This window comes from Pleurodeles waltl, chromosome 2_2, assembly GCF_031143425.1.
Source record: "Pleurodeles waltl isolate 20211129_DDA chromosome 2_2, aPleWal1.hap1.20221129, whole genome shotgun sequence".
Taxonomy (NCBI): Eukaryota; Metazoa; Chordata; class Amphibia; order Caudata; family Salamandridae; genus Pleurodeles; species Pleurodeles waltl.
In genome coordinates this window covers 894,830,424-895,118,781 of record NC_090439.1, presented here as the reverse complement: position 1 = coordinate 895,118,781, position 288,358 = coordinate 894,830,424, and the positions used below count along the sequence as shown (strand labels likewise).

The 288,358-nt window shown below is 44.2% G+C and overlaps 4 protein-coding genes across 4 annotated transcripts in view; 2 read left to right on the top strand and 2 right to left on the bottom strand.

Moving 5' to 3' along the window:
• DCAF13 (DDB1 and CUL4 associated factor 13) overlaps positions 1-21,541 on the bottom strand; it is a 283,160-nt gene extending 261,619 nt beyond the window's left edge. Inside the window, exon 1 of the mRNA XM_069220596.1 lies at positions 21,381-21,541. Coding sequence (XP_069076697.1) covers positions 21,381-21,450 — 70 coding nt within the window. The 5' untranslated portion in view covers positions 21,451-21,541. The remainder of the gene's footprint in view (positions 1-21,380) is intronic.
• Positions 21,542-22,350: 809 nt separating this feature from the next.
• SLC25A32 (solute carrier family 25 member 32) lies at positions 22,351-143,686 on the top strand. The gene is made up of 7 exons (XM_069220598.1): positions 22,351-22,868; positions 53,897-54,047; positions 69,730-69,815; positions 73,755-73,915; positions 96,231-96,344; positions 108,939-109,084; positions 141,259-143,686. The coding sequence occupies exons 1-7, from the start codon at positions 22,718-22,720 to the stop codon at positions 141,392-141,394; spliced, it is 945 nt and encodes a 314-aa protein (XP_069076699.1). The 5' UTR covers positions 22,351-22,717; the 3' UTR covers positions 141,395-143,686.
• LOC138282736 (translocating chain-associated membrane protein 2-like) lies at positions 82,351-87,812 on the top strand. Its single transcript, XM_069220595.1, has one exon. The coding sequence runs from the start codon at positions 82,375-82,377 to the stop codon at positions 83,494-83,496; it is 1,122 nt and encodes a 373-aa protein (XP_069076696.1). The 5' UTR covers positions 82,351-82,374; the 3' UTR covers positions 83,497-87,812.
• Positions 143,687-145,936: 2,250 nt separating the features above from the next.
• Positions 145,937-271,367, bottom strand: CTHRC1 (collagen triple helix repeat containing 1). The gene is made up of 4 exons (XM_069220599.1): positions 270,847-271,367; positions 189,870-190,091; positions 164,216-164,432; positions 145,937-146,106 (listed from the first exon to the last, which is right to left on the bottom strand). The coding sequence occupies exons 1-4, from the start codon at positions 270,970-270,972 to the stop codon at positions 145,964-145,966; spliced, it is 708 nt and encodes a 235-aa protein (XP_069076700.1). The 5' UTR covers positions 270,973-271,367; the 3' UTR covers positions 145,937-145,963.
• Between the last annotated feature and the right edge of the window lie 16,991 nt (positions 271,368-288,358).

Here is a 288,358-nt window from a genome sequence, read left to right as displayed (position 1 = left end):
TTTCATCATACATCCACCTATGGCACTAGTCGTACAAATTAGTAGACAGGGCTCCACAGGAGGATGTAGAGAGCTATAAGGGCTCAGAATGAGTACTATGCAATGTAATTCATCTAATGATTCTCAACAGAAAACCTACTAGAAAGAGGGCAAACATTAGGCGAAATAACACTAGTCCATAAAGCTTTGTATTGTTACTCAGACATCACTTTTTGCTCCCCAAAGGCCTGTAAAAGTATCCAAAAGTAACCATCTGCACAAATATACTACTCCCAGACACCGAGCTAAGCCTGTTAGACAGATAGTCAAAAATTGTGGTCTTTTACAGTTAGCAATAGTCACCATCTACAATTTGAGGTGAATTACCAATACAGGAAATCTGTCTGACAATATTAATCTCATTGAATCCTACTGCCTCACAACCCAGTTCATTTGTTAACCAACTAATCATTTTTATTTGTTAGTTGTTTTGGACTTTCTCATTGAAAGTCCTTTAATGTGGGAATGTCCGATAACACCATCACAAACTTATTAGCCTCCATAGGCAAATGAAGAATAGGAATTTGCGCCTGTTATATTCAATGGGTTGGCAGCTTCATTAGACATTGGTGCTAGTTGAGTGATAAACACCAAAACAGTATTATCATTACATCAATTAATTCCTTAAATTCAGTGGTTAATCCTTCCCCCCCAACACACACACACACACACACATATATATATATATATATAAATCCAATTAGAATCCATCTCCTCCCGCCATCTCTCAATGTTGGTTCTCCCATGGAGGTTGCCTAACCTCTTCCCTTCCCCCTCCGTGTGCGCGTAGCTGTTTCAGTCTGTCACAATGTGCCTGATGTACGTTGCTGCGGTGGGTGTCCCCAGGCAGGTTCTCTTCACCTCCTGCCACCTCACCTCCCACTGTAATGTAATCGGGTAGTGGGGAGTCAACTCTCTGGCCTCTGTGGTAGCGGTCGTACCATGGTCTTCAGAGAGATGGTGCCTCCCTCCGGGAAATTACCCCCCCCCCCCCACCAGAAGTTCCAGCTTACATGTCTCATACAGTTTGTACACTTTTCTAATAAGTTAACCCTGTTTCCCATTTTTGTTGTTCCTACCTACCTGCAGTTTGTGGTGGAAACAGGTGTGAAACCCAAGGGTGAAACAAGAATGCTTCACACTGAAAAGTAGACTAAAATTGTGGATTCGGCAAGGGGTCATTTGTTCAGATAGCTCATGGTTTTCTGAAACAAACTTATCACTAAAATAAAATACAAAAATAGGAAAAAACAGAAATGAGGACAATGTTTTCATCTATATTTCCTCAAAAATAATATACTCTTATGTCAGACTCTCTTGTTGTGTTTGTTGGAGAACCACAAAAAAAAAAAAAAAAAATGATGCCTAGAGCCATCAACTGTTCTGCCGCTTATAATGGTATATCGTTGTGCATTGACCATGCATCAATTCATATGGAAAAAACCGGTTGATTTTTAGGCCTCACCTGAGACAGCACATGGACTGCTGCTTGCAAAATATTTTGGACTAGCTTAAGAGATGCTTGGATCCTGCCTGTTGCTTAACATTCATTGACTTCATTGTCAAGAGGACTTAGCCAAGCAAAGGGGAGTAGTAGAGTCTGTTTAAGAAATTAAAATATAAAAGTTTGCATCCATAATTGATGGCAACCAACTTGGTTTGTGTACAACAGACTGTCCAAATGGCAAGGGGGTTCGCCTTCCCCAAGTCTTGTTCCTAGTGTGTAGTTCCAGTGCTGACAGAGGTCGATATTATTCAAGCAAACAATTTATAGATTTTGAAAAGCCATCCTCTAGTAATGAAGGCACAATAGATTTGGTTTAGCGGATGGTAATCATCTGATTCTAAGGGAAAGGAACCCCAGCAGGAACGTGGCCTGCCCAAGTTGAAACTATGTAAATAGGTCCTGAGTGGACTTGAGAATGGCCCTGAAGAAGGGTACACTTAAGACACCTATTGAGACTGAATGCGTGATAGTGAGCGCTGTATGCCTTAGGGGCTGAGGAGTGCAGCCACAGAGGGTGGTCTGCCATGAGGGACCTGTAGGGTGCTATTGAGTTGCTGATGTGCTCTAAGTCAGACAATTAACAGGCCTTGGCACCTGGGTAGGTCAAGAGCCCACGCTGCAAACCTTCTTTTACCAAGAGAAAGAAGTATTGGTGCAGAGACTGTGATGCGTTGAAGAGATCATTGATTTTGGGCCAGTTTGCCCTAAGCTGATATTACAGGTGGCTAGGGGAGGACATCCACTACAGAAACACTCCAAATCCCTTCAAAATCAGCCCAGGAAGGGGCAAAACTGTTACATATTTAGTAACATCCTCAGATGAATCTTTAAGCTGATGTGATAACTCTTTACATTTAGTGGCTTGCACTCAAATTATTCTTACCGGGCCCGTTAGGAGGAGTTCCACACTGTTGTTGGCTCTTTTATTTTGTAATTATTTGTGCTTTTATGTTTAGTATTTAGTTAAGTATTTTTATGGCAAAGAGTGGCAGAAGATTTCAGTATATCAATTAACAATAGTGTAAAATGTGGAAGTTCAATGAAAGCAGAATTCATAGAAAGCACAGCATTTTGATGCATTCATCCAGTCTTTTTGACTGCATGCTGGATTGTGTCCTAATCTAAAATGACTCTCTATGTAGAAATACTTCATTATTGTCTCAGTCTTGTTTTGTGGCGCCTGGTGCCACAAGTTTGTATTTTGCTTTCAATTTTGCCTTCTATTATGGCATGGCATAGTCAGGCAGTTAATGAACAAACTCAAATTATCATGTTGGGCAGTGAGCATACATTTTTATGTGCCCTTTGTTTCTTGAATTACAGAGGAGATGTTGAACGTGTGCTTTCAATGGGGCATGCACCTTGTCACAAAAGCTTGGGAATTGTTTGGATAAATAAGGCACCCCACACCTTCTGTAGTTAATTACTAACATTGTAGTAGTACGAGTGGCAGTAGTAGATCATTCTGGCCAAAAGGTTAACCACTCCGCATATTGGAAAGAATAGGGCTGTAGCTGGGACTTAAAAAACACCTCTCATTAATCACACAGTAATAGATACTCAGGACTCTACTTTTAGGGTGCAAGCCATTCTGCGGCCAGGCAGAAAAGTGAAGAGGCTGATTAGGGCCTTCTCTCTTGCGCCTGCAGGCCCTTAATAGTTTCATCTGCACTTCTGTTACTTTTGGTTTACATGGCCATCTATGGGGATACAAAAGGCTGCTACCACCATAAAAAAGACACTTCTTCAATTTCTATTGAAAGTTTTTTTTTGTTAAAACCGCAGGGGTTACTTGTTGCACAGGCTAAACACCGTATTAATATTGCATACGCAGAACTGATCAACAAGCATCTCTAACATAATTGAACAGAATGCAGTGGGAGTTCTATCCTCCTATCCCATCTTCAGAAAGAAGTAAATGTTGGGTGGCCGAAGCCTTAGTGCATAACTCAAGCAATATGGCGCTCTCACCTGCCACAGGAAGAAAACAAAAAAAGCTGTCAGGTAACTATAGGCGCAAAACTAGGGTGCCAGCGAACACAGCCCTGCAACAAATTTAGAATAGTTATACATCAAATCTGAAAAGAAACTGTTCACTTTAAAGAGATTATGGATCTAAAGACTCTTGGATAACTAATTTAAAAATTAAAGTGACTTTTATGGTCACTGCTGAGTCTGTGCTGAATTTTGCTTCCAGTGCTGGCAACAGTTATCCAGTGTATTGGGATCCACTCAAGTCACAACACCCTGGTATCTTCTTGGGGTCAAAGTTTCAGAAATGTCTTAGGTTGGTAGGTTTCCCTGCTGCCTGCCGAGCTGGGCATGAAATCATAGCTACCAACATCACCAGAATGAGCAAATTTCAAAGGAAAAATCTTGATGTTTCCATGTTGCATTTTGGAGCCTCTACAGTCACTGGCAAAAGTGCCACTCACATATGTAGGGTGCATGTTTTATCAGGAGAAGCCTGGGAACTTTGGGTGGTAGGAATTCTGACAGTTCCCAGCAAATTCCAGAACATTTCCTCACAGAAATATGAGGAAATTCTGTGATTTTTAGCAAGCTTTTTGCATTTTCAGGTCACTCTAGGTAAGGACAGTGCAACATCCACTCAAGTCACCCCACCTTAGACTCCTTTTAATTTCTAATTTTCAGAAATGTCTGGAGATGGTAGGGTTCCATGGGTGCTGGCTAAACCTAAGCCCAGATACTGAAGCTACCCACATCGTCAGGATGAGGGAATTTCAAAAGAGAAATCTTGATGTCGCCTTATGGGGGCCTTTCCTGTAGCGAGTGATAGGATCTATCCATGCATGTGGGATACAAATGTTATCAGAAGTGTTTGAACACAGAATAGTGAAAAGTTGTTTTAAAGTGAATTTCTCTTTGTTTTTTGCTTCCAAATGCAAGCCAGTGTACAATAAAGAACACATTTTACAAAATGGTTTCTGAATCACAGTGGGTTCCTTCGTACTCATTTTTCATTAGTTAAATTTTACCATATTAATTACCTTCCTACACTATTTGTGCTAATGTACAGGATCTGCCAGAGATCCAGGCCATAGCTGTTTTTAGGTTCAGCCTAGACAGTGCTTGCGCGGTCACTTAGTGACCTGTTGTAGTTGGTGTGTGAGGTTCAGCCCCACCCACTCATTGCGATTTGTGCATGCCAGCGTCTTGCTGGCTACTGGGTAATCTTACTCTTTGTCCCACCTTTTTTCTTTTTGGTCTCCTCCCAGGGCATCGCGCTAACTAATATCTAAATACACAGCTCACTATTTTCAGCTGTGTTCAGGGACTACTATCTTTCATATGGCACCCTGGAGAGGAGTGCTGTCTTTCTGAGCTCTGTCTTAAACAGGTTACATTTGTTATTTTATTGCTGCTTATCAGCACAGCGCCTGCTTCACAGCTGTGCGCCTACGTTTTAGCTACATGGATGCCACGCTTGATGTTTTAGCACAGCCCTCACTTTATTGTTTTCAAAATAGCTATCGTATAGCTCTTGGGTCACATTCTTAGGCCACGCCCATCCTTACTGCACCTCGAGCTCAATTTGTTCCACCCCCTCCCCAGACTCTCTCCTGCCCTGCAAACATGTCTTTCCAGCCCCAGTATGATCGCTAAGCATACTAACCGCGGACAATCTCCCAATCTCCTCCTTCTGTCATTCACGAGAGCCGTAACTCATGCCAAGAAGCAGAAGACAAACTCCAGCGCTGCCTGGCAAGGGAGTCTCTTTGCAGACTTGCATTGTTTCCTTCAAGCTTTAAGTGGAGACAACATTCCCTTTTTGCACAGTAAAGCTTTCAAAACAACATGATTATGAAGTACACCAGTTGTAAGTTTGCGTTTAAATAAGTTATCAGGGAGTGCGCTTGGAATCCAAAGGAGAGCGTGCCACAGAAATGAATTGGATCCTTCGCATGGAGAGCCCTCAGGTTTTATTGTCATACTTCTGTAAGGCTCACTCCAATTACCAGGTCCCCTGCTATGGCTTGTTCAGGGTCAGATCAGTTCCCCTCCTGTAAAAACAGGAGGCGGTGGCATGGTTTTACCAAGGGCTCCTGCCTAAGGGTATAAATAACTGCAACCATGTTTGCTGCTGCTTCTTGCAACGCCTTTGATAGCTTCTGTAATTAACCATGCCACATAATTCCACTACACAAATATACTAAACACCACACAATTCCACCCCACACAATTCCAATACAACCTGCATAATTCCACTCCCACTCCACTCCAAACCAAAACACACAGGTAAAAGACATTGCCATTTACAATGCCAATAGCTCTAACTCGCACAAATGCGAGACCTACTGCATTGCAAATTCTTGTTTTTTTTGGATGCCGAAAAGGCATTTAACATCCCTCAAATGACGTTTTGTAGATTCAGTAATCTGTATCATGGGCTGGGGTAGGTACTTCTCTAAACTCTTTGAATTGCTATTTTCTACCCAAAGTGCTAGGGTTTGTGTTAATGGTATCTCTCTGGCCCTTTTGCAGTTTTCAGGGGCACATGACAGGGATACCCCGTTGCCTCTTTTATTCTTCTTCATAATTGAACTTCTTGCTTTCTTAAAGGGTAACAAGAACCTAGAGAGAGGTATAGCACTCCCCCACCCTGACGATTCCTTCTATGACTGTACGCAGATGACATTCTCCTGTTTGTTAAGAAATCAGGTGAGAATCTTGCTGATGTTACACAAGATGTAATCTGATTTCTGAAATATTCTGATGTCTGGATCGACTGGACCAAAATAAAAAAGTTTTCTGGTTACAGTTGTCATATCCAGGCCCCCATTGGATACACGCTGACTTGGAAATGGTTTTATAACGCAACCACAAATTCTGTTATAACGCATGCCATTACAACACAGCCATAACCACGCATGCCTTTACATCGAATTTCAAAGCACCCGAAACAACAAGCACAAATGAATCACTGGTTAAGACCCACTTTTCTATAAATCCGCTTCTTTCAGAGGGGGTGACTCACATTGAAATCATCTCAATATCATGATAGGTGGACCTCATTCAAGATCGTTTGTATTGCTTTCCAAGCATGCTAAAACATAAATGTTCAATAGAAGATGCACAGCCAGGGGCCTAGGTGAAACATATGCTCAAAGACCCAACATCAGCTAGAGACTCCCCAATACTGAATTTCCTACTAGTATGCACCTGGAAAACGCAGATTGCCTCTCATCTAAGGCGTTCTCAACACTAAGCAGAGCCCCAGCTCTAGCACTTAAGCATCTGAAATTTCAGGAGAACCTTTCTTAAGAAGAACCTCAGACTCAGCTGCTCCACTCCTCCATCATTTGAGGCGCTCCACTTTTATATGCTGAATTCACCATACAGAGCAGTTCTGCAAGCTCCAAAGAGGCTTTGGAGAGACTACATCAGGTTATGTATGCGCTGTACACATCTTTCCAACCACAGAAGCATGATTCATGAATGAAAGACACTAGTGGTCAACTTTGTTTACACTAAGTATCACAAGTGAACTACCACTGGAATCCAAAGCATATCAGAGAGCTGAGAGAACATAAGGAAGCAAGGGAAAAACGCTCCGAAGGCAAGACTGTTGTCTTATCTGGCCTCTTTCTTGGCTTCAGCTTTCTGTCCACGCAGTGAGAACATGATCACCAAACGTGTTGGAAGATACAACCTAGAGCATTACCTAGTGCACTGCACTATCACGGTCACACTACATCTTACACCTGATAAATAATAACTTACAGAATTCAGTACATCATGATGATGAGCCTCACAAGTTAATAAGGAAAAGAAAGTTTAGGTGCAGCTTCAGATGTAGATGTGATGGAAGAAGAGGGCCGTGGATCTGCAAGGTCAGTCACAAAATCATAGGAGTGGGGAAGCTTTTTTTAGGAGATTCATATAGGAAAGCACATCCGTCATCAGGAGTCTACATCACAGGTTTGCAGGGCTCTCCATTTCATGTGTCCATCTCTCCAAAATCAGGGCATGGATCATTTCTATCAGCAAGTATGGTTGGGGATCAAATGAAAGATCATCCTTGTCAAGGGTACCTTGATCAAACTAGCACTTAATGTCCTTAGCAAAGCCTCAAATATTTTGTATGTCTCCTCCATTATACATAAACTAATTTCTTCTTTATGTGACTAGTATGATGCCTCACTTCAATGTAATGATGATATATCTCGGCAGAACCTGCAGAAGTATGCATTTTGTGGCTAAACAACTGTTCCACATTAGACTTTTCAGTTGTGCTGTGAGGGTAGGATATTCCCTAACAGTAGGAAGTAATTAGCTCGGGAGGCCATAAAGGTGTACTTCTACGGTAATGAAATAACAAGTAGTCATGTTGATACTGCCCAGGCTGAATCTAAATTAAGCATACAGGGAAACACTTTGTCCGTCTCCTCATGCTCAGTCTACATATTTCCATTCAGATTCAGTCAGATGGGCTCAGCATTGTTTGAACTCTTCCAACCACATCAAATGCGAGACCCATTGCATTGCAAATGCTTATTTAATTTTGAGGGGGCTATGTTGTTTGCAAAGCTGTCTATTGATTGAGTATAGCGGGCACATATGTGATTATATTGAACAATCATGTTGAACATTGGTAGAAGGTGTTTGTTTAAGGTCTCAATGCAGAAATGTTTGTGTTTTTGCACACAGAGTTTGGAATCGGGCCCTTTCTTGTGGAACTGAATGCAGAAATGGTTGACCCTGTCCAATTCGATGAGTAGGGATGGGTGTTGGGGGAGACGGTTGCAGCTATCAATAGATGTGAAAAGTAGGTATAAGATTTTTCCTTTGTTGTGTCTCCGATGGATAGATATTTGAGAGGGGTAGTGTAATATTACATTCTCTAGGTCAGCTATTCTTAACCTTTTGACCTCTGAAGTACCTCACTGAGTCACTACTGAAAGCTGGGGACCCAGTCTAAGCAATTTCAATTAAATGAACCTCAAAACAATACACACAAATACAGGAACAAGTATAGCTTGAACAAATACACAAATTATTAAATATTTTAATTCACAAAAAATATCCAAAAATTGAAATTTACATTTTAGTGGGAAGGTTGAAGCTTTTTGAAATGTGGTTTTATTTACTAACGATGAAGCAATATGGTAGGTTCTAGCATATCACATTGTCTTTTTTGTACTTAAAGCATGCTCTCTTTCTGTCCGTACATAACAGTGGTTCTGTTGAGGACACAAATTGAACATATGTAGTGCTTTCCTCTTAGCTAGTTTCTAAGCACTAACATAACACACCAGAAATGCACTTCTGAGGTCAAAGAAGACTTTTATTGTTGTTAATTCTTCCCCAACCCCAATTTTTATGTATGACGAATTAGTAGCTTTCAAGTCCGCGTTAATCAAACAAAATATATCAGTTTGCAATATACACAGCAGGTTATATTTATAAGATATTGAATGCAAAGCAAAACAAATACTTCACCGTGTGGGAAACTATCTACAGCTTCATCTTTCTAAGGTCTGCAAGCTGATGACCCCTGTCAGCCGCGAGAAAGAGATTCATCTACCCACACGGGATTGCTGGCAGCTGGCGCCAAGCTCCAGCACGAGGTCCGGCAGATTCGAATCTGACCCTCTGCAGCCTGTTACATTCGTTACAAAGGTGTGCCCCCTCCTCTCAGACCTGGGAAACTGAGCAAGCCTTTTGGAGACTGGCCAGGTCTCCAAGACTACTCCTGTTCCCAAGCTCAAGCGAAGAGAAAAACACCCATGTACTCTCTCTTATCATGTCTAGTCTACTGTGAGAAAAACATCTTGGTTCTCTGGTGCAAAAACACAGCTTGGAAAAATACAGCTTGGATTCTCAACTGCAATGTCTAACTCCACGTTAAAGGCAATGGGCAGCTAACCTAAGTATCAAATGCAATGTCTAGTGTCATGTCAAAGCCAATAAGCATCTAAGCTGAATACAAAATGCAATGTCTTATATCATGTCAAAGCCCATAGGCAGCTGAGCTGAATACAAAATGCAATGTATAATATGTCAAAGCCAATAGGCAGCTGAGCTGAATACAAAATTTAATGTATAATATCATGTCAAAGCCAACAGGCAGTTAAGCTGAATACAAAATGCAATATATAATATCATGTCAAAGCCAATAGGCAGAATATCTAATAGCATGTCAAAGTCAATAGGCAGCTAAACTGAATACATCATGTCAAAGCCAATAGGAATGCAATGTCAAAGCCAATAGGCGGCTAGACTGGATACAGCATGTCAAAGCCAATAGGCAGAATACAGAATGTAATGGCTAATGCAATGTCAAAGCCCATAGGCGGCTCAACTGAATACAGAAAGTAATGGCTAATGCCATGTCAAAGCCAATAGGCAGAATACAGACTAATGCAATGTCAAAGCCCATAGGCGGCTAAACTGAATACAGAAAGTAATGGCTAATGCCATGTCAAAGCCCATAGGCGGCTCAACTGAACAAAACATACCATGTGCTACTGGTGAACATTGAGCAACTAATATGCGCAGTGGTGAAACACAAAGTCATTGGTCAAACAAACTCCATCAAATGGCAGTACAACATACTAACATCGGTTTACTGTGCTTGCACTGCTCCTACAAAACATTCTAAGGATATAATCCTACTTTTGATGCTTCAATTTCAAAATCCTTCATATTTATGGAGAGTGGTTTAATATCTTTTAATTTTACATTTTGTTTTCTTTATATATTTTATATTAATCTTCTAGTATTCAATTTTGTAGGCTGTTGTGGACTGCCTGGATAGGACTCCCGGACCCCTGCGGGTCTGCTACCCTGGCGTAAGAAGCAATGGTCTAGACCTTTAAAGGTGTTTGAGTGGGGGTTCCCTCAGTCGACATTTAAATCTCTCACATAAATGACATCTTGGGGTGAGCATTTGGTTAGGAGAACAGTTTCATACATTTGTTGGAGGGTTTTGGCAGACAACATAGCCCCATCAAAACTAAAACAAGCATTTGCAATGGAATGGGTCTCGCATTTGCTTGAGTTAGAGCTATTAGCGTTCTCAATTCCTAACTGGACTTTTCTTGCCACCTAAATTGAAAATGAAAAGTAAAAAAGTTGACTTTAGCAACCGATTCAAACTGCCATGAGCGTGAAGGAGAGACACAAAAAGAAAAAGAAGCTTGCAGTCAAACGTACCGGCAATCGTTCAATTATCCATATAACAGGGGCAGTCTGCAAGACAGTAAAAAAACCGCCTCAAGGAGGGACAAACGTAAAGCATTTACCAATGATAACAAAGGATTTTTGGAAGGCAAGTCCACGAATGATTGAAAGTGATGGACGTGTGGTGGGCGTGGATAAAAGCCCACAATATTTACAACAGGTCAAAGCGCTTGTGCGCTCGACCTAAACAGCAAACCATAGCACAACAAGGCCTTTAAACGCATGCACAAAGGAAATCAAAAATTTGGAAAGACTATGCCACAATGATAAATTGGACTGGACTAAATCCAATGGGAAAAGGCCACAAAGCTCTTCAAATCAAAATCCACAATGCATTAACCTTCTTTCAAAATCTATTCTCCTCTTCTAGGTTAGAACCGGAAGTGAAAATTATGCTTATCTTTCTATGCTTTATTTTTTTCAGCAGCCAATGAAAGTCAAAAACTTAAAACACTACATTTCCCATGAATATCTACCATCACATATACTACTCATAGAGCCCACAGCTTAAATAACTCCAAAAAAGCCATCTTGTGTCCTCTTTCTTTGCTGCTTCACAACCAGTTAAGTACCCATTCCCTTCCTTACTATGTGATTTTAGCCATTTATTGTCTTATATTCACTTAATATGTGAATGTGTGTGTTTTGTTGTACTAGTTTTGATTGATTAGTGCTGTTATTACTGTATTTCTTATTCGCTGGAGCACATATTGCATCCTGCCTTCGGTTTTGTTTGTCACAGTTTATGTGCGCATTTGCCTTTTCTTTTCAGTTTTTTTCTCTCAGGGAGCGCTTCTGCCTCCTGCCAGCACGGCATTGCCACGTATGCCCCTCGCAGTGGAGTGAGAGCAGAGAACCAGAACGTGTGAGTCGCTTCAGCCGCAGTCCTCTTTCTATTTCTGCGCCGGCTTTGGTCCTGTGCGTATTCTCCCCCAAGCGGCCAGCTGTAGTCAGCATGGCTTCTGCGAATGCGAAGGTGACATGCTTAAAGTCGCTGATGCACTTTCAGTCCTGTGACTCCTTGACAATGCCCTGTGTCTGCTCATCCATTAATGCTGTACAATTCCAGAGGTGTTTTACTACCGAGAGTGCTGCAGGCTGCTCCCTCCACACCTGAATAAGTTATTTGCCAGCCTGGGGTTCAAATAATTTTAGATCGCACCCCTCACTGAACCTCTGCTTTGCAAAGGATAGATAGATAAAATAGATTATATAAATTAGGTAGAATTTTTTTTCTTATTGAAGTGAACAGTCATTCAATACTATGATGACCCTCAAGGGTCCCAAGAACATGATTTGGTGAAAGCATTGGATACTGGTGTTCAACAGTCTTAGTCAGGGCTCTAGACCCTTTTACACAGCATCTCCGTGGCTATTCTGCTCCCCTCTCTTTCACTTCTAATGAGGCCCACGCCTCAGGGAAACCAAATCCAAGAGAAAATCCACCAAAGATGTTCATTCTGCTGCTTCTGAGAAGCTCGCAGGCTGGCTGTAAGGAGATCATGCCTATAGTGCTCCACCGGATAGGGCCTCTTCCCCATCTCAAACACTTAGGGATTCAGATTCCTCTAATTCTGAGAGTTCGGGCATGAAGACAAGCCTGGCCTGAGCAAACATAAACCTAAAACGAGCCACAAGGAATCCCCGAAAAACACAAGGGTAATGGATTTTGAACTGACAGAGATTATTCACTCTTTCTGCACCATCTGGCTTCCTTCATCAAGTGGCAGATTATATCCAGTGCCATTACCACCAGGATTTTGACAAAGATGTCAGGGCGAGACTACTATGAGAATGCCCTAGACCGGATCTCCCCAGTTCTCTCAACAGGGCCCAGTGGTCCCTCAAGCAGGTGTTTCATCAATAACTTTTGTGCAGGGCTGGACGCTTCAGGATACAGGTGTTCGGCCGAGGATACTATCAAGGCCAGCAGTGTGGTTATTACCAACGTGGTAGAGGCAGTTGACAAGATCCCTCCTATAAATTGACCTTCAATCCTTCCTGCAAACAAGGCAGCAGGAATAAGCTGAGGAGATGGCACTACAGAGGTGCCCAAGGAGCCTCGCAGGAATCTGGAGGTGCAGGTGGGAATTATTCCTTTCAGGAGGTCGCTTTGGGGGGGTGGTTGGGTGAGGGGGCTAGAGGGGGATGGAGGGGGTACAGAACTGGTTTATTTCTGCACAACTGGCAAGTGTTAACCCAGGACGCATGGGTGCTCGAGTCTGTGCAGGGGTTCTTGTTGGAGTTTTACGATACCCCATTCAGAAAATCATGGCGCAAAATAATGTATTTTTCCCAACAAGAGAACAATTTCATTTCCTCAGAGATTCAGACTGTCCTAAAGCAAGGGGATATAGTGTTGACTTCTCCTCACCTGTCCAGTTTTCTATCTTTCTGGTGGAGAAGAAAGGGGAGGATCACGCCAGGTGCTTTAATTTGAAGGCCTTCAATGCTTAGTTGATTTACTGGCGCTTCAAGATGGAGGGCATCCATCTTTTACGGGACATCCTTCACGACGGAGTTCGGAAGGATTTGAAAGAGGCGCACTCAACCATCCCGATTTTTGCCTCTCATCGTAGTTTCCTACAGTTTCTATGGCTAGATTGTAGTTAAGAGTTCAAAATCCTTCCATTTGACCACTCTTCCACACTGTGGTTCTTCACGCACATCATGAGACCAGTGATAAGAGTCCCTTCTAGCGAGAGGAGTATATTTGATCTTCTACCTGGATGACATCATTAATATGGCTCAGAATCCTCATACAGTCTTGACTCACTTAGTGGACAATTTTCTTTCTTCAAGATCTGGGTTTCATTATCAATGTCCAGAAGGCAATCCTTGTCCTGTCTCAATGTTTGGAATTCCTGGCCTTTCAGATGGATTTATTCTTAATGCAACTGGACTTTCCCTGGCAAAAGTTCCAGAATATCAAAAAGGAGGTGGGGTTGTGCAAACAGACAATATCCTTGAGATAGATAGCTCAACTTGTTGGGCTTCTAGCTTCTTTGATTCAAGCAATTTTCCCAGGCTCTCTCCACTACAGAGCCCTTCCACAGCTCAAAATCTGTCACCTCCACAAAGGTCTCAGTTACTCGGAGTACATGATTTTGTTGGAGGAAGCCGTGACAGAAATGTCCTGTTGGTTGGACCACATGGAGGCCTGGAACAGCTCAGCGATCTTTGATTTAGCTCCGGAGATGATTATTATAGAATAAGACACCAGCAGTTGGGGTTTGCTAGATGTGGCACAGTTTCCACCAGAGCCACTGGTCTACGCCGGAGCTGGCCTATCACATCAATTGCTTGGAGCTCCTAGTGGTGTCTTTTGCAATTTGGAGTCTCTCTCTGGACAAAACAGATTTTTGCTTTTTTCTGTGGATGGACGAGGTCTCCACTGGTTGGATATGTGAACAAGTTGGAATGGACCAAATCTCACTTGCTTGCGAAGATAGCCAAGGATTTTTAGCACTTTTGCCTTCAACATTGCTTTTCAGTAGTGGCTCCTGGGCCAACACAATATTCTTGTGGATTGGCACTACCATCACTTACAGGATTTCAGCAACTGGAGACTGCACCCGCAGGTCTTTCACATGATTCACTGCCTATGCAGCCCCTGTGTACTGGATTTGCTTATCTCTCATCTCAACCAACAGCTTCTGACCTTTTTCAGTTGGCACCTGGATCCGGAAGACCAGGCCACGGATGCCTTCCTTCAGAACTGGTTTCTCTCCTTGAATTATGTGTTTCCCCCGTTTATGATGATTTCCAGACTTCTTTCCGCAGATGAGGAGTTAGAGTGCAGAGGTGGTTCTTGTGACTCCATTCTGGAAAGCCCAAGCATGGTTGGTTTCCATTTCTCCTTGATCTGGCGTGTGCTTGCCCACTGTTAATTCCATTTTGGTGGAACTTGCTGCTGGATCCTGTGGGGCAGCCAGACCGTCTGATTCACTCAGGGCCCCACTCGCTGTTGGCATGGAAGATTCCCACAAGAGATGGAATCTCCCAGGCATTTTGCAGGATGATACGGCCTTCATTGAGCAAGCATGCTCCGCTGGAATCCGTAAATGTTAAGCCTCAGCATGATGCTGCTGCTGTGGCTGGTGCTGTGAGCGGGTGCAGATTCTGTTTGTGCAGGCGGCTGGTCAGTCACAAATTTTCTGTCTTCTTTGTCATCTGCTGGCTTGGCCTATTGGTCATTCAACAACTTTAGGTCAGTGATTTATGTGGGTCATGTCCTTTTGGAAGGTAAGCCTGTTGAGGAAGATCCGATTGTGTGCAAGCTTTTATGTGGTATGCGAATGGCCAAGCTACTCAACCAAAATACTCAGTTCTATGGAACATCAATATTATTTAGAATGTTGGCAGGATAAGTCAACATAAGTATTTATCCACAAACAAAACAAATTGCAGATCTGTTTCTTACCCAGAATTCCCTAGTAACCATAAGCTGTGTGTGTTACAATGTTTGAAAGCTTATGAGGTAAGTACTAGTGAATTTCCTCCTAATATGGAGGAGGTCAGTTGTTGACTGCTTTGTAAAACCCCTTCAAACCTGTAGTGATTGCCACCTTAGCCAGATGGCTCTGCTGGCTGTTGTCGCTACTTCCATAATGGCATCCAATTCTTTTTCCTCAGGGTCCAAGTTGGATGATATCCTTATAAATACAGACTGGTCATCCAAGTCTACTTTTAAATCAGTATATTAGAAGCCTATTTTAGATGTTGCCTCAGTAGTGGTGGCACATAGAATGAAAATGTTTCTAGCATTTGCAGTAAGAATTTTCAATTTTATGCGAAGACTAGAACATTCTTTTTTACTGAACTCCTCCCGCACGTTATTCAAATTCAATAAAGAAAACTCTAAAGCCAGCATTAGCACTATTCCCTTCCACTTCAACATGAAATGCAACAATTTTCAAGCTTTTTTCTCTAACAAAATTGCAAAACTCAAAGCGGACATGTCTGGTAATCCTTCTTTTCTGCCAGTCTTTACTTCAAAACAGTCAACTTATAGGTGTCTGTGTAGAAGCCCTATTGAAAAGAATCAGCAAAATGTGACCCACCTCCAATCCCAGCCCAAAGACAATCAAAGTAAACACCCATATATTTGCATCAATCTAGCTCACAATAAACAATGTTTCTCAAACCCAGAGCGTGGTCTGAAATCGGGCCAGATTTCACGGATTCTTAAAAAGCCCAAAGCCGACCCTGAAATTCTAGAAACTTCAAACCCACCAGCACCCTCCCCTGGTTAGGAAATGTAATTGAAAAATGTGTTGCATACCAACCAAACAATCACATAATCAACAAGGAGTTTCTCTCCAACATCCAATCGAGATTCACAGAAGGCTATAGCAGTAATACAATGACCTGGAATTGTACCATATAATTAATGAAAGAGAAGTCTACCTACTGGTCTTATTAGATTTATCAGCAATGTGCAGCATAGTGGACCACAATCTCTTACTTAATACCATAGAACTTAGGATGGGGGTCTTAGGAGGATTGGTTCTAAGCCGTTCCCACTCCTTCCTCAGAAACTTCATATCATTACAGAAATAATTAATGCAGAGTCCTGCAAGTCGCCCCACCCTTCCCAATCCTATTCAGTCTTTAAATAGAACTACTTAAAATGCTCCTGAACAACATGGCATTCATCTTCACCAGTTTGCAGAGGACACCCAGCTATACATAAACGTACCTTCGGTTCAAGACTTACACACCTTACATATGGGCCAGAAATGAATTCACGACTGGATGGACATGCATTATCTGAAACTAAACAGATTAAAATGGAATTTCTCCTTATTTCTCCGATATCATCTGAAAAAAAAAAAAAAGAAGAAGAACACACAATTCTGCTCCAAGGGTTGCGCGCTGGACTCCTCTCTCGTTTTTATTAGCAGCACGAGCATGCTCTAATACTTTCATAAACTGACTTCAGAAATACCATCCTATAAGGAGTTCTCGCACCAACGCTGGCCCAGCTAAAAGAAATCTTCCACTCCACTGCAAGACTCATTCTTGGGAATATAAAGTTCAACCATTTTTCCCCGATTCTGTAAGACCTCCATAGACTCCCTCCTGAGGCAAGGATGATGTTGAAAATTGGGTGCATCAGATACAAAGTTTCACACACAACAGACCAACCTATCTATCCAATCTCCTCATACTGTCAAGAGGTGTAAGACTGCCTAGAAGCAAATCCTCCTTAACCCTGAAAATCATATTCAAATCCTCATTAGCACTGAAACAATCCTTCTCTGAAGCAGCTCCCAACGTCTAGGACTCCCTGCCACTTGAACTAAGATGCAGTCACAACATTCTTCATTCAGCAAAAGCCTCAAGACTTTCCTCTTCAACTTATACCTCAACAGACAATACCTCTTTCTCCTGGGTGACCAGCACAGAAGATCTCCACCTTGGTCACTCACTCATTTACTACTGAATATTCCTCAAAGAAATGTTTGCTTACTGATTTTCTCCTAGTCCACTTTGTTGTCCAGGAAGCACACAAAGGGTGATGGGAGGAATGCTTGCAATTTGTCTAGCCATTGTCAATCGCCTGGGGTAGCATCCCAACCCAATGTCCTTTTGATCACCATGCCACCTCAGTTTGGACCCAACTCTTTGCATATCAGTCTTGACCCTCATGGGAACAGTCGAGCCTGAACTCCCAAGACAGGTCCTTCCTGAACCTGGAACACAAGCAACCCAGGACCGGTTTCATCTCAGCTTTGGGCTCATGAGCTGGGTACAGCTTGGTTCCAGTGACACAGTGAGCAGGGGACCCACATCTGGGCATACACATGCCACTTAGGGCAGTACATCAAACACAGAAAAGGTGATGGGAGGATATTTTTTTCTAAATACGGTACGGGCAATTGCTCGGGTTAGCATTCCAACCCATTGTTCTTTTGCTCACCATGCCACCTCAGTTTGGACCCAGCCATATGCAAATCAGTGTTGACCCTGCTCCTCATGGGAACACTCCAGACCAAACTGCCAAGACAGGTCTTACCTGAACGAGAACACAAGCTACCCAGGACCAGTTTTGCCCTAGTTAGGGGCTCATCAGCCAGGTACAGCCTGGTTCCAGTGACACAGGGAGCATGGGACCCACGTCTGGGCATACCCATGCCACCTTGGGCGGGACATGAAACACACAAAAGGTGTTTGGAGGAATGCTTGCAATTTGTCTAACTACTGCCAATCACTCAGGTAGCACCCTAACTCATTGTTCTTTTACTCACCATGTTACCTCAGTTTGGACCTAGCCATATGCAAATCAGTCCTGACCCTGCTGCTCAAGGGCTAGATTCTGGGTTGCTTGTGTTCTGGTTCAGGAAGGACCTGGCCTAACAGTATGGACTTGACTGTTCCAATGGGAAGCAGGGTTGAGCCTAACTTGCATATGCCTGGGTCCAAACTGGAATGGTGTGGCGAACAAGAAACAATGAATTTAGGCCCAGACCTGTGACTGAGGGTGAATGTCTGACATTGCCCAGCATTTCGTTTGTCATTTGTTCTTTTTCCATTTGTCACCCTAAGTGGAAAGGGTATTCCCAGACGTGTGTGTGCTGTGCTCGCTATGCCACAGCATTCAAGGTAGCCTGGCTGATGAGGGGTGATACCCCTAAACCGGTCCAAGATTGCTTGTTTCCAGTCCAGGGAATGCCTGACAGTTCGTGCTGGACTGTTCTCGTGGGGAGAAGGGTCAAGGCTGAATTGCACGTGGCTGAGTCCAAACTGGAATGGCGTAGCAAGCACATAAACAGTGGATTTAGGCCTAGATCTGTGACTGGGAGTGAAAGTTTGACATTGTTCAGCATTCGGTCCACCATCTGTTCTTTTTCCACACTGTTGTCCCCCAGTTCCGCTTTCTCCCCCCTTCCCTTCCGCCTCCCCACAAATTCTCTTCCATGTTGGTGCTCCTGCAAATCTGTTATTTTCTGTAAAGCACTTTAATACTTGTCCAGGTGACAAGGTGCTATTAAAAAAAAAAAAGTCTAACAAATAAATGAAAATCTAAATCCTCTCCAAGGTAAAAAGAGATTTCATGTTATTGGTCAGTTGTAACGTCCCTGCAGCAATCACTCTTCTCAGTCCCTCTATCTTACCAGCTAGCTTCAATAAAAAATACTTAACCTAAGTGACACTTATTGAAGCAATAAGAAACCTTTTTGGCCCACTATTGATTCTGCGATAAACAAGTTCCTCTCTCATCGCTAGACTGAATGATCAGTAATCTGAACATGGGTCAAGATCCCAGACCTTCGCTATCATTTAACAGAGGAATTGTCATAGATAGGTTTACCTAAATGAAACTGTATTCTTGTGCTAATTTACGAAGGCATCTCTGGGAGTCTCAGATGTACAGACAATTGCTCTCTGCAATCCTAGCTCCCAGCCACAGTTGTCACTAGCTCACAGAGGATATCCTGTAAAGACCACACATTCCACATATTGTAATTGTAATTGTAATCGTATTTATATAGCGCTTACTACCCCTGACGAGGCGTCGAAGCGCTTTTCGATGAGTAGCACGCTACTCCGGTACCCAACAAGAATTAGTGATGGATTAGTATAATTTAATAAGGAGTACAGTTTTAGTATTATTATGAGTTAATTTGAGTTGCGGATATGAGAGTTTGTTAGTTAGATTGACTGGAGTAATGGAGGGGTGGAGGAGGAAAGAAATCCAGAAGTGTTAATTGGGAGTTTATCCTTCATTTGCTCAATCCAAAGGCTTGAGATGAATAAAAGGGGGGCGGAGGGGAAAGAGGATGTGGAAGGGTTAGGGAGAGCATAGTAGCAGGGTGAGATGAATGCAGGAGAATTTAGTAGGGTTGTGTGGGAGGTCACAGAGGTAGAGTGAGGTTTGGTGAGTTAGATGTGGGGGTGGAGGGATGAGCTTAGGCAGAGATATTTAGGAGATGGAAGTGGTCGAAGGGATTTGGGATGAGTCCGAGTGAGAATGGAGGATAGTTTGATAGAGACATGACATAAGAGCGATGAGTAGATAAGTGTGATAAAAAGAGAGCAGAAATTCATAGAAACATGCCAGGCACAGAAACAACATATACACATATATATATATATTTATACACACACACACACGACTATACACACACACATCTGCACATACAATACATAATTAGAAACATGGGTAAAAAATACTTAGTCGTCCATCCATCATCCTGGTAAAAAGGCGGGAACTCCCCCACCTACCTCGAGGGTGGACGGGGCGTGGCCCAGCGGGCGGAGCCCACAGGTGCTCCACAAAGGGAGAAACCCTCCACTCTGTGTCTCCAGCAGAGGAAGACAGAAACCGCGCGTCCCAGTCAGACACAGACCACGCTCCAGCACATCATCAGCTCACCTCCAGGAAGGATTCCAGATCCCCTCCGCCATGGGATCTCTGAGCGCACAGCCCCGCCCCGCCCCATCCCTGCTAAGCCCAAGAGCCAGGGTGGGCCGTCCTTTCCAGAAGGTGAGCTTCAAACCGCGGCATCTGCCGCGTCCACATTGTACACTAGGGTACGTGATGGGCCACGGGGGCAAAACGTCTTCAGCAACCTTGTGTGCCCCCGGCAATGTCATTGCCACTAGTGCGTCCCCGCGGAGATGTCCTCGCGCCCCTGCGCATCAACGACGCACCACGCGAGTCGGCGGCAAACGCAGTGGGGTCGCCTTGGAAAGCTGTCCATCATTCTGGCAAGAGGTGGGAATTCCCCTACCTATTTCGAGGGTTGACGGGGCGTGGCTCAGCGGGCGGAGCTTACAGGTGCTTCATAAAGGGGGAAAACCTTCTACTCTGTGTCTCCAGGAGAGGAAGATAGAAACCGCGCGTCACAGTCAGATACAGATTACGCTCCAGTACATCATCAGTTCACCTCCAGGAAGGATTCTGGATCTTCCTCTGCTATGGGATCTCTGAGCGCACAGCCTTGCTTTATCTTTGCCAAGCCCGAGAGTTAGGGTGGCTTGTCCTTTCCAGAAGCTGAGCTTCGACTGCGGCACCTGCTACGTTTATATTGGTAAGTGCTTCCTTTGCGGTTTAGTTTCTGTAAAATGAGCATCGTGGCCTACACAACCGGAGTATTTTCTACGAGTATGTCAGTAAGCGTTACCTAGCATGTTTTATGTACCCTGTTTATATTGTACAATAGGGGTACGTGATGGGCCACGGGATAAACGTCTCCAGCAACCTTGTGTGCCTTTGGCAATGTTATTGTTACTAGTGCGTCTTTGTGGAGATGTCCTCGTACTTCTGCGCATCAACAACACACCACCGGAATCGGCGGTAAAACGCAGTGGGGTCGTTTTGGAAAGCTGTCCGTCATCCTGGCAAGAGGCGGGAATTCCCTACCTACTTCGAGGGTGGACGGACCCTTTTCGAGACTCCTAAGAGGGCGACATGTAGTGTTTTTTAGAAGGTAAGACCATAGAAATAAGGAAAAGGGACTTTTCGGGGACTGGGATTCAAGGCGAGTGGGGTCACTGCAGTATATTTTGTCCAGAAGCTGTAGACTAGATCAGACTAAACAAACTCTGAACGAAGGTGCACAGTAAGAAATGCACAGTTCCAGCTGGAACCGTCCCAAAAAGAACTTCCCTTTCTCACCTCGATGCAGATCCTTCTTCGTCTCCCTGATATAATCGTCAGGGTTTCGGCACAGCACCTTCACCTTCATCCTGCTGCTAATCCAACAGCGTGGGCAACTGTGGGCATTACTGTATACAACGTGTGTCAGGAAGGGTCAAGGTTCAACCACTGATCTGACTATTCCCATGTGACCTGACAAAGGTAGGCACATGATTCTGGGGAGAAGGGGCCATCTTGAACGGAAACGACTTCAACGCTCAGCTCGTCCACCGAACGAGAAAGAGCGGAACGTGGCACTGCCCTGCGTTGCATTCAGAACGTGAAGGATATTTTGCACTACACTCGGTATTTTCAGTTTATTAATTTTCAAAAATGTGAATGAAAGAAATTGCAGTATTGGTGTTCAAAATTGCATGTAATTAAATTGAAAATAGCACTATTATATTACAGAAGCTAAACATATTGATTTTTTTCTCCCTATTTCTAGTGCACGTGTCAATTCTGTGGTTTCTAAGAATTTGCGTGAGACGCTGCTTTCAAGGTATCCTCTTCATTTGAGCGTTACTTTAAAGTCCGCTCTCTAGTTTTATCACAAACTGATGGGACGGGGACTACCAAGGATTATAGTTGACGAGGTGAAGCAACAGCGGCCGCCATAGTAATAGAGTAACGGTACAATGGAGCTGAAACGACTGCTCTCGGCACACGTGTCAATATTTTTCTTCCAGTCATTTCCTCTCATTGATATGCGTATTTAAGGTGGGTATTGTTACAGCAAAAAATAATGTCTAACGCACCACCTAGCGCAGACCCTTGCACATATCGATACATGGAAAACAGTCTTTTAATTTATACCCACTATCTGCGTGGTTTATGTTCGACTGCGCCTGGTTGTGGATGTTCACGCTGTTTTAATGACGCCTGGACGGGAACGTAGTTTTCACGGAACATACGTTGTCCTTCTTCCTTGTCCATGGAAGTCAGAGTGCAAAGGTCACGTCATTCAGCGGACTGATGCAACGTGCGCGTTTCTGTGAGCTGTCTAGTCGCAGGACACATTGCTGCAACTCCCCCTTCTCCAATGAGCAAGTGAAAAAGGCTCCTACACCTGGCAACACACCCCTGTTTTCTGATCTTCACCACACACACACCCGGGTTTGCTATCAATTCCAATAGTGCATCTTTGCTGATCTCTCTGTCATCTGCCAAGGTGCGTCAATCCCTTATGGCTTAGCATTCGTATAAATAGTCACCCCCTTCCGAGTTGCTCATACCGTCGTTATAGATAAATGCGCTTTTACCCACCCCTCGTGCAGCCTTAAACTCCCTTCTTACCAGAGGTCTGGACACGCGGAATGTCTGTGCTGAAGTCCCCCATTCCGGCTCCTGAGCGCCCGTCTCTCTTCAGACATGTCCGCTACGAGAACCTGCTGGCCGGCCTTAGCGGGGGCCTGGTGTCCACCCTGGTACTGCACCCCTTGGACCTGGTTAAGATCCGCTTTGCAGGTAACGTTTCTCACCTATCCCTCCTACCATTTTCTCACTCTTGCCTTTACGTGACGTCCCTCTTTGAGCACTGATGCTTACCATCTAAGAAAGAGAACGCTTTCACTGTGCCATGTAAGACCTGTAGTGGTTAAAATTGTGATGTTTGTGGCCCTACAACAGTTGGGCGGAAAAAGTTAGGGAAGAACATACCTGAAGCTTACAGGATTGGAAATATTTATTTGTTACATAAGGAGGATTGAAACAAGGTGTCACTGAACTCCAGAGATGTAGTATATTTTCCGTATAACCTATGTGGGAATTGTTTTCGTATTTGTCTGAGTGACCAGAAATGTGCTCTTATTTAGTTATGGGACACAGCGCCTACCAGTGTAATGGAAGAGGAGCTGTGAGAGAGATTCGCACAAATTATAGATGCAATTAACTATGCGACCGGTCCCATGTTATGTTCCCGTTTCATATCTCATGCTTAGTGCAGCAGTTGATGTCACCCGCTCTTAAAGAATCGAGTCTGGTAGGAGCGCTTGCTGTGGATGAAAGAGAGAAGTGGAACAAGTGAGTGGAAAAATTGGGTGGTTTACGTTAGCAGGTAGAGGTATTCCAGTTTTGGGGTAGAGGGACTAAAATATAATGGCAGGTACGAAGAACCAACCTAGTTAGAGGGGCAAGGTTTGCTGTGCACGATTACACCACAATCAAGCATTTGCAAAGCCAGTAGGTCTCACCTATGAGAGCTATTGGCTTTGCCAGTGTCATCCAGCCATGTTGTACACCCGCATGGCTGCTGTTTTGCATGGCTAAAAGTGGGTGCGGAGAGTGGAGAAGAGTGTTGTGGAGTTGAGGGTTGTGGAGTGGTGTGGAGAGGAGTGTCATTCAGGGTCGTAGAGTGGAGTTTCATGGATTGGCGTAGTGTGGAGTGCTGTGGACGATCATAGTGGAGTAGGATACTGTGGAGTGTCATAGAGTTGAGTAGAGTGACATAGAGGGGGCTAGTGTTGAATAGAGTGGAGTGTCTCACAAATGATAGACAGAAGCTGTGAAAGCGCAAGGAAAACAAATTAATAAAAACAAGAAAACCCTAGAGAGAATGAAAGGGAAAAAGCCACCCTTAATCTCACCCCAGACTGTCAGATAATGCATCTCACTTTGAAGTCAGGGAAAGAAAAGTAAACTCAAGCTCCCTTGGAAGACAGAGCCTGACATTGACCTCTGTCTTTGAATGCACAGCAAATGTGACAAGATAAGAACAACATTTAAAGGCATGTTTACAGAAAGCAAGCACTGTGGAAGAATACAGTAAATAGGGTTTGCTCCATTGGATGAACTAACTTGAACTGGACAGCCTAAAACAAATAAAGCCAGCTAATAGAAAGCAAGCAAATTTAGATGGAAACCACAAAGCCAGTGGCAACCAATCAGCAAGATCCATTCCTAGGTCCGCTTTCCAAATGTTCCCAAAATGTCTTTAGCAAACCAGACAGATGCACTGTTTAGTAGGCTTCAACCCTAAAAGAGGTAACTAAAAAGCCCCAGTAATCTATATGGCAACATGCAGTATGACATGATGCACCTAGTAATCTATATGGCAACATGCAGTATGACAAGATGCAATCAGATAAGTAAAATAATGCCAATTGGGCAAGAATGAAATTGGTGGTATGATCAGTAGCAATGTGTTAGACCTGACAGCATTAGGGTAGTCTCCCCCCCTAACTCTTTGCCTACCTCCTCCACTTTTCTGACCTCGTTAATGCTGACCTTAGGACTCTATGCACTTTACTACTGTTAACCAGTGCTAAAGTTTTTGTGCTCTCTCCTCTACATATGGCACTATTGGCGTATGCCCAGTTGGAATATTTAATTTACATATAAGTCCCTAATAGAGTGCATTACATGTGCCCAGGGCTTGTAAATTAAATGCTACTTATGAGCCTATAGCACTGATGGCACTACCCACTTACGTAGCCCTCTAACAATGTCTCAGGCCTGCCATTTCAAAGCCTGTATTGTGCAGTTTTACACTGCCATGTCAACCGGGTAAAATAACCCTTTTGCCAGGCCCAAACCTTTCCTTTCTAGGTGGTATGTAAGCGTACGACTGCTTGTATACTTATACTTGTGTGGGCTCCCAGCTATTTCATTTGTTAGTTTCAGTGTCATTTAAAAAACACTGCTTTCTTTTTGGGAGCAGGTACCAACTACTATATAATTACACTATTGTTCTTTATCTCTTGGTTTCAGGGACTACTTTTTTTATCTTTCTTGCTCGTGTTTTATTGTGTGTTTGCTTCAGGCTGAGCTGTTTGAATTTTATTGCAGCATTCATTCATCCCACCTCCTCCTCTCTCATTTGAAACATGATTTCACCATTCCTGCCTGTCTTTCCCATGCCCTCCCCTGACTGCACAGCCGCCGCAATTCATGTTTAAGCATGGCGGCTGCATGTCCTCCTTTTGTTTTTGCACAGCTGTAGAATTGGTAAGCATTTCTTCATCACAGCACACGCTTCATGGCCATTACGCTTCATCTTTAAGCGTCTGTGAAGTTGGTGCCACAATGATGAAATACTAACGGACTGTACATCTCACGCTATGTTTCCCGTGCATATTTAAGCAAGCTTGGACATTATTGAAAAAAAAAAGGTGCTCGTCCGCCATTTTTAACATAAAGTGCAGCAGCAGTGAAGCATGGCAGCCGTGCACCTTTCTTTTGTTTCTGCAATGTACAAGCTTATTTACATGGTGGCTGCATGCCTTTCTTTTGTTTTTGTGCAGCGCGCTGTTGAACTGGTAATCATTTCAGCATCACAGCAAGCTTCATGGCCGTCGCACTTCATCTTTAAGCGGCCGTGAAGTGGGTGCCGTAGTGATGAAATACTAACAAGTTCAACATCTCACGCTGTGTTTCCGGTGCATATTTAAGCAACCTTATACATTACAAGAAAAAAAGACAGGCGCGCAATCACCATGCTTACACATGAAGCGCAGCGGCCGTGAAGCCTGACAGCCGTGCATATTTCTTTTGATTCTGCAATGTACAAGCTTATTTACATGGTTTGTGCTTGCCTTTCTTTTGTTTTTTGGCAGCGCGCACTGTTGAACTGGTAAGCATTTCAGCATCACAGCACGCCTTATGGCTGTCACACTTCATCTTTAAGCAGGCGTGAAGTGGGCGCCACAATGATGAAATACTAATGAGATCGACATCTCACTCTGTTTCCGGTGCATATTTAAGCAAGCTTGTACATTGCAGGAAAAAAGAAAGGCGTGCGGCCGCCTTGCTTAAACATGAAGGGTGACGGCCGTGAAGCATGACAGCCGTGCCCCTTTATTTTGTTTCTGCAATGTACAAGCTTGTATACATATGCACCAGAAACATAGTGTGAGCACGCAATCACATTCATCCCGCCTCTCTGAGATCCCACCTACATCGAGGGGAAAAAAGGGTGTTCACACGTCACTATAGGGAATGTCTCTGGCCTTAACGCCACATCCTCATCCAGGTCAGGTTCGGAGAGGGGGAAGGGTTAATGCACCTGCTGCTGCAATGATCTACGAGCAAATCAAACCACTTTCAGTGCCGACTCGGCAACTCATTCTTTCAGCATGATAAAATAAGTGTCATTCAATTGTGTAGGACTGTCCTTTTACTTACAGCGCTAACACATTGTAAAACAGCCGGCGGTCAGAAAACCACTAGTGCCGTGACCTGACTGCGAGGTCTATTACGAGTTTCCCGCTGGGTTGGCGGGTGGAAACAGAGTTTCCGCCCACCGGTCCAGCAGGAAGCAGCCCACAACATTGATGCCGCTCATAATAGTGCTGGCAACAATGTTGCTATGCATTCGGTGCAGCAGCACCCGTTCCACTTTTCACTGTCTTCCAGGCAGACAGTGAAAAGCGCAACTGGGCTGGCCATGGGGGCCCCTGCATGGGCAGTGCAGGGGACATCTGCGCCCTGTCTCTGCCGGCTCTTACAAATGCCATGTAAAAGCCGTCGGAGAGGGGACTTGTAATCCCCAGGGCAGCGCTCCTGCAGCGCTGCCCTGGATGATTGAGACTGCCAGCACCACCAGGACATCGGCTGGCGAAAAAGTGACGGTGCCAGCGGTGCAACCTTGGCACATTCGCCACAGTAGTAATGTGGAGGCCGGGCCACCACAGCGAGTCTCGAGGTCCTAAGACTGCCAGACTTGTAATGAGGGCCCTGATGTGTGTACCGTGACAATCTTGCAGGGAGATGCACTTTAGTGTGTGTGCACTGCTCCTTCTGCTGTGTTTGAAATAATATTCCAGTATGCCTGCTAGGCCTTTAGTTTTATGGAAGGCCACTGGAATTATGTGGTAAGAAAAGTCCAGTCATACATTTACAACTCCAACAGCACTAACTCAAGCAAATGCAAGACTTATTGCATTGTAAATGCTTGTTAAACATATACCACCCTAAGGTGGGCCCTGGACAATCCAGAGGGCAGGGTGCAATGTATGTAAAAGTCTGGACATGTACTTTAAAGGTTTACGCGCCCTGGTAGTGTAAAACTCCAAAAGTCGTTTTTCACTACAGCACGTCTTATTTCTTCCTCGGGCTAACATTGGATTTATCTTTTTACATTTTATAAGTGTAATTTACAATCTAGAAGAGATACGTTTTGTGAGTTTGATGTCTCTGGAATCTCAACTTAAAATCACAACTTATGGTGAAGTCGTATTTTAAATTGTAATTTTGAAAAATGCCACTTTTAGAAAGTTGGTATTTTCTTCTTGCTTTAGCCAGTTGGTGCCCACTGCCCGACTCTGATCACTTGCCTGGGGTGGGTGACAACTGGAATTTGTGTATTCGTCTTAGACAGCCCCACACAGTGGGAGCTTACAACTGACTTGATGGTTCATCCTGGCAAGTTGAGTGGGGGGAGGTGGCCTCAGCCTCACTTAAATCTGAATAGGCTGTGTCCTCTTCCCCGCACGAAGGGCTGCATAACCCTCTGTAGTGAGTCTGGAGCCAGGACAGAAAGGGCTGGACTTCTGTGGACTTCAAAAACCTGCCTTTGCAGTCCGACCCCCCCCACTGCGGCACTTCCTCCACTTCAAAGGCCAAACTGGGTATACAAACTGGACCTCTGACACCAACAACTCAGTACACTTGTGCACCTGTGACTACCCTGACAGGAAGAAGGACTGTGGTGCAGTAGAAGTACTGCCACTCTGCTAGACTGCTGCTTTTCTGGACTTCTACCTTGCTGTGCTACCTGCTGTACCCATCTTTGGGTGAGAAGGACTGGACCTGCATCACTTGAACCCCGAGTGACTCCAAGTGCCATCCAACCGGTCTCCTGATCTGAAGTCTTAGTGACATACAAGACTCCCGCCAAACCACTGCTGCACCTGAACTCTGCCATCTGTGAGTCTGCCCTGCCAAGTAGTGCCACCCCAGTCCTGGACCCTTGGAAGTGAGGCCTAAGGTGCTTGCTCCATCAGAACCACTGCATCTGACGTTGCATGGACAGAACAAGCGTATCACTGCCTTTGAATAGATAAAACCGGTGCATTGCTTTTGGATCCAGCACTGCATCATTTCCTTTGGTGCAGAACCCCTGCTTCCCCATCGACGACAGCCTTGACAACGATAAACTCCGCATCGCAGCCCCTGTGCTCATTGGAACCAGCGTATCGCCTCAATGTCGGTGTGGACTGCGCTGGCACACGAACTCCATTGCATCTCAGCTCTGACACATCGCCACCGCTGCATGGGGAACTTTGAAGCATCTCCTCGACTGCGTAGTGAAAATCAACACATTTCCACTGCTGCAGGGATCAACACTGATGCTTCACGTGTGTTGCACCCCGCACCTTCGACACAGAATCAACCAGGATTAAGGTACCTTTTTTTGCGGGCCTCACTTGGTCCCTGTATCCAGCCCACACTCCATCGTGATCGATCTGAACTTTTGATTTTGTCCTGATCTGGCGTTACCAGGTGGCCTCAGTTGGCGCTTTTTGCTTCTAAACACTTTTCTACAGTTTATTCTTTAAAAATTCATATCTCAAGTTCTACTTATTGGGATTTTGTTATTTTGGTCTTGTTTTATTTATTATCAAGTTCTATTTTTTTAAACTGGCGTGGAATATTTTTGTTTGGTGTTTTCACAGTTTTACTGTTTGAGGTTTTGCACAACTACTTTACACTTTGCCTCTTGAGCTGAGCCTGACTGCTTTGTGACAGGCTACCAGAGGCTGAGCACAGGTTAATTTAGGGTGCGTTTATGACTTATCCTGACTAGGTCTGTAGTTCCTGGTTGATCAGGGTGCATACCTCTGTCAGCCGCAAACCCAATTTCTGACATTATGTAACTTTGTAAAGGCAGGGATACTGCCTCTTGCTTATAAATGCACCTCATTAATGGGAACAGAAGTAGGTCACCCAAGTATGAAAACCTGAGCACAAACTACACAATCATTAATGGTTCCGATTTCAACTACTACTGCTTGGCAAAGGATGCCAAACGTTTGAGCAGTGTTTTTCATTTTAAGGCCTTCTCAGACTGACCTCAGGGAGATGAGTACTAGCTAGTCAAGTCCTAGTTTGATCATGGATCAAATCCAGGCTATGTTGGAAGTCTGTAGTTCAAGCAAGCATATTAAAGCTCTTGTTAGGCTGCACTCATGAAAGAGCAAGGCAGAATAGGCCCTCCTCATTTTACCCACCTGTCCTCCATTTCCAGGAAAGCCTGATGCTTTTCTTAAATCCTAGAGACCCTTTCTAGTTTATATAAGGAGGCATTCCTCTGCCAGGCAACTTCCATTTTTTTTATTGTCAGTAGAAAATGGCAATTCAGGACTTTTGTAATGTTTACAATAATTTCTCTGTCAAACAGAATGTGCCTACTCCTGATTTGGTGACATTTATTCTCTGTGTATTTTATATGTTTAGAATTAGCCATGCACTGTTAATCCTAGTGCCTACAAGCTCTGTGTGCTCTTTGTTCCATCACTGACAGTCAAGCTTAGCATTTAAAGTAGCAGCTGTGCACTTGTGGGTGTCTTGTATGGTGCTCTAAAAACACTCTTGTTTATCATCTGTCTCCAGGTCTTCTAGGTTTATTGGATCACCAGTATGCGTAGTGCGACACCGAGCTGCTTTCTTAATCTGTGCTGTGTGTGTGAATCGTTGGCTTCAAAATATCAGTGATTAGTCTGTGAAAGGTGGAAATATGCCAACTGAAATCCTTTCTACACATTAGGAGTGTGTGTCATTAACTTTAATGTACTATTTGTTGACAATTAAAGAACATAGTTGCAGTTCCTTAATGACAGTTTATGACCTCTCATCTTGTGGAGCCTTCTGTTGCTAGTTATGACATCTGAGTTATTGGTTCCTGTGTTAGAATTCCCTTTTCTTCAGGACAGTTGCAGTGGGTCACGCTAACTGTCTTCGTTTCCATGTTGTGATGAGGCATGCTGTGTTACAAGTTCATCAACTGATTGTACAATCCCTTGTCATTTCATTCCTAGACTGTTGCAATAGTCTGTACTTGGGCGCCAGAAGATCGGTCTTGAACCGACACCAGGTCATCCATAATACAGCTGCCAGGCTTCTCTTTTCCCTCCCCAATTTCTGTTCATCCTCTCAGCTCCTAATCAAGCTTCACTGGCTTCCTGTTGAGAAGCACACAAAGTTTAAAGCACTGTACATCTCCCATAAGATCCTGTATAAACAAGGATCACCAATTGTTGCTGCTCTGATGCATTAATATTCCTCCATGACTGACGTCTGGCCCCTATCCTTAACTACAGAGGAGAAAGAAATGGGTTGACATTCTTTTCGTGTCTTAGCCCTACCGTATGGAATTCTTTACTGTCTTCGCTAAGAAAGACTCAAAACCAGTTAAGCTTTTAGAAGAAACTAAAGACCTGGTTGTTCTCTTCCTATGCCTAGCCTGTTTTTTCCTTTACTGTTGTCATCATTCTTGTGACTAGCAACGGGAATCCCCCTATTTGGGGCATTCGTGCACTTTATAAATTTTTTAACATAGCATAACATTTATTTAGCACCTGCACTTTGGAAGGATGATCTTCAGTCACTTGTGTAGACTTATGTGTCATCTGTGTTTGAGCATTTCTGAAAGCCTAAAAAAACAGACTATTCTGTGCTGTTAGTGGTAGTATGAAGAATGCAGTAATGAATATGATACACAAACTTCACAGGTTTGATCTGTCTTACGTATCATATGTAAGTTCAGCAAAGTGGAAACAGGCAGAATTCCTTTGCAAAATGGTTTGAGTACACTGTAGCCTGTGATGGAGTTAGATTATGATGAGAATAAGAAGTTGAAGATCATGCAAGTTGTAAACAGAAAGCTAGAACGAATAGTAAAACTAGTTGAGGGTTCCCTGTGGAAATATTTTTTTTGTTTTTGTTTAGGGGAGCGCAAATATACTTTCAGTTGCAACAGTAATAAATGCTTTGCTATTTTTGAGGGATATTTATCATGAAAATCTATCTGTAAGTGAACTTAATGACCAAGGTCTGTTGTACTGTTGAATGGGAAAGCATAATCAATTGTATTTTCTGTGGAAAGAGGAAGAAAAGCCTGGTTGACGTCTACAATAGTAGAAAAGATATATAAGCATAACCTACAACACATGTCCTGTAGAAAACGCACAGATCACAGTTCCCAGTTCACCAGTTTAGGGCATGCTTAGTGTAATACACAAGCAAAACCTGAAATCAGAAAATGGTATATTAATTTTAAGTTGGGAGGGTACGAATTGGTGACAATATGTGATTGAAATGTACAAATAATAGAAGACATGTTGGTTGCCTAATGAGTCAGTATCCTTGTCCAGATCTGACCATGTGCTCTATTTTTTGTGCAGGATTTTTAAATGAAAGAATTGAGATAATTAAGTCCAATTTTCTTATCAGGAAATGTTAACCTGATTACCAGTGGACTAGAATTATTATATTCCCCAGAAGGTATAAATGTTTATCATGTATTTACATTTTATAAATCTTTTCTGCACATATTTTAAATGTTATTTTATACTTGTGTACAGTAAATATATGTGGCTATTTTAACCAAATACATTAAATTGAATCGAGAACAGGAGGAAGATAACCTTTGTGGTTAGGTTTGTTGATGGAGTTTGGATTTAATTTAGCCCAAATTTTAGAGGATTATTTGAATAATACTTGATATTAAACATGTACACCGTTAGATCAGGCACATATGGTGAATTCCCTTTGACATTTTCAGGTTCTGTGATACTTCAACACAATTTAGAATCAGATTTTCTGTTGAGATATGTGACAAAAAGCAGATTAAATATTAAAGTGATTCTGTGAGAAGAAATTGTTGACTACACTGCACATGAGCAGGTATTACAGTATAGCACATTAGAAATGGGAGAAAGATGGGTCTTTGAGATTTTACAAGAGACGGCATGTTTCTAAATTTGTTTGTAAAATTAGAGAGTACCGGTTACACCGAAAGTCCGTAATGTTTCTGTTCCTACTTGTCTGAGAAAGCTAATATGTTAGAATTGCAGAAAGTGTCCAATATGTTATAACTATTGAGGGGGAAACCAGAAGATGGAATGCTGTACCGTGAGTTGCTTGAAAACTTACAGGCATGATAAGATTGTTCATTGATCTATCAACATTAAATATGTGTGGAAAGTTAAGGACAAGCATCCTTTAACTGGCATTGGTGAGATGGGGCCATGTTAGTGGGTTCTGATCTCTTTATGACTTTGGACCTTTTGTCAACTTACCATCAAACAGAATAGCATCCAAAGTATAAATATCATTTATATCACATTTGTAAATAACCAAAACTAACATAAATAATAGGAGATAATTGATAGCCATGAAGAGAAGGATGTTGGAGAGTTAGTGTGTTAAGCCTGTGAAAACATGGACATGTAAGATTATGCAAAACGTTTTGAACAGTGGTTGTGTAAAAGTGAGCTTAAAAAACTTTAATTGCAAATAGAGACAGTCTAAGTATGAGCTGGTTTTACAAGATCATTTTTCAAATAGACCAGAGTATAAGGTGGAAAGTGGCACCAAAAATGCAGTGTTAAAATCACTCATGACATTTTATGACATCACTCATGACATCTCAGATGCCATCATTGAGGTCATCACTGATTACATCATCCAGTTAGTGTGCTAGTTTGTGTTACAGTTTACATAGTGGTAGGTATCTACTGTAATACATTTCTACCTAAATTTGTAGAGCGTGGGTCCTGTTAATAGGTGTTAGTGTTTACAAAACTCATGTACTCCTAATGCATTATAGCTGTGTAGAGAGGTATTGAACACATTATAAATCTTTGCATTCAAGAATAACTCCCCTCATTGCATTTACATATAGAATTGTTGCATTTATGTATGGTAATTAAGTATTACTTTACTTAAAAAAAAAAAAAAAAAATAGAAATTCACTGAAAAAACACAGGTTAAAGTAAAATTTTATAGTTAGGTAAATTTGTCAATGACAGCATTAACGTTTTGAACACCAAAAAACAAGCAAAAGAAATTGTTCAGTTATAGTTAGCGCTAACTATAACTTGCGTCCTTACCATGCGCTGCCTACGTTCAGTTCAGATTTTACATGCACAAAACCATAGAAAGTCAGCAGATATACTTATCTCAAGAAACTATAACTCATATAATTTCTTGAGATAAGTATAACTATAACTGCTGAATTTCTATGGTTTTGTACATGTACAATCTGAACCTAACTATAACCTAGCTATAACATGCCTCTAACCTTTGTTTTTTTTGTGTGAATTTCCAATGTTTTTTAAAAATTTCTATTTCCTAACTATAACTCCACTGTAATCGCAGTCACCCAACCCCGTGCTGCACACTGCCTTCGTTCCCATGCCAGGGAGGGGTTACGCAGCCTCCATCCCCATGCCAATTTTGGCCCCTGTGACCCCATCCCCTGGGGCCCACCACATTTTGTAGGGGACAGAGGTAGGCACATAGCCCTCATCCCCAGTCCATAATTAGCCCAGGGGACCCCATTCCTTGGGGCCCAATGCTTAATTTTTGAGGGAGGGGCAGGGATGTGGAATTCCTATCGCCCGAAGCACGGGACATATTGTTTAGGGTATTTTTATTTTGTCCTTGGGACAAGTAGACCCAACCCCCTGCAGCACAAACACTTTGGCTGCAAGTTTACAGAGAAGGGAATTGTCTGCAGTTGAGGTAATGTGTGCCCATTTGTTAATGCTGTTCGAACTTGTATTTATGGTTCATTAATGAAAAGCCTTCATTATTAGGGTGAGCACTGAAAACGTTTTAAGGTCACAGTGCACCACTGGCAGTGATTCCAGTAAAAAAAAAAAAAAAAAAGTGTACACACATGTTTGAAAAGTTTAACAATATGAGACTAAGTATAATGCTCCCAGAATACTCTCTGGTTTGATGGAAATGTTTGCAGAAGCTTGTAAGCAAGAGTTATGATTCTTTGTTTTCAAAATAAAATGTTCAGAAATAAATGCAAGCATGACATTTTTGCTGTTATATCTTTGAAGCGTCACTTAGTTAAATGTGTTGATGCATGCTAGTATTTCCAAATATATTCCTAATGGAAAAATCTGTGTAACCATTTTCACCACGATTTTGGGAAGCATGAAAATAAACAAGCACTGGCAAAGCCAACCAATCCAACATTCTGTTGTGAGCCTTTTAGTTTTGTCAATGCGTTTCTTATTTTCACATAGCTTTTGTAAGACTCTATTGTTGTGGGAGCTGCCAGGCCCTCACCACAGTAACAAACACTGGCAAAAAGAAAAAAAATGTTTTTGGTCTCAAAAAGCACACATTGCCACCAGTGGCATAACAAAGGCCCCACAGCCTCCTTCAAAGGGGCCCCCTCAGCACAGCCCCTGCCCAGTGAGTCTGGAGGGGGGGCCCTCCATGTTTTTGCCGGGCCCCCAGCCCCCAGGTTCGTTACGCCACTGATTGCCACAGTAGTTCCTGGCACTGAACAAATCTACTTTGTGTGCCAATATGCTTCTTGTGGAATAACTCCAAAACCACTGAACAGATTTATGCCAAATTACAAGAGGCATTGGCAAAGCCAATAGGTCTTGCCTGTGCAAAGTCCTTTGACTTGTCAATTTTATTTTTACATATTGCAGAACAATTGATCTGCTGTGCAGTATAACTTAAAGTTAAAAAAATAAAGGCACTATGACATGGATAATGGTGGCTGTGTCATATCGCTTTTTAAAAAACATTTTAAGCCATGTCGCACAGCAGTTCAGCTGCTGTGCGACATGTAAAAAAACATTGACAAAGCCAATAGATTTTGTATAGTCGTAACCTTTTGCCTTTGCCAGGGCTTGTTCTTAATTGGGTTGTGTGAGTGCACGCCGCACTACTGAATATTAAGATTTATGAGCCTACGCTACCGCCACATCATTGATTCTTCCCGTTAGCTTTTGGGAGTACTTCAAGAGTGCAATTTTGCAGGAACTATTTGTCTATTGAGTTGCTTATAAATGAGACAACTGATTTTTTTATTTAGATTTCTTCATTTTCCCCAAAACTGGATGATTCTCGCTCTCTTTCTCCCTCTCTCTCTCCATGTATATAGACACCCACACACAAGTGGACTTGAGATATATAAGTGGGAGATGAAAAACTTTAATACAAAGTATGTAATGCCAGTCAGAGAACTTGACAATTTCAAGTATTCTTTCAATGTTTGAACTTTTCACAGGTTTTTTTTCACTCATGCTGTCACTCTCCCTTTTGCTTGCCTACCATCTCTCCCACTGATCCAAGGTGTCAGTTTTCTGCTGACATCACCCCTCCTCTCATGATGTTTAATTTATGGCACATGATGGTTTTTAGTGGCTAAGAGTGCAGAGTTAGTGAATTAACACATACCACGTGCATTTTAAGGTTGTCACTTTGTAATAAACAAGTGATATGGAATAAGAGTAGATATTTAGGATTGGGAAGAATGGTGGGCTGTGCTGTGCATATCCAAGCATAGTACACTGACAAAATCAGCTGCCTGTATTTTACTATTGTCAGTCAGTGGGAGAGTCTTGGAGCTTTAAGTAGCACTACGTAAAAACATGCCTAAATATAATTTTATTCTAAATGCCATTGCACTACCCTGAACCCATCATAATATATTTAAAAAAAATGTGTATCTCTTTATTTTTTCTTTGTTTCTTTGAGTCTCTGTTCAACCTATTTTATTGTGAGATTGCTCTGATTTATTATTTTTTCTTTGCATTCTTTGAACTTTCTTCGAATAGTGCAATGTTCAGAAAGTAGAGCGCTGCAAGGTCGCTCTTGCACGTCTGTGGGTGCTGCATACGGATACCACCTCAGTGGTTGGAGTAGGCATAACCGTGCTAATATAATAGGTTGTAAGTGTGGGTCTGGCGTTAGTGGTTGTGGCTGGTGCAAACATGTAGCTGCAGCGAGAGGTACATGGCGGGTTCACATTAAGAGAGGTATACGTGGCAGTTTGACAAAGTGGAGAGAATATGTTAGCCTGGCAAATACATACATGAAGAAGGTAATATTATTTTTGCTTTAAGCACGTGGAGATTAAAAAAAAATTATAGAGCGCAAATGTGACCTGAAGGTTTTGGAGCACTTTACAGTAGCAACAGTTACATTATACAAGGACACATTCATTTTTCACACACTGGGAGACTGATTGATGTGGCCAGAAACATAGGTTGCTGAGCCGACTCCGACACCCGATCCTGGTTTCCCAGTCTCCAACTATAGCAGTGATGGAGAGTTTGTGGCGTAATGACCAGAGCTGCCGACTTTGGAGCTGGGAACCAGATTTGAGTCTCTGCATCGGCTCAACATCCTGTTATTCTGGACAAATTACTTAAGCTCCCTGTGCCTATCAAAAAACATTAATTTGTCCTTTTGCACTGTAATTGGAGCTCATGTAAAGCGCTCAGAAACCTTCAGGTCGTGATTACGCTATATAAATTGTAACAAAAATAAATAAAATAAAAACCTAGCCTTGGTGTTCAACAGTCTCTCTCTTTAAACTAAGACGTGCATTTACACAGTCTAAAAACAAGGACCGGAAATTATTTTATTTTTCCTTTAGGACCTTCCTTTTAATCTTCCTGCCTAGCATGGCCGCAGTGTATCCCTGGTGATGCAAATTAGTTTATCGAGCCCCTGGTTTAAGTTCCCTTTAGATATCACAGAGTTTTTCTTTTTTTTTCCTTTTTAGTACCTGCGAGGCTGGAGAAGCCGAAAGTGGGGTAGAACGGAGAAAAAAAGTGGTCCATTAACAAATGCGGGTGTAAAGATATCCTGCAAAACAATGCAATCTATTGAGTTCTTCATCTCAAAATAAAATAAAAAAGTAACTTTGCAGGCACTTTGTTGCTGGGTACCGAAAGCAGTACTTGATCCAGGCTCCACTGCAGGACCAAAAAGGTTGTGCCGACCAGCAGAGTGATTTGCAAGCCAGCCAATGGTAAGTGAGGAGGTAGCCACGTGGAAGCCAACCAATACAAGGTTAAGTGATGTGGGAGCCACCTTGTGGTGGATATAGATAACTATGGGGTAGGTTCTAAGCCCCGTTTAAGATTTTTTTTTTTTAATTAACAAAAGACTTTGCAAGCGTGCGCTGTACAGGCAAAACCTAAAAAGGGCTCTTTCTGGACCAAGATCTACCTTTCTGTTAAATTTGGGGTAATTCTGTTCAGCAGTTCGGACTGTAGTCATGTCTAAAATCCCAATGAGCAATTGCATGGGGAAACCATGTATTTTTGGGCCTTCCCCTTTTCTCGGCCCGCTTGACAAATCGCCCCAAAACTTTCCAAACAACCGCCGAACTGACTAGTAAACTACTTTTGGATATTTTGTGAAGATTCGTTGAACAGCGCCAAATTTATTTTCAAAAACAAAATACACTTCGTCTATGGAAATGGCAAAGTTGGAATTGTACAGTGCAGTGGGAGAAGTTACTTCAATGTCAGATCTCGGTTTATCCTTGAGAATCCATATGACCCCATTGATTGTTTCCCATGAGGCAGGTATAAGAGGCCTGTAAAACATTTAGAAGCCAGAATAGCGATGATCAGAGGAAATCTAAATTCAATTTGGTTAAAGGGCAGTGGCAAGCAGTATTGTGTCTCGAGAATGACTCTACAATGGTAAGTAAACTGTCAGACAAAGGGAAACATTGTCCTGCAGACAGGAGAACAACACATTAGAGATGCTTCAAGACAATTTGGGGACAGGACTTGTTATCAACTTATTACAAGGGAACAATATTTGAGGAGTATTCTAGACTTTTATGACCTTTTGGAGAGTTGGAGTAATCTGGGAACTCTGGATCATGAAGAAAGCTAGTTTCTCAGAGCTGAACATCCATGCGTTCCAAATTTGTATCATCTACCTAAGATCCAAAAGAATGCGGAGGTCCCACTAGGGCATCCGATTTGGTTGTCAAAGGGAAGCCTCTTGTAAACAATTCAATATTTGTTCATTTTTTCTCCTGTTTCCTTTTGTCAAGGACTTAAATTCCTATATAAAGGACACAGCGGATTTTATGAGAGTAATTGGCGGTATCCAATGGGAAGATAATTTTCTGTGGATAACTCTAGACATAACAAGCCTATGCACTTGCATTTCACATGAGCAGGGTCTGAGGGTAGTGGAATTTTACTTGAAGAGTTAACCACTTAAGTATCTGGAACATAATCCTACGATTTTTGGACTGATCTCTTCCTGTTTGAATCACAACATATTTCTCTTAGCAGGACAGCTGTGTCAACAGTGACAGGGGACCGCTATGGGCATGTGGTTCATCCACCGCTTTGCCAATCTTATGTTGGTTGATGGGATAAGAACATGTCCTGGGCAGGGGAAAAAGATCCTTTGGTGAAGAATGTTGTCCTTTGGGTACAAAATATTGATGATCTCATTATAGTATGGAGGGGAGTTAGCTGAGGGGTACATTGAGAGCTAAAATCACAATACCCTGCATATCCATTTCACTAGCCGGATCAGTGAGACATTGGTACCTTTCTTGGATCTACTACTCTATGTATGGGAGGATAAGTTACATACAACGCTTTATCACTAGCCAACAGCGGGCAATTCTATTCTGCACTCTCATAGCCTGATTAGAAGTATACCGTACGTTGAGTAGCTGCATATTAAGCATAATTATTCTTCACAAAGCTAATAAACACAGGCAGAAAAAGATGCTCTGATTAGGTTTGAGCAAAGAGGTTATCGCAGAGGGGTACTTTGTCAAGCAGCAGAGGTGTAGTCTGTTGATAAGCAACAGCTATTATTGCAGCATCCTATTGGTGGAGAGCATGAGGATGATTTGGTAAGGCTGATCACAGATGATTCGGCTGATTACACACATCTTTACAACAGTCTCAAGAATAATTGGAAGGTTTTACAGACCAACCATGTGATAGGCCCTAGCCTGCCATCCGCACCACGGGTGACCTGTAGGAAGAGCACCTCTCTGAAGGATTTGTTGGTCCATAGCCACTATTGTTACAGCAAGAAAGAGAAACCTAGGACCACAAGATATTTTCCCTGCAGTCGCTGCAAAGCACTAAACAGAGTACAAAAGCCAAAGATTATGAAGTGCTAAGGAAACGGAGGAAGAAATTCATCACTATGCTGTTGAATTGCAATTCCAACTATGTGGTGTATTGTCTTACCTGCTCATGTGACAGGAATTTGTTGACAGGACGGTGCACTCAGCTTAAAAGAGAATGGCGTGCATGATGTCGGGAACATGCCTCTCCAGTCGTTCAGCTCTGTTTATCCATGAATCGTTGCAAAAAGAAGTGAAACATGGCTTCTTATGTCATTGTGACTACCATCCTTATGGGAGAGATTTCCACTGATTAAAAACCTCTTTTATATTGTAAGTAGGATAATCAGGAGGTGTGCCAGTGAGGAGCAAAGGTTTTTATTCTGCAGGTGTCTTTGATCCATGTCACATATAGCCTGATTGGCAGTACTGTGTGCCTGTTTATGAGTAGTCAATAAAGTTATGGCAAACAGGAAAACTATGGTAAAATGTCCATTAGGAAATGCAGAACTGATATGTACCAACTCAAGACCCTAAAGATTAAGGGCCTCATTACGAGTCTCTTGTCTGTCTCTTTTGACTGCCAGACACGCAGTGGCGTATGGACCACCACCAAATGCAGTGGTCTGAACGCCACATTATGACCACGGCAATTGCGCTGCAGTCGACCATCGGCAGGATCAGTCGTCCCGGCGGTCTGGTGGTCATGATGGTCCTAATCTGCCAGGGCAACACTGCAACCAGTGCTGCCCTGGGGATTACATCTTAGTTCTCCGCCAGCAATTTCATGATGGTTTCAACGCCATAAAAAGGCTGGCAGAGAACAGGTGCAGGGGGTCCAGAGGGGCCCCTTCACTGCCCATGCACTTGACATGGGCAGTGCAGAGGCCCCCCTGGCCAGCACATCACAGTGTTCACTGTCTGCTTTGCAGACAGTGAACAATGCGTAGGTGCTGGTGCACTCTGCGCACTACAGCATTGCCACCGGCTCTATTACGAGCCAGAGAAACTTGGGTTTCTGCTCGCTGGCCCAGCGGGAAACTTGTAAGGAGCCCGGTGGGGAGGATGCCACAGTGGCAGCAACCTACCCATCGGGATTCCGGCGGACAGGCTTTTCCACCCGCCAAAATCATAATAAGGCCCCAAGTGCCAGGGTAGAAAAAAGTCACCAGGCAACCAGACTGAAAGTATCCAATTTCGATGCATTGCGAGGGACCTCCATCTGGTAGGCATTCCATTAGTTTTTCCTTTATAACTTCTCCAGTCTTCTTTGGGTACCTCTTGTAAAGTAATCCCTCCCTGTTACTAGGCAGAAGTTCTCTTTATCTAGAAGAGACATCAGAAGTTGGTGTCAGTCAACGTGTTATTGTCAAAATAAATCACAAAATAGATGTTATCAATATTTTCCTATCGCTTCTGCACCCCATCCACTTCAAGGTGCCTCCCATTATTATAGGCAGTGTTAATAACAATTTGATTTTTCATGTGTTAGCCTTCCTAATTTTTTTTCTCTGAAATGTCATCTCAGACAGTACTTAAATAAGGTTTTTACTCCTTGAATTGTATTTGTTTAATTGTGCCTTCCAGGTTTGTTTGGGATGGAAGCATTCTTGTTGACTGTCCACAGAAAACAAGCAAATGTTATTGAACAGAACAGGAAGATTTTAATCAACCACTTGGCCTGTTGAGTGAAAGTGGCTGGGTCGCTTTCCAGTGTTTCAGTACGTTGCTCGATTCAGCGAGACAAAGCATTTTTTTGATGTCCTTTCTGGCTTTATTACATTCAGTTAAGTTTTGGCCCCGCAGTAAGCTAGAAGGATTGGTTGAGAACAGCACTATTGCCAACTCTTGTACAGACAGAAAAGAGTGTTTCTGAAAAGCACATTATATTTTCTCAGTCATCACGAAAAAGCAGGAGTAGAGTAACAGCATTCGTCGGTCTTCATTTTCATCTTACTAGCCCACACAACTGATGTTAAATCATTACACCAGTCAGTTTTGGTTTGCACCATCACGCCACAGAAGTTAATAAAACGCACCCAGAGTTGTGATAATTGTTTAATTTCAACTAACCATAAATCTGCTGTGGGGAGATTGCCCTTTAAAAAATACTCTATGCATCAAACCAGTGTACGCTGTTACACAAAAAAACAACTATCATAAAAACCATTCAACTGTAATATCTTCCAGGAAAAGAGGAAGAGACTCGAGTCCTGAAATAACATTGAGTTTATTCAGAACCAGATACCAGCACTCCATGTCTCTGTCTGCCATCTCCAGCCTAGCAGAATGGAGGCTGGATCTGACAGAACTATGCTGTCCAGAACTCACAGCGGCATGGCACCATGGTGATACAATACACGACTTAACACTCTAGGCATAACAACATAAATAAAAAACTAACTCATAATGTAACTTTTAGATTAATCATTAGGATTCGCCTGCACAACGCTTGTGTTGTGCTTGCGAAGTCTTATGTTACTAAAAAAAAAGTTCTTAAAAGGGACTTAGAACCCGCCCCTTCTTCCCCCTTTACTTACCTGAACTTCCCGTTTGGTCATTCAAATGTCCCCCCCAACTTACATTCTTTTTAATGACCTGCAGGTCCCTGCCTGCTCTTCTGTTCTGCTTTCTTTTCTGCTTTTGCCGTCACGTGGAGTGTGGCCGAAGTACACCTTCCGTTTTTGTTATTTGTTATTGTTTATATGCGAAAAGATTATTGAACGCAAGTCAATTCGTGTGGAAATGTGTGTAAACATGTCAGCCATCTTGCAATGGAGTGCAGATGTAAAGCAAGCAACACGTGGGCATACTAATTTTTTGTTGTTGTTTTTTTTACTTAAGAATTACATTTCTGATGAATAACAGTTGTAAATATTAAAATTATTTGTCTGTTCATTTCTTAAATTACCACTCACTCATTTCTAAAGAAAAGTCAAGTCATTTGTATAATTGAGCAACTTTTATTTCAAATTGTTATTCTCTCAGTGACTTAGTAAAAGGCAGTCACAAGTGCAGTTATCTTGCAGGCACTAGGGTCATGACTTGAATGGTGCAGCAGGTGCAGTGGCACTGGAGCCAAAAGTTGTCATAACTCCTCTAAGCACCAAATATTGCAATATGTTACTGCTAAACACGCAGTCATAAGTAAAGTTATCTTTCAAGCATTAGGGTCGTGGTTTTAGTGGTGCAGCAGGACCACTGGCACCAGTGCCCCAAGGTGTCAGAACCCCGCTAAACACTGCCTGTTTAATAGTTAAATTTAGCAATAGTCTGTCATAAGTGCAGTTACCTTGCAGGCATTAGGGTCATGATTTGAATAGTGGAGCAGGTGCAGTGGCACCATGCCCAAAAGCTCTAGGAACCCCACTAAACACAAATTATTACTAAATTTTACTTCTAAATAGACAGTCACATGTATAGTTATCTCGCAGGCATTAAGGGCATGATTTGAATTGTGCAGCAGGTGCAGTGACACCGGGGCCAAAAGTTGTCATATCTCCTCTAAACACTAAACATTGCTATATTTTACTACTAAACAGGCAGTCACGATTGTGGTTACCATGCAGTTAAAAAGGAAATGATTTGAATGGTGTAGCAGGTGCATTGACACTTTACTAACTATACATTACTAAACTCAAATACAGTGCAATATTAGATAAGGTACAAGTTACGAGTTTGGATACCTAGAATATTAATTTGTTCTACATCACAACATAAACAAATATTAATGATTTATCAAATTTAGAACAAATCATTATAACTTTTTTCTAATGTTTATAATTCTGTTAGTAAGGTAGAATGCAAAAGAAAAAACAAAGGCAAAACCTATTAGCTTTGCCAATGTTTGGGAGTTTTTTTTTGCACATCGTTTTGTAGTATGCTATCCCGAATACCAAGGATCAGGACTTGGCTGTTTCTGAAATATTAATCCCCATCTGGACAGAGAAGAGTTCTCATGCACTGTGACTGGTGACCCACCACCTTTTGTCTCAGTGGCTAGGAGGCAGATTTTTCAGATGACCCCATTAAAGTTTTTATAGAGGCATTTTGTTTGTTAGGTGGGTGATTACGAGTAAAAAGAGGGTAACATCGACCAAATGTGGGTGACTTGACAGATATGCTATGTGTCCAGCATATGGTCAAAGGATATGCCCAGTATCATTTGATTTCAGATAGAAAATTGGCAAAAAGTGTAGGTTAATACATTATTTAAAATCCACAAACCCCATAGGACGCTGGCACAATGATTACACATTCACACAAGCGTGTGTGTGTGTATATATAATATATATGTTCGATATGAAAAAGGTTAAAGGTTCTAGTTAGGTGAAAACGCCAGTTAAAAGATATTACTTTAATGGAACAAAACTGCTGAAATTCACCAGTTACAGTTATCTCAAGTAACTATAACGTGTGCCCCAAAGTAAATATACCAATGATGTCATAGAACATGTCATAAGTGACATAATATCTGAGGTATGTAACATTGCACTGCAAGGTTTGCAGACTTTAGCCATGCACGGTGGAGTATTGGATGCAGGGTCTGTGGGCAGGCCCTGCGCCCGTCCCCCTGCCTCCATGTCCTGTAACAATACAGTAAAGCAGTCTATGGCTGCCTATGTCATGTAACAATACAGTAAAGCAAGCCAACTGGATTTGTCAGTGGCTCAAAATACTAGTGGCTGGGCCTATTGGCCTTATCAAAAGGTCAGATAAAGCAGACCTATTGGCTTTGTCAAAAACTCACCAATAACTCAAAATGTATATTTCATAAATTCACACATTGCAATGTTTAATAATAGTTAATGTCTCAGGTTGTTTATAAAGCATTTGTTTAAAAAAAAAAAAACATGCTTGAGTCTTTTTTTTTAACCTCTTTAAGGCCACAAAGTGCAGCCGTAAAACCAACTATGAGGGTCCTGCACTCCAGCTGAAGAGCATGCATCTCCAGCTCAGTGTGCTTTAGAAAAAATGGTAAGCTGGCCTGTGTTCATAAAATCATTGACACAGGAGACGTACTGTGCTTTATAATGTTGGTGGGGGAGTTAGCGGGGGCAGCTGAACTCCCTTCAGACCCCAACAACATTAAAACATGGTTTGTGGTGTCCCTGCCTCTTTTTATGGGCATCACCAGGAAGAAATACAATTATTTTAAACAGCATTATGGGGTGCTCCTTGCTGGAGCAGTGAATAATAAGTGAGCGTCTCCTGCTGCTCATTTATTATTATTTTTTAGTCTTTTGTTGTAATTTTTGGGTGCCTTAGGGTACCAACACTTTTTTTTTCTTTTTAAAATAGGGGCTCCTGCTAGCGGCCGCAGTCCCTGTTGGCTCCCCACCAGCACCCATACAAGGTGCCGGTGGGAGCCAACAATTTGTATTAAAAGTGGCGGGCAGCTCTCTGGTCCATGTTAACTCCCCACCAGTTCCCATACCGGGTGCCGGCAGGAAACCGCATTTTTGTTAAAAGTGGGTGCCCACCTGGGGCACCAACATGTGGTCAAATCATTGGGAGCTGCGAGGAGAGCTCCTGTGCTCCTCTGGCCCCTGCCGGCTCCCCAGCCAGGATTCATTGTGGTGCTGGCAGAAGCTGGCTCAATAACTTTGCTACTTCTGGTTCAAAGCAGCATCTTTCACTGCTCCCGTCCTGGCAGAAGCAAAGTTGAGGTTCTTTGCCCTGGAGAGAGCGGCCAGGCCTTCTCCTAACTCCCCGCTGCCATACATGACTGGTTGTGTCATGTAATATAAAATGTCATTTTAAGTAAGGCAGACCTACTGGCTTTGTTGTAGGCTCAAAATACCAAAATAACAGTCAAGACTCTGGAGACATACTGTGTCTTTTAAGCTGGCTACTTTGGCACTTACATGTGGTCAAATCGTTGGGGGGTTGCAGTGATAACCCCAATGACCCCCACAGCTCCTGCCTGCTCCCCAGCCAGCACCCATGGTGATCCTGGCAGAGGCTAGCTCAATAACTTTCCTTCAGCCTAGATGGAAGCAGTATTTTCCACTGTTCTCGCCTGGGCATAGCGAAGCTGTGTTCCCTGACAGAGAGAGTGTGGGAAGTTTACACACTCTCCCTGGCAGGGAACTGTAGTGTCCAGGGGGATGGATGGGGACCCTAGGACACTGCAGCTGCACTAATCCTTGGTAGGTTAAGTTCCCCCTGGCTGATCTACATCTCAAGGAGGGAGGCCACATCCTCCCTTCTCTTTTTTGTAATTATCAGCCGTGGAGGACGGAGTCCCCAGGGCCTGTGGACGCCGGACAGTGCACTTCCTTCCCCTTAATGTAATTTTAGGCCCTTGGAGGATGGGGTTCCTGGGGTCAAAAGGAGCCCCCCAATGCCCCTAAAACCAATATTGAGCTGTCCCCTGAGGCCCTGTCCCTCCTTTCGTGGATCCATGGGACTGTTTCATTTAAAAAAATAGTTTTTTGGCTGAAGCACCTATAACTCATGCCCTAACCATGCACATTGTTGTCTTCAATTATGTCATTTAAAATGTATCAATGATGTCATATAACATGTCATGAGTGTAGGAGGCTGGACTGGCTTGTAGTGAGTACCAAGGGGTACTTGCACCTTGCACCAGGCCCAGTTATCCCTTATTAGTGTATAGGGTGTCTAGCAGCTTAGGCTGATAGATAATGGTAGCTTAGCAGAGCAGCTTAGGCTGAACTAGGAGACGTGTGAAGCTACTACAGTACCACTTAGTGTCATATGCACAATATCATAAGAAAACACAATACACAGTTATACTAAAAATAAAGGTACTTTATTTTTATGACAATATGCCAAAGTATCTTAGAGTGTACCCTCAGTGAGAGGATAGGAAATATACACAAGATATATATACACAATAGCAAAAATATGCACTATAGTCTTAGAAAACAGTGCAAACAATGTATAGTTACAATAGGATGCAATGGGGAAACATAGGGATAGGGGCAACACAAACCATATACTCCAAAAGTGGAATGCGAACCACGAATGGACCCCAAACCTATGTGACCTTGTAGAGGGTCGCTGGGACTATTAGAAAATAGTGAGAGTTAGAAAAATAACCCTCCCCAAGACCCTGAAAAGTGAGTGCAAAGTGCACTAAAGTTCCCCTAAGGACAAAGAAGTCGTGTTAGAGGAATAATGCAGGAAAGACACAAACCAGCAATGCAACAACTGTGGATTTCCAATCTAGGGTACCTGTGGAACAAGGGGACCAAGTCCAAAAGTCACAAGCAAGTCGGAGATGGGCAGATGCCCAGGAAATGCCAGCTGCGGGTGCAAAGAAGCTTCTACTGGACAGAAGAAGCTGAGGTTTCTGCAGGAACGAAAAGGGCTAGAGACTTCCCCTTTGGTGGACGGATCCCTCTCGCCTTGGAGAGTCGTGCAGAAGTGTTTTCCCGCCGGAAGGACGCCAACAAGCCTTGCTAGTCGCAAATCGTGCGTTTGGCGTTTTTGGACGCTGCTGGGGCCCAGGAGGTCGCAAATTGGACCTGAAGAGAGAGGGGACGTCGAGCAAGACAAAGAGCCCTCACTGAAGCAGGTAGCACCCGGAGAAGTGCCAGAAACAGGCACTACGAGGATGCGTGAAACGGTGCTCGCCGAAGTTGCACAAAGGAGTCCCACGTCGCCGGAGACCAACTTAGAAAGTCGTGCAATGCAGGTTAGAGTGCCGTGGACCCAGGCTTGGCTGTGCACAAAGGATTTCCGCCGGAAGTGCACAGGGGCCGGAGTAGCTGCAAAGTCGCGGTTCCCAGCAATGCAGCCCAGCGAGGTGAGGCAAGGACTTACCTCCACCAAACTTGGGCTGAAGAGTCACTGGACTGTGGGGGTCACTTGGACAGAGTCGCTGGATTCGAGGGACCTCGCTCGTCGTGCTGAGAGGAGACCCAAGGGACCGGTAATGCAGCTTTTTGGTGCCTGCTGTTGCAGGGGGAAGATTCCGTCGACCCACGGGAGATTTCTTCGGAGCTTCTGGTGCAGAGAGGAGGCAGACTACCCCCACAGCATGCACAAGCAGGAAAACAGTCGAGAAGGCGGCAGGATCAGCGTTACATAGTTGCAGTAGTCGTCTTTGCTACTATGTTGCAGGTTTGCAGGCTTCCAGCGCGGTCAGCAGTCGATTCCTTATCAGAAGGTGAAGGTGAAGATGGAGATGCAGAGGAACTCGGATGAGCTCTTGCATTCGTTATCTAAAGTTTCCCCAGAGACAGAGACCCTAAATAGCCAGAAAAGAGGGTTTGGCTACCTAGGAGAGAGGATAGGCTACTAACACCTGAAGGAGCCTATCAGCAGGAGTCTCTGACGTCACCTGGTGGCACTGGCCACTCAGAGCAGTCCAGTGTGCCAGCAGCACCTCTGTTTCCAAGATGGCAGAGGTCTGGAGCACACTGGAGGAGCTCTGGACACCTCCCAGGGGAGGTGCAGGTCAGGGGAGTGGTCACTCCCCTTTCCTTTGTCCAGTTTCGCGCCAGAGCAGGGCTAAGGGGTCCCCTGAACCGGTGTAGACTGGCTTATGCAGAATTGGGCACCTCTGTGCCCAACAAAGCATTTCCAGAGGCTGGGGGAGGCTACTCCTCCCCTGCCTTCACACCATTTTCCAAAGGGAGAGGGTGTCACACCCTCTCTCAGAGGAAGTTCTTTGTTCTGCCATCCTGGGCCAGGCCTGGCTGGACCCCAGGAGGGCAGATGCCTGTCTGAGGGGTTGGCAGCAGCAGCAGCTGCACTGAAACCCCAGGAAGGGCAGTTTGGCAGTACCAGGGTCTGTGCTACAGACCACTGGGATCATGGGATTGTGCCAACTATGCCAGGATGGCATAGAGGGGGCAATTCCATGATCATAGACATGTTACATGGCCATATTCGGAGTTACCATTGTGAAGCTACATATAGGTAGTGACCTATATGTAGTGCACGCGTGTAATGGTGTCCCCGCACTCACAAAGTTCAGGGAATTGGCTCTGAACAATGTGGGGGCACCTTGGCTAGTGCCAGGGTGCCCTCACACTAAGTAACTTTGCACCTAACCTTTACCAGGTAAAGGTTAGACATATAGGTGACTTATAAGTTACTTAAGTGCAGTGGAAATTGGCTGTGAAATAACGTGGACGTTATTTCACTCAGGCTGCAGTGGCAGGCCTGTGTAAGAATTGTCAGAGCTCCCTATGGGTGGCAAAAGAAATGCTGCAGCCCATAGGGATCTCCTGGAACCCCAATACCCTGGGTACCTCAGTACCATATACTAGGGAATTATAAGGGTGTTCCAGTAAGCCAATGTAAATTGGTAAAATTGGTCACTAGCCTGTTAGTGACAATTTGAAATAAATGAGAGAGCATAACCACTGAGGTTCTGGTTAGCAGAGCCTCAGTGAGACAGTTAGGCACCACACAGGGAACATATACATGCACACCTATGAGCACTGGGGCCCTGTGTGACAGGGTCCCAGTGACACACACATATAGGCCACGAACCTATGAGCACTGGGGTCCTGACCAGCAGGATCCCAGTGACACATAACAAACATACTGAAAACATAGTGTTTTCACTATGAGCACTGAGGCCTGGCTATCAGGATCCCAGTGAGACAGTGAAAACAGTGACAAACACCCTGACATACACTCACAAACAGGCCAAAAGTGGGGGTAACAAGGCTAGAAAGAGGCTACCTTCTCACAATGAGTGATGTAGGATGTGAGGTCATAAGAACGGGATGGTGAGGGTGTGAGTTATGGTTACTGCAGTTAACTTTTCAAACTCAAATATTCACTAGTTAAAGTTAAGTTTTAACTGACATTTTCACCTAACTATAACAACACTTTAGCCATTGATTTCTTTCAGTGACTTACTTAGATTTTAATAGTGTAAAGTAACAATACAGAGAAGAGTAATTTTAGGTAAGGCAAACCTACTGGCATTGTCCAAGCATCAGAACACCAAAATATAAAAGGCTGGCTTATTGGCTTTAGCAAGGGTCTGCACATCAACCTACATAAAGCAGATCTATTGTTTTGTCAAAATGCACCACAATAATTTATCCAATATTCCAAAGTATTTCTTATAATTAGGCACATGGCATCACATAGTAATTATTGTCACAAAGATAGCCAAAATAAAGCACTTTTACTCAAAACAACCATAAATGTGTGTATGAGTCTGGGAGAGCGTAGCTTCTATAATTTATATTAACATGAGATCTTTATGAAATAGTGTGCAATAATGCTGCATAGAAACTATATTACTAGGTTTGCTAAAGCGTGCATCTGAAATGTGACCACGGGGAGTGGCCGCCAATGTATACGGGGGACTAATAAAAATTACTAATGTTGATGAATTTATATGTTAGAGGATAGTTTTATACTAATTATTAATGATTGTTATTGAAGTTTTGCTAATAAATCATTAGGCCTTAAGTTAGCATGAGCCGAAGCTTAACTGCCTGACTCTCATATTAAATGTATTTTTCCTAACGTGCAGTGTGCTGACTCGCAAAAGGACATGACCTCTTGTTTGCTTCAAACTAGAAGCTGAATGTAACCATAGTAGATCCGTTCTCATGAAATTCATATTGCTTGTAGAAAAGTACCAGCTAAAATGCAACAGTGTAGATTAATGTAATGTACAAGGTCGCCCAAACCGGTACAGACAATGGAGCTTCTGACCAGAAGATGTGCAAAGAATTACAGAAGGATGAAATCATACCCGACGTGCTACCTCTGAAGACGTCAATCATATGGACCAATAAACTGTCTGTGAACTAATGTGGGGTGAAAGATTTAGACACAATCTGTTTTTAATTGGTTAAAGATAGTAGGGTGCAGCATTTATCCAATCAAGTTTTGGGGGATTGTACAACGAAAAAGGGATAAAAACCTATGACACAGGGAGCCATTTAGATTTAGTTAGGGAAATGCTGTTGATTTGATCCAGAAACTTTGTCACTCTGCTTGATGACTTATTGGTTTTACTTAAACCATCCTCTTCCTTCGATTCCCCCATTTACACTTTACCTCCTTATGAGGGAAGTGCCCCTTTGCCCTTACTGCCTGAGCTGAATTCCTGACTGATGGCGAATCAACTGATGTCCTGAAGATGAAGACCGAACTTGAGTGCTGACCCAAACCTTGGAGGGTAACTATGACAATGAAATTGTGATTTGTCTGTTTGCTTCTCCTTTCTAGGTACCAACTGCTTATTTTGGACAGAGACCATAGCTAGATGTTTTCCAAATTGGTGTTCTAAATTGTTTTGCATGAAGCCCAACATGCCAATGCTAATTAGAGGTTAGTTCAGAGGGATTCACTAAACTGACGGAAATAGACAAACGACTGAATCAATGCTGTGTTGACGGTACTCTGCTAAAGATAGGTTATGTTCATGCCGAGCTGTGTTCTGATGTTTATGATTCTTACCTTGATGAAGTCTTATCAGAGTTGCCATATCGTGACTATGCTATTGTGTTTCTTGGTTTTGAGACTAATAAATCTGCTTTTAGAATTGTAATCAAAAGGGAATAAAATCTCATAAAAGTCTACTAAACTGGCGTGGTTATTCATGACTGAAAGGTCATGGTGTTGTCAGCAGTTGATTAATGTCTTTGACTAAAGTGAAATGCATTGTTGTGATAAATATTGATGACATTATTGACGTATTGATTGACATATTGATTAGCTATCTCGTCCTAAGGTGTCTCAACTGGGTCAAAAGATTCATTGGCCTAAAACGAGTCCTGATGTGTAATAAATTATCATAGAGGGACGGGTTAACAAGTCTTTCTTTAACATTCTTCATGCCACAAAGTGTAAGCATGGAGCCAACCTCAAGGAGTCCCCACACTTCAGCTGAAAAGCATACAGCTTCGGATCAGCGTGCTTTAAAAGAGTAAGCGCTCCTGGGGTTTGTGCAATCAGTGACCTAGGAGATTTAGTGGGTTTAAAAAAAAAAAAAAAACTTTTCTGGGGTTGCTGTATTCCTGGAAAAAAAACCAAAACACTTTTATAATTTGTTGGTGATTCTCCTAGCCCTTTTGGGGCACTATGACAACAGCTTTATTTAAAAATGAAGACCACGCAGTGCTTTATAGAGCACTGCTGGGAGGGAGTAATGAATGTTGAATGAGTGGCAACAGAGGCAACAATTTTAATTTTCTGGGTGCCCTTTTTCCACCTATGGCATTCACAGATTTTATTTTTTTATTTAATAAATAGGAGTGCATGGAGCCGACGTTTGTACTCCTGTCTGAGGTGGGAGCAATATTGGTTGATTGCCCTGGGAGATGATCCTGGGGCCAAAAAGTGTCTCGAAGAGAGGGGCACAAGCATGCACCATATTTAAAAAAAAAAAAGGTTCCAACTCCCGGGGCTTAGCCTACTCCAGAGGGATTATATTTAAAAAAAGCTCCTGCCCTGTTTGTGTTTTTTTAACTGCAGTTATGCAAAATAAAAAAACACATGTTTGGGGCCACAAGACTTGGGAGGTCAGGATATACCTACCCTGCCCCTGATTTGCTATTTTTATTTAGTTTTTCAGGGCTCTGGAGCTCAATACCCAAGTCCTAAAATGGCTAGTAAACATTGTTGATGTGAGGCAACCAATCACATCATAGCTTTTTAACTACAGCTCATGTTGTACTCCTGCATCTCAAGATATCTACAAATCTGGACCTTCAGTTTTCAAAAAATATCGTACAGATTTACACCAGATCACAAAATAGACCCCTTCTGGGCAACGATCTAGCTTTCTGCCAGATTAGGTGTAGTTCTGTTCAGCTGTTTTGGCTGTACCTGTGTCTAAAGTTTGGCTGGGAAATTGCATGAAGAAAACGTGTTTTGGGACCCATCTACCCTTTTTCTTGGCCCATGCTTGACAGAACAACCCGAAACTTCCCACAAAGCATATAAGGTGGACTAACTTTAAAAAAAAAAAAAAAAAAAATCATGAATATTTGTTAAAAAGCCCCTAGGTTACTAGGTTATATAAAATCTGAACGTGTCTCTTTTCACAATAGCACATCTAATAGAGGAGCTGATCATTTCCATAATTGTGTTAGGGCAGAACATTTGAATATTTATCGAGTTTAGCTGGTCTCCTGAGTGAGTCACAAGCTGCACTCACAGCCATGGTCGATGGGACAAACTTGTGAGGCCTTTGCGCATCCAGGCCCGTCATGAGTGACAGGAGCCTGTCATCACCCTTGAAAGGAGGAGCAACCAAATTAGACCAGGGCTTCCATATTGTCAGAAAGGACCTAAGAGCTGGACGGCCAGGTACTAGGTCTTATAGCACCACTGGTGAGCAGATACTCAGAGGCCTCCCATATTTTAGAGGCCATCTTCACCTTGCACAAGATGGAAAGGAATTTGGAAACCCACAGTTTGTCGCAGGGCATTAAGTGGGCGACACCAAGTGATTCACCACAAAGAGCTACCAATGGAAAGTGTTTGGGCACTAAGTTTCACCAGAAAGAGCTACCATGTAAGAGGTTTTGGGGGCTAATTTGCACCACAAAGAGCTACCAAGGGATAACCTTTGGGCACTAATTGGCCTCACTCTAAGCAGTTGCTTTCCTCACAGAATTTAGCTGAAAACCATTGAAGCATGGCTTGGCACTTCTCAGCAAAGGAGGAGTGGGCACCAAAGGGAAACTATTCCCACACCTGCTCACATATGTTTGTCATTGTTTATGGTCCACTACCCAGTACAGTAGAGTACTTCTGGGATAGGTTGCACTCTCATGGATACAGGTGCCAAGGTCCATGATGGAATGGAGGAAGAGAAATCACCTCACTCTTGTGTATGAGCGACTAGGGCACTTGGAAGTGAGGGAGGGAGGGAGGATTGGTATGACTGATTGTACCTATTGTGGCAGAGTATTTAGCTTTATCAACAGAAAGCTGTGGTTTTACTTTGCTGCATCACCAGCTGTTGTAAATAAAGTATATGGTGTTTGACAGATTGTGGATTAAGAAGAATGACTGATTCCAAAAATGCTCAAAGAGGTTTTCTAGACCAGCTAAGCATAGTGGAGGTAATTGCACTTTCGTGTACATACATCGTCCCTATATTATGCCTGACGTATATCATGAGCCTGTAGTCTGCATAACACATGGATAAGGCAGTGTGTCTGCTATTGTGCAGCTAGCACCAAATTAGAACCACACATAAAAAGTGGCACCAGAGAAGGTTCATGGACCATGTGGTCAAGATAGACGAATGTACACTTGTCATTCTTATACGTACTGTGCAGTCATCAAAAATTGCAGCCGTGTTAAATTGGCCACTTTGATATCATGTCGATGTCTTTCATGATCTGTAGCATGTGCTGTGCCCCTGCGTGTAGGTTACTTGTATTGTTATTTCATGTCCATGACTTGGGTGGCAGCCACTGATGTGTTATTCCGATCCCACATCCACTAAAGCTTTTTATTTCTTTTTTTTATTTTGTAGTCAGTGATGGATTGGAACTGCGGCCAAAGTACAATGGGATTCTGCATTGCATGACCACCGTCTGGAGGCATGAAGGACTGCGAGGGCTTTACCAGGGGGTCACCCCAAACATGTGGGGGGCAGGAGCCTCTTGGGGTCTCTACTTTCTCTTGTGAGTTCATGCTTTGCCGAATGGTTTCTTCTGTTCAAGGTTATTGAACATGCATTTTGCTGTGTTCCATATTTACGTTTTCTGCAACTCCTTCGTTTTACCGTTAAGTAAGAAATATTTCAAAAACCGCAAGTCAGTCTTTTTAGGTTGAGTGCGCAAGCGCTTTGTTGTGTTCTAATCTATCTGTGGGCTTTTAACCACGCCCACACACGCCCATCATTATTACTCATTTGTGGGCTTGCCTTTCAAAAATCCTTTGTTATCATTGGTAAATGCTTTAGGTTTGTCCCTCCTTGGGGCAGTTTGTTACCTCCTTGGCCATCGACCCTGTAACATAGATAATTGCACGTTTGCCAAGACGTTTGACTGCAAGCAAAATTCTTTTTCCTTTTGTGTCTGTCCTTTGCGCTCACGGTCATGGCGGCCGTGGCGCTTTGAATTGGCTTGCTTATGTCAACTGTTTTACTTTTCAATTTCAATTTATGTGGCAAGAAAAGTCCAGTTAGGAATTTACATTGGTAATAGCTCCAACTTGAACAAACGAGAGACCCATTGCATTGCAAATGCTTGTCTATTTATTTTCATGCCTCTGATCGAGCACATAAAACTTTTCTCGAACAGTGTTCTCCAGTCCCAATTTCTGCTCGATTTTAGATGCTTTAGATTTTAACTTACTAAGTGATCCCCAACAAAGACACACATTTTTTGTACAATTCTTGTGAATGAATACAAATCACCTTCTTCATTACATAATATTTTGCATATGAGAATTATTTTTTGCTTTCATGAAAGTATTTAACATCCACGGAGAGGGAACGTTAATGGGCCTATTCAATATTGTGCCATAGACTATTTAGGCATATCTCTGATAAGACAACCATATGAACTATCCCAGAATCTAGTTCGTTATAAACCAGTATTTAAGTTGTAAATTTAATTTTGTGACCCTATCAGGATCCTAACTCAGTTATCAATATGTAACGCAATAGGAATTCTCCACACCCTCAATTTAGACTGTGGGGTGCGACAATCCATTATACTGAAAGCACTCCGAGTATTTGACAATTTGACATGCACCCTCTTTTTATTCTTTTGATCATATGCTTTTCCATTATTGCTCTTAAATCAAAACAGTATCTGTGATGGAATGATCGTCTCTAAACCACGTTGTTCTAGAGGGATCAGATTCACTTCAATAGCCCACTCTTTTTGAAGCTTCAATATTACTTTGGCAAATAACGTATCAGAAGCATTGAACAATGCAGTTGGACAATAGTTTGCTGCCTCATGTCTTGATCCATTTTTTTTTCATAAATTCGCCATCTCAAGTTCCTCACCAAGATGAGGATATTAATTGTGTAGCTAAACTGGTATTAAATGTTACCACAAATATTTTCTTCCAGATCCCAGCAGCACTTGCGATCCCAACCTGACCCTCTGCTCTCGGTGCCTCTGTAAGAAGAGTAGTTTCTTCTATTCCCATCTTAGTCACATAAATGTGGTCTACCTTCGTCTGCTCAGTTATGTTTTGGCCATCTAATACTTTGTTGATCTCACATACTTAATATAATCCAGTAAAAATATAATAGTCCTGATCCTCGATAAGTATGGATTATTGGTTATTAGTTACCTTCTTCCCTGTTGACATAGCAATATATGACCACAATACCCTCACGTTCCTTTTCATTACGGATTCCTGAACGTGCTTCTGAAAAATCTTTTGCCATTCTTCATTCTGCTTTAGTGGGCCCAATACCAGATCTATGTAAAAAAGAATTAGGGTCCTTGATCCAGCCATGCAGTTGGTAAAACAAATCAGCCAAGAACCCCCTCCAACCTAGGTGATGATTTAGTAAATTCTCACAGACCTTCGATAACCATGCAGTTAGCTGCTGCAGGACTGTGCAGTTTGATTTCATGACATTCTGCTTACAGCAAATCTGATGGCCACAGGGTTGTTGTGTAGTTTATCCACGAGCAAAAGTTGGCAAAATTGGCTGTCAGGTTTATGGTTACTTTAGAGCCCTGAAAACTTATTAAGGCAGATAATACTATGCAGTCCTTGTTATGAAGATAATATGTAATCTGTGTTAGATCTGATTCCTCTCTCATTCCAATTGACTTAACCTAGTACATCACCCACAATTCTGCCATTTAATAACATATAGTGCCATTTAGTGAAAATGCTCATTTCAATAAAGAATGACAGTGAGCCTCACTCCTATAATTAAACAAATAGTGATCTTCAACACCCTTACATACATCTAAATTGGGTAAGCGACGATTTGAGTATATTTTGGTTATTATTATTATTATTAAGGCTTTAAAATGTCCCTCAATGCAGCTAGTTCTCTGGGATAAGAAAAGTGGATTTGTTGAATCAAGTTATAACGTCCTCAAAGATGGACAGATAATGAGGACCCAGGAGATGTAAACACTCATCTGTATAATATTGAGTACTTGGGCTTTAGTTTTTACCATAGTGCTTTTTATAATCTATACCTCACTTCAATTAGTGTTCAGATTAATGCAATTCAATGTCCATGTTGCTCTTTGTAAAATTGCAAGGCCTTGCTTTGCATGAGTGCAGCTGGACTGGTATACTGGCGATCCAACTATACAATTCTTGTCTACAGGTATTTCCCATCTCCTAGCATAAATGGGTGTTAGCATTGGTGCCCGATAAAGGGATGACATCACTGGCCGTAATGTGAATTCCATCCGTATACTGTCAGTTCAGTCATCAAACTTGTGAAGATGCAAAGGTGCCAAACCTGCCTTTCATGAACCTAACTAATCTGCTGTTAATATACTGTTATATTTTCAGAGTCCCTATCGAACGTAGAATATGGGCACTATTCCTCAGGAACAAAGGTGCCACCATACATAGATCAATAAATAACAAAAGTCTGTGAAATCTGAATATACCTGATTTTCAGTTGGAATATCTTTGTGTTTATCAACTAGGATCTCAATAGTATCATTCATTCAGAAACTGCAAGCAGGCACATTGTGTATGCAAGGCAACAAGTGTGTTTTACCCAAGGATGAACCTCAGTTTATCTGAGTCTAACATTTTGTGATTTTTCACGATGTCAAGACTTTGGTCAAGTTCATCGAAATCATTCTTGAAAGAAAAGTTCCTCCTTCCTTGGGGGTGAAGGAGAACGAGGAGTGTAAGATATGTGCCTACCAAAGCAAACTCAGGGCAAGTTGGCATTAAGATAGCTCTCTAACCCCACCCCGAATTCTGCATTTGTACAGTATGTACTGCCTACAAGGTCACTCCATGTTCCCAGTACCAGTTGGTACCTGTGCGTACCATTTGTTGATGCTCTTTCTAAATTGATTATAGTTTAGGCAGTTTATGACAGCTATACAAAGGACCTTCCAAACTGCATTCTGTTAGTCATGGCCAAAACCAATGGCAAGTAGGCTGTGGAGTACAGGGCACATCCTTTACTCTGCACCTAGGGACGTCTGGCATGGTCCATGCCCTGCTATCTTTGGGGAGTAGGCACTGCAGATTTACTGCTGGGAATGGTGCAAGCCTTCAAAAACAGATCCCGGAGCCTGGGGAACTGGGTAAAGGGCACAGTGGGTTATTTGGATTTGGTCAAAGTTTATCATATTAAAACCAAAGAAATACACTTTGTTGGAGGAAAGTTATGATTGTGGTATGTTATAAAAACTTGTATGCACATTTCCCCAAGTGTATCCCATGGAAGCAATCAACATTTTGCAAACTACTGGAACATTACAGTGAGCGACACAGCATAACCCCAGTGCACTACACTGGACCTCACATATGATGCTAAAAATAACATTAACAATGAAATCATAAGTGGCATTATAGATGCTTGTCTTTTCCACATGTTTGCTGAAAGAGCAACGGTAGGGTTTGTTTTTATGTGTAACAAATGCAAGAGGATCTTCTCTACTTCTTCTGTACAGGGACATTCAGTTGCCAGTTGTCTACCTTAATTCAATCACATTCAAGGCCATTGTGCACGAGGATGTTGTGGCAGAGGTGCTGGGCCAGTGACCTGACCGGAAGCCAGGCTGTGCTCAGAATCAGCAGGACACAGCCGAAGGTTGAGGCCAATTGGTTCTGGAAGCAGAAGTGTTCCACAGCATCAGTGATAAATTGCTGTGAAATGTGATGTCATCAGTGATGATATGGATTGTCATTTGTGATGTCAGCTGATCTGCCACATAGTCAGGTCATGAAGAATACAGTGGGGCCATAATGCTTGTTAAATTACCTATAACCGATGAATTTCAGTCTTATTATTTTTGGGGGGATTTGGTTCATAACAACAATGTCCGTTCAGATGAAGTATTTTAAGAGGAATCTATATTTTTGTTTTGTGTTTCTTTACAAAGGCATGACAGATTTTTCAGGTTTTTTTTAATGGTTTTGTTAGGTTGCACTTTGACTGACTTATGGCCAAAAAATAAGAATTTGTTGCACAAAGCATTGGCAGCGTGCAGCAGTCTCTGGCTACAGAATGCTGCATTTGCTCATGCCACTCTTACTATACAGGGGCTAGCACATCAAGCAGAGGTGTGGGCCACGATTTGCACCATGTCCACCAGAACCCACTTTGCAAAGCCTCTTTCTGTGCTCACTTTTCAAAGGGTGTTGTCTGGCAATGATCTCACTGTGCACATGCACATTTGTAGTCTTAGCTCAGGGCCTGTCCTTTGTCCATAACCTTCTTCCAGTATCTCTGCTACAAGAGCTCATGGCCATAGCCTTTGGTAAAGCACAGCAAGCGCTGGGTATCTCCTATTACCACGCTGTGCACCCTGGGCCTGCAGAACCCGCTACACGCAGGCATTTTCTTCGTCCTCAATGCCATTTTGTACAATTTGTCTTGTAATTCTTTTAACCTTAAAGTGACGTCTTTGAACTAACGGCTCTCCCATCCCTAAGTGATTACTATCACTCAAGATTTGTAGCTTCCCTGCCATGTTGGAGTGAATGTGGTCTGTTCCCAGATGTTTGAGATTGGGACTGGGCCATGATGTCACATCTGGGAAGTGAACCATTCACAAATATTTCCAGGCTTGAGAAGATGCTATCTTTTCTAGGTGACAAAGAAGCACAGTCACTCCCACTGTATAGAGGAGATTCCATGGATCCTATGTTGAAGTCCACAGAAGTTGCTAAACCAAAATAATGGTGTGTTGTTTTGTGGGCATATTTTGCACTCTATTTGTGCCCATCCAGTATCCTTTCTACTTCTAAGGTACATCACTTTACTCCCTTGTCTTTTTGAACGTGGGATATGCTGACTGTTAGGAGATGCCCACATCAAGAAAATAGCAGCGACAACAAGCATTTCAAGGTGCGGCAGCATATTAGATCTTGTTGGTCTGTGGATAATCTGTGAACCACCCAGCGTCTGCCATTAGTTTGTGAACCCCAAAATCAAACATCTCTCAGGCAGTGAAACTAATTTTTTTTTTTTTTTTAAACCTTCATTTTTGCTATTATTGTGATTAAAGAAACATAACAATCAGTGCAAATTGTCAGGTTCAGATGCTATAATATGCATTCAATTTTTTCTGACATTTGAAGTTAATACAGAGTAAGCAGTGTGACATATACCAAGTCCCTAAGCTAACATGATTGTGCATTCATCAAGTCCGCGCTTGGTAGCCACCCCTCCTATATTCAACATAACTCTGTAAACACTCATGTCTCCTGTTCTCCCTGGTCTGAATCAGTGTTCGAGTCCCCACGTTCATTAAAATTGTCCAATATCATCCTCCAGGCTGCCACATCCTCTGCAGCTTTTTCGTCAGAGGGAGAACCCCCCATTCAAGCACATCCCTAATCCACATGGCTGCCCTCAACACCCAGGGCCCATCCAACCAATGGCCACCCTATGTTTGGCAAGGAGCAGCGGCAGCTGAAGGAACTTCTATGATATCTTGCAGTCCCATGGCTTCAATACCATCCCCAACAGGCAAGCCACCAGATGTAAGGGGTAATGCTGATACCCATGGCCCACTCAATTCTAGGCACCACCTTACTCCAGAAGCCATGTACCTCCCCGCACAGCCATGCCAGATGCAGGAATGTGGCACTCTCTTCTCCACAGCGCATGCATTTCACTGCCGTATTGGGCTCTATTCTATTTAACTAGGATTTTGTCCTGTAAGTGCGGTGTAGCTAAATGAAGTGTAATAGTTCAAACCTATTATTGCAGGAGACTGCTCTCAACAGTCCACTGGCACTGTCCCAGTCGGAGTCCTCAAGGGGTTCCCCCAAGTCCGCCTCCAATGTCACCCCGCCTTATATGCGCTTTTTTCATAATCTCCTTTAAGGGCCTTGTAGAAGAGTGTAATAAGGTGTCTGCCCTGAGGAGGACAATGGTGCTGCCAGATGAGTGCACCATATCTCCTCAGCACTGTACAGCCAAAAACAAACTCAAGAAATGAACAAGCGTGGAATAACTGATGAGATCTGTTACACATTTCTGGATAGTTTTAGAGGACTTTACTATAGTCCATGTGCTGCAAGTCCAAATATCTAGACAGTCTGCTTCTTTAACTCTCACGTATACACTCTGATATGGGATGATGATAAAAATGCTAATCTCTGCAGATCTCTCCACTTCTCTTTCCCTCCAACCACGCCAGCTCAGGACCACAGCTATACACAATATCGCACAACAGCACAGTAACCATAAGTCTGATATATCGAATTTGACGGTCCAATTCTCCTGTCCTTATGAATGCCCAGTTCTAGGTTATGTGGTGGGTTATCAGAGGGGTATGGACCAGTTTGCCCCAAGTCATGAATCAAGTTCCAAAAAGATAGCTAGCCCACTCAAGAAGATCCGTATTGTCAAAGTTCCATCAAATTGGAATCAATAATGAAGCTTTTCAATCATTGCTTTGAAGAAAGTTTCATTTATTGGTAGTAACGAATCTTAGGTGTCTTAATATTCCATGTAGAAATCTTGAATATATGATGAAAAACAGCCGACACATGTTTCGTCTCCTTTTTGGTTAATTCACCCAGGGGTTTTTCAAGGCTGCAATTAGGTAAACAGTGATTAAGTCAAATGTTGTGGGCTGTAGAATAGGTACAAAAGAAAAAGAGTGAGCTTGAGGTAGACCCAATATTCCAATGGTGGAAAAGATGGAAATGACTGGGTGGGGAAATAAATAAATAGTCCCAAAGTGACTGACCACTGTGACAAGCTAACCAAAGTGAAGGTATCAAAGAAAGGGGAGAGTACATGCTTGTACGTATATAACTTATTGTAAAAGAAGCAAGATTGGTGATGGCAAGAACAAAATGGAGAGGAAAAAGTGAAGAAAAAATGGAAAGAAAAGATGGATCCAGTCCCTTAGGTGTAAAGTGTATTGGTAACAGTATTCTAAAAGAAATATGTATGGTGATCAAAAAGTGCATATAAGAAAAATCAGGCCAAAAGTATATTCATGGTGGACCTTCCTTTCTTGAACAAATGCGATCAGTCTGAATAAGAGCATTAAAGTATGAGTATAAATTCCCCGCTTTCTTACTTCTTACTTATAAACAGAAATAGTTCATTCTATATAATGGAGCTATTCTTGTTTGAGCAAAACAAGATAGGTTATACTAGAGGAATATAATTTACCCTACTAAGACACTTGTGTGACCGTGAGGAGTATTGTAGTATGTCTAGCTATTCGTGTTAGCAAACAGTTATGAATCAAATAGAAAGCTAGAATGGATTTGATTTTGATCCTCAGAGGAACGCAAAAGGTAATCTCTCAATAACCGTAATGGAGCAGCATCGTTGAAAACAAATGAATGTCACAACGTTTAATAAGGTATTAAAAAAAGGTACATAGGGACAATAGTTATGTGGAGCAACAGAAAAATATAATGTATATGAGGTTATGGAACTCCAGTTATATCGGTAAGTAGCCTATTATTATAGAGATATATAAGAGTGATGATACTTTGGACTGATACCATATTAGTTTGCGGTATTCGGAAAAATGCACATACCGAATTAAAAGTCGAGCCAAGTTACGGGATAAATCCCATGATGTGTGGTACGGCGTTTTAAATGGGTGCCATTTTGAAATAAAGAGCTAGACTAAGTCCTTCGAGGTAGGTGAATTAGTCCTACCTCTATTTTAGCGATCCTGGCGGGGACGGAGAAAGTGTAGGGGAATATCATCGGCCGTCTTGAGATAGTCGAGTTTGATTATAGGTGAAAGCTATAATGGGAAGTGTTGTAATCAAAGATGTACACACTTGCAGATGTTCTTTGTGTTTCTTTTATTTCAAGAAGCATCAATAATAAAGGCTCACCGACAGCGTCTGATCAGCAAAGCCTCCTCTCCCAACTGACTCTGATCTCCCCACACAGAATTCTACATTCTACATTCTATTCTACATTCTATAGCTATCTATTCTATCTATCTAGTATTACAACATCTCTTTTTTTCCCAAACAAAACAAAAAACAACAAAAAAATAAATAGTAATAATAATAATAGATAAGTAATGATAATAAATTACTACATCATATAAACATTAATGCATTTCAAATTCAGAATACTTATTTGGAACTTGTCTTTTCCTTTTAGTTCTCCAAATTAACATCAGTTACATCAGTTAATTCATTCTCTGTAACTCTCTGTGCCATTTCTGAATTATGCATTTCATTGTCACAAATACTACTATTACTCCTACTATTGTTTCCATCAATTCTGCAATTGGATTTTCCCTCCATTCCATCACTAGTTAAATCTCCAAAATCATAATAATCCCTATTTTCCAAATGAACATCAACTCTGTTTCCTACATTTTTCAAAATGCTCTCTTGATGTGGTTTTAACAAGATCACTGCATTTTTACTCCACCAACCCTTATCTTTCAAAAGAACAGAACCATTAGATACTTTCAAAACTTGCACTGGAGCAGAGTATACTGACTCCCCTTTTTGTACTTTATAGGGTTTTCTTACAAGAACCCAATCACCTACGTTGAATACTCCAGATCTCACTCTATTTATTTTATCATAATAATGTTTAGTTTTTACTTGTTTGTCGATAATTTTTTGTTTAACTTGAAGTTCATTATCATCCACAATTTTTACCATATTACCATTATTCACAACCTTGCCAAATTTAGGAGTGAGTAAAGTTTTCTCCTTCCTCCCTCTCATCAAAAGGAAAGGTGAAAATCCAGTTGTAGAATTCGTAGTACAATTATACCCATACACTTTCTCTCGTAAAAATTCATATACATCTAATTTAGATGCTAATGCTAATTGAATACCTTCTTTCATAAATCTATTCATGCGTTCTACTTGACCATTCGATGAAGGATTGTAAAGAGGACTTTTTTCTTGTCGAATACCATGACATTCCAAAAATTCACACATTTTCTGTGAAGTTAATTGTGTACCATTGTCAGATACTAAAATTCTGGGTAAACCTTCAATTGCAAATATTTTTCTTAAAAATTCAACAACCGTTTCAGTACTAACATTACTTAAAAATTCCCAGTGAATCCATTTAGAGTAATAATCTGTGATGACAATTAAGTAACGCATATCTGATTCAAGTAAAGTAAATGGTCCTGAAATATTTATAGCTATTTTCTCCCATGGTGCATCAGGTATCAAAACAGGTTGTAATTCCTTTTTGCTCAGTTTCCAATGTTTGTCAGATCTAATACACTCCACACAGTTATCTAGATACATATTAACATCATTGTCAAGCCCAGGCCACCAATAATATGATCTTAAAGCTTTCTTTGTAAGACTAGTGCCAGGATGTCCTTTATGGGCCAATTCAATCAACCTTTTCTTTAAAGCTTGTGGTGGAACATACAAATCATGTCTCATTAAAATTCCACATTCAATACTCAATTCATCAGCTACTTGTGAAAAATTCTTTAATACGTTACCTACATTTCTGCTAGGAGGCCACCCTTCAGTGACATATTTCATTACTTGTTGTAATACTGAATCACTTTCAGAAGCTTTGCACCACTCCTCAGCAGAAATCACACCATCACAATGTTCTACAACATCCATATATGCCACTATACATTCATCATCCAAAAATTTTCTGTGATCATCATCTTCCAAAGGTAACCTGGATAGACAATCAGCACGTCTATTCAGACCACCAGAAATGTGTTTTATCACAAAGTTATATTCTTGTAACTTAGATAATAATCTGATCAACCTAGAAGATGCCTTCGTATTACTCCTCCCATCCATCATGTATACCAATGGTTTATGATCAGTTACTAACTCAAACTCATTGCCCCAAAGATATGTCTTCAATTTCTCCACGGCCCAAACGCAAGCCAATGCCTCTCTTTCAATGGTACTGTAAAAACATTCTGATTTCCGAAGCATTCTAGAAACAAAAGCTACTGTAACTTCCTTTCCAGACACTATCTGAGTAAACACAGCTCCTATACCTGTTGCACTAGCATCAACAGTGATTCTGTTGCGTCCTTTCGTATCATAAGGTTGCAAAGCTGGTGCTTTCAATATGGCATTTGTTACATTTATAAATGCAGTTTCTTGCTCATATGACCATTCAAATTTTACTTTCTTTCTTAGCAGTTTTCTAAGAGGTTCAACTATGCCAGCATAATCCATAATGAACCTAGAATAGTACTCACTTAACCCAAGAAAAGATTTTAGAGTTTCCTTATCCCTAGGTCTGGGAACTTCACGAATTGCTTTAAGTAAATCCTCCTTTGGTTTTATACCATCAGCCGATAAAGTGTGTCCCAAATACTCTATTTCTGTACAAAAGAACTTACATTTCGATCTACTCACTGTCATCCCTCTTTCTCTTAAAATACTTAACACTTTATTCAAAATGACATTGTGTTCAGAAGATGTTTTCGCATGCACCAAAATATCATCCTGAAATTTCTCAATACCATCCATATCTTGAAAAAGAAAATCCATCAGCTTTTGAAATACACTAGCGGCTGAAGCAAGTCCAAAAGGTAAGCGTACATATCTGTACGCTCCAAATGGTGTTACGAAAGTGGTATAATCTTTTGATGATTCACACAATTTGACTTGATGATATGCTGACTTAAGGTCAATCAACGAAAAATATCTTGAACCATTAGTAGCTGCTAGAATTTCTTGTATCCTGGGCAATGGGTGACAATCTACTACAATATTCCTGTTCAAGGATCTCAAGTCAGCACATAACCGTATATCACCAGTTTTCTTTTTTGTAACTACAATAGCCGACACCCACTCAGAAGAATCTGTGCGTTCAATCACACCTTCATCACACAATTTCTTTAATAAATCTTTTAACTCCTTTCTAACAGACAGTGGAACAGGACGCACTTTATGAATGACAGGTGTAGCTGTTGCTTTCAACTTAATTTCGTGTTCAAATCCCTTCACACATCCAATATGATTCGCAAAAACATCCTGATTATCAGTCAACACCTTTTCAAGAGTCAAATACATATCAGTATCCCCAATGCTATTGACATCTGAACATGGTATATCACCTAGAATGATTGGATTAGTTGATCCTGGTTTCAAAATTATTCCCAGTCTACCCAAATCCTGCCAACCAACGATGTTCCTGCCATTTTCAGCAACATATATCTTAGTATCGATGCTGCGACTTTTAAATTTCAAAGTGTCACAAAAATATCCCACCATGTTAATATCAAACTCTCCAAACGCCTTTGGGTTTACATCACTCTTTTCTAATTTCAAGTTTTTCCAAACTTTCTCAAATTTGTCCTTATCTAATATAGTAATAGGAGAACCAGAATCTGCCATGACCTCCAATTCTTTCCCTCCAATACTAACACAACCAAGTGGTGCTTTATATCTGTTCATCATTTTCCTACAACCATCATCTTCTACAGTTAGGACAATATTTGCACACATTTCTTCATCAAAATTATCAACTGTATTAATTCTAATTTGATTGCCCTCTTTTGTACTTCTACATACAACAGCAAAATGACCGACTTTTTTACATTTAATACATTTTTTTCCTAACGCTGGACATTTGGGATTATTACCCAAATGTGATTTTGACCCACATCTGTAACATTGTATACTTTTCCTTCCGTAGTACTTGCTATCTTTGTCTTTAGTGTCTTTAGTTTTTTGATCCTGTACCATATATACATCTGTATTAGAAACATCTACAGATGTTAAAGCTTTAGTGGACAGTAGCGATCTCTCAATTCCTTTGGCTATGTCAACAACCTCTTGTAATGTTGGATTTCTGCATGCCAACAACCTTTCTTGTATTTTTTTGGAATAACATTGAAATACAAATTGATCTCGAATATAGGTATCAGTCATCTCATTAAATTCGCATGAAGAAGCTAAGACTCTCAAAGAAGCGATGTACTCCTCTACGCTTTCATTCTCCATTTGCTTCCGTTTGAAGAAACTGTGCCTCTCCACCATTACATTGGGCTCCTCTGTGAATTGTTTTTCCATACGTTTAACTGCTTCCTCATACTCGTTCAATGGAATAAATTGTCCAGGAGGCGATTCATACTCCGGTAGATTGTCAAAGATTTCTTGACCTGTATTGCCTAATAGGCCAAACATCAATGCTTTTTTCCGTTCTGGATCAAATTTGTTTCCATCAATAGCCACCAAGTAATTTTCAAATGCTCTATGCCAATTTCTCCATTTCATTACAGGTTTGCCAGGATTATTTAAAAACAACGCAGGTTGGTTAATAAAATTATTATGAGCCATAGTTTATTTATTCCTTTAAATATTTATATATATATATATATATATATATATATATATATATATATATATATATTTTTTTTTTATGTATTCCACAGTGTCCAAAACGTTCTTCAAGAATCTGAAACTCTCATGCAAACTTAAAATGGCTACTGTATACTCCTTGGTCAATTGAAAGCAATGTATATCCAAATCGACATACAAAATGGCCGCCGTTGATGAGTACTTTTATTAGGAATTTGCCCTTGTTTCACTCAATTTGCCCAATCCAAAATGGCTGTTGTTTATGTCACCGCGTTATATTTGTTTTCATTGGAGATTGGGCACAATACAATTACACAAACAGTACTCCAGCATGACTAGCAACCGTTGCTAGGAAACTAGTACACTTCGTTAATGAGTGCTTGAAGCGGCGATAAATTAATAAGGAAAGAGGAAATTTCCAAATCCCACGGCTACAGTACCTTTTTGAAAAGCGGTGAGTACTTTGAAGATAAAAACGCCAAAACTTTCCTCCACCGGATCCACAATATAGAATATTCGATGAGCCTAAACAACACTCGTCGCCAAATTGTTGTAATCAAAGATGTACACACTTGCAGATGTTCTTTGTGTTTCTTTTATTTCAAGAAGCATCAATAATAAAGGCTCACCGACAGCGTCTGATCAGCAAAGCCTCCTCTCCCAACTGACTCTGATGTCCCCACACAGAATTCTACATTCTACATTCTATTCTACATTCTACATTCTATAGCTATCTATTCTATCTATCTAGTATTACAACAGGAAGGTGCGGATTATTATGTCCTTCTGCTGATTTGGTGTGACAATCAAATATTTGCGTTCATATATGGGAGAAACCTGTTATTAGAAGTCCTTCAGTTATTTTTGATCGAGGGTAGGCAAATTAGTCCTACCACCATTTTTAGAACCCGTGATGGGGACGAAGGAAATATTGGAAAAGTTATTCGGCCATCTTGGGACAGTCACGTGTAATTATGAGAGAAACCCGTATTAGGAAACAAGGGAAGTGAAGTGTCGTCACCCATAATTGATTAGGCAATCAAGAGTTCCCTACAATTGCTATTACCCTGAGGGGGTTAGTATAAATATACTGAAGATAGTTGTATGCTGGCCTGTAGGATCAGTGGGGTATAGTTTTAGTTTTGCTATTGTAGGTATTATAAGATTTTAGTACTTGTTTTAATATAGTTGCTGTAAGTCCATTAGGGACAAGTTTCTGATCACTAGTGTGTATATATAGGTGTGATGGCCAGAGAAGCCAATAGTGCCATTCTGGATCCTTGTTAAGCCCTTGTCGAACTGTGTCATAACGAATTATAAGTTTACTTTCAGTTTGTCGCAATTTGAGAACAAGGTTGCCTCCCGGGGGATGTTTGAGTTTGATCAACCCACAGAAAGTAAAAAGGATCTTGTATCTGATGACATTTCACAAAATGTTCAACTAGAGGGAATTTAAAATCGTCTTTCTGTATATTATGATAGTGTTCCTGGATACCAAGCTGATTGGGACTAGAGGGGAAGCGCTCCTGTGATTGTTGTCAGACATGTTAGTGATAATGGTGTTTGCCCAGGGCCACTGGAATTATGTGATGTGCGGCTGCAGTGTTTATGGCATAATTATGGATTTGCACTTTATCCATCATCTGATGCATAATCTGCAGATTTTTAATTTAAAAAATGTTGTTTCTAGCTCAAATAGTTCAAAAGTTGATAAAAACACAGCACCAAGTGTTCCAGTGCAGCCGAAGGCCCTTTGGAAAAGTTGAGGGGTCACCTTTCTGTTACTTATAGCTATATTTGTGTGTTAAACTGGTACCAGTGAGGTGCAACCTAAACCCAGACAGTGGTTACAAGTGTAAAAGTGGGAAAATAATGTAGTAATGCTATCACAAAATTTTGGGCCACAAGTACCAACGTTTGGTTTTGCGACTCAGAAGGACTCGCAATTTGCATGTCGCAAAACCGAATGTTGTATAGTGTCAATGACACTGTTAGCGATTTGCAAGGGGGTCGCAAATGGCCACCTCATGATTACTCATGAGGTAGGTCGCAATTTGCGACCCCCTTGGGAATGGCGGCCCTCACAGGGATGGTGGCCTGCTGGGGACAGCAGACCACCATGTCGGTGACTGCTTTTACCTTAAAGGAAAACGAGAAGCATTTCAAAAACAAAAAATGAAACGTTTTTGTTTCATTTTTTTCAGAGCAGGCAGTGGTCCACAGGACCACTGTCTGCTCTGAAAAAATGTTTTTGCTGACATTCACAAAGGGGGAGGGGTCCCATAGGGACCCGTTCCTGTTTGTGAATGGGTTAGCACCATTGTGACACGGGTGCTAACTGCGATTGTAACAATCATACATGGGACTGCGAGTCGCAATTAGGAAGGGAACACCCCTTCCTAATTGTGAGTCTCAATCCCTTTTTGCGATTCGGTAAATAGTTTACCGAATCGCAAAAATGGGTTGGTACATGGGAAAGTGCATTTTGCATGTCGCAAACGGCCCGATTCCCTGTTTGCGACATGCAAAAGCCTTCGTACATGTGGCCCTTTGTGTACTACTCTGCATGATTTGCCTTTTCTTGCCGCGTAACTTAGTCAACCCTGACACATAATCTGGTCCTCCTCTACCACATAATTCCAGAGACCTTGTGTTTGCCCAAGAATTCAGGTGGAACTTCAAAAGTCTATTTTTTCCTAATTTCAATTTGCACAGTTTCATCCTCTGCCTTATTTGCCTGGAGGAGAGGACCGTCTAAAAAAAGTCTGCAGTGAGCATGCTTGTCTATGATGAGAGTTTCCTTTGCTGCTGTGCATAATCGTGTAAGTACTAATTGTGCCTTCATAGTAGTCATTTCAGTAGAGTTTTTCTGACGCTCTTAATTCTTATTTTATGTCCTTCTTTCAGCTATAATGCTATTAAAGCCTATAAAAAAGAAGGCCGGGAAGAGGTACTTACTGCGACAGAGCACCTTATTTCTGCAGCACAGGCTGGTAAGAAAACATTTTAATCTAGTCAGGATGTTGCTTTTTCCTCCTTTTCCAACTGCTTTTTAGACTATTGGTTTGAGTTATTCATACGTGAAACAAGAGCAATGAATATGGCCCACTTTACATCATCACCCAGTCATCAGTAATTGCACCAACTGGGACTGGACTGAAAACTACTTCTTTAAAGTTACCTAGTAAAAACTGTGTACAATATAGCACGTCTGTCAGTCCCTTCGCAAACCGGCCCAAGTAATTTCTATTTAGCAGCCCACTTTCTCGTCTTGTGATCAACTGACGAGTTTCAGCAGCAGCCTTCCCCGCAACCTCCAGGCACTTTGTCATGGTCCCCTATTAGTGCCAGAAGGGATCAAACCCTAGGAATCTACCATCTTAACAAGTTATTGTGCAGAAGGTATTTTGTGGTAGCTACTTGTGACTTAGTTACAGAAATTGTGAGCATTGCAGATAAGACCTGCATTGAGCTCTGGTTCCTGTGTGGTGTTTTGGACCAGAGGCCTTAAAGCACAGAGCCTCCAAGAGGCATGTGAGCGAGGCAATTGATAGGATTTTTTATACTAGCTGGGGCATTGCTCCTAGCTTAGCGGTAGAATGGTAAACCTTTAAGGTGGTATTGCGGGAGGAGCACGCGTCTAAGATTTATGATACTAAACTACAACTGAATAGGGAGATTAGCATATTAGAAATGAATCTTAAGAACTTGGCCAAAAAAGCTAAAAAACAGTCAATGACACCTGGGACACATCAGAAATTGCAGCAGTAGGACAATTCACCGGAGGTTACATCGGCTGGGACATAAAGCAGGATGGTTGCCTACATGGTCACTTAAGAGTGAAAAACAATACTTCAGTTCTACTCCTTCTAAGACAGAATGGAAACCTAATAGTCATGCAGGACAGAATTAACAATGTTTTACAAAAATATCTTTCACATTTATACAAGCAGCTGCAGAACCTGGTAGGAAAGCACATAGTTAGCCAAGGAATCAGGCTGCCACAACAAGGGAGCCATTTGACATGGCATATATTTCCCCAGGTGGAGACAATTTAGCCGTGGACCTGTACTGGATCTATTCGCCAGAGTGGGGCTCTTACAGCCGACTATCCTTGCTAAATACTTACATCAAAGTGCTGAACAGTGTGTTGGATAACTGACTGCTCAAAGTTGTTGACACTGATTTATTCAGATCAAGGCAGTTTTGTGCTGCATAGGAGCACACTTCCTAATTTACAGTGGCTCGCAATGCACATTTTGAAGTGGAGGGATGATCCATACACACTGGTTGTTCTTGATAACGAAAAGCTTTTGATAAGCTAGATCTGTCATTTACGTTGCTAGTGTTAGGAAATGACATTTGGACCTGTGTGTGTGGTTTTGTTTTTCTGTTATATGTGGAGGCTCAAGCCACTGATAAAGTGGGTTAGGAGGTGACTGCCAGCTGGCCCTCAGGAAAGGAAGCCAGCCAGGGTTGCTGTCTGTCTCCTCTCCTATTTGCTCTAGCAATTGAGCCAAAGGGGGTTGTTCTGCGACAAGAGCTGTTGAATATGAGTATAGTTGTAGGAGACACTATGCATGTGGTCTCTTTGTGCGAAGACAATATTTTAATATAACTGCAAGACCCAGCAACACCAGTACTCCTTCTGTGGCAGGACCTGAAACAATTTGAAGCAATATTTGGGCTTTGTGTTAACCAGGCAATGTCCAAATTAATCCTCCTGGAGGGTTTAAAAGGGCACGAGATGGATAATTAGCCTGATTTGGGCATTCCTCAGGAACCAGTACATTTCAGACTTGTAGGTATTGGAGCGGCACCTACGCTAGAAGAGCAATATTGGCTCAACAAAGTGGCCTTTTGGAGCACACTGTGAATGTTGTCATGATCAGACGGTCTGTGTCAAAGGTGATACTTCTGAGGAGATGTTTGTGTTCCCTGCAGGGAAGAAAGAGCTTGTTACAAATGTACCAGATTAGGGAGCTGGACCAACTTTTGGCCATATTGAAAAAAGGGGATGCAGAAGGGTCAAACTCGACATACTGAAACGTACATGGGAAAAGGGGATGTTGAGACTGCCAGACTTTGTTATATTGTTTGGCTACTCAGCAAGAACAGGTGGTCCAGCGGTTTTATTGCAAACTTAGACTAAGCCGTTCAGAGACACACATGGCAGAAGAAAATGCTGGCAATATTGGTGATTGGGGAGAGGGATGGCATATACTGCAAAAATATCCATACATAATTAGGGAAGTGGTCAGATTTTGGAAAGAGTGATGCAGAAGGGCGTGAGATGATCCCCATTTCAGGCAGATCTGTGTCTGTGTTTTCAGTAGTGTTTCAGGCAGATTAGAAAGACACGGGACAGCACGTTTGTATCCCAATGATAGATCTGTAACTTGAGATGAAGTTCAAACAGCCTTTATTATTGGACAAAAGCAGTTTTTACAAAATTGACAGGAACAGCTAGATAGGTGTAGGGTGGGTTTCCAGAAACACCAGTGAAAAACGAGACCCTGGCAATGTTCAGGTTGACATCTGGGAGTGCTGATTTAATTTCATTAATTGCATAGAATATATCTGACCACCGTAAAATGGCACTCTAATGGAAACAGTCCATCCCGAACTGCCAAGGCAGGTCCCCCCTGAACCGAACACCTGCAACCCAAGACTGGGTTGGGATTGCAATGCAGACCTTAGCCATTGCCAGTGGCTGGGATTCATTCTAGCATTACATCCATCACCTTGTTTTTTGCATTTGATGCCAAAGGGCACCTGGTGTGCCCAGATGTGGGTCCTGGGCTCACTGTGCCACTAAAACCAAACTATACCCAGCTGAAGAGCCCTAACTAGGGCAATACTGGTCCTAGGTTGCTTCAAGAAGGACGTAGCCTGGCAGTTCAGGCTGGACCGTTCTCATGAGGAGCAGTGTCAAGGCTGATTTGCTGATTTGCATATAGCTGGGTCCCAACTGAGGTGGCATGGCGGGCCAAAAATAATGGAATTGGATGTGGCCCTAGCGATTGACAGTGGCTGCGATTAATTAGAGTATCCACTATCACCGCATTGTTTCTGGATTTCTAATTATGACATGGTCCTGCTGGTTTATACAGAGCTTTTGGATGCAGGTTCTATGTAAATTGTATCCGACAACACCAGGGATTACAGCAATCAGCACTAAGCATTGCTTACGTGGCATTCTGCCTTAGCCTAAAAGGGGACAGCAGAGGTACAGATTTGCATTGCTGAGATGCGGTCGAGCCAAAAAGCATCTAGCAATTCCTTGGTTAAGACTGAGAGAACCACAATTCAAAAGTTGGGTCAAATACCTGCTAGAATGGATGGTAGCTAAGGGGAGTCATATGAAGCTCACAAGACACGATGACCAGCTAACTAAACACCTACCTGACAGGGCCATGATTATTTTTCAGTTTTCAGAACCCCCAGACACTAGGCTGCCTTGAAACTGCTGCTGGAGAAACTGAATAATGCTAATAAGCCTGTACGTTTAAGAGCTCAATGGGAGGAGAGAAGAAAAGGTTAATGTGAAGGGTACAAGCCGGAGGCTGTGTAATTAGATGAAAATAAGGAGTGATCAACTACACATGTGGAGGAAACTGGCTTATTGTAGTTGAGGTATAGAGTAGCATATTGGTGGGCACACATCATGTTGTATTAGGGGTGGTAAGGCTACTGGGTGAGTGACCCCTTGAAATGAGCAGTGAAAAGTTAAGCTGTCTGTGGCAGCCACACACATTTGTGGCTATGTAAAGTAAAAGCCTTTTTGTCACGTAATAGAAGGTCCACTTAGATTCTTTGTTATGTACATGAAAATATGCCTGTGCTTGAGCTGTCACATTTTCTTTATCTATATTCCTTGTGATTTAAAACGAAAATAAAGATTAAAAATGTATTGTTTTCTTTGCCGTTAGGTGCCATGACCCTGTGTCTTACTAACCCTATCTGGGTTACCAAGACTCGGCTTGTTCTGCAGTATGATGCTGGTATCGACCCATCAAAGCGGCGTTATAAAGGAATGGTGGATGCTCTTGTGAAGATATATAGGAACGAGGGCATCCGTGGGTTATACAAGGTATTGTGTGACTTTATATTTATAATTTATAATACCAAGCTCTTCATATTTATGGAATCTCTTTACTACGCGGTGGAAGCAGGTTCTTTGACTGGCTCACTTTTTTTTCCACCCAGTAGGAGGTAAATAAAAATGAACATACGTTTCCTTATGATCTAAACAACCTTGGTATTCACCATCCACTTCACTCCAATAGATGTTGTTTCTCATTTTCCACCGCTGGGCTCTTCTTTAATTTTCATTGTATTTTTCATTGTATCTCTTTATCACTCCCACTGTAGTGTGAGTGCCCCTAGATGTGGATGCTGAGCTTTTGCTTTCTGTATTCAATTATATTTCCTATGTATTATAGTTTCTTCTTTATAGTAGTTTGGTTTCCTATTAGTTTCCACATTCCATAGTGCCATTAAACATAATAAACAGTGACAATGTGCCATAGACTGTCTACTATATTAAAAGCTGATTAAGGTGACAATGGATGACTTGAAATTCTGAAACTTTTACCAGTGCGTATGTGTGTGTTTTTCGTTATTTATTTTTATTTAATTTAGCAAGAAAGCCTTGACATTGGCTATGTGTACTTTGGTGCCTTTAGTGTTTTCATCACGTTGGTAAATCTGGAGCCCCAAAAAATGGCAAGTATAGTCTTTAGTAGTCGTTGGAGGCATCTATCACCCTTGATCTGCCTTCCATGTTTGGATGCATCAAAAGGACATGTCTGCAAGTCAGGCCCTTTGCCTAGTAACACAAGGTAGGAAGGAACCGGTATATCTGACAAATAAGGGTTGACTGGTTTTTAGTTCAGGTTGTCAATTCATATTATACTGTATGTTCATGGGGGGTCACTAAGCGCTACTTGTGGCTTTCACAGGATCCTCAGTTTGTGATAAAGATGGCATAATTATTGTAGCTACACACATTCTCTGACATCTTCTTATGCTCTGGATATAATAATAAATTGTATAATTCCTAATAAATTGTATGTTTACGACAGGAAAGCTTACTTTGTAGGCGGTTTTCAGGCCTGAATAAATTAATATGAGCACAGCCAAAGCAAACTAGAACTTTCAAAGACCAGTCTTGTCAGTATTTCAAATAAAAGGCAGTTTCAGTTGTAGCATTATCCCAAGTGTTGCAGGCCTGCACATGGCTGCCATTTGGGCATGATGTCAGGCGCACCCTGGAATCCCACTTGTTCATATTGAGTAGCAGACCTCTCAAAACCTACAGCTAGTTGGCCTTGCCCCAAATGAACAATCTGCCAACGCAAGCCAGCAAGTTGCCTACTCTCTTACTCCTCTAATCACGAACAGCAGGCCAGCTTAAAGAATGGGGCGACAAGACCCTAAAAATAAAAGGTGGATTGGCAAACTGAGGTATTTCATTGAAAACAAGGAAGGATGAGGAAACACATATGTAGGCATATTTAGGAAACAGACTCTAGAGCCAGGGGTTTCCACCCTTTTCTGTACTGAGAACTACTTCTGATCGGTGAAAATCATCATGAGCTACAGAAGGCTAAAAAAAACTCATGCATTGTTACCAGACACCCCCATTCGCAGCTTCATTGACTTTAAACCTAATGTCCACAGAGCCAGATACTGTGGTTTGAACAAAATACTTTGATTAGGGGCACAGTGACAGGGCTGCCATGTTTGTTACTGAGAACATGTTCTTTGGGGATCTATGAACATGTGTGGGTATGAACGGGATGTATGTGTATGGGTGACTGAGAGTCTGTGTTGTATCTGCTTACGTCACAGGACATACCTTTCGCCATGCATGGCACTGTTGCATGTATAACACAAACATACAACCATTTTTATTTTATGTGAGAAATTTATAGTGCAGAAAATGTTTCTGCAAAAAAGTTCAAAATATGGAACATTTTTCTCCACTTTAAATTTCTCCCATTTAAAACCAGCATTTGCAAAGCAATAGGTCTTGCATTTTCTTGAGTTACAGCTATTGGCACTGTAAATTCAGAACTGGACTTTTCTTGCCACATAAACTGGTCTATCCCACCTCATAATTCTGTCTTAACCTGCCATGTTTTGGTGGTCACTGGTGGCTACTGACATCAGAAATCACAAGCCCTTGAGGAGAGGCTAGAAGATGACTGCACTACCTTGAGTTGTGTAAACATTTGAACAGAAATTGGAAAATAAGACTGGAAAAGTATTGTCTTTTTATGTTAGCAGAATGAAAAGTCTTGCAAGTGGTTTTGCTTCCCATTTCAACAGAGCGCTAATGAAGTTAACAATAACAGAGCAGCCTGAGACTATTTATGGCCCCAATAAAGGAGATAAGCAATGCCCTCTGTGCCGATGTTAGGAGGGGGCCTGGAGAGACTCTAGATGCCAGGCTCTGCAAGTTTCACATCATTGCTTCTAGGTTTAGCTACATTCTCCATGAAAGGGCATATTATGGCTTTCCTAAGCAGTGAGCTTAACGTTTAGGCACCAGGGCCTACTTTTGTAAAATAAGCTTATTTTAATGTTACATAAACACACATAAAAATAAGCTTACTTCAAGATTAAATCTATTGCGCAAGGCTGTACTAAAAGAACATAATCAACAGATGTTAGGCAGTGGTAAAATAACATTAATTTAAAAGAACGAAGCCTAGGAGATGCCTTTTATTAACAATTTATTGGTGGAGCAAAAGTTCCAGTTGCCAGAGGAGGACAGCATTGGAATAAAGGCAAAACAATTGTCCGCTACATGGGAGGAGGAGAGAGGAACGGAATGCTGCAATAAAACGTAGGCAGCTACCAGCCTAAAACACCCACAATGAAAAGGCAGCAACAAAGAAATGCCAAAGTAGTCCATCACAGCAATAGATAAAGAAACCAAGTCTAATAATACAGTAGTTAGTCACTGCTCTGAAACAGAGAAAGGAGAGCAAAAAAAGCAGAACTGACCACTAGCGAGCAAGAATTTTTAAAGGACACTGCAACCAACAAAAAAATGTCTTTAAGCCATATGAAGTATGCTAAAAGTATACATGAGGTCGAGCGGTTAAGCTTGAGCTAAAAATGCAGATTTTCACCACATTTCTCCTGCTTTTTTCTATAAGCAGATAACAGGATCCAGCCCTGACTCCCTAAAATAGATAAATCACGTTCCCGTTCTCCTGGCACTTTTTGTAAACAGAGTAAAACTGCTTTTGGTTCAGCATCAATAAGACATCCACCCAATTCTCACATAACCCTGCTCCATAAGACCATTCATTTGCAAGAACATCATAGGATGCTTTTTCCCACCCTGGTATTTCATTTGGCACCTGAGAAACTGCCTTTGACTTTTTGCCAAACATTTTCACTTTTAAATCTTTCACTTCGTATCCTGCCAACTACGCCAAATTGTTCTGCTTTGCTTCAAACAAAGACAAAAATGATGCAGAGAAGTGCAGCACTGCTATTTTGAGTAATTAATTTATTTAGATATCAAAACAAACTGCACGAAAATATGAACATCAGCATTTAACTTGAATGCAGTAAAACATGTGTAATTGCTAAAATACTCACAGCAGTTAAACAATGTCAGGCATGAAAAGTACAATGCTTCAACAATGAATATGTATGCAGTGGATATATATATATATATATGTTCGATGGCATGTGTAGCTGCAGATACACATGCTTTGCACATCCCGCCATCTAGTGTTGGGCTCGGAGTGTTACAAGTTGTTTTTCTTAGAAGAAGTCTTATCGAGTCACGAGATCGAGGGACTCCTCCCCTTTCGGCTCCATTGCGCATTGGCGTCGACTCCATCTTAGATTGTTTTTTTTCCGCCATCGGGTTCGGACGTGTTCCTTTTCGCTCCGTGTTTCGGTTCGGAAAGATAGTTAGAATCTCGGAAAAATCGACAGAATTGTTTGCGTTCGGTATCTGGTTAGTTACAACAGATCGACACCGACTTTTGAAGAGCTCCGGTGGCCCTTCGGGGTTTTTTCAATCCCCCGTCGGGGCCTGGTCGGCCCGACCACGTGGCTCTTTAAGGCTGATGGAACGGACCCCATTCCGCTTCTGCCTCAAATGCCACAACAAATATCCATATACAGATCAGCACCTGGTCTGTAACTTGTGTTTGTCTCCAGAACACAAGGAAGATACTTGTGAAGCCTGTCGAGCGTTTCGGTTGAGGAAGACACTAAGAGACCGAAGAGCAAGGAGACTGCAAATGGCGTCGGCGCCGACAGGACAAAGACACTTGGAGGAGGAAGAAGAAACCTTTTCCATCCAGGACTCGGACTCGGAAGAGCTCGATCCCAAAGAGACGCCTAAAACCGTGAGTAAGACGTCGACACACAAAACTCACGAGAAGACCACAAAAGCCCAGGGGACGCCACCGCCAGCAGGCCATGGCTTAACCCGAAAAATAGGTGACCCACCATCGGCACCGAAAAAGGGCACGCATGTGTCGAAGTCATCCGACTCCGGTCGAGATACCGGCACACAGCAAACTCGAGCCCGAGACAGCAGGACTGAGCAAGTTCGACACTGAGAGGGCGGCACCGAAACAAGTCGGCACCGAGAGACCGGGATGCCGAAAATAAAGATGGTGTCGCCGGAACCGAAAAAGGCTACCGAAAAGATTTCCATTCCGAAACATCCAGCCTCGGAACCGAAATCAGGTTCCTACACAGAGGAACAGGGACTGTCCTCCCAAATGAAAGGACATAAGTTCGGACAAGAACTACAGTCAATGGAGCCAGACTACACTCGGAGAAGGCTCCACATCCAAAAGGACACAGGGAAGATAAGTACTCTTCCCCCAATTAGGATGAAAAGAAGACTTGCCTTTCAAGAAAAGGACAATCAGCCACAGGCAAAGGTGGCAAAACAAACAACACCGCCACCATCCCCACCACCATCAACGCACACATCACCGGTAGCCACTCCACCACTGATGCAATCCCCAACTCATACTGGAATGAGTCAGGATGATCCCGACGCAAGGGATCTTTATGATGCGCCAGTGTCAGATAACAGCCCAGACTGTTACCCAGCTAGGCCGTCGCCACCTGAGGACAGTACAGCTTATACACAGGTGGTGTCAAGAGCAGCTGCATTTCATAACGTCACCTTGCACGCAGAACCGATTGAGGATGACTTTTTGTTTAATACACTATCCTCGACTCATAGCCAATACCAAAGCTTACCTATGCCACCTGGAATGCTAAAACACTCCAAACAGGTGTGTCAGGAGCCTGTGAAGGGCAGGGCCATAACTCCAAGAGTAGAAAAAAAGTACAAGCCACCGCCAACAGACCCTGTATATATCACGCAGCAATTAACACCAGACTCTGTGGTAGTAGGGGCAGCTCGCAAAAGCGCAAACTCTCACACCTCAGGAGATGCACCACCTCCAGACAAGGAGAGTCGCAAGTTAGACGCTGCGGGAAAAAGGGTTGCAGCACAACCTGCCAACCAATGGCGTATTGCCAACTCACAGGCACTGCTGGCAAGATATGATAGGGCTCATTGGGACGAAATGCAACATTTCATTGAACACTTACCCAAGGAGTTCCAGAAGAGGGCACAACAAGTGGTGGAGGAAGGACAAAGTATCTCAAATAATCGGATACGGTCGGCAATGGATGCAGTAGATACAGCTGCTAGGACAGTAAATACAGCAGTAACCATAAGGAGACACGCATGGTTGCGTACGTCAGGATTCAAGCCGGAAATACAACAAGCCATGCTTAATATGCCTTTTAACGGACAGCAGTTGTTTGGGCCGGAGGTGGACACTGCTATCGAAAAACTTAAAAAAAAAAACTGATACGGCCAAAGCCATGGGCGCACTCTACTCCCCACAGAGCAGAGGCACATTTCGCAAAACGCAGTTTAGAGGGGGGTTTCGAGGACAAACTACAGAACCCACAACCTCACAAACAAGACCCACTTATCAGAGCCAATATCAGCGGGGAAGTTTTCGGGGACAATATAGAGGGGGACAATTCCAAAAAAATAGAGGGAAGTTCCAAAGTCCCAAAACTCCTCAAAACAAGCAGTGACTTCCACGTCACAAATCCCCAACACCTAACACCTGTGGGGGGAAGACTAACCAAGTTTTACAAACATTGGGAGGAAATAACAACAGACACTTGGGTCCTAGCAATTATCCAGCATGGTTATTGCATAGAATTTCTCCAAACGTCCCACCGAAAACACACAATATGTCAAAACAACACATGGATCTTCTAGGACTAGAGGTCCAAGCGTTGATGCAAAAGGGAGCAATAGAATTAGTACCAATTCAACAAAAAGGAACAGGAGTTTACTCTCTGTACCTTCTCATACCCAAAAAGGACAAGACTCTAAGACCCATATTAGATCTCAGAACATTAAATACCTTCATCAAATCAGATCACTTTCACATGGTGACATTACAGGACGTAATCCCACTGCTCAAACAACAAGACTACATGACCGCACTAGACCTAAAGGATGCATACTTCCATATACCGATACATCCTTCACACAGAAAGTACTTAAGGTTTGTATTCCAAGGGGTACATTACCAATTCAAAGTGTTGCCATTCGGGATAAAAACTGCGCCAAGAGTTTTTACAAAATGCCTGGCAGTAGTAGCTGCTCATATCAGAAGGCAGCAAATACATGTGTTTCCGTACCTAGACGATTGGTTAATCAAAACCAACACGCAAGAACGGTGTTCACAACACACAATGTATGTCATAGAAACCCTCCACAAACTAGGTTTCTCACTCAACTACACAAAGTCACACCTTCAGCCGTGTCAAACACAGCAATACTTGGGGGCGACAATCAACACAATAAAAGGTATTGCCACTCCAAGTCCGCAAAGGGTACATGCATTTCACAATGTAATACAGGCCAGGTATCCAAAACAAAAGCTACAAGTCAAGATGGTGATGAAACTACTAGGCATGATGTCCTCATGCATAGCCATTGTCCCAAACGCAAGATTGCACATGCGGCCCTTACAACAGTTCCTAACATCACAATGGTCACAGGCACAGGGTCAACTTCTAGATCTAGTGTTGATAGACCGCCAAACATACACCTCGCTTCAATGGTGGAACAATATAAATTTAAACCAAGGGCGGCCTTTCCAAGACCCAGTGCCTCAATACGTAATAACGACAGATGCCTCCATGATAGGGTGGGGCGCACACCTCAACCAACACAGCATCCAAGGACAATGGGACACTCAGCAGAGACTGTTTCACATAAATCACTTGGAACTACTGGCAGTGTTTCTAGTGTTGAAAGCATTTCAACCTATAATAAGACACAAACACATTCTTGTCAAAACAGACAACATGACAATGATGTATTATCTGAACAAACAAGGAGGAACACACTCAACACAGTTGTGTCTCCTGGCACAAAAAATATGGCATTGGGCGATTCACAACCGCATTCGCCTAATAGCACAGTATATTCCAGGAATTCCGAATCAGTTAGCAGACAATCTCTCTCGAGATCACCAGCAGATCCACGAATGGGAGATGCACCCCCAAATAATAAACACCTACTTCCAAAGATGGGGAACACCACAAATAGACCTATTTGCAACAAAAGAAAACGCAAAAGGCCAAAACTTCGCATCCAGATACCCACAGGATCAGTCTCAGGGCAATGCATTATGGATGAGTTGGTCAGGGATATTTGCATACGCTTTTCCCCCTCTCCCACTCCTTCCATATCTGGTAAACAAAGTGAGTCAAAACAAACTCAAACTCATACTAATAGCACCAACTTGGGCAAGACAACCTTGGTATACAACACTACTAGACCTCTCAGTAGTGCCTCATGTCAAACTACCAAACAGACCAGATCTGTTAACCCAACACAAACAACAGATCAGACACCCAAATCCAACATCCATGAATCTAGCAATTTGGCTCCTGAAGTCTTAGAATTCGGACATCTGGACCTCACACAAGAATGTATGGAGGTCATAAAACAAGCTAGGAAACTAACCACAAGACATTGCTATGCAAATAAATGGAAAAGATTTGTTTATTACTGCCATAATAAACACATACAACCCTTACACGCATCTGCTAAACACATCGTCAGCTATCTACTGCACTTACAAAAGTCAAAGCTAGCTTTTTCATCTATTAAAATTAATCTCACCGCTATTTCAGCTTATCTGCAAGTTACGCATTCAACATCACTATTTAAGATCACAGTCATAAAAGCTTTTATGGAGGGTCTGAAAAGAATTATCCCACCAAGGACGCCACCAGTTCCTTCGTGGAACCTTAACATTGTCTTAACACGACTCATGGGTCCACCGTTTGAACCCATGTACTCATGTGAAATACAATACTTAACATGGAAAGTAGCATTTCTAATTGTCATCACATCTCTAAGAAGAGTAAGTGAGATACAAGCATTTACCATACAAGAACCATTTATTCAAGGGAGGCTGAGGGAAGGGGCGCCGGAGGAAGATGGCTTTCCGCAGGAGGACGAAAAGTTACCCGCTCTTCAGCCAGGAGTTCTTCATCCACAACCACGCCGACATCTGCTTCTGCCTCCTGGTCTGCGTGCTCATCGCGTTGATGTTCGAGGTCACTGCGAAAACTGCCTTTTTATTTATCTTACCTCAATACAACATTAGTGTCCCTGCACCAGATGGTGAATTAGTGTACTATCGCTATGGTATCAAAGATCTGGTGACTATTCTGTTTTATATCATCATTGCACTCATCCTGCATGCCGTGGTTCAGGAGTATGCTTTAGACAAAATCACCCGACGGCTTCACCTCTCCAAAGCCAAGCACAGCAAGTTCAATGAATCAGGGCAGCTTGTAGCCTTTCATCTCAGCTCAATGTTTTGGTGTTTGTATGTAGCAGTAACGGAAGGATATTTATCAAATCCAAAAAGCTTGTGGGAAAACTATCCTCATGCCTATCTCCCTTTCCAGGTGAAGTTTTTCTACCTTTGCCAGCTGGCATATTGGCTCCACGCGCTACCTGAGCTGTACTTTCAGAAGGTGCGAAAGGAGGAAATCCCACGCCACTTGCAGTACATCAGTTTGTACCTGGTGCACATAGCTGGTGCCTACCTTCTAAATTTAACACGTCTGGGGCTGATCTTGCTGCTGCTGCAGAATGTGGCTGAATTCCTTTTCCACGTGGCGCGTCTCTTCTACTTCACAGATGAAAACAACCAAAAATTATTTAACGCCTGGGCAGCGGTTTTCGTACTCACTCGTCTGTTTACCCTCACACTTTCAGTGCTGACCATTGGATTTGGACTGGCCCGGGTGGAGAACAACAGTTTTGATCCTGAAAAGGGAAATTTCAACACTTTGCTTTTTAGACTCTCTGTGCTGTTCCTAATGTGCCTCTCCCAGGCTTGGATGATGTGGCGATTTATTCACTTCCAGTTGCGTCGTTGGAGGGAGTACTGGAACGAACAGGCTGCAAGAAAGAGAGCCACTGTAGCTGCTGCAGCTGTGAGCAAGCATCAGTCTAAACTAATAAAGAGGGACACTGGTTTTGAAAATGGAGTAGTGAAAGCTGAGAATGGAACATCACCTCGACCCAAGAAGTTGAAATCTCCTTAGAAAAAGCCAAAACTTGCCTGGCAGAAATTGGGTGGCCTTTGACGATCAGATCGACTCCAAAGTCCCTTTTTCTGTTCTTTCGAAAACACGACTGGGTGAAATGTGCCTTAAAAAGGATCTTCAGAAGCAAAGTCATAAAGCAATATAAATGTGACAACCACCAACCCTACTGCCTTCAAGACGATTGCAGCTGGTGCAATAAAAACTTTACATTGCCTTTCTGCTCGCTTTTCACTTTGATGCTTTTTTTTTTAAATACAATGCAAATTTTCTTGTTTTGTCAGTGGTTTTTAAAACCAATCTTTCCCATGGGCATAGCACCACAACCCTGCAGTCCCCGGTCTACCCCCTGTCCACAAACCTAAATGGGGGGGAACGTGACAGTGCAATGAAACAAGTGCCTCCTAAAGGAATGGCTTAAATGCTCTGAAGTTGGGGCATATAGCTGCTTTTTCTCAGAGCAAATTTCCTTGCCGTTGAGCTGACTGAGACCTTGCTATTGCGCTTACTGAGCAGGGGTGGCCTGCTTCTGTGCTCGGCTCAACATCCTTCTCTGGAATCCAAGCTCACTAGGAGAACTGAAGAGTTAAACTCATGTTTGGCGCTCAGAATCCCTAGAAAATGAATTTAAGTTGTGCAGAGCTGTTACAGCTGCAGGGTGATAATCAAGACACTATTCATTATGGAGAACACTGGATGTCAACCTTAACAGGACTGTCGTCCAAAGCAGTCAAGTGTTGTACACTATCTTCAATCTTTTTGTCCCGAGGACATCTGCAGTCACATACAAAACTGGGAGCATCAGGCTCTGAACTTGTGTGGTGTCCTGAATCAGGATGTACCCCGTCATTAGGTGAAACTGACCCATACTTGTATGGCGACTTGCTGCAACTACTTCTGGCTGTTGATGTCTTGCGTTGTTGCCTACGTGGAATATTGCTCCAAGTCCGTGTTTCCTGCCTCTCAGACCTCCCCGGATGCTCTTATAGATTCTCCCACGAAACGCAACATATTGACAAACCCATACTGACACATGATTTACAGATGTATCCTGTAATCAGCCTTTAGGTGAGGCATACTGCAGTTTTGTTTGCCAAAGTACATGCTTTTTTCTCTGTTTCAGGAGTAAACCATCAGGAAGGTGAAAAGTACTGTCCTCTCATATAGCAGTGAGAACCCATGTCCATTTGTGCTGCTTGCTGACTTTTCAGATAGTTAGCCTTGCATACTTTGGTCCTTTCCATTTCAAAGTTTTATCAAGGTGCTTTCACATACGTACAAAGCATAACGTAGTTGAGTGTTTCCTACCACTTTACTGAGATGGAACCGAGATCTACACAATTGATTGGAACATTTCTGAAGTCTGCTTTCATGCAACTTCGCCTTCAAGCCATAGATTGTGTACAGGTGTGATACAGTTAATGTCGGGAGAGGTATTTCTGATAATCACATACATTTTTAAAGGGTAAAAAGTAAAGCAAATCATAGGGAGCCCCTAAGCTGTAATCTTTAGGCAAACAAGCTTTTTAAAATAATTGCCTCTCTTCACTTTCCCTGTGTATTTTATGAATCCAGAATTGAAACAGCAATATAGTGAAATAGGAAACCTCGTCCCACTCAGTTGTATAGAGCATACACCTTCCATAGTTCATAAATTTAAAATGCATGTGGATTAATTTCCAGATGCTGTGTATCCTGCTTTACACGTAAACAGCACTCTGAAGGACTCCGCAGCTACATGGCATCAGTACTCAAACCAGTACCAACACCTCGGGGCACATCTGGACAGAGCTCATCTGTGTTAGTAGAGGGAGAATAAACACAATTGTATTTTTTGTATAATGGCAGAGATTACTTTGATGCTTGGCCACTTAGGGTTAAAGACAGATTTACCAATCCTTTCAAACTGTTGCCTTATGGTCTCTCAACAATCCTTGCCAACATGCCTATAATTTCAGTTTCATTTTTATTTGCAGATCAGCACATCTGAATACCAAAGACTATTGGCCAATGCATTAGGTCTGAAGTGTCTGTCTGTCCCTAGATGCACCATGCATGGTGACGCGGGCAAATCAGTTTTCCTGTTGATAGGGAAATGCTACCTCACATACTTCTCTTTCTACATGCTATTCATGGGCCAAAAGGTTGTCATTAGGTGTCACTTTAGTCTGGCCCGTAAGTACAATATTACTTTCAGGACTTGCCGATCTGTGGTAGTCGACAAAACTGTTACGCACTTCATAGTGCCCTGTAATTTCAATACCAGAATGGCTGCCAGTAATCAGCTTGTCACAGGGTTTAGGACAGTAGATACTTTACGTTCCATTTCAGGTTTAAAGATTAGATCAGGCGAATCAGAATCCCTTTAAGTTTTAATGCAGCATGTGATCTTTTATCGTCCCCTTAGTACCTGTGTTTTGTTACGGTTTTCCTCCATGTCCTCAAAAGTTATCTTTCCGGGGCACTGACCAAAGGCATTCTAGTTGTGCACTTGGCTTGGTCTTTCTCAAGTTTGTCTCGCCTACGAATGTTTCAAGGATACTGCAATGTTTGAAGTACCAGACTGTATGTCTGTGCCTGTTGAGGGAAGAGAAGTGTGCCTCAACATATGCAGCATGTGTAGTAGCAAGTGAGGTGCATTTCTAATGCTGACACAGGATGGAGTTGCATCTGTTCGCAAGCTATGTATCAAGAAGCGTTCAGCGGCCTGCAACCCTCGCTTGGTTCTGTGGCCCTGAATTCCCTCAACCTCTGGCATTCAAATTTTCCGGTTGACTGCCTGTGAACCAGGGCCATTAATTCTAAATCCTATTGGAAGGATTTTGTAATAGGATAACAAAACTCAAGACTTACCATATCAGTTCCTCGCTTGCAGCTTTACTGCTCTTGCACAATCTTTTATTTCTCGATTCACAAATTGTACTTTGTACATAAACAAGTGCCTTAAGTTGCCATATATTCTTTTGTACTCTCTGTATGTACTGTATCAATATCTATGTTTGTATGTATTGGGTGTATGTATGGAAAGGATGTATTCCGTACTGCAAACACCTTTGTTGATAGCAAAAGGGACGGCGTGTTGATTTCTACAGGTTTCTATGCCTTTTTGTAAAAGTAGAGTTTTTGTTAATGTAGATTGTAACAAAGTTCTTCCACCCTGTCTCCAGGGCAAAACACCAATATGTATTAATGTCGAGGTGATCCTCAAGCAAGGACATCCTCTAATTGAATACTTCTGTTCCACCGTTCTACCAAATCCCCATTTCTTGTATTTTTCCCCTTTTGATTTTGGTCTTCCACCTATTAAAAAAAATCTGTAACACCTTGTTCCTCTTCCCACTGCCTGCGCGCATATGTACACTTTACATTGTGACATTGTAATAACTGCTCTAAAATTACCACCAATTTTAATACTATGCCACGTTAAGTCTGAGCCAAGAAACTTGATATTGTGGAACTTAGTTTTTACTCAAGAATTGATTCACTTTTGGTGCTTAACATGTTGCCCCTGGGCTGTAGCCCTCAGCTTTATATTCTCGCCATCTAAAACCTCATTGACCCTTCCCACCTCTTCAACTTTTTTGGGTTGTGCAATAACCTTTGTAGAAATTGTTAATATCATACTTTTCCTCATCTCCACACTGTTGGAAGGAATATTAAAGGGCGCTAGACAAGTTATTGTTTGATCTCTCACGTATCACGTTAATTTGCACCTTTTGAAATTTGAACACTGCTTCATACTTCCCGCGTTGTACGGTGTGAGCTATTAGATGAGGGCTACTGATTGGTAGTAGACTTAGCATAGGGCCGAGGGGGTTGACAGGTGTTTTCATTTACTGCATGTTTTGAACTGTTTATTTGTTTGGTGTAGGCTATTTATAGTGAAAGGCATCAAACTTGTCTGTGAGGTAGTATGTTCTGTGAAAAAGGATTTAGCATGCTTACTACAAATTGTATTGATAAAGTTTGAACACCCTCTTTTCTCTGGATTTTTCTCTTTAGATGCCTTGAAGTATTAGTAGCAGAATCTTGGGTATCTATGTAGAGATTCTCACCTGTTAGATGCTTTTAGGGTTTAATGCTGTTCCCAGTCTGTTATACATAACACTAGAGACTTCACAATATAAGGTCTAATGCTTCATGAAGGTTCACCTTGTCCTCTTCTGAAAAAGTTCCCCGCTGGCCCATGGCGGGCTGACTCACTACTAATAGAAGAAGCATGCTCTGTTGGCAAGTGGTTTAGTTCTGCCTCATGTTAACCTGTCTTTTTATAAGTTCTAAGAGACTTTTAGAAAGAGGTGGTCAGTTACCTAATGTTTAGTTGCATGAGAACCCTGAGGTCTGGGGGGTAGTAGTGTTCAACAGTATCACTACCACATTTACTGCCAACAAAAGGGACGTTATGATTGTTAGGGTCTTGTGTATTCTGAAGTCAACTGTGCTTTTCCTGGTCTAGAAGAACGTATTCCGGAATCCCATCCTATGTAAAAGATGTCTTCGCTAAAAGGCCATTATGGCTGAGAGGAGGGGAAGTGCATTATGTTTTATTGTGGCATAGAAAGAAGCTTCTCCTTAGAGATTTTCGCATAAGACGTTGTTTCTTATAGAATATAGCACGGAGAGCCTCACCTCGTGTTAATATATATGTGTCTGTAGAGCTCGCACAAAATTATCCACATACCTCTGGTAGTGTGTGGTGATTGTTCCGTTTGTCGTTGTTGAGCGTACGTTTGACGCCAGATTATTTTATCTAAAATAGTAACGGTTCAGAATCTCTTTTTTTGTAAAGTTTCCAATGTAAGATTTCAATTGTGTGGGGAAATACTTAGTTGATTCAGGGAATCAATGTATATCCTGGCAATGTCAGCAACTTCAGATCAGTTCCCCGACACTCTCAGCCACCCAATGCAACTACAAGCCTGGAGTTAGTTTTTTCATTTACAAACAGTTTATTTTGTGGACCAAACGGAATCCAAAATTGAGGGATAACTGTTTTTCAGTATTTATATTCTATGTAGCTTTTTTGTTGATATTTTATATTTTATGTTTCAAATTGCTTCCCTACAGTTGTGCATTTCTGCCGCTGGAACATGGTCGTTAACGAGAAACCATTTTTTTCTACAACCTTTTGTTACATTATATTTTGTAAAGTGTAAACCAGCAGATACGTTTCAACGAATTGACACATTAAAGGCATAGAAATGTTAAAAAAAAAAAAAAAAAGAACCATTTATTCAAATACACAAGCATAAAGTAGTTTTACGAACAAATCCTAAGTTCTTACCAAAAGTCATATCACGTTCCACTTGAATCAAACAGTAGAACTACCAGTGTTCTTTCCAGAGCCAGATTCTGTAGCTGAAAGAGCACTACATACATTAGACATCAAAAGAGCGTTAATGTACTACATTGACAGAACAAAACAAATTCGAAAAACGAAACAATTGTTCGTTGCTTTCCAAAAACCTCATACAGGAAACCCAATATCCAAACAAGGCATTGCTAGATGGATAGTTAAATGCATTCAAACCTGTTATCTCAAAGCAAAAAGAGAACTGCCTATAACACCAAAGGCACACTCAACTAGAAAGAAAGGTGCTACCATGGCCTTTCTAGGAAACATTCCAATGACTGAAATATGTAAGGCAGCCACATGGTCTACGCCTCATACGTTTACCAAACACTACTGCGTGGATGTGTTAACAGCACAACAAGCCACAGTAGAACAAGCAGTACTACGAACTTTATTTCAAACAACTTCAACTCCTACAGGCTGAACCACCGCTTTTGGGGAGATAACTGCTTACTAGTCTATGCAAAGCATGTGTATCTGCAGCTACACATGTCATCGAACGGAAAATGTCACTTACCCAGTGTACATCTGTTCGTGGCATGAGACGCTGCAGATTCACATGCGCCCACCCGCCTCCCCAGGAGCCTGTAGCCGTTTCGAAGTTGATCTTGAACATTTGTAAATTTGTAAATATATCACTTTAACCCCTTTGCTGCCAGGCCTTTTCCCCCCTCCTGTGCCAGGCCTTTTCTTGCCTATTTGGGGCAGTTCGCGCTTAGGCCCTCATAACTTTTTGTCCACATAAGCTAACCAAGCCAAATTTACGTCCTTTTTTTCCAACATCCTAGGGATTCTAGAGGTACCCAGACTTTGTGGGTTCCCCTGAAGGAGGCCAAGAAATTAGCCAAAATACAGTGAAAATTTTGTGTTTTTTTAAAAAAAATTGGAAAAAGTGGCTGCAGAAGAAGGCTTGTGGTTTTTCCCCTGAAAATGGCATCAACAAAGGGTTTGCGGTGCTAAACTCAGCAGCTTCCCAGCTTTCAGGGACAGGCAGACTTGAATCAGAAAACCCAATTTTTCATCAAAATTTTGGCATTTTACGGGGACATACCCCATTTTTGCAATTTATTTGTGCTTTCAGCCTCCTTCCAGTCAGTGACAGAAATGGGCATGAAACCAATGCTGGATCCCAGAAACCTAAACATTTCTGAAAAGTAGACAAAATTCTGAATTCAGCAAGGGGTCATTTGTGTAGATCCTACAAGGGTTTCCTACAGAGAATAAAAACTGAAAAAGAAAAATATTGAAATTGAGGTGAAAAAAACATCAAGTTTTCTCTACGTTTTACTCTGTAACTTTTCCCTGCAATGTCAGATAATCGAAAGCAATATACTGTTACGTCTGCTGGACTCCTCTGGTTGCGGGGATATATAGGGCTTGTAGGTTCAACAAGAACCCAAGGAACCCAGAGCCAATAAATGAGCTGCACCCTGCAATGCGTTTTCATTCTATACCCAGTATACAGCAATTAATTTGCTGAAATATAGAGAGTAAAAAATAGCTATCAAGAAAACCTTTGTTTTTCCAAAAAGGGCACAAGATAAGGTGTTGAGGAGCAGTGGTTATTTGCACATCTCTGAATTCCGGGGTGACCATACTAGCATGTGAATTACAGGGCATTTCTCAAATAGATGTATTTTTTACACACACTCCTATATTTGGAAGGAAAAAATGTAGAGAAAGACAAGGGGCAATAACACTTGTTTCGCTAATCTATGTTCCCCCAAGTCTCCCGATAAAAATGATACCTCACTTGTGTGGATAGGCCTAGCGCCCGCGACAGGAAACGCCCCAAAGCGCAACGTGGACACATCCAAATTTTTTAAAGAAAACAGAAGTGTTTTTTGCAAAGTGCCTACCTGTAGATTTTGCATGCAAAAAAGAGAACTCCTAAGAAAGGAGTGGGTCCAGTGCACTAGCTCCCTGTATAAATTGCCTTAATGAGATAACTAGGGGGACTGAACCGGAGGACATTGGACCCTAATCCTCCTAAAGTAACACGTATATATACTAATAGTGGAAAAGTCCCTCTAAAACAATGTTGACATATTTATCATAAGCGAAATGATTAAAGAATTCCAACGTTAGTAGTAATGAAACATGAGTCCGAAATAGCACATTAAGATATCCGACCAAATAGACAAGGTAAATCCGTAGTAACAGCACTAAGACGTCAAGCTGATCTTCATGAATCCTAATTTATTCAAAGTTTATAACATCGGTGATGAATCCATTACATTGATTTGGGAGCGTCACCCAAACATCATTAGTGAGTCAGAAGCAACAGCACAGAAACATCAGCCAACACGTGTTTCGCCCCTAGCGGCACGTAAGCCGGGGCTTTCTCAAGGCTGGAAGAAAGATAGAACAAAATCCAACTGAGGATGATGTACATAAAAAATACATAACTCAAAAGTGCATCTCATATAGAAAAGTAAAAAATTCCAGTGAATAGGCGTAGTCATTGTTATTCTTGTGGTCCCAGAAAGAACATTCTTATGGAAACAAAGAGTGAAACGGCGCAAACAAGTAGGAGCCAGAATATACCAAGATGAGATGAAAGGAAAAAACCAATGTGCACATTACTTGTTAGTATTAAGCAAGCCGTTATTGTGAAAAGTATTATAAATTCGAGCGAAAGGAGGAGAAAATGAATATGTAGAACAGAGAACGAACATGCAAGAAAGAGTCAAGCCCCTGTGAATGTGAGACCCTATGAGAAAATACATAAGAACATAGGAATACGGAAATTATAATCTATTGGAATCATTTAGAAATGAAGTTAAAAGTGAACACTAATGTGAAACTATAATATAAGTGGTTGGAAAATACCAACTGTAAAAAGATAAACCATTGGCTATGAAAGAAATAAGTGAGACAAAAGATTATTGTATCAGGAAAGGACCCGAAGCAAGACTTGAGAAAATGAACTAACTGGAATCTGAGAGGAGCCACAAATTTCCTTCCACCAGCTCCCCTAAGTCTCTCGATAAAAATGGTACCTCACTTCTGTGGGTAGGCCTAGCGGCCACGAAAGGAAATGGCCCACAACATATTTTTTCACAGAAAACAGAGGTGTTTTTCGCAAAGTGCCTACCTGTGGAGTTTGGCCTCTAGCTCAGCCGGCGGAAATTAGCACCCCCCCCCCCCCCCGAGCGACCCTTGCCTATGGGGTCGCTCCACCTGCGTGACATTGGCGCCAAAAAACTAATCCCCGGTGCCTAGTGGTTCTTGGTCCCTTGGGGGCAGATTGACATAAAATCGACCAATCTGCCCCCAGGGGGTGGCAGAAATGGCCTAAAATAAATTTGCCCCCCCCCCGATCGACCCTTGCCTGATGGGTCGCTCCCCATCTCTTAAAAAAAAAAAAAAAACACAAAAACAAAATTTGCCCTGGCGCCTAGCCTGGCCTAAAATAAATTTTCCCCCGAGCGACCCTTGCCTATGGGGTCGCTCCCCCTGTGTGACATTGGTGCCAAAAAACAGATCCCCGGTGCCTAGTGGTTTCTGCCCCCTTGGGGGCAGATTGACCTAAAATCGCCCAATCTGCCCCCAAGGGGGGCAGAAATGGCCTAAATACAATTTGCCCCCCCAGGGGAGCGACCCTTGCCTGATGGGTCGCTCCCCATCTCTAAAAAAAAAAACAAACAAAAAAAAAAATTGCCCTGACGCCTAGAGGTTTCTGCCCCCCCTGGGGGCAGATAAAGGCCTAAAATAAATTTGCCCCCCCCCCCCCCCCCCGGGAGCGACCCTTGCCTAAGGGGTCGCTCCCCTTGCGTGAAATTCACGCAAAGAAAAAACTCCCTGGTGTCTAGTGGTTTGCCTCATCAAAATAGGCCAATCTGCCTCCAAGGGGGGCAGAAACGGCCTAATTATAATTTGCCCCCTAGGGGAGCGACCCTTGCCTAAGGGGTCGCTCCCCACCTAAAAAAAAAAAAAAAAAAACATAACAAAAAAAAAAAAAAGAAATGATCCCTGGTGCCTAGAGGTTTCTGCCCCCAGGGGGGGCAGAAAAGGCCTTCCTGAAAAATGCCCCCCCCCCCTGGGAGCAACCCTTGCCCAAGGGGTCGCTCCATTATGTCACTTTGTAAAATAAAATAAAAAATCCCTGGTGTCTAGTGGGGTTTCAAAAGCCAGATTGCAAGCAATCCGGCTTTTGAAACCCTGGGAGAGACTTCAAAGGGAATGAAATACATGCCCTTCCCTTTGAAGCCCCTCCGGGCCTCCCCCAGTGATTGAAAGAGAAATGCTTTGCATTTCTCTTTCAATCGTGCTGGAAGCAGAGCTTCCAGCGTGATGGGGGAGGCCCCTGTGACAAATCAGCACGCAGTCGCGCACTGACGTCACGGGGGATGTGGGGGTCTGGGTTGGAAGGGGAAGGTCTTCCCCTTCCATCCCCGCCTTGGGGGGGAGGGGGGTGCACGGGGGGCGCGCTAGCGCTCCCCCAAGTTCCCCTGTGCCTTGGACGAGGTCACCTCGTCCAAGGCACAGAAGCGGTTAAACCACATTATGTACATACATATTTACTCCATTGCATGGGCACTATTACTATAATACACAACTCCTACCTCACCCTCTGCGGGGAAAACAATCTAAGATGGAGTCGACGCCCATGCGCAATGGAGCCGAAAGGGGAGGAGTCCCTCGATCTCGTGACTCGAAAAGACTTCTTTGAAGAAAAACAACTTGTAACACTCCAAGCCCAACACTAGATGGCGGGATGTGCAAAGCATGTGAATCTGCAGCGTCTCATGCCACGAACAGATGTACACTGGGTAAGTGACATTTTCCATATATATATATGTGTGTGTGTGTGTGTGTGTGTGTATATATATATATATATATATATATATATACACAGTCCAGTAGGCCTGCTGTTTGTAAATATGACACTTTGAAATGAAAGGAAATTAAAATGAAGAGTTAACTTGATCATTGTGATGACCTTTCACTTGAATTTTCTCCCATTTCAGAAACATTTGGTTCTCATGCTCCAATATTGAGATGACAAGGACTTTCATTTTAGAGTTAGATACCTCAGTGCTTCAGTTTATCACCTCTGTGCCCCCTCCTGGGTCATAAATCCGACTCCAGCACTGCTCGTTTTCTGCCCTGCTCTCTGCAACCCGATGATAATACTCTAAAATAAACACAGCCTTCCCATAACTTTAAAAGGAAAATGTGACCCTTGCTTAGATAAAAAATAAACCCAAGGCTGCAAGCTACTTTAAAGGTGTCTAGGAACTACTGATAGCTCCTGATCAACTGGTTGGAGACACCTGCTCTAGACATCCAAATACCGCACAATTAGAAGGGAAAAGAAAGGGCAAATGCACCATTCAGATAGGGAAAGTGCCCTAGCGAAATAATATACCTAGAGACTGATATTTATCTTACCAACGAACAGCATAGACTGATATTTATCTTACCAACGAACAGCAGACAAATGGGATATCAACACGTCCGTACTGAGTTAGTGTTTAAATTATATGGTGATTTGCTTTGAAGGTCAGTAAAGAGCAGTGTGTGTATAACATTGCCTCATATTATGCAGAACCATTTAAAACACTACAAATCCAGATACTAGAAATACTCCCATACCTGCAACAATGGTGCCACTTTCTTGTCACTGTGATTAGGAACTCAAGTCTTATGTTTTCTCTTCTGTTTTTTTCTGTCTTTTTATATGCACATTTGGCATGTGCTATTTCGCTGGCTACCTCATCTATTTTTTTCATCAGCACTGACCATTGTCATAAAACAATTATAAACAATATTGCATTTGGCTGATTTGGTTGCATGTCTCTTTAGGGGCGAGGAATAAGCGGAAACCAGGGCAGACATGCTTCCTGGTGCAGGTTGACGATCTTTGGGAGCTATCACAAGTAAAACTCAATGGTGTCCTGAGGGGATCACTGGGACCTGCGTAGTGCTCAGGGGAACTGGGTCTGAGGGCAAGACTGACAACAGTAAAGCTGGTGTAGCACATGTGAGTGAAGGGGTGGAACGAATGTGCAGCAATGGCAGCTGAGTGGAGTGAATTCTCCAGGGCCCTGGAGGTAGGTGGGGAATGCAGAATGAAGCCCAAAGCCTTGTATTGTTTTGAGCCTGGGTTGAGGACAATTCAGTAGACCTTACTGAGTGGCTCTGCCAAGAACAATAAACGTGTGATAAGTCAGCCGTCTTTGACAGGACTTCATGTAGCCTTAACAATCAGTGGAATAAACACACTTTCTCAGTTATTCTCTAATAGAGGATGTTTAAGCTTCACAGCATTGTAAAAGTGTTTCCTATCACATGTGGGCGAAGGAAATATGATATCCTATCTAGGGATGAACATGGGCTGTATTACTGCAGCACTGGTGCAAAAGAGAGTCAGTCGTCCTTCCTTGCAATCCTCATTCATCTCTTGAGATCCAATATCTATATCTCTTCCTGGGACCTATAATGTAAAAAAAAAAAAGTTACAGACAAGGATCTGGGGCAGTATTATACATACTGTGCACTCCCCCAGTGCACCTTTAACTGGCTGCCTTGGGCGCTGATTGGAAAAATGTGCCCTTTTACTACGAATATAATGCAGATGTAAAAAGATGCCTGCCCTGGGGATAGCACATTTGTGTAAGATGGACCAGCTGTTTAAAGCTACCTGTCCACCCTTTGCTTGAGGTGGTGGCCACTGCAGGGGATGCCTGGTTGATCTTTAACCCACGAGCATGTCCCTCTAGGTGGGTGCAGTAAGTGAGGGATCCTGCCTAAAGGAAGATGCTTGTGGTTCCTCCAGATATCCCTGCAGTAGGAACACCTCATTGGTTTTAATCAAGTGGACTGTTCCAGGACTGTGTACAGACCGGTGCAGTGTGGCCTATGTCTGAAGCTGCCCTTGGACTTTTAATGGAGGGCAGTCCAACACAGTGAACCAAAACCAATAAGAGCTTTTCTTTTGGCTTTTCTCCAGGAAGCAATGTGACTGGATATTTGGAAAGTAAATGGATGAAGCTAAAGTTGTGTTGCGTTTCTCTTCCCATCCTGTCCCCTTTTCGAAAGACATTAGTTTATGAAGTTGGTATTTTAACAATTATTATAAGGAGGAGTAAAAAAAAGAAAATGAGACGTGTGTGTGAAGGAATAATCCTATTGTGATAGCGAGTTGTTTACAAATGCCACAAAGACATTTTCCCTGTTTTTGTGGTGTCCCTTTTACTAATATTGAATAAAAACTACATACATCTCAGTTCACCTTTCAAAGTGAACAAATAAACAGATCGTTTTAAGCTTACACTGCAATATTACTCAATTGACTCATAATTATGCTAATATTGTGTGGTTTACACTTATTTGTTTTAGATTTACACCCTAACAGGAGATATTTTGTTTGTAGGGATTTGTTCCAGGCTTGTTTGGGACCTCACATGGCGCGTTACAGTTCATGGCATATGAAGAGTTGAAAGTCGAGTACAACAAATATAGAAAAGAGCATCCGGATGCAAAACTGGTGAGAAGTTCTCTAAATGCTGTTTGTCCTATTAATAGCTGCCCAGCACCTACCCAGTCACCAATTAAAAGTGCACACATTTGCTTGAGCTGGTGAGTGATGAGGCTGTACACAAAGTATATTGTGGAAACCACTGCTCCTTTCAAGTCATGAATATCGGCTCCCACAACAGATGGTTGTCTCTAGAATCCCCAGGTTGCCCTGTATGTAGTTTCTATTCAGGAGCCTGCTCAAACATTGGCTGCTGAAGTGGCTTTACAAAACACAAATAAACAAGAGATAACTCTCCAGTTGAAATGTTTCCACTTATTAGACATGTTCATGTCATGGTACTCACTGCCTGCTGGGACATTAACAGGACTGTTAGTGGTCTGAAAGCAGGCTACAGATCACTGCAAACTTGACTCTTATATAACAGAACTAATGGTGCCTGTGGGAGCGCACACCTTTGGACATCAGGCCTCTGGCCTCCTGTTGTAAGCCTGTGAGAGTTGTTAATAAGATGGAATTGCCCTCAAGCAAAATGGCATGGGACCTAAGAAAGCACTGGCGTTCACCATTGGTGTATGTGTGTATATTCACACACATACTCCAGCAAAATAACTTTTGCATAGAAGTTGCTGGCACAATTGATTGCCAATGTTGTGAGAAGCGTGTCACATGCATAGAGTGAGTAACAAAAAGAACAATGAAAGTTCAAAATCTATACGGGCTTGACACTGTTTCTGTTCTTCGACTCTAGAGAACTGGGTCACAGAGATGACTCTTTTAGAGACAAAGGACAGTCCAAGAATGACAGGAGTGTTAACATTTAGACCTCCAGAAGATGCTGTCACATTTTTAGGTAATAACACGAAAAGAGAACAGGAGGGCCCTTACATTCAGCCTTCCTTTCCTTCTCACTAAGAGACCCATGAGTGCTCCTTGGATGGGCACTATGAGTTAACCCCTCCCTAATAACAGATTCATGCCCAGATCCCATGAAATCTGCTTCTTCTGCTCTACTCTTACAAAAAGTTTGAGATGAAAAAGCTTGGCATTTGTTTTGGTTTTCAAGAGCTAACAGAGGTTCTTAGCCATGACTTTTTTTGTTTTGAATCTGTTTTTTTTTTCCCACACTTCAAAGATGAGCGAGTCACAGCAGTTATCATGTTAGATAAGAAATCAGTGAAAATACATACGTTTGTTTGATTGTCGTGGGAAAATAATACTTATCTTTGTACGGATATGATGGTCACTGATCGAATACATTCAGCAAGATGCACCATAGCTGTAACATGGTAGGATGTTAGGCAATGTTATACATGAAATGTGTTAATTGTTCAATTAGTGTCCTCCTGAGTGGGTTTTAGTGCATACAGAGTGCTATTGTTTCATGAAAGTTGTCACAAATATCACCGTGGAGTATAGACAAATGCAATAAACAGTATCATTTTACATTGATGTCTGGAAGCAAGAAAGAAGAAAAGGGACAAAACATGAACAACTCTAAACTGTGTTAATAGGAAACTGCAGTCGCGACTCGTGGGTGTTAGAGGGTGGGGCGGTGTGCAGGGGGGTGGTGAAGGGTGTTGATGTTGGGAATTGTAATACAATTAAAAAATAATAATAAATAAACTCACCTGCACGCCGTGCTCCTCAGTCTTCTGCTGCAGGCACAGGCTCACAGGCTCACAGCCTGCCCAGCGGCCTATCCTGATGCTGCTCAAGGCAGCATCAGAATTGGCTTGCGCTCCCAGGCATACTGAAAGCTGTGAGCTGGAGCGAGCCTACGGTGCATGTGTGTTTGGCCTGCCAAAGGCGGCCGGCCAAACAAAGTTTATTATGGTTTTCTTTTAAAGATTTTGCAGCTGCCACTGCTGGCGGGCAGAGTGACGCTCCACTGTCCTAAAGGAGGAGCTGCCCTTGGGAAACTGACAATTTCTCATAGTGTTCCACCAGCATCAGTCCTATTATGGATTCCCATGGTATAGCTACTTTTGGCAATGTAGCACACTTTGTGCCTGTACGAATTCAGGGTATCATAAGTGCTGGCATGGGGTAATCTTCCTTTCAGAGGTTCTTAGCCATGATAATGCATGTAGTCCATCCCCAGGCCAAATTTCTTCCTACTCTGGACCGTTTGAATTGCCTGACACTTTTAGTTGTGGCATATGGCCCCTAGAATTGTTCTTCTAGAGAGTCCTCCTTCTCTTTGCTCCCATCTCTTGATTTATGTATAATAAGAGCTGAGGCGTCTGGATGTTTCTGTCTCTAAATATCCTCTTCATGCTGCTCCAGAAACTCCAAACGTCTGCAATCACTTATGTGTTCATGTTCTGTTGCATTTAGTGCTATTCCCATGGCTCAAAAACCATCTTCAGCTCCATTTTGGACACAAGGGTGGCTTTTGTGCAAAGTAAATAGCACAAATGCTGTGTTGCGCTTTTCATGTAATGCCACATAGTCTCACATGATTTTGATTACAGCTCCAGGTTTGAAGCCCAGCGTCAGCTCTGCATCCTGTTTCTGGCCAAACTATTTAATCTCCCTAAGCCTTAAAAATAATAACCTTGTGTAATGTAATCTGGTGCTCTAATGCCCATGGGCCAAGTTTGCTCTAAATAAAAATGTGTTTTTTAAAACTGCAAAAAAAGAAAAAAAAAGGTCTGGTCAGAATTCATATCCTTTCATGACTAGGGTTCAACCTATGTCATGCAGTACAATCACAAAGTTTCTACCAGTTGTTGAAAAATAACTCCCTCCTGTACCTCTACACAGGCAGGAATAATTAAGGAGTCTGAAGATCATATTGGATTCTTACTATGATGTAAAAAAAGGTCTTCAACCTGCCCAACATGTTGAAGATGAAGCGCATAACTTGCTACCAGCTCATTATACCGAGTTGGCTAATATCACAATTTACAGAATGCCAGTGGCCTAGATACCTCTCCAAAATCTGTCCTTGAAACCCCTTGAGGACCTCCAACCAAAGAAAGTACTTTTTTGTCTCTTGTGGATATGAAGTTAAAGGTTAAATCCATTGTTTTGAACTACTGGGGAAATGCCCCATTGCTAAGCGCCATAGACTGCCTCTTTTTGATACTGCATCTTACTCCAGAAGAGCCTTGTGGTACAAGTCTCCACTTGCAAGGTGAATCCTAACTTCTTCCCTGCCCCTTGTCTGCACAGGTAATTCAAAAGAATTAACACAATGAGCAGGAATGTTTTTTTTTTTTCCTTTGTCATTCTTTATAATCTGTATATTTTCTCAAAGCCAACAGGGTTGTCAACTCCAGCATTGAAGGGGATCCCAAAACCGACCTCGCCACGAAGTCCGCATTAGCATGGAAGGCCTCGATGTCAGACAATATTGACACCAAAAGTGTCATTGACAGCTGGTTCTGACGACTCGGAGCAGCCTGTTCTTCATTGCCAGCAAGAAGAATTGGATGCTTGCAAAAAGCGGCCTTTCATCCACCCACAAACTGGGAAAATCTCCACTAAGCTGCCACTGAAGTTGCAGAAGACTCTGCTGAGGAAGTTGTCGTTTGTAGTGCAAATTGCCTTGGAAACCACATCTCTGCCAAGACACAAAAACAGTTGCACTAGCCCCTTCTATGCATGACCTCTCCTTCGCCACGTCCTCCTCCATCACTGCCACCACCTTATGTGCTACCTCCTCTAGCTTCATTGGATTCACCATGCTCTTCCTGTGAGGAGGGCAGTCCATTGTATCCAGTGGAACTTACAATGCCCCCTGTGATCCTGAACCCAGGGATGACCAGTGGGAGGACTACGATGTCGATCTCTGTTGACCCTGATCTGTACCCAGCAAAACCTTCCCCATCTGATGACACTACCTCATACCACAAGGTTATATAGAGGCTGGTTACTTTCAACAATAGATATGCACGTCGTCCAGGAAGACAGTGACTTCCTGCTCAAAACCTTTTCAAAGACCCAGCGCACTCTCCAGTTCCTCCACATGCTGAAAGGAATGCTCAAGACAGCGCCCGATATCTTCAAAGATCCAGTCCAGACTTGGGTCATCACATCTAGGATCAACAAAAAATACAAACCCTCACCCATTGACTTTCCCTACATCTGTGGCTACATTCCACCAAACTCCCTTGTGGTCCACATGGCGCAGAAACACCCCAAGCTCCAGGGTACATGGGTTATTCAAGAGGAGGTTACAGAGGTAACAACACTAGAGGGAGAACTCCTTTTAGTCCGCCCTCTCCCGATCACACTACACATGTCTTGGGAAAGTCTATAGGGGTTTCTCCTGCACTAGGAAGAGTTCCCTTTTGACCATTGGGTCCTCTCCATCATAAAACACTGTTAGTACCTGGAGCTCACTACAATCCCACCACACATCTCATCCTGCTAACAACCTCTCCGCAGGACACCAGCTCTTCCAGAAGAGGTTCAGGTGCTTATCCTCAAAGGGGCAATAGAACCAGTACCATTGCGACATCATGGCAAGGCGGTGTATTCCCTGTACTTTCTTATCCCAACAAAGGACGGGTTTCTAAGGCCAATACTCTACCTGAGACCCCTCAACAAGTACATCCTCACATAAAATATCCACACGGTCACTCTGCAGGATTTCATCCCACTGCTGCAGTAAGGAGACTTCATGACTGCTCTCAGTCTAAAGGAGGCCTACTTTCACATACCCATACATCCAGCCTGAGTGATTACCAGTGACTGAGATTAATTCAAATGTTCCATCCATCACTGCAGCTTTCTTTTTCTTTCTCGCTTGGATTTTGCAGAGAATCTCGGTAGAGATCCATTCCTTATGCTGGTGTTTCTTGGGGCCCAGTACCTCCTGGCAGGTTGATGTCACTGTTTATCTTCTCCCACCTACTATTTACTGGGTCTCTATCATACTCTAGTTCCCGCAGGACACTTGTTACTGAGGGTGACTGAGCATTCACTCCGTTTCTGTGCATTTTTGAGGAAGGTGGTGTTATATCGCTGCTGCAGGTTTGTCCATTCCACCCATGCTTTCTTCAGCTTTAGCCTGGCCACGACAAGATGATGGTCTGATGCCACGTACGCTCCTCATCACTTTCATATCCTGCAAGGATTCCAGAACTTCTTGGCAATGCAGATATGGTCGATCTGATTCTCTGTTGAATGGTCTGGTGACACCCAGGTTGGCTTGTGTAGTCTTTTGTATGGGAATGCACTACTGCCTATCACAAGACTGGTCAGGGCACAGAGATCTGCGAGCATTTCACCATTCTCGTTCATGTTGCCAAGGCCATGGTTGCCCATGCCCAGTGTTGTTGCTTTCAGACTTGCCATTGAGGGGCCCCCCCATCAGTATGATCATGTTTCTCTCAAGGCATTTCTCCAGGATGGACTGGAGTCTGTTGTAAAACTGTTCTTTTTCCCCTTCTTTGATGCCATTTGTAGGTGCATAGCACTGGATAACATTCATGTTGATCCTCTTTTTCTTTGTGCGGAAGGTCACTGGGTTGATTCTGGGATCGTCTGTTTCCCATCCAATCAGAGCTCTGTTGTCTGCTGGTGTTAGCATCCGTCCTACTCCCTGAATATGTAGGGCGCTGCCTTCGTCGTGTCCAGAATAAGACAGTATTCCTCCTGGAGCCAGTCTTTTCTGCCTGGACAGTGTCCATCTGGTCTGGCTGATGCCAAGCTGGGCAAGGTTGTCTTTTTTCATCTCCACTGCCACTTTGGTTATCTTGCCTGTCTCGTACATGGTCCTCACATTCCATGTCCTGATGGTGATGGTTTTGGTTAAAAGCAGGTGGGTCACCTTTGGGCTTCCAGTGATCTGTATTTCACCACAAGACGTCATAGGTCTTCATGAAGGAGAGTGCTCTCTCCCCAAGGCCAGGATGTATTTTGGTTGATGTTACTGTACCAATTTCTTTTTTTTAACATGGTGGAGTAGCTAGAGCTATGCATACCCCACTTCCTTTCGCAGATGGGCAAAAGCTCAAGACGAATACACCAAAACCAACAAGGAAGCATAGAGAAGCTTAAGAGCAGATAAGTGAAGATTCATCAATGGTCTTGCACACTAGTCCAGGAAGAAGCAAGCCATGGAAACTTGAAAGAACTTTACAACATAATAAGGAAACTCTCTGGCAAATCCAACAAGCCAGAAAGATCTTTTAAAGGCAAAGCTGGGAAGACAATCCTGGTTAATGCAGACCAACAGAGAAGAGGGGTGGAGTACTTTGAAGGACCGCTGAAGCAGCCCGTGCCACAGTCGCCACCCATCATACAGCCATCTGAGAAGGACTCAGCAGATCAGCTAAGGAAGAAAAGCAACAAGCCATCAAACATCTGAGAAATGGGAAGGCAGCAGGACCTGACAACATTCCTGCAGAGGCACTGAAGGCAGACATTGAAACTTCAGTGGATATGCTGTACACCATGTTTGGAAGGATCTGAGAAAAGGAAAAGGTTCCATCAGACTGGAAGGAGAGATATCTCATCAAGATCCCCAAGCAAGGTGACCAGAGAAACTATGCTAACTACAGAGGGATAACTCTTCTATCAGCCCCAGGCAAAGTGTTCAACAGAGTCATCCTGAACAGATTGAAGGAACAAGTTGACACTCGGCTGCAAGACTAGCAAGCTGATTTCCACAAAAATAGATCCTGCATAGACCAGATTTCAACACTGTGCCTTATCATTGAGGAGTCAGTGGAATGAAACTCCCCGCTTCTATATCAACTTCATCCATATGAGAAGACATTCAATAGTGTGAACAGTTTGGAAATTCCTCTGCCATTACGGTGTGTCAGATAAACTTGTAAGAAAAATCAGGAACTCTGAAGGATCACCAGGAATGACCTATAAGATAGTCCATGGAGGACAACTCACGGAAGCCTTCAAAGTGAGCACCGATGTCTTACATGGTTGCTTGCTTTTGCCTTTTCTCTTATTGCTGGTTATAGACTGGATCACCAAGACATCCACAGCAAGGACAAGAAATGGTATCCAGTAGACACCGCGGACGCAGATTGACGACTTAAACTTTGCAGACAACCTGGCCATACTCTCCCATACTCGTCTGCAGATGCAAAAGAAGACCAACAATGTGGCAGCCACATCAGCACAACTTGGACTGCACATCCACAGGGGAGAAACCAAGATTCTGAATGCTAACAGCCAGCACAACTCCAGTCATACTTGCAGGCTATGCACTGAAAGAGGTTGACGTCTTCACCTTCTTGGGAAGTTTCACAGGCAAGCAGGGCAGCACGGATGCCAATTTCAATGCAAGAATCAGCAAAGCAAGGGCTGCCTTTATTCAGCTAAAAAACATCTGAAGTGCCAAAGACCTAAAGCTGCAAAACAAGAATAGGCTTTTTAACACCAACATAAAATCGCTCCTTCTGTACGGAGCAGAAACTTGGAGGGCAACAGTGACCACCACCAATAAAGTCCAGACCTTCATCAGCATCAATGACCTAAAGCAGCAGAATTTCTAATTGGCCAAACACCCATCAGCAACAACGACCTGTAGCAGCAGAATTGGCAATTTCCTGCTCATGAAGAAAGCATGAAAAGACTCTGAGCCTCGGTAGGTCACAACCTCTGCACCACCAGTACGGCCCTAACCTGAAAGGGAAAAGAAGAATGCCAAGAAACACCTGGTGACGAGACCTTGAGGCTTGACTGCAAGGAGATGGGTTACATGTGAAGTGCGATTGCAGAAAACCTAAGGACAGAGGTGGCTGGAGATTCCTGGTTAATGGCCTATACCCCAGGAGGGATATAGGGCCGAAGTTAGTAAATGATGTGGCCTGAGTGATTACCAATGGCTGAGATTAATTCAAGCATTCCATCCATCACTTTTGTGCATACTTTAGTTCATCTCAGAAGGAACGTCATTACCTAGCTGATTAAGAGTGCTAGCAGACATCAGTGTCTATGGACTATGTCCTTTCTTCAGAGGCTAGACTTCATTATAAATACCAACGAGTTCCACCTTCAGACCCTTCAGATTCAACCCTTTCTGAGAGCTGCACTTCATACAGTTACTGGCAAGGCTTACCCCAGTCAGGCAAGAGTGCATGCAGTCCAGCAGTTATGCTTTTTTTTCAGCCGAATTGTCAGTTGACATTCAGAACAGTTATGCACATTCTTGGAATGATGGTCTCAAGCATAGCCATAGTTCACCACGTAAGGCTTCACATGTGTCTGATTCAACATTGCCTGTCAGCACAGTAGTCAGAAGTGGAGTGTCACTGTAAGGAGGTAGTGTTGATTCAAGCCATCGCTCTCTGCAGTGGTGGAACCAACAGCAATCTGTTACAGGACCGCCCTCCATAGACCCTGTTCCGCAGGTGACCATCACTGAGGATGCTTCGGTCTCTGGGTGGAGAGCAGAACTTCAGCAACTGACTATTCAGGGCATGTAGCCACCGCAACAAAGTGGTGTCCACATCCATTACCGCAAACCCCTGGCCATGGAGCTTGCTCTCAAAGCTTTCTTTCACCAGGTTCAGCATGAAGTGATGTTGACAAAAAAAGACAACATGCCCTTCATGTATTCTCTGCAAAAGCAATGCAGCACACACTTACCACAGCTGTTGGTGTTTGCACAAAGCATTTGGCACTGGTGCTCCACCACCGAATAAATCTGCTGATGGGAGTATCTTCTGGCAGTAGACAACTATTTTGAAGACCTCCTCAGCAGGATGCAGCAACAAGTCCATGAGTATACTCCACCCACAAGACCTACTTCCATACTTCTTCTGTTTGGTTGAGGGAGGGGTATGGAGCATAGACGTATGGCAGAGATTGACCTCTTCACCACCACCCAAAATACCAAAGCTTCACTTCCAGATCCAGAAGCTTTTTCAAACGTCCTGCACTATCATCATGGTGGACTCCACCCTTAAGTCCTACTCCAGTACTTCTGCTGTTTGATGGGAGCAGGAAATGGATGGCAGGGATCGACCTCTTCACCACCACCCAAAATGGCAAACCTTTTTTTTCCCAGGTCCAGAACCTTTGGAAAATGTCCTGCACTGTCATCCTGGTCGTGCCCAATGTGGCCAGACAACCCTGGTTCTTGGCAGTTCTAGATATGTCTGTGGTGCTCAATGAGTAGCACAGCACAATCTGGCTCCTGAAGTCCTTGAGTTTTACTGTCTTAGCCTCCCTTAAGAGTGTATGTTTACCTCAAAGAAGCATGCAGGCCCACTATGTGGGGCCACCATGCTGTCAAGTCGAAGAGGTTTGTCCACTACTATATTCCTGCTTAGTCCCACTTAAACCTGCAGTTCAGGATATCGTCTGCTACCTCCTTCATCTACAAAAATCAGGCCCATACCTCCATACACCTTCATGTAGCTGCTATTGCAGCTTACATCCCAACCAGAGAACACGCTTCTTTATTCAGAAACCCAGTCATCAAGGCTTTCGTGAAAGTACTCACATGGGTTATTCCACTCAGGGTACCCAAGCCCCGAACGTTAAAGTTGTCTTTACCAGACTAATGGTCCCTCCTTTGGATCCTGTTTGTGCCCATTACAATTTCTTTCCAGGAAGGTTGCTTTCCTTGTCGCTATCACATCTTTAAGGCGTGTTAGCGAATTGCAGACCCTCACCCTGGAAGAGCCTTTCTTTAAGGTTTGTAACAATAGATTTGCCTTTAGAACTAACCTTAAATTAATTCCTAAGATGAGATACTCATTCCATCTCATCAAACCACTGAACTCCTAGTCTTCTTCCCACAACCAGACTCTGAGAGAGAGGGCCCGTCACAGCCTTGATGTCAAGTGTGCAATCATGTGTTGCATTGATAGGATCAAGCCCTTTCCCAAAGCTCACCAACTTTTTGTTGCTTTCGCCAAGCCACACAAAGGACACGCTCTTTTAAAGGAGGACTTAGCTAGATGGATTGTCTAATTTATCCAAACCTGCTACATTAAGGTTACAAGGATTTTGCCTGCTGCACACAGGCCTCATTTCACTTGCAAAAAAAAGCTACTGTAGATTTCCTTGGAGACATAACCATAGCTGGCATTTGTAAGGCAGCTACAAGGTCCACCTCACACACATTCACCAAACACTACTGTATGGATGCCTCAGCACGCCAACAAGCAAGAGTTAGTTAAACTGTCCTAAAAACTCTGTTTCAGTCTTCTGCAACATCCTCCAGCTAGCCACTGCTTAGGGGAGCACTGCTGTACAATCTATACAGAGCATGTGTATCTGCAGCCGGAGCATATTAACTTGACAGCATCTGTTCGCAGCATGTAGTGCTGTAGATTTACACGCACCCACCTTCCTGGAAGCTTTTTTTGTTGCAGATGTAATTTCTTTTACTTAAACTCTCTGTATTTAACTATTTGCATGGTCACCACGCTTTCCTGTCTGTGCTTCATATTTATGCTCACCCGTTGTGCAGAAAACGATCTAACAATGTAGCTGGTGCCCATGCACATTACCAACTAAGGGAGGAGTCACTATACCTCGTGACTCAAAAGTCTTCTTTGAAGTAAAACAAGTTGCAAACATCCGAGCTAAACACTAGGGGCCATAATTATGAACACATCTTCCCAAAGACACAGAATGGATAAAACCCTTTGATACATCTGGCCCTAGATGTCAGGATTAATCAGTGTGTGGATCTACAGCACTTCAAGCTACGGACAGATGCTTACAAGGTGAAAAACATACAGGGAGTGCAGAATTATTAGGCAAGTTGTATTTTTGAGGATTAATTTTATTATTGAACAACAACCATGTTCTCAATGAACCCAAAAAACTCATTAATATCAAAGCTGAATATTTTTGGAAGTAGTTTTTAGTTTGTTTTTAGTTTTAGCTATGTTAGGGGGATATCTGTGTGTGCAGGTGACTATTACTGTGCATAATTATTAGGCAACTCAACAAAAAAAAATATATACCCATTTCAATTATTTATTATTACCAGTGAAACCAATATAACATCTCAACATTCACAAATATACATTTCTGACATTCAAAAACAAAAAACAAAAAAAATCAGTGACCAATATAGCCACCTTTCTTTGCAAGGACACTCAAAAGCCTGCCATCCATGGATTCTGTCAGTGTTTTGATCTGTTCACCATCAACATTGCGTGCAGCAGCAACCACAGCCTCCCAGACACTGTTCAGAGAGGTGTACTGTTTTCCCTCCTTGTAAATCTCACATTTGATGATGGACCACAGGTTCTCAATGGGGTTCAGATCAGGTGAACAAGGAGGCCATGTCATTAGATTTCCTTCTTTTATACCCTTTCTTGCCAGCCACGCTGTGGAGTACTTGGACGCGTGTGATGGAGCATTGTCCTGCATGAAAACCATGTTTTTCTTGAAGGATGCAGACTTCTTCCTGTACCACTGCTTGAAGAAGGTGTCTTCCAGGAACTGGCAGTAGGACTGGGAGTTGAGCTTGACTCCATCCTCAACCCGAAAAGGCCCCACAAGCTCATCTTTGATGATACCAGCCCAAACCAGTACTCCACCTCCACCTTGCTGGCGTCTGAGTCGGACTGGAGCTCTCTCCCCTTTACCAATCCAGCCATGGGCCCATCCATCTGGCCCATCAAGACTCACTCTCATTTCATCAGTCCATAAAACCTTAGAAAAATCAGTCTTGAGATATTTCTTGGCCCAGTCTTGACGTTTCAGCTTGTGTGTCTTGTTCAGTGGTGGTCGTCTTTCAGCCTTTCTTACCTTGGCCATGTCTCTGAGTATTGCACACCTTGTGCTTTTGGGCACTCCAGTGATGTTGCAGCTCTGAAATATGGCCAAACTGGTGGCAAGTGGCATCGTGGCAGCTGCACGCTTGACTTTTCTCAGTTCATGGGCAGTTATTTTGCGCCTTGGTGTTTCCACACGCTTCTTGCGACCCTGTTGACTATTTTGAATGAAACGCTTGATTGTTCGATGATCACGCTTCAGAAGCTTTGCAATTTTAAGAGTGCTGCATCCCTCTGCAAGATATCTCACTATTTTTGACTTTTCTGAGCCTGTCAAGTCCTTCTTTTGACCCATTTTGCCAAAGGAAAGGAAGTTGCCTAATAATTATGCACACCAGATATAGGGTGTTGATGTCATTAGACCACACCCCTTCTCATTACAGAGATGCACATCACCTAATATGCTTAATTGGTAGTAGGCTTTCGAGCCTATACAGCTTGGAGTAAGACAACATGCATAAAGAGGATGATGTGGTCAAAATACTCATTTGCCTAATAATTCTGCACTCCCTGTATTCCTTTGTCAATTATAATTTTTCTAAACAGCAGACACGAACACTGCTCAAACAAGAACCAAGAAACTGAACAAGTTGGTAATTTGATTTGTTACTTGTATATGCATTTCAAATGTACCTATTTGAATCTGTTGACAATTATTTATTTCACCTTCTAGTGTTTATGAAGATGAGGATTAATAGCCTAGCGGAAAGACTGTCTGTATTGTGTTCAGCCCACGTCTCATATTCTGTTACAGGGAGTTGTAGTGGAGAAAATCATTGGCCCTCTCTTCGTATTCTCTTTTTCAGTGTTACATGTTTGATTTGTGCCCCTGCTCGCACAGTTTTTATTATTCTTGCATGTGCTTGATTTTTTTTAGAATACACTTGAATACATAACAATGGCAGCACTGTCCAAAATATTTGCAGTAACAGCAACATATCCGTATCAAGTAGTGCGGGCTCGTCTTCAGGATCAGCACAATACATACTCCGGCGTCATTGATGTTATTCGCAGGACATGGAGGTAAGGACAGTATTTTGTTTCACTTCTGAAACTTACAGATCTCGTACACATAGAAGTGATAACAATGTTCTCATAACTGTACAAGGTTGCATTGAAGCAGCAAATGTTATTATGTTTTGAAAGAATGAACATATTATGTTTTGTCTGTTGAAGATTTTTGTTGATTTCAACAGAAGAGGACATGCCCATTAGGCAGTGCACAAAAACGTATTCAGTTGTGCTCTTCTTTCACTAATTTAGCACTGATGTTAACACTCAAGTGTAACCATGCCCAGTGCATCCCTCTTTGCTTCCTTCAATTAGCAACACCTTTCTCTGTTGCTTCTAGGTAGTATTATATAGTACACTCTACTGGTGTACGACGTCCCTCTTGAACCCATTAAAGAAAGTTGCAGTTGAGTGTCCAAAAACGAAGAGGGAGTAGCATGCAAAAAAGTGTACCTTGCATACAAGGCCAGCATGTCTTCAGACTACCCAGCTTCCTTTGTCTGTAAAAGCCCAGATTCCTTCCAAGGCCACCCACTGGGACATCTTTCAACAATCTGCCTGAGAAAACCGGGAGACCAACAGCAGTTTATTAGCCATAGTGTGTTGACCTAATGCAAAAAAGCAAATGAACAAGCCTAATCTGCATAGGTGCTGTACAGACACACTTAAAAAGTATGTTGGTTGCTGCCCATTTGCCCCAAGATTAGCTACATTGTTTGAAACAGCAGTAGAAATTTGACGACATCTAATTAATCCTGCCCCCCTGATATACCTCTATAAAAAATTGTTGTCCAGAGATTTTCATTTTTTTCTGGATGTAATTTTGTAAAATGACAGATGTGTTGCAATGATGATGTAGAAATTCAAGAACCATGAGACCTATATACTTCATTTTGGTGTCAAAACATATGGTTTGGGGGTCAAGTAGTCTTATAGACACAGAAAATAACTCTTCAGGGCAACCCTTCAGCCATATTCCAAAATGGCATCTATAATAGAGGAAGAAGAGACATATATAGAAATGAATCAAATAATGTTTTTTATCCTTTTATGTTTACACAAAACAATGTTTATGATCTGAATATGAAACAGAATAACATTTATCACCCCTGTTTTAGACACATTTGAGAAGAGCATATTGACAGGGACATCTTTTTGTAGCACAGGTTTAGCAAATGCATGCAAGCTCAGTGGGGAGAGGATTTAGAAATTTTGTAGGTTTTAGCACCTCATCAATATCTTCCCAACCAAATTCACACAGATCTTTCTTTACATATGCATGTTCCAGAACATGTACACATCTTCTTATCAAGTACAACACCCTTTTAATGTGTCCACCCCAGGGGTGTGGTATTTAACCTGTTAGGTGCGGGCGTCGGCCACTGGCCGACGCCCACACACCCTCCCTGGTGCGGGTCACGACCAGTGGCCGACACCAGGAAGGGTATCAATAAATCCTCGGGTGCATCGCACCCGAGGATTTTTTATTTTTTTTAAACCCCCCCCGGGAGACACGGAAGCTTCCGTGTCTTCCCCCGCCCCCCACCCGCCCCTTTGTGACGTCAGCGCGCCTCGCGGCGCGCTGACGTTGCAAAGGTGTTTTCCCCATCAAAGCAGGAAGCAGCCTTGCGGCCGCTTCCTGCTTTGATGGGGAAAACGGCCTTTCTCACGTTCGGGAAGGCCTCGTAAGAAAGGGGAGTGTCTCCCCTTTCTTACGAGGCCTTCCTGAAAGTGTTTCCTGGCCCCCGATCGCAGCACAGCTGTGCTGCGATCGGGGGCCAGGAAACACTTTCAGGAAGGCCTCGTAAGAAAGGGGAGACACTCCCCTTTCTTACGAGGCCTTCCTGAAAGTGTTTCCTGGCCCCCCGGTCGCAGCTGTGCTGCGATCGGGGGCCAGAAACAGTTTGAGAAGGCCTCGTAAGAAAGGGGGAGAGTCTCCCCTTTCTTACGAGGCCTTCTCAAAGTGTTTCCTGGCCCCCGATCGCAGCACAGCTGCGATCGGGGGCCAGGAAACACCACTAGACGCCAGGGCTTTCACGTTGGGGGGGCGGCCCCCTCGGAAAACGGGCCGCCCCCCCCCCCCGGGGGCATAATTAATAAAAAAAAAAAAAAAAGGGTAGGTGCCCCCTGGGGGGGGGGGGGGCGCGATCGCGCCCCGCCCCCCCCAGGGGATTGTTTTTTTTTGTTTTTTTAAATAATTAAAAAAAAAATGACAGGGGGTCGCCCGTGGGCAGGGTGACCCCCTGTGGGGGCAATTTTTTTTTTAGATGTTGTAGGGTTTCCCTGGGGGCCATTTTGGCCCCCAAGGAAACCATACAACAAATAAAAAAAATAGATCTATATATAGATCTATATTTATATATCTATGTAGATAGATATATCTATGTACATGGATATATCTATAGATATATCTATGTACATAGATATATATATATATATATATAGAGGTAGATCTATATATACCAAAGAGATTTATAAAGTGTGCTACTCACCTGTGAGGGTCTCAAGGCGCTTGGGGGGGGCGGGGGGAGGGAAAGGGGCTGGGAGGTTCACTGTTCGAAAAGCCTGGTTTTGAGGCCCTTCCTGAAAAGAAGTAGGTTTTGGGTCTTGCGAAGGTGGGTTGTGAGGGCGTTCCAGGTTTTGGGTGCAAGGTAGGAGAAGGATCTACCCCCGGTGGTGGTGTGTTTGATGCGGGGGACAGAGGCGAGAGAGAGGTCAGCTGAGTGGACGTTTCGTGTGGGGGTGTGGAAGGTGACTCTCGTTGAGGTAGGCAGGGCCTGTGTTGTGGAGTGATTTGTGTGCGAGGATGAGGATCTTGAAGGTGATCCTTTTGTCAATGGGGAGCCAGTGGAGGGATTTGAGGTGTGGAGAGATGTGTTCGTGTCGGCGGAGGTTGAGGATGAGTCGTGCTGCTGAGTTCTAGATGCGTGTAGTTTGCGCTTGAGTTTTAGAGTGGTGCCGGCGTAGAGGGCGTTTCCGTAATCAAGCCTGCTGCTGATGTGTGCGTGAGTGACAGTTTTTCTGGTCTCTGTGGGGATCCATTTGAATGTTTTTCAGTATACGGAGTGTGTTGAAGCATGAGGAGGTGAGAGCGTTGATTTGTTGGGTCATCGAGAGGGAGGAGTCTAGGATGATGCTGAGGTTGCGTGCGTGGTTGGCGGGGGTGGGTGCAGGGCCTAGCGTGGTGGGCCACCATGAGGGGTCCCAGGTGTTTTTGTGTGGGCCAAAGAGGATTATTTCGGTTTTGCTTGAGTTGAGTTTCAGGTGATTGGCTGTCATATATATATCACTTTTGTCAATATGTGTGTGGTTTCCCTGGGGGGAAAAGGGTCCGACTTGTCTAGTGGCAGTTTTAGTGCCATAAAGAAGCGCAGAAGGTTCATATGCCTACTGCAAAGAGCAAATCTGTATTTTATGTAAATAGCTGAGTACATTAGCAAAGTCTATGGAGAGATGAAGGGCACTTTTGCTGGGTGGTAATGAGGGAATCCGAGGAGGAGGGAGTGGGAGCACCAATAATGATTGTTGGACTGGGCGCAGGAGGTGCTAAAGACTGTGACGAATGGTATGTGACAAGGTGTTTTTTGAGTGTCTTGAAAGTACGTGCTGATTGAGGGAAGAAGCGCAGGTAAGGTGGCCTCTACTGTTGCACGTATCTCACACACCATCGATTTTGTGACTGTCTACGTAGGCTAGTGTTTTAGAGCAACAGTTTAGCCAATAGCAGAGATGGCATCTTGATGGATGACTGCTGCCTACACTCGGGTTATAGAGGACCGCTCTGACATAGGATCAGAGACTGAGACATCAGATACTGAGACAGCATCTGAGGGATAGGACAATGGCGCAGACTCTGGGAGTGATTTTTCAGTCAGAGGAGTCCCATTCGATAACTCCTCTTCCAGTACATTATGAGGGAGGTGATGAGGACAGTCCTGCTGTCCCTTCGCAAGCTGTTTGTGCAACTGGGTAATAGTGGGTTAGGTCAACCCAGAGAGCAGGTGAATGCGGCGGCAAGCAGAGAGAGAGTGCTCTCTTGGGAGCTCCCCAATTTAGTTCAGCCCCAAATTCCACCACCCAAATCATATTGTGGAGACATCAAAATTATCCATGGCAAAACAAACTGGTTTTGTAAGGCAGGCACCTGTGTTTTTGGTCCTGGATTCGGCGGCCATATAGAGAAACACACTAAACCCAAACATTTCTGGAAACTAGACATTCGGGGGAGTCCACAGAGGTGTGACTTGTGTGGCTTCCCCAAAGTTTTCTTACCCAGAATACCCTGCAAAGCTGAAATGTTGAAAAAAAACTAAATTTTTCTCGCATTTCTGTCACACAAACTACAGGAATATGCTGGGATCCACAATATTCCTACCACCCAGTGACTCCTCACCTGTCCTGATAAAAACACTACCCCACTTGAGTGCCTACACCTAGTGTCTGTGTCAGGAATGGATCACCCCAGGGTCAACAGCTGCCTCACGTAAGGACCAACATTGACCGTTGTGTGATCTATTCCTGTCGCAGGCACCAGGCCTAACCACACAAGTGAGGTATCATTTTTATCGGGAGGCTTGGGGGAACGCTGGGTGGAAGGAAATTTGTGGCTCCTCTCAGATTCCAGAACTTTCTGTCACCGAAATGTGAGGAAAACTTGTTTTTTTAGCCACTTTTTGAGGTTTGCAAAGGATTCTGGGTAACAGAACCTGGTCCGAGCCCCGCAAGTCACCCCTCCTTGGATTCCCCTAGGTCTCTAGTTTTCAGAAATGCACAGGTTTGGTAGGTTTCCCTAGGTGCCGGCTGAGCTAGAGGCCAAAATCTACAGGTAGGCACTTTGCAAAAAACAGCTCTGTTTTCTGTGATGTGTCCACGTTGTGTTTTGGGGCATTTCCTGTCGCGGGCGCTAGGCCTACCCACACAAGTGAGGTATCATTTTTATCGGGAGACTTGGGGGGACGCTGGGTGGAAGGAAATTTGAGGCTCCTCTCCGATTCCAGAACTTTCTGTCACCGAAATGTGAGGAAAACTTGTTTTTTTAGCCACTTTTTGAGGTTTGCAAAGGATTCTGGGTAACAGAACCTGGTCAGAGCCCCGCGAGTCACCCCATCTTGGATTCCCCTAGGTCTCTAGTTTTCAAAAATGTACAGGTTTGGTAGGTTTCCCTAGGTGCCGGCTGAGCTAGAGGCCAAAATCTACAGGTAGGCACTTTGCAAAAAACAGCTCTGTTTTCTGTGATGTGTCCACGTTGTGTTTTGGGGCATTTCCTGTCGCGGGCGCTAGGCCTACCCACACAAGTGAAGTATCATTTTTATCGGGAGACTTGGGGGGACGCTGGGTGGAAGGAAATTTGAGGCTCCTCTCAGATTCCAGAACTTTCTGTCACCGAAATGTGAGGAAAACTTGTTTTTTTAGCCACTTTTTGAGGTTTGCAAAGGATTCTGGGTAACAGAACCTGGTCAGAGCCCCGCGAGTCACCCCATCTTAGATTCCCCTAGGTCTCTAGTTTTCAAAAATGTACAGGTTTGGTAGGTTTCCCTATGTGCCGGCTGAGCTAGAGGCCATAATCCACAGGTAGGCACTTTGCAAAAAAACAGCTCTGTATTTTGTGAAAAAATGGGATGTGTCCACGTTGTGTTTTGGGGCATTTCCTGTCGCGGGCGCTAGGCCTACCCACACAAGTGAGGTATCATTTTTTTCGGGAGACTTGGGGGAACATAGAATAGCAAAACAAGTGTTATTGCCCCTTATCTTTCTCTACATTTTTTCCTTCCAAATATAAGAGAGTGTGTAAAAAAGACGTCTATTTGAGAAATGCCCTGCAATTCACATGCTAGTATGGGCACCTCGGAATTCAAAGATGTGCAAATAACCACTGCTCCTCAAAACCTTATCTTGATCCCATTTTGGAAATGCAAAGGTTTTCTTGATACCTCTTTTTCACTCCTCATATTTCAGCAAATGAATTGCTGTATACCCAGTATAGAATGAAAACCAACTGCAGGGTGCACCTCATTTATTGGCTCTGGGTACCTAGGGTTCTTGATGAACCTATAAGCCCTTTATATCCCCGCAACCAGAAGAGTCCAGCAGACAAAACGGTATATTGCTTTCAGAAATCTGACATCGCAGGAAAAAGTTACAGAGTAAAACATAAAGAAAAATGGCTGTTGTTTTCAGCTCAATTTCAATATTTGTTTATTTCAGCTGTTATTTTCTGTAGGAAAACCTTGTAGGATCTACACAAATGACCCCTTGCTGAATTCAGAATTTTGTCTAGTTTTCAGAAATGTTTAGCTTTCCGGGATCCAGCATTGGTTTCACACCCATTCCTGTCACTAACTGGAAGGAGGTTGAAAGCACCAAAAATAGTAAAAATGGGGTATGTCCCAGTAAAATGCCAAATTTGTGTTGGAAAATGTGGTTTTCTGATTCAAGTCTGCCCGTTCCTGAAAGGTGGGGAGATAGTGATTTCAGCACCAGAAACCCTTTGTTGATGGCATTTTCAGGGAAAAAACCACAAGCCTTCTTCGGCGGCCCTTTTTTCCCATTTTTTTGGAAAAAACTAAATTTTCACTGTATTTTGGCTATTTTCTTGGTCTCCTCCAGGGTAAACCACAAACTCTGGGTACCATTAGAATCCCTAGGATGTTGGAAAAAAAGGACGCAAATTTGGCGTGGTTAGCTTATGTGGACAAAAAGTTATGAAGCCCTAAGCGCGAACTACCCCAAATAGCCAAAAAAGGGCTCAGCACTGGGGGGGAAAAGGCCCAGCAGCTAAGGGGTTAATTAAAAAAAATCAACTTGTCCATGGGACAAGCTGCTTTTTAAATCTTCTTGTCCTATTTGTCTCTTTGGTGCCATGTAGGGCTGCAACAAATTATGACAGCGATCTCATTATATACAAGCGCTGGTATTACCCTCTCTGATTATACCAGGGCTAATGCTAAAATAGGGCTTGAAGACTAGCAATTTCCTTAGTTTGCCACCTTTCTGCAGATCTACATAGTGGTGCTGAAGGTAGCAATAAGCAAAAGTTCTAGGTTGGAATGCCCCTTTGAGTCTGTGAAAACCTACTAAATGCATGGTTGAAGGTTTTTTTTTTACAGCTCTTCTCTAATCTTGTCCCATACTGGGAAAGGTTGAATATATAAACTTCTTCCAGGGTTAGGAAACAAGTGGTTAAAGAGAAAGCAAACTTGTAAACGCTCAGCAGATTTTCGCAAATCTACACATGCACATTTACTTGTGTAAAAATACAGTTCACAAATATTTTCTAGGAGTATGATTTCCTGGTCTACTTCTGTAAATTCTTGTGAACTCATGAAATATGAAAATCTGCACTAATGCACCGGCAAGTGCACTTTTGTGACTTTCCTTAATAATTTGGCCCCTAATTAGGTCTGGCATTAACAAAGTCCTTTTGTTGTTAATAAAATCCTATCTCTCTCACTGTGAGTGATAGCAATCTGCTCTTTCACAAGGACCATATTGGCACACAAAGTAGTTTTGTCCATTGCCAGGAAAAACTGTGGCAATGTGTGTTTTTTCTTTGTGCCACTGTTTGTTTCAATGGTGAGGGCCCATCAGCTCCCACTACAATAAAGTTTTACAAAAGCCATGTGAAAACAAGACAAACATTGACAAAGCCGTAAGGAGGGCCACTGGAATTATGCGGCCGGAGAGAAATTATGCACCTGGGTTGAGTAAATTATGCCTCAAGAAAAAGCAAATTATGCAGTATAATGCATCACAATTTGTAATAGTATTACTTCATTATTTAGGCGTTTTTAAGCTTGGTAAGTGGTTGCACTTTATCAGTCCCAGTGTAACACCCAAGTATGGCAATAAGCAATAGAAATGTGACCAATTCTTCTTTGCAAAGGGCCTCCCACTGAATGGCGACATGCATCTTTGCATTTTTAGTAACTTCTGAACCATTTGAGCTGGAAACAATTTTTTTTGTTAAAATCTGCAAATTAAATATGTGAAAATCGCTACAGTGGCACAGTCACTTAATTCCAGTGGCCCTGGCCACAAGACTGACCACATATGTCCGAGCTATTGGCTTCGGAATTGCTTGTTTATTTTCGTGTTTCTCATAATCTTGTTAAAACTGGTTAAACTGATTTTCCATTATGAATATATTTTGGAATTACTGCCATGCATTAACACGTTTTACGAAAAGATGCTGCAAAGAAATGGTACCTAAAATTTCACAGTAATTTTGTAAAACATGTTTTTCCCTAATTGCATTATTTTGTGAACATTTTCTTTTGAAAGCAAATAATCATCAATGTTGCTTTCAAGCTTCTGCAAATATTTGCATCTAATCAGAGACCATTCTGAGAGTATTATACGTAGCCTCATACTGTTAAAATTTTCAAGTGTGTGTGTGTGTGTGTGTGTGTGTGTGTGTGTGTGTGTGTACACATGTTTTTGCTGGAACCAGTCTCAGTAGTGCAGTCCGAGCTTACAACATTTATTTACGGCACTCACCGTAATAATAAAGACTTTGCATAAATGAACCATAAATGGAAGTTTGAACAACATTGACACATGGGCAAAAATTATACCTCAACAGCAGACATTTCCCTTCCTTGCTCCAAAATGTAATCTGACAGCCAACAGGCTTGTGCTGCAGGGGCTTGAGCCTACTTGTCCCAAGGACAAAATAAACATGAAGCATTGTTGTCCTTGACACCAAACAGTATGTCTCGGGCGTCGGGCTGTGGGAATTCCACACCCCTGGTCCACGCACAGAATAGGATGTCAATAGAAGGTCACTTAGCGGGACGGATCCTATGAACTCACTGTAACAAAGATCATCAAATGTGTGACAGTCACAACTCTTCTTCCACACATGCACAAGGTATTTTTCTACATCTTTAAAGTCACATTCTTCTTCTGTCTCAGCAAATCCTTTTAGAAACTTTACGGGGTCAGCGGTTAAAGCTCCAAGCTTTGTTTCAATTTTGCTCATAGTGTCATCACCTGTAAGAAAATGTGCCTTGATAAGAACACTGGGCATCTCCGAGTCAAGTTTCTTGTACAGAATATAAAGCAGGATTAAGTGTCTTTTGTCGTCTATTCCATAACTTATTCACAACTCTAACAATCCTTGATTTATGAACATTGCAACAGATCTAAGTACCACAATAATAACATCTGTGTCATTTGACAGTACAATGACTTGATTGTAACCATTTCGAACAGTCTACTCAACATGTGGCAAAACACGAACGTCAACTTCCTTCAGTTTGCTGTTAAGTTCTTGAACAATATGGCTCGTACCTTTTGAATATCTCTCTGCAGGCACCAGCTTCTCATTGACAATCATTCCACTTGCAATAATTGGAAATTCAGTGTTCACTGAAACATCTGCAATGTTTTGGCAAGTTCATCTTGTTCGATGTTAATGACCAGAATTTATCAAGTTGCACTGGTATATGTGTCAAATTCTTTATGCAGGCAAGGTCAATTGTTCCACTTGTAGACATTTATATGACTCTCACATTCTTTGACAGATAGTCAAGATAACTGTCAAAGACAATGTGCAGTTTTTGCAAGGTGCACACTGACTTTGATAACTTTATAACAGTCTTAACGACCTCTCCGAAGTTTTGCATTGATGAAATCTTGACCATTTGCAATTGTGGCATATAGCCCACAACAACAGCAGTTTTCAGTGAGGACACCTTTTCAAATTGTAATTCTTCTGGTGAAAGTTTTTTGTTGAGCTCTTGTACAAGTTTGTGCTTCACTGGTTTGGTTGCAGCATCTCCATCAAATAATGTGTTTGTTGGAAGAAGATCATGCAACAGAATGTCCTTGATAAATTCAGTCATTTCTTTTGCTACATCCATCTATGTGTTTGCGAAAGTTGTTTTTTTGTCACCTGTTTTGTAGTGGCTCGTTGAACGAAACTCCGACTATGGCAGAGTGTGAAAATTTAGCTTTAGTGATTATGTCAAACAACTTTTTCTCTTTCAATACGAATCTCTCCTACTTCAGTTTTGTGTATAGGTTCGATCCATGTTCCAGGACATCTAGTAGACGTGTCCTTATACCATTATCCACATATTGTTTGGTCTCAAAGTTGTGTAGTCGCACAGGCTCAGTAATTTCAAAGGGGTTTCCTTGCTGCTGCATGAAAGGACGAAGGCTGTCAACCTGTTTATTAAAATGTTCCCTTCTCTTTCCCACAAGTGTGTGGTGAGAATAGTTTCACGATGGTCCATTAATTATTAATTTGTCATCTCTCTGAAAACATTGCAAATAGAAAGGTCTTCATTGTAAACTATCTTCCATTCAGCAACATATTCACTTTTACAGGTCTGACCAGCAGTTCCCTTGGAACTTTTCTGTGATCTCTGGATCGTCTGTTCCAATTTTTTATCTGGAGCCACAGATCTGTCTTTCACTACAAAATGTCTTTGGATTAATTTTCTGTAGAGGTATGGATTTTCCACCTCTAGCTTCTTCACTCTTTCCTAATACCAGGAGACATATCTCAGGTTAGTTTATGCAATCAAGTTTGCGAAACACAGTCACCAGTGACTCTACTGCCTTCACGTGCAGCTTCTAGTTACCTTCCCGATCAACTTGTACCAAGTTTTTCACTAGAGCTATCATATGTAAATCCTTTCCCCAGTACTTGCAAAATTCAGTTTTTTTGTTTTTTTTCTCCACATTCTTTGACAAACTCTATGAACTTGGGTTTCTGATTTTGAACTGAGTGTATTGAACATTGCCTGGCTTTGCATTGTCTTTTGAATGAAGTGCACCCTGTACCTTGTTCACTTCTGTGATAAGATATGAAAAACATAATTTGTCATTCTTGTTCCAGAGAGCATTACAAAGCAATGTTTCTGTAGCCTCAGATATTAAGAGCATACCTTGTAACGAACAAACATAATGAGTTCCGCTCAATACTGACTGGACAGGTTTGCTTCCAAAGTTCTCAGCCTCAATAAGTGCATTGTCTATGCTACATCCACTGAGATAACTTCATGCACTCTGCATCGCAACTTTCTGTCATGTGTAAAACGCCCATCATGGATAAAGATCATCATATTCTACTGGATTGCTCATAAAAATCTCGGCTACAATAAGGAAAACACCTTCATTGCAAAGAAATTGCAGATAGGCTGGTCTTCAAGCAGAGCATGCACATTTTGGCAACTTTTTAGAGTTGTGTATACTGTTGCGTAGTTTGTGACTGGAGATGGTATTACTGGTAAGAACCCAACCTTCTTCAGTGGGGCAGTATTTTGGGAGATCAAATTTACAGCCCACGGAGGAACTGGCCTTTCTTCATCCTTCAGTCCGCACCGAATAGGCAATATGATAAATTCAGTTAAATCGTCTCTTTGTGGATTGCAGCATCAGGTAGAAGAAGATCCATGTCTTCAGCCACTTTGAAACTCTCTGGTAGATTGGGACGTGTTGATGGCTTGCAGTGATTTTGCACACAGTGGCAAGGCAGTTGGGTGATAAGTTTGCAGCTTCGTTTGTTTCTGTCTACAGCTGACACAGCTTGTTTTCCAGCAGCTACTCCATTGGTACAGTCTTGAAAAAGCACCAAGGCAGTGTCGTGGATGCTGGATGTTCCAGACAAAGGAGAGCTGTCTTCAAAATCAAATCTATCAAGAGCAGCAATTGTAAATCCTTTCCTGGTAAAGTGATTTGGAAGTGGTGGGCTGTCGGATTCACAAGATTTTACAGCATGAGCTGCTAACAAGTTCCCGCTCCGTACTATGTCATTATAACTTGTTGATACGTCAGTGCTATTCATTGAAGTTATTAGCTATCTACTTTTGCACTTGCTATAGATTGTGTCAGCAGTTATCATGTGTAGCAGAGTTTTCTTTTTGCCGTGATGTAATTAATAAAATATTATTTGAAAAAGACAGTACATTTGCACAGCATAAACCTGTCGGTTCATGGGATTGTCTTTCACTTCTTCGCTTATATCTTCAAAGCCATCGTCAATGTTGTTGGCTTCTGCTCCGAACTCGAGAACTTTAGTTTGCAATAGTTTTGCTTTGCTGATATTAAACAATGATGTAAAAAAGGTTGAGACCACATCAGGCATTCTTGTTGACTCCATGATTTGCAGAGCTCTGGGACATCACAAAATTTGTCATTAAGTCCAAAATCTAAATCTTTCAGGACGTTTCTTAAAATGGTTTCTGCTGATTTTACTGCATCCTGTGATCTTATTTTGGCAGCAAGAACTTCAGGAGTCAAATCAGCTGATATCACAATAAGTGGCTCATTCTTTATGTTAGACTGACAAAAATGAATTCTGTCATTCTCACCAGACAAATCTTAATTTCATTATTATGGATCGATACAGTTTCATCAATGTTGACCATTATTTCTCTGATCTCACTAAGTGTGAACCTGTAGCCAGCACTCAAGTGACTTTAAAACTTAATTGCTTTTTCAAAGAGTGCAAACTTAACTGAAGGTTGGCGGTTACGTTGCTGCTGGGAGCTCATTGTACATTTATATTTTCGAATGTATGCACGCCTGCAGTTTGGATGGGCATACAAATATGCTGCAAATACATTCACCTCGCTGATTAGATCAGCTACACTGATAAAAACTTCATCTTGGAAGAAACTAGCTGCAGATAAAAACGTGTTTTTCCTTTTAGACTTGAATACTCTGTACTTTGTTCTTTCATCAATCCCTTTGGCCCTTGTTCTGGCTAAACCACATATAACATATTGAAGATCCTCTGATTTCAGATCAGTTGTAGGTGGAAAGGGGGTAGCCATCGATCTTCTAAGTGGATGGGCATTGTGTTTGGTTGTCGTCGCTTTTGCAGAAGACTCGGATTCTTGTGATTCACTGGTTTCTGCTATTTTTTAACAATTTTTTTTTTCCAGGCTTTTTTCCGTTGTATACAGCTTGTAGCACTTGTTTCAATCCTCTGGGAACTTCGTCTTGACGTATTTCAGCAGCATCTTGAGCTCTGTTCTGTCCAGCCGCAGTTGATGTTCGCTTTTCTTTCAGATTTGTTTGGCAAATGGCACATTCTTCTTTGTTGAAGGAGGCCTTAGATTTTTTAGTTAGCAGCATTCTGTCAGGAGGTAAAGATCCAATGCTACCACCTGCTTCACTCATGTTTACGAATTTGAATCAACGGAAAACCTAAAACAAAAAACAATATTAAAATAAATTACCAGTATTATGTCTAAAACACATCATTATAGAGCTGCCATCTTGGAAAATGGCAGCAGAGTTGCTCCGAGGAGTTATTTTCCATCTCTATGAGACTACTTGACACCAAAATGAAGTATATAGGTCTCATGGTTACTGAAATATTGCTTCATCACTGCAACACATCCACCGTTTTTAAAAATGTCATCCAGAAAAAATCGGCCTGCGTTAACAATGTCTACCCAAGCTAAATTACATCCATAATGATACAAAAACACAAATCAAAAATTCAAATCTCTGGCCACCAGTTTTTTTCATGGAGGTATATCAAGGGGCCAGGACTAAATAACTAACAAAGCTATTACTGTTCTATTTCCAAAAAAGGGCCTGGCCCCCTAAGCATGACCTCATACAGTCCCCTTTCAGACATAAAAACTGAATATAAGATTCTCAGTAAAAATACTAAAGGGCAGGTTACTTCCAAGCTTGCCGATGTTGATACATGTGGAAAACAATAGGTGCCTCCCTCGTTGTAACACATCCTTGAGTATCTGGAGATGTATAGTAGAGAAGGTCCCCCCAGTGTTAGTCATTCTCAGCCTGTCTGGCCTCCGATTAAGAGCAGGTCATTTATGTGCTCAGTTGACTGTATATAATTAACATACTGGAAACATTTGGGATTGGAAGACAGATGATTAAGTGGGTTAAATGTCTGTACGCAAAGCCTCCACCCTGGTTGAAACTGGATTTAACTTATCAGCTTTATACCAGGTAAGTAGAGGCACAAGACACAAGTGCCCACACTTACCCCTGCTTTTCGCAGAGCCCATTGAACCTTTAGCTTCTAAATTGCTCACTATCATGGACGAATGAGGTATTCACCAGTAAGAAACCATTCGATTTCCAATTTCCAGCTCGATAAAGAATCTGGCAGTAGAGGCGGTGGAATCCCTAGAGTTTAATCTGATATCAGGCTGGGAAACCTATACTGATTATCTGACAACTAAATATCCCATCAGGCGAATGAACAAGGGAGCACAACTTGGGCACCACAAGATCATAGTTCTATCAATGTCTATCTGCTTGAAAAGAGCTAAATAGACAGGATGCTTAAGCAATTACGGCGATCACAAAAGGACAGAGACCTGCTACAAGCTCTGTGCAAGGAGAGGGGACTACTGAAAAGGAAGATATGGGCCTTCAAAAGATCTAAGCAAGAAGCAGTGTGTGTACAACTTCTGCATGCCTCAAAGTCAAATGATTCAAAGTAATTCTGGAAATTGATTAACAACAAAGATACAGGACCGAGGGCAGCTTATAATGCTTTTCCACTTCAAAGGAAGTATTCATGATATAGATGGCCCAAAGTGGTTTCGGGGGAAAACTGGTCTAATAATGCTATAGACTGATTAGAGTACACGACCGAAGAGAATTAAAATAATCGAAAATTATCAAACAGACTGCGCTTCCAGTCGGAATGGAATCCCACAAGCACTTTTTTTTTTTACACTCACCTCGCGATGGGCTCGATTGTCCACCCCATCTTTAAGGGACGTTCTGCATCATCACTATCATTTAGTTGCGCTTTTGGATGAAGACCTCAAGTACTTTTCTACTCTGCTACTTCTGGACCTACAAGCATGGGCATTAGATATAAGTAGATTCTTATTGGGTTTACGAAGAACCAAGGTACTCTAACATTATGGCAGCAGGTCTTATCCTTAGCAGAGTAAAGGCCAGTGGCACTCCATGATATTTGTGCTTTGTGGATTTTAAGGCAGCCTTCGTGTCCCACGTGGCAAACTATGGGCAAAACTTCAACAGTGGGGAATCTCATCTAACAAAATAATGGCAAAATAAGAGAGTTATCAGAGCTCTTATATAATGATATTTCTGCCATCATTTGTCGTTGCACTACATGGCATCAAAGGGACAAGTAGATTCGTTTACAGGACAAGTATATTTGTGTAGCAGCCTGCCCCATGGGCATGTAGATATTTGATTAAGTTCCACACCCCTGCTGTATAGTTCCTCAGATGACTTATTTTCCATCTCTTCCGGCAGTGCTTTTATTTTGAAATAGAATAAAGCCTGTGCAGGGTCATGCTTGGGCATAGAAACCTTGTTTTCTTCCATTTTGTATTCCTGAAAGACTTGACATTGTTGTGTTATTAAGAGGGAAAGTGGAAGTACATCATTTCTGTTCTGAGTGAGTTGCATGCTGCTCATCTCTTCCATGCAGAGTTGCACATTCCTAAAAAACAGACCTTCTCCCTAATGCAGTTTTTCCTGTGAAGAGCAGGAGGTCCAGGCATTGCAAAATAATAGGGCAGTATTACTATCACCACTGCACTCTTCATTGTTAAAGCAGCTTGGTTCTTAAACAGATATTTCAAAATGAAAGGTATTCTTTTAATGAACACCATGCTACCATAGGAATGGATTGCGCGCTGGATTGTACCTAGCACTAAACCTCATGTCCCCTGCCTTCCCCACGACTCAGTTTCAAGCTCCTTATAATTCGTTCTTCATGGTGGGTAATTTCATTTTTACTTATTTGCCATCTGTTAATGCCAGTTAGTGTCACCAAACATCTTAAAACATTTACATAAGTACATCTAGCTAGTGGGACGAGATTGGACATGTTTTTAACATAATGTGTCAGCTAACGATAATGTAAAACAGGAGATTCAATTTCTTTAGTTGGGTCTCCAAATAAATTAGGATGCTACACCCATCATTCCTTTTCAGCCAACGATCCTAACTTTGTCATTGGTACAAAATCACTATCTCTAAACCAATTAGTTAAAAATCTCATCCAGAGACCTATTTAGTCAGCCCGACAAAGGTGTGCCATTAAGTGGTTAGCATATTTCAAGTTCATTCCTTTCTCTGAAGAGATGAAACCACATTTGCACAATTGCATAGTATGCCTAATTTCTATGTATGTTAGGCAGAACAAACTCTAGCATCATCACTTTAGCACCCGACCCTCCGTTAATGAGCATATGGTGGCTTATTTTAATTTAGGAGGGCCATGGTGAATTCTCTGCCTACTGCTGTAGCGTACTAGATCAGTTCTCCTTCGATGACTCAATCCCACCCCGCATAAAAGTCTTGGTTGTTGGTTTTAGTTTTCCACTTTCTTTTAACACAAACTTTAATGCATTTTCAAATTTTATAGCAAGAGTAGGTCACATTTTGAGACCTATGTATCAAGGGTTAACAATGACTTACAATATTAACACAAATTTTGAGTATACCAATGAAATGTCTTCCTTATAAAATGCAATATACATATATATCTATACACACATAAAACATTCACACCCCACCCGGCCTTAAACCTCAACTTGTCACCTGTTGTGCAAAATCATTCTGGGGGAGCCTTGTGTGCTAGGGGTTAGTGGGCACTGTATGGAGCATAGGGGGTTGCAACTGTGTTGTTTCAAAAGCATCGGTGTAGACTAGAGGGGAGGGAACAGGCATAGTCTGTTCAAAAGCACCAGGAGGGCCACCGCACATAAGGGACAGTTGAGGGAAAGCCCCTGCCGGCAACAAGGCCGCTCAGAGGCCGATCCTGGTAGCTCCAGCTAGATGCACACTCTAAGGTCCCTATCCTGTGCCCTAAACCCCTCCAGCAGTATGTCCCATTCCATTGATATGAGTTTTTTATGTAGGCCCCTGTATTCTTCTTGCCTTAAAGCCTCACTCTCAGCCTGTCCCCAATGCAGTACCTCCTCCGCCATTTATCCACCTTTGGTGCCAAGCGGGTTTACAGCGCCGTGTTATCAGTCTTTTTGCCACTAATAATGCTAGTCCTATAAAGCATGCTACCGCTTTAGAACACTTGGGCTGTGGGTACAGTCCCAGTATACAGTGGTCTGGCGTTGTCCAGTGGTCAAAGCCGGTCACGTCCGCTAGCAACGCTGAGATTTCCTTCCAGTATTCAGCTAAATGGGGACTGGACCATATAATATGCATTAGATCAGCACCTGGAGCATGAAATCTAGGACACGTCGAAGGCGCTGCCAGGAACATTTTGTTAATTTTATATGGAGTTAAATAAGCTCTGTATAAGATGGTGAACTGAATGAATTTAAATCTTGAATTCCGTAAGACTCTTTTGGGGTATTCTAATAGGCTGCCCCATTCTTTATCTGATAGCTCTCTGGCCAGCTCAGCCTCCGATTTAAATTTTAAAGAAGCGAGTGGAGCAATAAGTTGTTTTTGGAGTCCCCTATAGAGCCATCTCATTAGGTGCCTACTGTGTCCCATGGTATGTAGTACTTGGAGCAACTCATTTGTCTGGGGTTCCTTTCCATCCGATGCCCAATGTTTACAGACTTAGCGGATGATTCTGACATAAGTCAGGAATAGGATTTCAGGTAATTCATATTTGCCCAAAATCAGTGTGTCATTAGTGTTTCATTCTTCAATAGAGACCCAGCTTTCGTTACCCTGCCTGTTCCCATGTGCTCAGCCTCTGTGTCATCAGTGTGCCTGAAGGTGTGGCCACCCCGCAGAACAGGTCATTTGGTGCATGGGCACTCATGATGAAAGGTAACTCATATCGATCTTTCAGTAGAAAAGGGCAGTGCGCAGTAAGAGACCCCATGTGTAACATTGTAGTGCCTGAACAGACTTGCCTATGTATCAGAAACCTGCAAAACTGAGCAGTTGTATAGCCTATTTCAGACAGGTGGTGGCTGGCGAGCCAGTATGATAGCCACTGTATTTGTCTGGCTATGCAGTAGGCTTTGATATCTGAGGCCTTATTCCGCCCTTAGTGGTCGCCAAGTAAAGTTTTGTTAGGCTAACCTTACGGAGGTCGGTCCCCTGTGTGAGTTCAATCAGTTTGGTATTTAACAGTTTAAACACCCATGCCGGTATTGCAATCAGCAAATTAACAAAGTGGAGCAGCAACCGCAGCAACATAACCATTTTTGCCAGGCGACCAGCCACTGACAGGGGAAGCGTGAGCCAAAAACCCACCTGCGCTGATTGTGCATATGAGGTTACCTTCCAGTAAGTCCTGTGGTTCTCTGTACACTTTGATCACTAAATAGCAAAATGTGCCTGGTGTTATTGATATCTGCACTTCTCCAAACTGTAATGTCTGTTACTTGTATGTGCCTGCGAAGGAGTACGTACATGACTTATCAAAGTTAATTTGAAGTCCAGGCAATACTCCGAACTTAAGTAATTGTTGGCCCATTTGCCGCTGCCCCTCTTGTAGATCCTTCAGATACAATATCATGTCATCTCTATAAAAGGATATGGTATGTACTGTGTTCTCTCTTCAAACTCCCTTGTACCCAGTCTCCTGACGAATCCGCTGCTATATGGGTTCAATACCAGTATAAAAAGAAGCAGGGAAAGGGGGCAACCCTGCACCGCATTATCTGATAGGTTCTCAAGATGAAGGACCTAGTTTTAGCTCTAGCCATTGGTGCTGTATACAGCAGTTTCACCCACTGGATATAGGTAGGGGTATCCTGTATCGGGACAGCACAGCCAGCATATATTCCTATCCAGTTGTATCAAACGCTTGGCATCCAGGGACAGGCAACTGGCATATGGATAATGTCTGCCGGCTGCATCCATCACACAAAACAACTGCCAGGTATTCAGAGACATATTGCGTTGTGGGACAAATCCACATTGGTCTGTATGTACCAACTGCTCAAGTAGCAGGAGCAATCAGCACACTAGAATTTTACTAAGAATTTTATATTCTTTGTTCAACCGTAATAACGGCCTGTATTGTGCCAACTCCATTGGTGATTTGCCAGGTTTCAGCAGGGAGGGGGACTAACCCTTCCCTGGTAGTAAGGGGCAAGGAACCCACCACAAGAGAAGATTTATAAATTTTCTCCAGGTGTATAATTAGCTGTGTGACATAGGTGGAATAAATTTCCACTGACAGTCCATTGGAACCCAGTGTTTTATTGCGAGCGTGCTCCTTCATACCTCCTCATGCCTCACTCACCAGAATAGGAGCACCTAGTGCTTCCCTTTCATTCGGTGTCACTCTAGGTAGTTTCGCTCAATTTGAAAATGCTGTTAGTTCTGCTGGGTCAGGAGGTGGCGGGCCTTGTATAATGTAGTGTAAAAGTCACGGAATGCTGTTTTGATTCCTAATTGGGTTATTACCTGCCCTTAATGAGGTGTGTGTATCGATAAGATAGGTGTGGGAGACTGGTCAGCTCAGATTACGAGTGCCAATAAATTGCCTGATCTGTCCACCTTTGTGTGTATTTTTTGTGTACAGGCCCTATAGTCTATTAGTTAGAGGCGTTCCAGAAGTTCTGCATGTGCTATCCTGGCTTCTTGTAATGCAGTGACTGTGGCAACGTTTTAAGCCGCTGCTCTCTCTCTAGGGAGCCTCAAGTTGTGTTAGCTCACAGTGAATCGCCTTCGTAGCCTACAACACCGCATTAATTGATGTGCCTCGCATAACAACTTTGAACGCCTCTCACTCCAGCATCGGTGAGGAAGCCATAGCAGCATTTTTTAAAAAATTCTGTCAATGGCCATAGCCCATGTACATCTCCAGCACCAACGGCACACCATCTAGTGTGCCCTTAAGCAATACATAACAGCCCTGTGTGTCACTCTTCTATTCAAGCACTGCAAATGGGACCCCAGCCCAGAGCCATATTGTGCCCCCTTAGAGAATGTGGAATAGGATGTGTGGATAAGCTGACCACTTCACCTATTGCAGAGTTTCTGGGCTTCAAAAGCCATAAGGTGCATTACCTGTAAGAATGTAATCTGAGCGGCGCACCTATGCAGCTGTGCTAGTAGTCTGTGCCTCTTGTGCAGTGATCCCATGCCCCCCATGCTCCAAGTGACAATGTTATAATCTTTAACTGCAGTTGGCACTTTTGACATAATAAGACAGTGATAGAAAGCAAGCCCCCTGTGCATTGCTATTGCCCCCCCCCCCCAGTACAATATGTGACTTCCTTAAACCATAATAAAATGTTCCCAATTAATGGCCCAGCGATGTTTTGTCATTCAACCAAACCTTAGAACAACCAAGAACAGAATGAACATAGTAAACCATTTGCCTATGCAAATGGGGTGTGTGCGTGCTATAAAGGGGACTGCCTCTAAACAGTTCCGTCATGTCACTGACCAAGGACTGTCTGAACCAGGGACCTCAATAATATCATTGCTGTCCGGCCTGGTCGCAGCAAAAGAAAAGAAGGATATAGCACTGAAAAATCCTATCTAGGAAAATGAACAAAGACATTTGTATTGTACCCCAAATGGTCTTGCATTCTGTCAATGTAGTCCATAAGTAACATGTAAATATCTGCCTTCTGGGTTGTGCCTATGTATCTGTTTATGTGATAGTTAGTACTTATGACTAACACCCCAGCAGTTTGTTAGCAGTCTGTGGCGTAATCGATAGAAACAGAGCCATACTGCCATTGGAATCCAAGTCTGAGGTACTTCCCCATGACGAGCTAGAACTGACAGGTGGCTTAGCAGCTTGCTGGGTGGTCGCGGAGCAGATCGCTTCCAATTTCCCCTCTAGTGCTTGTTGTGGGGAGTTTGTCCCTCCTGCACCGCTCCAGGGCGCCGTCCCACAATGCTGCTGTCGCGAAACCCATTGTGCCTTAGGTGGAGGTTGTCCATCAGTCTTCCGTCTCCAAGTGTCTGTAAAATTTTGTTCTAGCCACTCCCAGGCCATCTCTGGACTCTCAAAGAAATTGGTGCATTGATCATGAATTTCTTTAACTTTGGCAAGGAATAACAGAGCATATGAGAGGCTGCAAGCAAGCGTTTTTTCACTTCTTGGAAGGAGGCGCATTTCCAGGGAGATCATTGCGTTATTCATAACTATGGGCACTTTTTCACAAACCCCTTGTAACAATATGTCCCGGTCTCTGAAATTCAGTATTTTGCTTGCTATGGGCCTTGGTGGCGCTCCTGGCACAGGTTTCATTGCAGGGACCTGATACGCCCTCTTTACTGTAATAGCTCAGAAAAGTCCAGTCAGAGCCACAGCCCTACGGGGCCAGGCTTCCACATATTGAGTGATGTTTCGGCCCTCCACCTCTTCTGATATCCCAACTATCCAAACATTGTTTCTGAGGGCCCTTCCTTACACATCTTCTGCCTGTTCTTTAAGCTGATCCGCCTGTTGGTGTAGTTGGGCAGTTTGTGTAGTGTGGCCCTTATTGCCCTGTGACTGGGCAGTGAGCACCAGTTATTTGTTTTGACTCTGTCCATCAGTTTACATTGACCAACTTTTAGCTAGCTGATGTCTGTGGTGATGACCCTCAGACGTTGCTCTATAGCCACTCGTGAATTGCAGATTTCCTAAAGTGTGATATGTAATTTGTCCACTGGGGGCTTTTGTTACAGTGGAAGTTATGCAGTCATCCAGCGTCTGGACAGGGGAGCACTCCGATGGTGTGGACCTTGATCTTGAGTGAGCAGTTGGGCCATCAGTCTTGGCTTAAGTACGCTCCATTGTGTTTGGATCTGATCTACAGTGCGTTCAGAGTGACGGTGACTCCTCCGGTATCTTAACGACCAGAGCACTTCCACTGTCTATGATGTGGTCACTGCACTGAACTCCCTGGATATTTGCGACGTCCCTTACAACTACGGTAGGATTCATTCCAGTGAGGGGGCCCCAAGAATGGATTTAGGAGGTTCACTGGTGCTGCAAGTAATGGTGGCGCTGAGCGAGCGGTCAGAAGTGTAATATACTGATGCTATTCCCACAGAGTTGCTGTCTGGGCATGACATGCCAATGAGTCACAGGGTCACTCTTGAGGACTTTTAGGCGCTCTGTGCACTTTTCATCTGGGTGTCCTGGCCTCGGAGGAGGAGGCGGCTCCCGTATAGGCTACCACATCCCTGCTGACTTCCCAGATTCCGATGCTCCGGCCAGACAGGTTAATTAAGAAAGACTGCAGGTCAAGGGGCTGGGAGCTTGCGGATTACACAACCGCCATTTTAGGCAGTTTGCCCCACCCCCTTTAGTTTTCTACTTATTATAAACGTAACATTTTTGGAGACCGAGAGCCCTTTATGTTTGCTGCCTCAGAGTACCTAAAGCACTTAATGTATACCTCCTGGTTTATTGTTAAAGTTCTGTCAATTGAAAAATAAGAGTTATAATTTAAAAAAGACAGTTTTTAAATATTTTTGATTAGAGTCAAAAGTGAGTTTGATCACTAGTTTGAAACCTAACAGCTGGAGTCAACTGAAATTCAATGTTCAATGGCATCTGTCGCTGTAGATACGCATGTTTTGCATAGCTCGCCATCTGGTGTTGGGTCGGAGTGTTACAAGTTGTTTTTCTTCGAAGAAGTCTTTCGAGTCACGGGACCGAGTGACTCCTCCTTTTGTCTCCATTGCGCATGGGCGTCGACTCCATCTTCGATTGTTTTTTTTCCGCCATCGGGTTCGGACGTGTTCCTGTCGCTCCGAGTTTCGGAACGGAAAAACAGCTAAATTTCGGAAGATTTTCGTCGGTATTGTTGCGTTCGGGATCGGCGTAGTTAGAATCAACACCGCATCGAAGAGCTCCGGAGCCCTTCGGGGTAGTTTTCGATCCCCCGTCGGGGCCTGCTCGGCCCGACCGCGTGTAGAAGAACGCCGATGGAACGGACCCCGTTCCGTTTCTGTCCCAAATGCCACAAAAAATACCCCTATTCAGACCAACACTTGGTCTGTAACCTGTGCCTGTCACCTGAGCACAGTGAAGACACTTGCGAGGCCTGTCGTGCGTTCCGGTCCCGAAAAACACTCCGAGACCGTCGAGCCAGAAGACTTCAAATGGCGTCCACGCCGACAGCGCACCGAGAGTTCGAGGTACAGGAAGAGGAAGAAACCTTATTGATACACGAATCGGACTCCGAGGAATTCGACGATCCACGAACCGTGAGTAAGACGTCGAAAACCACTCATAAGAAGATTGTCAAGGCCCAGGGGACGCCACTGCCACCAGGCCATGGCTCCACCCATAAATTCGGTGACCGACCGTCGGCACCGAAAAAGGCCCAATCAGTGCCGAGACCGTCCGACTCCGGTCGGGACCGAGAAAGTGCTGGAGACATACATCGACACCGAGATGGCGGTGTAGACACGGCTCGACGCCGAGACAGCGGCACCGATGAAGATCGACGCCGAAATGTTTCGACTCCGAAAAAGAAAAAAGTCGCCTCGGAGCCGAAAAAAGATGCAGACAGGGTTTCGGTGCCAAAACAACCTGCAACCGACCCAGTTTCAGGCTCTTATACAGAAGAGCAATCAATGACCTCCCAAATGCGAAACCATAGGTTTGAGGAAGACCTGCAATCCACCGATGTAGACCATACGCAGAAACGTATTTTTATACAGCAGGGGACAGGAAAGATAAGCACCCTTCCCCCTATTAGGAGAAAGAGAAGACTGGAATTCCAAACTGACCAAACACCACAAACGAAAATGGTGAAAAGGGTTACTCCGCCACCCTCTCCTCCACCTATAATTCCCGTCTCACCAGCACAAACTCCATCACATTCCCCGGCTCACACCACCATGAGCCAAGGTGACCAGGATCAGGACGCATGGGACTTGTACGACGCCCCTGTGTCAGATAACAGTCCGGAGGCATACCCTACAAAGCCATCACCACCGGAAGACAGTACTGCATATTCTCAGGTGGTGGCTAGAGCAGCACAATTCCCCAATGTAAGCCTCCACTCAGAACAAGTCGAGGATGACTTTCTATTCAACACCCTCTCCGCCACCCACAGCTCCTACCAAAGCCTACCTATGCTCCCTGGTATGCTTCGGCACGCAAAAGACATCTTTAAGGAGCCGGTCAAAAGTAGGGCAATCACACCAAGGGTAGAAAAAAAGTATAAAGCGCCTCCTACAGACCCTATTTTCATAACTTCACAGCTGCCACCAGATTCTGTCGTTGTAGGAGCAGCTAGGAAGAGGGCCAACTCCCACACATCTGGGGATGCACCACCCCCAGATAAGGAAAGCCGCAAGTTCGATGCAGCTGGAAAGAGAGTCGCAGCACAAGCTGCAAACCAGTGGCGCATCGCTAACTCACAGGCACTTCTTGCGCGCTATGACAGAGCCCATTGGGATGAGATGCAACATCTCATTGAACATCTACCCAAAGACCTACAAAAGAGGGCAAAGCAAGTGGTTGAGGAAGGACAGAACATTTCAAACAACCAGATACGCTCCTCCATGGACGCAGCAGACACAGCTGCAAGGACAATAAATACATCTGTGACCATCAGAAGGCATGCATGGCTACGAACGTCTGCGTTTAAACCAGAGATTCAGCAGGCAGTTCTCAATATGCCATTCAACGAAAAAGAACTGTTCGGTCCAGAAGTGGACACGGCGATTGAGAAACTTAAAAAGGACACGGACACTGCTAAAGCCATGGGCGCACTCTACTCCCCGCAGAGCAGAGGAAATTACAGCACCTTCCGCAAAACACCCTTTTGAGGGGGGTTTCGGGGTCAGGCCACACAAGCCAGCACCTCACAGGCAACACCATCCAGTTACCAGGGACAGTACAGGGGAGGCTTTCGGGGCCAATATAGAGGAGGGCAATTCCCTAGGAATAGGGGAAAATTTCAAAGCCCCAAAACCCCTACAACTAAGCAGTGACTCACATGTCACTCACCCCCTCCACACAACACCAGTGGGGGGAAGAATAGGTCATTATTACAAAGCATGGGAGTAAATCACTACAGACACTTGGGTTCTAGCAATTATCCAAAATGGTTATTGCATAGAATTTCTACAATTCCCTCCAAACATACCACCAAGAGCACAAAATTTATCAAAACATCATTCCGAGCTCCTGGAGATAGAAGTTCAAGCACTATTGCAAAAGAACGCAATCGAGTTAGTACCAAACACACAAATAAACACAGGAGTTTATTCACTGTACTTCTTAATACCAAAGAAGGACAAAACGCTAAGACCAATCCTAGACCTAAGAATACTAAACACATACATCAAATCAGACCACTTTCACATGGTCACACTACAAGAAGTGTTACCATTGCTGAAACTACACGACTACATGACAACATTAGACCTCAAAGACGCGTATTTCCATATACCAATACATCCATCGCACAGGAAATACCTAAGGTTTGTATTCAAAGGAATACACTACCAATTTAAGGTACTGCCTTTCGGTTTAACAACCGCACCAAGAGTCTTTACCAAATGTCTAGCAGTAGTCGCTGCACACATCAGAAGGCAGCAAATACATGTATTCCCGTATCTAGACGACTGGCTAATCAAGACCCATTCGTTAATAACGTGCTCACACCACACAAATCAAATCATACAAACCCTCTACAAACTAGGGTTCACAGTCAACTTCGCAAAATCCAACATTCTGCCGCGCAAGGTACAACAATACCTAGGAGCCATAATAAACACAACAATAGGAGTAGCCACTCCAAGTCCACAAAGAATTCAAAATTTCAACAACATCATACAACGCATGTATCCAACACAAAAAATACAAGCAAAGATGATATTACAACTCCTAGGCATGATGTCTTCATGCATAGCCATTGTCCCAAACGCAAGACTGCATATGAGGCCCTTACAACAGTGCCTAGCATCACAGTGGTCACAAGCACAGGGTCACCTTACAGATCTGGTGTTAATAGACCGCCAAACTTACCTCTCGCTTCTATGGTGGAACAATATAAATTTAAACAAAGGGCGGCCTTTCCAAGACCCAGTGCCACAATACGTAATAACAATGCTTCCATGACAGGGTGGGGAGCACACCTCGATCAACACAGCATACAAGGACAATGGAACGTACATCAAACAAAACTGCATATAAATCACCTAGAACTGCTAGCAGTTTTTCAAGCACTAAAGGCTTTTCAACCAATAATAGTTCACAAATACATTCTCGTCAAAACAGACAACATGACAACAATGTATTATCTAAACAAACAAGGGGGGACGCACTCAACGCAATTGAGCCTGCTGGCACAAAAGATATGGCGTTGGGCAATTCACAACCAAATTCGCCTAATAGCGCAATTTATCCCAGGAATTCAGAATCAACTCGCAGACAATCTCTCTCGAGATCACCAACAGGTCCACGAATGGGAAATTCACCCCCAAATTCTGAACACTTACTTCACGCTCTGGGGAACACCTCAAATAGACTTGTTTGCGACAAAAGAGAACGCAAAATGCCAAAACTTCGCATCCAGATACCCACACAGGCAGTCCCACGGCAATGCCCTATGGATCAACTGGTCAGGGATATTTGCCTACGCTTTTCCTCCTCTCCCTCTCCTTCCTTATCTGGTAAACAAACTCAGTCAAAACAAACTCAAACTCATATTAATAGCACCAACTTGGGCAAGGCAACCCTGGTACACAACGCTGCTAGACCTATCAGTAGTACCCCACATCAAACTGCCCAACAGGCCGGATCTGTTAACACAACACAACCAAACCATCAGACACCCAGATCCAGCATCGCTGAATCTAGCAATCTGGCTCCTGAAATCCTAGAATTCGGACACTTACAACTTACCCAAGAATGTATGGAAGTCATAAAGCAAGCCAGAAGGCCATCCACCAGGCACTGCTATGCCAGTAAATGGAAGAGGTTTGTTTGCTACTGCCATATTAATCAAATCCAACCATTACACGCAACCCCAAAACATGTAGTGGGTTACTTGCTTCACTTACAAAAATCTAACCTAGCTTTCTCTTCCATTAAAATACACCTTGCAGCAATATCTGCATACCTGCAGCCTACCTATTCAACTTCCCTATATAGGATACCAGTCATTAAAGCATTCATGGAGGGCCTTAAAAGAATTATTCCACTAAGAACACCACCTGTTCCTTCATGGAACCTAAATGTTGTCTTAACTAGACTTATGGGTCCACCTTTTGAACCCATGCACTCCTGCGAAATACAGTTCCTAACATGGAAGGTTGCATTTCTCATCGCCATTACCTCTCTAAGAAGAGTAAGCGAGATTCAGGCGTTTACAATACAAGAACCTTTTATACAACTACACAAAAATAAGGTCGTCCTAAGGACTAATCCTAAATTTCTACCAAAAGTTATTTCACCGTTCCATCTAAATCAAACAGTGGAACTTCCAGTGTTCTTCCCACAGCCAGATTCCGTAGCTGAGAGGGCACTACATACTTTAGATGTCAAAAGAGCATTAATGTATTACATTGACAGAACAAAGAGCATCAGGAAAACTAAACAGCTATTTATTGCATTCCAAAAACCTCATGCAGGAAACCCAATATCAAAACAAGGTATAGCCAGATGGATAGTTAAATGCATCCAAATCTGCTACCTTAAAGCTAAACGACAACTGCCCATTACACCAAGGGCACACTCAACCAGAAAGAAAGGTGCTACCATGGCCTTTCTAGGAAACATCCCAATGCAAGAAATATGTAAGGCAGCCACATGGTCTACGCCTCACACATTCACCAAGCACTACTGTGTAGACGTGTTATCCGCACAACAAGCCACAGTAGGTCAAGCCGTATTAAGAACATTGTTTCAGACTACTCCCACTCCTACAGGCTGAGCCACCGCTTTGGGGAGATAACTGCTTACTAGTCTATGCAAAACATGCGTATCTACAGCGACAGATGCCATCGAACTGAAAATGTCACTTACCCAGTGTACATCTGTTCGTGGCATCAGTCGCTGTAGATTCGCATGTGCCCACCCGCCTCCCGGGAGCCTGTAGCAGTTCGGAAGGTACCTTCAACTATTTGTATATATATATTATTTTAACCTTAAATAGGTACATACTTAGTCACTCCATTGCATGGCCACTATTACTACAATACAACTCCTACCTCACCCTCTGCGGGGAAAAACAATCGAAGATGGAGTCGACGCCCATGCGCAATGGAGACAAAAGGAGGAGTCACTCGGTCCCGTGACTCGAAAGACTTCTTCGAAGAAAAACAACTTGTAACACTCCGACCCAACACCAGATGGCGAGCTATGCAAAACATGCGAATCTACAGCGACTGATGCCACGAACAGGTGTACACTGGGTAAGTGACATTTTCATTCTTGGTTCCATTTAGAAATGTTTCTCATGATTGTAACTGTATGAACTCAAACAACTAAGGAAAGGCACATTTTATCCCATGTTGCAAAATAATTTATAATTTCTAGGTATAGTCTTTTTATGTGTCAGGTTGAGTGAATTTTGAAACTTTTGTGGTTTACTTGAAACTTACCACCAATACCAAAAGTGAGCCGAACATATGTGTCAATTGCTATCATTACATTTTTTATGATTGAACTTGAATCCAGTAATCAGACCTAATCTCCATATGCTTTACACCCTCATACAACATTCTTTTTTTAAAATTATTTAAAAAATCAAATTGTCAGCTCTGTAGAGTGTCTTTTATAGCAAAAACGTATCTTAAAGTTGGGAGTTCTGTTTATAGCATCAGAGAATGTTTGTATTCTCAAGAACATTGTAAATAAGATCAGCATGCAGTGACAGCTTTGCTGAATGTTTCTCAGTAAGAAGGTGTTTCATTAATTTTGATCTGCTGAAGTTGATTGATATAGACTTCTATCTATTTGGATATAAAATAAATCTCAGAACCATATCCCTGTCCTCCCAAACCCTGCACCCTATTGAAAACTGCAACTTGCCAGGAGGTAGGAATACATTCCAGGAGGCAGTATGAATAAGTGCACAAGATTTGCTTCAACCGTTCACTAGCTGATTCAAGCCCATGCTGTTTTAATTGGATAAACCACCACTGAGAGAGATGTCAACAATAAATTAGCATCGCAGTTAATTTTTTATATATATATTCACTGAAAAAAACAAAGGTTACAGGGACGTTATAGTTAGTTTCTGAATTTACTCATAAAAACCATAGAAATTCAGCATTTATCGTTAGAGTTCTTTCAAGTAACTATAACTCGCCCCCTTGCCATGCAGTTTTTGTGTCGATAATTTTATTGCAAATGTTGCAGTGATAATATCAGAGATGCCATACAAGATCTCATCAATGATATAATATGTGGAGTAATTAGCTGTGCATGGCGAAGGGGCTAGGTATAGTTACCTTAGGGTGTGAGTTGAGTTATAGTTACTTGAAAGAACTATAACTGCTGAATTTCTATGGTTTTTATGAGTAAATTCGGAACCTAACTATAACGTTCATGTAACCTTTGTTTTTTTTTTCAGTGAATGTCTTATGTTTTTTTAACTTAATGTAATTGTAATTACTACACATTATTCCAACCCCACCTGTGCACAGCCTTTCGCCGTGCGCAGTAGGGGTTGGTCGCAAGGCCTGGCCTGGCCTTGCAGCCAAGCCCTTATTACCACCCAGCCCAGCCCAGCCCAGCCCCACGCCACGCACCTCCTTTGGCCGTGCACAGCGCAGTTTGGCCACAGGGCCTGTCTCTGTCAGTGGATCTGTGAGTTGGTGCGTGAGTGTTTTGAGTGGGTCTGAAAGTGGGTGTGTGTCTGGCTGGGTGCATGAGTGTCTGAGTGGGTGTGTGAGAGGACGAATGACTCCGAGTGCATGTATGAGTGAATGAATTGGTATATGCATGAGTCTGGATTTCCTTTCAAACTTTTTCACATTCGCCAATATTTTGTGAGTAGTTTGCCCCTAAAACACACCTATATCACACTCTCTGGGTTCAGGGTACCTTCACCCTGACTCCTTATGCCACTTTTAATTAGAATTTTCACTCCTGGGGACCATGTCCAGTAAAACAAAATGGCAACTGCAACTTTCTAGTCCGGTTGCGGTCAGACAGTTACAGTGCTTCTTTTTGCACCTACATTTGTGAATTTCAACGAAATATTTGCGAAATAATCACAAAGTTGCCTAAGCCAGAGATATACAAATTTGGATTTCCTTAAATTTCTCAAAAACTACTGAACAGATTTACATCAAATAAGTAAAAGCACCATCTGCATACCGAAAGCTAGCTTTCTGCCAAATTGGTGTAATGCATTCCAGCGACCCGCTCTGTAGTCCTGTCTAAAGGTCCCATGGGAATTAACATGGACACCTCCCTTTTCTCGGTCCCTGCTTGGCAGATCACTCCAAAACTTTCCATGTGCAACAAGAATCACCACAACACTTTTTTGGGGAAATTTTGTGAAGATTCATCAAACGGCCCTAAAGATATAGGCAAGTCAAAAAATGCTTTTTGTATGGAAACATGGTCCTAACTATAACTACCTAGTGGCAACTGCTACTAGGTAATATCGATTGAACAGTAGACAAAGCAAAGCACTTCAAAGAATATTAAGGCTTTTTTATGCAGCCAATAGATGAATGAGGTGATCAGCCAAAACACGTTCTGTCCGGAGTGGCCTGATGAAATAAACAGGTGCTGATTTTCTTCTAGTCTTCGAGTGCCATTTCTTTCTCACTTTGGGGAACGCCTTATGGATGGATGGATGGATGGATGGATGGATAGATATTACAAGTGATGTTTACAGCCCTGCCCGCAAAGTAAAGGCACTGTAAAGGTGCTCCCGAAATTTTACTGTGATGTAATAACCTGCGAATTAGCAACTGATATTCAGCACACGGCATCACAGCATCCTCCAATAGAAACTGATGATATATTTTCCTCATGAGGAATGTGCAGGAGGGGTAGCTGACACCGTTTGTGTGTCTATATAAAGTAAAGAGACTATTGTAACTGCTCTGGTTTTCATTGGCCGAGATGTTTTGCGACAGGCGCCGGCATCAGCGGGCCGTAGAGAGGACTGCCATAGAAGGGATCCCCACCAGGAATGACAATCTGTGTTGGGATTTAGCCAGTATTGCCCCGTCCGTTCTCTGACCTCAGAATGACAAAGATGAATTGAGAGAACATCTTCGGGGTGACCGCTTCCTCAGAACAGTAACTGAATGTATATTTGGAGTGATAAAAGCAGAATGGGAAATTACCTACAAATTAAACAGAGAGAGAATGAGCAGAACCCTGAAGGATAACTCAAGAAAGTGTGCTGGCTGAGGATAGAAAGGAATAGATTGCTTTTATTGGTGAGGAAGGAAGTCAACAAGTAGCTCCTGTCCCTCCACTGTAGTCGCCACGAAGTGCAAAGAACAGAATAAAAGAGTTCTCATGAACAATGTCAAATGCCGCTGACATCTTCTAGGGTTGGGGCATATAACCAAAAAGTGTTTAAATACGAGAGCAAAAGTGATAGCAAAACGTTTTCATTTTTTTCACTTCGTCAGGCTCTGGCGATGAGTTATTAAAGATTACCTGGTTAGATACTGTGAACCAGGCTTAGTAAGGTTGAATCTTCATGTAGTAGAAAGTTTAAATGATGCCTACATATCTAACCATAGACTTGCGATTGGTCCGTGTCCACTAGCCTGAACTTGTCTTTGATGTGCACATCCTCAGGGGCCACCTCACTTGGTTTTAAATGCCCAAGCGGTTCACTTCAATAGTGGTCCAGAGTTCTGCGCAGCCTTGTCCTCTCCTCCTCCCTTTCCCAATCTCAGCTGGTACCTCCGGACAAGGTTGTGACTGGAGGGAAGCAGGACAATACGTTTACCTCCATGTTGACTCGGTTACTTACAGTCGATGTACTCTTGTCAGCAATATCCCAGGAGCGAGCGTGGAAGGGGAGGTGCTGTGTGTGACCCGCTGATGCTGGCAGGATAATGTCACAAACGCTCTGTCTCGCGCAGTTTCTGGTCCTTCCACGCGGATGGGCCGCCTACAGATGTATCAATGGGAACGAGTTTAACAACTAAGATTAGCCAAGTCCCCAAGAAAGCTGCTCTATCCTTTGGTGCCAGAACAGCTTCTCTCTCTCGAACTATCAGACCGAGAAGGCTTAACACCGTAATTGACAAGTTGTATTGGAAAGATCAGACTTTTGAGGCAAAGTTCTGTGTATTTTGTGAATTGCCTTTTTGGTGCTTTTTAATATATATTGAGGTGTTCTTCTGTTTCTTCCTCTCCAAAGGAAAGAAGGTGTTGGCGGATTTTACAAGGGAATCATTGCCAATGTGCTTAGAGTGACTCCTGCCTGCTGCATTACCTTTGTCATGTATGAGAAGGTCTCGCATTTCTTGCTTGCGATTAAAAAGGAGAATAAATAGCGGGCAGAGAAGGCTTGAACTAAGGATGCCGTCATAAGACCCTGGGTTACCGGTCGCCGCTGCCAGTGCGAGTCAACAGCTGCCTCGAGTAGCTATTATGGAGGACGACATAACGTGAGGAATTATTTCAGGACCCAGCACTTCGAGTTGCCAAAGATTCCTCACATTCAGAAATTGTAAAATTAGCTACAAGTGTAAATGTGGGCATTGCACATAGATTTACTTCTGGAAGCTGAGAATGCATACACCTGTTACACCACACATCTGTTACTCCTGATATTTAAATTGTTTACTTTTCTTATTGTTGTTCTGAAGATTGCATTTGAGAAATCGCCTTTATAATTGTTTTGTAATGAATGCATGTCCTGTCTCCTGTTAGAAAAAGAAAGTGCAGTGAATCCTAGCCATTTTGTAGTTGAAAGATGTGACGGCATGAACGTGTGAGATTTTTTTGGTGAGTTGTTTTAATTGTTTCTATTGATTATTTGAAGCATTCAGGCATCGTATGTTAGCCCTTACAGAAACAGTACTTCTCTCTCAGAAGTGCCTTTGCTGCCTTGTCTGTATGCTGGTTCAAAACCTCACAGTCTGTTAAACCGTGGCTTTGCAGGGGTGGTGAGAGTAAAATTATTATACCTTAAGGCAAGCAACTAAACATTTTTTGCAAAAAGAAAAACTATCAACTTGGACTGGCCGTGGTTAGCCAAGTAGCGAGCCAGTGGTAATCCATGTTCTGCACCATAGTATGCAGCCCTTCAAACCTCATCTTTGGAAACCTGTGTCTCGTAAATGCCCCTTGTAGTTAGGAGACAGTGAAAGGATTTATTTAGTATTTACAGAAAAGTGAATGCCCTCTAGGTGCCAGAGGCGCTAGAAGGTAACAACTCGCGGGTAGTAGAAAAGCAGAACATTAATAGTTAAAGCCGTAGCTCTTATGTTTTCGATACAGGAAACAACACAGTAATGGTACTCAGGGAAGTGGTCCAGGTGTTGTTGCTGCAACAGAAATGACCTCACATGGGAATAGGTGGTTCATAATTGAACTGAATTACTCTGGTTTAAGTTCAGAACATAAGGGGACAGCCATGTGAACACATGTCCCAAATGTGTCATGTTTTAAAGCAGGTAAAGGCCACTTAAGTTCACTTCAGTTGATCATAGAAACGCATTTTGATTTTCTACATGCAGGTGCAGGTGTGCAAGGCATATTCTTCTCATTTGGGCCTAGTTCTTTTAAGTTTTGAGCTGACCTAAAACGCACCCCTAATATATTTAAAGGTAGAACCTCTTTCTTGCTGTCGATGTTGGACACCTAAGTACTCAGTGTTCCAGACTCAGGTCAGCTTTTAACCAGTATCCAAGGCTTTTGACTTGGCTAATAGTTGCTGTTCTCAGAAAACGAGCAAGGTTCCTTCTAGTGGACCAGAGAGGTTTTAGGGCCTGAGTCCTGGAATCTTCTTTGTAGGGATCTAGGCCCTCATTCCGAGTGTGGCGGTCGGACCCCTGCAGAGAGGGCATTCCGACCGCCCTATTATGACCGTGGCAGATGGGCCACGGTCTGAACGCCGGCACCACCAGGTTGCTGCCTGTCGACAGCCTGGCGGTCGCAAACCGCCGGATTACGAGTTTTCTTTCCACCAGCCTTTGCATGGCGGTCTCACTTCCAGGCAAAGGCTGGTGGAAAATGGGTATCGGGGGTCCCCAAGGACAGCTCCGTCGCACATTTCACTGCCCGAATTACGGGCAGTGAAATGCGCGATGGGTGCTGTCGCACCCAGTGTACCACAACATTGCCGCCGGCTTGACTATGAGCCAGTGTCAATGTAGTGGTGAAACTCCTAATAGGGCGGACAGAATACCGTCAGCACTGGTGGTATGCTGGCCATAGCGTCTTCGGCAGTCTCTCAAGAAGACCGCCGAAGTCTGATAACTTGGAAAACATGCAATTTAAGTTACATGAGCAAAGAGGAAGGGGCGGGTGATGGTTGTTGACCGTAGAACAAAAAATGACAACATTTATTTACATTGTGGAATGTTGCAGCTTTTATTTAAAAAAAAAAAAATGCTCTGGGCTAGAAGTGGACTAGTGGGAGATGGTAATTAATAGTGAAGAGGTTCATTTGCTGCTTGAGTATTCTAGTGGCTCACCTTTTCAGGTATATTGTTATACTTGTCTGGGTAATCTTCAATTACAGACCTGAACTCAGAAGGGTCTTTTTTGGCCTTTGCCTCATGTAATTCCACTACGCTTTGTAAATAGTTTTTGCTATAAAACTACGATTATTTGCCACAGATATGTATGCCATTTTTGTTTGACTAGTTAATGTTGATGTGAGAGACGGAGAGAATTTGAATACTGATGACTGTGTCACAGTTCTCTGTGCTATGCTGTTACGTTTTTTGTAAAATCTGAATTATACATTTTTTTACTTTTTTTTTTTTTTTTTTAAGTATGTACAGGTTTTTTTTTAAATATTTTGTTTTAAAAAAAAATGCAGCATAATTTTAGGTTGATATCTTACATTTCTGGGTTATCAAACCTTCACACCTGAACTACTGGAGGAAATCTTCGCATAGTTATTTTGTAGCAAACAGCCTTTTGTCTCATGAGCTCTTCTTTTCACATTGATTTGAAAGCAACTAAAAAAAATTAACAGCAGCATGAAATATAGGACTTCCATGTTGCAACTAAAAACAACGTATTTAATTGACAGCTTCACTATATATTTTCTTCCTTCCGAGATCGCCTGCCCCAGTCATCCATCCATGTTTTTTGCTCTGGCAGAACCGGGAGACTGCACAAACTGGGCCGAGCTGAGTGCTTTTTTTAAAATAGAAAATAAAAAAAGTCTCCTCGCAAAGGTACAAAGTACTACAGACAAACTGACCTATGTTTTTCGGCAAGAAGCCTTTAACTGGGTCATCACGTGATAGGCTGTCAAGTGACTATTTAAAGGAACACAGTCCTCCTCCCAACACCCAATATTTAATATATATATATATATATATATATATATATATATATATATATATATATATATATATATATATATATATATATATTTATTTATATTTTTATTTATTTAGTATCAGTGCGCTCCCCTTCATTACTCACACGCTTCGAGCCCAGACAATAGTGCTTGGGTGTGAGGGCCCATAATTACCAGAAACAAACTTCACAATTATGAAGACCGCACGCACTGCAAGGGATATCAGTTTACTGCATATTTATTTAATCCATCGTGGCAACTGCAAAACAAGCCCGCCGCGGTTCGGCACAAACGATGTTTGCCACTTGACAAAGGCCTTCCGTGTGGAAACCTGTGGGGCTTCTTTTGCAGTTGCCGCGATGGATAAAATAAATATGCGGTAAACTGATATCCCTTGCAGTGCGTGCGGTCTTCATAATCATGGAGCTTGTTTCTTATATAACGTTTTTCGCTAGGCTTCACCGAGAATGTACCAAGATGTGTAACATACATCTTAAATGCATTTTAAATGACGCAGCTGTTGTGCGTGCTACACATGTAACAAGGCCAGTTTAACGGTCTCCGGACAGTAACAGCGCTGCTTTCCTGGCCCCAAAGACCTGCCCCGGTAGACTCCATGGTGAGGCCCCATCATCTTGCATTCCGAACACTTACTTCCATAACACTGAGTGCAGATGGAATATACCACGGGGTAGACCCGTCCTTCATACCACCCTGCTGTGGGCAGGGTTTATCTTTATTTATTTGAATGCGCTGTGCAACGATTACGAAAACTAGTTGGCAATGTGAGTTTACTGCCTTGGACACTGAGCAGGCTGTAGTTATTGCAGGAGGCTGTCTCGTGTTCCTAAAAACAAACGACCACACTCCTTTAACCAAGTCTACAAGAACCTCCTGTGCCTTTTTTCACAATTAATACTCTCCCTAGATACTCTTGTTTGTGTTTTGTGATCTTGAAATTTACACTTTCTGAATTATTTTGTAAAAACTGGGCTTATGGGCAACATGAATATTAAGTGACTCATTTACTTCTTATTAAAAACGTTTTATTTATTGTAAAAAAAACAAATTGGAGCGAAAATGTTCATTAACTACAACTTTTTGAAAACAGCACCAATTGATTTATTTAGCCTCAAAGATTTTTGACATCAATAAAACAAAATAACTAAACACTATTTGTATATGAATATGTGTTCGCCACGCCTCGGTTCTATGTCTATGTAAAAACAAAATATATCGTCCTCGGTAAATTCAGCCCTAGTTAATCCAGCCTAGGGTCCTGTGGCACATTCTATACAAAGACCTAATGCAACACTGCATTTCCGATGCTTGTGACATTTTCCATCTCTGATTCTGTGGACAGTAAAGTTTCTAATAAGTGTGAAACTAGTCACTATATGTATCTTTACACTACTATAGTATGCAGTATGTAAACAAGACACTCTAGCTACTACGATAGCACTTTATTGTAATATTTACGTAATGACAATGCTAGAAATATGTAACATTTATCACGGGAATGTATTTTCTCTTTTTTTCTTCAAAAAACACAGCGTTATTCTTCTATCTTGAACTTTTTTCACTTTGGAAGTTCTTCAATGATTATGCGCGAGACTGAATTCCATCCGGTGGAGGCATCTCCTCGTGGGTAATCTGAACAGGTGCCAACCCAGACGGCCACATCCACCAGCCCGGAGCTGATTCCCTCGCAGAGGCCTTCCACTGCCATTGGGGAAGAACACAATGCATATTTATTAGCTTACAAAACAGCCTTAGAAAAGAGATTGCTTAAAAAAATACAGTACTGGCTATCTAGTATTGACTATAGGAACTGCTTTTTTGATTGCTTTACAGAAACGTCCGACCTTTGTACTAAGCAAAAGGCGTCCAGCACGGGAGCAATCCTGCATAAACAATGTACCTCGGTGAGTGCAGTGGAGGGATACAGAAATGTTGTTATGCATTATACTACTAGTTTCAGTAGACAGTGTATTCAGAATTAAGATGTTTGTTACCAAAGCACAGAACAACACGTTCTGTTTGTCTATTTTTGAGTTGTTAAGTAGCTGTTTATGTCTTAGATTGATTCACTGACGTTTTCCATCAGTTAACTTTATATTGTATATGTATTTTTCAAAGTACAAGTTTGATCTACTTCAACAAACCACCATATCTTCAGAAGAGCACACTAAGGACCAGATTATGACTTGGTCAGAAAATTTCAACCACATTTCTAACCCTTGTCTGCACAAGGGTCAGGTTTCATAGTTGCTCTAACTTTATCCCATTTGATGTTTAGCAGGCATAATAGATTCCGTATTCCCCAATAAACCTGAAAAGGCCAAACCTGTTGGAATTTAACAAGAAAAATGTTCTGGAAATTACCGGAACATAAGGATATTGGTGGAATAAGCACCACTATTAGCATGTTTTCCCCATTAAAGGAAGAATACTGGCAATAGGTAGAATTTATCGCACCTGATAAATTCAATACCAAGGGGTTATCGGATTTTAATAGGTGTGATAAATTCCATATTCCCCCCCCCCCGGGCACTCGTAATCGGGCCCTGAGATGTATTTGTGTGATCCATTTGCATCGAGTACAAGAGACTTTTGAATCACGTCTACTAGAAAGGGTTTTGCCATCGGCACGGGGGGAGTTAGGCTCATGTTAGCCACATTCCTCAAAGCAATGAATACATATTGTCCACAGACACCAAGATTTATGATTATAAACGTAGAGCTCATTTCAAAGACCTCGGTCAGTAGGGCAGGACAGCAGAGATCATCTGACATTAGCCTCTTGTTTAAATACCAGCTCACGGTCCTAAGAAGATACATGAATCACTTCATTATAGGACACTGGACATCAGCAGATATTCAGGGAGAAACAAAATCATTTAGCACATTATTTGAAGTGTCTGTACTGTTGAATATGATGTCTTGTGCTAGATATACTAGTCCTGATAGTAGCCCTGGGTATTTGCGAGCCTGCCCGTATATGTCTCTTGTAAAAAGTGCAATATTTCTACTTTGGTGCAAAGAGGTTTTAGTGACTGACATCAGTGATCCCTTATTATAATGTAAAGGAGACAGGGCACTAGAAAATGCAAAGGCTTCAATATGCCCAAATATATTGCTTCTGATTTAAGTATGAAGCTAATGAGGAGACTTTCTGCAAATATGCAAAGTTTGAAAATTCATTTAGAGCGCAGAACGTTAGCAGAGGATTAAATACTTCCTTGATTTGCAAATATTCTCAGGTAACAATGTGTGTAAATTGATAGTCTAGCGGTGTCTAACTCCATCTTGTCAGAGATGAGTATACTCTATTTCTAATGTGAACTGACAATTATAATAGGAAACAATACTAGTGCCCTATTTTTTTAAAACTGTTTTATTAGTTTGGAATACAGAAGAATGAAGAAAAAATTAACACAATCATTTCATATGTCGGAGCAAAATAAAGCAATACATGGTTGAGCCTGTCATTGCCAGGGTAATTTCCGACGAGCATGCCCAACATCTTTTAGCTCATGGTGGTGATTTCTCCACGTCCCTGGAATTGGTAGATGAGCCACCACGCTCATCCACATTTGGCACGTTTCATAGAACGATGGAAATAAACATAACTCCTAATATCAAATCTGAAGTATCCACCCTTCCCTCCCCTGCCCCACTGTTACCTAGAATTGTATTATTGCATCTACAAGAAAGGTTGTGATTCTCAGTCCCCAGTAGCGTTGATGCGCATGTGTGTGTTAATGTCAGACAGGAGGTATTTGTTGGAGGAACGGGTGAGAAGCCATTTTCAAAAGGTTGTAAGTGGTTTATCAGCACAGGAGCAGACCAGATGGTGTGAGACACAGTGTCGGTTTGCCAGTAGGCAGTGGGAGGAGACCATACTCGTTTTGAATTTGAGCAGAGTCCATGAGGCCATCCATGTCAAATAAGTCACCTACCCTCTTGCAGTTGGCTTCCTGCCACTGTGTGAACATGGAGCTGCGGAAAGTGTGGAGGAATTTGGGTTCTCTCTAATAGGTGTCTGCGGTAAAATGGGGGTAGACAGTTTCTGTTTGACTAGCACTCTGTCCCGGACTCCCATTCTAGATCAGAGTACCAGTGAAATATAAACTCTCACTGATCGGTGATGTTTTTGAAAGCCATGGTACCTTCCATACATGGATGTCAGCCACCGCCTGGTCTATGAAACACCAGTGTTTTCCGGTACTAGGTCTAGACCTCTCCGCCACGTAACTCGGCTGCGCTGCCTGATAGTAGTGTTAGTAGATGAGGAATGCCCATCACCGCAGGCAAGGAGGTGTGTGGATTCAAAGCTCAGTAGGACGTAATCAGCATACAATGCTGTCTTATGTTCCCTGCCTCCCATGGGTGTGCCCGTGATATCCCGGTTGACACATATTTGTTCAAAAAGTGAAGATTAGTGGTGATAAAGGGCAGCCCTGGCGAGTGCCTTTGGAGATTTTGAAAGGCTGTGACAGGAGCCCAGTAACTCTCACCATCGCTTTAGGAGATGTATACCTACATTGGATCCACTGTTGGAACCGTGGACCAAATCCAGACCTCTCCAACACCATGCACAGGTACGGCCAATGGACCTCATCAAAGGCCTTCTCCGTATCTGCGGAGAGGAGAAGGGCCAGAATATGGGAGTTCTGCACCTTATTGAAAAGATGATGAATGCGCTTTGTGCTATTGCTACAGTCTCTTTCAGGTATAAACCGGTCTGCTCAGGGTCCACTAGGCCTTGCATATAGGGTGCAATATGATGGGCTAAAACTCCAGTGAAGATGTTGCCATCCATGTTAAATAAGGAATAGGACGATAGAAGGAGCACTGCCAGATTCTTTGCTGGGCTGTGGAAATACTGTTACTGCTGCAAGTTGCATGGTATCTGTGGAACTAAAGGAGTTGTATAAGCGCACCAATATGGGAGCTAATAATGGGCAAAGGTTTTATAGAAGTTTGAAGTATAGCCATTGTGCCCAGGAGCCTTGCCTGGCTGTAGACACTGTATGGTCATGAGTTCAGTAGGAGAAACTAGGTACCTCCATCTTATTTGGACGCCTCTCCCTAGGGAATGCAGGCCAGGGGGGCCTGTGCCAGATAGGATTCCGCATTCTTCGAGTTCAGCTCCTCTGTCTTATAGAGGACTGCGTAAAAGCGTTCATACTCCTTTACGATTAGCCCATCTTGGAGTTTTGTGCTACTGTCAGGACCCATGAGCTATTCTACCCTTTGCTGAACAGCTTGAGAGTGAAGACCGTGAGCTAGTAACCTCCCACCTTGAGTTGTTTGAGAGCTGCCGTAAGTTGGTGCAATACTGCAAACAAACCAGTTTGTATGACTCCCCTAGGTCCCTTATGCTGGTCTCCAACTGAGCATGGGTATCATGTCTAGCTCTATTTAGGTGAGCAGCTATTGCAATAAACTGGCCCCGTACTACCACCACCACCACCACCACCACCACCAGTGTGTCCCACAGTAAGACTATAGGTGTGTCAAGAGTGTCATTGGTGACTAAGAATGAGTTGATAATGGCCATGATATCAGTGACTGACTTTTCATAGGTAAGAAGCTTGCAGTTGAGGTGCCATGCATGGGGGGGTGGAGATAGGAAAGGCATACCGGATAGTGATGGGAGGGTAGTCCGAGAGGGCGGCCACCCCAAGAGCTACTGCAGCAGTTGTGGTAGTGATACATGGGGACGTAAGGAAGGGGTTGATTCTGCCATAAGTGTAGTGGGCAGCAGAAAAAAAGGTATAGTCCTTCACAATCGGACGTCTGTTGCCACACGGCTACTAGTCCTACGTCAGTTAACACTGTCTGCAGGCGGAGGAGAGGCTGCCAGTTTGTCCCACCCTCTGAGTGGATCAATCCAGCTGGGCGTCAGGCACTATATTAAAGTCCCCCCAAACATCAATGTCTGCGTCTGGGGTTGCCCCATCCTTAAAAAAAATAATTAAAAAAAAAAAGGCTTCTTGATAGTCATTAGGGGCATAGAGGTTAGCCAGCATAAACTTGTGACTGTAGGTCTATTCGCAGTGAAAAAAGCCTGCCAGGCAGTTCTGTATGTGATTGTGTTACCCTCCATGAACAATGTGTAGTGAAAAGGATTGCCACCCTGCCCCGCAGGTGCCGTCAGTCATCTTTAAGTTAATGGGTTTCTTGAAGGCAAATATCGAACTTAGCATCCTTAAAAACAGACAGAAGCACAAGGCATTTTCGCTGGGGCATTGAGACCCCAAACATTCAAGCTAAGTATACTAAACATAGATAAGCAAGTATTAGTGAGCTGTAGCGGTCAAAAGGGGCTAAACATCAAGCATATATCCCCCGGAGGCTTGTCTGCAGTGTGGTGCCCGAGGGGTATGTGTAAAGGTGTACGATGTCAGGTGGGGGGGGGGGGGGGGGGGAGGTAAATAACAGTAAACAGCACAACATGTGGGTTCTCCGCCTGGGACCCTGGTAAAGCACAACCTGAGGGTCCATGTCATTGGCAACAAACAGGCAGTCCTGTAGTTCGTTGTAGCAAGAGAGCTCCGCCAACAAGAATTTACAACAAAAGAGGTGGCGGAACCGGTCCCTGAGCCGTTGCAGGTGTCGAGCAGTAGGAGCTGTGGGCCTCAAAAAAGAAGGTGGGGCCATCGCCTGCCATCTCATCAGCATGTAGACATCTGCAGAACTCCCAGAAAGTCAGGGATTGCTGTTGGGGTCTGATGCGCTGTCGTAGCTGGCATAACAAATGCTGCCTGTTCCTTTCAGCTTTCCTTCTCTGAAGGTTTACAAACCGGCTTCTTCGTTGGGCAGGTAGATCGGGGCATCCCTATAGGAGGGGATGTGGGGTGTTGTGATGGCAATGGAGTGGATGTTCCCCTTGGAGAGCGAAGATATCCAATAGGGCAGGGGCCTCATTTAAGGTCCACATGTTCCTTGTCTCATTGTCCCAGAAAAATTGGAGCCTGAAGCGGGGTCCCCATTTGTATTTGATCCCTTTATCGTGAAGAAAGTCAGTCAGAGGTCAAAGAGATCTACAACGCTGTAGTGCTATTGGGGAAAGATCCAGATAGAGCCAGACTTTAGTGCCTTAAAAGTCAATGGCGTTCCTAACCCGTACAGCTTACATTTATACATTCATTTTTACACTTGTAGAGTGCATGGCTACCCTTACGTGTACCAGCGAATAATGGCTTCCTTCTGGCTATTATAGAGAAGACAGATGAGGATATCTTGTCCTGGGGAACAGGTGGGGTGGCCCACCCTGCGGGAATGATCAAGAATAATCGTCTGGTCTGCAAGTTCCGGGGCCACATGATGAAACATGTGAGTGATATAGCCCTCCAACTTCCCAGATTCAGCTTGCAATGGAACTCCTCTAATGCAGAATTTCGGAGCGCCTAGATTTGTTTTCAAGATCTTCTAGCTGGGAGTGAAGCTCGAGGTCTTATCCTGCAGCTCAATAAGTTCCCGGCAGTGCCCATCCTGTTCTTCCTCATGGGAGTCGGTGGTTTGCTCCAGCGAGTCGACTCCTGGACCCAGCTTGCTGAGGTCTCGTCTGATAACCTTCACGTCCGCAGCAATGTGTTGCTTGAGTGGCACAATGTCGTCCTTGAGGGTCCTAAAGAGGTTCTCCAGGAATACCTTTGTAACCGGTGCGTCTTCACTTTGGGAGCTTGTTGCAGCCATCTCTGCTGCTCACAAAAGGTCATCTGCAGCGGGAGCGTGTGGGCATGAATATAGTGGTGTACAAGGTCCGATGGTAGCTGTAGGCAGCGTTGCATTGAGTGCCCAGCTGCCCACAGGAACACAGAGCAAAGGCTTCCATTGGCAGAGTGTGGCATGCGCTGGGAGGCCAAAGAAACAGAATTCAAATTGGCCCCAAGCTGTGCAGGATAGACAAGAAGAGTTGCACGTTATGTGCAGGCAAATAAACATGAGGCCCCTATTCACTGTAGGGTGTCCCTGGAGGAACCCACAGAGTACACACTGCAGCTTGTTAGTTTCTGCTCCACCCTTAAAAGTATCCTTGTAATGCCCAAGCCCTTAGGGCTGTCCCTGGTGCTCACGGAGTATCCAGGGGAAAGCAAAGTTTACTCATGAGGGCACAGGCCACAGGAGAAGGACACTTGCTGGGTGGGGACTGCTCAGGTGTGATGACTTGGGCCACCAGGGAGCTGCACCAGAACCACCACACCTTTAGCCTCATGAGTCCACAGTAAAGCCGTTGTAGTCTCAAAGGGCCATATTTATACTCTGTTTGCGCCGGATTTGCAGCGGTTTTTTTTACGCAAATTCGATGCAAAACTAACTCCATATTTATACTTTGGGGTTAGACGCATCTAGCGCCAAAGTTCATGGAGTTTACGTCATTTTTTAGCGTGGACACCTTCCTTGCGTTAATGATATGCAAGGTAGGCCTTCCCGTCTAAAAAATGACTCAGAGGCATGTGCACCGTATTTATACTCCCGGGCAAAAATGACGCCCGGGAGTGGGCGGGTCAAAAAAAATGCCGTCCAGCCGCTTTTGCATCATTTTTTAGCGCCTGGTCAGGGCAGGCGTTAAGGGACCTGTGGGCTCGGAAGGAGCCCAGAGGTGCCCTCCCAAGCCCCCAGGGACACCCCCTGCCACCCTTGCCCACCCCAGGAGGACGCCCAAGGATGGAGGGACCCACCCCTGGGACATTAAGGTAAGTGCTGGTAAGTATTTTTTTTTTTGTGGCATAGGGGGGGCCTGATTTGTGCCCCCCTACATGCCACTATGCCCAATGACCATGCCCAGGGGACACAAGTCCCCTGGGCATGGCCATTGGGCAAGTGGGCATGACTCCTGTCTTTGCTAAGACAGGAGTCATTTCAATGGGGGTTGGGAGTAAAAAAAAATGGCGCAAATCGGGTTGAGGCGAAAATTTTGCCTCAGCCTGACTTGCCCCATTTTTTGACGCCCAAGCTCCATTTTCCCCTACGCCGGTGCTGCCTGGTGTAAGTCATTTTTTTTCACGCACACCAGGCAGCTCCGCCGGCTAACGTCATTGAATAAATACGGCGCCCGCATGGCGGTTCAGAATGGCGTTAGCCGGCGTTAAATTTTTTGACGCACAACTGCGTTGGCGCAGTTGTGCGTCGAAAAGTATAAATATGGCCCAAAGTTCGGCAGTCCTTTACCCCACTAGCACAGTTAACCAACAGGGAGGGCGATGGAGAGCAGCAGGGGTCCACTCCGTGACGTGTCTTGGGCCGCGCTAGGCAGGGAAGTTGTAGGGCCTAGGAAGGAGCACGATCCTCCGTCAGCGATTGGCATGCAGCACCAGGGTACGGCTCCCGTCCAGCTCCGTCGCGAGGCCGACAAGCAATGCAGAGCCCCCTCTGTCTGAGGAGTGGCAGTCAGGTCTCACTCATTCGCCTGATCAGGTGCCACTCTCCGTAGAGGCTGATGCAGACTGCAGGTCCCTGACACACAGCCTGTCGCAAGGCTCAGCCGCGGCCACCATCTTAGCCACATGGCTGCCCGATCATCGCGGCTCCTGGCAGTTTATAGGGTGGGTTCTCCAGGCAGAACAGGGTCAAGCCTCTCCCCTGATGGTTAGGGGCAACTTTGGACATGGCTACAGTCACTGTGGGGACCCTGGGGGCCCCACCGTCTGCCCCAATGCAGCATCTGTGCAGCGGAGCTCAAAGAGGACAGTCTCACATGGGCGCCATATTGGACATGCCTCGTCTGTAGACAAATTATAGCCACTTGTCAAACTGCCTGCACTCCATTTTATTGACTTGTTGCCAGGCGATATAGGCTCCTTGTGACCCCATTGTTCTGACAAGGAATCCTACGCCTCAAAGTCTGGTAATACAGGTGTCGACAAGTCACTGCTCATGCCTTCCAGGCCTACCCTCTGGATAGAGAGTAGAACATACTAATGCCTTCAGAAAGACAATGTCCTCTTTGGCTAGTTTAGTTTTGAGCTCCTCAAACACTGTGTGCCTTCTGGGCAGGTACACCCATGCTTTATGGGACATGGCCAGTGAGATCTTGTCAGCAGTCCTGGAAAACCTTAAGGTCTTGCTGTTTCAAACAACAGATGATTGCAAGGCACCAGTCTAGTGCTTAGAAGGCATACCTGGACCTGATCAACAGGGCTTTCAGACAATGTCCAGGCATACCTTATGAACATGCCCTTTATAGCTCCAGATTGTTTGGGGAGAAAGCTAAATCGGCTCTCAGTAATTTAAGGCCAGTCAGGCCACTGCACCCTTGGGACTCCTGCCCCCTGCCAAGCACGTCCATCAGCAGTACAAGAAGTATAGGGATTACATCAGGAGACTAGTCTGTAGCCATTCCTCCAAACGCGCAGGAGCAGGCCCAGCCCTTTTGTGGCACTAGCCGTTCTTACTAGCAGGTAACCATTTTAGAGAAGGATAGAACAAGTGTAGGTCTTACAAATAAAAAGAGAAGTCACTGAAAAACATGCAAACTGCATCAACGGTGTTTTTGTCTCTCATTTAAGAGGGATGGAATTTCGACCCATTAATGTCATGCTAAAGTGCCATTTATGTTTCTCCTGCTGTTAACTTGAATAGTAAATTCTCCTCGTTTCACAATGGCGGTGATTATTTTTGTTTAATATTATAGGCGTGTGCTAGCCCCAGTCAATTCAGTTGCTTAAGGTATATAATGTAAATGCTTCGTGGTGTGTTTTTTTTAACAGGAATGAGTATGGATTTGCTCTTCTTTGAGCTATATTTCTATCATGCAACTACAGTTTTATGTATTTATTCTGCTTCTGTGTCCGATGAAGTACATACACAAATTATTACCCATCCAATGGGGAAGACGCCTCATAGGAGCAACCACTGGGTATACAGATACACTGATTAATGTCTCAGTATTTTCATAATCGCTGCACTCCTACTCATGAAATTATCTATTGTAATCACTAAACTGTGTACAGTGACGGTAATGACTAGGTCTCTTGGACTACCCCTACATCTAAAACACTGTTGTAATGTGTAGGGGGTAGTCTTTGTAGCCATCTGGTTGTATGTCTTCATTATTCATGTGGACAAAAAAATGCAGTTTACTAATAATATCTAACTGTTAATATCTATTCTTCTAACCTCACCTTCCCCCACTGTCAGCTCCCCTCTTCCACTAGTCTGGTCAGATCACTTCCTAGTGCCCTTCCACAATTCTCTTCCTTCTACCCGATTGGGCACTACTAAATCCTTGAACATCTCCAGATCCCGGCGGAATATTCATCATACACTATCTCAGACAGAGGTGGTAACCTCGGAAGGCATGGGAGTAGCAGTCAGTTCCTTCAACAACTCCTTAGCATTAGGCCTTGATATTCTGGCTCCCCCCAAATCTTTTTCCAGTCAGCGTTCTGCACCTTCCGCTAACGGGTTCCCAAACAGCCTCCAGGCAGAAAAACTCAAATGCAAACAATTGGAAAGGAAGTGGCATACGAACTATGACTGAGGACAAGTGGTCTTATAGCACTGGCCTCAAAAAGTTCTGGAGAAATATAAAACAAGCTAAAATCGCTTTCTTTTCTTTGCAAATTGTTGCTGCTGACAATGCCCCCAGAACGATTTTTAAAATTGCCAACTCGTCGCTGTAGCCAATAGCCCGCACACAAAGTGTGCCTGCCTCCCTGTCGCTGGCAGAGGACCTTTCTCTATTTTTCCGTAGAAAAAAATCTATTCCAAGTTTAACATGCAGTCCGACTACCCTATCCCTGAGCCAACCCTCACCACCTCTCCATTTAAAACAGTGGCGCGGCTCAAAAGGTTCAACCCCTATTCCATTAGTTGACTTGGAACAAATGACCCATAAAATCATATCTGGTTCACCCCACAATCCCCACTCCCCCCTTTCTGCTTGCCAAGGGGTCCTTAGTCATAAATTCACAAATAAATGCCCTCTCTAACCTGTCTTTCAAAAGTGGTGAGATGCCTTTTAGTTGGAAGAAGCTTCTGGTAATTCCTATGCTTAAAAAAAGCAAATTCCGAACCACACACCCTGAGCAATTACAGGCCCATCTCTCTCCTTTCCCATCTCGGCAAAATGCTTGAAGCCCTGGGGTACCATTAGATCACCAGCTTTGTGGAACCAAACAAAATTCTACATCCCACCCAGTCGGGCTTCCGTGCTGGTCTTAGCAACTAGCCCTTCTTGGAGTCACTGAATACATGAAAGGTAACCTTAATGCAGGGCAGAAGGCTGAGTCATCCTATTAGATCTTTCCGCTGCCTTCAATACTGTCACACAAGGTCCTTTCACAAAGGTTGGAGCAGGTAGGCTTCACGGGCCTCACTCTGAAATGGCTTTGCTCCCCCTTACCTGAGAGACAACAGGCAGTCTTCCTTTTCCCTTTTACTTCCCAGTCCAGGGCCATAACCTGTGGTGTCCCTCAGGGTTCCCTACTAAGCCCAACTCTTTTTAACATCTATCTGATTCCATTAGCCTTAGTTGCACAAAGTTGGGGTATGAACATCGCCTCTTATGCAGCCGATACTTAACTTATGCTATCCTTTCACCAGCTCAATGGCATTATAATAGGGAACTTTCAGGGCTGTCTTGCCTTCATCTCTCAATGGATGCATGACTGCCGCTTACAACTCAATTCTGACAAAGCAGAGATTTTGATGTTTGGGCCATCTTCCCTGCTACGCACATTGTGCCTCTGGCCTTCTGACTTAGGGCCCGCTCCCTCACCCTCCACAGCTGTCAGGAACCTGAAGGTTATGAATGGACTCTGCCCTCTCCTTTAGATCCCACGTCAAGGCTCCTGCAGGCACCTGCTTTGTCTGCTAAAATCCCTTAAGAAAACCCCTCAAGAACCTGCCCCTTGACACTTGGAAAAGGATTGTTCATGCTCTTATCATCTTTAGACTAGATTATGCCAACGTACTCTATCTTGGTGCCACCCAGAATCTGTTGTCTCTTTTGCAGCGAGTACAAAATGCCCTGGCTAGGCTTATTCTGAACATCCCCAAGCAAGAGTCCATCCGACTAGAGCTTAAAGATCTACCCTGGCTACCGATCAACTCTAGAACTCTTCACCCATGGAGCACTCCACCAGAAGGGCCCCAGTTACGCCCAAGACAGGCTCAAGCACTACTTCCCCATAAGAATACTTCACTTCTCCAGCCATAACCTTCTGTGCATTCCCAGATTCCGCAAAGCCAGGTCAGGAGTAGGATCTTTCTCGGTTCTGGCTCCCAGTCTCCGGAACGCTCTCCCACCTTTCCTTCGTACTATGCCCAGTGAAACCCTGTTCCAGGCACAGTTAAAAACAGTCCTGTTTGGCGAGCTGTAAACGTTTGATCTGACCTGACCCACACAAGAGCCAGGACACTTCTTCTGAAGCAACAGTTGCACTCTAGAAGTATCTCTTCGTTCATTCATTCATTTATATGTCTTTATTGTGTCCTAGCATATGTTAATATCTGAAAGCAAGGACAGACCTTAGTAAGTAGCGATTTGTTTTAGGTTTTTGAGCCGTGACCTCTATTTTTATTTTATATTTGGTTGCAGAGATTAATATGTGCTAGGTGATACAGTACAATAAAGATAGAAGTGATCCCAAGACACACCCTTAGCTGATACTTCTTACAATGGTAACACTTTACGGATGGAGATATGTTTTATCATGTTTCGCATTAGTCAATATTAAACGTTTAAAAAGAAAGACAATGGAATTAATTGTACATCTATCTATCAGAATTAAAGGTAGTAGATACTGAATCCTCAACAAATGCTTTATTTAATCATTAAAACCATAGTTTTAAATTGTGGTAGTGGTACTTAGTTGTTTAATTAATATTTTAGTAAATTGAAAGAGTCACGATTTCCAGAGATATACTCACATAAAATCAAAGAAAGACAAGACATGTACCAAGGGAAACATTACTTACATGTAACAATTGGTTAACAGCTTGTGGTGCTTATACTCACATGCTCTACTCACTCTTGCCACCTGGTGTTGTGCTGCAAATATTACTACTTGTTTTTCTTTGAAGAAAGATTTTTTAGATTTGCGGTGGCTCATGATATTTCCCCCAGAATCCACAGTGCACATAGACACAGGCACGCTTCACCTCAGACTGTGTTTCGGAAGAGTAAATAAGAACATACATATATATATATATATATATATATATATATATATATATATATATATATATATATATATATAAAAAATATAATATAATATTGCAGTGCCTGACGCAAATGAGAGACTGTAAATTTACTACACCCAACTGTGTCCTACCTCACTTCTGAGGAGGTTAGTAAGACGCATCTGAATATACAAGCTGCACAGAAATTGTTCAGGTAATGCTTTCTGTTTGTACTGCTCGGGATCATGTGCTGTGCATGGACTGAAATTCAAAATCTATATCAGGTAGTCATCCTGCGAGATGATAAAGGACATGCATAAAATAAGGATTTTAGTACTATTTGACACACCTGCACTTATTGGCAGTTGTGAATCGCCACACAATGTTGTTTAGTGAAAATATGAAGTAAATCAATCAAAGGATTTATAGAGCGCACTAATCACCCGTTAGGGTCTCAAGGCACGGGGGGCAGGGGAGAGGGAGCTACTGGTCGTAGAGCCATGTCTTGAGGCGTTTCCTGAATGTCAAGAGGTCTTGGGTCTGGCAAAGGTGGAGCGGTAGGGAGTTCCAGGTCCTGGCGGCTAGGTGAGAGAAGGATCTTCCTCCGGCGGTGGTGCGGCGGATGCAGGGGATGGAGGCGAGGGCGAGGCTGGCAGAGCAAAGATTGCGGGTGGGGGTGTGGAAGGTGAGTCTGTCGTTGAGGTAGGCTGGGCCTGTGTCGTGGAGGGCCTTGTGTGCGTGGATGAGGAGTTTGAAGGTGATCCTCATTGATACTGGTAGCCAGTGAAGGTCTCTGAGGTGGGGGGAAATGTGGTCACGGCGTGGGATGTCCAGAATGAGGCAGGCAGATGCGTCTGGATTCTTTGCAGCTTTGTTAGGCGTTTGGTTGTTATTCCTGCATATAGGGCGTTTCCGTAGTCCAATCGGCTGCTGACCAGGTCGTGGGTGACAGTTTTCCTGGTTTCGATGGGAATCCACTGGAAGTTTTGCGGAGAGTGTTGTAGCAGGAAGAGGAGATGGCATTGACCTGCTGAGTCATGCTGAGTGTGGAGTCCAAGATGAAGCCTAAGTTGCGTGCGTGGGTGGTTAGTGAGGGCGCGGTTCCTAGGGAGGTGGACCACCAGTAGTCATTCCAAGTTGAGGGGTTGGCGCCAAAGATGAGGATTTCTGTCTTGTCTGTGTTTAACTTGAGGTGGCTTGATTCCATCCAGCTGGCGATGGCGTGAAGTCCGTTGTGGAGGTTGTTCTTTGCAGTTGTACGGTCTTTTGTGAGGGAGAGGATGAGCTGAGTGTCGTGTGAGTAGGAAACTATGTTGATGTGGTGGGTTCGTGCGATGTTGGCGAGGGGGGCCATGTAAACGTTGAAGAACGTGGGGCTGAGCGAAGATCCTTGGGGAACACCACAGATGATTCTGGAGGCTTCTGACAGGAACGGTGGGAGGCGGACTCTCTGGGTTCTGCCGGAGAGAAATAACAAGATCCAATCGAGTGCCTTGTCTCAGATTCCAGCGTTGTGGAGGCGTGTGCGGAGAGTGTGATGACCTACTGTGTTGAAAGCTGCGGAGAGGTCCAGGAGGATGAGTGCTGCTGTTTCTCCTTCATCGAGCACAGTCCTAATGTCGTCTGTGGCAGCAATGAGTGCAGTCTCGGTGCTGTGGTTTCTGCGGAATCCGGATTGGGAGGTGTCAAGTACCTTGCTGTCTTCCAGGAACTGGGATAGGTGGCTGTTTACGATTTTTTCGATGACCTTGGCTGGGAAGGGGAGGAGGGAGATCGGCCAGTATTTCTTGGGGACGTCTGGGTCTGCCTTTGGTTTCTTCAGCAGGGCGTTGATTTCTGCGTGCTTCCATCTTTCTGGGAAGGTGGCTGACTCGAAGGAGCTGTTGATGGTTTTGCAGAGGTGGGAGGCGATGATGATGTTTGCCTTATTGAAGATATGGTGTGGGCAGGGGTCCGATGGTGATCCGGAGTGGAAAAGGGCCATGGTGGTGGTGGTGTCCTCTATGTTGACGGGGGTCCAGGTGTGGAGGAGGTGGGTGTTTCTTGGAGCGTTGGGTTCTTGGGTGTTTGTAGTTAGCTGGTGGGTCTAGGGTTTGAAGCTATTGTGGATTTCTTCTATCTTTCAATGGAAGTGGTTTGCCAGTGAGTTGCAGAACTCCTGTGATGGCGGGGGTTCGTTGGAGCAGGTCCTGGGGGTGGCGAGCTCATTAACGATGCCAAAGAGCTCTTTACTGTTGTGAGCTTTGGTGTTGATGCAATTTTTGAAGTGGGTCCTTTTGGTGGTGCGGATCAGTTGGTAATGTTTGCGTGGGGCATCCTTGAAAGCGATGTGGTTGGAGTTGGTAGGGTCAAGGTGCCAGGTTTTGGCGCTGGGCGCGGTCTTGGCACGGACGGGCACAGACGGGCTTGTCTTTGGCGCGTCCACGCTGTGGCCGGCATAAGAGAGGAGGTGGGAGGGAGTGGCAGCTGGGAGGAGGGAGGGAATCCTCCAATGGGAGTGCGGGGTGGTGGGGGCAGCAGGAGTCAGGAGCGGGAAGAGCTCCGAGGAGGAGGGAAGGGGCGGGGCCTTCCGGGAGAGGAGAAGCCAAGAAGCGCAAACAAGCCCAGACAAGCCCAAAACAATGGCAGCACTTACCGGAGCAGTGGTGAGGAGGAAGCGACCTGTCTGCAAGGATTCAGGGTCAGAGTAAAGACCAAATGGCACCATTACAGATGGGATGTTGTATAGGAATGCCACTTTGGTTTGATTCTCACAAATAAACTGTGCCCTAGGGATAGCATGCAGTTTGAGTTTAACTTTGTAACAAAGTAGAATGCACCTGACAATCCGTCTTGCAATACTTGCCTTAGAAACTGAAAGGTAAACATTTACTAAAAAGTTGTGCAACACAGCATTGCGCCACTTTGTAAATATGGTGTAGGAGAATGGCCTCCTTAGCGCCACATTAGCATAAAAAAAAAAAGACTCTAGTGCGGCGCTAAGAGGCGCTATGGCCTTGCAAATCTGGCCCTTTGTCTTTAAAATGGATACAGAGAATTTAATTATGTGTTTTCCATTTTGAATATGTGCAGCAATGGCAGCTAGATGCACACTCATAGATGTGTATCCCATCCCAGACCTTTGCACAGATAAAAGGGAGCAAGTAATATGCTGAACAGTACCTGTTAGAGGATTGATATTTGGGGTCTTACGATAGGCAACAAAACGTTTCCATTTAAATACTACTCCTTTAAGATTTTCATACAGTCTTTTGGAAGTTGTAGATATCCACACTATAACACCTGAAGTGACCAATCACTAAACTGAATAATTTGGGATTAGGATGGAGCAATTTTTTCTGATGCTGCCTGAGTAAATCTTAAATGTAAGGGAAGTTTTTTATGTGGATTTATGAACTTTTCCAAGAGTAGGGAGGACCATGGTTGGGGTGCCCAGGTTGGAACAAAGAGAATAGTTGTCATTGGTGCCCACCTCAAATGTCCCAGATCAATGTATCCATAGTGCTTAACCCAGAGCCTGGGGGCAACTTTTGCACAAGAGGCAATCAGATCTACTGTCAGAGTTCCCCTATGCAGGAAGTACTGAAATTGGTCTCCCACTTGTGATTGCTTAGATTGGCAAAGTTGTTGTAGACCCCTGGCAAATGCCTCACCAGCAAGTGCTTATGATGCTCTAGCTACGAATGCCAAATTCTTTGGATCATCATGGAGAACCCAAGTCATCTGTTGCAATTAAGACCACTTTGTTCTGAAGTTTGATGAATGCTATCTGCACTGCCTGCAGTTTTAATATGCTGATGTGGTGCAAGCATTCTTGGTGGAATCATCACACCTGAGTTATAAAGCCAAGCATGTGTTCTATGAGCGGCGTAGCTGGACAGTCACCGCAGAGGGTCTAAACATGATCTGCCTATTTGCTTTAACCTGTTCTACCACTGCTGTTTGTGCTGTGCTCTGGGCTCCACCAGCGCTAGATCTTCCTGTCCTCAGTCAGTTGTCGCACTTTTGGCTAATCACTGCAGTGGGTGTCCATGCCATCAAGCAATGAGGACTAATGTAATCTCTAATTGCCTGGAATGACCATTGCCACAAAATGATCCGTGTGGATACAGTCCTTGATTTAACTATTGCAGTGTTTCTACTGGAAACGATGCTGAGCATGATATGACTGGCACAGGCTGGCTGTTCCACCCCTTGGTAAAACTTTAATTTGGCCAATCCCATCTCGCTTTTTTTTTTTTCCAAGCATAGCAACTATCTGTGGAAAGATAGGTTTTCTCTATTGAATGGTAATGCAAGTAAGTGCTGTTAGATTTTGGGTGAAATCACATGATGCACAGCCATGCATCGCACTAGTATTAACCTGGTGTAAGGCCATATCCCGGCAACTAAATGCAACAGATGCTAACCCTGGAGATTATTTCGTCCTCCTGTACAACGTACTAGGCTCGCTTGTGCTGGGGTTCGGGCAGATGCTGCAATAATCTTTCCATCGCCTTCCACTAGTAGTTTGCATTCCTTTTCAACAATGAGGAGGAGATGTGAACTAGTGGGTAGAGCTGCTGACCTGAGGAACCAGGTTCAAATCATGGCTTTAGCTCAACACCCTTTGATTCTGGGCAAACCACTTAGGTGGTCATTCCGACCCTGGCGGTTTTAAACCGCCAGGGCCGGGGACCACGGAAGCACCGCCAACAGGCTGGCGGTGCTTCCAGGGCCATTCTGACCGCGGCGGTAAAGCCACGGTCAGAAAAGGGGAACCAGCGGTTTCCCGCCGGTTTTCCCCTGGCCCAGGGAATCCTCCATGGTGGCGCTGCTTGCAGCGCCGCCATGGGGATTTCGACCCCCTTCCCGCCAGCCTGTTTCTGGCGGTTTTCACCGCCAGAACCAGGCTGGCAGGAACGGGTGTCGTGGGGCCCCTGGGTACATGTACTCCCTGCTGAACATCAGGGTTCATTTTCATCTGACTCAAAGCCCTCATCAGCTCCCTTGCTGGAGATGGACTCCGTGTTGAATTAGGACATAATTCACCCATCTTCTCTCCCTTAGTACTAAATGGTATTCTTGGAGCAAAAGGCCTGGCAAATCAAACAACCATTTTTGTTATGGCCCCTCAATACTCAGGGGTTACAGACCTGGTGTTGGTTTGACCATGGAAATTTGCTGTTATAGTCCCCACCACAACACCCCACACAGGCTAGTTTCAGAAAATATGGCCGGAGGCTCTTCAGCTCAATCCCAAGTCAGCCAAGGCTGGACAGTGTGCTCAATGCCTCTAGGAACGTCCTTAGTCTCACCAGTCCTCCGGTGACCAGATTCTCTTCAGTGTGCCACCCCTCTTACAGCGCACTAGATCACATGTCTGAACCTGATGGCAGGAAAAACAATCTAAGGTGGAGTCTATGTCCTGGTGAGCTGTGAGTTTCCAGGAGGTACCACAACTCTCCTCAGAAACAAAAACGCTTCTTCGAAGAAAAACAAGTAAAAAAGTTATAAAGTAATAGTCAAGTAGTATTCTGAACTGAATGCAAGCTCTAAAGAGTGTAGACAGCATGGGAGCACATGCTGCAAACGCATCTGCTAAAGTGTAATGAATGCTGTACACACATTAATCCTAATTAATTGCCTGTCTATTAATCGTGTTTATTAGTACATACATTACTATGGTGCTGGATATCCATGTGAACTGTACCTGAAGAGGTGCGATGAATATTAATAGTGGAATTGAACTCAAGACTGCCTTGGTCTAAGTAAATAATGGCTTCTATTGGGAGTGGTCCACTGCATTCTGCACCATTGAAGGTGAAATACCAACGCTGGCAGCAGGCGGTTTTGCATTTCAGTCGTAGGGATCCACTGAAGACCACTCGTAAAGCACTGTGTGAGCGCATCTTCGTGAACGTACACTCCTAAGATGAAATATAAAACAATCATTAAAATCCATGGCTACATCCCATTGCAGTTTTGACATTTATATTTAGAAAGCCAACCAAAAATCCATACTTTCCTGCCAAAAAATGTTACACGAAACTAGGAATCCCGCCATACATTATTTATATGTGCAATCTTATGGAACCTTAGAATACATTCTTCCGACCATTCCATAGTGCTAGTTTACAATGTATATTTTTAATTCTCACAAGCACTAGGACCCATATTTATACTTTTTTTGCACCGCATTTGCATCGCTTTTTGATGCAAAAGCGACGCAAACTTACAAAATACAATTATATTTTGTACGTTTGCGCCGCTACTGCTTAAAAAAATAACGCAAATGCGGCGCAAAAAAAGGTATAAACATGGGCCTAGGTGAGGACCTTCATTTATATACTAAAACTTCCATGTCATGAGGCACCTAAAATACTTCAATAGTGCACACCTCAACCATAGTACAGCTGATGCTATGTGTATGTTTACCTTAGTTGCTGGTTTACCGACATCAACAGTGTTTGCACTGATTAAAGCGCTTTCACATAATTATGTTTACCAAACCTGTTTGTAAGATATTCTCTACCACAAATCTTTATCTACCAAAGAAATTCTCTGCCATAATGCCGTTTCTACCAAAGGGTTACAGAATAATTGAGTAAGACAGCATACTGTGATCACATATCACAATGATATAGTTTCCTATTTCAAAGATCACGCAATATCCGCCCAAGATGTTCCTCTTTATCTACTTGCATTGCTCTAGAGGATCAGAGAAAATGGACCTCCTTGGAGTGTGCACATGAGGCATTTGTTCCTGATGATTCCTAACTGCATTCTGTGTACAAGGGCCTTGCTGTTATGTGACAACTTTTCAAATCAAGGAGGAAGAAAAAGAGGAAGGCTGTGAGTAATTGTGTAAGAACCATGGCGATGCTTCCTCTACCAAGGGGGGTTCTCAATTCAGGCTCAAAGTTCCAGAGGATTTCGTTGTCTCCTGCTTTTAGTCTTGTACCTAGTCTATTGGTCCAGCCCACAACTTCCTTGCCAATGCTCAATTTGGTTTTCACCTTCGCCATAAAACAAAGTGATCATTAACATGTTACACGGTCCCAATATACGGTTTACCTCATCTTACCCAACCTTTTAACAGCATTTGGCACATCTCATTGCACCATCGTTCCCCAGCTGCCTTTGTGACATCGGGGCTTAAAATAAGGCTTTGGACAGGACTTCATCCTTCCTCGAACCAGGTCCAGATCAACTCCATACCACTTTTTACATCTTCAGCAAAGTTAAACCATTGGGGAATGGAGCCTTGGTGGAGCAACTGATAAGATATGACAACTCAGAGCATTGCCACGAACTAGGGGGGGGACAACAAATTCAAAATGTATTAGCTATGCAGGTGTGGATAGAACTCTGCGTGAAGGGACGTCACCTGATCTGTATTGCTCAATTAAGAAAAAGTTTAAAATATGTAAAAAAATAAGACTAAATAGTTCTCATATCTTGTTCAATGTTTGCCTCTTCCAGCTCCTTTATCCGATTGAATCATTTGGTGTGAATTGGTCTAGGTCTTCAGTATCATTCAATAAACCATGGGTCTCAGTGCACAGACCTGAATTTGATTGTTACGTAGGCAAGCCACACTGCCCTGTAACTGTAAGCACAATCTTATCACAACAAATGCTGAAACGTTGCCTCAATGCAATTTCAGATGACATACCTTGAAATCACCTAAAGCTGAACACCTGCAAGACTGAAATAATGCCCTCTGAATTTTCTCTCTTAAGGCCCCCATCAGTTGTATGTTCCTCCAGAATTGTATGGACGGGAGATTAAATTCAGGATGCAAATCAAAAAAAGGCTTGAACCCCTACATTTAATCAAGTCAGCAACACTGTATTTTACAACCTTTCCATAAAATCCAACTGACCTCTTCCCATCTAATTCTGATTGCAGCATTGTACCAAAAGCACACTGTTGCATGAAGACTTTTGAGTCCCCCGTTATGGCATGGGTTCGTAGGCATCCACATTAATAAGTGATATCGGCCTGTAGTTGGCACACTCCAAGCGGTCTCTCTCTGGTTTAGGGATTAAAACATTCTGAGCTTTATTGAAATCTGGGGTAAGTCTGCCACTATTGAGTGCTTCCCAGAAAACCTTACATAGTAAAAGGGTAGTCAAATATTTAGTTATGTTATAAAATTCTACTGAGTAAGTGTCTTTCCCTGGTGCTTTCCCCATGTTGAGGTAAGTTATTGCCTTCATCGCCTCTCCTTCTGTGATTTCTGTGTCCAGAAGGGCAGACTGCTCCATGGAGAGTCTCAGTATGGTGAGCATGTCCATAAATATGCCTTTCGCTGAGTATAGAGGGATTCTGACTTGTACAGCAGTTTATAGAAGTCATGAAACTCTTGGATGATGCCACATGGGTTTGTCAAGATTTCCGCTTTATTATTTCAATTAGCGGAAATAGTTCTACTCGCCTCCATCTTTTTCAGTTGGGTGGCTAATAAGAGCCCGGCCTTCTCCTCCTCTAATAGTGTCTCTATAGTAAATTAAATAACACTTTTTGCAGCCTGAGTTGTGTAAACTGCATTGAAGTTGTAGTTGGCCTTTGTCAATTCCCTAAGAGTATCCAGCATGGGGAGGCAAGCCTACGTGGAGATGAGATGTTCAGTCTTCGATTGTAAGGAATGCCTCTCACATTCCCCCTGGTTCTTGGCCATCAGCCATTTTCTCATCAACTCTCTTCGCATACAAGCCTTCCCCGCCGCAGTATAAACGAGGACTGATGAAGCCTACACTCCCATCCAAAAAGCACTGGAATGAGAAAGTAATCACTGTTTATCTTTAGGATCTTTATATTTAGACATGTTTATACCCCACAGGCCAAGGGGAGGGGATACCATATGTAGGTGAAAATGATTCCCATCATATCATGATCTGAAAGCCCCCCAAGATATGATATAAGCTTCCCCTGCATGTCTCAGGAGATTCACTGTTGTAAGGAAGTAATCTAGCTGAGTATGTGTCCTGCGTATGCAGGAAGTGAAGGTGTAATCTCGCTGTCTCGGATGCAGCAGTCTCCAAGAGTCTCCCAGGGCAAAGTCCAAAGTCCAAGATTAGGTCTCCTATATAACACCACCTTTGACATGTTTGGTGTCTGATTTACTGGACCTATCAAGTATTGGATCAATGACGACATTCCTGTCGGCCTCAATCACGGCCTTGGTTTTACCAAAGAATGAAAACCATCTAGCGATTTTAGATGAGTAATCAGATTTGTCACCTACAACGGAATACATTGAGGCACTGATGCGTAAACATCCTCACTTGCAGTTTTACAACTATGTATCTTATGTCCTAGTACAACCATGTATGATGCAGTTGGGTGAGCAAGTTCTTATGGATGAGTATTGCAACCCCTCTTGTCCTGTGGCTAAGTGGCATGGTCTGTGGCAACTGACTGCTTAGTAGGGCAGGCGTAAAACAGCTCCCCACCCAGTCTCTGCGCAGTTTATCGCACTTTAGCTTACTCAAGTGGGTCTCTTTTATCATACATATATTCGGTTTCTGGTGACCAATGAAGGAAAGTACTTTTTCCTCTTCACATAATATGTCACGGTGTTTCCATTAAGGGACAGCAGTGTAAGCGGTTTTGCGCAACCTGACATCTCAGCCTGATTCCAAGAGAGCGCCTGTTTTGGTGGTGCCATCAGATTAAGGCCCATATTCATACTTTTTTAGCGCTGCATTTGCGTAATTTTTTGACGCAAAAGTGGTGCAAACTTACAAAATACAATTGTATTTTGTACGTTTACGACACTTTTGCATGCAAAAGTGGCGCAAATGCAGCACTAAAAAAATATAAATACAGGCCCAAGTGTGGGAGAGAAAACATCGGCATATCCCCGAACCCTCAGTTTCAGCCACTGTGTGGTGTAGTCAGGTGTGTAAATCATAAATAAATTTCAAGTGTCACGGTCAAAGACTTTGGAATCAGTCAAGCTGTTGCCCTACTTTCCCAGTATCATGATAAGCACTGTCCACAGCTGCATGTAGAACCATCTGCCCTACACTGTTCCTGTGGACTTCACTGCGTATAGCAGGGAGGCAGCCCAGAAAGACAGCACCCATCCCCCTCAAAAAGGGGGATAGTTTATTTCCAAAAGAAAGCGTATGTTACAGTTTTATGGACGAATATGATTTGTCTCCGCCAGTCTTAGCTTCTTAGTGTCCCGGTTTGAGATCCTGTCCCCATCTCTATGTCATGTCCTCAAGGTGTCTGTGTTCTTCGGATCTCTCACTGTTCAAGTCTTTCTTGCCATTTCCATGATGAGCTGGAGGTGTCTCTAATGGCGCAGTGTACATTCAGGTGTCATCTTTCCTTTCCAATTTGTCCAGTATTCTTTTCAGGTCCTCTGGTTCATCATATTCAGTTACTCGGCCATCCATGGTAATCCGTATTCTTGCTGTTTCCAGTAACCCATATTTTACATCTCTTTTCCTCAGTATGGTTCTGAGTACCAGGACTTTCTTCCTCTTTGAGTTAGTTTGAAGTGAAACGTGTGATAGGAAGAGTCCCTGGTTATTCTTGTATGTATATGGCCATGGTATTTAACTGTTGCAATAGTTTGTCTGGCGTGTTGATGCCATAGGCAAAAGGCAAGAATTTGCTGTGGACTGGTGTGTGTGGGTTTATGACAGGATCTCACCCTGGGCGCTCTCTGGAATTCCAAAGAAGGAGCAAAAGTAATGTTCAAGAGGGTTGGGATCAGAGTGCTGAGAAAGTTCACTGTGTTGACCTGTTCCACATTCTCAGGAATCCCAGATATGCACACATTATTTCTCTGGCCGCTGTCCTCTAGTTCTATGGTTTTCTGCTGGAACTCCCAAATCTCAGGGTCTCTGTCAGGTTGATTGTCCCATTTGGATTCCACCTCCTTTACTCTTTGTTACAGTACGGTCACCGTGACATGGAAAGTGCTGATATCTCCTCAGAGGATTGTATTTCATTGGAAGAGTTGTTACTGCATCACTGACTGCACCTACAGAGAGTTTAATATCTGTGAATTCTTTTAGCAGCATGGCCAGAGCTGTATCAGATACCTTCACCATGTCAGATTAGGCATCCTTTGGGGCTTTAGTCTTCTCTGTACTGAGCACTACCTTTGAAAAAGTTAACTGTCTGGGATGTTTTGGTCTCAACATGGCATAGAGGACTCCTTGCCACATCAATAGCGCCCATTGTGTCCAAGGTGAAAGTCTCAGTACTACCCCCAGGGAGCACCTCAAAGTATCACAAAGACCTTCAGACACTCATTATCCCCCAGCTGGTTCTCCACGAGTAATGCAGTGGGTCTCCTAGGTATCCAAACTCAGTCCTAGATCTGTATAGGCATAAAGATACTGTGGCAACATTTAGGTGTTCTTCAATAGTGTCAGTCAATCATCCAACTATCTGCCCGCAACCCAGGCACATATTAAAAGTGTACATAATATGGTTTGTTGTGTAGCAAGTTGTAAGTGGCCAGGGATATGAGTCTCACATGCAATAGACAGTGCAGCATCAATGTTGGGCAGGCCTTGTCTGGAGAGAATGTGACCATGAAGCCAACAATAGATATGATGCAACCTCAATGTTTATCATTCCTCAGTCAGTTGTCCCCAGTGTGATTCCACTGATTTTCTTGGCCACCCCCTGTAATGGGAGCCCCTCTGCACCACACCACTCCTGAGCCACTGCTCATCTGCCCCTTTTCAAGGAAGCCCCACTGAGGGGTCAGACTCAATAACTGCAATACACAAAAGTTTGTTCTGGTTGCACTGTACAATCACTCCTGGCACCCAGTTGTGTCAGTTGTGCAGACAGCTGTCGGAAGAAATCAATCATCGATGTCCATCTACGAGTACAGATGTATGACACCTACCTCCATCAGCTCCACTCTGATTTCTCCTCCAGTGTCTGTCCCCTCTGATAGCACCTCAATTCTCCGGTGGGGAACAGTCATCAGGGGTTGAACCAGGTTCATGGTGTTGCCTGGTGTTGGTCCCATCCAAATTAAATGGGTTTGACGTTTCAATGCAACATGTGTGGCTTTGGACCTACCAACGTCTCAGGAGCAATGGACAGATGCCACCATGTTCTCCAGCATCCAGCTACGCCCCGCCTCTAACTCTCTTCTGGTAAGGATTCCTCATATCCACCATGCATCCCGAATACTCACCAAGTCATTTCTGCCCTTTAAACCTATCAACTACCACACCCTATACACTATTATGAAAAATATTTTTCTCAACCCTCTTGGGAACAAGATACAACTATCGATCAAACAAGACCGAGTTGTTCAGTGCACTTGAACCTCTTTCCGCATGTTACCTATCCATAGTTGCCTAGCCAACAGTGCCCTGAATACTGACTTCAATCATGGCTCGACACCTACACCTGAGCCCTATCACATAGGGCTGACTTTTTACTCATCACACCTATCTTGGTGTGCCATGATCAAAGCATCTCTTTGGTCCTAACGTTTGGCACCTTCACATTTATTTAGACCCAAGCTCTGCCTTATCGCACTGAAGTGCAACCATTCTCCCCATGTTCTTCCTGTATGCACAAGTGCTCTTCTCAACATCTGTCCTCAATCACTCCAGTACGTTATGCTACACAGGATCACTGCTCCATGACCACATCTCTGAGCAGGGTTACTGCCTTCTAGCATTACCTTTCTGTCCCAATGTAATTCATTGGATGAAGTCTAATGTTAGACTATCCCGTGTCCTTACTCTGTAAATAAGGACCTGTGTCTTGGTGTGATCCAGAGGACTGCTTACCCTTTTGTTGGGGTGTCTGCTTGCTCCCTTTTGAACATGCAACTTGTAGGTTACTTCTCTGGGTTTACCTATGTGGCTTTGTTTAGGAGATGACTCTCCCCACCACACTGGTAAAAGGGTGGATGTGTGATTTTTATTTCAGCCACTGCCCTACTCTCATTTATGTTTTGTCCTTTTGCTTTGAAATCAGTTTGCCTAGGTTCCTCTCACTCCTCCCGTTTTGTGGGTTCTGGGACAGGGCTTGAGTTTTACTTCAGTCTTGCACGTTTTCTCTTTTGGTTGTGGTTCTTTTATCTTCCAGTTCTCAAGCTGGTGTGCTCTCCTTGCTCCATGTTGGCCTCAGGGGATGTGGCCTGCATGCCCTGCACTCCTTGGGTGCTCTTGTGGGGCATGATGTCTTGCCGGTCTGTCATTTGACTCCTTACATGGGGCTACAGCTTTTATTCAATCTACCCCTTCTCCCATTTGTGTTGGTGGGTGAGCTGGTGATAGGGTGTGACGTGTGCTACAGGACTTACCCTTATCCCAGGGTGGGATACTTTGGTCCTGCTAGGGGTGCTCCATACAGCCCCCACTGACCCCAACTGGCTAGCCCCATGTTCCTCCTGGCAAATTGCTTCTCTGGGTTGCATACCGTGACCACCCCTTGGCCTAGTGAAGGTGTTGATGCATTGTGTCGAATCTGGGAGGTGGGACTGCTTGGACTCCATTGTTTTGCGCTTGTTACCTTTTCAGGCTGTCTGGGTCCGTTGGTTGCCAGGCCTGTGGTTTCTTCCTTACCACCCTTTTTTGTGTTGCACGCCTTCTGTTCTTTGTGTTGCTTGCCATGTAGAGTGTTTCAGCAGACTGAATCTGTGGTTCATGCTGCATCTTGTTCCTTGATCTTTGAAGGCCTGAAAATGTTGAGTGCTTGATTTCATAAAATGCTGGATCCATTGCACTTCTTTTACTTTGTACCCTTGCTCCAAGCTGGGATTGGGATTTTGGGTGGTCTTGTTTATGGTTGCCCTGGCTGGTTATTGCTTCTTGCCTCTCCGATGTTCAATTGCTGTTTTCATAGTTGGGGTTGCTGGTACTGTGGGCTGACTTGTAATGACTTTCTTGTTGGTGTCTTCTCGTCCCTCTGGCATACTTTGTGCTCCACCACTTTTTGAGTTTGGAAACTTTCAGCAGGGCTGAGTAGGTTTGATTGTGAGATGCTCCAAGGATTCTGGGGCCTTGTAGTACTCCGTCACCCACTGTTTCTGCAGTATGCAGGGGTTCGGATGTTGGGGATCGTGCCATTTCATGGCCAGGCTGATGCTCTTACTTGATTTGGCTGCAAGAAGTGCCTTTCCTTGCTGGTCTAGTCTACTGTATCTTAGCTGGCTTCATCACTTGTGGGGACCTAGGTAGTAGCTCTAGGGTTCTATTGTTATGCCTATTGGGCCTTCCGGCATACTCACTGGATGTATTTTCTCTTCTTGGTGCACCACTTCTTGCTGGCCCTGTTTATCCCACCCAGTTTGGAATGTGTTCTGGTTTTAGACTCACCTGTGCTTTTTGCTGGGCTTGGATCTTTTTCTGCCCTCATATGCTTTGCTTTTGCATGCCTTCTTGTTGAGGACTTTGTGCTCAATTTCTCCATCTCTTCTTGGTACTGGGCCTGGTTAAGTGCTCCCTATTGCACATAGGGCAGGGTCTGCACCTGCTGTAGGCTGCGGTTATTTGGTTCTATTGTTTGGGATCTCTGGTGTCTCCTGGTCACGTCAGGCATGTTTCAGCCATGTTTCATGTCTTCAGCCACCACCGGCTGCTCTCCTTGTGCTGCCTGGTGACACCTTCGTCTCTGCTTTTGAGAAGAAAACCCTGGTAATCTCAAGTCCAGTTTAAGATACACCTTTATCTCAGCACTCCTGCGTGGCAAAATGTCCCTAACTGCGGATAACAGGAAACTGTCAGATATAGTGGATTACCTTAAGTGCATTGGACTTCCTGGTAAAGCCAGTGTCTCTAATATGTCTTCATTAGACAGGGCACTGTAGAGAGGGAGTAGAGATGAGCACAGCCTATATACTAAGCATGTATAACCTTTTGCATGTGCAACAACCGTTTTGAGAGCGATCTCCTTGGACCGACAGAGCCCTTGAGAAGAGGGCTGGGGAGTAGAGGGTGGGCTAGGAAGCCTAGGAGTAGGAGTACTGTCAGCCCAGTGTAAAGTAACTTTCTCCTACCCCTGTGCCCCTATGCGCCTTTGTCTTCTCCCTTCCCCTTAGCCTCTAAACCTCACTCCTGGTTCTTAAGTCTTGTTTTGATTGAATTTATGTTACTTGTATCCATATTATGTCAAGTGAGATGTAAGGGTTGTTACAATGTAAAGCACTCTAATACCGCTTGGTGATGCAGCGCTATAGAAAAAAGTAGGCACAGTCATTGGAAGAAGACCATAAAAACTATAAAACTGAAATAAAAGTAGAAACCCTAATTGCCAATCTCCGTTTTGCACCCCAGTAGAAGTATCATCAATGACAGAAGAGGCCAGGTGAAAAAGCAACACTACTCCTTAATCCGGAAAAGCTTCCCCTCACAAAATAAGCAAGCTCCAATATTTGGAAAGGTGCAGTTTTTATGTCGATTTTATATACATTAACCATTGCAAAGCTGAATTCTTTTGACTTTACTGAGCCCTTTGTCTGATTTCACATCTGATTCCAGACTGGCGCTGCTTCAGTCTGGGACCAAGATGGAGAGGCAGGATGCTTCTTTATTCTTGTTTTTTAGGTCTGGTGTTAGCCAAGACAGTTGGATTTTTACAGAAATTACATGTATAATATACTTACTTAAAGGGGCTTTTAGCTGGCTCTCTTCTTCCTCTGGTGTGTTGTATTATTCACATTTGTCTTCCACTCACTGCAACATACAGCAAGGGACAGTGGATCAGCCTACTTCAGCCTCTGGCTACCTTCATTTTGAGTGCCTGCATTTTGCTTCAGATAGTTCTCTTCAGTGCCAGTGTTTTTGTTTGTACTTAATTATTATTTTAGTGTTGCCTGTGTGTTTACACCCTGATGTGATAACAGAATGCTTTCTAACAGATCTTCACAACACAGGATGCATTCCAGCTTTATTAGTTCCTTTCTTCTGCTAATGGTGTTGTAAATCCCATTTGGAGCTGCCTTTCTTTATCTGCTTGCTGTTATATCAGAGTATGCTAGACAGCACACAATAAAATGCATTTTTAGTTGCACTCCTATGTGTATTTTAATTGAGGACCTCAACTATACTAGTGCACAAAAATAGTCTATGTGTCCTGCTTGTATGTCTTTATACTTTGCTTTCAGTGCTGTCGTATGTCGTGCTTATATAGATATTTATAAATATAAGTTTATATATTGTACTAGTTGCATCCATGCTGTGCCATCTATCCATCGATCTAGCTATCCATCTATCTAACTTTGCAACTCTATCTATCTATGCAACCCTATTTGTCTGTGTACCTGTCTATAGACCTATCTGCCTGTGTATCTATCTACCTGTCTATCTATCTGGCTATCTATCTATCTATCTATCTATCTATCTATCTATCTATCTATCTTTGCAAGTATATCTATATTTGCAAGTCTCTCATTCTATCTAGCTTTGCAAGTCTATCTATCCATCTATCTATGCAACCCTATTTGTCTAGCTACCTGTCTATATGCCTGCCTATCTATCTATCTATCTATCTATCTATCTATCTATCTATCTATCTATCTATCTATCTATCTTTGCAACTGTATCAATCTTTGCATATCTATCTATCTATCTATCTATCTATCTATCTATCTATCTATCTATCTATCTAGCTATCTATCTAGCTATCTATCTTTGCAAGTCTATCAACCTTCCTATGCAGGTTTATTATTATATCTATATTTGCAAGTCTATCAACCTATCTATTTATCTTTCTATCTGTCTCTGCAAGTTTACAATTCTACTATCTATATTTGCAAGTCTGACATTCTATCTATCTTTTATCTCTTTCATCTATTATCTATCATCTATTATCTATCTATACAACCCCCTTGGTCTGAATTTATGAGCCTTTGTCTGCTTTGCTACCCTCTCTATTTATATATGTTTTCAACCATCACTATCTATTCGAAATAAAGATTTAGAAAAACATTACTAAAAAGCATTAGCAGAGGCAAGAGGCTGGCAGCCAACACAAGACTGATTGGCTTTTTAGGTTAGTGTTAGCTTGACCTTTTGATTTTCTTATAATGATGTGTATAACATAGTTACTTATAGAGGTTTTCAGCCATACTTCATCCATAAGTATGTTGTTGTGTTTACATTTTTCTTCCACCTGCTGCCCAGTACAGCCATTGTCTGACATCACTGTGAGTTACAACATGCTTCCCTTTTACAAGAAGCACATCCATATACAATGTAGTACACTTTAGTTCTGAGGACTACTATGATAACCTGTGCCTTTTAGGACAAAAAGAATTGTTCCTTTACTCATTTTTTTTTAATTGCAGAGGGACGGACAGCTTCCCAACAATCAGGTTGTGCAAAAACTATGCCAGACCAAAACAAGAATTGGCAAGGATTTGGGGGGGGGGGACGGGGGAGGGGGAAGGATGGCGGCCGGCTAAGGAGCTGGCTGCAGGAATGCTCAGACGGACTTGCGCTATGAGGCTATCATAGCGACTTATCGCTGGCGAATTAGGGCTTCGGAGGTGTGACGTGCGGTGGAGAGGAGGCGGAGAGCGGGAAATACCGCGTTGCCCCCTGGTGTTGTTAATAGTTCTTTAGACTTTCATCGTGCTTTGGAGGAAAGTCGGGATAAGCTGGGAAGAGGAGGGAATGGGGCACTTGGGAAAGCTAGTAAAAAAAGTTCCTGCCTATTCTGTAAGAAGCGGTAGAAATGCAGCAATAGTTGCAGTAACTAATGAAGATATAGAAGAGAGGTACGAGTCTCCCTTAAAACAAAAGGTAGTGAGGAATAAAGGTGGATGGAATATTAATACAAATAAATCTAAAAAGAAGGCTCCTTTGGATAAGTTAGCTTCTATAAGCAGTACGAAAGCAAAGATTACCCCGTCGCTTAGAACGTATTTTAGAATCCTTCCTGGGGTATCTGGAGTGCCAACTTGTCAGATATTAGCGCAAAAAGAGGAGGAAGAAATGGCCCAGGGTGGTGGCCAGGACGGTGCTCTAGACGAAGCTACAGTGAGAGAAACTTTGTTAATCCAACCTGTCCAACAGGCTCAATGTGATCTAGAAATTGGGAGCTCTCACAATGATGAACTAGACCCAATCTTGGTCTTATCTGACCTGGAAGATAAATCGCCGGACAATTATACTGATCTTTCTGCAAGTATACAAAATCCCTTTTCAGATCCAGGGCCAGAGCAGCAGGGGTTACAGGACAGGATGGTCGATGTGGGGACATCGAAAAGAGAGGGAAACCAACAGGGGAGAAGGAGAAACTCCGAAGTTGACGCTAGTCACTCAATTACTGAGATGTTGAGACTTCAAATACCAATCAGCTAGAAATCAAAACCCTCAGTGAATGTCTTGGTAAGAAAATTGACGAATTGGCAGGGTGGACGGCTGCTCTAGAGGTGGAAGTAGGAGATCTGAAGACCGCAGTAGTGGAAAATAAGGAAATGATTCAAAGTTTCTAAATAAGAGAGATGGAAGTTATGGCCAAGTTGGAATCCCTGGAAAATAATCAAAGGAGGAACAATCTGCGATTTCTGAGAATTCCTGAGAGATTGGAAGTGGCGACTTGAAAGGTTTTGTGGTTCGATTAAGAAAAACAGTGGTCCTACCTGAAGAGCTTGATGCTGACATTGCAAAAGACATTCAGAGAGTACATAGGGTTCAGGCAAAAATGCCGCCCACCAGGGATAAACCCAGGAAGATATTGGTTGGTTTTTCAAACTTACGCGATTAAAGAACAGGTTTTAGTAGCGGCACTAAAAAAGAAATTGCTTTCGGTGCACGGGTACCCTTTGAGATTAGATTGGATCTTGCAAGTGCACCGCTAAACAAGCAATGGGAAAATAATTGATTCATTGAAGAAGTTGGGGGCAACCGCCCAATTAAGGTTCCCGGCTTCCTTAAGAGTGATGGCTAGCAACAAAATGTATGGCTTTAGGGATTGTAGTGAGGTGATGAATTAATTAGGAGTTTAGAGATGGCTGCTGGTCCTGCACTGGTCCCCCCCGTATTAGCCCACGGTCAGTTGGCTAGAAGATAAGTTATGATTGAAGCGAGTGCGACAGTGGCGACACCTGGTTGGGAGAGTCATGGGGGGTTTTCCCAGGGTAATCAGAGGTGGGATAGGTTGGGGAGGGGTGGGGCAGAGTGGGTGTGGGGGCCACAGGGTGGGGTGCATAAGGGAAAAAGAAAAAAAAATAGAAAATTGGTCCTTAGAAATGTAGAATATGAGCTATGAGGGAGGGGAAAGATGGAATCAGTACAGGTTTGGTTGTAAATTAGGACGATGATAGGTAAGGTCTTAAACTTCCTGTCGTGGAATGATAATGGTTTACATCTAAAGAGCAGGCAAAGAAGGCTGCAGATATTGTGGTTTTACAGGAAACACACTTATCTCGGCAGGAATGTCTGGATGTATTTAAGTCAAATAAATGGTTACAACAGGTAGTAAGCTCTGATAATGCAGGAGGCAGCAAGGGGGTGGCCATTCTAATTAAAAATCACCCCAATATTTCTTTTGAGGCGGGTCTAACAGATAAATCTGGGAGGTGGGTAGTAGGTAGGTTACGGGTATATGATTCCGCTTCTATACTGGTGGGGTACTATAGGCATAATAGAGACAATGCCGCCCTGTTGGTAGAGCTATTTCAAATTCTATTACAATATCAGGATCCAATAATTTGGATGGGGACTTCAATGTAGTGCTGAATTATGAGCTTGATAGGTCCTCACATAACAGATCACTTATTAATGAGAGGATGCAGGCCCAGGTACGTTCAATGATGGCTCAATTTGGTCTATGCAATATATGGAGAGAGATGATGGGGTTTAGGAGAGGATACACCTACAACAATAAAAAGTATAGACACCAGTCAAGGAGTGATTATATACTAATTGATGAAGGTTTAAGAGACAATGTGGAGAGGTAGTGCATGTAGGGGCTCATCTATCGGACCACCCTGCAACTAGTTTGAAAATTAGGCTTTCAATAAATGGAGAAGAAAGTAGATGGACGTTAGATAGATCGTTATTACTAGATGAGAAAGTGGTAGCCGAGTTACGAGAGGTAACAGAAAAAGTTTTTAGCTTCAATAGAGGGTAAACCGCATTAGCAATGGTGTGGGATGCTTTTAAAGCTTTCTTAAGGGGAAGACTGATAAGGGTTGCAGGATTTAAGAGGAAAGCTTATAAGGAGGAGGCTAGATCCCTACAAAATCAGATTTGCCAAATTGATCGGAGGCTGTTATATTTATTTATGCCTAGAGGACGATGAAGTGAAACAGTTACGGTTAGAGAATCAGTTGGCCTGACATGATTTGGCCGCAGTAATAGATAGAAGGACTAGGCTGAGATATGAGGCTAATAGGAGGGTGCACTTTGAGTATGGAGAGAATTGTGGTAAGACGCTGGCCTGGAATACGAAAACTGATTTAGTTAGAAATAGGGTGACAGAAATTAGAGACAAGATCTCTGGAGAGGTAAGGAGAAGTTGGAAGGAGGTAGGGGAAAGCTTTTTTTAGGTTCTTTAAGGAGTTATAGACAGAAGATTTAGAGGTACAACCAGACTCAGTAAAGGCATGGGTCGGGAAGCTAGGCCTAGCTTTTCTAAATGAGGAAGAAAAATCAATAATGATATGATTAAGATCCGGGAAGTGGAGCAAATCTTAAAAGTAGGGGAATCGGGTAAAGCTCCAGGCCCGGATGGGCTACCCATGGAAGTGTACAGAGTTCTGGGGAGTACCATAGAGGAATATTTTGCGGAGCTATCTAATGACATCTTAGATGGTGGTATGCTCCCTCCGTTGTGGAAGGCAACTATTATCACAATAATTTTAAAGCCAGGTAAAGATCCAAGAAAGTGTGATTCTTACTGTCCGATATCACTTCTCAATTGTGAATATAAAATCTTTGCAAAAATTCAGGCAGAAAGGCAATGGGGAGTAGCGGGAAAGCTCATACACACAGACCAGAAAGGATTCTTAAAAGGAAGACAGATGCATGAACTGACACAGGGTCTGGTAGGGATAACTGATCTCGCCTGCACATGCAAAGCCCCATTGGCGAAGGTAATGGTTAATGCCACAAAGGCTTTTGACAGGGTTAATTGGGGCTACTTAATTACTCTTTGTGAAAGGTATAACCTGGGTCAAAAGTTCACTAAGGTGCTACAAAAGATTTATCAGGACGCAGGCGGAAGGGTCCTGGTGAACAGCTCCCTAACCCCCCTGTTTAAGATTAAAAGAGGAATGAGACAGGGATGTCCTCTTTCCCCATTACTCTTTGATCTGTAAATTAAGCCCTTGGCATGCCGACTTAGAAGTGAGCGGAGAATAACCCAACTTACGTGTAGGAGTCTATCAAGAAAGGTGGCTTTATATGCGGATGACTTATTGATCTATACAGCTAATTTAAGTCAAGAGTCTATCAAGAAAGGTGGCTTTATATGTGGATGACTTATTGATCTATACAGCTAATTTAAGTCAAGCTAGACCAGCCCTGGAAGAAGCGATAGTGGAATTTGGGAAGATTTCAGGATATGAGGTTAATGAGGAAAAAATTGAGGTTATGACTTGGAACATGGATGTTGGTAGGATGGCAACTAAAAAGGAGGTGAAATATTTGGGAATCACTATTACACGTGATATAAACAAGTTGGGTGAAACAAACTTTATGAGCCTACTTAAGGTCACAGGCCAGCTAATGAAGAGTTGGATGAATCGCCGTCTTACTATCGGGGGTCGGGTGAACTTAATCAAGATGGCAATTCCACCCAAGTTTACATTCCTCTTCAATTCAGTCCCGTTAATATTTAATAGGAAATTCTTAGAGAGGCTTCAGGGGAAAATTAGTAGCTTTATTTGGGCTGCAAAAGGTGTCCGCATTGCCTGGAAAAAGTTGAGAAGAAAGAAAGAGAAAAGGGGGCTGGCTTTACCAGACGTGCAAAGTTATGCATGGGCATTCTTTTTTAAAAATGCAAAGGAGTTGCTGAATGAGCCTGGTTGTTCAGAGTTGGGGAAGATATTTAAAGTAATGACAGAGATAAATGGTGGAGGGCAGGCAGGTTATTTATATAAATTTGGAGACCCAAATATTTTCAAGAAAGTGAGATTCAAGGTGCTCCAAGATGCAGCAAGGCTTTGGTATGAGGTGAGGAGGGCCACAAACCTGCCATACAACAGTGGGAATGCTCCCATCTGGGATTCACCAGGCTCTCCAGTCTGGACTAATGACATCTTAGCCGCCCCTTTGAAGGAGGCAGGTCTTGTAGACTGGAACCATTTTGGTACAACGGGGAAATACGGTCATATGAAAATCTGAATAGGGAGACAGGGGGTAAACTCTTTAAGTGTAAATACCTCCAGATAACAAGTTGGGCAAAAAGTGTGAAGGAGGTGCTAGGGGGCTCGAACGATATGGAGGATCAACTTAATACATCAATCCCTTTAAAGAAAGAAGTGGCAATATAGTATTGGCTGATAACGGAGAGTGCGGAGGGTGAATTTACCCTCCCAGAAGAAATTTGGAGGGAACGATTACCGGGAGCTCAGTTGAAGAAGTTATGGCAAGTATCTATGTCTCTTTTATATAATACAGTTAAACCCGCTGCTCTAAGGAGAAATCATTTGTTTACTGTCCATAGAGTTTTTTGGTCACCAGCAAGACTTTCCAGAATGAAGCATGACTCGGTGGTTAGTTGTATATAATGTGGGTTGATGACCACCGATGATCTCCATATGTTCGTGGAATGTCCCCAGCTCGGGACATTTTGAGAGAAGGTTGGTGAAGCAATAAGTGAGATTTTACAAGTAAGCTTTGAGGTAAGCACACGGACAGTAATTTTTGGGTGTTTGTACGATTCACCGGCGAGGAAGAGCGATGAAGCAAAACTATTAGTTCGATGGCATCTGTCGCTGTAGATACGCATGTTCTGCAATAGCTCGCCATCTGGTGTTGGGCCGGAGTGTTACAAGTTGTTTTTCTTCGAAGAAGTCTTTCGAGTCACGGGACGAGTGACTCCTCCTTTTGTCTCCATTGCGCATGGGCGTCGACTCCATCTTCGATTGTTTTTTTTCCGCCATCGGGTTCGGACGTGTTCCTGTCGCTCCGAGTTTCGGAACGGAAAAAATAGTTAATTTCGGAAGATTTTCGTCGGTATTGTTGCGTTCGGGATCGGCGTACTTAGATTTCACACCGCATCGAAGATCGAAGAGCTCCGGTGCCCTTCGGGGTAGTTTTTCGATCCTCCGTCGGGGCCTGGTCGGCCCGACCGCGTGCTGAAGAACGCCGATGGAACGGACCCCGTTCCGTTTCTGCCCCAAATGCCACAATAAATACCCCTACACAGACCAACACTTGGTCTGCAACCTGTGCCTGTCACCTGAGCACAGCGAAGACACCTGCGAGGCCTGTCGTGCGTTCCGGTCCCGAAAAACACTCCGAGACCGTCGAGCCAGAAGACTTCAGATGGCGTCCGCACCGACAGCCCACCGGGAGTTCGAGGAACAGGAAGAGGAAGGTACCTTCTCGATCCAAGACTCAGACTCCGAAGGATTCGACGATACACAAACCGTGAGTAAGACGTCGAAAACCACACAGAGAAACATTTACAAGGCCCAGGGGACGCCACTGCCACCAGGCCATGGCTCGACCCATAAATTCGGTGACCGACCGTCGGCACCGAAAAAGGCCCAAACAGTGCCGAGATCGTCCGACTCCGGTCGAGACACCGGCACGCAGCCTTCTCGGGACCGAGAAAGTGCTGGAGACAAGCCTCGACACCGAGATGCCGGTGTGGACACGGCTCGACGCCGAGACAGCGGCACCGAAACAGATCGACGCCGAGAGGTTTCGGCCCCGAAAAGGAAAAAAGTCACCTCGGAGCCGAAAAAACACGCAGACAAAGTTTCGATGCCGAAACAAACTGCAAGAGACCCAGCTTCAGGCTCTTATACAGAAGAGCACTCGCTAACCTCCCAAATGCAGAAGCATAGGTTTGAGGAAGAGCTACAAGCAACTGATGTGGACCATACGCAAAAGCGTATCTTCATTCAGCAGGGGACAGGAAAAATAAGCACCCTTCCTCCCATTAGGAGAAAGAGAAGGTTGGAGTTCCAGACGGAACAAACACCACAACCAAAAGTGGTGAAAAGAGTTACGCCACCACCCTCTCCTCCGCCCGTGATTAACGTTTCACCAGGACAAACTCCATCACACTCCCCAGCTCACACCACCATGAGCCAGGGTGACCAAGATCAGGACGCATGGGACTTATACGACGCCCCAGTGTCAGATAACAGTCCGGAGGCATACCCTACAAAGCCATCTCCACCAGAAGACAGCACCGCGTACTCTCAAGTGGTGGCTAGAGCAGCACAATTTCACCACGTAAGCCTCCACTCAGAACAGGTCGAGGATGATTTCTTATTCAACACACTCTCCTCCACCCACAGCTCATACCAAAGCCTGCCTATGCTCCCTGGTATGCTCCGGCACGCAAAAGACATCTTTAAGGAGCCGGTCAAAAGTAGGGCAATCACACCAAGGGTGGAAAAGAAGTATAAGCCGCCTCCTACGGACCCGGTTTTCATCACTACACAGCTGCCACCAGACTCTGTCATTGTAGGAGCAGCTAGGAAGAGGGCCAACTCTCACACATCTGGAGATGCACCACCCCCAGATAAAGAAAGCCGCAAGTTCGATGCAGCTGGTAAAAGAGTCGCAGCACAAGCTGCAAACCAGTGGCGCATCGCGAACTCCCAGGCACTTCTTGCGCGCTATGACAGAGCCCATTGGGATGAGATGCAGCATCTCATTGAACATCTGCCCAAGGACTTACAAAATAGGGCAAAACAAGTGGTTGAGGAGGGACAGACCATTTCCAACAACCAGATCCGCTCCTCCATGGACGCTGCAGATACAGCTGCACGGACAATTAATACATCTGTAACTATCAGAAGGCATGCATGGCTCCGAACGTCTGGATTTAAACCAGAGATTCAACAAGCAGTTCTCAATATGCCTTTTAATGAAAAAGAACTGTTCGGTCCAGAAGTGGACACAGCGATTGAGAAACTCAAAAAAGATACGGACACTGCCAAAGCCATGGGCGCACTCTACTCCCCGCAGAGCAGAGGGAATTACAGCACATTCCGTAAAACGCCCTTTCGAGGGGGGTTTCGGGGTCAAAGCACACAAGCCAGCACCTCACAAGCCACACCGTCCAGTTACCAGGGACAGTATAGAGGAGGTTTTCGGGGACAATATAGAGGAGGGCAATTCCCTAGAAATAGAGGAAGATTCCAAAGCCCCAAAACCCCTACTACTAAACAGTGACTCACATGTCACTCACCCCCTCCACACAACACCAGTGGGGGGAAGAATAGGTCATTTTTACAAAGCATGGGAGAAACTCACTACAGACACTTGGGTTCTAGCAATTATCCAACATGGTTATTGCATAGAATTTCTACAATTCCCTCCAAACATACCACCAAAAGCACAAAATTTAACAACACACCATTCCAATCTCCTGGAGATAGAAGTGCAGGCACTATTGCAAAAGAATGCAATCGAATTAGTGCCAAACACACAAATAAACACAGGAGTTTACTCACTGTACTTTCTGATACCAAAGAAGGACAAAACACTGAGACCAATCCTAGACCTCAGAGTAGTAAACACTTTCATCAAATCAGACCACTTCCACATGGTCACACTACAAGAAGTATTGCCATTGCTAAAACTACACGACTACATGGCAACTTTAGACCTCAAGGATGCTTATTTCCATATACCAATACACCCATCGCACAGGAAATACCTAAGATTTGTATTCAAAGGAATACATTACCAATTCAAGGTACTGCCTTTCGGATTAACAACCGCACCAAGAGTCTTTACCAAATGTCTAGCGGTAGTCGCTGCACACATAAGAAGGCAGCAAATACATGTGTTCCCATATTTGGACGACTGGCTAATCAAGGCCCATTCGTTCATACAGTGCTCAAATCACACAAATCAGATCATACAAACCCTCTTCAAACTCGGGTTCACAGTCAACTTTACAAAATCCAACATTCTGCCGCGCAAGGTACAACAATACCTAGGAGCCATAATAGACACATCAAAGGGAGTAGCCACTCCAAGTCCACAAAGAATTCAAAATTTCAACACCATCATACAACGCATGTATCCAACACAAAAGATACAGGCAAAGATGGTATTACAACTCCTAGGCATGATGTCTTCATGCATAGCCATTGTCCCAAACGCAAGACTGCACATGAGGCCCTTACAACAATGCCTAGCATCACAGTGGTCTCAAGCACAGGGTCACCTTCTAGATCTGGTGTTAATAGACCGCCAAACTTACCTCTCGCTTCTGTGGTGGAACAACATAAATTTAAACAAGGGGCGGCCTTTCCAAGACCCAGTGCCACAATACGTAGTAACAACAGATGCTTCCATGACAGGGTGGGGAGCACACCTCGATCAACACAGCATACAAGGACAATGGAACGTACATCAAACAAAACTGCATATCAATCACCTAGAACTTCTAGCAGTTTTTCAAGCACTAAAAGCCTTCCAACCAATAATAGTTCACAAATACATTCTCGTCAAAACAGACAACATGACAACAATGTATTATCTAAACAAGCAGGGGGGGACGCACTCCACGCAGTTAAGCCTGCTAGCACAAAAAATTTGGCATTGGGCAATTCACAACCAAATTCGCCTAATAGCACAGTTTATACCAGGGATCCAAAATCAACTCGCAGACAATCTCTCTCGAGATCATCAACAGGTCCACGAATGGGAAATTCACCCCCAAATTCTGAACACTTATTTCAAACTCTGGGGAACACCTCAGATAGACTTGTTTGCGACAAAGGAGAACGCAAAATGCCAAAACTTCGCATCCAGATACCCACACAAACAATCCCAAGGCAATGCCCTATGGATGAACTGGTCAGGGATATTTGCTTACGCTTTTCCTCCTCTCCCTCTCCTTCCTTACCTGGTAAACAAACTCAGTCAAAGCAAACTCAAACTCATATTGATAGCACCAACTTGGGCAAGGCAACCCTGGTACACAACGCTGCTAGACCTATCAGTAGTACCCTGCATCAAATTGCCCAACAGGCCAGATCTGTTGACACAGCACAACCAAAAGATCAGACACCCAGATCCAGCATCGCTGAATCTAGCAATCTGGCTCCTGAAATCCTAGAATTCGGGCACTTACAACTTACCAAAGAATGTATGGAAGTCATAAAACAAGCCAGAAGGCCATCCACCAGGCACTGTTATGCAAGTAAATGGAAGAGGTTTGTTTGCTACTGCCATATTAATCAAATACAACCATTACACACAACTCCAGAACATGTAGTGGGTTACTTGCTTCACTTACAAAAATCTAACCTAGCTTTCTCTTCCATTAAAATACACCTTGCAGCAATATCTGCATACCTGCAGACTACCTATTCAACTTCCCTATATAAGATACCAGTCATTAAAGCATTCATGGAGGGCCTTAGGAGAATTATACCACCAAGAACACTACCTGTTCCTTCATGGAACCTAAATGTTGTCCTAACTAGACTTATGGGTCCACCTTTTGAACCCATGCACTCCTGCGACATACAGTTCCTAACCTGGAAGGTGGCATTTCTCATCGCCATTACTTCCCTAAGAAGAGTAAGCGAGATTCAGGCGTTTACAATACAGGAACCTTTTATACAACTACACAAAAATAAAGTCGTCCTAAGGACCAATCCTAAATTTTTGCCAAAGGTTATTTCACCGTTCCATCTGAATCAAACAGTGGAACTTCCAGTGTTCTTTCCACAGCCAGATACCGTAGCTGAAAGGGCACTACATACATTAGATGTCAAAAGAGCATTGATGTATTACATTGACAGAACAAAAAACATCAGAAAGACTAAACAACTCTTTATTGCATTTCAAAAACCTCATGCAGGAAACCCAATCTCAAAACAAGGTATAGCCAGATGGATAGTTAAATGCATCCAAATCTGCTACCTTAAAGCTAAACGACAGCTGCCCATTACACCAAGGGCACACTCAACCAGAAAGAAAGGTGCTACCATGGCCTTTCTAGGAAACATCCCAATGCAAGAAATATGTAAGGCAGCCACATGGTCTACGCCTCACACATTCACCAAGCACTACTGTGTAGACGTGTTATCCGCACAACAAGCCACAGTAGGTCAAGCTGTATTAAGAACATTATTTCAGACTACTTCCACTCCTACAGGCTGATCCACCGCTTTTGGGGAAATAACTGCTTACTAGTCTATGCAGAACATGCGTATCTACAGCGACAGATGCCATCGAACTGAAAATGTCACTTACCCAGTGTACATCTGTTCGTGGCATCAGTCGCAGTAGATTCGCATGTGCCCACCCGCCTCCCCGGGAGCCTGTAGCAGTTTGGAAGTTACCTTCAATTATTTATATATGTGTCATCTCAACCTTAAATAGGTGCATACTTAGTCACTCCATTGCATGGGCACTATTACTACAATTCAACTCCTACCTCACCCTCTGCGGGGAAAAACAATCGAAGATGGAGTCGACGCCCATGCGCAATGGAGACAAAAGGAGGAGTCACTCGGTCCCGTGACTCGAAAGACTTCTTCGAAGAAAAACAACTTGTAACACTCCGGCCCAACACCAGATGGCGAGCTATTGCAGAACATGCGAATCTACTGCGACTGATGCCACGAACAGATGTACACTGGGTAAGTGACATTTTCATTTTATATTTTATTATTGGCCAGGAGAGAGATTTGTAAGAAGTGGAACAGTCTTTTCCCCCCTCTTTTAATAGAGTGGAAGGACTCACTACTATATAATTTAAATTGGTTTCTAGAGAAGATAATAAGAAAAATAGGTTTTGGAATCCATTGAAACGACGGGTGAATCAGTAGCGAGGCAGATCTATTCCTATATAACTTGCCTGTTCTAATGATTACACGACCTGCTGGAAGCAATGGTCTGCTCTTGAAGTAGGCAGTAGAACTGAAGGAAGGTGGGAATTGAGGCAAGACTGGGGGTCCCAGGCACGCTGAGAAATAGAAGAGCAAAACCTCTCTGAAAAAAAACCCTTCTCAGTTGGTGAATGAGGACCAAAAAAAACAAGAATTGCCAAAATCAAAAGACTGTTAGACATCACTAGACCTCTTGGCTTTGCCAATGCTTCTTTTACATGAGCAGAGATAATGCTTTCATTGTCATGTCTTTAAAACTGAATTAGGGGAGAAAAGGATTGGAAGGATGCGTTGATCCTCTCTATTTTCACATATCAGTTCCAATGAGATAAGGAGCAGGCAAGAACCAAGGTCAAGCCTTGCATGACTCAACAACCTAACTCTATTAGCAATGTACATGGACAGATTTCAAAGCGATCAAGGGGAAGGTGGGAATACTTAACCTGACAGGCAGTTTTAAAGCAGATATTTATGTATTTACAAAAGTTATAGGAGTGGCCTCAGCTCTGGTAAAGTGAGCATGAATCCCATCAGAGGTGAAGATGTTATGAAGCTTGTAGCAATGAATGATCCAGGAAAATATCAAAGTTTTCAATGTGGACTTGCCCGAATCCTTCACACTTGTGGGTATAAAGAGGGCCTGTGGAGAGAAGTCCTACCAAAGGACACCTTCAAGTGCAAGAGAGCAAGAAGCGTCTGCAGTGATCTCAGCACCCGAGTCATAAACTAGGGGCAGATTACAGAAAAGTGGTGCTGAAACTAGTGTAGCTCCACTTTCCTTGCACCCCTTAGCACCCCCCAACCGCCACCATGTGTGCGCCGTATTTAGCGCAGGGTAAAAGCAATAGTGTACTTTTTTTTACGCTATTGATGTATTCTGCAGGAGTAGAGCCATAATGTTGGCGCTACTCCTGCAGAGGTTTAGTGCCTGCTCTGAGCAGGCATTAAAAGTGCTGAAAAAATGGTGCAAGCAAATCTCTTAGATTTTCTTGCACCGTTTTTTGGACACCTCTAATGGGGGAACGTCCCCCTTGCATACATTATGCCTGGCGCAGGCATAACGTGGCGCAAGGGTTTACAAAGTGGCACCATGCATGCAGTGACCTACTTTGTGAATATGGCGCATGGAAAATGCCACTTTAGCGCCGCCCTATTGTAAAATAAATGACACTATGGCGGAGCTAAAGTGATACTACGGGCTCTTAAATCTGCCCCTAGATATTATGGACGGGAGCTGTGAGATGATGCATCCATCTGTATAATCAAATCAACAATTGTAAACCCTGTAGTAATGTAACAGCCGCATACGTCAGATACAGATAAATGCCTAGAATGAAATTTATCCTCAGTACCTAAGAATCTTTTTGCTTGAATTCAACTGTTTCCAAGAAACTGAACCTCATAAGTCATGTCCTCCAGCTTCAAATATGAAAGTAGATTCGAAGAACTAACAACCATGGCACTTGGTCATTTGTTTATTTTACCCTGACAGCCATATAATCATGTCTTAAAAATGATTTAAATTGTCTCTTCAAGATTGGAATTTAAATAACTGCAGCATTATTAACTCATGTGTTTTACCATGCATCCAACGTGGGGCACAGAATAGCATTAAGTGCATTTTGGTCTCATTCGTTCTTAATTAAATGTTTGGCCTCCTGAGACCTGCCATCTGCAGGGTACAAATATGGATGCTACGTTTTTGTAGAGTTCTCCAGTTACTATGATATTATGAGGCAAATGTATGGGAAGTGGTGCTGCACCGAGTGCAGCGCCACTTTCCCTGTGCCCCTTAGCACCCCCTACCGCCACCATGTGTGCGTCGTATTTAAAATACAATGCACCATGGCACAGGGTGGGGGCAATAGCGTCATTCAATGTGACGCTATTGATGTACTCTGCAGATGACGCCAAAATATTGGCGCTACTCCTGCAGAGTACATAGGGCCCCATTCTAAAGAATGGAAGCCCCCTTTTAATGCCTGCTCTTGGGCAGGTGTTAAAAGTGCCGTAAAAAAATGCGTATGGAAATCTCATAGATCTTCTTATGCCATTTTTCTGGTCCCCTAACGGGGGAACGCCTCCTTTGCATAGGCATAATGTAGCGCAAAGGGTTACAGAGTGGCTCAATGCATGCATTGCACCACCCTGTAAATAAGGCGCTGAGATTTCGGCCTCGTTGGGTCACATTAACATAAAAAACAATGACTTTAATGTGATGCAAAGTGGCACTAGGGCACTATAAATATGGCCCTATGTTTTTTATCCATGTATTTTTATTTTTGTTTTTGGTGAAAAGCCCACAAGTAGCTCACATGTTTTTTTTAATCGGTATCGGTTTCTAAATTGATATTGCTTCACTTACTGCAATTTTTCCCAGGTCGATGCCGTAGTTGAGCGAGTTCCAAGCGCACTGTTTGAAGTTGGGGGTCCAGGATTCAGTGATGCTCTCCCTTATGCATTCTCCTTTTTCTCCTCTTATCCCATCACGGCCAGGAACCCCAGGGGTGCCAGGAATCCCATTAACCCCAGGAGTACCATCCCGTCCTGGCAAACCGCCAGGCCCTTGCATACATAGTCCATTGAGCTGCAAAGAAGAACAAATATTTTAATACTTAGAATGCTTGTTTGGTACTCTGGCTAGTAAACATGATTTAAAGGTACTACTTCACATGAGTGAACATTCTTTGAGGATACAGAGTAACACACAATGGCTGAGTCATATATTAACTGGTAACAATAGACTAGGGAAGAGAGGTTATGTTTCACAATTGGACACTTATGGCAATATTATGTTTTGTCAATGTGGTGGTAAATGGTCCACAGAGTAATTTATTTTACATTCAGGAAGTATTGTACGGCCACTTTGACAAGACGTTGTACAGATCCGAAGGAATGCCTTCACAGTCCATGCAATTACCACACATGCCATTTTCATGCAGCCTTTACGCATGTCTTTACCACACAAAGTAAGTATATTTGAGGTAAATACCCCCATGTTTTTTTTTTTACTGCCACCCTCCCTTTACCACTGCCCACCCTTAAACTCTAAAATTAAGCTTAGCTCCTAATTTTCAGTATTACCTCATGGAGTGGAGTCAGCCTTACCGCAGGCTGAAGAGGTGGATTTTGGTGAACATCTGACTTTGACAAAGTAACTTATGACTCTGAACTGTATAGGTAGTGTATTCCACAAAGAGGAGACTGGCACATGAAGAGAGTCTTCCGTATGTCTTGTATTTTGTTGGGCTGGCTGTACTGCGAGAACATGTTGGTTGGTAGACCATGGACGACTGCTTGAAAGGCAAGCAGGAGAGTTTAAAGTGTGATCTTTCTTTTAGTAGGAGCTCACTGTTTCAGACCAAGCTATGGGCAGTAAGGCTGTCTCGACAGGGCCAGTGAGCGATATTTCAGACTTCTCTCCATTTAAACTGTCAGGTTTTCTGCGTTCAATGTCGAAGTTGCAGTAGGTAGAGAAACTTTTTGGAAGGTGCCCTGAATCTGACAAGAACATAGGCCCATATTTATGCTTTTTGATGCAAACCAGCGCCGGCGCTGGTTTGCGTAAATTTTTTTACCGCCGGCTAACGCCATTCCTGCGCACTATGCGGGCACCTTTTTTAAGGAATGATGTTAGCTGGCGCTGTGGACTGGTCAGAGTAAAAAAAAATGACTCAAACCAGGCAGCGCCGGCATAGGGGAAAATGGGGGTTGTGCATCAAAAAATGGTGTAAGTCAGGTTTGAGGCAAAAATCATGCCTCAAACCGGCCTTGTGCCATTTTTTGACGCACAACCCCCATTGAAATGACTCCTGTCTTAGCAAAGACAGGAGTCATGCCCCCTTGCCCAATGGCCATGCCCAGGGGACTTCTGTCCACTGGGCATGGTCATTGGGCACAGTGGCATGTAGGGGGCCCAAATTAGGCCCCCCATGCCACTTTAGAAAAAAAATACTTACCTGTACTTACCTAGGATGGGGCCCCCCATCCATGGGTGTCCTCCTGGGGTGCGCAAGGGTAGCAGGGGGTGTCCCTGGGGGCAGGGAAGGGGACCTCTGGACTCCTTCCATGGTCAGAGACCATGGAAGTAAGCCCACAGGTCCCTTAACACCTGCCCTGACCCAGGCGTTAAAAAACGGCACACATCAGACTGTGCGCCGTTTTTTAAGGCTGCCCCCTCCTGTGCGTCAAAATGACGCAGGAATATAAATAAGGCGCACAGGCCTTAAAGTCATTTTTTGGGCGGGAACGCCTACCTTGCATGTCATTAACGCAAGGCAGTATCCCGCATCCAAAAAATTACGCACACAGAGGAATTTTGCCGTCCGCGGGCTCGGGTGTCAAAGTTTAAATATGGTGCACGGTTTGCGCCGAATGTGCGTCAAAAATGTTGACTCACATTCGGCGCAAACAGAGTATAAATATGCCCCATAATGTCATCTGCCTTCATCAGTTAGCCAATGTTGTGGGTACCCAGAATGCTGGTTATTTAGGCTATGGAACAGTTAAAGAGCGTTGGTGACAAGGCCAAGCCTACACGTAACACAGATAACTTCCAGATGAAGGGCCAGATTTATCAGTACTTTGCATTTGTGTGGCAGAAGGCAGCCTAACTGAGCTCCAGCGATTCGAAAGAGTGCAGCAGTGGAATACCTTAGTAGGGAAGGTGCTGTCCAGCTCTCCCCCTTTCACACAACGCAGAAACTTTTGGCTGCTGTGCTGCGTTGCACGAAATAAGAGTAATTTTGCCCAAAGCACCACCAGAAGCTTCCCCAATTCAGTAGCCTAGAAATGTATTACATTTCGAACATTAGACATACATTTTCACTGGTGCATGGAAATTTGATGCCAACCACCCACTGCAAATATACGATTTTTGCAGTGGTTGATTGGTGCAAAACTCTATGCAAAGTTGTGCTGCATTGGTGCAAATATTCATACACTGGCCCAAAACTGTTTAAGCTTTGCAACGTTGGCAGAGTGGGTCAACCCCTGGGTCATGATATTGAGTAGGTGCTATAATTTAATGCTGAAAAGCAACAGTGGTAGTGAAAAGACCAAAGGTTTATGAATTGCAGGCAACAACCATTAAAAAACTTGGATCTTAGAGACAGTGCCATAGAAAATTAGGAATGAACCCCACAAAATGAAAGATCTGGGACCTTTCTCATGCAAAAGTGGATTATTCGTTGGAGTGGATGGTAGTCTATGACAAGTAATTAGGTCACTAGTCTTGTTAGGTCCAATAAACGTTTCCGTGACATAACCTCAACCCCTGGTAGCTATAGCACAGAGCAGACAGATGTAACTTAAAGTGGGTTCTTCTCACAGGCCTCAACAGCTGATACAGTCCTTCTTTTCTCTTCCACGGGTCAAGTAGTGCTCTTAAGGGGTTGCCCAGGGGCGCCATATTTATGCCTGGCACTAGCCTGTGGGTGGGGCTGACTCCTGGCCCCACCCTATCCAAAAGAGAAAAAGCTCCCAGGGGTAACCTTACCCATTTATGCAGTAGTTCCTGTGCCCTTCTGCAAACAATCCCACAGTGCCCCTCTCTGCCGAAATCCAAGATGATAGAAACCTTCTTTCCTTATGCAGAGCCTTTGTGACCATGGTGTGACCAGGAAAACGAGCAGTCCCTCCCTTGTGGTCACTTTGAACTAGTTCTGGAGGCAGCTCCTCTCCCCTTGAGATTGGTGCCTGCCCGACAGTGGCAGTTTCCTCTTGTTGGCAGGGGAGCGTCACCCCCCACCCCCCACCAGGTGGGAGCCACGCAGGCAAAAATAAATTGGTAATGAAAAGATTTCATTGCCATTTTATTTTTACCAATGTGTGCAGTGCAATAAAAGTGATTAGAAACACAATAGCTCCAACTGGGACTATCACAACGTCATTGATGAAGTCGTTCCCAACAGTCCGGCGCCGCTTGCGGGGGTATAAGGGCCAGTCACAGAGTGGCACGGATCCCCAGGTACAGTACCTTGGAAAACGAGGAAGCAAAGAGGTTGCACGGAGTCGGGGAGGTGAGGTGTCACTGGAGCCTGTACAGCGTCAGTTCCATACTACTACTGAGGAGGTGAGGCTTCAGTTCCTTACGGTTGTAGGAGCGGTGATGTGGCGTCAGTGGTGAGGTGTCTGTTCCTTACGATGCAGCGGGGTCGATGAATCCAGCAGGTCAAGATGTGTGGTGTTGACTTCGCGGTGTCACAATCACACCACAGGGCCATAGCTGCTGCGGTAGGGTCAGAGTCGTGTGTCCCGGATGTCGGGGACATGGTACTATGAACTCACGCTGTGGAGAGACTTTGGAGACACTGCAGTGGCGTTGGGCCTGCAGCGTCAGAAGCGGTTGTAGCACTCAGCGGAGACCATTGATCCTGGTGCAGGCAGCGGCACGGGGTCAGACAGCAGCGCTGGTTCAGAAGTTGCTCTGGAGTCGATGCACTGGTTCCTTCTGGGTTTCACCAGAACTCACTTCCAAGGGCCCAGGAACTGGATTTGGCACTACTTGGCAAGTCAGGACTCTCAGTTAGAAAGTCCAGGTGCTGACAGGAGGCAGGCTCAGTTGAAGCCCTCAGAGAACCTTGCAAAGCAGGATGTAGAAAGCAAAGTACGGTCCTTTCACTCCCAGGACAGAAGCAGCGAGCAGCTGGCCAGCACAGCAAAGCAACAGGCATAGTGGCAGTCCATCCTACAGCATCCAGCTCTTCTTCCTGGCAGAATATTCTCAGTTCAGAAGGGTTCTGAAGTTGTGGTCTCAGAGGCCCAATACTGATACTCATGTATGCCTTTGAGGTAGGCAAATTACAAAGTTTTTGTAGTGCACAAGACCCTGCCTTTCCCGCTCTGGCCCCAGACACACTCCAGGGAGTTGGAAACTGCTTTGTGTAAGGACAGACACAGCCCCATTCAGGTGCCAGTATCAGCTCCTCCAGGAAGACCCCTCGGGATATGCAGGGCACACCTCAGCTCCCTTTGTGTGACTTTCTAGAGTGAATTCACAAACAGCCTAACTGTCATCCTGACCCAGACATGTATTCCACAGACAGGCAGAGGCACAGAATGGATAGGCACAAAAATTCCCACTTTCTAAAAGTAAACACACACAAATGATGGACGGAATGTACAATCAATCAAACATTCCCCCAAAGTCATAGATCTAGGTTTAATCCATCAATTATTTTGATCACCGTGCCACCCCAGTCTGGACCCAGCCATATGCAAATCAGTCTTTGTCCAGCCCGAACTGCCAGACGAGGTCCTCCCTGGACCGGAAACAAGCATCCTGGCACCGGTATCAGGGTATCATCCTTCATTGGCCAGTCTAGCTTGAATCCAGTGGCACAGTGAGCCGGGACACATGTCTGGACATATCTGGCGCACTCAGGGCAACAAAAGCAAACAAACACAAATGATGGATGGTATGCGGAATCAATCAAACACTCACCCGTAGTCACAGATCTGGGTTCAGTCCATCAATTCTTTTGCTCACTATGCCCTCCAGTTTGGACCCAGCCATATGCAAATCAGTCTTTGCTCTGTTCCCCATGGGAACAGTCCAGCTTGAACTGCCAGGCCAGGTCCTCCCTGGACCCAGAAACAAGCATCCTGGGACCGGTTTCAGGTTATCACCCTTCACAATTGTAGTTCCTTACAAAACGGCAGGGTCAAGGAATCAAGGCATGCGGCGTCGACTTTGCGGTGTCACGATCACACCACAGGGCCACAGGCACGGAGTCAGTTCTATATTCAGGTTAGTTTTGGACACTCTGAAAAGACACTGTTATTTGCTAATGGGTGGAGTCCTTGCTCCCACTCATGAACAAAGAGGCAGATTTGTGATGGATTCCCTTGACTAGGGGCAACAGTCACACAAGGAGAGAGGCAAAGAATGGTGGTAGTGAGCTTAGGGTGCAAGTGAACTGGGAGGAGATAACATGAGAGGGATTAATGGTTTCCTGAGCCTGAAGAGTGCAGAAGAACAGGTGTATGGAGAATGAAGGAGGATGTCAGTGAGAGGGCTAAAGTAAAGTGGACTAGAAAAGCTGGTTAAGCACTTGAACATGACAGTGGAAGAGAAGGAGGCAGAGTGAGGAACTATGGGCTTGGTGACAGCGAACAAGAGAACGAGATAGGATTAAATTAAGTGAATACGAATGAGCAGTTTAGGCACATAATAAGAAATGATAGCACAAAAGGTGTAGGGCAACTGCATAGCAGGAACGTACTGAGGGAGCTGGTGAATGGAATGGTGAAGCATTTAGAGACCTTAGGAGTGTGAAACTGGCAGAGGTGTGGACTAGCAGACAGCCTGGGTCACCAATGTGCCATCAGTGCAAGAAGTGGGTTGGAGTTGTCTCACTGGGGATTGGTATAAGGAATACTGCAAAGGAATTGATAAGTGGGAACATCCATCCATCAAACAAAGGGTTTGTGCCATGATCAATGAAAAGGGATGAAGAAGAAGCAATCATTCTCAGCACTCAACATTCAAACTTCACATACTTGGGTGGGGAAGACAGCCCTACAAATGTAACCTCCTTCTGATTTCCCACAGAGTCTCAAGAGACACCTTCACATCCTCTAAATAATTTCCATTTCAGATATCTGTTAAATGAACTTCATTTTGAAATTAATCTAGCACTCTGAATTCTGAAAATAATACCATCCGGATATGAATCTCACGGCCAAAAAGATCCGTCATTTCTTCGTGACTCTTTTTTGTGCCCAGGTACGTAGCTTCCCACAATCTCTCTCTGTGGAAAAACAGAGCTCATTGCATGGCCACCTCTGGACAATCCCTCATTAGTTCCATTAATCCCCTCTTTGTAGCATTGTCTTCACGGACACTCCTTAGAGGTAGGCGAGATCCTTATCCTTTAAGTCTGTAAAAAGCAGGCCCGGTGCTTTGTGTCCTACCTTTATCTCAACCAGTTTGGGGTCAACTAGCTCCGATGATATCCAACCTACATGTGTTCAGATGCTCGAATTCCAACTCCTGATCCCTCTTACATGCTCTTCAGTCTGCGCTCAAGCCTATTTTGTTATAGAGAATTGTCAAGGAATCCCTCCTTCAAGCCCTAACTCTTCCATTTTGTTGCAATTACATTTGAAAATCGATTTGAAAATCGATTCATCCATGCGTTGTCGCCACACTTTTTATTTGTTTTATGGTCTCAAATTACTGCACTATTTTCTGTGTTTCTAACTGTCCAAAAACTTAGGGGCATATTTATGAAAAGTGGCGCTGCACCTAGTGCCATTTTACACCCCGTGCCCCCAGTGCTGGAATGCCCCCTTGCATTCGTTACGCCTGGCGCAGGCATAATGTGGTGCAAGGGGTTACAAAGTGGCGCAATGCAAGTATTGCGCCACTTTGTAAATATGGTGCAGCGTTTTTAGCCTTCCAATGCCACATTAGTGTAAAAAAATGACGCTAATGTGGCATTAGAATGGCGCTAGGCCCTCTTAACTCTGGGCCTTAATTTCTTCAATATCCATTGACATTCTTTTCAATATTGTTTCTGCTCTTATTCATAACAAATGCGTACCTCGTTCTGGCTCTTCATCTTGAAATATCTTCAAACTTTACCATAATGGAGGGGGTACCTGTCCTCTTATATGCAAAGTAAACCTTCACCTCCTGAAACCCTGAAGACCAGGACCAGGCACAGATCTCTCTCACCCAATTCCAGCAATTGAACAGTCACTGCTCTACCTCTCCGGCCTGTTATAGACCTTCTCAATATATCACTTGGAAAGTAAGCTCAAATAAACATTACGCACCAGTTTGCGTCTCTTCCGTGATGCGAACCCAGCACAAAATGTTAGCTTATAAATACTGTCACCTAACACAGCAACTGAAGTGGTGCTGTGCTGGGTGAGAGAAAGACAACCCCATATCCGTTAAGATATGCCATACCTGCTGTCTTCCCTAGAGCTGGCACACAATCAGGCTGCCTAGCGCCACACACACCTTTGCACCATGGTGCAAAAGTGTATGTGTGATGTCTAGGTAGGTTTTATACTGGAGATTTACCCTTTCTGTACAAAACACTATGCTTAAAAAACCTTTAAAACGTTTCCCATTTTGGATGCGTGCTGTGTAGTGTAGCACAATGGGAAGTCGGAAAAGTGTGGAGAAACATTAAGATTGATCATTCTTAACACCTACCTCAAAGAAGTGTTATTGTTTGGTGCAAAGTCCTCTCGACCATTGCTAGTAGATTGGAATTTACATCAAAAACCATGGGCTGTTGAAGGAGAATGGCCTTGTCCCATCAATGGAACATCCCCTTGATGCAAACTAATGTGAAGCGCTGCTTTGCTTTATTTTCAGTCAACCTTCCAGCACAAAAAAAGCTTTGCACTAGCAAATAAATCCCAAATAAGTATTTTGTGCTGCTTTGCATCCCTGTTGATGCAAAACCAGTGCAAAATGTTAGTGGATCTGCTCCATAGTCTCTGAAGTAGTAACAGCCCCAAAGACTTGTTCCAACATGTCTCCACGTCAAAGGACATATTGAGTGCTTGAGCAGGAGCCGTATGCACCACGCAGACTTACGCTGGCATCCGGAAATAAAAGAAGAATAACATTGGGGATGGACAGTAAAAGTAATTGCACATAATCTAAATCTTTGAATTTTATGGGTGGACCCCAGCTTGTGATCATTAATGCTTATACAAATAAGAAAGGCTACCCTTCAGCCATGTGCGTGGGCAGACTGGCAGCTTGGCCCACCCCACAATAAGGTATACGTTTGTGGAACCTGCTTCTCCATTCTGGAAATAACATTATGGAACTCCTTTTCAGTAGAGATAAGAAACATTCAAGACCACCTGGAAATCACAAATCTGGCTTTTCCACATGCGAGGATGAAGGATAGCACCAACTACGAGGAACAATCGGCATCGCAAAGATGATGAGGAGAATACAGATCCAAAATCGCAACCAAATCTTTCACAAAGATAGTAAGCATGTCCATATGCAAACCTATCTCTCACTCTCCTTCGCTCAACTCCATCCTTAAACAAAAGTAAATTTTCACAGCAACACAATAAGAGGATCCAATGACATGAACAAAACACACATCCCACACAGGCTACACTTGCATTATTTTAGCCTTCTAACCAGACACCAATGCATTCTATGGCACACAGCTCCAGGTGCATCATCATATAACCTGATAATAATACACCTCTGCCCTCTCTCGCTGATGCTATTTGCATTGGTGCTGGTCCCATTAGCGGAGTGGATACAAGTGAATGTGCAGATTGAGGGTTTGAGATGAGACCCCCCCATGGGAGGGTTGTTTCTCACTTTATGCTGATGATGTCCTACTCTATCTGGCTAACACTGATAGGACACTCTAAAGGGTGGGCAAAATATTTACACTCTATGGTAAACATTCTGGACTTCAAACCAACTAGGGAAAATCTTAGATCTTCGCGGTGGGAATGGGACTCCTAATGCCACTCCTAATTGAAAGAAAACACTTTTAAACACTTGGAATATGGATTTCCAGATGGGAGGCCTCTCATAATGAGGATAATCTTGCACTGCTGCTGTGGAATATGGAAATGGATGTTAGACACTGGGGAACGCTGCCTCTTTCCTTTATGGGTAGAGCGGCGCTGTTCAAAATGGTGGCACTCCCACGTTTTACTTATATACTACAGAATAGCCATCAGAGTTCCCAAAGGGCTTTCTAAAGACATACAGGCCCATATTTATACTTTTTTAGCGCCGCACTTGCGTCATTTTTTGATGTAATAGTGTCACAAACTTGCAAAATACAATTGTAATTTGCAAGTTTGCGCCGTTTTTGCGTCAAAAAGTGGTGCAAACGCGGTGCTAAAAAAGTATAAATATGGCCAATAGACTTTACTGAGGACGTTGTTTATACAGGGCGGTGACCCAAGAATCCACATATGATGGAGGATTAGCATTGTCTAATGTTAACCAATAGTATGAGGTTGCACATCTAAGTGTAGTCAATGTTTGGGCACAGGCACAAATGGAGAACCCAGCGTTTAGATTTTACAGATATATGATGGAATGGAGCAGCTATTTTCATGTTCTTTATGGTGGAAAGCTGAAAAGAGAATGCCCCTCCCCTAACGAAGGTGATCATGGCAATGGGGAATGAGCCACATAGAGAAATGGGATGGTGGGGCGCCTCACCTTGGGCACCCCACTATGGATGGGCACACGACTGAGAGATGTATCTAACCTTACTGCTTCAGCCAGTGGGACGCGAAAGGGTTTAGTACACTGGATGTGTGAACCGCTACTGGGATGGTGCCCTTTGCATAGCTTTAAGCACAATATGAGATGCCGCCTTCCAAGATATTCAAATATCTCAAACTGAGGAATGCGCTACAGGCAAGGATTGCACCAGATGAGGAAGTTATGGACGCCTTGCGAGAATAGATTACTAGAGGGGCCAATACTCACTAAAATTATCTCTCTCCTCTACCAGACCCTGGTAAGGAAAACCCAAAGAGATCTAGAATGCTTGATGGTGAAATGACAGCGGGACGTTGGAGACTAGGAGGATGAGGACTGGGGAGGGGCATTCAAGACTGATCTGCATATGGCTGGGTCCGAACTGGGGTGGCATGGTGAGCAAAAGAACGATGGATTAAACCCAGATCTGTGACTGGGGGTGAGTGTTTGCATTGTCAGCACTCCGTCCATCATCCTTTTGTGTTACTAGCATTGCAACTCCCCTGGCAGATGGCGATTAAGGCGTGTTATAGATTGATACAATTAAAAATACTACACAGGGTCTATTATACTAGAGCTGTACTCCATAAATTGAGGAAAGCGTTTGTGAAGATGTGAATAATGGGGGACATTCCTTCATACACTCTGGGAATGTCCGATTTTATGTGAATTCTGGGAAGGGATGACTCACAGGCTAGAGGACGCTACTGATATTCAGATAACTCTGGAGGCCCCATTGATTTTGTTAAGAATATGGAGTGGATCTGATGCATCTTCCTACCAGTGCATTTTATTTAACCTGGGGCTTCTTGCCAAGAGAGGGGTAGCACGTTAGTGGGGCTCCTTAGTGGCTTCTATCTTGAGAGATTGGAAAAAGGAAATGAATGTTAGCTATGTGCTGGGAAAATGATCTATAAGGGAAAGGGATGCCCAAAGAAATTTGATAAGATTTGGAAAGGATGGATTAATGATGTTTAGGGTAATTTTGCCAGTGGACTCAATGGGTGTGTAGGTATCGGGGATTCGTTGTTTGGATTGCACATATATGCTTTATTGTTTGGAAAAACAAATAAAATACTATTATTAAAAAAAGAGAATAATAGATGACATCTAAACAGTTCCCACATTGGTCACCATGCAAAACCAGTTATAAAATATATATTTACAATGTTATAAAGCAAGATGTGGACGGTGTGGTGATTTTGAGGATCATGTTTTTAGACAATGGCTGTCAACCCCTGCCTCCTGCTGCAAAGACAACAACACAGCAGGCTATATCCATTCTTGACTTCTGTGGTCTCCCACTGCATGACTACTGGAAGCCAGAGACCCCGGCCTAAATAATTTTTACCATTTGAACCTCAAAGCAATACACAAAAATGCAGAAACAAGTGTACATCAAACAAACATACAAAAATACGGCAATTAGGAAATACTATTAAACAAAAAACAACACTGGAAGAGCATTATTGACAAACAAGCAGCTGCGCCAGTGCTAGTGCTTAGAGTATATACATTCAGCACTCTACCTCCCAATGGCCCTACTACTCAGAGACCATATACTCAATAACAAGACCTATACATAAAAGGGAGAGCTTAGGAAGACCAAAGAAATGTCTTCGAGTGTTTGAAAATCATTTAATATTGAAACATTTCTTTTAAGTCTTACATCCCTTTAATAATCATTCCACATCAGCCCAGCCATCGCGTTTCGTCCCCAAGATAGGACTTCATCAGCGTTTATTACTGTCTGTCTCGTAATCATTCATCTATAGCATAAGTCAAACAACGGACATGTCATGAGAAGGCTCGGCGGAGAAGAGATATCGGGACCCTCTTTGTAACACACTGAGGTCCTACTGAGAAAAAGGAAACCTGGTTGTTGTTTGATTTGTGCTATAGATGAAGGATTACCAGATGGACAGTATTAAACTCCCCCATCTTGAGGACAAAACGCATCGCCTGGGCTGATGCTGAATGACTATTAAAGGAATAAAATACTTTGGATCACAACACAATATCATGGCTCCTGCTTCATTGGATTTTTAAGAAAGACTATTGATAAGGCTTTAAAGAAATGTTCCAATATTAATTGATTTTCGAACATTCGGATAAATTTCTTTGGACTTCCTTAGCACTCGTTTTTATGTATGGGTTTTGTTTTTATGAAATACTTTAAATAATCCACAAACAAAAATATACATAACCTATGTTTTAATTTTAACAGGAAGGTTGAAGATTTTCAAAATTGTGGTTTGATTTTTTAAAGATAAAGCAATATGTTAGACTCTACCACACCTTTATTGGGCTCCTTATGCATGCTCATTTTGTTGCGCATAACAGTGCTTCAATTGAAGCCACTAACCGTCCATACTAGACTCTGTTTCCTGTACTGCTCAAGCTAAGAATGCCAACTTATGCCAACTTATTTTAGCTTCCAATTCAAATTCCTTCACATTTGTAGAACATTTAAACAGTCCCTCTGCCCCGAGTAGAGGGTCAGCGGACCCCAGGTTAGAACCTGGTGTACTAAAGATTCTTCTCACACTTATCTAACCGGACAAGAAGAGGCAAGCAGCTGCTGTTGGACTCTGATGTGAGCAATGCACATTTACCGCTGGACAAGCAAGGAGACATGGACTATGAACACCTGTTCCCCAGAACTCCATGCAAATAACTTCACAGGAGCGAAAGCCTGGAACTCCATACCTCTGCCTTTCCCTGTTCAGCTGTAGACATGCACTTTGATGTACACAAAGAGTAAGTGTGTCTCCTTTGAAATATGGTATAAGAACAGCTGTTTTCCTACTGTAGTTCTTATATGAGCCAAAGAGCCACAGTTTATACTGCAATTAAATTATGTTTTTTGGGTCCAAGGGATCTGTATTTCATCTTCACTGAGGATTAAGAAGAAGATGTGGGGAAGAATGAACACATTCTGCCTTGAGGCCCACGGTGTGGATGCAAGATGGTGGGCCCGGAGGGGATGGAGGGGGGACGAGTTGGAGATTGCTGGAGTAGGATGGCCAGAGAACCACTCCACTTGACAGAGAGACTGAGATTTTAAAAAGCAGGCTCTTGTCAGTAATACCTACTTTTAGGACAAAAAGGTCCTCTGCATGTTTAAAGACGTGCAACCCTGCCTGAGTGCCCAACTGTACTGTTGTCTGAAACTCTAATGCTGACTTTTTGTGATAGATAAACATGGATTATGTGTGTACGCCATGACATAGGTCTGTCTCATTGATTGCCATCTTGTTGGACCGGGATGAGTGCCCAAAATCACTACTATCATAGCAGTAGAAGGCTACCACCTTCACCAGGAGTTATGCAGCTCAAGCTTAGTGGTGGAAGCATTCCGTGTAGTGATCAGGTGTCACTGGAGTGAGGCCTAGAGGCTCACTCACCTTTTTAAATGTTCTGCTACTGTGTGCCTAAGTCACCCTTGGCCTACACCAAGTAGCTATGGAGTACTGCACAACTCAGGATCAATGACTCTGCTCTGGATGTATGTCTACCAAGAAAGGGTACAGTACAGAGGCAGAGCAGCACTATGCAGTATATGTGTGGTGAGTGCATGTGCTGAGTGTATGTAAAGAAAACATTACATGAGAGATGTAGTGCTGTGCACTTTGTGGACAATTGAAGCATGTGCTGAGTGTATGTGTGCTTGGGTAAAGTACAATACATGATGGGTGAAGTGTTGTGCAGCGCGCACATGGTGCATGTGTGTGTGTGCTGGCAGTGTTTATGTTTGTAGATAGCACACCCTGGTACAATACAGAAAAGCTGCAGTACTGAACAGTGCGTGCAGATAGAATGTGTGTGCTGAAGGTATGTGTGGTTGTAGTGGTACAATGCATGGAGGAAACAGCACTGGAGAGTATGTGTGCTGTAAAAAGTACACTGAGTACAAGTGTGTCTGCAATGGTACATTATATGGAGGACCATGGGTTCCATTTTAAGAAGCCCAGCCCTTCCCGGTGAAGACAAGAGGAGTAGAGAAATCCTCTCAGACAGATTTGTGTATTGTTGCATTTCTATGAGCTGGGTGGTACACACACAGGAGGAAGAAACTCCCCCTTTACACTTCAAAAGGGTGCTCTGTGGTTCAGTGATAGATCACAAGGAAAGGAATCATAAAGAGTAGGGCTGGGAGCCTGGGATTAAGGTTTTGGTGCACATATCACTGTGTCTGACATCCAGGTGTGAATTCTAGTCACTCCCATGAATTGTGTTGTGGGTCAATCAACTTTGGAGTCTTGCTGCTATAATAGACATCCTTTCAAGAGGAAAGAAGAAGTGTACACTTGAAGCAAAACCTCAACATAAAACTTCAAAGACTCTGACCCTAAATCACATTTTGGTGTCTGTAAATGGACTATAAAAAGCAGTGGTATAAACCCCAAACTTTGTCATCTACCAAGCCGCCAGACGGGCTGTGTGTGGAGGGATGATCTGCAAGACTTCTGCCTGTGACCGGGGCTGGGGGAAAAGGCCTGCTGATCTCCCGGCTGGATGAAGTGAGATCATTATAAGAAGGCAGGTGGGACAGGGATTCTCCTGACTACTACTAGAGCCCTAATGTCAAGGGGATTGAGTTATTGCTCATGAATTTTGTTATTCCTTTGAATGTATAGAGTTAGAAATAATATAGTTATTTTTCTGCTAGTCCACAGCTACCACTGAGAGTCAAGTGCAGAAGGATGCTTGGCCCAGTTGCTCAGGATCCATAATAGGTCGGGTCCCGGAGCATCAGGAGTAAAAGGCCTCAATCATTGTGGTTGGGCCCAAGAGCCCCTGCGTGCCCGGTGGCCCCCTGAAAGGGGTTCTGACCCCTATACTCTTCCATCTGACTACAATACACAGGGCAGTGAGCTACCACATGTTGGTGCCTTGTTAATAGTCTAAAGTACTGTACAAATGCACAAAACAATTTGACAACAGAAAACCCTACTAGAAGGCCTCACATTCCCATTAGTGTAGAGTATAATAATGGTGCTCAATACATTCTAAACATGCCTGTTGTCAAACATGTATTATGGGACAAGAAACCTTGTACCAACAAACTATAGCTCAAATTGAGAATGGAGCACACTTTGAAAAGTTAAATTGAATTACATTTTCTGATTGTATCCATGGAATCCTAGATTCTGCTGAGAAGTTTAGTACAAGGACATAATATAGTCAAAAAGAAAAAATATATATGGCAATGGTGTAAGATGTTTCCAAAAACTGTACTGTTACAATTACACTTTTAATACAAAGAATACCTGTGTATTATACATATACAGGGAGTGCAGAATTATTAGGCAAGTTGTATTTTTGAGGATTAATTTTATTATTGAACAACAACCATGTTCTCAATGAATCCAAAAAACTCATTAATATCAAAGCTGAATATTTTTGGAAGTAGTTTTTAGTTTGTTTTTAGTTTTAGCTATGTTAGGGGGATATCTGTGTGTGCAGGTGACTATTACTGTGCATAATTATTAGGCAACTTAACAAAAAACAAATATATACCCATTTCAATTATTTATTATTACCAGTGAAACCAATATAACATCTCAACATTCACAAATATACATTTCTGACATTCAAAAACAAAACAAAAACAAATCAGTGACCAATATAGCCACCTTTCTTTGCAAGGACACTCAAAAGCCTGCCATCCATGGATTCTGTCAGTGTTTTGATCTGTTCACCATCAACATTGCGTGCAGCAGCAACCACAGCCTCCCAGACACTGTTCAGAGAGGTGTACTGTTTTCCCTCCTTTTAAATCTCACATTTGATGATGGACCACAGGTTCTCAATGGGGCTCAGATCAGGTGAACAAGGAGGCCATGTCATTAGATTTCCTTCTTTTATACCCTTTCTTGACAGCCACGCTGTGGAGTACTTGGACGCGTGTGATGGAGCATTGTCCTGCATGAAAATCATGTTTTTCTTGAAGGATGAAGACTTCTTCCTGTACAACTGCTTGAAGAAGGTGTCTTCCAGGAACTGGCAGTAGGACTGGGAGTTGAGCTTGACTCCATCCTCAACCCGAAAAGGCCCCACAAGCTCATCTTTGATGATACCAGCCCAAACCAGTACTCCACCTCCACCTTGCTGGCGTCTGAGTCGGACTGGAGCTCTCTGCCCTTTACCAATCCAGCCACGGGCCCATCCATCTGGCCCATCAAGACTCACTCTCATTTCATCAGTCCATAAAACCTTATAAAAATCAGTCTTGAGATATTTCTTGGCCCAGTCTTGACGTTTCAGCTTGTGTGTCTTGTTCAGTGGTGGTCGTCTTTCAGCCTTTCTTACCTTGGCCATGTCTCTGAGTATTGCACACCTTGTGCTTTTGGGCACTCCAGTGATGTTGCAGCTCTGAAATATGGCCAAACTGGTGGCAAGTGGCATCATGGCAGCTGCACGCTTGACTTTTCTCAGTTCATGGGCAGTTATTTTGCGCCTTGGTTTTTCCACACGCTTCTTGCGACCCTGTTGACTATTTTGAATGAAACGCTTGATTGTTCGATGATCACGCTTCAGAAGCTTTGCAATTTTAAGAGTGCTGCATCCCTCTGCAAGATATCTCACTATTTTTGACTTTTCTGAGCCTGTCAAGTCCTTCTTTTGACCCATGTTGCCAAAGGAAAGGAAGTTGCCTAATAATTATGCACACCTGATATAGGGTGTTGATGTCATTAGACCACACCCCTTCTCATTACAGAGATGCACATCACCTAATATGCTTAATTGGTAGTAGGCTTTCGAGCCTATACAGCTTGGAGTAAGACAACATGCATAAAGAGGATGATGTGGTCAAAATACTAATTTGCCTAATAATTCTGCACTCCCTGTATACAACAGAAAAATTCTAGAAATAAAACATATATATCAAGACCATGTCAAATACAAACATAAATAACACACATTTAACACAAATCCTCTAGCCCTATCAAAACCAAATGTTCTTCAACCAACTGTACAAATGCATCTGCCATGCAATACAACAGTCATTTAGGTGGGGCTGGAACAATTTTCAGAGTGGGGGTGCTGACATCAATGCTACCTCACTGAGTCAGAGGGACTGTGAAAAATGCAAGTGTCACAAGAAGGATGATTATAACAAGCGAGACACGCGTTTCAGCCGGAGAGTGGTAAGGGAGGGGTATGTAGCTGATGGTGCATTATGGGGCTCACTGTCACAAATATATTACCAACGCGTGTTGTGGTAGCACACTACCCTTTGCAGTGGGTACATTTTCCATTCCAGTTAAAGAAAAGTCAACACCAATCACGTGTTAAGAGAATAAGCAGCAATATGCCTGAATTGGACACAAATGCGACAAGAAAAAAAAATATTTAAAGGTGTGTTTATTCCTCGCTAACCTTCTGAGCTCCAGCATAATTACTCTGGGGGTGCTACAGCACCCACAAGCTCCCCCAACCCCTACTGCCAGTGCCTATGAGCCATTCACATTCGCTGCAGAATGTGGCTGTAAAGCAAGGCCCAGGTTAGGAGTGAGAGACAGCGCGGCCGTCTTGTACTCAGGAGGGTGAGAGCGCGAGGCTGGGGTGATACAGAAGAGAAGAATCTGAGGGGCGCTAGATTCATGAGGCCTGACATTGCAGGATAGAGGGATGCGTGGGCAGTGTTCTGACTCTTAAGAGTGCAGGAGGCAATCCTGACTCCTACAACCTCCCAGTGCTTTTACCTGTATGAGAGCTCAGGTGCCCCCCACCACCCTCAGCCCGCCCCTCCCCCCTTCCCTCTGCCTCTGAGCTCCCTGTTCCATGGCGGATGATGCGTGCATGGTCTGCAGGTTACGTAGGGGTTGCAAATGCATAAAATTGCTGGAGTATTGAAAATTGGAATTGGGAAAAGGCTCAAATATTTTCTTTCTCGTTGGGTCGCGTTGTAACAGTGCAGTTTATCCTAAAACCAGGAACATAGCTTCAGTGGGGTTGTGTGGCATGTTAACACCCCTCTAATAAATGTATTTTGTGTTCAATACTTGGGTACAGCTGCTTTCAATCGGGTGTGGTGAGGTGTCTGTCGGGTTTTACAAGGCATTTTTCCATACAAACACATACAAAAACGCACACACTCACACTCTCGCTCTGTTTTGAAAGTCTTAAAAATGTTGGCTATTTGACCAAATATGTATTCTCTCACTTAGGGGCATACTTATACTCTGTTTGCGCCGGATTTGTCTCATTTTTTTTTTACGTAAATCCGGCACAAACCTAACTCCATATTTATGAAATTCTAGCGCCAAAGTTATGGAGTTAGCATAATTTTTTGCTTGCGGAAAACTACCTTGCGTCAATGAGATGCCAGGTAGGCGTTTTCAGGCAATAAGTGACTCTAAGGCCTTAGCGCCTTATTTATCCTCCGTGCAAAAATCACGCACGGGAGGAGGAGGGCCTTAAATAACGGTGCTAAGCCTGTTTAGCACCATTAGTTAATGCCTGGGTCAGGGCAGGCGTTAGGGGACTTGTGGGCTCATTTCCGTGGTCAGGGATCATGGAAGCGGTCCACAGGTGCACTTCCCTGCACCCAGGGACACCCTCACCCACCCACACCTAGAGGACACCTAAGGATGGGGAACCCATCCCAGGTAAGTCCAGGTAAGTTTTTATATATATTTTTTTTAAGTGCCATAGGGGGGCCTAACTTGAACCCCCTACATGGCACTGTGCCCAATGGCCATACCCAGGGGACACACAAGTTCCCTGGGTATGGCCATTGGGCAGGGGGGCATGACTACATTCTTTATTTAGACAGGAGTCATGTCCATGGGGGTTGTGCGTCACAAAATGACACTAGTCAGGTTAGAGTCATTTTTTTTTTACGCTAACCTGAATAGCGCCATTCTTTCACACACAACCTCCAGTCTTCCCTACGCCTCCCCTACCTGGTTAGCATCATTTATTTTTATGCTAACCGGGCCTTCGCGCCGGCTAGCGTCATTCCTTAAATATGATGCCCGGCTGGCAACCAGGAATGGCGATAGCCAGCGGTAAACTTTTTGACGCAAACCTGCGTATAAATCAGGGCCTAAGTACTCACACCAATCCGTAATCTCCTCCCTTTCAACTACCTCTAATGCCCCTCTCATTCACCCTTTTTGTCTATAATGCATGTTAACAAGATATACCAGAGTGATGGGAAATCTGAAGGTCACACCCGCCTAATGTTGGTGACCAAGCCACTTCCCTGTATAAAACAGAGAATAAACCTGCAACGTCCATTTTTAGAGTTGCCTTGGGACTCCGGTGAAGTGTCTGAATACAACATGTGACTGTATTTCAGTGCTTAATTTGTGCTTGCTGTTTCCAGTGCTGAGCACCTGCACTTATTTTTGAGGGCCGGGGCTTATTCTTCTGCCTCTAGCATTTGCTGCGAGCAAAAGACACATGGGAAAGACGGAGGAAGAGAAAAACGAAAGAGTGTCACAAAAGGAGAAAGTAGGCGGTTGCTAGAGTAAGCTGAAGGGGCAAGGAGTGGCTGTAAATGGATTAAAGAGGCCCGAGGATTACGCCGCCTCAGTATTCCGTGTTCCCACATTAAATTGGAGCAGCCGCGTGTTTAAGAGGAGGGCTTTGGGCACCTGCACCTTTTTATTTACAAATTAAGAACTGCTGTATTTGATTTGCACTTTGCCATGGATGTCCACAGATGGTCTGGGGGCTCAACAGTGTGTAAAGTGCCTTCCTGGGGTGTTCCGGCTGATGATGAAGGTGTGCCTGTGGGGTTCCTGACCACCAGAAAGAAAACTTCACTGTAGACAAACAGGAAGTCACCACCTAGAATTAGGAATTCCATGTAAATTTAAATATATCTGTTATTTGCTGCTGGAAATAAAATGTTGAAAAACTGATTAGATGGCATCTAATTTCCATCTGTGTCTGACCTCTTTCAAGGGTGTGAGATTAGCTTCGAGGACACTTTTGTTACACTTTTTATTTATTATTTATTGAGTGCATGTCACTGAAGTATCTAGCACTAAAAGCACACAGCAGAACTAAAATGTAACAACATTAAAAAAAACAGCGACAACGGCAACAAACCAGCTTCGACCCTCCCTGCTACAAAAGCCAGCAAGTGGCGACTGTAACTGCGAGGATACCTGGAGTCTGACTGCACACCTGAAGGCTGCGCAGTTAAAGTGCAGAACTCAAGAGGCACATCACTCCAGGGCTTGGAGCCCAGAAGTCAGAAGTTCTGCCCATGGACCGGGAACACTCAGAAGGAGAACAGCACTTAGCCATAAAGGACTAAACAGGTGATAAGGGGGTCACCACGCTAGAAAGAAAGAAGAGGCGGGTACTAGAAGGCACATGGACAGAATAGAGTGCTTAAAATAATTCTTTGTTTTATTTGAAACTAGTTAAAAAACAGTCTCCCCTGCAAAACATGATCAAATGTAGAAGTCCCATCATCAAGTCCCCTTTGGCCATACTCTGAAGAAGCTTAGATATTGAAGGATCTGTTAAGCCCAGATAGATGGCATTACAGTAATCTAGGAGGACTAGGACACGTCCCACCATCTGACCAGACTCCTCCACGAGAAGAAAGGATGGATTTTTTCTGTCGACCATACATTTTGAATTTGAAAAAGAACGCACTGCTCTTTTTAAGCTTTCAAGATGTCTAAGATATAAATTTCTGGATGTCTTGTAGGCGGTGTTTCAGCAGTACGATGGACACGGAGGAACACTGACCACAATGAGAAGCTGTTGCATGTAATCTACCTAGGAAAGGGTGCTAGACTCGAAGGACCAGATCAGGCCGTAGAGATGCTGCATGCAAACGTTAAACAGTGCAAATCCTTAGGAGAAGCCGTGGGGCAGTAAGGTCTCAGTAGAATGAAATGACGGCAGTGTTGTTGTTTGGGACCTGTTCGTCAAGAAGGGGGTAAATAATGATTATGCCCGCCCGAGTAACCCTGCGGATCTTAGACGATCCCACTAAAGGTTATGGTTAGCTGTACTGAATGCTGCAGAGAGGTGAAAAACGAATATCCTGCAACACTATCCCTCACCCTACCAGACACAAAGTAGTAGGGTGACCAGATTTTGAGGAGCAAAAACCGGGACAGGTCAGACATAAAAGAAGGACTAATTACTTTAAACTCACTTTTATATCTGGCTTGTCCCGTTTTTTGCGTAGCTTTGTGAATGTGTGTCTATACATGTGTGTGTTTACATTCATATATATATATATATATATATATACATACACACACACATATATACACACATACATTTACAAGACTATACATATAAAATTAGCTATGGCTTGACCTCCCAACCTGCACCCCCAACCCGCTCCCGCCCACCTCTCTGCCCCCACTCCATCTCGCTGCTGGGAGCAGACAGGGGACTGTGTTGCCCGACAATAACAGATAAATTACTTAATTATTGCATACTTTGTAGGCGTCTGTTAAAGGAGAGCATACCTTTAATTTATGCTTCCCTAGATAATCTGACCTTTGTCCCAAAAACCAGGACAGTTATGTAATAATTTGACCTTTGTCCCAAAAACCGGGACATTTGTTTAAATTTAAGAGAAGCGTCGGGACACCGGGACAGTCCTCTGAAAACCGGGACTGTCCGGGGAAATCCGGGACGTCTGGTCACCCAACAAAGTAGGCCAAGAACAGTCACTAGCACCACGCCTGTGCTATGTAGAGTGTTACTGAGGTTAATGTACGTAGAGAGTGCTGTTGGTTAAGTATGATAGTCAGATCTTGCGTATCTGAACTATGTTAGATAGGAGTTTGGAGTTATGTGTAATGTGTTATTTTGCAGATTTACATGTGACGAGTCAGAAAGGTGGGTGCTTTTGTGAGCAAAATGCTAACCAGCTATATGCATATCATTACTGTGTAGGATGTATAACCTCTGTCTCAGTAACACTGCTTCACTGATTACACAGAATGATCTATTTCAGTAAAAACTAAGGGCCTCATTTACAAGGCCCTAGGAGCATACTGCGCCACCGGAGTGCCATTTTTTTACGCTCCGGTAGTGCTGTGCATTGGCCCATATTTACAAGGCCATGCAAACCCACCTTTTGTGGCTTTTCATGGCCTTGTAAATATGGCCCCCTTTCACACATCAATCTGTGTGAAAGGGGTGTTCCATGGTTTTTGCTGTGGGTGTACCCATGCAACGCCCATGGAACCTAATGGAATCAGATACAGTCCCAAATTTACAAGGCTGCAACCACGTCCTCGGAGTGCGAAGCCCACAGCCAACTCCCTCATCCAATCAAGACACTGTTTTCATGCTGCTAAGCAGCATGAAAAAAAGTGCCTTGATTTGGTGGAGTGGGTAGGCTCCACGCTCCAAATGGCACTGTATTCCTGTGCCTTCTCCCCACCCCAGCTGTCCAAGACAGCAGGTTTGCAGAGATTTGACATGCGCATGTCGGATTGGCCGTAGCAAGGTAGCTGGCCAAACCATCATGTGCACTTCAAACGGAGGCCACTGCTCACTGCTGCCAATCATTTGCAGGGGTGACACACTGGCCCCGCACTGCCCTCGCACTTTCTATGCTGGCAGAAAGTGTCAAAAATAAAATGGTAATGAAATCATTTTATTACCATTTTATTTTTGATGCTTTCTGCACAGCAGTGCAGGGAGTCGACGCTCCTCCGCTCCCCAGGGGAACCGCCACTGTGTATTTCAGTAAATACGACGCATCCATGCACTTTCAAAATGACGCAGAGTGGAGCAGCAAGCTAAGCAGCAGTGCCACGCTGCATCACTTCCGTGTAAATGAGACCCTATTTCCAATTCTCTTCTGCGACTTCTCAAACTTGTATATAGTACATATGTACAGCAGATCATACCACAGGTATTAGACCCCCTATCAATAGAAGCTTGTGTTAAGAAAAGTAGGCTGGCTGTAAAAAAAAAAAAAAGAAAACGGTGCCCAGTTGAACTATTTTGAGTGACTACAAGTGAAGCTCTTGTAAGGGTTCCAGCACCTCCTGCGAGGGCAGACGTCTGGCTGTGGGACAGGACACTGCGGGCGACTAAAAAACTCCAAGCAAACAAGCTGAATCGCTTTTGAGTTTTAAATTCCTACACTTCGAAATGGAGCTCTTATGATCACACAAAATGAGAGCTTCCAGTCAGAAAACATGAATTTAAGGCGGTATTAGTTGTTTTGCTTCTTCCATAAAGAGCAGTGTGATTGAATGATTAACACGGCCGGCTCTCTCAGATTGTTGATTAACAGTCCGGCCTTGCTGCCAGATCAGTGAGGCCGGTTCCCTAGAGCCTGGTGTACCTCAGATACCGTCTACAGTGCTTTGTCTCGGCTCCAGTATATAGTGGGTGTGGTTTGAGGGGGGTGGAGGGCTCTTTCCCTCAGACTGCTGGTATTAGTTATAAAAAAAAAGACATGGCTGCCTGCTGGTCTTTGTGAACTAAGGCTTGCGGTACATACAACCAGTGCTTAATTGGTAAATAAAAACGTGCTGGTGCCCAGAGCTATCCTTTGAAACACAAGGCTGCCGCAATTAAATGTGCGAGCACAGAATGTGGAGGCGGCTAACCCTGAGGCCTCTTTAATCCATGTACAGTCACTCCCTGCCCCTTCAGCTCACTCTTGCAGCTTTCTCCCTTTGTGACGCTTTTCCGTTTTCGTCTTCCTTCCTCTTTCATGTAAGTGTCTTTTGCTAGCAGTAAATGCCTGATTCAGAAAACTAAGTGCCGACCTTATAAAATAAGTGCCGATGCCCCGCACCGGAAGGCACCGGCTCAATTGCAGCAATGCATACAACTCCTGCAGGTAGCACAGCCAAGAAGGAAACACAGACGCAAAGCAGCCTGTGTGCAGGGCTGATGCCTGAGCCTCCTCTACATCACAAAGGCCTGGGGAGACGGGGTAGGGTCAGCGGCATGTCATGCAGAGTCTACATATATGATGAATATTAATGACTCTCGCACATCCTTTCAGAGCGCCGGCCTGAAGGGACGTGTCCCCCCCCCGTAGTCAAGTCTATCGGCGCCGTCTTTGCAATCATCGCCTTCCTTTATTTTGCCAAACATTCTTCCCCAGTGTGTTAGTCAAATGTATTCAATTAATTTAAAGGAAGTCTACAACTCTTGGTTACATAACAACGCAGCAGTGAGCATCTGACAGTGCTGGTAGCAGTACCAGGGAGACTGTGTACTTGAAGTAAAATCAGGGCGATCAAATCAATGGCCTTTCCGGTGATATTGTTTATCGGTGACCTTTGTCTCTTGGACAAACCATCGAAAACTATTTCCAGGTTAGGAACCATGCCAGAGGCCGCACTTTAGATATGTAATTTGTTTAAAAAGGGAATATCCTTGTAGGCAGCGCCATTAATAAATATTCACAAGTTTGAAAACTGGTTGTCCCACGGTAAAAGGCAGCACATCACTCGCTGATCCGTGCTTGGGGTTCTCGCGGTAGAAATGGCAGACACAAGGATGAAAATCAATGTGCGCAGGTCTTCTGTGAGCTGCGCCACATCTCGTGCGAGCACCGTGCCTTCCTCTTTACTTCACTGCGTCCTGGGCGAACTGTCCTTTACCAGCCAAGGGCTGCCTCCTCTCTTTGCTCCCCTCACCCTCATGTAACGCAGGGGTCTTCAGACTGAGGGGCGGGCCCCCCTTTGGGGGCCTCAAGTGATCCCAGGGGGGGCGCCAGGCTCTGGCCAAAAGAGAGATAATGCAGCTAATAGTGCTTTGTTTAAAGCAGAAACACGTTTATTGCATTTGTAAAAGGTAAAAGAACCTAACTGCAATGTTTAAATAAGTCTAGACTTATGTAAACGTTGCCAACTTAATAAGAATTTTTCAAAACTATTCTGAGGGGAGGGCCCGATGATTTATTTTTTCCCACTGGGGGAGGTGGGGGGGCGGCGCAGCATTAGCATGTTTGAAAACCACTGATGTAACGTGTTCTTCTCATACCTGCAACCTGCTAAGCGTCCCCACATGCACCTCACTGAAATACAATAACCGTGCCCTGGGAATTCTACACAGGCGTTGCTGCGGGGAGGGGGGGGGGGGGGGGGGGGGAATAGTGCCTCCGTGAGTCTGAAGCGTCTGTGCCCCTGACGCGTACATTTGCTTAGCTTTGTCCCTATGGCACTGAGGAAGAGGTGGCCTTGTGGCAATGTGTGACGTGGCGCCTGCGCACTAAAGGTCTGCTCCCATGTAGCGCGAGGAGAGCTGCACCCCCTTTCCATAGGGTCTACCGTCCCTCCGAGTGGAGTGTGCCCTGCACATTTTAAGTGGCCTGTTTTCTTACCGCGTTGGATGAACCGTGCTCCTGTTGCGGTGGGTGAATTGCTTCTCTACATTTGAGCTATCAGTGGGCCTGATGCATAAAGTGAGTGTCGCGTGCCAGCTGCCGGAAGCAAGTGAGCTGTGCCCCTGGGAACTTTCTCACACTCACCCCACTAAGTACCACCCGAATAAACCTAAACAAGTACATCCATCATGCTGGCAAAGGGCAGCTCTCCAGGTGTCTGCTGAAAGGCCAGCAGCGTGCCCTGTGCCGCCAGGACGTGCCACTGTGCCGCGCGCTCACCTAATCAGCACCAGCAGCAGGTATACCCCTGCTTCTCATTAGCCCTGTGCTAGGGTGACCGGACGTCCCGCATTTCCCCGGACACTCCCGTTTTTAGAAGACTGTCCCGGTGTCCCGACGCGTCTCTTAATTTTAAATAAATGTCCCGGTTTTTGGGACAAAGGTCAGATAATTAAATAAATGTCCCGGTTTTTGGGACAAAGGTCAGATCATCTAGGTAAGCATATGTTAAAGTATTTTATCTGTCCCTGTAAGGCAACACAGTCCCCTGTCTGCTCCCAGCAGAGAGAGGAGTGGGGAGCAGAGAGAGGTGGGTGGGGGCGGGTTGGGGGTGCAGGTTCGGAGGTGAAGCCATGGCTTATTTTATATATGTAGTCTTGTAAATGTGTGCGTTTACATGCATGTGTGTGTGTGTATATATATATATATATATATATATATATATATATATATATATATATATATATACACACACACACACATTCACAAAGCTATGCAAAAAAGGGACAGGCCAGATATAAAAGTAAGAGTAATGTCTTCAGTCCTTCTTTTATGTCTGACCTGCCCCGGTTTTTGCTCCTCAAAGCCTGGTCACCCTACACTGTGCCTCTCCCAGCATTGCCCGCTTCGTCCGATGAACCGCTGCGTAAAGTGTGCTGCATCCTCAGGGAAGAAGACTCCAGTGTTGTCCTCATACACAAGAGAACACACCAAGAGCTGGCTTTCATTCAATCACTATCAGTGACCCTGCCAGCCTTCACTAACACAAAGTGCGGCTTCTAGAAGAGTTTTATCTCTCCTACTCTCACACAACCTACTCCAGCTGCCTCCACTCAACCTGGGTAACTTCTTCTGTCTAGTGATTGCGGCGCCTAACCCCATCATCTAACAAGATTTTTTCTGCTCAGACTCGTCCAACGAAAAATGGATCCCTTTCGACATCAAAGTCAGTTCTAGTGTTCAAGTGGGCAACACAAAAAGGCCAAATCCACTGTCTGTATTTGCTTGAGCTCTAGCAGCCAAGAAGCCAAAGAAAAGGTGAATACTGTTTAATAACCTCACTGCCCTTGTAGGAGGCTGGCCGGGTTTGGAGTGGTACCTTGGATACTTACACCTTACACCAGGTCCAGTTATCCCTTGTTAGTGAATGTAGTAGTGTTCTAGCAGCTTAGGCTGATAGAGGTATCTATAGCAGAGCAGCTTAGGCTGAACTAGGAAACATGCAAAGCTCATGCAATAACACTTATAGTTACACAGTACTTATGCACAAGTAAAGACAATACTCAGTGTTACCAAAAATAAAGGTATTTATTTGGGTGACACAGTACCAAAAATATCTTAGAGACAATACTCCTTCTGGAGGTATTATACACAATACATACACTAGACACCAACATTAGACAAGTATATAGTCATAGAACAATGCAAACAGTAGGAAAGCCTATAGAAAACAATTGGAGAAGAGAGGTCTAGGGGCAACACAAACCATATACTAAAAAAGTGGAATGTGAATCACTAAGTCCTCCCTAGACAAGTGTAGTGTGTGCAGAACCACTGGGAGAGTAAGACTACAGTGAAGGTAAGTAAATTACCCCACCCAGAGCCCAGAAAAGCAGGAGTAAAGTACTGCAAGTTTCCTTAGGACACACTACACCTCGTTTTGGGGATTTTGCAGCAGCCAACCAAGGGCCATATTTATACTCCGTTTGCGCCGAAATTGCGTCGTTTTTTTTGACGCAATTTCGACGCAAAACTAACGCCAACTAACGCCATATTTATACTATGGCGTTAGAGGCGAATAGCGCCAAAGTTCCCGGAATGTGCGTCATTTTTTAGCGTGAACCCCTTCCTTGCGTTAATGATATGCAAGGGAGGCGTTCCCGTCTAAAAAATGACTCCCAGGCCTTTACGTGGTATTTATACTCCCGGGCAAAAGAGACGCCCGGGAGTTGGCGTGGCAAAAAACGGCGCATTTGCGCCACTTTTTAACGCCTGCTCAGGGCAGGCGTTAAGGGGCCTGTGGGCTCAAAATGAGCCCACAGGTGCCCTCCCATGCCCCCAGGGACCCCCCCTGCCACCCTTGCCCACCCCAGGAGGACCCCCAAGGATGGAGGGACCCACCCCAGGGACATTCAGGTAAGTTCAGGTAAGTTTTATTTTTTATATTTTATTTTGGTGGCATAGGGGGGCCTTATTTGTGCCCCCCTACATGCCACTATGCCCAATGACCATGCCCAGGGGACAGAAGTCCCCTGGGCATGGCCATTGGGCAAGGGGGCATGACTCCTATCTTTACAATGATAGGAGTCATGTTGATGGGGGATGGGCGTCGTTAAAAAATGGCGCAAGTCGGGTTAAGACGATTTTTTCGACGTAACCTGACTTGCCCCATTTTAAGACGCCCATGCGCCATTTTCCCCCTACGCCGGCGCTGTCTGGTCTACGTGGTTTCTTCCCACGCAAACCAGGCAGCGCCGGTCTGATTGCGCCGTCTAACGCCATTCCATAAATACGGCGCCCGCATGGCGCTTCAGAATGGCGTTAGACGGCGCAAAACTTTTTGACGCTAAACTGCGTTAGCGCAGTTTAGCGTCAAAAAGTATAAATATGGGCCCAAGTCTGCAAAGAACAACTGCTGGATTATTGGACCTGAAGACCTGCAAAGGAAGGGGACCAAGTCCAGAAGTCGAAAGAAGTTCCAGGAAGGACAGGAGCCCCTGCCAACCCAGAAGAGGATGCAAAAGAAGAATCCCCAGTTAGTAGAAGACTGCAGAAATGCACCCTAGGAAGGTGCCAGTGGGTTCCTGCATGATGCAAAAGGTGTCCCACGGCGTGAAGATCGTTGCAGATGAGATTTCGTGTTGGAAGGCGCCAACAAGCTTTGGCTATGACAAAAGTGTGTTTTTCATCTGTGATCTGTTGTGTGCAGTCACGGCTTGGCTGTAAAAGATGGAGAGGGAAGGTGCAGAGGTGGTGGGGGCACTGGTGGGTGTGGGTAAGAAACAATGTGTCGCCATATAGTGTCACCTGCATTCGGTTTTCTGGTGTGCTTTCAAAACTATCATAAAAACCTTTAATCCTCGAAGGTGCTATATGAACAGAAATGTAGAGGGAAGAAAAGAGGAAAAGCAGTGAAAATGACACAAAAACGTCCTCTCTCCTTGTATACAGGCGCACTAACAGCCCGCAGAGCGATCACTGCCTTGACAAAGCTTGCCCATTACTGCATTCAGATCACCCTACCTACCAACCAAATCCATGCTCTGTTGCAGGAGTAGTACCTGGTCCTTCCGACCGATCCGTGGGTGCATTCTTCTCTCCCAGGTGAATTTGGGGGCATACTCATAATCTGCTTGTGCCGTTTTAGCATCATTTATTTTGATGCTAAAATGGCACAAACCTAATGCCATATTTATACTTTGACGATAGACACGTCTAGCGTCAAAATATTGGGCTTAGCCCCATTTCTAGGATGCGCTAACCCACCTTGCGTCAATGAGATGCAAGGTAGGCATTCCCGTCCTAGAAATGACTAACTCCCTACCGCCATATCTATACTCTGGCGCAGAGACCACGTGCAAGGAGTAGACGGGCCCAGAACATGGCGCTAAGCCTGCTTAGCGCGATTATCTAACGCTTGGGTCAGACCAGGAGTTAGGGTGGCTCTGGACACATTTCCATGATCAAACACCATGGAATGGGCCCACAGATGCCCACCCGAAGTCCCAGGAACATCCCCACCTACACCAGAGGGAGACCACAGGATGGGGGACCCGATCCCAGGTAAGTAGAGGTAAGTAACTTTTATAATTTTTAGGTGTGCCACAGGGGGCCCCTAGGATCGGGCCCCCTGCCTGGCACTAGGTCTAATGGCCTTGCGCAGGGGACACTGGTCCCCTATGCTGGCCATTGGGATGGTGGGCATGACTTCTGTCTACACTTAGACAGGAGTCATGTTTGTGGCTGCTTGTGCATCATAAAATGACGCTATGCTGGTTAGCCGCATATATTTTGCCGTTAACCAGCCTAACGTCATTTCTGACCCACTAGCGCCATACTCCATAACGCCATCCCTGCCCGGCTACCGTCATTTTGACGTAAAGGTGGCGCTAACTTTTCATAAATCAGGTCCTTAGTGTTTTAATGTATGGATCTATGGATTAGTATTCATACATAAAACTCGAGGGTATAGATTACATGTGAACACCAAGGGCCTGATGCACACTGAAGAATCACAGTGGCTGCAGCATGTCAGGTTTACACTGGCTGTTCTATACCCAGGTCCTAGGCAGTCCCACTTTTATGAATACTGTAAAAAAATCTGAAAAGCCCACCAGCATCTCCAAATGCCCCCCATGGGAAATCTCTGTGAATAAGGCCCACAGTTTTCAAGGGTACCCCGAGGGCGAAGCCGTGTGTCATTCTGCTTTAGCTCGGAACTGAAAGTTTTGTTTGGTGGCCAAGTATACAGTCCTCGCTGCACAGCTCCACGTCAGAGGGGCGATGCATATGTGTAACCGAGGCCAGACTACAGCCAGACCTTGTTCGATCTTGTGCTTACATTAGCAAGGCGGCAGCCTTCGCCCTGGTTTATTGACACAGACCTCCTGATGGTGCCTGGGATGGAAGGAGATCAGACAAAGGTCTCAAAAACACAGTCTGAAGTCATTTAGCTGACTGGCCATGTGGGCACAGCTGCTGGGCTGATGCCAGGGGTGGCGGCTAACGCATTCCTGTAAGTCAGAGGTGAAAGAAAGGCCAAAACATCACGGCCATTTTTTTTCTTTTTAGGTGTGGCTAGAGAAGGTTTTAGCTCTCTCAGTGTGCTCTTGTCACTCAAAAAGTGAAAACTTAAGTCGCTCTTCACAACGTGAATGGACCGTAATATTCTTTTGGTTTAGGTTGGTTCTTGCTCAGGATTGCAGGCGTCAGGGCTGATGGGTGGAGTTTATATTCTGCAACATTTGCCATTAGTGCGTGATTCTGAGGATGTCTAGAACTTCTGAGTGGCCCTTTCCGGGTCAGTGACCGAACAAATCTGGGCATCAACTACATAAAATACGGCTGGTTCACCAGAGGCCGTCTGTACCTTGAGAGGGCTGCACCCTAAGCGTCTGCCATCCTTCGTGCTGGGGTACAGGAAGATCACTCGACCAAGGAGACTGCACTGTAAGCTGGCACCCTTCTGCCTTGACGAGGTTGTGAGCAGTACGGACAGAGGCGCGTTGGTAAAATCATGCTGTGCTTATCAGGGAAAGTGCCTGTTTAGGGGCAGCTGTCTTCGAAGAATGTCGGGGCTAAACTGGGCTACGTGAAAGAAGACTGAGCAACACCTGCCCAGGCCACAGCGATGACGTGGGAGCTGCTGCACACCAAGTCAGCCAACCAAAATGCAGCTCACACCAAATAAGCTGCATGTTTATTAGTATGTTCAAGGTGAGAGCCAGCCACTCACTCTTTCATATTGACCACAGAAAGCAAAACCTGTTGATGTACTTGCCCTTTACCCTGTTGATGTCTTTGTCCTTCACCCTGTTGGTGTCTTTGTCCTTCACCCTGTTGATGTCTTTGCCCTTCACCCTGTTGATGTCTTTGCCCTTTACCCTGTTGATGTCTTTGTCCTTCACCCTGTTGATGTCTTTATTCTTTACCCTGTTGGTTTCTTTGTCCTTCACCCTGTTGGTGTCTTTGTCCTTCACCCTGTTGGTGTCTTTGCCCTTTACCCTGTTGATGTCTTTGTCCTTCACCCTGTTGGTGTCTTTGTCCTTCACCCTGTTGATGTCTTTGCCCTTCACCCTGTTGATGTCTTTGCCCTTTACCCTGTTGATGTCTTTGTCCTTCACCCTGTTGATGTCTTTATTCTTTACCCTGTTGGTTTCTTTGTCCTTTACCCTGTTGATGTATTTTGTCTTTGTCCTTTACCCTGTTGATGTCTTTTTCCTTCACCCTGTTGATGTCTTTGTCCTTCACCCTGTTGGTGTCTTTGTCCTTCACCCTGTTGGTGTCTTTGCCCTTCACCCTGTTGATGTCTTTGTCCTTTACCCTGTTGATATATTTGTCCTTCACCCTGTTGATGTCTTTGTTCTTTACCCTGTTGGTTTCTTTGTCCTTTACCCTGTTGATGTATTTTGTCTTTGTCCTTTACCCTGTTGGTGTCTTTGCCCTTTACCCTGTTGATGTCTTTGTCCTTCACCCTGTTGATGTCTTTATTCTTTACCCTGTTGGTTTCTTTGTCCTTTACCCTGTTGATGTATTTTGTCTTTGTCCTTTACCCTGTTGATGTCTTTTTCCTTCACCCTGTTGATGTCTTTGTCCTTCACCCTGTTGGTGTCTTTGTCCTTCACCCTGTTGGTGTCTTTGCCCTTCACCCTGTTGGTGTCTTTGTCCTTCACCCTGTTGATGTCTTTGTCCTTCACCCTGTTGGTGTCTTTGTCCTTCACCCTGTTGGTGTCTTTGCCCTTCACCCTGTTGATGTCTTTGTCCTTTACCCTGTTGATATATTTGTCCTTCACCCTGTTGATGTCTTTGTTCTTTACCCTGTTGGTTTCTTTGTCCTTTACCCTGTTGATGTATTTTGTCTTTGTCCTTTACCCTGTTGGTGTCTTTGCCCTTTGCCCTTTACCCTGTTGATGTCTTTGTCCTTCACCCTGTTGATGTCTTTATTCTTTACCCTGTTGGTTTCTTTGTCCTTTACCCTGTTGATGTATTTTGTCTTTGTCCTTTACCCTGTTGATGTCTTTGTCCTTCACCCTGTTGATGTCTTTGTCCTTCACCCTGTTGGTGTCTTTGTCCTTCACCCTGTTGGTGTCTTTGCCCTTCACCCTGTTGATGTCTTTGTCCTTTACCCTGTTGATATATTTGTCCTTCACCCTGTTGATGTCTTTGTTCTTTACCCTGTTGGTTTCTTTGTCCTTTACCCTGTTGATGTATTTTGTCTTTGTCCTTTACCCTGTTGGTGTCTTTGTCCTTTACCCTGTTGATGTATTTGCCGTTCACCCTGTTGATGTCTTTGCCCTCCACCCTGTTGATGTCTTTGCCCTTCACCCTGTTGATGTCTTTGCACTTCACCCTGTTGATGTCTTTGCCCTTCACCCTGTTGACGGCTTTGTCCTTTACCCTGTTGGTGTCTTCTTTGTCCTTTACCCTGTTGATGGCTTTGCCCTTCACCCTGTTGGTGTCTTCTTTGTCCTTCACCCTGTTGATGTCTTTGCCCTTCACCCTGTTGATGGCTTTGCCCTTCACCCTGTTGGTGTCTTCTTTGTCCTTCACCCTTGGGGCTAGCAGGCAAGCACAATAAATAGCAGCCGCCCTTCTGTCTCAGAGCCTGATGATCTCCCTTCTCCAGGCTCCAATGGTGCACGGGTGGATCCAGCAGGCTTCCAGCAACCATTGTTGTGTAGGTCAGAGGAGCAAGACAGCCCTGCCTGTATATGCGGAGGAAGAAGTGGTTACCTGTATGTGAGTACATGTGACTACGTTTGTGTGCGCATTTGATGGGGTGCAAGGGCAGGTTTGCCGTATTTTCCAGAGATGCCTCACAGCATGGGGGCAGTACGCCTCAGCACAGGTGGTCTTTGGGCAGAGGGGGAATAGTTGCATATCTACAGAATAATGGCGGCAGACTCATAAGCTGGGCAAATGACCTGGAAGTGGTGGAATGTACTGTGGCCGTGAATAGAAGACCTGCTCACGGGCAGGATATCAGGTGAAGGAGGCAGGATGGGACATGGCAGCCATTGTAGGACGTCTGAGGACAGAAGGCACAGTGTGCAGCTGGATGGATGTGAGCCAAGACAGGAATAGATGATGGAGCACCAGCACCCAAAATCCAGGAAAGGAGAAAAGGAAAACCTAAAGTGTTATTCCTGTTTAAAACCAGAACACAAGGCTTTCCATGGAGTAGGGGTTGGAACATGGGTGTTCTGAGGATTACCTTCTAATGAGGATTGAATGATTGCAAGATCTTCCACTGAGGAAATACTGGGTACAAAACTCTCCTGCCCTCCCCACCATAGCACCCATCTCGGGTGAAGTGAATGCTACTCCAGAGTGCTAGGCTGTCTTCCCAGGGAGGCAGTGCTGCATTCATTTTTAAAGACGACATGGCCTGTGAAGGCATCACAGACTATGGCACTATCTGTCACCAAGTCTTGCCATGTTATTGCAAGATCTCCTCTGCCTCAGTGTGCACTTTTACCTGCTGTCAGCTTTAGAAAACAGTATCTTAGATGCAATTACTGAGTTATGTATGCAGGTGGCCTTACAGTAGCCGGAGTGATAGCACAGTGGACTTTAACACACTTGGCAATATCAGTTCTGATAGTCCAGAATAGGAACTCATTGAAACCATGGATGTTCTCGACTTTACTTATTTGGCCAAGGACCCAACACATTGAGGAGACGAGACACTGGACTTCCTGCTTGGTGAAGTTACCATGCTGGTAGTGGAAAGCTCTTGATCCACAGGAATAGATGGATCAATTAATTAAATTCAAGAAAAATGTCTCCACAATAAGTCCCTATTGCCGAAGAACCCATTCTGCCAAACGATTATGAGGAAAAACAAACTATTCTCACAGATCTGTCCCAAAAACTTGTTCCAGAAACGGATTTGAGAGATTCCTACCGTTTTCTAGTCAGTTGTGACTCAACCATAGGGAAGATTTGTAGGAGATGGTGCTCATCTAAAACACCTAGGCCGAATAACAACTAGTTCACTGACACTTTTAAGGCTGTTAAACTCAGTTCTAGGTAAGCAGAACGCATTTGCAGGAAATCTTACATGGGGCAGAAAATAGGGGCCAGCGTAGGACTTTAAGAGAGGATAGACTTGGCAAAAGGGGATTTTCTTTAATTTAAAATAGCAGAATCACAAAGTCATAGAAAACGATTGTGTTCCACCGTAGGGCACTCATTGGCATAGTTTGTCAGGGTAGCACTACACTTACTTGTCAGATTTTCTGTGAAAGTGGTAAGCTGACCAGACTCTTCACTATGAAGATGAGCATAATCTATGAGTGAAGTGAACAGGAACTCCCAAGCAGGACCCTATTGCTATTATCCTCTTCTGTATGGGAGGGCACCCACTGGGAAACTTATCAATCTATCTTGGTTAAGGAGTTTGACAGCGATTCTTGTCATTAACCTGCCTCCTTGGATGATCCTTGTCCAGCATTTATTCTGCACAAAGTACCAGGGGCATCTCTAAGAAGGTGACAGAAGTAACTAACTCCAGCCTTTCTGTGGGGTGGTCTGAGCAATACTGAGCACTTACTCCAAGTGGAGGCACCAACATAACATTGATGTTAGCTATGGATGAGGTCAGGTCAATCATTGCTGATGATTGGGCCGACTGTATTAGCTCTTGCCACTGTATTTAACATGATCGACATCAGGATACTGATGAAACACCTATCCAAGATCTGACGTGGCTCTAGGTGGTTTGGGTGATTCGGGGACGGGCATTACCAGATTTTAAAATCAGACCCTTTTAAAGCAACAACATCTGATGCCTGTTGTGTTGGCCATCCTATTTCACACACACCTCATCCGCAAAAAATTAGTTCTACTGGAACTTAATTATCTATTTTGCACGTATCTCTACCATACACAGGCTCAGTGATCAATTAGTTATTTCTTCTACGGTACTATTCCATGATGTGCAGTAATTAAATGCTGAGTAGAACAGCACCTGGTTGTATGCTGACACTTCGGAGATACCAGGGCACATATAGGGGGTCATTCTGACCCTGGCGGCCGGTGACCGCCAGGGTCACCGACCACGGGAGCACCGCCAACAGGCTGGCGGTGCTCCCAAGGGCATTCTGACTGCGGCGGTTCAGCCGCGGTCAGAAAGGGTAAACCGGCGGTCTCCCGCCGGTTTACTGCTGCCCCATTGAATCCTCCATGGCGGCGGAGCGCGCTCCGCCGCCATGGGGATTCAGACACCCCCTACCGCCATCCTGTTCATGGCGGGAAACCCGCCATGAACAGGATGGCGGTAGGGGGTGCCGCGGGGCCCCTGGGGGCCCCTGCAGTGCCCATGCCAATGGCATGGGCACTGCAGGGGCCCCCGTAAGAGGGCCCCACAAAGTATTTCAGTGTCTGCTTTGCAGACACTGAAATACGCAACGGGTGCAACTGCACCCGTCGCACCCCTGCAACTACGCCGGCTCAATTCTGAGCCGGCGTCCTCGTTGCAGGGGCATTTCCGCTGGGCCGGCGGGCGCTCTTTTGGAGAGCGCCCGCCGGCCCAGCGGAAATGTTTGAATGGCCGCCGCGGTCTTTTGACCGCGGTGCGGTCATTTGTCGGCGGTACCTTGGCGGACGGCCTCCGCCATCCGCCAAGGTCTGAATGACCCCCATAGTCCTTACAGCCCATCATACACAAAACACAGCACAGCAATACACTTGGTAAAGCAATTATTCCCAAAGGCATTACTCAGTCCACACGCATAACAATTAATGGAAATGTGACAGAGAACATCAGCCAAAATACCACAACACTGTGTGTACAACACAGCAACACAACCATTTAGGAGACCCTGGGTTTTTCCCAACAAAACAACTTCCTTGGACATGCCAACACTGACAACTGTATCAGACCGCGTACCCACACCCACTCATGGATTCACCAGTGATAGGCCATCTGACAATACAACCAAACACAGGCCCTATAGAATTGGAAATCCATTCAGATTTGGCAAACAATACAGACAGCAATGTTTTGTACTCACTGATACATACTCAAGAAATAGAATCATACATTTTTTTATAAAAAAAATAATATTTAAATACATACGAATCCAATAGGATCTACCACCAAGGTCTACAAAGAAGATACAGAGACCAGATACAAAGAAACCACACTGCCTTCTCTCCAGTCAATGTAAAAGCCTAAAGATGCGCAGACAGGCAGACTATGCTTGCAGACCTGCCAGACCATGGTAATATCAGAAATGTGCAAATAAACACATATAGCATAACGTACACCATCCAACCACTAGCTTACTCCTATCCATACTTCAACCAGTTCGCCCTTCAATCACTCATTTGCATATTCATCAGTATAACCTTAACACACACACAGACATACACACAGATCCACCATCTATAAACAAACAATTTTAGACAGGCTAAATCTCTAAAAACGCATTCTTCAAAAGCCTCCAGTCAGTGGTTCAGCACGAGTGATGAGACTAGGGGCCAGATGTATCATTATTTCCAATAGCGATTACCAAATTGCAATTTTTTTGCGAATCGCAATTAAGTAATCGCTATTGGAAGTCTAAAAATCCAGGAGTTACATATAGTGAGGGCTCGCAAATGGACCTACCTCATTAATATTCATGAGGTAGGTCGCAATTTGTGAGCCATTGTGAATCGCTACAATCACCGGGATGGTGGCCTGCTGGGCTCAGCAGACCACCATGTCTGTGACTGCTTTTAAATAAAGCAATCTTTTTTTTTTTAATGCAGCCCCTTTACCACCACCCCTAAACAACGCTGGACACTCAAGCATATCTCCCCCTGATCATCAAATTCACCAGGGCTATATTTATCCTGTACATTCAGTTCAAAATAGCCTTTGGTCTGACTTAAGATCACTCAATTGAGGTGAGGTAGACATGGGTATTTGGGTGTCCTGTCATCAAGACTGAGTGGACTGGATATTTTATAGAGCACCCTGCTAATTTCTGAATAATCTTTTCCGGTAACTTTCTGTTATCACATTTAGTTAACTAAGTAGCTCAGTTGTAAACATTGGGAAAAAAAAACAGGTGACAAAAAAGGAAGTGTGTACAATTACCTACAGAACCAAAGTATCCAAACCACTGAAACATTATAATGATAACTTAATTAGATAGCCCACTCTGCCAAAGAAATTTTAACATAATCAAGGATATTGCTTATGCTGCTAGCAGTCTGAAACGATTTGACAAAATGAAACATTTCCTAGCTTTCACACTGGAAAGTTTCAATTCTATTAAGGACCCGCAGGTGAGGATTATGCACTTCATTTTTCACTTTATTTAACAGCAACCTTATCCAAAGACAAATTACCTTTACCAAGAATCTTAGGGGAAAGCAGAACAACAAATCAATCAATCATTGAACAGTCCTCACAATATAGTCCAGCAACACTGTCCATGCCCCCTCTTTCTTTGTGCAACATGTGCCGTCCAATTCATAAACTCCATGAACTCTCCAATTATTCTAGCTTGGAGGTCTCGTTCTCTAAAATTAGAAACCATCTTTTAAAATTCCATCTGAAAACTTACTGACCATATCAGCAAATCAACAACAACCCCACAATAGGATAATCGTGATCTTCTACCCAGCATCATAGATATTAAACATTACAAACCCCCGATCTGTAAGCAAAACATCCTGTTGAATGACAGATAAGTAGTTTATCATAAATAAAGAATACTTATACCTTAAAAGGATCCCATCAAACTTGCAAAAGACAACCAACTCTTGAATAGAGAGGCACAAGATACTTGATATGGGTAGGAATAAGCCTTGCCTCGGTGCCCTTAATAGAGTTGAAACATTCCATTACAGAAGCTAGTAGAATTTCCATTCTGTGTCATGACCAGAGGTTCGGTTTATGCTTGGTCAAAGCTTATCCACCACCAATGAAGCCATATGGATTTTCGTCCTGAAGTAGAATGTCTTAAATGTTGAATCCGATGACCAATCAGCCGCATTTAAGATGTCCTACAGACAAGCCCCCAATGTAAATGCTTTAGATGCCATAGCGCCCCTTGCAGAGTGTGCTCCAAAAATAGAAACATCAATTCATGCTTCCTGAAGGATGCCCCTCACCCAGCGTGCCGTGGTGGGAGATGAAACCGCATTAAATGGTTTATGCAGGGCTCTCAAGAGCTTCCATTTCCTAGCCGGACGCAGCTCTTCTGTAACAGCCTCATGAGTTTTCAAACATCAGACAACACACAATTTAGGCTGTTGCGCAAATGAAGGCTAAGCAACCAATCTGGAATTACATTTCGTTTTCCTGCAAACCTGAAAAGTAACACCATCTGGGGTGAAGACTCTCCCTGAAATACCCAGAGCCCTTACTTCTGACACTCATCTACAAGATATTAAGCATAATAACATAGCTAATTTACCAGATAATTGTTTCCTGGACAGGTATTTATTTTGAGGACAAGAGAGAATAAGATTAAATCAGACACGGCTTGCTGCACTCACAAGGGGCGGGGTGGGTGGGTGTGGCACGGGAGGAGGGAGTGGGGGGGTACATTTAGTAAATAAACTTACCTGCATGCCGCGCCGCACTGCTGATCCTTCGTGTCCATCAGCAGCAGGCAGGCAAAGGCTCCCAGCCTGCTCTGCGGCCAATCCTGACACTGCTCAGAGCAGCATTAGGATTGGCTGGGAGCGGCCAGACTGGGAGCATGTGCCTTCTCTCTCCAGCCCTGCAACACAGTGCCGGGTTAGAGAGAGGATACTGCGCATGTGTGTTTGGCCGGCCAAATACACATGCGCACTTAGGGGAGTGCACATTGCACTCGCCTCATCCAGGTCACCCCACAAGAACCTGCCCCTTTCACAATGAAAGTATAATAAAACATAGTTTATTATCCTTTTGTTGTGAAAGGTTTGCAGCTTCTACTTCTGGCAGGGGGTGGGGGTCGCTCCTCTGTCCCCCTAATGGAGGAGTCGTCACTGGATTAAGGATCTTGTTAACGTCCCACAAGGCAGAATATCTAGGTTCCGGAGGAAGAGAAAACCACACCTCTCTCAACTTCCTGACCAGAGGGTGCTCACCCACTAGCAGGCCTTCAAAGAGCAAGTGACCTGCCGAAATTGCAGAATGCAAGGTGTTTACTGGCATAATTGTCCCTCCAGAACCATGCAGTGGGGATTCCCCTGAAGATCCTGAAGGATATCCTCCCTCAGAGGTAGACAGATTGGAAAATGCCAAGAAAGTTCCAGCATCACTGGAAACCAAACCGGAGACCTCCAAAGTGGTGAGATCACCACTAGCGATACCTGCCATCTGTGTACTTGTTCTGCCAACCGATCCAAAGTTGCAAATGGGGGAAAGGCATACCCTGTCTCCACACTCCAGTCCTGGTGGAATGCATCCATTGCAGCTGCCTGTGGATCCTGGCCTCCAGCTGAAGAAGTGAGATAAGGGACAATCAAAGTGAGATGCAAACATGTCCACTGAGAAGAAGCCCCACACCCTCTGAATTGTGTGGAATACCTCTGGATGAAGTTGCCATGCACTGAGACCCCACAGGTACCTTGTTGGACTTCCCTGGAAGATACTCCACTGTCACTGAGATCTACCAACCCAGACAATACTGCAGAATCCTTTCACTAGCTACACCAGTGATTTGGAGTGGGGACCCCCCCAAGCGGTTGATGCACCTCACTGCTGAGATTTTGCCCATTTCAAAAGGACCGAACATCTGACCTTGTCCTTCTTCCAGCAACGGATTGCAAAAGAGCCTGCTAAGAGTTCCAGGCAGTTTATGTGCATCGACTGCTCGACTAAAGACCCTTTTCCTCCTGTGGATATACCCCCACTACTGCCCCCCAACCTGTGAGACTGGTGTTGGACACTACAATGATGTCTGGATTGGAACCAAATATGGCCTTCCTGTTCCAGGCCTGCATGCGTTCCAACCACCATCTCATCCCCCCTTTGACTTCGTCCGAGAGTGGAACCAGGCCCTCATAGGACAGACCCTTGCTGAAGTAGTTCACTTTTAGCCGTTAATGCACCCTGTAATGAAGGGGCCTGGGAAAGATGGCCTGGATGACAAAGCCAGCAAACCCACCAGCCTGACCAACTGCCTGAGGGATGTGTGCAGAAAGGCCACCACTTGCCACAACTCGTGGCAAATTCTCACCATCTTCTTGGAGGGAAGACTCAGTGTAGAATACCAAGAATTGATCACAAACCAGAGAAAGGTCATTACCTGGGACTGGACCAGCAATGATTTCTGTTAGTTGATCACAAACCCCAATCTCTCCAATAAGTCCACTGCCATCTGATGATGACTCACTAGTGCTCATGGACCCTAGTCCACCAGGAGAATGTTGTCTAAATAGTCGATCAAGCAAACTCCCCTGCTTCAGAGGAATTCCACCACAGGTTTGAGAACCTTGGTCAAACACCAAGGAGCCGAGAACCGACCAAAAGGAAGAGTCTGAAATTCAAAGACCTGCTGACCCCAAAGAAGATGCAGAAATCTGAGGTGAGGAGGAAAAACTGGATCTGATAGATAGGCAACATTGTGGTCCAAACGCACTAGCCAAACCCATGGATGCAGACGATCGCAGAGAGGATGGATGCAGTCGATCTTGAAGTGGCGGTAAACCAGCCTCTCATTGAAGTCTCTTAAATTGATCACCAGCCGTTGATCCCAGTCTCTCTTCTCCACCAAGAAAAGGCTGCTTATGAAACCATTTGTATGCAAGACTGACCTCACAATCGCTCCCTTCTTTAGGAGCTCTGATATCTTTTGGTCAATCAAGGCAGATTACGTTTGGAAAAAAACATAGGACATGGCCTGACCCACTGAACTGGGGTACCCACAAAGTCTACATGGTAACCCTGGACTGTCTGAAGGACTCAAGCATCGGCCATCACTTATCACCAACTGTCGTGAAACAAGCCAGCCACCCTCCAACACCTATTTGGGAAGAAAGGAGAGTCATTTCCTTGGGAAGATCCTTCGAAGCGGCCTCGACAACAGCCTCTGCCTCCGCGGGCACCCTGAAAGCGATAGGATGGGTAACACCCAACAAATCGTGCAGGGTCTTGGGTCTTGGTATCGGGTCTGCCGGGGGCCTTGGTCTCTCTGGGAAGAATAGGTATTGAACTGGTAGGACGAGCATCCCCTACCATGCCCAGACCCTCCAAACACTCTTGACGCAAAGATTTTCTTAATAGAGGCTTGTGCCTTATCCAGGGAGTTAAAACTTTGCACAAATATGCCTAGCTCCTTAATAAAGGGGTCTCCAAACATGTCCCTTGTGCAGAAGAACCTCTGAAGCGGCTAGATCCACCAACTTGGGGTCCACTTTGATAAGTAGTGAACACCTGTGTTCTGCTGTCAACGTGTAATGGTGTTCCCTAGGGGGATGATCGCCCACTGGGCCCAGCCAGAAAGGGTGTCAGGTGATATCAGGGACCCTGATTGCTTGGCTTCTTTGTCTATATCCAATATTTTTGTGAGGGGACCTGTCACATCCAACAACTTATCTTGACATGGCATGACTGCCTGGAGCAGTCAATGCCTTTCTTAGGGTCCCTAATATATTTTGCCAGAAAGGTATTTATCCTCTCTTCTATTTCAGGCATTAGGACACTAAAGGCAGGCATGGACCTCCTTGTCCAGGGGCTTGCATAGACGGCTAGCCACATAAGTTGCCACCTTGTTACTGAGGGCCACAATGGTGGAGCAAGTCATCAGGATCTAACATATCTGCCACCAGATTGTCTTGCTGGCCCTGTCCCACACGGGGACCTAGAGAGTCATCTGTGGAAGGGGGACACGGCCTTGAGGAGCTTAGGTCACCATCCAAATCGCCCTGCGTGTCATCCCCCCACTGGGGAGGAAGGCTGAGGGGTCAGAACCAATTGGTTGCGATTGGAGGAAGGCCGTCTTGAGACTCTCAAACGTGTTCATATCAACGCCCTGTTTCATAGGGCACTTGGCCACCGAAAGGGGGTTACAGACTAAGTAGGCGCCATTGAGGGACCTTGCTTGTGCACTTGTGTGAGCCACTCAATTTTCTCTTCTAGAGGTGCTAGTGCCAGGGATACTGCATGCTGGATTGACACATCCACCGTCTCACAGAACTCTACATCTAGAGGCATCAAGGAGGTTGAGTCTTCCTCATAATATGTGGCCTCTGGGACCTGCATCTTTTTTAGACCAGATGTGGTGCTAGGGAGCCTAGCAGGTTACGGAGAGTCAAGAACTCAGACAATTTTGCACCACACCCCACTTTATTCTTAGGTGACACAGCTTGGGCCGATCCCTGTGGTGCCGGAATAGAAGGATTATAAGCCCAGTTGGGCTATGAACCCCAATGTAAGAAAGCTGCAGGTCCGAAAAAAGTGCCTATGGGCCTCTAGGGACATAAGCGCTGCCAGAAAAAGGAACACAAGCATCTAGGTAATTCACCACAAATAACTGGCTTGAGACAAGGGAGACTGGCATGCTGTAGGAGAGCTGTGACAAGCATAAGGCCTGAGGGGTTACATTTTACATACTGTCCACCTACTCTGGTGGGCCTGGCCGTCACCGCACAAAAGCTCTCCCAGACAGGAGAGAGATCCAAGAACAGATCCGTTCGCAAGGCGTCAAGGCTTCCAGGCTGCCGGGGCTTAAGAACTGTGGTCAAGGCTCCGCAATGCGTTTGGCAGCTCCTCTGTTGCGGACGAACGAAGCACGCAACGCTCACAGAGCCGGAGGAATGCCTTGCTGTCCTGCGAACACCCTCTAGTGGCCAGCGGCCACCCCCTGCCATGAGGCCCCGTAAAAATTTAAATTACACGCTGCGTGAAGTGTGCTGAAAAGCACTCCCATGGTCACCTGTAAAGTAAATCACTCATGCTATGTCCCTTGGTTCGGCCCCCCCACCCCTTCGGTGGGGGGATATAGCTGGACCATGGGCCTTAGTGGAGGCCATCCCCCAGGTTGCAGAACCCAGACTTGGCGGGTGTAAGGGAGGGAGATAAGGCAGGCAAGGAAGGTTACTGGTTAGGAAATGGGACACTGGGTCCAGCCCGGTCGTAAATTTTGCAATAGGAATGTGGCAGGGAATGTATTTAACTGCGGGCACCTGGCACGGGGCCCTCTTTCTCCTGGGGATTCTTCAGGGGAGTCTGCATTTGTTCCTAGAAACCCCACCCGGTTGGCTGTGGTGGGAGGTACACCTTGGCCCTCTTCTGACTTGGGTAGCTGTGCAAGAGACCTCGCCGGGGGTTTGAGGGAGTTGGGAGTTGGGAGTTACTGAGCGCTCTGCGCTCCTTCTTCCCCCTTCCCCAGTGTGCCACATCGGTGCAAGGTGGGTGAAGGGGAGTGAGGTACGGCATATAATATAGGCCTGGTGAAAGGTAGAGTAGTAGGTTTGTGCACGGAAAAAATAAATAAATAAATCACATCTGAGCAGGGGAATGTGAAAGGCAGAAATGGTTGGAGGTTTGTGCACGCAAAACAGTTTTCAATTCCAAGCATGGGAATAAGTCACAGTGCGGCAAAACAAGTGCTAAACGGGATAATTTTATATTGGGGGATTCAAAACCTTTTTTGTCTGTGGTGAAATGGGAAGGGATTGAGTTGCCTCTCAGGCATCCTCAGGTTGTCATCATTGTTCTAAGTAGGTGGGTACAGTAACATTTAACAAAAGATGTTAGAAGAAGAATTTTCACAGATGGAATATAAAGACCATTACACAAAATAAAGGGGAACATTGGCAGGTACTCATGCGGGGGAAAGTTAAGGGCAAGTAACCTGGACACAAGTAAGCACTACTCAGTGACGAGCACACATGTGAAGGAAAGATGAGTGGGTAGTCAAAGCAGCTTGAGTGCATACAACATGCCAAAGGTAACTCAGCTCAATACAGTAATTTGAAGGGACAGTAGGAGATGCCTAGCAGGCTTTAAGGGGAAAGAAAAAAAAGAAAAAAAGAGCATGGGGTAACTCTTGGACATATCAGGCGTTGCAATGCACGTGTCCAGTGCGACAGGGAGGGACAGCAGGGGGGCAAATGCATGTGGTCGGGTGAAGGTGAGAAAGATTGTTAACAAGGAAGGAGAGACTGCAGTGAAATGGCAAAGGGGGTAACTAATGTAGCAAAGGGAAACAGGAAGAAATATAAAGGGCCGGGGGCAAGAACACCAGATAAGTTTAAGCAACTGGGTGGAGCAAGCAGGAATGGGAGGCACAGTAAAAGGAAGATAGTGGGACTAAGCTGTTTTCTCTCCTCTTGTAAACGATCTATTGTGCTAGTATGGATGGACGGAGCCCACCTGTATTTCCAAGTACTTATACCCCCCCAACCCTCCCTCCCACTTCACTATTTTTAGAAGGCACCTTTTGCTATACAATAAATGTCCCACAGACCCCCTTGTTCCAGTCTCATAATTGATGCATAATAGCAAGGTGGATGGGGTTAAGTAAAGCGTTGGACTAGTGGGACTGATTAGGGGAAAGGAAGTAGGACAGATCTTATGTCTCTCCATTGAGTCTGTTCCATTACCCCAGTGATTTTCAGGGTTCACTAGTTAGAAAATAACAAAGGTGCCCGCACTTGCACTCCAATAACATTGTCACCTTTCATTATGCTAACGCCTATTTCATTTTGGGTCAGCTGCAAAACGGATGTGGATCATACGAGTCCTGAGGAGGGAGTGCCCCTCAGCGTCGATTTAGGTCTGCCCTCGGAGGACGTGGCAGGTCCTGGTAGGGGTGATCCAGGATGTGAACTACCAGGCTGGAAAACATACCCCGGAGGCGACAACTACCCCCATCTCCCTTACCAAAGTGCACATTCAAAGGACATAGAGGAGTCACAATAGGGAATTTTATAACTGGTAATACCTAAACACTATCTTGGGCGGATCAGTGTACTACCAAGAGCCACAACAAAATATAATGGAGGTGACAGGGGATAGCAAAAAAAAAAAAATCACTTGTGCATGCCTCAGTGGCAGTCTTGATGGAAAGGGATCGGCCAACAAGGAGGTTCCACTAATGCCTGAAAATGGTGAATTGGATGAGTTCTCTGAGTCAATGCCTGTTCGAGGAACGGGATGAGCTGGTGGGAGCACACTGTCAGGAGTGTGGAAGGGCATAAAGAGCCGGCAGCAGGAGGGGGATGCAATTTTCCTGCTTCGGCGCACAAGGGTCGAATGGCTCGCAAAGCATGGGTTGCAGGGGTAGAATTCAGGCATGCCGAGCCCGGGCAAGGTACTCAGATATTTTGATCATCTGCTATCGAGAGGGGCAACTTGTTTCAGATTATGAGGGAATCCCTCACTGAGTTGGCTAGGACCATGGATGTGAAAGAGGTGATATCATCAGAGACCATCCCCAGGAGGTCCTAGATAGGGGCTCAATCCCAAGATAGTATATAGTTGTCAAGATGAAGGGTAAACGGCCTCATGGCCAAATTCCTGTTGGGGGTAGCCGTAGGTAGGATTAAGCATAGCTTAATTTGTGGCAGCCAGACTAACTTTGTCCCCATGGGGTGCACGTCAGACGGGCATCATTGAATGCAAGAGGTAATTCGTAGAGTGGAAGAATTGAGGCGCACCTATGGAGTGGGGGGGACCTTGCAGGCAGCGAAAGCTCCCAGCAAGGCATGGCGGTACTTACAATGTGATCCTAAAGAATAATGGCAAGTTGCTGGAGGGGAACATGCCACAAACAGGTGACAGTCAGGACCCAGGGTGGTACTGACAGGCTACCACAATGGCCTTGTGTGTTGAACCGGAAGGAAACAATCAAGGGCAGAGCCTGTGGCCCGGAAGAAGTTGGTGTAGAGGTGACTAGGTCAACTGGCAAAGAAGGGTAGAAACGTTCACCCAGGATACCAATTCATTCTTGGGCTGGAAGCTGACGCTTGCCCTGACTGAAATGAATAGTGATACTGGAAGTGAATGGTCACCCGGTGGGCTGGAAGCAGACGCTTGCCCGAAAGGAAGGTGTGGTGGTGCTGGAAGTGAAAGGTCACCCGGCTGGGTTGGAAGCAGATGCTTACCCGGAAGGAACTGAGTGCATGCACCGGAAGTGAAAGGTCACCCGGTGATAGGGCACCTGGGTCAGACTGGCCAGCGCTGAATGTAGGGCACAGTGCTTTGGGGCCGTGACAAGGAGGGCACAGGCTTGTTCCGGTTGGGGCTGGAAGCAGACGCTTGCCCCAAATGCAAACAAATGGTTTCCGGTTGGGGCTGGAAGCAGACGCTTGCCCTGAATGCAAACAAATGGTTAAACACCCCAAGGTGATAAGGCCCCCCCGGGGCAGACTGGCCGGCACTGAATGTAGGGCACAGTGCTTTGGAGGCCCATGAAAAGAGCTCTTTGAAGAATTGAAAATGGTGGTTGAAGGATCGCTTGTAAGTTGAAAATTGCCTAATAAACTGCGGCCTCAATCTTCCACAAAAGCAAAATTGGTGTGGTCTGAGTTTGTGGGATCCGGGGAGAGACCAGGTGGGAGGTGCCGCCGCTATGCAGCATCAAGTAGCCATGCACATAATAGCTTCATAATGCTGTCAAACACCACAATACACGCCTAAAATAAGCGTAGAGTTGAGACACTTAACTTCTGCCTGCTGGAGCAGGGAAGAAAGATGGGTATTATGAGAACTGTTCAATGATTTGTTGATTTGTTGTTCTGCTTTCCCCTAAAGTTTCAGGGAAAGGTAGTTTGTTCTTGAGCAAGCCTGCTGTTAAAGTGAAGAAAGAAAAGCATAATCCGAGCCTCCGGTCCCGACACAGAATCAGTGCTGCCGTAATCTAGCAGCCACTATCATCATGATCTTTTGTCTGTAGCTTGACTGTGCTTTGGGGTAACACAATCACTTTGCTACAATTAGATGACACTGCTAAAGAAGCATTGGCAAAGCCAACAGATCTGACCTTAGCAAGCTCGTTCTATGGTTCATTTTGTAAACTGTTTTGCAGCAAGCACATGACACAAAAAGAAAAAAGAAAAACATGCTGCCACTTAAACAAGGCTACCATATGCTTGCAATAACAAATGTACATTTAAAAAAAACATTTACTTGTGTGGCACTTTAACTAAAAACATCTTTTAAATAATAGGCCTTTCAGGTGTACCATACATTTAACTATTATTATCGAAGAGACAAACGTAAATCACCAGCTAACCAAACACACAAATAGCAGGCAGTAACAACATCACCTAAACACTTTTTAAAAGCAACTTTAAACAAGCATTTGCAATGCAATGGGTCTCGCATTTACTCGATTTAGAGTTATTAGCGTTGTAAATTCCTAACTGGACTTTTCTTGCCACATAAATTGAAAATAAAAAGTAAAACAATTGACATAAGCAAGCCGATTCAAAGTGCCACGGTCTCCATGAGTGTGAGTGCAAAGTAGAGACACAAAAGGAAAAAGAAGTTTGCTCGCAGTCAAACTTTCAAACATATCGGCAAAAGTGCAATTCATGTAACAGGGTCGATGGCCAAGGCAGTAACAAAACTGCCCCAAGGAGGGACAAACGTAAAGCATTTACCAATGATAACAAAGGATTTTTGAAAGACAAGCCCATGAACGAGTCATAGTGATGGATGACCGGTGGGTGTGGTTAAAAATCCCCAGATAGATCACAACAGGCCAGGGCGCTTGCACGCTCGACCTAATAATGAGTTTGAAAATAAAGTACCATAAAACCGCGCACCAGAAATGGATGTTAATTAAAATTTGAATGAGCTTTGCCACTAAAGAGAAAGAAACTGTATTTTAGCAGATGTGAAGAATGTACAGAGGCTTTGTGCAGTTAAGGGAAACCGATGGCCTAAGTGGGCTAACCCACTGCCCCATGCTCTATGGTTTTGTGGGAAGAAACATACTGTGAATGACAACTTACCAGACCAATGGTTGAAGCTTGGCTACCTGTGTAGAATGCCTGTGATTTATTCAGCAACAATGGCTCCAAAAGCCAGACCTAAAAACGGTGCACCCTAAATTACATATTCTTGGAATTGTATATATATATATATATATATATATATATATATATATATATATATATTTCATTTGCAACATTTTAAAAGCACACACACACATAAAACCTCATATATAAAGCCGCAGAAACAGAATAAGTTACAAGGAGCCTTGTAAAGCAACTTTAGGCTTGCTGAATCACAGTTATAAATGTGTGTCTTTGTTCTTGCTGGAAAGAAGTCCTTCGAGTATAACTGACACGTTGCAATAAGTGAACACACAGAAGACTGGAATGTTCCAAGCATATCATTTGCAATGAAACCATAGAAAAATCCCCACGTGGACGGTTGCATGCTAATGTATAATACACGCAGGCTTTATACACGCCTCTGCCCTTTGGCAGGAGATGCAACTGCATCAAACCACAGTTGTACTTCAAAGTCTGAAAAAAACAGCCAAGCAATGTCCAAGGGGTGGGGAAGGCAACGGCCCCTGGCCTGGGACTGTTCCCGCTGAAGGAGTGAATTAGGGCACATGGGCAGACATATGAGGAGCTAGAACACATGTGTGTGCTCATGTGTGGGGAGACTGTGAAGCGAGCTTGTATCACCTGGAAGCTAGTAAACAGACTGGCACAGTGAGGAGGAGCTTGTATTACACGGACGGACAGTGAGGAGGAGGTTGTATCACACGGACGGACAGTGAGGAGCCTGCGGGACAGTGAGGAGGAGCTTGTATCACACGGGCGGACAGTGAGGAGACAGAGGGACAGTGAGGAGGAGGTTGTATCACACGGACAGACAGTGAGGAGCCTGCGGGACAGTGAGGAGGAGCTTGTATCACACGGACGGACAGTGCCTGCGGGACAGTCAGGAGGAGCTTGTATCACACGGACGGACAGTGAGGAGACAGAGGGACAGTGAGGAGGAGCTTGTATCACACGGACGGACAGTGAGGAGCCTGCGGGACAGTGAGGAGGAGCTTGTATCACACGGACGGACAGTGAGGAGACAGAGGGACAGTGAGGAGGAGCTTGTATCACACGGACGGACAGTGAGGAGACAGAGGGACAGTGAGGAGGAGCTTGTATCACACGGACGGACAGTGAGGTGGTCAAGGCACGTGTACAGATAGTGTAAGGACTAAAACACATGGGCAGGCAGTGAAGAGACTGATTCCCAGTGAGGAGAAGCCTGCATCACGTGGACAGGCAGGCAGGGAAGAGACTGATGCACACAGGCACCAGCAGCAAGCCTGGGCTCTCAGAGCCAGCTTCCAATGGCTCTAGCCTACTGGGGAATTACCCGGTGAAATAAAAGGCCAGTCCGGCCCTGGGTATCGCCCCAGCCCACAGAAATCATAAGTGGGGTTGTTAGAAGCCAATGACGTGGATTGACGAAGCACAACAAAGTGCTTCGGCTCAGGTGGGCACTTTAAATCTGATGCCGCAGCTGCGGTCAAATGAAGGCCAGCTGGACCAGACCAGAAAGGGTTTTTGCCTTCGTAAGCTACGGCCCAACCTGTGGGCAGGATTGTGGAATCGAAGGGCCACCAAGGCAGAGACAAAAGCTATTGTTGCCTTCACCCAGATGGGCATTTTAATCAAACCCTGAGATGTGGTGAATGTGAATGGGCCAACAGGACAGGCCCAAGGAGAAGTTGGATTGTTTAATTGAAGTACGGTCCAACTGCCGGCTCCGAGACGCCACCTGGGCCACTGCACGGCAGAAAGAGTGGGGTTATCAGGGCCAAACGAATGGTAAGCTGAGCCTTTATACTGGCCATTCTCATCAATTGCTGGGAAATATGGCGGCCGAGGAGGGCAGCAACAGCTCTCCGTCCACCGACATGAATTACTCAATTAGCAAAGGCAACCAGCTCCAAACATGGTAAGCAACACAACAGTGCCCCAGGGAGCAGAGCAGGCAGTTGGTAATCCCCACCAAGATGCACACCACCGAGTTGAGCAACCAAAGAAGACTTTGCAGACACTAAATGCAAAACAAGCAACAAGTATAAAGAGGTGAAGGACCATCTGTAGCCACCGAGAAAAATCAGCCCATCCACTCTACTTCCCCCAAATGATGAGCATATACGTGTAAGTGTGGCCAATGGATTAACTCCTTGGGGTAATGCCTGGTTGGGGAACCAAGGAGAAGGATCAGGCGCATCAGCAGTGTCACAGGAGTAGACTATTTACCAGAGATTTCAATTTACATGCAAGCACAGACATCCTTTTATGAGACAGTCTCAACAGAACCAGCACCAGTAGGACAGCATCACCCCATCCATTATGAACCCAGGAGCACTGCAGAGCAGCAACGCCCCGCTCAAGCAGTCACAATGTATGGGGAAGTTGGGGGGGGGGGGGTGGGGGAGTATCAGAGGGCGCCATGTTTCCAAGCAAACAGCTTCTGTACATACAAGAAATCCCCACTGAACAAAGGGCTCTCTCAAAAATACCATCAATAAACCCAACCGCAGCATGGCATGGGAATAGGGGGAAACACCAATCATGGGGTACAGTGATAACACAGTCTCCACATGAGGAGTCAACCAAATGTGGGCCTCACCAGGCCTGCCATCTATAATGACAGAATATGGCACAAATAATGTATTTATATGTTCTTCCTGCTAATTATCTAGCTGGAAGTTTATGATCTGCTGAGTCACAGCAAACTGGAGGAACAAAAGGAAGAAAATGTGTTAAGAAAGAAACATCTAAAAGTGAGGCCATTGTAGAAAAATTCTCCCACTGTGCAGCAAGTCTATGGTTGAACAAAATTAAAATGTATGAGGTTCAAAAAATGCATGGGGGATGCATGATTGCAGTATGACCAACGGTTCTGAATGAAGATACACACATGGTGGACCATGGAGTGGGATCACCAGGATGTTTCTGGTTACATATATAAGATGGTAGCTATTGGAGAAGGAGTTAAATAAGGCATACCACACCTTTCCCGAGAGCTATTTTAAAGGCGAGTAGGATCAAAGCAAAGCCTTTTGGGGACACAAGGGGCACACAGTTCCCAAAGGGGTCAGCACAGTATGCAAGAGGTTTGACAATGGGGTCCTCTTGGAGACGGCCTGAAAATTCATGCCCATTTTTAGTGCACCTCAGCAGGCGTGGCCCGTCCTTTAGGGTGGAGGGGACACGCCCCCTCACCTTTTGCCCTCCATGAAGAGTGTCTGGAGCAGACATGCACGATTTGTGCAGACTCCTGGCTGCCTGAGCTGAACTTTGTTCCCCTGGGTGACGAGGAAAGCGTCACCCATTGATTTCGACCCGGGCGCTTCAGGTTTAAGCCGTGAAGCACCCAGGGCGAGTGTCAATCAGTGACACTTCGTCACAGAGTGGGGTCGGGCCAGCAGTCTCATTGACCCCATCCCACTCTGTGAGGAGGCTGGGACTGCTGCCTTCCCTCATTGGCTGACCTAAGGTAATGAGGGAAGGCAGCAGTCCCAACCCTCCTGGGACCTCCGAGGCTGAAGGTAAGTGTGTGTGTGTATGGGTGATGTTTTAAAATGAATGTTTGGTGCATGCGTGCATGTTTTAATATTATGAGTGTTGTTAATGGATGTGAGTGCGTGTGTGTGAAAGAATGAGTGTGTGTGATCTTTTAAAATGAATGTTTGGTGCGTGCGTGTATGTTTGAATGTTATGAGTGTTGTTAATGGATGTGCGTGTGTGTGAAAGAATGAGTGTGTGTGTGCTTCCCGTCTGCCCCCTCCCTCCTAAAGCTTCCGGCCGCCACTGACACTCAGGCCAAGCCCCCCCAGTCACACACTGTGGAAATTGTATGGCTGGATCTGGAAAAAGACAGCAGGGAAAAAAGTGATAGCTCAGATAGATCTCTGGCACTGGACACCCAGGATAGAGCCATTATGACAAATACGAATATGGGGCTCCCAACTTCGAACTAGCACATATAACTGTAAAGAAAACTAAGCTTAGACCGTTCCTAAATGGCAATTACAAAGCAAGAAGGCAGTGGTGTTGCTTTCACGCTTTGAGAAACGCTTCCCTATTGCTTACGAGGCTTTAACAAACAGCAGGAAAAGTGAAACCTGAAGTCATTGACAGAATGCCTAATAAGGTCAAAGAAACAATAAACAGCAGATGATGTGTAGGATTGAAGGACCATTTCCTGAGTCTCCCCTATCAAATTTTATAGTGTTAGCACTTTGAATGTATACAAAGAAGGAACCGGGCCAATTTAGATTAATCCACCATAATCCTCAACCTCCCACATAGAACTCACATCACACCACACCTTACGGAGGCCACTGGCTCCCAAAACACAATAAAACTCCTCACACACACATTCAAGATGGTACACAACTTAGGCCCTACCTACCTGAACAGTCGCATGTCCTTCCGCCAACCAAACCATTTCACAAAACTCCTACTTGCACACATACCACGCATGAAAAGAAGCAGATAAGGAGGAAGGGTGCTCTCATACGTCACTCCAAAAGTGTGGAACGGCCTCCCACTCCTCATCAGAGCCTCCTCCTCGCCTTGAATTCGACAAGAAGATTAAGACCTGTCCTTGCAATTAATCAATCTATCTAAGTCAGGCTAGGCACACACACCTCCTCATTGCCAAAATACCCTTGCGGTTGATAGTGAGATTTACATATACACATAACGTAAGACCACCTATCCTTTCCCGAAGCTGAGTCAATGACTGGGTTAATCAAGGCCATTGCTCTTTATCATACAGTTCGTTCACCGATGCCATGGAACTTGTGAGAGGGGCAGGATTGGGAACATTATTGGCAAAGGCTGACAAAGTTAGACTTTTGTCTGCTGCCAGTTCACCTGGACAGCTTCCATCTACTAGGGTTTCAATTCCATGGACAATACTTCGGTAACAAGTGCTTGTCAGTGGGTTGTTTTGTTATTCGTGCATACTTTGAACAGGCAGCACCTTCCTAGAGTGCCCCCTGCAGAAGCAGCATCTCTGGTAGGAAACTTTGTATAGCCTAGATGATTTCTTATTTTTAGGTGAAGCAAGGTCTCATCAGTATAGCAGCCTCCTAAAGAAATTCATCCAGCTCACATACTTTAGGAGTCCCATTAGCGAGCGAAAAGACAGAGGTCCAGCAAGCAAACTGGAATTCCTTGATATATAAATTGACTGTGCCTTAGGATGAATAGGCTACCATCCAATTAAAGAAACATGCAGCCCAAGGGATTTTCCAAGTGATTAATTCTTCTAGATAAGTAGTGGCACCACCACAAAACAGGAGAGGAATTTCCATCAAACTGACAACCCTAGAACCCAAACACATAACCATTCCAGAAGACAGTAAGAAGTTCCCTATTACATGGAGGTGTTACAAACCAAAACAGGAGGCCAACACATGAACAAGAGGCTAAGAACAAGACACAATGAAAGATAAAGCACTGCAGTGCAACAACAAAAAGGCTACACTGGGATGCGTATAGGAGCTTCTGGACAAACTTAACCTTGTGGCCCGCGTCATCCTAATTGGCAGGGTCTTTGATAATTGTCTAGCCTGGATGACAAGCAGAGCCACAAAGAAACACCATGACATTAGTCTGGGTGTGTGAGTGCACCAAGGCTTGCAAGGATCTAGGGATGCATTAATGAAACGGGACAGCTGGAGGTCCAATGCTTACAAAACATATGCGAGGAACAGCATAATTAATGGTAGGCTTTAATGGACAAAACAGTAGCCACACAGTTGTATTTGTCAAGTTCTATTCTGAAAGGCGACATGAACTACAGGACAAAGAGGGTCCGGCTTGTTGGCCACTCATGTGCGGCAAGGGAACAGAGGTGGGCCACTGGAGGATGAAGATGAACAGGACTTACAGTGCTTGACACCAAACTGGAAGGTTTTGGAATATCCAGAATGAAATAGAGGCAACTAGAAGCAGACAAATCCCTGGCATCATTGCTATACACTTAACGACATAACAAGAACAGGCAGATGACAACTGGTGATGGAAATGAAGGGCGGAACGACTCCAGTAGTAAGGCTCTTAGACTCAGCAAAGGTTTTCTGGTCTGAAATGATGCCCAAAATTACCTGGAGAGTTTATCTTTCTTCTGAGCCTCTCTTTTGTGCGGTGTGATAAAGCCAAGAATTGCTGTCTGTAAATTCTATGGAAACAGAGGGTTCTATTTCATTAGTCGTGGCCTATTTAGTTTGAGAACCCCAAGATTTTACACAGAGGATGGGGTCTACTTGCCAGGGATGCGCATGCAGATGTTCCTAAAAAACATAGTAGGTGCTTAGGAGTTAGTAGGAAGCACAAAGGCAAACAATGAAAGCAAAGGGGAGTGTAAGCAAAGGAGCGAGAACCCATAAGTTGCGTGGCAGAAAAGGCAATCAAAAGTACAGAGTAAACACCAGCAGTCACAACAAGCATTGGCAAAGCCACCAGATTGCGTCTATGTGAGAGCTATTGGCTTTGCCAATGTCTTTTAGCCTTGTTGTAGAAGAGCATGGCTTCTGTGCATCATGGCTAAAAGTTATATTTTTTTTTAACTGTGACGTGGGAAGCTAAAAACAAAGTGCCATGACGTGTTCAGAGTTTGGTGCATCATATAGCTTTTTGTTCTTATGGCAACATCACTCTCATTCCAAGTGTCATCAGTCACAAAGGAGGTGCAGGTGGCTAAATGCAGGTAGCGCAGTCACAGGGAATCCACAAATTTGGCTAAATGCAGGTTGCACAGTCACAAGGAATCCACAAATTGTTCCATGAGCTCAAAATAAAAACACCTCGACTGGGTGTGCCTGAGAGGCCTGGAATCATCAGCAGAGAGGCCATTTTCTCCAGAGGAAAGGATAGAAGTTTTGGGAAGGTTAGAAATAACACAATGGAAGATTCATTACCAGGAAGGCAACCAAGATGGTTCAAGGGGTAATGTGCTGGCTGCACAGAGTTCAATGTATCATGCAGGACACAGGAGTGAAATCTTTGCATGGCAGATGAGGACTTTTATCCTTGCATGGTCGCTAAGCAAGAGCAACTGAGTAGGCTTCAAATAAACCTATTCATCTTAGATGTACACTATATAAATCCATATGAATATATATATATATATAAATAAATAATTGTTTTCACTGAAAAAAACAAAGGTTACAGGGACATTATAGTTGGGTTCTGAATTTACTTGCACTCACAATTTACTCGCACAAAACCAGAGAAATTCATCAGTTATAGTTAGCTCAAATAACTATAACTTGTACCCTAAGGTAACTATAACTTGTGCACGCGCCATGCCATGCGCAGTTTTTTCATCTATAATTTTATTGCAAATGTTGCAGTAATGACATCAATGATGCCATAGAAGGTGCATCAATGATGTAATATGTTCTCAGAATCCGCGGATCCACCCCTAGATCCAAGCATCCTTGGCTCGGATGAAAAAAACATAATTTGGCAATTTTTTGCCCAAGAGTTGTCCCTAAGGGACCCTTCTATGTGTCCTATGGAGTGAGGACACCTGTATGCTGACCCTTTATGTGTTTTTTCACTGATTTTGTTTCCCACCCCCCCCCCCCCCCAAGCAGATGAAACAAAAGAAAATGGCGGTCGCAGGTAGCCAATCAGGGACTTGCTTTTGCTCCGGATCCAGGGGTCCAGATCTGCAGAGGATCTGCATCCCTCTATATCTATATTTTATAACCTCTAATATCTCAGAAACTACTGAATAGATTTACACCAAATAACAAGAAAAGCACAACCTGCGTACTAAGATCTAGCTTTCTGCCAAATTTGGTAAAATTCAGTTCATCAGTTCGGGCTGTAGGCATGTTCAACAATTTGAAAAATCGCGTTGACTTAAAATGGGGAAAAGGTGTTTTGGGACACCCCCCTTTTTTCAGCCTCTGCTTGACAGATCACCCCAAAACTTTCAAGACAGCAACTGAACTGACCAAAGTATACATTTTAACAATTTTTTGAAGCTTCGTCAAGTGGTGCCAAAGTTATTGGCAAAACAAAAAACGCTCCATCTATGGTAAAAAAAAAAAAAATCCTACCTATAACTACCTACTGGCGACTGCCACACTACCTAGTGGTGTCACCAGTAAGTAGTTATAGTTAGGATGTAGTTTCTATAAAAAAATAATAATAATAATGTTTTGGTAACAAATTTGGTGCCGTATGATGAATCTTCACAAAATTTTCCAAGAACATACAACACTCACTTCAGCTTTTGTCTATAAAATTTCGGGATCTGTCAAGTGGGGGCTGAGAAAAAGAGGGGGTCCCAAAATGCTTTTTTCCCCATTCATTTTTCCATAGGGATTTTGAACTGCGATAGCGCCCGAACCATTGGATGGATTTACACCAAATTCGGCAGAAAGGTCCAGAAAGTACCCTTTTTGTTATTTGGTGTAAATCTATTCAGTAGTTTTTGAGAAATTAAAAAGCATCCAAATTTGCATATATATATGTATGGATGCTAAGGCTCCGCAAATTTTCCCGATCTCGTGCTGAGATCTGATTGACTGCCAACACTTTAACAAGGAAGTGTTGGCAGCCATCTTGGGACTTGGCTTCAGCTGAGTCCCAGAAAAAAAGATGTTAAAAAACAAAAGGAGACAAGATAGAGATACCCTGACCACTTAGCTCTGGGACTCCTCCAGAGCTAAGAGCATTTTTTTTTTTTTTAAATGTTCGCAGCGAGTCGCAGTAGAGTTGCAGATCTGACAAAAAATCTTTTTAAAAAGCTTGGGCTCCTGCACTTGTTAATTCTGAAGCCCCCGGATGGGCCAAGTCCCAGGCGCATTGCCATTTTTATGCTGGGGGCCGTTCGCCCCCCCTGCTGCCCTGGGGTCTACCACCACCCCGAGGCTAATATTTAATGGAATGCAGGGGGTCGTCTGCCCCCCACCCCTGCAGCCCCAGGTACCGCCACCTTCCCGGGGCAAATATACAGTGGAATTTGAGGGGGGTCACCCAGCCCCCCCGCAGCCCCAGGGACCACCACCTCCTCTGGTTTAAAAAGGTTATGCAAGCAGGGGCCACCTGCCCCCTCTCCAAAGCCCCGGTGACCACCACCTCCCTGGGGCAGAATTTGTAAATCAAAGCAGGGGAACTTTCTGCAAACCCAGGGACCACCTCCCTGGGGTTTTGAACAATTGTAATGGGGGGCCACCTGGCCCCTCCTACAGCCCTGGGGACTGCCACCTCGCCGGGGCTAAAATCCGATGGAGTGCAGGGGGGACACATGGTCCCCGCAGCCCTAGGGACCGCCACCTCCCAGGGGCTTTAAACAATTGTAATGGGGTCACCCGGCGCCTCCTACAGCCCCAGGGACCACCACCTCCATAGGGCTTCAATCAAACAGAGTGCAGGGGGGGCCCCCAGCCCCGGCCGCAGCAGCGGGACCACTACTTCCCAAGGGTGACAAAGTAAATGTGGGGAGGGCTGCCTGATGCCCCCGCAACCCCAGGGACCCCCACCACCCTGGAGCTTTAAACAATTGTAATGGGGGTCACCCGGCCCCTCCTACAGCCCCAGGGACCACCACCTCCCCAGGGCTCTAATCAAACGGAGTGCAGGGGGGCCACCTGCGCCCACCACAGCAGCGGGGACCACTACTTCCCAGGGTCTAATGACAAAATAAAGGGACTGCCTGACCCCCTCGCCCCGCAGCCCCCAGGACCACCACCTCCCTAGGGCAATACTCTTTGGGGTGGCCATGTGGCCCCCTTCAAGGTGCCACTGATGGCTCTTCGGACCACCACTCCCCCAACTATGGGCTCCTGCTATGTCCCGGGGTGCCCACCCTTGGGACATAGCTGTTTGCTCTGACTTAGCGGCAGCTTTGACCTGCTGCCGCCAAGTTCAGAGAAAACATTGCTCTCACAGAGAGGGAGCTGTTAAAGCTGTGAGCAAGGCCAGCTCCCACAGGAGGTGGAGAGCCGGCTGGGACTGCGGCGGCCTTCAGGCTCCCCCCTGCAGTCCCCAACATTGTCACTGGGTGCCCTGGGGGGCACCTAGGTCACATGGCCGGGTTCAAGGGCATGGGGTCCCCAGGGCCGTGATGCGCCTGGGGAGGTGGGCCATGCTGCCCCCTCTCCAAAATAAACTTCAATGTTTAGGCTGGGCCCTGGGGGATGAGGGATGGGGTCCCCGGGACAGAGACTGGCCTGTGGAGTGGGGGGCTGCAGCCAGACCTTGCGGTCAAGACCTTGAGGCCGTGAACAGCACAGGGTTGGGTGGTTATAGGGGTTGACTGCAGGCTCTGCGGCCTACCACAGCCGCCACGCACAGCCAAAGGCCGTGCACGGTGGTGATTGGATTAACGTATAGTAATGAAAATTACTTTACATTTTTTTTAAACGTAGAAATTCACTGAAAATAAACAAAGGTTACAGGGACATTATTGTTAGGAAATAGAATTTAAAAAAGCATAGAAATTCACTTAACAACAAAGATTACAGGAACGTTATAGTTAGGCTCACATTTTAAATGTACCAATTCATAGAAATTCACCAGTTATAGTTAGAGTTATTTCAAGTAACTATAACTCATCCCCTGAGGTAACAATAACTTGTGCCCTCGCCATGCATTGCTAATTACTCCATACATTACAGCACTCATGACATCTTTGATAACATCATTGATAATGTCACTGTAACATCTGCAGTAAGGTTATGATCAGATAACTGTGCATGGTGGGGGATCGAGTTATAGTTACCTTAGGGAGGTTTGGTACTTTTTTTGAAGTGAATATATATATATATATATATATATATATAGTCAAATAATAGCTGCCTATGCATTATTTGATAGTTTTGTAAATGTAGGGAATGCTCTGCTTGCAGGGGAATGGTTCTTTAACAAATAGCCCTTGGACAATGTATTTTAGTCATGTTGCACAACAGTGTGCCTGCTGTGTAGGATGGCTAAAAGCTATACAAAAAACACTGATGCATGAAGCTAAAAAGGCACTATGACTCAGCCAGCACTGACTCCCATCATAGCACTTTTTTTCTTATGGCGGATGAGGTGGAAGTAACACATACAACAGGAATGTAGGGGTGGGAGGGAAGAGGCAACATAGACAATGGGAGGGTGAAGGTGGACGGGAAGAAGAAACACTGACAATGGGGTAGCGGGAATGGGGTTGGGAGGGAAGAAGCAACAAGGATAGCAGGGGAAAAAGAAAGATAAATAGTACCTCAATGACATTGCTGGCGGTGGAAGCACCCTAATCAAGATAAAGCAATCAGTACTTGGTCCATGCTGCAGGCCAAAAAAGGAAGTAAAGCCAGAACGTGTTGCATAATTAGGAGGCAGCAAATGAGTGAAAATGAAGCCCACGGCCGGTAAACAACGGGCGGGCTCCAAACTCTCTCTAGTAAACAACATCTGCAGCAAGTGCAAGAAAATGCGCTCACAGGCAAAACCTAAAAATAACCTGAGGGAGGGCAACTTTATACTCAGTAAGGTTGGGGATGACATACGACATGGCCAGGAGCAACAAAAAAAAAAACATCTCAAAGCAGACAGAGCATCTGCAGCCCTAGCCTTGATAAAGGCCTTCAAAATGGACAATGTGATGGCTAGAAAGTTAAGCCAACAACCTGCAGGAATGGGTTACTGTAAGAAACTGGACTCTTTGTAGATGCCCCTTCAACTTTTTTCCCCACTTAGACTGTTGATGCTGTTGTTTTTGACCTGTAAGGGTACTGGGGCCTGCTAACCTCTTTCCCTTAAATGTATGTTGAATTGTATAGGTCAATTGTCAAGGACTTTAGCCCCTTGTAAGTCCCTAATAGTTGGTATTAGTGGTGCCCACGGCAAGGGTGGTAAAGGGGTCACCAGGGGTATAGTACTGATTTTTCCACCCTGGGTGACTCAAGTAAAAGTGAGACTGCAGAGCTGTCATGTCAGCCTGTCCGAGCAGCCTGCTGCTCGAGTGCGACTCTGCCCACACCAGGTGCAAGCAGAGTGCCTTTACTGCCCATAGTGCAAGTCATTCACCCCTAAATCAGGCTTCCTACAGCCCAGGAGTAAGAGTGCACTGTAGAATGGGTGTGGACATATATGCATGAGCATATATGACCTCATGATAGCATTTAAAACGTAATGCTACCACGAGTAACTGGCGATTAATAGGATAACTTGGACTGGCATCTGGGTAGTTCCCAGGTGTCCAGCTCCATGATGGCCCGGCCGATTAGCCCCATGACTGGTATCAAACACCTTGTTTTTTAACCCTGAGAAAAATGCCCATGCTCAGGATTAACTAGCATGTGCCCTGGTGGCACCCTTAGAGGATGTCCACCAAATTATCAAGCTCTCTGCTGTTTTGGCGAGCTCTCTTGAGCCTCTTCCACCACAGACAAGAGCCTGCCCTCCTGCTGGTTGTGATAGCACTTCCACAGGATGGAGACAAAGGGTTGGGCAGGCAGGAGGTCACACCTCCTCTCTCCCAGGCTAGCTAGTGTGAAGGGTAATCATGGGGGTGAGCCTCAAAGGCTTCACCCACCTTTTAAATGTAATTACTTGTGCCCCACTCGAGGACAAAGCCCTTCCTGCCCTGTCCAGCTACGCAGAAGTCATACATCTCCAAAATGCTAGCCACACCTTTAGGGTGGACTAGGAGGTATGTACAACAAAGAGAGGGTTGTGTCATCTTGGGAATCCTTAGGTTTAGTGGATTCTAGGTAAGAAAGTGACCCACTCCTACAGGAAGTGATCACTGCAAGGGTGGACTAGCCGTGGGGACCAGCAGCCCATTGGCCACTGTCCCCCTCACTCTTAACACCCCCAACCTGGATCTAAGGAGCTCCCCTAGCACCAAACCCTTAGTTCTTAGTTCCAAAGAAGAAGAGGCACCAAGAAGACGTTGTCACTGACAACAGGACCTAGACTCAAGCCGCAGCGTGAAGAGAGGACACAGAAATGACCATCACTGAAACTGAGTGACCAATGTGTGCCCGAGGTGAAAGCTCGTTGGTACCAGCATGAGGGACCCAGTGGACACTGTAAAGCCAAAAACTGCAGAAGTAAAGGCCATGCTGAAGTCAAAGAACTGAGACCCGACAGGCTCATGAATGAGCCTCAAGAAACTCAGTGCCCAGCATGCAAAGAGTGGGAGTGAGGTATCTGCCGAGTTTCAAGCCTCTACTCCCTGCTGGACGATTGCCAGGCATCAAAGTACCACCAGACCACCTTTGCAGCTATCAAGGCTTGTTTGTGGCCAATCCGGAAACCGATGGCCATTCAGACATCACTGACTGCAGAGCAGACCCCCAGCATAGAGACTGTCAGCAATGACCCCTGTCCTGTGGTTCTGCATCCTGAAGAGAGTGACCTCGAGTAGAGCAGCAAAGCAGCTTTGGCGTAACCAGCACCTGTGATTGACAGCTAGAAGCCACCTCTGCACCTGTAGCTACTGAACGTGGTGGCAAAGCTCCAACTGTTGATTGCTGGTCCTGGACGCCCAAAGACTCTATATCCAAACCGTAGAGCGTGTGCCTACCCCCAAGTACCCGTTTGCCAAGTGGTGCAACAAACGCTTTAGCAGTCGCGGACCCATCAGCACGAAGGACAGCCAAAGCACCTCTGCACCCAGAATCCCTGGGCAAGGTAATAAGAAACTGATTGTTGACTCTTGGTATAGGGCCCGCGGAACCTTAAGTCCAGGTGGGTTTCCTGGAACTCACCCTGCAAGTGCCTGAATGCACACTTTGATTTTCTCCATTGACTTCAATGGGAGCCATTTAAACAGAGAAAATACTTTATTTTCCAAAGCTTCTAAAATTCATAACTCCAGTTGTGTGTAACTTAAAAAGTTTGTTTTGGTGTCCAAGTTTATATACAAACCTACTTTATTTTTCTAAATTGGTGTTGGATTTCGAGTTGTGTCATTTACGTGTCGTCCATGTTGGTAATGTGAAATGCTTTGCACATGTTCCTCTAAGTAGCTTGAATTCTCTTTGCCACACTACCAGGACTGAGGTAAGGTTTACTAGTGTGAACCCGAGGTCCACTACTGGGTAATGTGCTAGTATTACATAGTAAATCTCCCCAGTCATACCACATATTAGTTCCACCCTGCTACAGTTACTTAACAAAAAGGCCTCAAATACTACTGAAATGCTAAAGAAAACAGAGAAAAAATAGTTTGTTTTGTATCTTGAGAATTCTCAAATATTTAAACTATTCATAATGTATTAATGGCCTGTGAGAGGCATTTGTGAAATGTTTGTATTGATTAAGCTATGTTACTCCGCAAGGTGTCTCAATAAACCTTTTGACATAAAAAGGTGTTCATGGCTGAGCGGCTTGACTGCATGGCTTAGCACCTGCCCTACCCCTTCCCACATGCATCCCTGTCCCAGCTACAGCAGACACAACACTTTCCCAAGTAACATCATAGGGAAAGACTGGGACCCAAAATCAGCCCTAGCAAAAATGTGCAAACCATTCCCAGATTGCTATGTCCAGATGAGTTTTTCTCTGTCAGTTGTGTAGTCTCTCCCAATAAGTAGTTGCAGCAGTGCCTTAGGCCATATGTCAAATACAGTGGTTTGGTAGTAAAAACAAAAACAGCAAGTTTGCATTAGCAATCAAATAAAATGAAAAGTCATATGTAAATGGGCATCAGATCACACATAGTGTTATGCCGCAGGAAATGCAGTAATCCTTTTCACAGCCATCAGCTATGCACTTTCTGCGGGATGATGGCAGCCCGTTAAGCCCTGAAAGAAGTCCCTTACCTTGCGGACCATTGTGAAAAAGCCTGCCAGTACTTATGCATACACGTCAATTTCAAGGCATTTCACTCGGCTGACTGCTACTCCAAAGCTTATTCTGGCCTTTCAGCTCATCTTATCCCGCCTGCACCTGGCCGAGGGGGGCTCTCCCACTTCTCCTCTCCTCGCCTCTTCTGCTTACCCTACCCTAGACACATGTAACACTTTCACCGCACATAAAACTCCTGTCACATGCTTTTACTGTAGCCACAACTAATCTTGTTCCACCTTTAACCACTCTTAAAACATGCCATACACTTTCAACATTGAAGGCACAAGTTACACCACACTGTGCCGTGCAATCAGGGTATACAGGAAGGGCTGGTCTGACAAGTCAATGTACGGGCTGTTTTTAGGGTCGAGCCTGTGTCGCATGTGCATCGCTTGCGAGACGCTTTAGTAGTTAGAAAAGGGCTTGTAGCCCCGTCCATGTCACGTCAGTGTCTTTCATTGGTTCGTGGGCTTGCCTTTTAAAATCGGCTTGCTTTCATTAGGGGAAGGCCTGCATACATCATGGCTTTTCCGGTGGTTAGTCCTCCTCGAGCGCAGCGACCAAGAACTGAAAACATGTGAGGCTCGCTGTTTTCCATACGGTTTGTGGACTACTTTTTATTTTTTTCGCAGCGCGATCTCGCTTGGCAGAAGTCGAGCGCTTTGCATGACATCGACCCTGTTACATAGTTAATTGCACTTTTGCTGATAGGTTTCACTAGGAGTGAACTGTAGCAGGACAATTCCGGTTGGGAGTTTACAACTGCTAGTAGCTCTAACTTGGAGAAATGCGAGACCCGTTGCATATGCTTGTTTCTTGCTGTTTGCGGGCCTGTTTTATGGTCTTGTAGCTGGATTTTAGGTCTGGCGTTAGCCAAGACCTTTCGATGGTACTAAAATTATATGTATAATACACTTAACTATGTTTTCAGCCACTATCTTGATCCACGGGTCTGTTTGTGTGTCATTCACATTTGTTTTCCACCCACTATAGCCTACAGCATGGGGCAGTGAGTCAGCCTACTTAAGCCAGAGGGCAACACTTTGAGTAACTGCATTTTGCTCTCTGACAATGAGCACATCTGCAGACAAGGTAGTTCCATTCCGGGCCAGTGTTTTTGTTTTTACTTTATAATTACTTTAGTGCTGCCTTTGTGTTTAGAACCTGGAGTGATAGCAGTGTGTTTTCTACCCGATGTGAGCACAGGGCACATTCCAGCTTAATTAGTCCCAGTCTTGTGGCAAAGTTGTTGTAGGTGCCTTTTAGAGTGGCCTTTGTTTATCTGACTACTGGCATTTCACAGAGTAACAGAGTCTCTCAATTTAAAACTGTTCAGTTTTAAGTTATCCTCTATTTACTATGCATGCGGAACACAAACCGAAATCTTCAATATTATGTGGTGTGAATTAATAAGTAGACAAGTCTTCAACACGTTTATTCAGGACTCAGTTTCACCAATTGTTCTTTAATAATCTTTGTCCAGGGATAAAACTGGCCTTTATTGTATTTAATCTGGAGCACTTGTAATACTGTTTCTTTCTTTCCTTTGTTCTTTGTGTCTTTCCCTCTTTGTTTCTTTCCTTCTTTTTTGCATTCTCTCGTCTTCTTTCTTTTCTTCCTTTTGATTGTCCTTTCATTCTTTCTTACTTCCCTTTTCTTTTTCATTTTCTTTCTTTCCTTTGTTCTTTTTTCCTTCCCTGTCGTTTGTCTTTTTTCTTGCACCAATTCCTGCCTTCTTTACTTGCCTCCTTCTTACATTCTTTCTTTGCTTCTTTGTTGACCTTTTTTCCTTCCTTCCTTCTGCTTATTTGCTTCTTTCTTTATTGTTTTCTTTCCTTCTAAGAATGATTGGTTTCTTAGGTATGTGTTAGCCAAGAACTTTTGATTTTACTAAAATATATGTTTAGTATAGTTACTTATAGGGTTTTCAGTCACATGCCGTCCTTTTGTCTGTGGCTGTATCCACCCACTTGAGCATGCATCAAGGGACCGCCCATCAGCTCACTTTAGCTATTGGCTGACTTCACTATGAATTATAGCAAGCCACCCACTCACAGGAAGCACATCCCCACACAAAGTAGTTCTTTTTAGTGCCAGGAAGTGCTATATTAATGTGTGTTTTTTTTAAACTAAAAAATATTTTTGCCTTTAGTCATTTTTTTGTTTTAGACTGATGAAAGCCCGACAGCTTCCCCAACAATAAGCTTTTGCAAAAACCATGAGAAAGCAAAAAAAGAAATGCCCAACGGCTGGCAGTCAGACCAATTGGATTTGCCAATGCGTGCTACTGTTAATTTCCCAAATATTACCGCAAACATTGTCTGCAGCAAGCACGAATGCATGCAGTCTCCCAACCCTAGCAAAATACCTGCACAGCTTGTCTTTACAAGTTCAAAACTGCCAGATCTGCAAGTATGGGCCACTTTTTTAGCTATTAGATTCACTAATGGGGTGCCCGGCCCTATTTTCTGTATGCACACTAATTCTCCACACACGGTCATATCATACACAACCTCTGTCCTATCCTACATACACTTTCTCAAATCTCCCAGCCTCTTGCAGCTCTCCGCCCAGTCAGAATTCATTCAACCTCCCCCCTCCTAGCCCTAATGGGAACCAGATCCCTTTTCCATGCAAACCTTTCCCGCCCCTCACTGTCCAGGTTTGCAGCCACGCGGGCCGCTCACGCCACTGCCCCAGACCTGTATCTAGCGGCACAAACCTCCCCGTCAGCCCCTGGGCTACTGCTTCTGGCTCCCGACATAAGTTTCAAGAGCTGGGTATTTTACTCTCGACTTCTAGAAGACGAGCGGAAATAAATCTAAAACGACAGCTATATATTTCAACTGTGCAACTATGGCAGGGCTATTTATCTTCACTCAGTTGCAGGTAAATACCAACGAATGCTGCTGCCTGCGGCTCTTGCTGCGGCGTGGTGTGCTTTAGCCGCTGCAACAGCTGAGTGAGAGTCTGCTTCCATCACTTACAAGTTTCACATTTGGGAGTTCACTAAAGTTTTATTCTAAGTCTACGGTGAGCGCGTGAAGAGTTGGAGTCCCCGATATTATGAGGGACAGAGAGAGGGAGGGAGGGCTCGGGCGTAAGCTCCCCAGTGATGACGCAGAAATGAAGGTTTTACATTTATTAGCGCTTAAACGTAGTATTGCAATAATCAAGTGTGACTTTAACCGAACTAATAAAGATTGTACGGGGACAAATGTGCCCTTAGAGTAGTTTGCCAACATTTATAAGCGTGCTTTGTATAACGTGATGTATTAGAATTGCACGAATCTGACATAATCGTAAACGTGTGCTAGGATTTGCTTGTCTGAAATGCTTTAGCTTAGCATTACTTTAGTGGAGGCTTTGGCCTAGTTGCCTGGTCTCACGGTTTAGATGCTCGTGTTTTTCCAATGTGCTAATAAACGTGTATTTTTGCTTAAAGCTGTACTTTTCCACTGAGATCGTTCACATGCTTATCTTAAGGTTTCGTGCCAGCCTGGCATCTTTCTCTTTGCTCCAAGGTCAATCTGCAGGTGCGGACAATGGAAGCTCTGAAAGTGAGTTAATTGGTATAAAATGTTGCAACTTGCGTACCCGTCTTCAAGGATAATGTATGCTTAAGTAAAAGCTTGAGAACTGTTGTTTTTGATTGGACAATTTGAAGCCAACCTATGAACCCTCCAATGGAAGACCCTACTGGATTTGAACTGTTGTCTATTTAAACCAGGTGCACGAGAAGAAAGCAGCCATTACCAGCCCGATACCCGCCATTTTGCAGGACATTGCAGCTATTATGGCCCACCTTGCTGCGACGCCATTTTGAAAGAGACCTTGATGCTTTCTCTAATCGAGAGAAAGAGACTTTAATTGATTCTCGCCTTAGAGACTTTAACTTTGATCCCTTTGCATGAAGTAGTAGTTTTATTTTGCCGCTGAGAGGCAACTGCCCCGTCCACCCCTGCCCCTTTGCCCCGTCCCATGCTGATCGAGAAATGGTACCTGTTGGACGAAGACTTCCTTGAATGCTGATTGTAATTGGTAAATATGAAAGGAAATTGTACAATTGCATTGTGTTTCTTTTAGGTAACCAACTGCTGATTTTTTTATAAGATCCCTAGTTAGGAGTTTTCCAAATTAATGTTGCTAAAATTGTTTTTGCATGGAGTCCCACATGCCGATGCTAATTTGAGGTTAGATGAGGATTCCTTTTGTTACACGATGCAATTTGAGACCTTGCTATGCTGACCAATGTATGCAATTAGTTCATTGCAGATTATAGTTTTAGTGATTTGCATTGCTATTATCGAATGCCTTGTTATTCAATTGCTGCATAGATTGCATCTTTTTCGTCGTTATGGACAGCTATTAATGTTCATTTACGTTTATCATTTGGTGTTGAGACACATCTATATTGTGCTAGCTTTGTTAATATAGGGAAATAAATTCTTTAACTTTGAATAAACTGGTGTGGTTATTCATGACCGAAAGGTCATGGTTCGCCGAAATGTATTCTGGATTAATTGTTAAGTGTTATGTTGATCAGGGTATTGCTTATGTTCGTTATTGATTATCGATTACATTAAATTGACTGATCTCGGGTGAAGATAGTCTCACTTAGTCAAAAGATTCATCGGCCTAAAGAGCGTCCAAAATACAGATAAATTATTAGGGAGGAACGCTCTATCAGTAGATGGTAGCAGAGGACGGTTTAGACTTTTGGGACCCCACTCGAGACATACATGGTGTTGAATCAACGGTTTAGACTTTTGAGACCCCGCTCGAGAGGTATATGGTGTTGAATTAGATTTTTCTTGGGTAAAACAGATTGAGAAAATGATGATGGGCTAGGTCCACAGCGACTTTCCCAGGATCTCGGAGCTTGCGAATGGAGAGAATGGAGGTGTGGAATCAGCGTTGGCGGTACTAGTGATGGTATGAGTGAAGTTAGGGTTTTGCGCTTGCACAGCTTATTGACGCAGATTGTTTGAAAAGATTGCGAGGATTTTAGAGAATAGCGGAGGTGCGACTCCGAGTGTAGGAGTAGGGAAGTCGTCGAACTTCATAGAAATAGCGGAGGTGCGACTCCGAGTGTGAGAGTAGGGAAGTCGTCGAACTTCATGTGCGTGTGGCGCTTCGTGCAGAAAAAGGTCCACGTGGTTGTTGTTGTTGAGACGGGCCCTGCGAGGTCAAGAGACTCCGGAGTATGTTGAAAAGTGTATGAGACACGTGTTTTATGTTGTGGTCTGGTCGGTTTAATAGGTTGACCGGGCGTGGTCAACGAGTTGGTACGTGTGTTAAGGGAGTGAAAGAAAACTTCGACTTCGGGCTTTGACAAAATTCTAAGTGCACTAGAATAGATCACTGACAAGTTGAGAGCAGTCTGCGGGTCAGATTTGCTTGCGAAAGTGGGGACCGAGAAAGATGGAATAACTGCCGAGGCTAGTGAAAAATCCCTAAGGTCCTGAAGCGATTGTGTTACCCTTCCTGTAGTAAACCGACAGATCTGTTTTATTATAATTTTTTTGGTAGCTCGCGATATATGCTAGAAGTTGTTACGAGAGGAGTTGAGTGAAGGAGGATTAGCCGCGAGGCTTTGTCAGCCGCAGTGTGTGTGAGTGTGACGTCACTAGGAGCCGCGCTGGGATAGGTTGGTTGCAGAGGAGGGTCGCGCACGGATTGGACGCAGTCCGTGGGGCTCGATTGGAAGGGGAAAGGCAAGCGAAGAGTATTCCGGGAATTAAAGTCACCTATTGATTACAAACTTTGTGAAATAAAAGACGAGAAAATGAAATTTTTTAAAGCATTAAAGAGTGCGATGAAGGGGGAGTCTTACATTAAAGCGAGCGTAGGAGAGGAGACGCCACCCGAAGGTACACCAGCTTACATTGTAATGGAGGAAAAAGGGGTAGCTCCGTGCCTTTGGCTAAAGCAATGGCACAAGCTGACAGAGAAACATGGGAGCGTAGCGTTCCCGATCCATGGGACATTCAATATAAGGATCCTAGAGAATTTGAGATTCGCGATGTACGACATGAAGGTACCCCCAAGGCCAGCACAGTTTGAGGCTCTAGCGATTTGGGAACTAATGGCTAGACAGCAACAGCAAAATAAGTTCGAGACCAGGATAAGGAAGGTAGAAAAGACACTAGCGGACGCTAGGTGGGATAATGCACAGAAGGTGTGGAGGTCAGATGTATTGCAGGGGATAAAATTGTTTCCCGCAATTGCTAAGGAAGAAGAGACGACAGGCAAGAAAGTTACCTGTAAGACAAACGGGAGGTGTTCCAAAGATAGAGAGGACGAGGAAAAGTTGAGAAGAGAAGAGGAGCTAGAGGATGAGGAGTTAATCATGCAATTGCTGAACGACCGTCCACCACCTTATGCAGAGAATGGACAAGGTCCAAGTACCAGTTCTGCCCCTCCGGCACCGGTACAGAATAATGAAACTCCGAATTCAGAAGCGTCATCGGGATCTAAGGACCCGAGTTTACTGTTCACCCCGCAGATACCGCAGGTTAGGAGAATATATCCAGATGTGCCCATGTTGAAACCAGCAGAAAATTATCAGCCGCAGGTCCCAAGGTACTACAGCAGTGACAACAGTACGGGAATGATTCTAGATCCAACCGTAATGGGAGGACAGAATGGTCACAACCCAACATTGGCACAAGCTGAATCAACCCAGTTTTTGATGCCTCAAAAGCAGATGCATGGGGGAAACGCACATGCTCAGATGACGGGGAGTCAGATGGGCATGCCGGCAATGATGACCCATAGTGTGGGAATGAACATGTCTCAGAACATGGGGAATGGACAGAACGCAGATGCGATATCCCTACCCATTACTGTAGGTCCACCGGTACCTTTGTACATTCAGCCTAACTCAGGTATGAGCGGTCAAGGATCAATGGTGCAGAGTGGGACGGAAAGGAGGTGCATACAAAACACTCCAGAGACAACTCCGATAGCGGCTCTGCCAACTGGATCTGGGTCCTTGATGGAGTTTAGTCCCATATGTGCTCAGTCAACAATGGTGAGGTCGAGTCCCCCACTGATGATACCGCTATCATCGAGCACTGAAAAGCTGCCGCAACCATCAATGGCAGTCGATGTGAATGCTACACTGATGGGGTTGAACGCGCAACAGCTGACACAGTGGTTCAACAGTCTGAATTCCACACAAAGCTCAGGCAGTGGGAAGGGAGAAGACTATCTGAATAGGGTCAGGTTGAACATGGAAGCACAAGAATTGGTGGAAGGGACTATGGGTGTGAATAGGTTAGAGTCCTACTCGGAAGAAGAGCTGAGGTATCTATGTCCCAGGATTACGAGAGAAGTGAACAAGGTACATAGAAGGTTGCAAGAAATAGCTGACAAAAACGGGGTGGAGATAGACAAGACAAAACACTTGAGCAGGAGCTATAGATTGGATTTTGGGACCACAGACTTTGAACACATGAGGTCAGCAGGCATGAAGGCACACCTTAGAGAATTGCTGCAGAGTGCGCAAGTGTGGAGGTGCTTAGACAAATGGGAAAGCAGATGGGTAAAGAGAAAAGAAAAGAGGAAAGACAGTGTCCCAGAGCTCAACGAGAAAAGACCACAGAGCAGTGATACAGTAACCATGTTACCAATGAGGGAGACAGCAGGGGGAAAATTAATACATGTACCATGGCACAGAAGCGACATTCAGTCTTTTACGGATGATTTTCCCAAACTGAGAGAGAAACCGATTGAATGGTATCAACAGACTGATAGGTTTGTGAAGCTTGCAAAATGTCTTTGGGAAGATCTGAACACCCTCTTTGAGATTGTGGTTCCGGCAGATTTGTGGGAGGATTGCAAAAGAGCTGTAGGTTGGCTGACAAGTGAACCAGAGAGAGACAGGGATACGGGTGCACCATCACCTATGGTGATGAGCTTGTACTATAAGGTGATTGAGCATTTGAAGACGAAAGTTGCCGCGAAAAATGTGGATTGGCAGAAGATTGATCGAACTGCCCAAGAGGCTAAAGAGTCGATTCATAGTTACTATGAGAGGTTGTTGAAGGCGTTCAAGAACTACAGTGGCACGGAAACAATAGAGGCGAAGGACATGCTTCATTTTGTGTTTAGATTTGTGGAAGGTCTGAGACCAGAGATAAGTCAGATGATAAAGTTGCATTTGATTTGTTGGCAGTCGAAACCGATTGATGAGGTGTTGAATTATGTGAAATACTGTAGCGACGAAATTGAAGTGAAACAGAAAAAGTTGAAAGAGAAAGTGATGATGATGCAACTTAAAGCAGCTCAGACAGGTCTGCAAGGTTTGCAAGGGTTGCAAGGGTTCCAACAGCAGGTACCGCAACCGCAGCCGCAGTTGCAAGGAAATATGATGTTTCAGCCACAGGCGAGAGGCAGAGGAGGTTTTGGGAATAATGGTCCGGATTTGAACACTGTTGTGACTCCGAATGGTGTGCAGGCATTGAAAAAGGTGATGCCGTGTCACGTGTGCGGAATTGTCGGACATTGGAAACGCGAGTGCCTGATGGTGGTGCAGGAAGGTGCAGGTGTTGGTCAGCAAAACAATGATGTCAATGCATTTCAGACAATGAGGGGACCGAAAATGAGAGGTCCAAACCCAAATTTTCAGACCATAAATCAGCTGCAGGGATTACAACCTATGCAGCCGCAGCAGATGCAGATGCCCCGTATGCAGATGACGCAAATGCAGCCAATGCAACAGCAGTTTCCCATGGTACCTAATCAGCAAATGCAAATACCTTTGGCACCAATGAGTCAGCAGCAAGTGATGGTTCCTCCACAGGTCTCGGGTCAGGTACTGAATACAAATGGCACCGTACAACAGTTCCCATTACACAGTGAGGATGGAATAAACAATGTATGGGAAAGTGAAAGTTCAGGAGAGGAGGGAGATTGTGTGCTTGCAGCATCCTTGGAAGTTGATCAAAAGGGTCCGTATGTGGGGGAAGAGTAATGGGTCATTGTGTTTCATTCTTGGTTGACACAGGAGCCACACGTTCAACTGTTAAGAGCATTGAAGTACCGAATTTGCCACTCTCAGGGAGAACAGTTCAAGTGGTGGGAGTAGCAAACAGGCACCTGACGAACCCAATCACAGATCCAGTACCAGTCAGCATTGGTAACTATCAAGGGTTACATAAATTTGTGGTATGTGACTCAAGCCCGATAGCACTGTTAGGGAGAGACCTATTGTGCAAATTGGGATGTTCGATTATGTGTTCGAACGATGGAATTAAAATTCAGACGAGCAGTGATGGGGAAGAAGAGGACAGTGTAGAGGGGGATGAGATGGAAACTGTCGATGAAGAGTATCCTCTGATTTGCCTTTCCCCGATGATAACTGAAGAAGATATTCCAGCTGAATTACGGGAAACAGTTGGAAAGGAAGTGTGGGATATGACAGGAAAGGAGGTGGGATTGATGAAAGGAGTGGAACCAGTGAAAGTGACTGTAAAACCCAATGTAACCTTTCCCCAGACCCCACAATACCACATGGCACAAGACACCCTCATGAAAGTTGCCCAACTCATTGACGAATTTGTAAAGCAGGGAGTACTGAAAGAAGTGTTAAGCAGTCCATGTAATTCACCAATCATGGGACTAATAAAGCCGAGTGGAAAGGTCCGAATAGTGCAGGACTTGAGAAAAATAAATGACATCATAATTAAATGTTGCCCTGTCGTACCGAATCCAGCTGTGATAATGTTTCAAGTCCCTCCCGTGGTTCTCAGTCATCGACTTGTCACAAGCATTCTTCTCGGTGCCTCTTCATGAGGACAGCCAATTTCTCTTTTGTTTCAAATTCTTAGACCGAGTTTACAGTTGGTGTCGAATTCCTCAAGGGTTTTCTGAGTCACCGTCAATTTTCAACCAGATTCTAAAGAAAGACTTGGAAGCGCTAGAATTGCCATTCGAGTCAACTCTAGTACAGTACATTGATGACTTACTGATTGCATCTAAGACAGAAAGTGGCTGCACAGCCGACACCATTGCTCTACTGAACCATTTGGGAAGGAATGGACACAAGGTGTCTCCTTCCAAGTTGCAGTTCTGTCAGAAGAAAGTGAAATACTTGGGTCACCAAATAGAGAAAGGGTCACGGAGAATAATGAAGGAAAGAATAACAAGTGTACTTCAAATGAGTCCACCAAAGACAAGGAGGGAGGTGAGGAAGTTTTTGGGCATGGTGAGCTACTGTCGTCAGTGGATTCCCAACTTCTCAACTCTAGCGAAGCCTCTACTGAAACTGACCCAGAAGGATGCCTTGGATCAAATTGAGCTGAAAGGAGATGAGATGGATGCTTTTATTGAATTGAAAGAATGCATGTGCAGGGCTCCAGCTTTAGGTATGCCTGATTACACAAAGCCTTTCACATTGTTTTGTCATGAACGCGATGCATGTTCTTTGTCTGTCTTGACTCAAGCCCATGGTGGCACAAACAGACCAGTAGCGTATTTTTCAGCTACTTTGGATCCGGTCGCAGCAGCACTTCCAGGGTGTTTGCGCGCCGTAGCAGCAGTTGGTATCAGCCTCACTCAGAGTGAAGGAATAGTGATGGGACACCCAGTAACAGTCATGGTCCCTCACTCAGTTGAGATACTTTTGACCCGCTCCCGAACGCAACACATGACTGGAGCAAGACTCACAAGGTATGAAACGATAATTCTGGGCTCACCGAATGTGCAGCTGAAAAGGTGCACTACGTTGAATCCAGCAACCTTGCTTCCTGGTGAAAATGCTGAAATTGAGAACGCTGAAGACGTCGAGCATGACTGCCTTCAGGTGACTGAATTTTGCACAAAACCTCGACCTGACATTAAGGATACTAAGCTTGATGAAAATGACCAAATTGTTTTTGTTGATGGTTCATGTCTAAGAGATGGGATGGGAATTTTGAAAGCAGGATATGCTGTATGTACTGTAACAGGTGTCTTGGAAGCATCCTGGCTCCAAGGAGTCTATTCTGCACAAGTAGCAGAACTTGTAGCACTTACAAGAGCATGCCAATTGTCTACATTGATGAAAGTCACCATTTACACTGATAGTCAGTACGGGTTTGGAATTGTGCACGACTTTGGCCAACTATGGTCACAGAGAGGTTTCCTGACTTCTTCAGGATCCCCAGTGAAAAACGGGGAGAGAATAAGGGAATTGTTACACGCCATTCAAATGCCAGCCGAAGTTGCAGTGGTAAAGTGTAGTGCTCATACAAAAGGACAGGACTATGTTTCTCTGGGAAATGCATATGCGGATCAAGTCGCAAGATTTTGTGCCTTGAATTGTATATTACTCAGAGATGAATGGAATTCGATAAGTGAACCAGAACTCGAACCAGCTGAAGCATTTGCCTTGAAGGTCGTAGATACAATGGATGAACTAAAAGCATTACAGAATAACGTCAGGGAGGATGAAAGAGATTCCTGGATCAAGTCACAATGTATAAAGAGACCAGATGAGTTATGGGTTTCAAATGAGGGAAAATTTGTTTTGCCAAATGGTCTCTTATCGCAGCTTGCGCGGTTCTATCATGGGCAGGCTCACCTAGGGAGAGATGCCATGATAAGATTGTTCAAAACTGATTGGTTTAACCCCAGATTCCGTCAAGCTGCAGAAGCAGTTTGCCATCGATGTGTCATTTGCCAGCAGATGAACCCAGGGAAGGGAACGGTTGTGAACGCGAGCCACATTGGTAGGGCAAGTGGTCCGTTCAGTAGGATGCAGATGGACTTCATTGAGATGCCTGTGCATGGAGGTCTGAAGTATGTGTTGGTGATTGTGTGCATTTTTAGTCACTGGATTGAAGCATACCCCACACGTAGAAATGACAGCCTTACAGTTGCAAAGCTATTGTTGAGGGAGTTAATACCACGTTTCGGATTCCCGATCTCTTTAGAATCGGATAGAGGAAGTCACTTCAATAACGAGGTGATAAAGTTACTTTGCGAAGCGCTGAACATTGAGCAAAAACTGCATTGTAGCTATCGCTCAGAAGCATCAGGACTGGTGGAGCAGATGAATGGTACACTGAAATCAAGAATGGCGAAAATATGTGCATCGACAAATTTGAAATGGCCTGACGCGTTGCCTTTGGTGTTAATGTCAATGAGAAACACCCCTGACAGAAAGACTGGATTGTCTCCACACGAAATTCTCATGGGCAGGGCTATGAGACTTCCTGCAGTTCCCGCAAACGCGCTTTTGAATATTACAGATGATATGGTGTTAGACTACTGCAAAGGTCTGGCTGACGTGGTTCGCTCTTTCTCTCACCAGGTGGAAGCGACCACCTTGCCACCGATCCAAGGTCCAGGACACACACTGAAAGCAGGTGACTGGGTCGTGGTAAAGAAGCACGTGAGGAAGTCGTGTCTGGAACCCCGTTGGAAAGGCCCTTTCCAAGTGATCCTGACGACAACTACCGCTGTGAAGTGTGCGGGAGTTCCCAACTGGATTCACGCCAGTCACACAAAGAAGGTGTTGTGTCCCACAGATGAGGAAGTTGAAGCGCTGAAACTGCCAGTGCCTGATAAAACAGTGCTGAGCGCGGAGACAGAGCAAAACCGAACTGAAAGCGAACAGGCAGGAACAGAAGAGAGAGAAATATTCTCTGAGGACGAAACGACCGACTCACTTGGGGAAGACCAAGGAGAGACCTCAGACAGCGACGAAGCAGCTGAAGGTGACAAAGAGCCTGAAGCAGCTGAGGGTAGCAAAGAGCCTGAAGCAGCTGGGGGTAGCAAAGAGCCTGAAGCAGCTGAAGGTGACAAAGAGCCTGAAGCAGCTGAAAGTGATAAAGAGCCTAACGAAAGTAACGGTGACGAAGGGCTCGAAAGAGGTGAAAAAGCAGGAGAGCCTGATCAGAGGAGGGATTTCCCAGAAGCAGACGGTACAGAAAAAGAAAAGAAAAACCTGATTGACTCCCCAGAAGGAGGGGACAAGGCAGAACAGAACGAAACTGTTCAAGCTTCCACAGAAAAGGTCGCAGGTCCATCAAGTGGACACGGCGCAAAGAGGAGACTAAGTATATCACCAATAAAACTAAGAACTAAAGAAAATTTGAACGACGGAGAAAGGCCAAAAGTGAAGGAGAAAAGAAAGGAAGTGTCTGTCGTGGTACCAACCTCAAGTGAAGGAAAAGACTTGGCCAAAGAGGAAAGTACCAGTGAGGCAGAATCGAAAAGAGAAGCAAAATTGAAAAGGAAAAGGATACCAAACAGGAGATATTCCGGTCCAGAATGGGCCTATGCAGTCAATGACGATTGGACTGACGAATTTGTATCTCTAAGCCTCGAGAACGAAGAAGAAGAGATACCAATAGAAAAGAAAAGTTTTATGGACACTGTTGATTGAAAGGGTGATAAATGACATTGTTTGCTACAAATCTAACGTAATACAACCAGCTGAGACATTGCTAAACTGGATGAGACACTTGTTGAACTGATAAAGACTGAGTTATTGCTGAATTGAGACAAATGCTGCTAATCGATAAGCTACTGGCCTCTTGAAGAAAATTGTGTGAACATTGCGCTCGTTCAGCTTTGTAACTGAATTGCTAAATAGTTTCTTTATAGGTGCTTCTAGCTCTCTGATTCTATACAGATCATGGCTACACAAAACAGTAGAGTGAAATATTGTAAATATGCGTGTATAGGCTTGATAATTGCATGTGTACTAATAATAGTGGGAATAGTGCTTGCTACACGTGGAAAGGGTGAGAATGAGAGAATTGATGCTTCTACTTTTGCTCCTGTTACTGTCACTGAACTAACTGCATTGAAAAGACTAGAATTAGATGAGAGACACTTGCATGATAAGAAGGAACTTTCGTATAACGTGTTCTATCGCTTGCTAACAGAATATGTTGAGACTATGGATGCGAAAGATTGTTATGTGTGTACACAGATACCGACATCAGTAAAGGAAGGGGTGACTTATCACCACATGCCTCTTACATACGGGATTACATGTAGTATAGTAACTTCTAGATTTTATGGTCAAACTAACATACAGTATTTTTACTCAAATTATGATGTTACCTTTGCATATGTTCCTATAATAGCGCAGCTAGGCCAGATTGCTAAAGATTGGGATGCTAAAATAATGAGGGAATTTTTCGAGCCAATGCAACCTTTTGAAACGGCTCACGCTCATAGGGAAAACCTTACCTGCTCGCTCTCTGCAGTAGAAATAAGCTTTTTAGATCGCACAGATGATAGAAGGGCACAAATGAATGCGAAATTAGAAAAGGAGCTAAGTAAGAGGACTTCAGTAGATCATTATGATTTTGCCGCAATAAAAACACAAGGGAGAATAGCTTTAGATGCTTGGCATGTAGGGAAATTTTGTATATATCGAGGTGAATCTTATTATGATAACATTTTCGTAGGAGCGAGTGAGTGTAAACATACGTTTATCTTTAAGGCCAAATGGACATTCATGATGAACGGACTTGACCCTGTCATACCAGGTGTATATTACATTTGTGGGTATAATGCCTATTATCGTCTTCCGAAAGGATGGTGGGGGAGATGTTATTTGGGTATAGTGTTCCCAAAGGTTTATCAACTGGATGACCTATCGATGATTCCAAAGACATCTGGATCCCATCGTATCCAGAAAAGAGAGACCGCAGCTGCTGTGGTAGGAGATATATTTGGAGCCATGATTCCTTCATTGGGAGTTGTGTTGAATTCCATCAAAATAAGAAAGTTGTCTACTATAGTGGATAACATGTTGACAAAGTTTTCAGGTGCTATAATCCTGATAGATGCTGAACTTGCAGCGGAAAGAGCTATGACTCTTCAAAATAGGCTTGCCTTAGACATTCTTTTAGCAAAGGATGGCGGCGTTTGCAAAATGCTTGGTGCGCGCCACTGTTGCACGTATATTCCAGACAACAGTGTGAAAATTAAAACTATGCTTGCTAATCTAACAAAAGAGAGTGCAGATTTGAAGGAATTGAAAGAACCAGGAGTGTGGGAGAAGGTTGGAAAAGGACTTGCTTCAGTGGGAAATTGGCTTGGTGGCATTTGGAATGGAATATTACTAAAAATAATACAGGGAATATTAATAGTACTGATTTGTATATTTGGAATTTGGGGAATAAAAAGGGGAATAATAATGATTATGGAAAGAATTAAAAGAAGGAAGGAAGAGAAAATGATGAAAAGAATGGCAGAAGAGTACAAAGCAAGAACTAGGGGAACTAAAAGGAAAAGAGAACTGACAGAATTTTAATGGAATAAAATTTGTGGGAATAGTTTTGTGTGATGACAAGTAGTCATCAGAGGAGGGATTGATGACGCAGAAATGAAGGTTTTACATTTATTAGCCCTTAAACGTAGTATTGCAATAATCAAGTGTGACTTTAACCGAACTAATAAAGATTGTACGGGGACAAATGTGCCCTTAGAGTAGTTTGCCAACATTTATAAGCGTGCTTTGTATAACGTGATGTATTAGAATTGCACGAATCTGACATAATCGTAAACGTGTGCTAGGATTTGCTTGTCTGAAATGCTTTAGCTTAGCATTACTTTAGTGGAGGCTTTGGCCTAGTTGCCTGGTCTCACGGTTTAGATGCTCGTGTTTTTCCAATGTGCTAATAAACGTGTATTTTTGCTTAAAGCTGTACTTTTCCACTGAGATCGTTCACATGCTTATCTTAAGGTTTCGTGCCAGCCTGGCATCTTTCTCTTTGCTCCAAGGTCAATCTGCAGGTGCGGACAATGGAAGCTCTGAAAGTGAGTTAATTGGTATAAAATGTTGCAACTTGCGTACCCGTCTCCAAGGATAATGTATGCTTAAGTAAAAGCTTGAGAACTGTTGTTTTTGATTGGACAATTTGAAGCCAACCTATGAACCCTCCAATGGAAGACCCTACTGGATTTGAACTGTTGTCTATTTAAACCAGGTGCACGAGAAGAAAGCAGCCATTACCAGCCCGATACCCGCCATTTTGCAGGACATTGCAGCTATTATGGCCCACCTTGCTGCGACGCCATTTTGAAAGAGACCTTGATGCTTTCTCTAATCGAGAGAAAGAGACTTTAATTGATTCTCGCCTTAGAGACTTTAACTTTGATCCCTTTGCATGAAGTAGAAGTTTTATTTTGCCGCTGAGAGGCAACTGCCCCGTCCACCCCTGCCCCTTTGCCCCGTCCCATGCTGATCGAGAAACGGTACCTGTTGGACGAAGACTTCCTTGAATGCTGATTGTAATTGGTAAATATGAAAGGAAATTGTACAATTGCATTGTGTTTCTTTTAGGTAACCAACTGCTGATTTTTTTATAAGATCCCTAGTTAGGAGTTTTCCAAATTAATGTTGCTAAAATTGTTTTTGCATGGAGTCCCACATGCCGATGCTAATTTGAGGTTAGATGAGGATTCCTTTTGTTACACGATGCAATTTGAGACCTTGCTATGCTGACCAATGTATGCAATTAGTTCATTGCAGATTATAGTTTTAGTGATTTGCATTGCTATTATCGAATGCCTTGTTATTCAATTGCTGCATAGATTGCATCTTTTTCATCGTTATGGACAGCTATTAATGTTCATTTACGTTTATCATTTGGTGTTGAGACACATCTATATTGTGCTAGCTTTGTTAATATAGGGAAATAAATTCTTTAACTTTGAATAAACTGCTGTGGTTATTCATGACCGAAAGGTCATGGTTCGCCGAAATGTATTCTGGATTAATTGTTAAGTGTTATGTTGATCAGGGTATTGCTTATGTTCGTTATTGATTATCGATTACATTAAATTGACTGATCTCGGGTGAAGAAAGTCTCACTTAGTCAAAAGATTCATCGGCCTAAAGAGCGTCCAAAATACAGGTAAATCCTTTTGTCTGTGGCTGTATCCACCCACTTGAGCATGCATCAAGGGACCGCCCATCAGCCCACTTTAGCTATTGGCTGACTTCACTATGAATTATAGCAAGCCACCCACTCACAGGAAGCACATCCCCACACAAAGTAGTTCTTTTTAGTGCCAGGAAGTGCTATATTAATGTGTGTTTTTTTTAAACTAAAAAATATTTTTGCCTTTAGTCATTTTTTTGTTTTAGACTGATGAAAGCCCGACAGCTTCCCCAACAATAAGCTTTTGCAAAAACCATGAGAAAGCAAAAAAAGAAATGCCCAACGGCTGGCAGTCAGACCAATTGGATTTGCCAATGCGTGCTACTGTTAATTTCCCAAATATTACCGCAAACATTGTCTGCAGCAAGCACGAATGCATGCAGTCTCCCAACCCTAGCAAAATACCTGCACAGCTTGTCTTTACAAGTTCAAAACTGCCAGATCTGCAAGTATGGGCCACTTTTTTAGCTATTAGATTCACTAATGGGGTGCCCGGCCCTATTTTCTGTATGCACACTAATTCTCCACACACGGTCATTTCGTACACAACCTCTGTCCTATCCTACATACACTTTCTCAAATCTCCCAGCCTCTTGCAGCTCTCCGCCCAGTCAGAATTCATTCAACCTCCCCCCTCCTAGCCCTAATGGGAACCAGATCCCTTTTCCATGCAAACCTTTCCCGCCCCTCACTGTCCAGGTTTGCAGCCACGCGGGCCGCTCACGCCACTGCCCCAGACCTGTATCTAGCGGCACAAACCTCCCCGTCAGCCCCTGGGCTACTGCTTCTGGCTCCCGACATAAGTTTCATGAGCTGGGTATTTTACTCTCGACTTCTAGAAGACGAGCGGAAATAAATCTAAAACGACAGCTATATATTTCAACTGTGCAACTATGGACGGGCTATTTATCTTCACTCAGTTGCAGGTAAATACCAACGAATGCTGCTGCCTGCGGCTCTTGCTGCGGCGTGGTGTGCTTTAGCCGCTGCAACAGCTGAGTGAGAGTCTGCTTCCATCACTTACAAGTTTCACATTTGGGAGTTCACTAAAGTTTTATTCTAAGTCTACGGTGAGCGCGTGAAGAGTTGGAGTCCCCGATATTATGAGGGACAGAGAGAGGGAGGGAGGGCTCGGGCGTAAGCTCCCCAGCTTGCCCACCTAACTCATGAATGCACTCACCCGGTCGACGGCCTCCGCGTCTCTCTGCCGCAGGGACTTCTTCACCTTCTGGGTGTCCGCCTGGGAGCAGGGAAGCAGCAGACAGGCGAGGAACAGGGCGCCGGCCCGGGGGGAGAGCCGCTGCATCCTGGGGGCGCGGAGAGAGGAGGCGCTTGTTGTGAGGAGGCAGAGAAGTGAGGTGGTGTGGTCCTGCAGAGATGGAGAGGTGCCCTGAGGTGACCCCGCGGGTGGAGGGGTGCTGTGAGGTGACCCTGCGGGTGGAGGGGTGCTGTGAGGTGACCCTGCGGGTGGAGGGGTGCTATGAGGTGACCCTGCGGGTGGCACCAGAGGAGGTGGAGAGGTGCTGTGAGGTGACCCCGCGGGTGGAGAGGCGCTGTGGGGTGACCCTGCAGGCGGCACAGGAGGCGGAGAGCAGAGGCGCAGTGAGGAGGCAGAGAGCTCCCCGAGCGTCCAGGCAGCCCCGGTGTCCGCTGCTGCTGGCGACCAATGACTGAGGGGCGCAGCTTGGCCCAGGGAGGCGAGCTATGTCCAACCCCCGAACATGAGCCGTTCACCGCAGACCCCGCGGGCCGAGCAGAGCGGGAGCCTCGGCCTCGCTGCCCGGACACACAGCCACCGCCAGAGACTGCACCAGGGCACCCAACCAATCTCACAGCAGCCACCCGACAGGCGACAGAGAGATGCTGCTGAGACCCGAGACAGGCCGGACAAGAGACGGCAGCCGCGGCACAAGTTTGTGATGAAATGAAATAAATACATGCATTCTGTTATCGAGTAGGAGAGGTGCATCGGACGCACAACAAATAGGAAAGAAAGAACAACATAAAATTACACCTCTGGAGAAAGGCTGAGAGGAACATACAGTAAATTAACAGCGAATGAGTGCAGGAAAACACGAGAGGGCTGTGTAGAGGCCGGTGATCGCCAAGAGGGGAACAAGAGAAGCATTTTAAAGTAAACTGAAATTCGGTATGCGTGGCATTTATTCAATTCTTCATAAAAAACCGGAACAAACTAAAAGTTGTTGAATAATAATAAACTTTAACATATGTGCTCAGTCGAGTTGGCTGCGGTATGCAGTGAAATAAAAATATAACTACAGCAAGTTCAGCAGTTGTGTAAAACGGTGTCCAACGTAGGTCCAGGACGGTGGAATGCATGCAATATTTGTAGAATATCCACCATGCAAATTATTTGTTTAGATTATTTGTCTGTACATTTATCTTAATTGTACATCAAGAAAATCTGGAATTGATCCTCTGCACACCAGACACTTAAGTTCTGAAGGCCAGACGTCCTAAATAAATTAGCTCAGGCTTGCCACTAGACCCTTGCATGATGAAAGGCAGAACACTCATGGCTAATGGCATTGCATCTCCACTGACTGGGCTTTGTAGCCTTTCTTTGGAGAGAGATAAACAGCAAAGTCAATTATGAAAACAACAGTGCAATGTTTGCCACAAACAAGTCAATCTGGCTGCTACTGTGCCTGTTAGCGCGTCAGACCTTATTTGGGTTCTTATCTTTAATTTATAAGGGGTGCGTTAGAGGTTTGATGGACCTTTTGACTACACTTAGAGTAAGTCCCACCAAAAGACTCAATTTCGATACAAATCATTAACAGTATCAACCAATAGTTAGAAGGTTTATTTCCCTATATTTACAATGCTAATATCACGTAACAACCTCAAAATCAAATGATATACATACAAAAAAAACACTGGTTGACCAAATTTCCTAAAGGATCTCAATTTGACTAAAGCATGAATTACTACGCATTCAAGAGTTACAGTACAAATCAAAAGCAAGAACAGCTGCGCAATCGAAAAAGCATCCTCCTAGATTCAGCAACTGAGTAACATCAACTATTTATTAATAGCAACCTATTAGCACTTTTACAATTTCCTTTACTAACCTTCCACTTAGAATAGCATGTTTGGAATTCATGCAAAACAATTTAGTCAAAATAAATTTGGAAAACATCTAGCTATGGCTCTAATAAAAAAGCAATTGGAACCTAGAAACAAAAGACAAATCACATCAACAACAATAGTATTTTGTTATACCTCTCCTCAGTATGGATCAGCAAGCTGCGATTATCTAGGTCAGTTGGACATCTGTTCGGTCAGCATCAGCAATGGACCATGAAAGGGAGTGGTTCAGAACCAGGGACTCAAAGCTACCTGAACCATCTGAAAGCAAAGTCAAAGGGATCAGCCTTCAGATTCAGAAATTTAAGCAATAAAGTTAAAGGTAGCATTCTCTAAGTAGGAGAATCAAAATAGGAATGAGCATGGAAGGTGAGAATGATCGAAATGGCTCGCATCTCCTCTGTGCAGTCGGGATAAGTTAAAATTGTCTAAAACACTTCCCATGTTGCAATTGGTCAAGAATCGTACGTTTACTTTTAGTCCAATGAAGGTAGAACTTCAAATCTAAGAAATAAGTAAACGGTCTTTCACATGTTGATGATTGGCTCCTCTTCTTCTGTTCCCATGGTCAGGCTTGTCAGGTAACAATTTTGTATCCCTCTGGCCTTCAGTCAGTGCATCCATGGTTAGCACCTGGGAACATCGCTTTCTCACACACTACACTATAGAATGTAACAGTAGCTAATACAGCACTCTCAGCATTCTAGGAAGCAGTTCTCATGAAAAAGAAAAGAAAAACATCTGCTAGCGTTTGGTCAACTCAGTGGAAGACAATTCATGTATTAATTTCTTCAAGCGAACATTTTTCACAGTGTTAACAGTGCAGCTTAACATGAGGCTGTGCAACTAGGCCTAAGACCTCGCTAACTTAAGGCCTACAATTAATAAAGCAAATACGTAACATGAAATCAGAGCCTCCCAGTCCTATCCATCCTCCCTTTCAACATAAATACTGTTTCCACTATTTACATTTTGCAAGCCGTAAAAGAAGCTATTTGCTACAAATCTAGGAGATTCTTTGAGACAGTATCTGCTGATCATCCTTAAACACCATGATGCGTTTTGCAGGCCATTGTGCGCTATAGAAGCTCTTTTCATTAATTCATTCCTGTCTTGTTGACATTTTCACCAGGTACACCCAGGATCATTTGCTTGCAGCCAGTCTCTAGGCAGACATTCCATCCGCTTGAAGGCAAAATGTCTGTAGTACAACATAGCTGAACAAAGTGTGACTCCAGCAGCGGCCACCTCAGCCGTACCTCCCCAAAGGGGGGAAATTACGTTGTTTTCGTGCAAGCTAATAATCAATTACGTTGACAATTATTTTGTCCAAGTTGTTAATCTTCTATTCCAGATCTATCGTCTCTCCAGAGAAGAGGTGGGTTGCCACCAAAAATAGCTGCTCATTGAGCAATGGAGGTACTTTACATTTCTCCTATACGTTTAGTTAATTTAGAACCCACCTCCTAAAAATGTAAAGAGGACCATAGACCCATCTCGGAGTCTCTAAACTCCCCCGCCAGTTAACTCATCTGCAGATAAAAACACCTATTGAAGTAGGAGTTGTTTTGTAATTCAAATACAAAAGCAAATGACATGGAGGAGTAACTCAGATGAAGGATGTTGGAAAAATGGTAAAAGAAAAATTGGCTGATGGTACACTAAAAATTGGCTGATGGTGTGTGTAACTATTTTCACACACTCTTTTATCAATGTGTCCTCTCACCAGTGGATATTTGACAAATTTTCCTGAACAAAACAGAACTCGCTACTAAGGCTATTTGAAAAAAACTCCTGAAGGTCAGCTGTGAAGGTCCAGTGTTGAGGCCTACCAAAATATACACAGTCAGAGCAGGCTCTCGCCCAGGTTTTTGCCTTCACTCCTTTTGCTACGCTGAATTAGTTTTTGTTGGCTTTAGGACTCTGTGTACTTTACCACTGCTAGCCCGTGCTAAAGTGCTAGTGCCCTCTTTTTAAAATGTGGTAAAATTGGCCTACACCTGATTTGCCCATTAATTTACTTGTATGTCCCTAGTATTTGGTATTACACGTACCCAGGGCTTGGGAACTACATGCTATTAGTGAGCCTGCAGCACTCATGCCACCCACTAAAACAGCACGTCTCAGGCCTGCTATTACAGCCTATAGTGCAGTTTTAAAATGCTATTTCGACCTGACAAAATAAACATTATACCAAGCCTAGTCCTTCCTTTTTAAATATTTATAAGTCACTCATAGGGTAGGCCCTAAAAGCTTATAGGGCAAGGTGCATTATATTTAAAAAGTGGGACATATGGGTTTTAGTTTTTCATGTCCAGGTGGTGAATAACTCGTAAAGTCGTTTTCACTGTCGTAAGGTACATCTCTCCCATTGACTAACATTAGGTTACCTTATTACATTTAATAAGTCATAGCTTTGGATTAGGAGCAGATAGAGATATCTTGTATACGCTCTTGTGAATTGTACTTTTAAACCTTCTTTAATGGTAAAGTCAGATCCTAAGTCACAATTGTGGGAATACCACTTCTAAAAAGATTGCATTTTCTTATCACAGCCATTTGTGCCTTCTGCCAGTGTCCTGGGTCACATGACTGTCAATGGCCTTGCTGCTGATGTTTGTGTATTCCTCCCAGACAGCGACACAAAGGCCCTAGATGTGGAAGGATAGGCCATATCGCCAGGATGTAAAGGGCAGAGCTGTACCCTGCCTCACCTGCAGTTCAAAGGGATTGCCGCCAGCACACACAAAGCCACCTTGGCACTAGCCTTTTGTCAACCCAGACTTCTTGGAGGAACGACAAAGGAAGGCAAGAACTTTCCAGAACCAGATGTGGGGGTAGAACAGGGTGTCCCCCACGCCCAAAACACGTTTGGCACCAGGTTTAAATATTGGACCTCCAGAGTCACTGAAGAGAATCCTCTTGGACCTGGGGACAATACAGAAGGAGGACTGCCCTGCTGCCTGAGAAGGAAGAATGGACCTGCTTAACTTCATCCCAGGCTACCCTGAGTGACTCCAAGGGTCCTCTGGCTACATAAGCTACAAGGACAGAACAAGCTCCAAAGCCCTACGTGCAACTGCCTAGCTAACCTGCTACAGTTGGACCTACTTGGACCAGGAACTGGACCTGCCTGAGCACTGCTGGCCTTTGATGGAGTGAGATCCTGATCCTCAAGAGGTGTCCCTCAGGTCCTAGATCCTTGGCTGGCATCAGTCTGAGCTCCTCCTAAGAAGAAACACTGAAATCCCTAAGTTTGAGCCCTCTGCAACTGTGAACGGGTCCCTTTGAGCAGCAATTCTGCCACCCGTGATGACCGCCAATGTGCAGATGTGTACTTAAGGCTACAGGCAGGCACCCCACTGTGCTCCAGCAACAAACGTCCATGATGCTCAGCTCTTTGCGGTATTGAGATGAGAGCGAGTGAGGCCTGTTCTGCTGTTTGCACTACAGTGACAACCATCCACAATGCTCTCCCTGCTTCTTGCTGCCTCCTCCACCGCGAACGGAACTCTTTGCATCAGCATTTGAGAAGGTGACTCTTTCAGCAGGACTCTCGGCCCTATATCCAACCTGCGCTTCATTGCAGACGGCCTGAAGCTGCGACTTTCCCCTGGTCTAACACGACCAGATGACCACAAGTGATGCTTTGTGCTTTTAGATGCTATTTTCACCAAAAAAAACCTTTAAAATTGAATACCCATGGTTTTGTTGATTGGAATTTTGTTGTTCTGGTATCATTTTATTTATTACAGTTTACTCTGTTTTTTTAAATTGGTTTGAAATGTTTCTGGTGTTGTGTTTTCAGGTTGTGTGCTGCATAACTACTTTACACATTGGCTCCAAGTTAAACCTGACTGCTTTGTGCCAAGCTGCCAGATGGTTAAGCACAGATTAATTTATTGACTTTTTGTGGTTCACAGACAATGACTGTGGTTGTTATCTGAGTGGGGCCTCCAAACCCTCAACGGTTTCTTACACCGTGCATCATCTCTGTGATCTTAAACCAAGCACGATTTCCAACACTAATACAGAGGTTTTGAAAGAAATCTTTAAAGACCGACACACAGGCTTTGTGTGTGTGTGTGTGTGTGTATGTTAACTTTAAACAGAGACCAGCAAACAGCTACAAAAAGACAAACATTTGAACCTGTTGAGGCTAACCTCTATTTCTAATTGCATATGTGCCAAAACATTGGCTTCTTGGTACAGTCTTATGTAGTACAAGTGATGTTATATTGTTTTACTTTAAGAACTTTTGGGTCTCCATTGATCTTCTGTTGTCTTTAGTTCCAAAGCATTGCTGACGAGCTGTCCGTGTAAGCCCCTTGCATCCTTGGGATGCATAGCAGAGGTGGGCAAGCCAGGAATTTCCTATAGAGCGCTAAGTGGGCGCTCTGGGTTGGCTCTAAGAGTGAAAGTACAAGTGGAGCCACCACAAGATTTGTAAAGGTAAGTAAAGGATATAGTGCAAGTCCTTTAAAAGCACGACAAAGACTCTTTCAGATTTCTTGCACACCATTTCACTTTACTACACTAAATTGTATCACTGCATTGCAATCTTGTTTAAATGTTGGCTTTCAAACATTAACTTTTTACCACCTCCAGTGCTCCCACAGCAACCACGAGTGAACTAGAACATGCCACCATATGTGCACTGCATATATGCTCAATATTGCTGCTGTATGTACAGCCATTATTAACTCTTGAATACCTTACTTCTGTGGCTTTCCCTCCCAACCCATTACTCCTCAATGCCGAACATTTTTTTAATGTATGGAGTACTTTACACATAAGCCTTCACAACTTTTTTCCCCATAAAGGTATCCAGGCCAAATTTGCATCCTTATTTCCCCTCATGCTAGGGATTCTAAAATACCAAGGGATTGTGGATTCTCCTGGATGGAATCGAGAAAATAGCAAATAAAATAGCAAATGTTCTTTTTAGAGTACAATAGTACAATGCAAAAAAGTGTGGGTGTGTTCTTTGTTAATAAAAAATCAAATTAACAAAACATGTGCTATGCTAAGGATATTCCTCTTCCTAGATTGTAGTAGATGGCAGAGTTTTTACATTTTTCTAAGTGGTAATCTAGTTTTCCTATTTTGTGTAGTTTTCACCTGCTTTCAGTTTGGTTTGAAACCCATTAGTGAACCAGGAAAGTTATACAATTCAGAAAAGTAGACAAAATACCAAATTAAGCAAGGGGAGATTTGTGTGAATCTCTCTGGGTTATCACAAAAAACGAATAATTGAAATAAAAATGTAATGAAAGATTTTTTTGACCCACTTTTCAATTTACATAGGTTATATACAGTTATGGTCAACAGAACGTTCTGATCGCAGGAATGTAGTGTTTGTTGGTTGTCCAAAACATGCAATATGCAGAGCCAACAACTGAGCTTCAGCTTATAATGTTTAATGTTACGGGCAGGGAAAAACTAGAGAGGCCAAATTAGCCACCCAGAACGTCAGGCATTGAAAAGATAACTTTCTAAAAGTAACTTTTACCTAACATTTATTTAATATCCAACTTTTGAATTTGATTTTTAATAACTATTAAAATAGTTTTCTAATTGTTTTTCTAGCTTGTTTCATTCTCGATATTCAGTATAGAATTGTAATCTTTACTCTGGTTTTCAACATAGGACAGCGAGGCCTGCCACAGTGAAAAATAGCTTTTGGGAGCTAGTCACTGTATGACCATGTTTTTTCCCACAAATTTTGTAGTAGATCACATTTTGTCGCCAGTCCAAATAGACATGCCAATATAGTTTAAAGCTTATAGTGGAACATTTTCATGTATATCGAGAGTCATAAAAATGATTAGCAAAATTACAGATATGTTGACATAGGAACAATACATAACTTAACTATATCCTCCCGTCCCTAACCCATGGCAACAGCGTTCATTTCCGGCAGGTTACATTGTGCGTCTTTGGAGAAAATAACTGACTGTGCAATTAAATACCCAACAAGACTTGGGGTATGTTACACCCTTAACATGTTGGGAAGCCAGTGTTATTTGAGTTGATTCCTGTAGGTGACCATAGATATAGTTCAGGTGGAAGCGTCGCTCTCATTTGTCTAGACTCATGCCTTCATTACGGGTTTGGTGGTCAGTGGTGGAAACGGCGGTGGCACCGCTGTGGGCCTGGTGGTATAGACCGCTATATTATGAGTACTGGGAAGGCACCTGCAGAACACAGTCAAGTTTCCGTCCGGACCGCCATTGTGGACGAGCCGTTGTTGCCGGTGGAAGGCCTCTTCAGGCCGGCAGTCAGACAGTTTCCACCTACCGTATTACAAGGTTGCACACCGCCAGGACTTCCAGGATGGTCTAACCGCCTTGAAAACCATGGCTGAAACTAACAGCGTTAAATGAAGCACCCACCTTCTGGAACACAGGAACGTTCGTAGGCGGCATGGCACGCAAATTTTAAGTCTTTCGAGTGTTCCTGCTGGCCATTGACATCCAGGACAAGTGACGCCAACAGACACCAGCCATAAGTACCCCAGCCTAGCACCGACTGGAGGGAAGGACATTAGTACACACACACACATTCACAGACGCACAGTCACCACACATACATAAACAAGGTACACCAGGACAAACTATGTAGCATTGACACCAACGGTGCCATTGTAGATAAATATAATATGAAATATAAAATACATAAATAAAACAACAATTTACAAAATGGCACAAGGGCCAGTGCATTAATGTCCAAATGTCCCTGGCACACCGGGCATATAAGGAGTGCCCAACTTGACTCCTGACTGCAATGTGCAGACCTCCACGGGCAGGGGCATCAATGGGGCATGCAGGCACCTCAGGGATGGGGCGGGGGGGGGGAGGGGTGTGGAGGGGGTGATCTGGGTTTGTAGGGGGGGGGGGTCCCTACTCTTCTTTTTCGGCTTCCCCTCCTTACTGTCCTGCTTTCGGGGTGACGCCTTAGCCTTGCCCCTCTTTCCTGCCTTCTTTGGTGGGACGGTAGTGGAGGCCACGACAGCAGGGGACTCAGATGGAGTGCTACCAGGGCTGGAGGTGTGAGGGGCAGGTGTGCCTGCTGTGGCAGCACTGCAGACTGCTGTATGCGGGGCATGGCTCAGCCCAGAGGAGGACAGGGAGGTCGAAGGCAGGGATCTGGCAAGGGCAGCAGGGCGTTTGGGGTGAACAGGGACTGGACCAGGGGACAGGAAGAGAGGCAGCGGGTAGGTCATGGGTAAGGCGTTTGGGAGTGGAGGGAGAGGGGATGTTTGACAGGTGTTTACGTGGATGTGGTTTGGGTGCTGGTGCGTGGGTGTATGATATGTGTGTGCTGGGTGTGCGTTGGGTGGATGAGTGTGGGTGTATAGGTGTTCTGGGAGGAGACAGGGAGATGGCAGGGGGATGTGTGAGTGAATGTTGGGGGTGTGTGTGCAGGTAGTGTAGATGTGCTGCATGTGGTTGTGTTGACTGTTGTGGTACGTGCGAATGTGGTGTGTGGGGTGCTTGTATGGGTGTCTGCTGTTGTGGTAACGGTACATGTGGCTGGACCTGGGACTGATCATGTGGTGTCTGCATGTGTGAGTGGCGATGTGACTTTGAGGGAGGAGGAGGTGGGGGAGTCAGTGTAGGGAGTGGATGTTGTTGTGTGCGCGTCTGAATGGTGGGTGTATGCATGGCGGTGGTGGCGTTTGTGGTGCATGCGATTGTCCTTGCGCTCTGGGTCTGTTGTAGGGGATGCATGCTGGAATATAAGTGTGCTTTGGATGGGAAATGAGAGAGGGATGTGGGAATGGGAACAAGTAATTGGAGGGGGGGGGGGTGGAAGAGGAAGGAACACTTACTGCCATCAATGAGGAGGCCAGAGCCTGAAACGATCTCTGAAGAGCAGACAGGGCACCGTGAATGCTTTCCTAGAACGCATTTGACAGTTGCATTTGGGATGCCAGTCCCTGGATAGCATTCACAATGTCTGTCTGCCCAACAGAGATGGACCTCAGGAGGTCAATAGCCTCCTCATTGAGGGCAGCAGGGCTGACTGGGGCAGGGGCAGAGGTGCCTGGGGTGAAGGAGATGCCCACCCTCCAGGGTGAGTGGGAACGAACAACTGGGTGGGGAGCTACAGGGAGGGCGGTGCTGGTAAGGGGGGTGGCGGACAAGGATGGTGCAGGTATAGGGCCTGAAGGATCCGCCCTCACCAGGGTGTCGCCATCGGAGGAAGAATCAGATGATGGTGTAGATGTTGCTTTCTCCCCCGTGGTGCTCCACTCGCCCTCCGTCCCATTGGTCCCCTCGGCTCCGCTGTTACCAGCCTCCTGGGTCCCGTGGGATGCAGCTTCCCCACTCACTGGTGCCCCTTCTCCTTCTCCTTCGCCAGATAATGCTGATGCACACAACGACAGAGGAGGAGAGGGAGGGAGGGTGGTACAGTGAGAGACAGAGTGGGAGAAAGAGAGACAGGGAGCAATTGGTCAATGCCAGCACAACAGCCACAAAGTCACCACAACATACTCTGACATGTCATTACATGCCATCACTCACACATGCCACTCCAATAACAGCCCATGCGTGCCACCTCAGTCATGCACAAGAGTTTCACTCATGCTGACACACATTCAATCCTGTACAGGATGAAAGCCATACCCTCAACATATGGCTGAACCAGCCCATTGGGTCATGGCTCTTGACGATCACAAGACCCAAACTTAATACTCTATGGGCGTTTGGAAGCATACTTGCACAGCCACATAACCCATGCACATATAGCTGTGTGATGTGAAACCTCGGACTTCGCAGACTACACATACACCACATGCCAGCAAACAGCAGATAGGGATATGGCCCCACCACACTGTTTGGATAGTTGGGAGTACAATGTGTGTGTACTCCAGAAGTAGGAACCCTGTCCACATCAAGTACCCTGCTCATCTACTACACAGTTGCCATGTCATCGATACTGCTTAGCAGTTAAGTTAACCTCAACTCACATCCTGCACAGCATTTTAACAAATGGATGTAGCACATCCGGCCTTTATGTGTCCCAAGCCTAGTCCGACAGTAGCTACCTTCCACACATTCCACAGCCTTCACACACTGCACAGCCTGCACCTATCAGTCACCACATAACCTAAGTATGAATGCGAACTCACCCTCTTGTGGCTGCTGTGCTGCCTTCAAGCGCCCATCCACCTCAGGGTACGCCTGAAGTGCTGGACATAAGGGGAGTCAGCGTCCATTGGGAACCCCTCCCTAGTTGGGAGAACATCCCCAGCTGGACCTCACCGGTCTTCCTCGCCCAGCGTCTCAGGTCCTCCCACCACTTTCTGCAGTGGGCGCTCCACCGGGCATAGACCCCCAGGGTCCACACTTGCTTGGTGATGGCACGGCAAATCCTCTTCTGATGGATGCCCACCTGCAAATTGCTGCACCCCTAGCAAAGACAGTATAGGAAGTGTGGTATAGTTGTCCCCACCATTTTGTTTGTTGTTTTGGGACCTCATGCCCAGCAAGCTGTGTCTCCTGCATAAACACAATATGTGCCCGCCGTCTGTTTAGGTATGTCAGCACTCGATGTTCTTTAGGGACCAAACCCATCCCCCATAAATTCCAAGTGATTATATTGTAGTTATGTACTATCGTTGCCACATGTAGTTGCAACAAGGACCTCATCCTCCCTGTCGTTGTGTCCCCTATTTCCATGTACCCATGCTGTCTACTAAGGCTATTGGTGTTCTCTAATAACAAACCAACAACTATTAATCCCTAATAACAAAGGTCAGGATTCATTGAACTACTTGACCCAACTTGATTATTAACCAAAACATTTGTAATGATGGTTTTCATGCCTATGCTATGGGGCCATTGGCGTACATTACGTATGTGGCCCTGTCTAGTGGAGGTTACCTCCATACGTCTGACTATTAGGTAACAGTTACCTAGACCCAGGCCAAACATGGGATACAGTACATTAAGGCTTCATAAGCATTCCCACCGCCGCACCAGTCGTGTGCGGGGTCAGCAGGCGACAATCATGGTCGTCAGTAATTGCACTTGGGCATGTCTGTATAGAAGTGTGCACTCTGGTTGTGCTCTGGGTGTTCTTACCATCTTTGCAAATCTGTACTGAAGAGAGAAGAAGGAAGTTGAGTGATGATCAGTTTTCTCTGGATGGTTTCATGATTCAGCTTTACAAGCCTTGCACCATCTGAGGGGTTATACATGGAAATAGCGCCATGCTACTGGTAGATTCAGAATCGGAGTTACGATCGTGTGATGTACAGGAGCTAGTGGGCTCAGTGTGCAGCCGCAGTGAGGAGGCAGATGTGATTGTTGCGTGTTGATCTTCTTTAACTTGCTTCAGAGAGGGAGCCGCACTCTGGCCCATCCGCGGGGAGGGGCACTGTCTCATGTGGCGGCTGCACAGTGGCCTAGAGACTGTTGGATGTGTCGGAACCTGTTCTTGCCAGCCAGGGAAATTTTATTCTAGCCAGTCCCAAGTGTCTTTTGGGGTATGAAAGAAGAGAGTGCGTAAGCTGTGTATTACCTTCAGGAGAGCGGGGAAGTGCAGGGCGTACTGCAGGTTCAGAGATCTCAGCTGTTTCTTAATTTCTTGGAAGGAGGAGCACCTGTGGTGAACAACGACAGTGTAGTCCAGGAATAGTGAGATCCTTGCATCATCTTGGAGAATGGGTGCTCTCTCTTGTGCCCGTAATAGTGCATGCCGGTCTTTATAATTGAGTATTCTGGCCACGAAGGGGCAAGGTAGTGCTCCAGGAATTGCTTTCTTTGTAGGAACTCAATGTACTTTCTCCACCATGAACCAGTCTTACAGACCAGTGGGGGCCACTGCAGTGCGAAACCAGTTTTCCATATATATAGGGTGGCTTTGGGGCCCTCGATTCCCTCCGGCAGGCCAACTATTCTGACATTGTTTCTTAGTGCTCTGCATTCGGTGTCCTTGACGCAATCTTGGAGCCTGTCGATTTGCTGTTGCAGGTGTGTCATGTGAATGGAATGTTCTGACTAAATTGGAGTACTCTTGGACAGAGCCTTTTTATTTGTTTTAACCTTGTCTGACAGTTTGCATTGGTTGTCCACAAAATATTGATGCCAAAAGTTATAGCCCCCATACGCTGTTCCAAGGTCAGGAGGTAGTCACGTATTTCCTGCAGTATGATGTCAAGCTTGTCAGGCTGTACCGGTAGAGCTGTACAGGAAACCACGTCCCCTAGTGTCTACATTGTGGGACTCACGGAACGTGCAAAGTCAGACAACACCTGTCTGTCCGCAGTGGTCGCCCTAGGTTTAGTGCAGCCCATGACTATCACAGTCTTACGGGTAAGCAGCACTCAAGGCTCACACCGTGAACCACGCCGGTCCTCTGCATCTTGGCGAGGCATCAATTTGACTTACAGAGTATAGAGACTGTCAGTCTGCGCATGACAGCACAATCAGCACCTGTGCCTGTATCGGTGTACTCCTCCACTCCTGGTTATATCAGGTATTGGTGCCCATTTTATGCAAGCTGTTGTACACATTTAATAGCTTTCTTCCTTAGGGGATTAAACAGGACACTGCTGTAAGAGACTCAGATGGTAGTGACCTGCAGCACAACTGGGACTACTCCTCTGCACTAACTCCGGCCATCACAGTTGGTCAGTCCACTGACTGTTTCAAAGTATGATGGTCCACAATGGCACCAATGCAGGTAACGTTATGCATCTTCCCAGGACCGAATTCAGGGTTTTGTCTGTTTTACCGGCAATGTGGCATCCTCTGCAGCAGAGTAAGCCAGGCCCACTGGGTCAATGTCAGTTGTTCAGAGGCCTAAACATGGCTAAATGGGAGCACTGAGGGCATCACTTCACTCCCTCAAACACCGGGAGCAGCCCCACTGGCATTCGCACTGCTCCGCTGTGCAACCCTACAATGCATCAAGTCCTAGAGTTCTTGCATTACACAGTACAGGCAACAGGAGGCAGCATCGGGCCCCTTTACCTCTTATGGGTGTTGAGATGGGCGTCGAGCAATAGCAGGCGCTGCAGAATCTGGGTCTGGCAGTCTCCTACAACCCCTGCACCAGCGCCGGCACTCAGGCATGACCGGCACCGTCACAGTCGCTCCTTGCTGCCACCCGCTGCCTGCACACAATCGGCAGTGCCAATCAAATCACCGGAGGAGGCAGGCACAGCCTCGGCCACTGGCCCAGGAACTCATGCACTACCACGTGGCACAAGCCGCAGCCGCTCACCCACATCTCTGGTGTGGCGGCCGCAATCAGCCAACAATGCCAACAAAATGGCTGCAAGATCTGCCAGTGATCCCCTCTGGACTAAAGGGGTCCCGGCCATGATCACAATCACTGGGTGGCTAAATCTGATGTGCTATGGGCCAACAAGACTGGGGAAGCTCTGTTAGTGGCCGATGCTGCACTGCTGCTTGGTAGATTGCAGAGCCTGGGTACTGGAGCCTTTTGTTTACACAACCACCATCTTGGGCGGTAGCCACGCCCCCCAACTGTATGGAAATGTTAACATTAAATTTCTGTACAGGTCCTACTTTTAAATACATGCATCCCGCCTTGTGGGCTAAAAGGCCTACTTATAGTGACTTTTCAAAACATAAAAAGGGATGTTTGACCTGCCTTAAGGGTTTATTTTTTAAGGTTAAATTGCAGTTTTAATGATGCTATAGACAGGCTATAACGGTAGGCCTGAAGCCATGTTTGTACCTCCACTGTAGTGGATGGCACAAGAAGTGCTGCAGTCCCCTTACTTATTGCCAGTTACGCGGACTGGCATGTAGTGTAGCAACAAAGGGCCTCCACTTCTGTCTGTCTTGAGCAAGTTTTTGTGCAGTGCCCCAGCTGTGGTTCGGGGTCTTCAAATATCTTTCTACAGTGTGCCTCCAGTAGTTCTTTGGCCTGCCTCTGTTCTGTTCTGGGGTCCAGACGAGGGTTGTTCTTGTGATGGAATCTTGTTCTCTTCTGATAGTGTGTCCTATCCATCGCCATCTTTTTCTAATAATGATGGTGCCCATGCTCTTTTGCTTGCATCTAGTGAGGAGTTCCTAGTTGGAGATGGTTCATAGCCAGAAAATGTGTAAAATTATTTTCATATTACTTTTATGAAAAGCTGACAGTGTGGAGATGCCACTTTTCATCATTCACCAGCATTCTGTTCCATACAAGAGTGTGGACAGAACACTGCTCTGCTAAAGCGTCAGCTTGAGTCTTGTGCTGTATTGAGATGACCTTCACACATTGTTCGGTATGACCTTCACACATTGTTCAGTATTCTAAAGGCATTCCTGGCCCTGCTCAGTCTGCTCCTAACGTCAATCCCTGCTCCTCCACCTTGTCTGATACTACCCCTATGAATGTGAACTCTTCGGTCATGGTTAGGTCCTCTCCATCCACCTGGTTTGTTGCAGTGTTAGAAATTGGGCTACTGGCTGACTGGGGTATGAGCCCTGTTCAAATAGCAACCACAACTCTAGTCAGGATAAGCATCAAGAAAACCCTAAATTAATCTGTACTCACCCTCTGATAGCTTGGCACAGAGAAGTCAGGCTTACATTAGAGGCAGTATGTGAAATATTTGTGCAACACTTCAAAAAGCAAAACACTGAAAACATCAAACACAAAAAGATTCCACACCAGGTTAGAATAATAGAACAAAATGTAATAAATAAAAAATATCAAAATGACAAACATCCACTCAGTAGAACCGGAGTTGTGAATTCTTAAAGAATAACCTGCAATATAGCGCCTAAAAGCATAAAGCACTAACCATGACAATCAGGTCACGCTGCACCAGGTCAGAAGTTCAACTCGACCACGCTGGAGTGCAGATCAGATACAGTCCCAGGATATTACCGCTGAAGTTTTACCTTCTCAAGGATTGAGCCAAGAGTCCTTTACTAGGGAAGAAGTTCGCCAAGGGCAAAGAAAGCATCACTGGCAATGGTCTGCGGTGCGTGACGAGCAGGCAGAGCATTGTGGACGGACGGGCTGGAGCCTTGCAGTGGGCAGACAGTGCTTGCTATGCGAAAAGACAAACTTGCCGCTGCTTGCGCTGGATTCCAAGGGTCCAGGACCTGAGAGGCATCACTTTGGAGCCCGGAGCTTGTTAAAGACATGTTCAAGGGCTGTGGAGAGCCTGTTATGTCCCTGAGGCTGAGATCACTCTGGGGTCCTGGGTTCAAGATGGGTTCCTGGTCCAGTTGTTCCACTCCAGGTGAGATGGCAGCAGGTCAGCACAGCAAGGCAGCAGCTTCTTCACTGCAGAGTGGCAGTCCACACACAGCAGTTCTGCTTCCTGGCAGAGTATCCACAGGTCCAGAAGGTACTGAAGCGATGGTGCCATGGGTCAAGTATGTATACCCAGTTTGTGGGGGAGGTATGGCCCGATGTGGGCTGATCCCCACCCCATTCTTTATTTTAACCATTTCCCATGGGTCTAGCAGACTTTATGATCCTTAGGGGCGAAACACCCAAACAGCCCCACAAATTTATATGGTTAGTAAAACTTGACAGGCCACCACCTCCTTATATTAAAAAAATAAAAAGAATAACCCCTGGTGTTTAATAGGCTTTAAGCCATGTAGGGGCAGTTTGGCGGTAAATCCCCTCAATCTGTACAGCAGGAGCTGCTATACAACATGGCTTAAAGTAAAGGGGAAAAAGTGCTATGATGCAGCCAGTGTTGCTTTCTTCTTTGCTTTAGTTCATGTTTGTAGGAAGTTGGCTCTGTATGCACTATTTCAAAGTAAGGAATAGTATGCACAGAGTCCAAGGGTTCCCCTTAGAGGTAAGATAGTGGCAAAAAGAGATAATACTAATGCTCTATTTTGTGGTAGTGTGGTCGAGCAGTAGGCTTATCAAAGGAGTAGTGTTAAGCATTTGTTGTACATACACAAGCAATAAATGAGGAACACACACTCAGAGACAATTCCAGGCAAATAGGTTTTTGTATAGAAAAATATATTTTCTTAGTTTATTTTAAGAACCACAGGTTCAAATTTTACATGTAATACTTCAAATGAAGGTATTGCAGGTAGGTACTTTAGGAACTTTGAATAATCAAAATAGCATATACACTTTTCACATAAATCACATATAGCTATTTTAAAACTAGACACTTAGTGCAATTTTCACAGTTCCTAGGGGGAGTAAGAGTTTGTTAGTTCTTGCAGGTAAGTAAACCACCTACGGGGTTCAAGTTTGGGTCCAAGGTAGCCCACCAGCAGCTCAGGGCCGGTCAGGTGCAGAGATCAAAGTGGTGCCCAAAACGCATAGGCTTCAATGGAGAAGGGGGTGCCCCGGTTCCAGTCTGCCAGCAGGTAAGTACCCGCGTCTTCGGAGGGCAGACCAGGGGGGTTTGGTAGGGCACCAGGGGGTGCAGTGTGCAAACACGCATCGGGTTTCCAATGGAAATCAATGGGAGACCAAGGGGTCTCTTCAGCGATGCAGGCAGGCGAGGGGGGGGGGCTCCTCGGGGTAGCCACCACCTGGGCAAGGGAGAGGGCCTCCTGGGGTCACTCCTGCACTGGAGTTCCGATCTTTCAGGTCCTGGGGGCTGCGGGTGCAGA

What these genes read in the sequence shown, in the direction of transcription:
- SLC25A32 (XM_069220598.1), top strand. Translation starts at nt 22,718, where the DNA reads ATGTCTGTGCTGAAGTCCCCCATTCCGGCTCCTGAGCGCCCGTCTCTC. An exon ending in AGCATCCGGATGCAAAACTG is followed by an intron (nt 96,345 to 108,938) that starts GTGAGAAGTTCT and finishes GATTTTTTTTAG; the next exon opens with AATACACTTGAATACATAAC. An exon ending in GTTATTCGCAGGACATGGAG is followed by an intron (nt 109,085 to 141,258) that starts GTAAGGACAGTA and finishes TCCTCTCCAAAG; the next exon opens with GAAAGAAGGTGTTGGCGGAT.
- LOC138282736 (XM_069220595.1), top strand. Translation starts at nt 82,375, where the DNA reads ATGGCTTTCCGCAGGAGGACGAAAAGTTACCCGCTCTTCAGCCAGGAG.
- CTHRC1 (XM_069220599.1), bottom strand. Translation starts at nt 270,972, where the DNA reads ATGCAGCGGCTCTCCCCCCGGGCCGGCGCCCTGTTCCTCGCCTGTCTG. An exon ending in ACGCGGAGGCCGTCGACCGG is followed by an intron (nt 190,092 to 270,846) that starts GTGAGTGCATTC and finishes TCTTCTTTGCAG; the next exon opens with CTCAATGGACTATGTATGCA. An exon ending in TCGACCTGGGAAAAATTGCA is followed by an intron (nt 164,433 to 189,869) that starts GTAAGTGAAGCA and finishes ATTTCATCTTAG; the next exon opens with GAGTGTACGTTCACGAAGAT.